Here is a 254,634-nt window from a genome sequence, read left to right on the forward strand (position 1 = left end):
TTTTGTTTTTGAGATGGAGTCTTGCACTGTCACCCACGCTGGAGTGCAATGGTGCAACTTCGGCTCACTGCAACCTCTGCCTCCCAGGTTCACACAATTTCCCTGCCTCAGCCTCCCAAGTAGCTGGGATTACAAGTGCACACCACCACACCTGCTAATTTTTTGTATTTTTAATAGAGACGGGATTTCACCATGTTGGCCAGACTGGTCTCGAACTCTTGACCTTGTGATCTGGTTGCCTCAGCCTCCCAAAGTGCTGGAATTACAGCCATGAGCCACCGTGCCCCAGGCCTTTTTTTTTTTTTTTTTTTTTTAAGAGACAAGATGTCACTATATCACGCAGGCTGGTCTTGAACTCCTGGGCTCAAGCAATCTTCCCATCTTGGCTTCCCAAAGTGCTGGGATTACAGGCTGTGAGCCACAGCACCTGGTCATAACCTTTTTTTATTTTTTTAATTTTGTAGAGATGGAGCCTTGCTATGTCACTCAGGCTGCTCTCAAACTCCAGCCCCAAGTGATCCTCCTACTTCAGTCTCTCAAAGTGCTGAGATGACAGGCATGTGTCACTGTGCCTGGTGAGTTTTCCATTTTTTATTTATTTATTTTTTTTGAGATGGAGTCTCGCTGTGTTGCCCAGACTGGAGTGCAGTGGCATGATTTCAGCTCACTGCAACCTCCACTTCCTGGATTCAAGCAATTCTCCTGCCTCGGCCTCCCAAGTAGCTGGGATTACAGGTGTGCACCACCACACCCGGCTAATTTTCATATTTTTAATAGAGACAGGGTTTCACCATGTTGGCCAGGCTGGTCTCGAACTCCTGACCTCAGGTGATCCAACCGCCTCGGCCTCTCAAACTGCTGGGATTACAGGCGTGAGCCACCGCGCTTGGCCAAGTCTTCCATTTTAAATGTGAGAACATTGAGGTCCACCTAAAGTTATATGGTATCTCATCAACAAGAGAACAGTAGCAGCCATCAGAGGCTGACATCCCCGTGCAGCCAAATATACATGTTTTTCTAATTGACTGGGAGGCAGAGAGTGGCACTCTGGAAGGAGAACCCTGGCCATGTCAAACAGACCTGGGTTCTGATCCCAGCTCTCCTGGTTGAAGAACTGCCATAGTTCAAGAAAAAAAAAAAGGTACCACAGTCCAGAAAGAAGAAGTGTGTTTTAGGAGATAGTCTTCTAGGCTGAGCAGACTAGAGCTATTAAGAGCTCCCTGAGGGCAGAAACTTATCTTACCTTTATATCCCTGGTGGCTAGTGCAGTTCCAAGGACATAGTTGGTACTCAATAGGAGTACTTGAATAGCAGATTTGGAAGAAAGGAGGCAGGGGAGGGAACTCAAGAGAGTTTAGAATCAAGAATCGAAGGAGGTGACAGCCTAGAAAGAGTGGGTCCAAGACAGAGACTTCAGGCATGTGGGGCCCTGGTTCCCTTCTCCAAGCCATTGGGAAATCCTCTAGAGGAACATGGTGCTGTGGCTTTAAATGACTTCAGCATTGTCAATGAATCTGCTCTGCTAAAAGAGTTATCCTCTTGCTCCTGTGCTTGGCCTCCCCCTCCTCTCAGCTCCCCAAACCCTTCTCGGCCGCTGTGATGGGATAATTAGATGCGAGAGCTCAGCACAGATGATGCTCCAGTTGCTTAGCAACTAATGGTTTCCATGGAGACTGCAAAGCACAGCCTTCAGAGCAGCCAGTGAGCAGCTCGGCAGGGCAGGGAGAAGACGCAACTCCCCGCTCCTCCAGAAACCTGGGGAGGGCTGGGGTGGGGAAGGCTGGGGTGGGGGATTGGAGGGAGAAGGGAGAGCTTAAAGGCACAGGGCCCTCTTATCCTTTTAAAATCTGGTCAGAGATCTGCCCTCCCCTACCCCACTCTATCCCACTCATAATTTTAGGTGGGGATGGGGGCTTAAGAGTGGACCCAACGCAACCCATCCTGCAATAAACCCAACCTCTTCTTTCTGCTTCTTGGTTGTGAATGAGGAGAAAGACCTCCCAAGTTCAAGTGTAAACAACTTACTGGTGGGTGACAGGTTTTGAGGAGTACCAGGAAGATCCCCTCACCCGGGGTCCCCTCTCTCCCAAGTTCTCCTTAATGTGCAAGAGATCCTCTTTCAGTTTGTGCAGTGGTGGTGGAATCAAAAGCCAAGGTGCAGGAAAACCAGAACCAAATTCTTCACCCAAAAGCAGCCTGTTCAGGCAGATTGGGAAGGAACACCTGCCCTGATCCCTGATGTCCGTGGAAGAGGATCCAGTTGGGGGTGGGGATGGTGTTTACCAGTATAGAGCAGCTGGCAACTCCAAGTGTGGCCTGGAGACCACATCATCAGACCAGCATCATCAGTGTTACCGGGAAGTCACTAGAAATGCAGAATTGACTGGGAACGGTAGCTCACGCCTGTAATCCCAACACTCTGGGAGGCCAAGGTGGGTGGATCACTTGTGGTCAGGAGTTTGAGACTGGCCTGGCCAACATGGTGAAACCTCATCTCTACTAAAAATACAAAAATTAGCTGGGTGTGGCTGGGCACAGTGGCTCATGCCTATAATCCCATCACTTTGGGAGGCCAAGGCTGGCGGATCACCTGAAGTCAGGAGTTCGAGACCAGCCTGACCAACATGGAGAAACCCCATCTCTACTAAAAATACAAAATTAGCTGGGCGTGGTGGCGCAAGCCTGTAATCCCAGCTACTCGGGAGGCTGAGGCAGGAGAATCGTTTGAACTTGGGAGGCGGAGGTCACAGTGAGCCAAGATTGCACCATTGTACTCTAGCGTAGGCAACAAGAGTGAAATTCGTCTAAAAAAAAAATTAGCCAGGTGTGGTGGCAGGCGCCTGTAATCCCAGCTACTCCAGAGGATGAGGTTGTAGTGAGCTGAGATCGCACCACTGCACTCCAGCTTGGATGACAGAGATTCTGTCTCCAAAAAAAAAAAAAAAAAAGGAAAGAAAGAAAAGAAAAGAAATGCAGCCAGGCGCAGTGGCTCACGCCTGTAATCCCAGCACTTGGCCAAGGTGGGCGGATCATCTGAGGTCAAGAGTTTGAGATCAGCCTGACCAACATGGAGAAACCCCGTCTCTACTAAAAATTCAAAATTAGCCGGGAGTGGTGGTGCATGACTATAATCCCAGTTACTCGGAAGGCTAAGGCAGAAGAATCGTTTGAACCCTGGAGGCGGAGGTTGCAGTGAGCTGAGACCACGCCACTGCACTCCAGCCTGGACGACACAGTGAGACTCTGTCTCAAAAAAAAAAAAAAAAAAAATGCAGAATTTCAGGCTTCACCCCAGACCCATCACATGACTGCATGAGAAGCTGCATCCTAACAAGATCCCTGGTAATTCATATACACATTAAATTTGGAGAAGCCCTGGCTTAAGACCCTCCTACTCTCTGCTTAGGCCCATGAGTTCTTCCTTTACTGTCATTCTCCACTCACCCCAAACTTTGAGCCTACCCTTCCCACCTTGGCGGTAAGGACACAACCTCCCTCACATTCCTACCAGGACCCCAACCTTCCTTGGGACTGAGGAAGATAGAATAGTTCATAGAGCAAACGGTTATACAGCAACAGTCTCTGTACAGCTCTCAGGCTTCTGGAAGTTCTACAGCTTCTCCCGACAAGGTATTCCACTTTCCACAAGTAACTCTATGTGTCTGAGTCTCAGTTTCCACTTCTCTCTCTCTCTCAATTTTCTGAGACAGAGTTTCACTCAGTTGCCCAGACTGGAGCGCAGTGGCACAATCTCGGCTCACTGCAACCTCCACCTCCCAGGTTCAAGCGATTCTCCTGCCTCAGCCTCCTGAGTAGCTGGGATTACAGGCGCACGCCACCACGCCAGGCTAGTTTTTGTATTTTTAGTAGAGATGAGGTTTCACCATATTGGCCAGGCTGATCTCAAACTCCTGACCTCAGGTGATCCGCCCACCTCAGCCTCCCAAACTGCTGGGATTACAGGCATAAGCCACCATGCCTGGCCGATCTCTTTTTTATTTTAATAGAGATCAGTCTCTCTGTGTTGCCTAGGCTGGTCTTGAGCTCCTGGCCTCGAGTGATCCTCCCACCTTGGCCTCCCAAAGTGTTGGGATTACAGGCATGAGCCACCGTGCCTGGCCTCAGTTCTACTTCTACAAAAGGAAGTCAATACCATCTACCACCCAGGATGGCTGTAGGCCTACAACGGAGCACACAGAACCCCTGCCCAGGGCCCAGAAGAAGTCCTGACTCCTCTCCTCTCCCTCTGCTCAGAACTCCTCTGCTTCTCTCTGACGTAGCCCAGGGCTGGAGGAGGCAGTCAGAACGTTCTCTCTCTTTTTCCTGTTCTCTTACGAGGTCTCTTTCCTTCATTCTCAGTTCAACAAATGGTTGCTGCCCAAGGCTGACTGTGCACACCCCCTACCCCTGCTGGCCGGGTCAATATCTGTCTCTCTGGTCTCTCCAGAAGTCTTCTATGGCCACCTTCGTCCCCACCCTCCAGAGGAATCTGAAACTGCATGTGCTCCCTGGCCCCCACAGCCCCTGCCTCTCCCAGAGCAGCAGTACCTGAGCCTCAGTGCACTCCAATAATTAAAACCCTTGGTCTGCTGCCCCTCCCCACCAGAATGTTTCTCTCCCATTTTTGCCCACTCAAGGCCCTTTCAGTAGCCCCTTGGAGTATTCTCTTCCTACATACTGGGGCAACTTCCAAACTCATCACCCTTCTGAGGGGTGGGGAAAGACACCCACCACATTGGGGGAGCAGTCCCCCAGGGACAGGACAGGCTCCAGATGCCTGTGCACACAGGAACACTGCCTTACGCACGGGAGTCCCAGAAGAAGGGGTGATTTCTTTCCCCACCTTAGTTACCCAGCTCTCGGCAGCTGGCTACGCCACCAGGATCCAGCCAGGGCGTCCCCCTTCCTGGCCTGAGGGCCAGCTCCCCATCCTGAAAAACCTGTCTGCTCCCCCTACCCCTTTGAGGCCATAGGGCCCAAGGGGCAGGTTGGACTGGATTCCCCTCCGGCCCCTCCCACCCCCAGGACAAAATCAGCCATCCCAGGGGCAGGGCCTCACTTGCCTCAGGAACCCCAGCCTGCCAGCACCTGTTCTACCTCCCAGCCCAGCATGGCACCCCTGCTGCCCATCCAGACCTTGCCCTTGATCCTGATTCTGCTGGCTGTGCTGTCCCCAGGGACTGCAGGTCTCTTCCATCTCTGGCAGGGGTGGGAAGGGGGCTGGGGGCCTGGACAGGGAGCACTGTACCTTCCAGGGCTCTCAAAGAGAGGTCTGGACAGTTGGGAGTCAGAGCTGGTGATGGCAGTGACTGGGTATCAGACACTGGGCTCAGGGTACACTCTTGATCCTCCTCCAGACCTAGGAGGCAGAGACGTGTGGGCAAGGATCCCCCAAGGCTGCAGGTAGGGGTGAGGTTGGGCGCTGCCCGGCTCCTGGCATCCAGGATCTGGCTCTGGGGACCGCTTGGTGGAGGGTGCAGCTTCTGCAGCCCAAGCCTGCCACCTGGTGGTCATACCGGCACAGGCCTGGCTGTTCTGCCCAGGGTTCACAGAGTGGAAAGGGAGATGACTCCAATGGGACAGGGCCAGATCTGTTGGCCAGGAGGGGGCCAATCCCCATTGGAGCTCCCTCCTGCCTCCCATCAGACTTCAACATCTCAAGCCTCTCTGGTCTGCTGTCCCCGGCACTAACGGAGAGCCTGCTGGTTGCCTTGCCCCCCTGTCACCTCACAGGAGGCAATGCCACACTGACAGTCCGGAGAGCCAATGACAGCAAAGGTCTGCTACCCCTTCCTGCCACCCCTTCCTGCGACACCCCCTGTGCCCCTTTCCCCATTCATGCCTTCCTGTCCACACCTCTCCTGGGGCACCCGTACTCTAAAAGCTGCCCCTTCTCCTTGGGGCCTCCAAGGAGAACCTTGACCCAGCCTTCTCCTCCCCCCACTTCTGCCCAGTGGTAAAGTCCAGTTTTGCGGTGCCTCCGTGCCGTGGGCACAGGGAACTGGTGAGTGTGGTGGACAGTGGTGCTGGCTTCACAGTCACTCGGCTCAGTGCATACCAGGTGACAAACCTCGTGCCAGGAACAAAATACTAGTAGGTACCGGGTCCAGCCTGGGGCGCCTAGGGAAGGGGGTGCAGGAAGAGAAGCTAGTGTGGGGGAGATCTGGTGGGCATGGGGAGAGAGTGAGGGCACAGCAAAAGGGGGTGAAAGCTGGGCCTCTAGTGGAGGAATACAAACTGGGGAGACACAGCTGTGAGGGCAGATGGCCCAGGCTGGAGTCCCTCTTCCTAAGTCCCAGATACTCACTGAGGGTTCTCCACTCTCTCCCAAACCCACCACAAAAGCATTTCCTACCTAGTGAAGAAGGGAACAGCCACTGAGTCTAGCAGAGAGATCCCAATGTCCACACTCCCTCGTAAGTAACACTCCTACCTTCCTTTCCCATCTCAGCGGCCACAAAAGTTTCCCTGGCCATTTCTGCCTCATCCCCAGTCTGGGTTGCCTGTGCCTCCCCGTGCGCCCTCAGGGCCCCTGCTTACCTTTATCCTAGCACAGAGCCTTCGGCATGGCTACTGCACACTCAGCTAAAGGTTCCTTGTGGGTAGGGACTGTGTTCTTAACCTTTCCTCAGCAGCTGACGTAGGAGATGCTTCATAAATGTCTATGTGATGGGTGTTTGGATCCATCAGCTGGTTGGTTGGTTGGTTGATTGGTTGGCTGGTTGGTTGGTTGGCTGTCTGGCTGGCTGGTTGGTTGGGCAGTCTGTTGGCTGGATGAGTGCGAGGCTGTGAGACTCAGGCAGGCTAGGGGCCTCTCCCACCCACAGTGGCCTCCCCTCTCCCTCTTTTGACAGGAAGCAACATGGAATCCATTGGGCTGGGCATGGCCCACACAGGGGGCATGGTGGTCATCACAGTGCTGCTCTCCGTCACCATGTTCCTGCTGGTGCTAGGCTTCATCATTGCCCTTGCACTGGGTGCCCACAAGTGAGGAGGTCTGCCCGGAGCAGTGGCTTCTCCAGGAAGCCCAGGGCACCATCCAGCTCCCCAGCCCACCTGCTCCTAGGCCCCAGGCCTGTGGCTCCCTTGGTGCCCTTGCTTCCTCCTCCTGCCCTCCTCTTCCCCAGAACCCTCTCCTCCCTCTGTCCCTCTCCTTGCCCCCAGTGCCTCACCTTCCAACACTCTGTTATTCCTTTCACCCTACTCCTGTCAGAGTTGACTTTCCTCCCATTTTACCACTGTAAACACCCCCATTAATAATTCCCCCATCCTTCAGTGAACTAAGTCCCTATAATAAAGGCTGAGGCTGCATCTGCCACGTGTGTTTCCCTTTAGTGGGCTTTACCTTGGCTCAAACCTGCAGGTGCTCCCGGTGTCCTCCCTGTCCCACAGCCTGGAGTTGCTTTTCCCGTGAGGCAGGCAGGGGTCAGATGAGATAAGAACCCAGGAGTCAGAGTTCTCAGAGACACACCAGGACTGTCCATCCACAGCACACAGTGGGCCACCCAACCAGGGGTGTGGGTCAGGGCAGAAGCTGGGACTGGTGCCATATGTTGAGGCCTGGAGGCCTGGGGGTGGGGGCGGGGGGCAGGACAAGCAAGGGAAGTGCTGGGGAAAAGAGGATAGGATCTGTCTGGGAAAAGACAGGCCAGGTGCAGTGGCTCATGTCTGTAATGCCACCACTTTGGGAGGCCAAGGCGGTTGGATGACTTGAAGTCAGGAGTTTGAGACCAGCCTGGCCAACATGATGAAACCCTGTCTCTACTCAATATCAAAAAAAAAAAAAAGAAAGAAAAAGAAAAGAAAAGAAAAAAAAAAGCCAGGTATTCTGGCAGGTGCACATCCCAGCTCTCATCCCAGTGGCTGAGGCATGAGAATCACTTGAACCTGGGAGGCAGAGGTTGCAGTGAGCCAAGATCACACCACTGCACTCCAGCCAGGATGACAGAGTGAGACCCTGTCTCAAAAAATAAAAAGACAAAGACGAGGCCAGCAGGCTGAGACCTGAGAACATCGGGTCATGGGGAGGGAAGAACAGGCTAAAAGGAACCCTGGTTGGAGGGGAAGCAGAGGAACCCTGGTTGGAGTGGGCCAAGAGTGGAACAGCCTAGTACTGAGGGAAAAGGGCAGGAGTGGCCACCTTCCTTCACTTTTGTCCTCTGAAGTATATAATGTATTCTTTTTAAGGATCAATGATCTTTGCATTGTACTTAGGGTAAAGACCTTCAAGGCCAGGCCTGATCCAACTGTTCCTCAGCTAACAGGTTCCCTCCAATTTCCCAGGCTCCCTCTTGCCTCAGGGCCTTTACACAACTATTTCATATGCCCACACTGATCTTGGCACTCCCCCCCCCCGCCCCGGCCACACCTCCATTCCAGTTTGCACAGTTACTTACTGTTCATTCTCTAGGGAGGCCTTTTCTGACATTTTCTGCTATTTGGTTGGGTTCCATTCTCTGTCTTTCACAGCATTACTATGGTTTATAACCATGTGTTTGTGTGATTATTTGGTTGTCTCTCCCATCAGACTGTAAGCAGTTGCTTTGCTCCCAAGGACCTTGCTCCACAGTGCCTGGGACACAGTAGGTACTCAATAAATGCTTGCTGAATAACTGAACAAACAAATGCACAAATGAATGAACCAGTCTCTGAAGAGAAGGACAAAGCTGGGAAAGTGCATGAAAGAGGAAGGAAAGGGAGAGAGAGAGAGAGAAAGGAAAGAAAAGAAAGAGAGAGAAAGAGAGAAAGGAAGGAGTGAAGGAGGGAAGGAGGGAGGGAAGGCAGGCAGACAGGCAGGCAAAGAAAGCAAGCCGGGCACGGTGGTTCATGCCTGTAATCCTAGTACTTTGGGAGGCAGAGGCAGGAGGGTTGCTTGAGACCAGGAGACCAGCCTAGGCAACAAGGCGAAACCCCGTGTTGCTCTGTCACTCTGACATCCAGGCTGGAGTGCAGTGTCTCAATTTTAGCTCACTGCAGCCTCAAAATCCTGGGCTCAAGCGTTCCTCCTGCCTCAGGTCTCTGCATAGCTAGAGATACAGGTGTGTACCACCATACCCAGCTAACTTTTAAAATTTTTTGTAGAGATGGTATCTCACTATGTTGCCTTGGCTGGTCTCAAACTCCTGGGCTCAAGTGACACTCTCGCCTCAGCCTCTTAAAGTACTGGTATAACAGGATCTCTGGGGTGTCAACTTTACTGGTTGGAAACTTCTGTGGCCATGATGTCTTTGCCCGAGTTCTTGTCCTGCATCCAGGAAGAATGAAGTATGCAGACAAGTGAAGGGTGAAGAGGAGGGTTTTTTGTTTGTTTGTTTGTTTGAGACAGTTTTGCTCTTGTTGCCCAGGCTGCAGTGCAATGTCGCCATCTTGGCTCACCACAACCTCTGCCTCCTAGGTTCAAGAGATTCTCCTGCCTCAGCCTCCTAAGTAGCTGGGATTACAGGCATGTGCCACCAAGCCCGGTGAATTTTGTATTTTTAGTAGAGACAGGGTTTCTCCATGTTGGTCAGGCCGGTCTCGAACTCCCGACCTCAGGTGCTTCACCCACCTTGGCCACCCAAAGTGCTGGGATTCAGGTGTGAACCACTGCATCAGGTGGAAGAGTTTTATTTAGAGTTAGAACAGTTTGGAGGGCTGTTCAGCTCCTAGCAGAGAGAAGGTCCTGGAGAGGGTGGCTCTCTCTGCAGGCAAGTCAACATCTCTGCAGGTCTCTGAAGCTCGCAGAAGAGAGGGTAACTCCTCTCTGCCAGCAGGTCATCTCCACAGCTCTCAGCAGAGAGGGTACACCCTCTGCAACTGGTTGTCCCATGGTCTCCTGCTATTGGAAAAAAGGGTACTCCTTTCCGCAACTGGTCATCAGGTCCCATCGTCTCTCTGCCCTCTTCATCCTCTGGCCATCCTCTGCCCAGCTCTGGCTGAGCCCAGAGCTTTTATGGACATCAGAGGGGAGAAAGGTCCATAGGAAGCCAGGGGCAAGCCCACAAGAGGCACCATGAGTCCCCACTCCGGTCAGTGGGACTGGCAACCCAGCCTCCAGCCTTCAGGCCCTCCCTGGCCTGAGGGTGGGGCCTTACTGGGGGCCCCATCCCCTCCCACTGCCATTCATGACCCCTGGGCTTGGCCCCAACTCCCCTCCTTTCTGAGATCAGAGCAGGTGCTGGGAGTAGAGAGAGGCCAGGCGGTGGGAGCAGACACCCATAAGCCTGCAGTGATGGGGGATCAGGGTCGGGGGGTGCTTCCTAGGGCCCCTGAAGGTGCAGAGACACCAGGGTCCTGTGCCTGGGAGGGTGGCCGCAGCTGCACCCAGGAGCTCCCACCCTGCCAACTCAGAAGGGGCAGGACTACTGCTTGTCCCTGGCTCCTGCCTGCTTCCTGGAGCAGGAGGCCCAGGTCTGCAGCTGCACCCAGGAGGGCAGATCCTGCCTGTGCTGGGCTCCCCCAAGTGCACAGGAAGGCAAAGATCCACAGCTGCGGTTTGGGCGGCTGTAGCCTCCTGGGCAGGGCTTCTGCCTGCTAGATAGAGCAGGAAGCCTGGGTCTGCAGCTATGTTTGCATGGCTGCAGTGGCTCGGGGAGCTCCTGTCCCAACTCCGAAGGGGCAGGGCTCCCGCTGGCTCCATGGAGTGTGCAGCCCCAGCTGTAGTTCCCTGCTGCAGCTGGCATGATGCCATCACTGGGATTATAAATGTGAGCAACCATGCCCACCTACACATTATTTAAAATTGTGGTAAAATATACATAACATAAAATATACTACTTTGCCCAGATGCAGTGGCTCACAGCTGTAATCCTAGCACTTTGGGAGGCGGGCAGATTGCCTGACCTCAGGAGTTCGAGACCACCGTGGCCAACATGGTGAAACTCCATCTCTACTAAAATACAAAAAGTTAGCTGGGCATGGTGGTGTGTGCCTGTAGTTCCAGCTACTTGGGAGGCTTAGGCACGAGAATCGCTTAAGCCCGGGAGGCGGAGGTTGCAGTGAACTGAGCTGAGATTATGCCACTGCACTCCAGCCTGGGCAACAGAGCAAGACTGTCTCAAAAAAAAAAAAAAAAAAAAAAAGTACTACTAGTTTAACTGGTTTTAAGTGGACATTTCAGTGGCATTAAGTATACTGACATTGTACAACTATCACCACTGTCCATTCCCCAATTTTTCATCATCTCAAATAGAAACTCTGTACCCATTAAACAATAACTCTCCACTACTAACTCCTTCAGCCCCTGGAAACTACCATTTTACTATGAATTTAGGTCACTGTAGGTACCTCATATAAGAGGAATTATACAAAATTTATCCTGTTGTGTCTGGCTTATTTCACTAAGGATAATGTCTTCAAGGTTCATCCATGTTCTTAGCATGTATCAGAATTTTTTTTTTTTTTTTTTTTTTTTTTTTTAGACAGAGCCTCAAAAAAAAAGGCTTAGATTCCAGAGTAGCTGGGATTACAGGTGTGCACCACCATGCCTGGTTAATTTTTGTATTTTTAGTAGAGATGGGGTTTCGCCATGTTGTCTAAGCTGGTCTGAACCCCTGGCCTCAAGTGATCCGTACACCTCAGCCTCCCAAAGTGCTGGGATTAGAGGTGTGAGCCACTGCACCTAGCAGCATTATTCCTTTCTATGGCTGAATAATATTCCATCATATAGATATCCCATATTTGGTTTATCTGTTCATCTGTTGATGAACACTTGCATTGTTTCTACTCTTTGACTGTTGGCCATTGTGAATAATGTTGCTGTGAACATGGGTATGCGAATATTGCTTTCTGTCTGTCTTTCTGTCAGTTCTCTTAGGTATAGAAGTCTCTGCTTTCAGTTCTTTTAGGTATAGAATGAGAAACAGAATTGCTGAATCATATGGTAATCCTATGCATAATTTTTTGAGGGACTGCCAAACCGTTTTCTTTTGCTTGTGTTTAAATTTTTTTTCTTTCTTTCTTTTTTTTTTTTGAGACGGAGTTTCACTCTTGTCACCCAGGCTGGAGTGCAATGGCGTGATCTCAGCTCGCTGCAACCTCTGCCTCTCCGGTTCAAGTGATTCTCCTGCCTCAGCTGGGATCACAGGTGTCCACCAAAACTCCCGGATAATTTTTGTACTTTCAGCAGAGACAGTTCTGCCATGTTGGCCAGGTTGGTCTGGAACTCCTAACCTCAAGGGATCCACCCGCGTTGGCCTCCCAAAGTGCTGGGATTACAGGTGTGAGCCGCGGTACCTAGCCTGTTTGTTTTTTCTAACAGCCATCTTATAAAGCCCTCCTATGAAGTATGAAATTGTATCTCACTGTGGTTTTGATTTGCATTTCTCTAATGATGTACGCATCTCTTCATGTGCTTATTGATTATTTGTATATTTTCTTTGGATAAATGTCAATTCAAGTTCTGTGCACATTATTTATTTTCTTTAGAGACAGGGTTCATGTGCGGTGGCTCATGCCTGTAATCCCAGCACTTTGGGAGGCAGAGGTAGGAGGACTGCAGGAGTCCAGGAGTTTGAGAGCAGCCTGGGCAGCATAGTAAGAGCTCGTCTTTACAAAAATAAATCAAAATTTAGCCAGGCATGGTGGTGCTCAGGTAGTCCCAGCTACTCAGGAGGCTGAGGTGGGAGGATTGCTTGAGCCCTGGAGGTTGAGGCTGCAGTGAGCCATGATCATGCCACTGCACTGTAGCCTGGGTCACAGAGTAAGACTGTCTCAAAAAAAATAAAATAAAACAGTAGACACAAGGTCTTGCTCTGGAGATCCTCTTACCTTCGCCTCCCAAAGTGCTGAGATTACAGGCTTGAGCCATGGTCCCATACCAGACATATATTTGTATAATTAGGGTAGAAAAATTATCATTAAAATTATTATTGTTGGCCAGGTGTGGTAGCTCACACCTGTAATCCCAGCACTTTGGGAGGCTGAAGCAGGTGGATCACCTGAGGTAAGGAGTTCAAGACAGCCTGGCCAACATGGTAAAACTCCGTCTCTACTAAAAATACAACAACTTTGATGGCAGAAGGGAAAATAAACAGTATAGTACCGGCCAGGTACAGTGGCTCACACCTGTAATCCTAGCATTTTGGGAGTCCGAGGCGGGCAGATAACTTGAGGTCACGAGTTCAAGATCAGCCTGGCCAACATGATGAAACTCCGTCTCTACTAAAAATAGAAAAATTAGCCAGGAGTGGTGGTGGGCACCTGTAATCCCAGCTACTCGGGAGGCTGAGGCAGGAGAATCGCTTGAACTTGGGTGGCAGAGGTTGCAGTAAGCCGAAGAGTGCGGCATCGCACTCCAATCTGGGCTACAGAGTGAGACTCCAACTCAAAAATAATAATAACGATAACGGCCGGGCGCGGTGGCTCAAGCCTGTAATCCCAGCACTTTGGGAGGCCGAGATGGGCGGATCACGAGGTCAGGAGATCGAGACCATCCTGGCTAACACGGTGAAACCCCGTCTCTACTAAAAACTACAAAAAAAAAATTAGCCGGGCCAGGTGGCAGGCGCCTGTAGTCCCAGCTACTCAGGAGGCGGAGGCAGGAGAATGGCGTGAACCCGGGTGGCGGAGCTTGCAGTGAGCTGAGATCCGGCCACTGCACTCCAGCCCGGGTGACAGAGCGAGACTCTATCTCAAAAAAAAAAAAAATAATAATAATAATAATAATAACGATAACAATAAATAAATAAATAAATAAAAATAGGCTGGGCACGGTGGCTCAAACCTATAATCTCAGCACTTTGGGAGGCCAAGGCAGGCAGATCACCTGAGGTCAGGAGTTCAATACCAGCCTGGCCAACATGGTAAAACCCCATCTCTACCCAAAATACAAAAATTAGCTGGGTGTGGTAGCACACACCTGCAACCCCAGCTACTCAGGAGACTGAGGCAGGAGAATCGCTTGAACCCACGAGGCGGAGGTTGCAGTGAGCTGAGATCATGCCATCGCACTCCAGCCTGGGCAACAAGAGTGAAACGCCATCTAAAAAAATAAAAAATAAATAAATAAAATAAAATAAATAAAAAATAAGAATACAAAAATTAGCCGGGCATGGCAGTGGTGGGCACCTGTAATCCAAGCTACTAGGGAGTCTGAGGCAGAAGAATCACTTAAACCCAGGAGGCAGAGGTTACAGTGAGCCGAGATCACGCCACTGCACTCTAGCCTGGGCTACGGAGAGAGACTCCATCTCAAAAAAAAAATATATATATATATATATGTGTGTGTGTGTGTGTATATTTATGTGTGTATATATATGTGTGTGTGTGCATATATATATATACACATACATAACATACATATACACACACACACACACACACACACACACACACATATATACACAAATTAGCCAGCTGTGGTGGTGGGTGCCTGTGATCCCAGCTACTCGGGAGGCTGAGGCAGGAGAATCGCTTGAATACAGGAGGTAGAGATTGCAGTAAGCCAAGATTGCGTCACTGCATTCCAACCTGCGTGACAGAGTGGAACTCTACCTCAAACAACAACAACAACAAAAATTGTTATTGCAATTAAAGGTAGACTCCTAACAAACTTTTTTGTTGTTGAGACAGAGTCTCGCTCTGTTGTGCAGGCTGGAGTGCAGTGATGCGATCTCGGCTCATTGCAACCTATACCTCCTGAATTCAAGGGATTCTCCTGCATCAGCCTTCCAAGTAGTTCGGACTACAGATGCATGCCACCACACCCAGCTAATTTTTTTTTTTTTTTTTTTGAGATGGAGTCTTGCTCTGTTGCCCAGGCTAGAGTGCAGTAGTGCGATCTTAGCTCACTGCAACCTCCGCCTCCTGGGTTCAAGCGATTCTCTTGCCTAAGCCTCCCAAGTAGCTGGAATTACAGGCGCCTGCCACCGCGCCTGGCTAATTTTTGTATTTTTAGTAGAGACGGGGTTTCACCATCTTTGCCAGGCTGGTCTCGAACTCCTGACCTCGTGATCCACCCGCCTCGGCTTCCCAAAGTGCTGGGATTACAGGCGTGAGCCACTGTGCCTGGCCAACTAATTTTTTTTTTTTTTTTTTTTTTTAGAGACGGAGTTCGCTCTGTCCCCCAGGTTGGTGCAGTGGCCGGTCTTGAACTGCCTCCGCCTCCCGTGGTTTACGCCATTCTCCTGCCTCACTTCCCAAAGTGCTGGGATTACAGGTGCCCGTCACTGTGCCCGACTAGTTTTTTGTATTTTTTATTAGAGACGGGGTCTTCTACCGTGCTTGCCAGGCTGGTCTCCGATCTCCGGACCTCGTTTGAGTTTGAAAACAGCCTAGGCAAGAAAGGAGATCACTGTCTCAAAATAAAACAAATTTTTAAAAAGGCAAAAAAGAGGCCAGGCGCGGCCCTCTGGCCTGTAATCCCAGCATTTTGGGAGGCCGAGACAGGCGGCGCACGAGGTCAGGCTGGTCTTGACCATCCTGGCTGACAACGGCGAAACCCCGTCTCTACTCCAATACAAAAAAGTAGCGGGGATTACAGGTGTGGGTCACTGTAGCCCAGGCTACTCGGGAGGCTGAGGCAGGAGAATGGCGTAGAACCCGGGAGGCTTGGAGTTGCAGTGAGTCTGAGATCCGGGCTCAAGTTTGCAGTTTGAAACCAGCCTGGGCAAGAAAGGAGATCACTGTCTCAAAATAAAACAAATTTTAAAAAACAAAAAAGAAGCTGTTTCCAATCACAAGCATCTGGGGAGTGGGAGAGGAAATTGCTGATTTCACTTTAGTTAAATCACCATCTATTGAGGGTCTCCCATGTACCAAATCCTAAAATACTATGCAAAATTTCTGGTCTAGCACACAGGCAACAGGCAACACAGTACAGGGTGGATGGTCTCTGCTAAGGGAACCCAGGATGCCACACCAAGGAACCAGAGGATGCCTCACCTCCTGGGCAAGTTTTAGGACTAAAAGAATAACAGTAATGAATTACAATTACTCAACAAAATAAGAATCCATTGAGTCAGGCCAGGTGCAATGGCTCATGCCTGTAATCCCAGCACTTTGGGAGGCTGAGCCAGGTGGATCACTTGAGGTCAGGAGTTTGAGACCAGCCTGACCAACATGGTGAAACCCCATCTCTATGGAAAAAAAAAAAATTAGCCAGGCGTGGTGGCACATGCCTGTAATCCCAGCTACTTGGGAGGCTGAGGCAGAAGAATTGCTTAAACCTGGGAGGTGGAGGTTGCAGTAAGCCGAGATTGCGTCATTGCCCTCAGCCTGGGCAACAAAAACAAAACTCCTTCTCAAAAAAAAAAAAAAAAAAAAAAAAAATTCCACTGAGTCTATTCTTATTTTTTACTTTTTGACACAGAGTCTCGCTCTGTTGCCCAGTATGGAGTGCAGTGGCATGATAACAGCCCACTGCAGGCTTGAGGATCAGCTAATTTCTAAATTTTTTGTCAAGATGGGGTCTTGTTATGTTGCCCAGGCTGGTCTAAAACTCATGTGCTTAAGAAATCCTCCCAACTCCGCCTCCCAAAATGCTAAGATTACAGGAGTGACCCACTGTGCCTGTCGAGTACATTCTAACAAATACGGGAGGAGAAAAACTCTTCTTTGCAATAGAATGCTAACTAAATAAATGGAGAAGGAATGATAGATTTGAAAAATTATCATTTTACAACCATCATACTAATGAGTCAGTCAAGAATCATAAATGAATGTTAGTGAGTCCAAGTTTAATAAGGAATAGGATTTTAGATAATTTCAAAATATCTCCCCACAAATTACTTACTAATTACAAAAGAGAAAAAAGATAACTTTACAGTAGAGAAATCTGATACCACTAAATCAAGTGATTGAAGTTAAACATTACTAATAATGAGACAAACTGACACCATCTGCTTCTTGATGCCATGCACTAAGAAAGAAACATCACTTCTTTGGCCCAAAAGCTCCCTCAGCTGGTAAACAACTTCAGCAAAGTTTCAGGATACAAAATCAATTTACAAAAATCACGAGCATTCCTATACACCAACAAGAGCCAAGCCAAGAGCCAAATCAGGAATGCAATCCCATTCATAATCGCCACAAAAAGAATAAAATATCTAGGAATAGAGCTAGCCAGGGAGGTGAAAGATCTTTACAATGAGAATTACAAAGCACTGCTCAAAGAAATCAGAGAGGCTGGGTGCAGTGCCTCATGCCTGTAATCCCAGCACTTTGGGAGGCCAAGGTGGGAGGATCACTTGAGCCCAGTAATTCAAGACCATCCTGGTAACATAGTGAGACCCTGTCTCTCTCTTAAAAAAAAAAAAAAAAAAAAAAAAAAAAGAAAAAAGAAAAAAAAAAGACTTAAATGTAAAACCCAAAACTATAAAAACCCTGGAAGACAGCCTAGGCAATACCACCTTGGGCAAACATTTCATGACAAAGACACCAAAAGCAATTGCCAAAAGCAATTGCAAAAAGGCAAAATTTGACAAATGGGATCTAATTCAATTTAAGAGCTTCTGCACAGCAAAATAAACCATCAATAGAGTAAACAGTCAACCTAAAGAATGGGAGAAAATACACATCTGACACAGGTCTGATATCCAGAATCTACAAGGACTTTAAACAAATTCACAAGGAAAAAAACAAGCCTATTAAAAAGTGGACAAAAGACAAAAACACTTTTCTTTTTTTTCCTTTTTTTTTCTTAGATGAGGGTCTCACTCTGTCACCCAGGCTGGAGTGCAGTGGTGCAATCTCAGCTTACTGCAGCCTCCGCCTCCCAGGCTCAAGTAATCCTCCCACCTCAGCCTCCTGAGTAGCTGGGACTACAGGTGCACACCACCATGCCCAGCTAATTTTTGTAGCTTTTGTAGAGATGGGGTTTTGCCATGTTGCTCAGGTTGGTCTTGAACTCCTGAGCTCAAGCGATCCACCCACCTCAGCCTCCCAAAGTGCTGGGATTACAGGCACGAGCCACTGTGACCAGCCAACAGATGCTTTTCCAAAGATATACAATACATGAAAAAACGCTCATCACCAGCAATCATCAGAAAAACGCAGATCAAAACCACAATGAGATACCATCTCACACCAGTCAGAATGGCTACTTTTTTTTCTTTTTTTTGAGATGGAGTCTTTCTCTGTCACCCAGGCTGGAGTGCAGTGGCACGATCTCGGCTCACTGCAACCTCCGCCTCCCGGGTTCAAGCGATTCTCCTGCGTCAGTCTCTTGATTAGCTGGGATTACAGATGCACACCACCACGCCCAGCTAATTTTTGTATTTTTAGTAGAGACAGGGTTTCACCATGTTGGCCAGGCTGGTCTCGAACTTCCGACCTCAGGTGATCCACCTGCCTCGGCCTCCCAAAGTGTTGGGATTACAGGCATGAGCCAATGTGCCCAGCGAGAATGGCTATTATTAAAAAGTCAGAAAATAACACATGCTGGCAAAGTTGTGGACAAAAGGAAAGCCTTACATACACTGCTGGTGGGAATGTAAATTAGTTCAGCCATTGTGGAATGCAGTTTGGTGATTTCTCAAAGAACTTAAAATAGAATTACCATTCAACCCAGTAATCCCATTTTTGGGTATATACCCAAAGGAATATAAATCATTCTACCATAAAGACATATGCATGGCCAGGCACAGTGGCTCACGCCTGTAATCCCAGCACTTTGGAAGGCCAAGGCGGGCAGATCACTTGAGGTCAGGAATTTGATACCAGCCTGGCCAACATGGTGAAACCATATACTAAAAATACTAAAATACAAAAAATAAAAATACAAAATTAGCTGGGAATGGTTGGGGCCACCTGTAATCCCAGCTACTAGGGAGGTGGAGGCAGGAGAATCGCTTGAACCCGGGAGCAGAGATCACGCCATTGCACTCCAGCCTGGACAACAAGAGTGAAACAAGAAAAGAAAGGAGGCCGGGCGCGGTGGCTCAAGCCTGTAATCCCAGCACTTTGGGAGGCCGAGACGGGCGGATCACGAGGTCAGGAGATTGAGACCATCCTGGCTAATATGGTGAAACCCCGTCTCTACTAAAAAATACAAAAAACTAGCCGGGCGAGGTGGTGGGCGCCTGTAGTCCCAGCTACTCGGGAGGCTGAGGCAGGAGAATGGCGTAAACCCGGGAGGCGGAGCTTGCAGTGAGCTAAGATCCGGCCACTGCACTCTAGCCTGGGCGACAAAGCGAGACTCCGTCTCAAAAAAAAAAAAAAAAAAAAAAAAAAAAAAAGAAAAGAAAGGAAAAGAAAAGAGAAAAGAAAGAGGGAAGGAGGGAGGGAGGGAAAGAAGGAAGGAAGGAAGGAAGCAAGGAAGGAAGGAAGGAAGGGAGGGAGAGAGGGAGGGAGGGAAGGAAATAGTACATATACACCATGGAATACTGTGCAGCCATAAAAAAGAATGAGATCATGCCTTCTGTGGAAACCTGGATGAAGCTGGAGGCCATTATCCTTAGCAAACTAACGCAAGAACAGAAAACCAAATGCCATATGTTCTCACTTGTAAGTGGAAGCTAAATGATAAGAACTCATGAACACAAAGAGGGGAAACACACAGACACTGGGGCCTACTTGAGGGTGGAGGATGGGAGGAGGGAGAGGAGCAGAAAAAAATAACTATTGGGTAGTAGCTTTAGTACCTAGGTGATGAAATAATCTGTATAACAAACCCCTGTGACATAAGTCATATATAGCAAACCTGCACATGTATACTTGAACCTAAAAGTAAAAAAAAAAAAAAAGACACATCACTTCTGTGGTATTCTTGCCAAAAATGCATAATCTAATTAAGAGGAGACATTAGCCAAATCCAAACAGAGGGCCAATTCTACAAAATAAATGGCCAGTGCTCTTCAAAAATGTCAATGTTATGGAAGATTATAAAGACAGAGAGGCTGGGTCCAGTGGCTCATGCCTGTAATCACAGCACTTTGGGAGGCTGAGGCAGTTGGATCACTTGAGGTCAGGAGTTTGAGACCCAGCCTGGGCAACATGGCAAACCCTGACTCTACCAGAAATTAGCTGGGCATGGTGTCGCACACCTGTGGTCTCAGCTACCAGGGAGGCTGAGGTGGGAGGATTGCTGGAGCCTGGGAAGTCGAGGCTAGAGTGAGCTGTTGCACCACTGCACTCCAGCCTGGGTGACAAAGTGAAATCCCATTTCAAAAAAAAAAAAAGAGTAAAGATGGCTGGTCTGATGGTAGTGGGTTATCAGAACTTATTATTAATAACATTAGTGTCACTAAAGTTGGTATACAAGCCCCTATTGCTAAATTTGGCTTAAAAAAAAAAAAGAAATAGTTCCAGATTAATGGAGAGTAAACAGACACGGATATTGAGTGTATTGCGTAGTGCTGAAAGGGATTCTAGGCCAGAAAAAAAATTTATATAAATGACATTGTTGGGACAATTCGTAAAATTTGAATAAGAACCATATATTAAATATAACATTGAATCAATCTTAAATTTTCTGATTTCTGATTTTCTGGATAAAACAATATCCTTGTTTTTAGGAAATAACAGAAATATTTATAGGTAAAGGGACACGATGTCTGCAAATTACTCTCAAATTGTTAAGCAAAACATAATATATATGTAGTATATATGGAAATAAAAATATAAATGTGATAAAATGTTAATAATTGGTGTAATTGGTGAATCTGGGTGAAAACGTATACAGGAATTTTTTATAGCATTCTTGGGATTTTTCTGCAAATCTGAAATCATTAAAAACAAAATTTTTATTTTAATTTTATTGTCCCCTAGGCTGGAGTGCAGTGGCACCATCTGGCTCACTGCAACCTCCACCTCCTGGGTTCAAGCGATTCTCCTGCGTCAGCCTCCCTGGTAGCTGGGTTACAGGCTTGAGCCACCACGCACGGCTAATTTTTGTATTTTTAGTAGAAACGGGGTCTCACCATTGGCCAGGCTGGTCTCAAACTTCTGACCTCAGGTGATCCGCCCACCTCGGCCTCCCAAAAGGCTGGATTACAGGCGTGAACCACCGCGTCCGGCCGAAAAACAACAAAAAATTTTTTCATCAAATCACCATCCAATCTAACTCCATCTCCACCATCTACTACAGATGTGATCGTGGATAAGCCATAAACCTTTCATAACTTTTAGAAAGTAACTACAATTATGGTAGAAAGGATCAATGTTAAAGCAAAACTATAAAAAAAATAAATACGATCACGTGACCATGGCGCCTTTTCAATGAAATAAGGGGCTTGGGCAAACGAGGATGCGGAAGATGGTCTGGGGTCCCTTCCGGATCCCCAGGTCCTCGACCCCCAGCATGTAAGGGTAGGGTCAAGGAGGGTCTTCCTAAGCGTTCCTCGGCGCCGTCCTGAGGAGATTAAAGGCGTCAAATGGACCGCTCCACACCTGAGCTGCCGCCAAGCTAACTCAATCGCAGCCGGCGCATTTGAGAAGGCGCCTGTGAAGGTCGCTCCTCAGCCGCCGCGCTCCCACTCCGCGCCGCCGCGCCTCTGCCCGCCCCGAAGGTGGACGTGAAGCTCCAGCACCTCGACTTCTGGGCCAGCCTCCATGGCCAGGTCCCGGGACTGCTGGACTGGGACATGGGGAACGAGCTCTTTCTGGCCTTCACCACATCTCACCTCTCCTTAGCCGAGCAGAAACGTGAGTAGCGGGTGGGGTGAGGTGGGGGCTGGGCGTGGCGGCGGGGTGGCCTAGGGGCTCGCGGGACCCCGGGGCCGGGCGGCTCCCCAGCCTTCGCCCCCGCCTCCCGGGGAGGCTTGCGGGGGCCGAGCCCCCCGGGCTTAGCTCCGCAGCCCCCACTCCACCCCTACTGGCGAACTCCACTCGGGAGTGGTGGGGCGGGGGCGGTTCGCGCCTGACTCTGACTCAATTGGAAGCTCCCCGAGGGCAGCTGGTCTTACCTAAAAACGGAGGCTTTCCACTCTACGTCACCCGCCAGGCTCCCAGAACATTCCAAGGCCTCTTCTGGGTCTTCGTTTTGGCGCTGGTCGCCATTTGCTATACTGTATATTTCAGTTACTTTTCCGTCTCTTAAAAAAACAGGACTCATCGTTTTATCCATGGCTGTATTCTCCCTCTTAACATATTGTCTGACACCTAGAAGTGCTCCGTACTTGCCAAATGCTTGGTTGACCATTGCGATCTTTTAGGTTTTCTTTTTCTTCTTTGGACCTCAAGTGTGGAGAGTTGAGGTAATTACTCCCCACATTCATGGTACCTTTTTGCCTGCAAGGCCCTTGGATTAACTTTTTTTTTTCTCCAAATTTATTGTTTTTGAGACGGAGTCTTGCTCTGTCTCCCAGGCTAGAGTGTCAGCTCACTGCAGCCTCCGCCTCCCGCATTTAAGCTATTCTCCCGCCTCAGCTTCCTGAGTAGCCTGGATTGCAGGCGTGCGCCACCACGCCCTGTTAGTTTTTTTATTTTTAGCAGAGGCGGAGTTTCACCATGTTGCTCCTGTCGGCCTTCCAAAAGTGCTGGGATTACAGGCCTGAGCCACCGCCCCCGGCCTTAACTCTTCCTTTTGCCCCTTAAGTCTCCACTCCTCCTTCCATTACCTCCGCTACTCCCATAGCCAACCCTAATCCATTTAACGTCTGTTTTCTCCACTCATTGTTTTTGAGAGCTGTTGTTTTGCGTTGCTAAATTCAGGCCTGGTTCATTATTTCTGATTGTTGTTACTATTCTATCTGCTGGGTGTCCCACCTTTTACATTTTAATTTTCTTTACACCTAGATTGCTTCCAACTCTTTGCCACCATAATTAATGGTAATGAACATTCTTTCTTGTTTCTTCATTCAAGAAATATGTATTGAGGCCGGGCGCGGTGGCTCACGCCTGTAATCCCTGCACTTTGGGAGGCCGAGGCGGGCGGATCACGAGGTCAGGAGATCGAGACCATCCTGGCTAACACGGTGAAACCCCGTCTCTACTAAAATACAAAAAAAAATTAGCCGGGCGCGGTGGCGGGCGCCTGTAGTCCCAGCTACTCAGGAGGCTGAGGCAGGAGAATGGCGCGAACCCGGGAGGCGGAGCTTGCAGTGAGCCGAGATGGTGCCACTGCACTCCAGCCTGGGCGACAGAGTGAAGACTCCGCCTCAAAAAAAAAAAAAAAAAAAAAAAAAGAAGTATGTATTGAGCACCTCCAACTGACCTGGCACTGTTCTAGAAACTCATGATACACAGTGAACAGAACAGACAAGGAACCTTACATTCTACTGGGGGCAGATAGATAATCCACATAAGTATAATAAATGGGTAGACCATATAGTATGCTATAAAGTGATCATCTGCAATGGGGAAAGAACAGGAGGAGACTCAGGAATAGGGGAAGCGTATGGTAGCAGCTACAGTTTATTTTTGTTTATTTTTGTTTTTTGAGATGGCGCCTGGCCCTGTTGCCCAGGCTGGAGTTCAGTGGTGCAGTCTCGGTTCACCACAACCTCTGCCTCCCGGGTTCAAGGAATTCTCCTGCGTCAGCCTCCTGAGTAGCTGGGACTACAGGCACATGCCCCCATTCCCGGTTAATTTTTGTATTTTTAGTAGAGATGGGGTTTCACTCTGTTGGCCAGGCTGGTCTCGAACTGCTGACCGTGATCCGCCGTCTCAGCCTCCCAAAGTGCTGGGATTACAGGTGTGAGCCACGGCACCCGGCCTTTTTTTTTTTTTTTTTTTTTTTTTTTTGACATGGAGTCTCACTCTGTCGCCCAGGCTGGAGTACAGTAGCGCAATCTCAGCTCACTGTACCCTCTGCCACCCAGGTTCAAGCAATTCTTGTGCCTCAGCCTCACCAGTAGCTGGGATTACAGGCATGCATCACCATGCCCACCTAATTTTTGTATTTTTAGTAGAGACAGAGTTTCACCATGTTGACCAGGCTGGTCTCAAACTCCTGGCCTCAAGTGATCTGCTTGCCTCGGCCTCCCAAAGTGCTGGGATTACAGGTGTGAGCCACCACGCCCAGCGGCAGCTACAGTTTTAAATAAGATTGTGGGGTTGAACTCAATTAGGAACATAATATTTGAGCAAAGAGTTGATAGGAGGGGAGGAGTGAGCCTAGAGGGTACTTGAAGGGAAAGTGGTAAGGAGGTCAGTAAGGCTGAATGACAGTAAATAAAGAGCTCCGAAGGGTGTGGTTGAGAGCAGGAATGCCTGTCCTCTAAGGACTTTAGGGTTGACTTTGAGTCAGATGAGGGTTGGTTTTAAGGTTTTGTTTGAGATGGGCTCTTGCTCTTGCTCAGGCTGGAGTGCGGTGGCACAATTACCTCCAGGCTCAAGCAGTGCTTCCGCCTCAGTCCCCAAAGTAGCTGCAACCACAGGCACGGGCCACCACACTGGCTAACTTTTTTAGTATTTGTAGAGATGGGGATCTCCCTATGTTGCCCACGCTGGTCTCGAACTCCTGGACTCAAGCAATCCTCCTACTTCCCAAGTTGAGCAGAGGAGTGACTTGCTCTCAGGGTCTGCTTCATGAGTGTGTGACCCGTGCAGTTGCCTAGGTGCCTGTGTTTGGTTTAATACACTGCTATCACTGTCTTGAAATTTTTAATAATTTTTCAATGAGGAGCCTCATGTTTTCTTTACTGGACCCTACAAATTATGTGGCTAGTCCTGCATGATCTGTATTTGAAAAGATCACTCTGGCTGTTGTGTTGAGGGTAGACTGTGGATGTACAGAGACTAGGAGGCTGCAGTAGTAATCCAGACAAGAGATGATGGTAGATTGGGCCAGGGTAGTAGCAGGGAGAACCAGCTGGCTATGCTGATGGATTGGATATGGAGTATAAGACAGACAACTGAGTATGAACCTTTCAAAGTGTTTTGACCTAGTGGAAGGATGGAGTTGCCTTGTACTGCAAGTGGGATACAGGTTTAGGAAGGAAAATCAGGAATTCTATTCTGGATATGCTGAGCTGAGAGATCCTTAGACATCCAAGTAGAAGTGTTGAGTCTGCGGTTGGATACCTGAGCCTAGAGTTCTGGAGAGAGGTGGGGACTGCAGATGTAAATTTTGGGTCTTTTGGTATATGGGTGGAATTTAAGGAGTAATAGAGGAGGAACAAGAATGAGCCCTGGGGGCAGTCCATTGTAAAGAGATTGGAGAGAAGAGAGATAACTAGCAAAAAAGACCATTGAGAATCAAAAGTAGGGGGTCTGTGGTGTCCTGGAAACCAAGTTGAAAAAGTCTTTCAAGGAGGGAGTGGTTGGATGAGTGGAATGTAAGTGATGATTGGACTTAACTAAGCAGAGGTCCCTGGCTAGTGGTTTTACTAAGTGGTAGAATGTAAAACCTGACTGAAGGGGGTTTAAGAATGGAAGGAGGGGAAGTAGAGGCAATGCGTTATGCTTCAACAGGAAATAAGATGGTATTTTTTTTTTATTTTTCTTTCTTTTCTTCTCTCTCTTTTTTTTTTAGAGACAGGGTCTTTATCTGGTGCCCAGGCTGGAGTGCAGTGGCACCAGCACAGCTCACTGCAGCCTTGAGCAGGCTTGAACTCCTGGGCTCAAGTAATCCTCCTGCCTCAGCTTTTTAAAGCAGGCTGGGATTACAAGCATAAGCCACTGCACCTGGTCCCTAAAATGGGAGAATTAACGGCATGTTTGCATGCTGATGAGAATGACCCAACAAAGACAAAAAATCAGTGACACAGGACAGAGAGGGGAAGATTTGTGGAACAGTGTCCTTTAAAAAGCATGGGGGATCTGTGCCAAAGCGAGACACAGACATCCAGAGGTGCTATCCTTGGGTCGCAATGAGATCAGCAGTCCATTGATCCTACCTTTTCACTGTTTCAGTCACTTGATGTGTCTACCCTTATTCAACTAACTTGAATCCCATGGTCAAATATTACGCAGGTTCCCTGGATCGTCTGTGGCTTTGGAGCACTTTGTTGGCCAAACCACAACCCTGACTAAATCCACCTCTGCCAAACGAGTGAGCCAAAACCATAATTCAGTGGACTGGTGATCTCAGTGGGATCATAGTTGGGGTTGAGGGAGTTAGCCAGAAAGACACAAGGTGGTGCATTTTTATGTGGTGCATAAATGAGGTTATGGAGAGGTTGCAGTTGTTAGTTTAGGTTATGACTGAGGGAGTGTCTACAGTAGAGTAGAAGTCAGACTCGCTGGAGAAGAGTTCAATAAACAGCAAAGATCATGTTTTTGTTTTCAAAACAAGGTCTGGCTTTGTTGCCCAAGCTGGAGTGCAGTATCGTGAGCTTGGCTCACTGCAACCTCCCCTTTCCCTCTCGAGCCATCCTCCCACTTTAGCCTGCTGAGTAGCTGGGACTACAGGCTCACACCACCACACTCGGCTAGACTATTATCTTTGTATTTTTTGTAGAGATGGGGTTTCACCATGTTGCCCAGGCTGATTTCAAACTCCTGGGCCCAAGCAATCCGCCTGCCTAAGCCTCTAAAAGTGCTGGGATTATAGGCATGAGCCACCACACCTGGCCAGCAACCAAGATTTAAGGCAGGAGTAGTGTTGGAGAGTGACAGTAAGTCAGGAGCTAAAACAGGAGGTCAGTAGATGATAGTAACAATGGAGATTGATTAGTATATAAGTTCCTGTATTAACTTGAAAATATACATCCAGGAGCAAACAGTAAGGTAAATTGTAGTCCTGCCTCATTGCTCTTAACAAGGGCTGCTCCAGTTGATACTCAGAACTGCAGTATAATAAGAGATTCTATTTCTTTGCATGTTTCTCAACACTTGGTATTATCTTTATAACTCTAGTCAATTTGATTATCTCATTATCTTACAGTGTTTTTCTTATTAATAATACTGATCATCTTGTTAGCCATTCAGTTATCCCCTCCTTGTGAATGCTGATTCATATCATTTGCCCATTTGTAAGTTTGTGTTGACCTTTTACATATTGATTTGTAGGAGCTCTTTATATATTAGAGAACTGAGAAATTTGGGTTGAGGCCGGGCGCGGTGGCTCATGCCTGTAATCCCAGCACTATGGGAGGCCAAGGCGGGCGGATCACAAGGTCAGGAGATCGAGACCATACTGGCTAACACGGTGAAACCTCGTCTCTACAAAAATGCAAAAAAAATTAGCTGGGCGTGGTGGCAGGTGCCTGTAGTCCCAGCTACTCGGGAGGCTGAGGCAGGAGAATGGTGTGAACCCGGGAGGTAGAGCTTTCAGTGAGCTGAGATGGCGCCACTGCACTCCAGCCTGGGTGACAGAGCAAGACTCTGTCTCAAAAAAAAAAAAAAAAAAAAAAAAAGAAAGAAATTTGGGTTGAAGTTTGCTATTTTTTTTTTTTTTTTTTTTTTTTTGCTTATGGTGATTTTTACTATGTTTGAACGTTTTTTAAGAGAGTCTTGCTCTGTCACCTAGGCTGGAGTACAGTGGCATGATCTCAGCTCACTACAAACTCTGCTTCCCAGGTTCAAGTGATTCTCCTGCCTCAGCCTCCCAAGTAGCTGGAACTACAGGTAAGCGCCACCACACCCGGCTAATTTTTTGTACTTTTAGTAGAGATAGGGTTTTGCCATGTTGGCCAGGCTGATCTCGAACTCCTGACCTCAAGTAATCCACCTGCCTTGGCCTCCCAAAGTGCTGGGATTACAGGTATCAGCCACCGCACCTGGCCAAACTTTAATTTTTGTACTATAATATGTGCATAAAACTTATAGATTCATTTTAGGGTAACTGGCATCTTAATAGTATGTATTATAAGTCTTTGTTCAAGTCTTTTAAGTTATTTATTTCAGAGCTGAGATGGGAGGATTGCTTGAGCTGGGAGGTGGAGATTGCAGTGAGCCAATGTCACACCACTGCACTCCAGCATGGGCAACCAAGCAAGACCGCGTCTCAAAAAAAAAAAAAAAAAAAAACCCTATGTTTATATCTTTTGCTACTTTTTCCTTTTTTGAGTACTATGTTGAATATTAGCAACCTAATAGGCATCCTCTCTAATTAAGCTCTCCGATAAGTATGTCATTTCCCAAACAAAAGCCTAGATTCATCTGTAATATAATGACACTCATAGTGACAGTGAGGGGGCAAAAATAGTTTTTGTCCTGAACAATCAGTTAATGGTGGTGCCACTTGCTGAGACAAAGAATACAGGAAGGCTAGGCATGGTGGTTCACGCCTGTAATCCCATTTTGGGAGCCTGAACAGGAGGATTGCTTGAGCCCAGGGGTTCAAGACCAGCCCAGGCAACAACATAGTGAGACCCTCATCTATACAAAAAATACAAAAATTAGGCCGGGCGCGGTGGCTCATACCTGTAATCCCAGCACTTTGAGAGGCTGAGGCTGGTGGATCATGAGGTCAGGAGTTAGACACCAGCGTGGCCAATATGGTGAAAGCTCTACTAAAAATACAAAAATTACCCGGGCGTGGTGGCAGGCACCTGTAATCTCAGCTACTCGGGAGGCTGAGGCAGGAGAATCACTTGAATCCGGGAGGCGGAGGTTGCAGTGAGCCAAGATCACGCCACTACACTCCAGCCTGGGTGACAGAGCAAGACTCCATCTGGAAAAAAAAAAAATTGCAAAAATTAATGGGGCGTAGTGGCATGCACCTGTAGTTCCAGCTACTTGGGAGGCTGAGGTGGGAGAATCTCTTGAGCACACCACTGCACTCCAGCCTGTGCAACACAGCAAGACCCTGTCTCAGAAAAAAACAAGAATACAGGAGGAAGAGCAACAAGATGGAATTCAGTTTTAGAAGCCGTCTGAAGTGCCTGTGGGCTACCCAAGTAAAGATATCCAGTAAGTAGTTCTCCTTAAGGGCTAGCACAGAATGCTAGGCTAGAGGTGAAGATTTGAGAGCTCTACATTTTTTTAATAGATGTTAACTGAAGCCACGGGCATGCAGGAGATCAATTCAGGGACAGTATATGTAGAGTGAGAAGAAAAGAATGCAGAGGGGAATGAGAAGGTCAGAGAGGTAAAGGGAAAACCAGTAGAAGTACAATGTGATGTTAACTCCCCAGGCAGGGCCCACAATACCTTCTCCCAGAGAAGCCTTAATGCCTAGGATCCTAGGGTCACAAAGGGATATCCTAGGATGTTTTGACTCTCTCTTTCTTTTTGCCAGTTGCCAGGTATAAACTCCGAATTGTTAAGCCACCAAAATTACCCCTAGAGAAAAAACCCAACCCTGATAAGGATGGTAAGTATTGAGTTCTCTGACCTGTTTCTGTGACCTGGGCTGGAGACCAGGGGCACCCAAAGCCAGTGGGCTGCGGCACACAATCTCCTTTTGTTCTGCACAGGTCCAGATTATGAACCCAACCTCTGGATGTGGGTAAACCCCAACATCGTGTATCCCCCTGGAAAACTGGAGGTCCCAGGACCTAGGAAGAGGGAGGATCTGACAAGCACACTTCCCTTGTCTCAGCCACCACAGAAGGAGGAAGATGCCAGCTGCTCAGAAGCCACAGGGGTGGAATCACTGTCCCGGTCCTCCAGCAAGTGGTCTCCCCCTCGGAAGCGCTTTGCCTTTTCCCCCAGCACCTGGGAGGTATGGATCTCTGGGGGTGGGAGCCGGACTTGGGCAGTAGGTGAGGGGCATGGGGAAGAGCCATCACAATTCTGCTCTCTTAGCCATAGCAAAAGGCGAATGGGTTCAGAAATTACCTTCATGCTTGGGTTGGGGAGAAGCCCAGATGGTGGCCTTAGACCACCCCCCCTTCCTGCCACTGCACCCTGGAGTAGAGGCTGAGGAGTCAGGACCAGTTCCTACTCTGTGCTCCTCTAGCTCACAGAAGAGGAGGAGGCTGAGGACCAGGAAGACAGCTCCTCTGTGGCTCTCCCATCCCCTCACAAAAGGGCCCCCCTCCAGAGTCGGAGGCTTCGGCAAGCCAGCAGCCAGGCGGGGAGGCTCTGGTCCCGGCCCCCTCTCAATTACTTCCACCTAATTGCCCTGGCATTAAGAAACAGTCCCCCCTGTGGCCTCAACGTGCAACAGATCTACAGTTTCACTCGGTATGTGCCGGGGGCCCTGTGAGGAGGGGGAAGTGGGGGCCAGGGCCCTGGGCTGATGCCTTCCAATCCATCCCAGGCCCTGGGTTGCTGACCTGGTTTCCCTATCTGGGTCTGAGAGGACGAGTGTGTTCCCAGTTCCCTTTTCCCAGGCGCATTTGTGCCCACATGTGTACAGGAACATATCCATTCCCACCCCTTTTCACATCTAAAGAACCCTCCAACCTTTTTATGACTTTAGTTCTTTTTTTCTTTTTCTTTTTTTTTTTTTTCTTTTTAACTAGTTTTCAGTGCTCTTTGGGTATAGTTCTCCTTTAAAACATAAATTCACTTGGGTCAGGTAACAGTTTTCCACCATCCTCTGAAGATGAGCCAGTCTAAAGTCAGGTTCCCCAACAGTTCCCACCTGCTTCTGCTAGGACTGGACTGCCTGGCACAGCTCCCTGCACCCCCAGGGGCGCAGGGAACCCAGTTGAGAAGGGTTTTCCATTTAGCTCAGAAAGTCCTGCTCACATGAATGTGAGGGAGTTTGTTGGGCCCTTTCCCAGTGTTAGGAAAAGTGCCTAATGTCTCAGAATAGGCATTTTCAAGTGGTTTCCGTCCTCGATCAAGATTCCTCTTATGGGAGATGCTTGGCCTGATTCTGCTTTGTTCATGCTGTGGTCCAAGCCCTGGGCCCTAAGAGGGAGGGAGCGTTCAGGTGAGCCACACACCATGTGGATGCTTTGCCACGTGCTCAGTCAGCAAAGAGCAACTCCAGGCCAACTTGCTACTATCCCCCTGTAGAGGGGCTGAAGCCCCTGGCCCCTGGGTAGAACATGCTCCAGAGAAGGGCATTCCCAAGACATAACATCCCTTTCCTTACCTCTCCTCCCTGTCCACAGAAAACACTTCCCCTTTTTCCGGACAGCCCCGGAAGGCTGGAAGAATACTGTCCGTCACAATCTCTGTTTTCGAGACAGCTTTGAGAAAGTGCCTGTCAGCATGCAGGGTGGGGCCAGCACACGGCCTCGATCTTGCCTCTGGAAGTTGACCGAGGAGGGACACCGCCGCTTTGCGGAGGAGGCCCGCGCCTTGGCTTCCACTCGGCTGGAAAGTATCCAGCAGTGCATGAGCCAGCCAGGTGTGAAGACTTGTCGTGCGTGGGCCCAAGGGGAGGAGACCTGAGGATCCTGACCCAAGACTGAGTGTGGAAGCCTGGGTCACACCGTGGTGGGGGGGCGTGGGGGCATCTTCTATAGGAAACAGGGATTAGCAGTGATCTGAGACCTTCAGGTGATGCCTGCCTGAGGTGAGACCTCCCCCACCAATGTGGGATGTGATGTGCCAGGAATCCATGGGCAAACACTAAGGGGCAGCTGGCCTTACCAAGCCCAGCAGCCTAGGCAATAGTAAGCACACAACATGAGAAGCACACTAATAGAGGTTATGTGCAAAGAGTACTTGTACTTTCCCTGGAGCAGTGCAGGGAGGCTTCAGAGAAGAGGCAGCATTTGAGCCTTGAGTGAAAGAAGCAGATCACTTGCTATGAGAGAGCATCCCAGGCCTAGGAAACAGCAACTGTAAAGCATAAACTCCTGAACTCTCTCCTTTTCTTACAGATGTGATGCCCTTCCTCTTTGATCTTTAACCCCAAGAAGCAGGAGCCAGCTAATGCTTTATTAAATTTACCGTCAGTAGCCTTCTGTGTGTGTCTATGGAGGTGTGGGGGTCTCTAAGGATGGGGTTAAGGGTGGAGGTGGAGATCAACTCCAACGTTGGAGATGGGACGCCTTCAGCTTACAGATGCTCCTGAGGCAATGGGGCAGGTGCCTGCTGTGCAGCAAAAGGAGTCCGTAATTTTCTTTCCTCAAAGGAGGAAAATGCACAGCCTTCTAAAGCATCTTGGAGCAATTTCCATTTTCCTGAATTATGAAGATAATCTTGGCTGGGTGTAGTGGCTCACATGTAATCCAGCACTTTGGGAGGCTGAGGCAGGAGGATCCCTTGAGCACGGGAGGTTAAGGCCAAAGTCAGTCATGATATCACCACTGCACTCCAGCCTGGGCAACAGCAAGACTCCATCTTTAAAAATTATCCTGGGAGATGCCAGTTTGTAACAGCCAATTCTGTAAGCACCACACATTCATTCAATTGATACTCCTTAACCACTACGCCCAGCTAATTTTTTGTATTTTTTAGTAGAGATGGGGTTTCTCCATGTTGGTCAGGCTGATCTCGAACTCCCGACCTCAGGTGATCTGCCTGCTTTGGCCTCCCAAAGTGCTGGGATTACAGGCGTGAGCCACTGCACCCGGCAGGTGACTTGTTTTTTGTTTGTTTGTTTGTTTGTTTTGAGATAGAGTCTCGCGCTGTTGATCAGGCTGGAGTGCAATAGCACAATCTTGGCTCACTGCAGCCTCCACCTCCCAGGTTCAAGCGATCCTCCTGCCTCAGCTCCCCTAGTAGCTGGGATTACAGGCATGCACCACAAGGCCCAGCTAATTTTTGTATTTTTAGTAGAGACAGGATTTCACCATGTTGGCCAGGCTGGTCTCCAGTTCCTGACCTCAGATGATCCACCTGCCTTGGCCTCCCAAAGTGCTGGAATTACAGGCGTGAGCCACCGCGCCTGGCCTCTTGAGTTAATTTTTGTATGGTCAGCGTTCATTTTTGGCTTGTAGATGTCCAATTGCTCAGCCTTCCAAAGTGCTGGATTACAGGTGTGAGCTGACTACAGCCTCGAACTCCTTGGGCTCAGGCAATCCTCCCACCTCAGCCTCTCAAGGAGCTGGGACTACAGGTGCATACCACCACACCCGGCTAATTTTTTTTTTGAGATGGAGTTTTGCTCTTGTTGCCCAGGCTAGAGTGCAATGGTGCGATCTCTGCTCGCTGCAACCTCCAACTCCCGAGTTCAAGCCATTCTCCTGCCTCAGCCTCCCGAGTAGCTGGGATTACAGGCATCCACCACCACATCTGGCTAATTTTTTTGTATTTTTAGTAGAGATGGGGTTTCACCGTATTGTTCAGGCTGGTCTCAAACTCCTGACCTCAGGTGATCCACCTGTCTCAGCCTCCTAAAGTGCTGGGATCACAAGCGTGAGCCACCGCACCCGACCTGGATACTGATTTCTAAGTGATAGCCACTAAAGGAGTGGGTAAGGGAGACCAGGTCAGGTCAGTTGCTCTGGGCCCACCCAGAGCTCTCCTGCAGCCAGAGCCTCTTTCCTACCACCCTAATCTATTCAGCTCCCAGGAAGGAGAGGGTCCTGAGTCGCAAGCTCTGCTTTCATCTGATTTCGCCTCAATTTGTCCACCTCATCTGCACTTTGTATACAGCCTTATCACTGTGCACATTCTTGTTAACATCAGGGTTTTTTTGCTTTGTTTTTGTTTTTTGAGATGGAGTCTCACTCTGTTGCCTTGGCTGGAGTGCAATGGAGCAATCTCGGCTCACTGCAACTTCTGCCTCCCAGGTTCAAGCGATTCTCCTGCCTCAGCCTCCCAAGCAGTTGGGACTACAGGCGTGCACCACCATATCTGGCTAATTTTTGTATTTCACTAGAGATGAGGTTTCATCATGTGGCCCAGGCTGGTCTCAAACTCCTGAGCTCTGGCAATCCACTTGCCCCGGCCTCCCACAGTACTAGATTACAGGCGTGAGCCACCACACCTGGCCAACATCAGGTTTAAGTTGCAAGTGGATCCCAAAATGCAGCAGATCAGAAAGAAAGTACAAAACAATACAGCCTTTGGGGAAAATGGGACTTGGAAAAAAATCTGCCTTTGCCCACTTTGCTCTCTAATAAACTCCTGTACTTGCACCTAGTTTTCACTTATCGATTACTTTGTTATTTTTCTTTTTTTTTTTTTTTTTTTTTTTTGAGACGGAGTCTCGCTCTGTCGCCCAGGCTGGAGTGCAGTGGCCGGATCTCAGCTCACTGCAAGCTCCGCCTCCCGGGTTCACGCCATTCTCCGGCCTCAGCCTCCCGAGTAGCTGGGACTACAGGCGCCCGCCACCTCGCCCGGCTAGTTTTTTTGTATTTCTTAATAGAGACGGGGTTTCACCGTGTTAGCCAGGATGGTCTCGATCTCCTGACCTCGTGATCCGCCCATCTCGGCCTCCCAAAGTGCTGGGATTACAGGCTTGAGCCACCGCGCCCGGCCTATTTTTCTTTTTTTAGGCAGAATTGCAATCCCACCTCACTGCACTCCCAGGTTCAAGCAATTCTCCTGCCTCAGTCTCCTGAGGAACTGGGACCATAGGCACATGCCATCACATCCTGCTAATTTTTGTATTTTTAGTAGAGTCGGGGTTTCACCATGTTGTCCAGGCTGGTCTTCTACCCTCCCTGAGGTCAAGCGATCCACCCACGTCAGCCTCCCAAAGTGTTGGGATTACAAGTGTGAGCCACCGCCCCAGGCCAGAGGAAAAGCATTCTAATAGAGGGGTTAGAATGGACAAAGCCCTGGAGGTAGAGACATACCTTGGCCTTTTGAGCAAATGGGGATGAGACCATGGAAGACAGAACACACTAAACAAGGGCAGAAGGATCCAAGGTGAAACTGGGAGAGGCTCAGGGTAGGCTTTTCTAGGCTATAACGGGGCATTTGGACTTTTTTCCAGTATGGTGAAAAGTAATTAAGTAACTTACTTAACCTGTTTGTTGTTGTCATTGTTGTTAATCACAATTAGCCATTCGTTGACAGTGGCTTGTCGGGGGAAGCCAACATGGAAGCAGGAAGACCCATTAGGAGGTGACTGCGGTAAATGAGACCGGTTGGAGTAGTAGTGGCAGTAGAGATGGAGACAGGCAGAAGAACAATTTGATGATGCATCATGGAGGTAGAAAAAACAAGTCAATAGTATTGACTGCAGGAGAAGAAACGACAAGAATGACTCTGAGGTTTTTGGTTTGAGCAAGTAGGTGAATGGTGAGGAGATGAAGCCTGCAGGAGTAGCAGGTTTGAGCGTTCTGTGTTTAGTATCTGTGAGACAAGAGCGGGCACGATGGCTTACACCTGTAATCCCAGCACTTGGGGAGGCAGAGGTGGGTGGATCACTTGAGCCCGGGAGTTGGAAACTAGCCTGGGCAACATGGCGAGACCCCTTCTCTACAAAAAAGAAATAAGCTGGGCATGGTGGCATATGCCTGTGCTCCCAGTTACTTGGCAGGTTGAGGTGGGAGGATTGCTTGAGCCCGGGAGGTCAAGGCTGCAGTGAGTCATAATTGTGCCACTGCACTCCAGCCTGAGTAATGACAGAGCAAGATCCTGTCTCCAATTAAAAATAAATAAATAAAAGGAATCTGTGAGGCCAGGCGTGGTGGCTCACACCTATAATCCCAGCACTTTGGGAGGCTGAGGTGGGAGGATCACTTGAATTCAGGAGTTTGAGACCAGCCTGGCCAACATGGTGAAACCCTGTCTCTACTAAAAATGCAAAAATTAGCCAGGTACGGTGGCTCACACTTGTAATCCCAGCACTTTGGGAGGCCGAGGCGGGCGGATCATGAGGTCAGGAGTTTGAGACCAGACTGGCCAACAGGGTGAAACCCCATCTGTACTAAAAATACAAAAATTAGCTAGGCGTGGTGGTGGACGCCTGTAATCCCAGCTACACGGGAGACTGAGACAAGAGAATTGCTTGAACCCAGGAGGAAGAAGTTGCCCTGAGCCGAGATCGCACCGCTGCACTCCAGCCTGGGTGACAGAGCAAGACTCCATCTCAAAAACAAACAAAAGGCGGGGGGGCCGGGCGCAGTGGCTCACACCTGTAATCCCAGCACTTTGGGAGGCTGAGATGGGTGGATCACCTGAGGTCGGGAGTTCGAGACCAGCCTGACCAACGTGGCGAAACCCCGTCTCTACTGAAAAAAAAAAAAAAAAAAAAAAAAAAAAAGATTAGGTGGGGGTGGTGGCGCATGCCTGTAATTCCACCTACTCGGGTGGCTGAGGCAGGAGAATCGCTTGAGCTTGAACCCAGGAGGCGGAGGTTGCGGTGAGCCGAGATCGCACCATTGCACTCCAGCCTGGGCAATGAAGAGCAAAACTCCATCTCAAAAAAAAAAAAAGGGAATCTGTGAGACATCAGGGTGGTTATGTCAATGTCAAGTAGATAGTTATAAGTCTGGAGTTCAGAAGAGAAGTCTGAGGTGAAAATGTAAATCCACTGAGAGTCAGCAGTATGTGGATAGCACTTAATATCATGCTCTATGTACTGACAGAAGGATATCCACAAGGCCGGGTGCAGTGACTCACGCCTGTAATCCCAGTACTTTGGGAGGCCGAGGTGGGTGGATCACTTGAGGTCGAGTGTTCGAGAGCAGCCTGACCAACATGGAGAAACCCTGTTTCTACTAAAAATACAAAATTAGCCGGGCATGGTGGTGCATGCCTGTAATCCCAGCTACTTGGGAGGCTGAGGCAGGAGAATCACTCAAACCCAGGAGGTGGAGGTTGTGGTGTGCCGAGATGGCGCCACTGCACTCCAGCCTGGGCAACAAGAGTGAAACTCCATCTCGAAAAAAAGAAAAAAAAAAGGAAAGATAACCACAATACATTTTGAGGAATTACAAAAAAAGAGTACCAGAACAGTGTGTTCAAAATTACTCCAAATATGGCAGAAATTATGTTTATATATATATATGAAGTCTAAACAGAAAACATCTTGATCAATATAGGTGTCAAACAGCAATGGCCACCTTTGAGGACTGGGTAGGCAACATAAATGGGGCAATTGTTTGTAGCCTCTGTACAGTTTTTGTTTTTTACAATAAATTGCTTTTTACAATTTTTCTTTTTTCTTTCTTTTTTTTTTTTTTTTGAGACTTAGTCTTGCTCTATTACCTAGGCTGGAATGCAGTGGCAAGATCTCAGCTCACTTCAACCTCTGCCTTCCGGGCTCAAGTAATCGTCCTGTCTCAGCCTCCCTGGTAGCTGGGACCACAGTCGCACACAATCCTGCCTGGTTAATTTTTTATATTTTTAGTAGAGAAGGTTTTGCCATGTTGCCCAAGCTGGTCTCAAACTCCTGAGCTCAAGCAATCTGCCTGCTGGGATCACAGGCGTGAGCCACCATGTCCGGCCTATAGTTTTTGTTTGTTTGTTTGTTTGTTTGTTTTTGAGACGGAGTCTCGCCCTGTCGCCCGGGCTGGAGCTCAGCTCACTGCAAGCTCCGCCTCCCGGGTTTACGCCATTCTCCTGCCTCAGCCTCCCGAGTAGCTGGGACTACAGGCGCCCGCCACCTCACCCGGCTAGTTTTTTTTTTTTTTTTTTTTTTTTTGTATTTTTTAGTAGAGACGGGGTTTCACCGTATTAGCCAGGATGGTCTCGATCTCCTGACCTCGTGATCCGCCCATCTCGGCCTCCCAAAGTGCTGGGATTACAGGCTTGAGCCACCGCGCCCGGCCTGTTTTGTTTTTTGAGACAGTCTAGCTCTGTCACCCAGGCTTGAGTGCGGTGGCATGATCTCAGCCCACTGCACCTCCACTTCCTGGTTTCAAGCCATTCTCGTGCCTCAGCCTCCTGAGTAGCTGGGACTACAGGTGAGCACCAACACACCTGGCTAATTTTTCTATTTTTAGTAGAGACCAGGTTTTGCTATGTTGGCCACATGTTGGCCAGGCTGGTCTTAAACTCCTGATCTCAAGTGATCCACCTGCCTCGGCCTCCTAAAGTGTTGGGATTGCAGGCATGAGCCACCGCACCTGGGCTACAATTTTTAATAAAGGAAATTTTTTACAATTTTTTTTTTTTTGAGACAAAGTCTCGCTCTGTCACTCAGGCTGGAGTGCAGTGGGACAATCTCAGCTCACTGCAACCTCCGTCTCTGGGTTCAAGCGATTCTCTTGCGTCAGCCTCCTGAGTAGCTGGGATTACAAGTGCGCGCCAGCACGCCCGGCTAATTTTTGTATCTTTAGTAGAGACACGATTTCACCATGTTGGTCAGGCTGGTCTCAAACTCCTGACCTCGTGATCCGCCTGCCTTGGCCTCCCAAAGTGCCAGGATTACAGGCGTGAGCCCCCATGCCTGGCCCATTTTTTACAATTTTTAAGGAAAACTACCCATGAGCCCATTTGGTAGCTTGATACTACTAATTAGCAGGCTGTTAGCTGCATGCTTCCTGGGCTCCTTCCATGCACTAACTCCCACCACTAAAGGGCATCTTAACCTCAAGGTGCCTGGGTTTTGATGGTTTTTACTTAATTTGACAAGCATACATAGAGGACCACCATCTGTTAATTAAGAGTCAGGCATGAATAGAACACAATCCCTGAACTTGAGGAGTTTTTCTTTTTTTTTTTTTTTTTTTTTTTTTTGAGACAGAGTCGGCCGGGCGCAGTGGCTCAAGCCTGTAATCCCAGCACTTTGGGAGGCTGAGACAGGCGGATCACGAAGTCAGGAGATCGAGACCATCCTGGCTAATACAGTGAAACCCCGTCTCTACTAAAAAATACAAAAAACTAGCCGGGCGAGGTGGCGGGCGCCTGTAGTCCCAGCTACTCAGGAGGCTGAGGCAGGAGAATGGCATGAACCCGGGGAGGCGGAGCTTGCAGTGAGCTGAGATCCGGCCACTGCACTCCAGCCTGGGCGACAGAGCCAGACTCTGTCTCAAAAAAAAAAAAAAAAAAAAAAAAAAAAAAAAGAGACAGAGTCTCGCTCTGTCACCCAGACTGGAGTGCAGTGGCCCTATCTCGGCTCACTGCAAACTCCTCCTCCCGGGTTCACGCCATTCTCCTGCCTTAGCCTCCCCAGTAGCTGGGGCTATAGGTGCCCACCACCATACCCAGCTAATTTTTTGTATTTTTAGTGGAGACAAGGTTTCACCGTGTTAGCCAGGATGGTCTCGATCTGCTGACCTCGTGATCCGCCCGCCTCCGCCTCCCATAGTGCTGGGATTACAGGCATGAACCACCGTGCCCGGCCGAGGAGCTTTTCAATTATTGGTTTTCAACTAACTGCTAGACAAAAATGATGACAGGATGAGCAAAGGATCTTGAAGTTGAGGAATTAATTCTTCAGAGACAACTCTGGAAGGCTTCACAAAGGGGTGACATTTCATTCTTTCAATAAACATTGATTTAGAGCTTACCATATGCAAGATAAAGTCATCAGCTTCATGGAAATTACTTCTAGTTCATAATTCAGAGCCTTATATAATAGAAAATTTGTAAGGCAGGATTGGAAAGATGTAAATTCCAGGCAGAGGAGCTGAAGATGCTGAAGCTCGTAGGAGCAGACTAGAGTATGAGGATATATGGAGCGTAAGAGCAGACACTTGGAAACCAGTTAGAAAGATTTTATGTGAACCAAAGCAAGAGAGGAGGAGAATTGAAATGAGGTATGCTCTGAGTTTAAAAAAATGTAAGATAGGGTGCGGTAGCCCATGCCCGTAATCCCAGCACTTTTGGAGGCCGAGGCAGGAGGATCCCTTGAGCCCAGGAGTTCAAGACCAGCCTGGGCAATATAGCGCGACCCTGTCTCTATTATACATATATAGATTTTCTTTTTTTAAGGGTAGGGGGCTGGGCGTGGTGGCTCACGCCTGTAATCCTAGCACTTTGGGAGGCCAAGGCAGGCAGATCACCTGAGGTCAGGAGTTAAAAACTAGCTTGGCCGACACAGTAAAACCCTATCTCTACTAAAATACAAAAATTAGCCGGGCATGATGGTGGGTGCCTGTAATCCCCGCTACTCAGGAGGCTGAGACAGGAGAATTGCTTGAACCCAGGAGACGGTGGTTGCAGTGAACGGAGATCGCACCACTGCACTCTAGCTTGAACAGCTGAGTGAGGCTCCGTCTCAAAAAAAAAAAAGGAAGACAGCTGGGCACCATGGTGTACCCTGTGGTCCTAGCTACTCAGGAGGCTGAGGTGGGAGGATCCCTTGAGCCCAGGAGTTCTACACTGTAATGCATTATGCAGTTTGGGTGTCCACACTAAATTTAGCATCAATATAGTGAACTCCCAGGACAGGGGACCATCCAGGTTGTCTATGGAGGGGTGAAACAGCCCAGGTCAGAAATGGAGCAGGTCAAAACTCCCATGCTGGGCTGGTCTGATGGTAGTGGGTTATTAGAATTTAATAACATTAGTGTCACTAAAGTTGGTATACAACCCCCCACTGCTAAATTTGACTGGCTTAAAAAATTTTTTTAAAAACTCCAAAGCTCCCTTGCTGATCAATAGTAGGTTGGCCCCTGTGAACAACCACTGCACTCCAGCCTGGGCAACACAGAAAGACCCTGTTTCAAAAAATAAATGGAGACAGACCCCTTAAACATATTAGAAGTCCAGTGAATAAGACAACTTGTGTGCAGTGGATGTTGGTGGGGTTGAGTAAAAGGGAAGATGTTGAGTTCCATTTGACACAAGCCAAGTTCCAGGTGCATTGTCTTATGCCTGTAATCCCAGCACTTTGACCAGCCCAGCATGGGAGTTTTACGCCTGTAATCCCAGCACCTTGGGAGGCCGAGGCAGGTGGATCACCTGAGGTCAGGAGTTTGAGACCAGCATTACCAACACAGTGAAACCCTGTCTCTACTAGAAACACTAAACTTAGCCAGGTGTGGTGGCACACACCTGTAATCCCAGCTACTCAGGAGGCGGAGACAGGAGAATCACTTGAACCCAGGAAGCGGAGGTTGCAGTGAGCCGAGATCTAACCACTGCACTCCAGCCTGGGTGACAGAGTGAAACTCCGTCTCAAAGGAAAAAAAAAAAAAAAAAAAAAGCCTGGAAGTTTGGGGTGAGTTATTCTTTTTTTTTGAGATGGAATCTCACTCTGTTGCCCAGGCTGGCAGGCTGGAGTGCAGTGGCACAATATTGGGATGGTCTCGATCTCCTGACCTTGTGATCCACCTGCTTCAGCCTCCCAAAGTGCTGGGATTACAGGTGTGAGCCACGGCACCCGGCTTTTTTTTGTGTTTGTTTTTTGAGACAAGGTCTCATTTTGTTATCCAGGCTAGAGTGCAGTAGCACAAATACAGCTCATTGCTGCAGCCTCAACCTCCCAGGCTCAAGCAATCCTCCTGCCTCAGTCCCCCAAGTAGCTGGGACTATAGGCATATGCCACCAGGCCCAGCTAATTTTTGTTTGGTGTTTGTTTGTTTTTGTTTGAGATAAGAGTCTTGCTCTGTTGCCCAGGCTGGAGTGCAGTGGCGCGACAGGCTCACTGCAGTCTCTGCCTCCCATGTTCCAGCGATTCTCCTGTCTTAGCCTCCGGAATAGTTAAGATTATAGGCACTCTCCACCATGCCTGGCTAATTTTTGTATTTTTAGTAGAGACGGGGTTGTACCATGTTGGCCAGGCTGGTCTCGAAATCCTGACCTCAGGTGATCCGCCCACCCTTCCTCCCAAAGTGCTGGGATTACAGGCGTAAACCACCATGCCTGGCCTGTTTGTTTTTTTGAGACAGAGTCTGGCTCTGTAGACCAGGCTGGAGTGCAGTGGCACTATCTTGGCTTACTGCAACCCCCTGGGTTCAAGCAGCTCCCCTGCCTCAGCCTCTCGAGTAGCTGGGACTACAGACACATGCCACCCCACCAGGCTAATTTTTGTATTTTTAGTAGAGATGGGGTTTTGCCATGTTGGCCAGCCTGGTCTCAAACTCCTGACCTGAGGTGATCTGCCCACTTAGTCTCCCAAAGTGCTGGGATTACAGGTGTGAGCCACTGTGCCCAGCAGTATTTTTTTGTAGAGACAGGGTTTCGCCATGTTGGCCAGGCTGCTCCCAAACGCCTGGGCACAAGCCATCTGCCCACCTCAGTTTCCTAAACTGCTGGGATTACAGGCATGAGCCAGCACACGCAGCCTCCAGGCTTTAACTTGGTGGTGTCATTCACCGGGAGGATGAAAATAGGGGATGTCCTGAAGAGGAAGATGTTGAGTTCCATTTGACACAAGCCGAATTCTGATGCTAGCTGACTACTTGGTGGTGGAGAACTTCAGTGAAGCAGTTTCACAAGCAAAACTGTTGAAGGCTTAGACGTTACCAGAAGTTGAAGCAGATAGTAGTGTAGACTACTCTGACCAGCTTTGGAACACATGAGGGAAGGATATGTGGGTTGATCCAAAATTGGGGTTTGACAGAACGAGAGGTCTTGGAAGGTCAAGTGAAGTGAGAAGTTGCCCTGAGAGTGTAGCTGAACATTCCTGAGATCCAATGAGGAAAGTGAACCAAGAGGATCTAAGACCTAGACCAGTGCTTCTCAAATTTGATCACGCATCACTATCCCCTGAAGAGCTCATAAAACCACAGCTGGCTGGGCGTCACCCTGAGTTCCTTTTTTTTTTTTTTTTTTTTTTTTTTTTTGAGACGGAGCCTCACTCTGTTGCCCAGGCTAGAGTGCAGTGGTGCAATCTTGGCTCACTGCAACCTCTACCTCTTGGGTTCAAGTGAGTCTCCTGCCTCAGTCTCCCAAGTAGCTGAGATTATGGGCACACGCCACCACATCTGGCTAATTTTTCTATTTTTAGTAGGGACAGGGTTTCACCATGTTGGCCAGGCTGGTCCTCAACTCCTGACCTCAGGTGATTCGCCCTCCTCTGCTTCCCAAAGTGTTGAGATTACAGGCATAAGCCACCGTGACCGGCCCTCACCCCAAGTTTCTGATTCAGTAGTTCTGGGTTGGGGCCCAAGAATGTGCGTTACTGACAAATTCCCTGATGCTGATGCTCTAGGCCCGGGGGGAGCGGGGAAGCACACTTTGAAAACCCCTGGTGGAGAGCAAAGCATCAGCAGCAGGCAGACATTGAATCATTTCCAGAGTGAATGAATGAAAAGAGGTGTCTTCTTTAGGAAGAGAGGTTTCCCTGCAGTCAAAGACTAGGCTGATGGTAAGGCCACATGGGATAACTTAAGGTTAGGTAGGCAGAGCCGAACTTCAGAGTCTGGATTCAGAGACGGAGCAATTTGGGGGGACAAGGCCGAGGACTGACCCTGCCAGGAGAATGATGGGAGATCAAGGAATTGGGAGTTACAAGGGTATTCAAAATGAATTATTTCTGGCAGAGGCTAGAGTCTAGAGGACAGTTCCAACAGGAAGTGAAGATCTGAAGGGGGAAGTAGTTACGCCGGGCCTGAATTCTGTAGCGCTGACCCTGTGCAGGCCCTACAGACAGTAGTCCATCCAGGTTAGTGCACCAGAACTAGCAGCAAAATCTACGGGAACTGTGCGATCCCTCAGCAACGACGCTGCAGACTGTGTAGCTTCCCTTACAGCTTTATAGGAGCCACGGCGAGCACACCCTGTGGGGGCGACTACGATTTTTAGTTCGTGGTCGCCTCCAGCAGGCATTCCCCTCCATCCGCCGCCCTGATGAGTGCCGGGGCTCAGGTGCTGACCGTGCTACTTAACACCTGTGCAACCCTCCTCAAAGCTCCTTACCTCCTCATGCCTCAGGTTTCCCGCTTAAAAATGTGCTAACAGTAGTAAACCACACAACCTCAGCGAGATGACACTGAGGTGGTTAACGTAAAGCTCTGTACACACAGTGCGCACCTATACATCAGTTATTAAGTGTCCTGTTGGCTACTACAGGTCCTGGCCAATGCCGAGTTGTGTGTGGCCTGTGAGCCTCACGCTGCGGAGGGCGCACGTCCCCGCACATCTGCAGGAGGGCGCCGCCTTCCCCCTTAACCGGCCGGACTCTGGAATGCTGGTGCCTGGGCGGGACCAGAGGCCTGGGAGGAGTCTGCGCAGCCGCAGAAGGGCTTGCAGTGGCGCCTGCTGGGCGCTTGGGGGCCGCTGGGTTAGCCCCGCCCCGAAGGGTCAGAGGTCAGGGGTCAGGGGCCGCCGGATGGCGTAGGATCAGCTGCTAGTGGTGGTGATACCGGGTCCCCCGCCTATGGCGCCGGCGCAGCGCTGCCCTCTGTGCCGCCAGACCTTCTTCTGTGGTCGCGGGCACGTCTACAGCCGCAAGCACCAGCGGCAGCTGAAGGAGGCTTTGGAGAGGCTCCTGCCCCAGGTGCGGCGGCAAGGCTAGAGATGGGATGGGAGTGCGGGGCAGGTCGGTGAAGGCCAGAGCGGGTTGATTTGGGTGCCCCCCTTGGGGTTCTACTTCGTCTCTCTCCCGCAGGTGGAGGCGGCCCGCAAGGCCATCCGCGCCGCTCAGGTGGAGCGCTACGTGCCGGAACACGAGCGATGCTGCTGGTGCCTGTGCTGCGGCTGTGAGGTGCGGGAACACCTGAGCCATGGAAACCTGACGGTGCTGTACGGGGGGCTGCTGGAGCATCTGGCCAGGTGAGAGCCGAACTGGGAGCCTGCTCCAGCACAGACGCATACATATACGGGAGGAGGGTTTGGAGTGGGTAACAAAAAGAACGCTTTTGTGATTTGATCAAGATGGATGGATTGAGTCACTTCACAGGTGCTGCCAGCCTTTTTAGGGTAGGGGTCCTATGCTGCCACGGTCCCAAGTGGTGCTGGTGGTCTGGCTGCGAAAGCCAACTTGGTTACCGCCCCTAACCTCCCCTCAGATTCTCACAATTTTATGGAAAGAAGAGACACGAGATCTTGAAGAGATGGTAACAGTGTTCCTCTCTCAGCCCTGCCCCGGGCAGAAACCCAGATGTCAGTTTGCATTACAAACCTAATGCTTAATATCTGAGTAATATTTTATAATCTATAGCTGAGATTACTTATCCTCTCCATTTTCAGCCCTGAGCACAAGAAAGCAACCAACAAATTCTGGTGGGAGAACAAAGCTGAGGTCCAAATGAAAGAGAAGTTTCTGGTCACTCCCCAGGATTATGTACGGTGAGTCACTGGTATTGAACATGAAGTAGCAGAGTGAATTCTCTGGATCTTTGTCAGGTATGGGAGCTTACTCTATTAACTGGAAAGTTCAGGAGGGACTTCTGAAGTATCTACTGTCTTCATAGCACTTCTTATTCTAGGTACTATGTTGGACACAAAAATGTGACAGTTCTTGAGGTTTGGTTGGGGGATGGGATTTAGCAAATAGAGAACAATACTAAAAGTTGGCTATTGTCAACTACTTAAATGTGAGGCACAGAGAATACTAACGTTAGAAGAGGCTGTTTATAGTTTGTAAGAAACTGCTGTTCAGCCAGTACCTACTTTTAATAGTTTTGAACTCTATTTTATTTTTTTTGAGACACAGTTTTGCTCTTTTTGCCCAGGCTGGAGTGCAATGGCACAATCTCAGCTCACTGCAACCTCCACCTCCTGGGTTCAAATGATTCTCCTGCCTCAGCCTCCCAAGTAGCTGGGATTACAGGCGCACACCACCACACCTGGCTAATTTTTGTATTTGTAGTAGAGATGGGGTTTCACCATGTTGGCCAGGTTGGTCACTAACTCCTGACTTGTGATGCACCCGCTTTGGCCTCCCAAAGTGCTGGGATTATAGGTGTGAGCCATCATGCCTGGTCTCAGTGATTTTCTTAATGGTATCTGGGAATTCATCTGCTGCCTCTTGGTTGGCAGAAGCTGCCCCTTCTGCTGTTTTGACATATTTTAAGCCAAACTTCTTTCTAAAAGTATCAAACCATCCTTTGTTGGCATTAAATTCTCCAGCTTTAGATCCTTCACCTTCCTTTTGTTTTGTCATGTAATGATTTTGCTGTTTCTTGAATCCTATTAGAAGCTGTAGGTAGGCCTTTTTTTTTTTTTTTTTTGAGACAGAGTCTTGCTCTGTCGCCCAGGCTGGAGTGCAGTGGCGCAATCTCGGCTCACTGCAAGCTCCGCCTCCCGGGTTCATGCCATTCTCCTGCCTCAGCCTCCTGAGTAGCTGGGACTACAGGCGCCCGCCACCTCGCCCGGCTAATTTTTTGTATTTTTAGTAGAAACGGGGTTTCACCGTGGTCTCGATCTCCTGACCTTGTGATCCGCCCGCCTCGGCCTCCCAAAGTGCTGGGATTACAGGCGTGAGCCACCACGCCCGGCGGTAGGTAGGCCTTTCTAACAACCCTGTACCCACATAAAAGCTGTGCTTTCAATATGAAGACAAAAAGGTATTGTGCAAAGCATGCAAGGTGCAGTGATAGCTTCATGAATTTCCTCCTATTTTTTTTTTTTTTTTTGAGACGGAGTCTCGCTGTGTCTCCCAGGCTGGAGTGCAGTGGCGTGATCTCGGCTCACTGCAAGCTCCGCCTCCCGGGTTCACGCCATTCTCCCGCCTCAGCCTCCCAAGTAGCTGGGACTACAGGCGCCCGCCACCACGCCCGGCTAGTTTTTTGTATTTTTAGTAGAGACGGGGTTTCACCATGTTAGCCAGCATAGTCTCGATCTCCTGACCTCGTGATCCACCCGCCTCGGCCTCCCAAAGTGCTGGGATTACAGGCTTGAGCCACCGCGCCCGGCCCCTCCTATTTTTTTTACAGTGTTCCTTAGGCTGGATTTAGTTATTTTTTTCTTTGCCTTTAGACCAAAAAAATTTTTTTGGGGGCGGGCATGGTGGCTCATGGGAAGTCAGGAGTTTGAGACCAACCTGGCCAACATGGCAAAACCCTATCTCTACTAAAAATACAAAAATTAGCTGGGTGTGGTGGTGGGTGCCTATAATCCCAGCTACTCAGGAGGCTGAGACAGGAGAATTGCTTGAACCTGGCGAGGCAGAGGTTGCAGTGAGCCAAGATCACACCACTTCACTCCAGCCTGGGCAGAAAATAGAAACTGTCTCAAAAGGAAAAAAAAAAAAATTCTTTTTTAAATTGAGACGGGGTTTTGCTATGTTGCCCAGGCTGGTCTCGAACTCTTGTGCTCAAGCAATCCGCCTACCTCAGCCTTTCAAAGTGAGCCACCATGCTCACCCCTCACCCTTTTTTTTTCCACATGGGTTTTGTCAATGTGTATGGATTCATTTATCTTGAAATGCTGGGCAACTGCAGCTGTAGATCTTAATCTACAGTACTTATCAAACAATTCAGCTTTTTCTTGTAATGTCATGACTTTTCTCTGCTTCTTGGGAGCGCTTCAGGCATCACTAATGGCGCCTCCTATAGGTCCCACGTTACTATTCAAGGTTAATGGTATGACATTACTGAAAAATATGCAGGAACCATGAGTGATCACTTTCACTGTAATATGCAATTTACTGGTGAGACAACTGCTTACAAGATGACCAGCATTACTGTGTTTTAAGCAGATACTCACAACACTTGAGTTCACTGCAATAGGTGGCTACAAAATTGTGACAGTTGTACAGTTTGGAGTGTAATTTTATGCAGTTATGTAATATTGCATCTTTACATTTATTTTCATTTCTCTTGACTGCGAATGTCACCATGTACAGTCTGTGTTTCTGTGTGTAAGTTTTGATAGATTTTAACTTTTTTTTTTTTTTTTTTGGAGAGGGAGTTTTGCTCTGTCACCCAAGGTGGAGTGCAGTGGTGCCATCTCGGCTCACTGCAACCTCTGCCTCCCAGGTTCAAGCGATTCTCCTGTTTCAGCCTGGATTTGTGTATTTTATGGTAATAAATAATAAAAGACTAGTATCTACATATATTTTATGCATTCATGACATACCTTTTTCTTAATTTTTTTCATATTTCTAGACTATGTGGTTCATCTGTAAGTTTTTTCAAATTATTGCAAATCTCCAAAAACTTTTTCAAGTGAACTTGTGCAGTTCGAACTGCGCTGTGCAAAAGTCAACTGTATCTGCTTATTTTCTCAAAAAGGAATGCCTAAAGGATAATCAAGAAACTAATGAAACTGCCAGATGTGGTGGTACACACATGTAGTCCTAGCTACTCAGGAGGCTGAGGTAAGAGGATAGCTTGAGCTCAGGAATTTGAGGCCAGCCTGGGCAATGTATCAAGACCCCATCTCTAAAAATAAATATGAATTTGTTTTTAGAGAAGTTAATGAAACTGATCACATGGCCGGGCACTGTGGCTCACACTTGTAATCCCAGCACTTTGGGAGGCCGAGGCAGGAGGATCACTTGAGGTCAGGAGTTCGAGTTCAAGACCAGCCTGGTCAATATGGTGAAACCCCATCTCTACTAAAAATACAAAAAATAGCTGGGCATGGTGGTTCATGCCTGTAATCCCAGCTACTCGGGAGGCTGAGACAGGAGAATTGCTTGAGTCCGGGAGGCAAGAGATTGCACTGAGCTGACATCGTGCCATCCATTGCACTCCAGCCTGGGCAACAAGAGCAAAAAACTGCCTCAAAAAAAAAAAAAAAAGGAAAAGAAACTGATCACATATCAGTTAGTGTAACCAGTTGGTGTGATCCAGTTTGTGGGTCAGTAAAAATGTTTAGAGGTGATAGGAATAGAAAAAAGATGTTTCTTTTTTGGACAGAGTCTCACTCTGTCACCCAGGCTGAAGCACAGTGGCATAATCTCAGCTCACTGCAACCTCCACCTCCCAGGTTCAAGCGATTCTCCCATCTCAGCTTGCCAAGTAGCTGGGATTACAGGCTTATGCCACTACACCCAGCTAATTTTTGTATTTTAGTAGAGAGGGGGGTCTCAAAATGTTGGCCAGGCTGGTCTTGAACTCCTGACCTCAAGTGATCCACCTGACTCGGCTTCCTAAAGTGCTAGGATTACAGGCGTGAGCCACCACACCCAGCCTAGAAAAAAGATTTCTATGTATACTTTTAAAAATAAGGTTTTTTTTTTTCTTTTTTCTGATGGTACATTTGGGAATTATACTGTAACAGGCATAAGAAGTAAGATTTCTCCCATAGGAAAATTTTCATTCAGAATCCAAAAGAAATATTTCGGGTTTTTTTTGAGATGGAGTCTCACTCTGTTGTCCAGGCTGGAGGGCAGGTGTGTGATCTCGGCTCACTGCAACCTCTGCCTCCTGGGTTCAAGCAATTCTCCTGACTCAGCCTCCTGAGTAGCTGGGATTACAGGCATGAGCCACCAGGCCTTGATAATTTATTATTTTTTTTTTTACTGGTGAAAAGATATACATATATTTAGAATTAGCCAACTGGATTCAGTTGAGATGATCCCTATTTTGTTGGCAACATCCAAAGCATTGTAATCAGGAGCCAGTCAAACATATGCCTTCTTCTCTCCATGAGGCCGAATCAGGGTGTTGACCTTGGCCACATCAGTGTCATAGAGCTTCTTCCAGTGCTTTCTGGCTTTAACATTCACCATGAACACAAGTGTGTTGTCTTCTGTCTTCTTCATGGGACACTCAGTGGTTAGAGGAAACTTGATAAATAGCATAGTGGTCAAGCTTGTTTCTCCTGGGGGTGCTCTTCTGAGGATGTTTGCACTGCCTCCAGAGTCGCAGTGTCTTGGGCCACTGGAAGGCTGGTGATGTGCAGATTTTTTTTTGTGGCTGTAAACACCTTTTAACATTGCCTTCTTGGCCTTCAGACCCTTCGCTTTGGCTTTAGGAGGGGCAGAAGCTTCCTTCTTAGCTTTTGGCGCCATCTTGTGAAAAGGGGCTAATTTTTGTATATTTTTGTAGAGACAGGGTCTCACCATGTTGGCCAAGCTGGTCTCAAATTCCTGACCTCAAATGATCTACCCGACTTGGCTTCCCAAAGTGCTGGATTACAGGTGTGAGCCACTGCACCTGGCCAATAATTAGAAATATTTCCTTTTTTCTTTTTTTGTAGACAGAGTCTTGTTCTGTTGCCCAGGCTAGAGTGGCATGATCTTGGCTCACTGCAGCCTCCACCTCCTGAGTTCAAGCGATTCTCTTGCCTCAGTCTCCTGAGTAGCTGGAACTACAGGCCCACACTACCACGCCCAGCTAATTCTTGTAATTTTAGTAGAGATGGGGTTTTACCATATTGCTCAGGCTGGTCTTGAACTCCCGACCTCAGGTGATCCGCCCGCCTCGGCCTCCCAAAGTGCTGGGATTATAGGCGTGAGCCACCGAGCCTGGCCCAGGTTAGAAATATTTCTAATCGGCCGGGCGCGGTGGCTCAAGCCTGTAATCCCAGCACTTTGGGAGGCCGAGACGGGTGGATCACGAGGTCAGGAGATCGAGACCATCCTGGCTAACACAGTGAAACCCCGTCTCTACTAAAAAATACAAAAAAACTAGCCGGGCGAGGTGGCGGGCGCCTGTAGTCCCAGCTACTCGGGCGGCTGAGGCAGGAGAATGGCCTGAACCCGGGAGGCGGAGCTTGCAGTGAGCTGAGATCCGGCCACTGCACTCCAGCAAGGGGGACAGAGCGAGACCCCGTCTCAAAAAAAAAAAAAAAAAAAAAAAAAAAAGAAATATTTCTAATCAGGTATTTCCATGGTTATAAATATTTGGTTGCTTGATTCATATGCATAGAAAAAACAGTTGTCATAACTATAAAAAGCAGTACTTAGCAAGTATTTCTAAGTGATTGGAATAGTTTTCCTTTAATATTACAATACTGCCTATTGGTTTGGAAATTAGATCACGCTGTATATTTCGATTTTACTCAAAGGCATCATGAGTACTCTGCTCATTCTTTCATTCTTCATAGTGTTCTAGTTGAGTTAGGAACTATTTTATCAGAAATCATTTTAGCACTATAATAAGGATAGATTACATACCATAATGATTTTCAGACCTTTTTTTTTTTTTTTTTTGGAACAGAGTCTCGCTCTGTTGCCCAAGCTGGAGTGCAGTGGCGCGATCTCAGCTTACTGCAACCTCCGCCTCCTAGGTTCAAGCAATTCTTCTGCCTTAGCCTCCCGAGTAGCTGGGACTATAGGCACACACCACCATGCCTGGCTAATTTGTATTTTTTTTTTTTTTTTGAGACGGAGTCTCCCGCTGTGTCACCCAGGCTGGAGTGCAGTGGTGCGATCTCGGCTCACTGCAAGCTCCGCAAGCTCCGCCTCCCAGGTTCACGCCATTCTCCTGCCTCAGCCTCCGAGTAGCTGGGACTACAGGCGCCCGCCACCACGCCCGGCTAGTTTTTTTGTATTTTTAGTAGAGACGGGGTTTCACCCTGTTAGCCAGGATGGTCTCGATCTCCTGACCTCGTGATCCACCCGCCTCGGCCTCCCAAAGTGCTGGGATTACAGGCTTGAGCCACCGCGCCCGGCCGCTAATTTGTATTTTTAGTAGAGACGGGGTTTCACCATATTGGCCAGGCTGGTCTTGAACTCCTGACCTCATGATCTGCCCACCTTGTCCTCCCAAAGTGCTGGGATTACAGGCATGAGCCACTGGGCCCGGCCTGACTTTCACATTTTTAATAAAAAGGGTATCTGGATTAGTGGATTAGTGGGGTATATAGTCCTACCTGCTTTGAAGGCTAGCCTATAGTCCATACTTACTCTGGAGGCCAAGGCAGGAGGATCACCTGAGCCCAGGAGGTTGAAGCTGCAGTCAGCTGTGATCCCACCACTACACTCCAGTCTGGGCAACACAGCAAGAATGTCTCTTAAAAAAAAAAAAAAAAAAAAAAAAACGGCAATTCAGTTGCAGTAGCTCATGACTATAATTCCAGCACTTTTGGAGGCTGAGACAGAGGATCATTTGAGCCCAGGAGTTTAAAACCAGCCTGGACAACATAGCAAAACCCCATCTCTAAAAAAAAAATTGTATTAGCCAAGCATGGTGACATTTGCCTGTAGTGTTAGCTACTGGGGAGGCTGAGGCAGGAGGAATGCTGAAGGTCACGAGGTTGAGGCAGCAGTGAGCTGTGATCATGCCACTGCACTCTAGCTTGGGCAACATAGCAAAAGACCCTGTCTCAAAAAGAGAAAAAAAAAAAAACAGTACCTGGAGAGTTTGAACAGGGTGAAAAGAAGAAAACATGGAGGAGTCTGCTAAAGCACAAAACTTCTCTCTGGTCCTCAAATAAATAAGTTTTTGGTCAGGCGCGGTGGCTCACGCTTGTAATCCCAGCACTTTGGGAGACCAAGACAGGAGGATCATGAGGTCAGGAGATTGGGACCATCCTGGCTAACACAGTGACCCTGTCTCTAAAAAATTAGCCAGGTGTGGCAGCAGGCGCCTGTAGTGCCAGGTACTCAGGAGGCTGAGGCAGGAGAAACGCTTGAACCCAGGAGGCGGAGGTTGCAGTGAGCCAAGATGGCACCACTGCACTCCAGCCTGGCGACAGAGTGAGACGCTGTCTCAAAAAAAAATTTTTTTTTTACAATTCCACATTGTCATTTTCTTTTCCTTTGGTCTCAAACTCCTGGTCTCAGGCAGTCCTCCCACCTCAGCCTCCCAAAGTGCTGGGACTACAGATGACCCACTGTGCCCAGCCAGCCGCCTAGAAATTTCTGGACTTCAACCACAGTGTAATGTTTTTTTTAAATCAGTTTCTTCTATTTCCTTGAACTCAGTTTCCAGGAACTTCTGGTTTGGAAATTAGATACCTGCCTTCCAGGTTAGTCTATAGAAAGTCCAATTGTGTTCCACTGTGTCTTCATTGTCCTGCTCACTCATGTGATACACTCAGGTGTTGTGGATTACGAGACCCATAGAGAAATTTCCTGGTGATAATCGCACAAAGTAAAGGAAAGAAACCTGGCAGTCTATACTATCCATTATCATTATGTGCTTTTAGTCCATTTGGTTAAATAATTTGAGATGCTTTTTTCTTTTTTTTGAGACGGGGTCTTGCTCTGTCACCCAGGCTGGAGTGCAGCGGTACAATCATGGCTCACTGCAGCCTCAAACGTCTGGGCTCAAGCAATCCTCCTGCCTCAGCCTTCAGAGTAGGCAGGATTTTTTTTTTTTTTTTTTTTTTTTTTTTTTTTTTTTGAGATGGAGTCTCGCTCTTTCGCCAGGCTGGAATGCAGTGACATGATCTCAGCTCACTGCAACCTCTACCTCCCAGGTTCAAGCGATTCTCCCGAGTAGCTGGGACTACAGGCGCAGGCCACCATGCCAAACTAATTTTTGGAATTTTTTTTTTTTTTTTTTTTTTTTTGAGACAGAGTCTCGTTCTGTTACCAGGCTGGAGTACAGTGGTGCAATCTCGGCTCACTGCAAGATCCACCTCCCGGGTTCATGCCATTCTCCTGCCTCAGCCTCCCGAGTAGCTGGGACTACAGGCACCTACCACCATGCCCGGCTAATTTTTTGTATTTTTAGTAGAGACGGGGTTTCACCGTGTTAGCCAGGATGGTCTCGATCTCCTGACCTCGTGATCCGACTGCCTCGGCCTCCCAAAGTGGGAATTACAGGTGTGAGCCACCGCGCCCGGCCTAATTTTTGTATTTTTAGTAGAGATGGGGTTTCACCATGTTGGCCAGGATGGTCTCGATCTCTTGACCTTGTGATCTGCCCACTTCAGCCACCCAAAGGGCTGGGATTACAGGCGTCAGCCACTGTGCCCGGTTAAGTCCACCTATTTCTAATGTGACTGGGTCAGTCATCAACCTCTGTGATAAGGTTTAGCTGTGTCCCCACCCAAATTTTTTTGAACTGTATCTCCCGTAATTCCGACATGTTGTAGGAGGGACCCAGTGGGAGATAACTGAATCATGGGGGCATTTTCCCCCATACTGTTCTCATGGTAGTAAGTCACATGATCTGACCATTTTGTAAGGGGTTTCCCCTTTTGCTTGGTTTTTCATTCTGTCTTGCCTGTCACCATGTAAGACATGCCTTTCACCTTCTGCTGTGATTGTGAGGCCTCCCCAGCCACATGGAACTCTAAGTCCATTAAACCTCTTTCTCTTTGTAAATTACCCAGTCTTGGATATGTCTTTATCAGTCAGCAGTGTGAAAACAGACCAATACACCCTGTCAGCATCATCTCTCTGCTCCAGCGCTGCATCTTCAGGAGCCCAGGTTCCAGATAAATGAACCGTAGTGGCAGCCAGTGGCCAGGAGATACCAGCAGCCTGAACAGTTTTCGCTTCTTTTTTTTTTTGAGACGGAGTCTCACTCTGTCACCCAGGCTGGAGTACAATGACCTGATCTTGGCACACTGCAACCTCCGCCTCCCATGGTCAAGTGATTCTCCTGTCTCAGCCTCCTGAGTAGCTGGGATTACAGATGCGCACCACCACGCCCGGCTAGTTTTTGTACTTTTAGTAGAGATGGGTTTCAGCATGTTGGTCAGGCTGTTCTCAAACTCCTGACCTCGTGATCTGCCCACCTCGGCCTTCCAAACTGCTGGGATTACAGGTGTGAGCCACCGCGCCCGGCCTTTTTTTTTTTTTTTTTTTTTTTGAGATGGAGTCTTGCTCTGTTGTCCAAGCTGGAGTGCCATGACACAATGACAGCTCACTGCAGCCTCAACCTCCCAGGCTCAAGCAATGCTCCCACCCCCCCCAAGTAGGTGGGGCTAGAAGCGTGCACCATCACACCTGGCTATTTCTGTATGTTTTGTATAGACAGGGTCACTATGTTACCTGAGCTGGTCTCAGACTCCTGGGCTCAAGCAATCCTTCCACTTTGGCCTGTATGCCTACGCTCAAGTGTAAAGACATATAAACCATGTCTATACTAACCAGCCAAATACCTGAACACTAAAAAGAATAATTTTCTTGATGTGGTAATGGTATCATGGTTGAATGTTCCTCTTCTTGGGAGATACGTGCTGAAAATCTGGTTTGACATCTAAACCTATTTTTGTTTTGGCAAAGAGGACATGTGTCTGTACAAAAGAAATGGAGCCAGCGTGGCAAAATGTTTACAATGACTCTGGGTGAGAGGTACATAGGTGCTTATTATACTGTTTTGTTTCTGAATTTGAAATTTCTCAAAATTAAAAAAAAAAAAATCTGAGGAGCTTTTCATAACTGGTGGGGAATGGGTTCTGGGCGGTTTTGCCCCTTTTCTTTTTAGATTCAAGAAATCCATGGTAAAAGGTTTGGATTCCTACGAAGAAAAGGAGGATGAGGTGATCAAGGAGGTAAGTTAAAGTAGCAGTCCCTCACCTTTTTTGCACCAGGGGCTGGTTTCGTGGAAGATGATTTTTCCAGATGGACCCAGGCAGGGGATGGTTTCAGAATGAGACTGCTCCACCTCAGATCATCAGGCATTAGATTCTCATAAGGAGCGCGCAACCTAGATACTTTGCATGCCCAGTTCACAATAGTGTTTGCGCTCCTATGAGAATCTAATGCCACCGCTGATCTGACAGGAGCTCAGGCAGCAGTGCTGTTGCAGCTTGCTTCCTGACAGGCCACAGACCAGTACTGGTCCACGCCTGGGGGTGGAGGGCCCCTGAGTTAAAGGAAAGGCCTCTGAAGAAACTGGCCCCCATGATCCTGTCTAAGCAGCCTCTCTCCCACAGATGGCAGCTCAGATCCGCGAGATGGAGCAGAGCCGGCAGGAGGTGGTTCGGTCTGTCTTAGAGGTTGGTTTCCCTCGGAGGATCCAGACAAGTATCCAAATCCACTGATCCCTGGCATTCCCAAGTCCAGCATTTCATGAACCAGTGCTGTTTTTTTTTTTTTTTTTTTTTTTTTTTTTGGAGACAGAGTCTCACTGTCACCCAGGCTGGAGTGTAGTGGCACAATCTTGGCTGACTGCAACCTCCACCTCCCAGGTTCAGGTTCAAGCGATTTTCCTGCCTCAGCCTCTTGAGTAGCTGGGATTATAGGTGTCACCACCACGCCTGGCTAATTTCTGTATTTTAAATAGAGATAGGGTTTCATCATGTTGGCCAGGCTGGTCTTGAACTGACCTCAGGTGATCCACCTGCCTCAGCCTGCTGGGATAACAGGCGTGAGCCACTGCACCTGGCCATGAAAAAGTGCTTCTAAGAGAACTCTGACTGCATTCTCATTTGCTTGGCTTGAATTCCCTTACCTGTGCACAAGGGGGCAGGCCTAGTCAGTGAATATGTGGACGGGGCTGGGAGGGAGGGAGGGAAGAGTCTGTAAAAGATGGCAGGGCAGTACCTTCCATATGCTAATTTGTTTCCTTCATGTGATACTGGGGTCTGGAGGGTGGAGGCATGGCCTAGGCAGGCTCTTAAGCATCCCAGACACATTTATTTTTCCTGAATCAAACTCAGCCTCAGGCAGTGCCAGACCCAGAAGAGGGCTCTTCAGCACCTAGAAGCTGGAAAGGGATGAACAGGTAAGACTGTTAGAGAATCTCTTGTTGGGAATTTGACATCTTAGAACATTCTGCAACCTTTTGGCCGGGAAATGGAAACAGATCTAATCTTTACCACCCTCATGGCTCAAGGACCTCATCTGCCAGCCTGGCTCATGTTTTTCAGCCAAGTAGCTTCCAGCTCACAGCAGCCCTCAAACTTGGACCTGCCACCAGCTCCAGAGCTTGACTGGATGGAGATAGGACCATCTCTGACATTCATTGGCCATCAGGTACAAAGGATAAGCAAGCCAGATGAGAGCCAATGCTCCCTCAGGTCTCAGGACCCCTCTTCTGATTTTCTACCTATTCTAGTCACTGCTGTCTCCACTGCAGGCTTTTCCTTCTTACTTCACTGTTCCCTAGTAGTGTTCTCAGACTTCTTCTCACCCTCCAAAGGGATCCTATTCACATGTATTGCCACTTAGGAGTGCCAACTCCTAAATCTTGCCCTCTGTAGAACTCATAGTACCAACTCAACACAGGACTATTATATTTAAATATCCCATAGGCATCTGAAACTAACCTCCACCACTCCTGTATTTCCAATCACTAGATGCAGATCCTTTCCTTTTCCGTCTCCCATATCTTGTCAACAAGCAGTCAGTTTTAAACATCTGTCTGCCTCTATTCAGCTTTTGGACAACTTCTACTCCCCCTTCAATCCTGCCTCACCAACAGAAAATCATCGTACCACTTATGATCTTACTCTACACTTCAGCTGTATTGATTGTGTTGCTACGGGCTTTTACAGTTGCCATTGCCTAAAACATGCTTTCCTTCCCTTATCACCTAAAGTTTACCTTCCTTTAACTGTTAGCTCAAATGTCACTTTTTCATAAATGGCTTATCTGAACAGGTTATCTCTATTTCAAGTGGATGTAGCACCATGTAAAGTTGCAAACGTAATTTACCTAACTTGTGCTTAATGCTGTTCCCCAATTATATGTGTGCTGTGAAGGCAAGGTTTTGCTCACCTGGCACGTAATAGCCACTCTACTTACGGACATCTCCACTGTTATGACTGTGAGCTTCCTAAGGACAGGGCTGTCTTAAGAATGACTTACTGTGCTTTCAAAGTTTAACATCAGCTGGGGTGCAGAATTTAGCATTGTGGCAGCAGTCACAGCCACCTCTTTTGAAGTGTAATCTGTCTATCTTTTCTAGGTTTTGTTTTTTTTTTTCTAATCATGGCTAGACTTTAACTAGCATTTTTTTTTCCCATTTCCAACTACAGGATATACCAGGAGTTGGTAACATCCACTCAGGTAAGGTCCAGGGCAGAGTTTTTAAAACCCTGGGAGATAATTTTCTTGTTTTCTTTTTTAATAAAGTTGGCCAAGATAAAGCATATGTATCTGGTAAAAACCTTGTATCCAGAATATAGGAAGAACTGTCAACTTGATATTAAACAACCCAATAAAAGCATAGATGTTCATCATTAGTCATTAGAGAAATGCAAACCACAGTGAAATACCACTATGTATATATTGGAATGGCAAAAATTAAAGACTGACTGTGCCAAGTGTTTGGCAATGTAGAAAAACCAAACCCTCGGCCGGGCACGGTGGCTCAAGCCTGTAATCCCAGCATTTTGGGAGGCCGAGACGGGCAGATCACGAGGTCAGGAAATCGAGACCATCTTGGCTAACACGGTGAAACCCCGTCTCTACTAAAAAATACAAAAGAAAAAACTAGCCAGGCAAAGTGGCGGGCGCCTGTAGTCCCAGCTACTCGGGAGGCTGAGGCAGGAGAATGGCGTAAACCCGGGAGGCGGAGCTTGCAGTGAGCTGAGATCCGGCCACTGCACTCCAGCCTGGGCGACAGAGCAAGACTCCGTCTCAAAAAAAAAAAAAGAGGCCGGGCGCAGTGGCTCACGCCTGTAATCCCAGCACTTTGGGAGGCCGAGGCAGGCGGATCACAAGGTCAGGAGATCGAGACCACGGTGAAACCCCGTCTCTACTAAAAATACAAAAAATTAGCCGGGCGCGGTTGTGGGCGCCTGTAGTCCCAGCTACTCGTGAGGCTGAGGCAGGAGAATGGCGTGAACCCGGGAGGCGGAGCTTGCAGTGAGCCGAGATCGCGCCACTGCACTCTAGCCTGGGCTGGGCGACAGAGCGAGACTCCGTCTCAAAAAAAAAAAAAAAAAAAAAAAAAAAAAAAAAAAAAAAGAAAAAAAAAAGAAAAACCACCAAACCCTCATACACTACTGTTTAAAATGTAAACTGGTAATAGTCACTTCGGAAAACAGTTCAGGATACACCTACGATATTATCCAGCCATTCCACTCCTAACTAGAGAAAAGAAAGCCTGTCTACACAGACTTGTACACAAACCTTCAGAACAGCTTTATTTGTAGCAGCTCCAAATTGGAAACAATTCAAATGTCTATCAACAGGCAAATGGATTAACAACGGAATAGTACTCCAGGATGAAGACAGAATTTTTGATACATACAACACAGATTAATCTCAAAAGGCCAGACCCGGCCGGCGCGGTGGCTCACGCCTGTAATCCCAGCACTTTGGGAGGCTGAGGCAGGTGGATCACGAGGTCAGGAGTTTGAGACCAGCGTGGCCAACATGATGAAACCCTGTCTCTACTAAAAATACAAAAATTAGCTGGGCGTCGTGGTGTGCACCTGTATTCCCAGTACTCGGGAGGCTGAGGTTGCAGTGAGCTGAGAACGTGCTACTGCACTCCAGCCTGGGCTAGCGTTAAGACTCCTCTAAAAAAAAAAACAAAAAAAGCCAGACCCCACTCAATATCCACACACAGAAAATCCTAAAAAATACAAACCAATAAAGCAACGGAAAGATCACTGATTGCCTGGACAGGAAAATATTTTAATGGGGGCAGTGATACTTAGAGGCAGATGTTTGGGGTCTTGATTGTAATAGCTTCACTCAAAAGTCACCAAATTTAAATGTGTATCGTTATGTCAATTATGCCTCAAAGCCATTTGAAAATGACTATCACATATGAGGTACGTTGCTTTAAATTAGCCTAGGGCCTTCTTCCTAAGCTCCAGAATTCCTGGGCTTTGCTTTTTGCTTTTAGACATTTCTAGTTCTTAATTAGGAGAGGTGAGCTAACAGCTAGGTCATGCTTCACAATAGCCTGAAGACTTAAAAAAAAAAAAAAAAAAAAAAAAAAAAAGCCTTTATTTCTTTTTCAGGTGCCACACCTCCCTGGATGATCCAAGATGAATACATCGGTGGGAACCAAGAAATAGGACCATCCTATGAAGAATTTCTTAAAGAAAGTAAGTAAACTAATTCAAGAGAGGGTCTTCTAAATCTTCACACTCAAAAACAGTTTCCTTGCCTGTGTGTGATGGCTCATGGCTGTAATCCTAGCACTTTGGGAGGCTGAGGTGGGAGGGTCACTTGAGCCCAGAAGTTTGAAAACAGCCTGGACAACATAGTGAAACCCCATCTCTATATTCTTTTTTTTTTTTTTTTTTTTGAGACGGAGTCTGGCTCTGTCGCCCGGGCTAGAGTGCAGTGGCCGGATCTCAGCTCACTGCAAGCTCCGCCCCCCGGGTTTACGCCATTCTCCTGCCTCAGCCTCCCGAGTAGCTAGGACTACAGGCGCCCGCCGCCTCACCCGGCTAGTTTTTTGTATTTTTTAGTAGAGACGGGGTTTCACCGTGTTAGCCAGGATGGTCTCGATCTCCTGACCTCGTGATCCGCCCGTCTCGGCCTCCCAAAGTGCTGGGATTACAGGCTTGAGCCACCGCGCCCGGCCTCTATATTCTTTAATAAAGAAAAATAAAAAGCTGTTTCCTTATCATTGCACAGAGGAAAAACAGAAGTTGAAAAAACTCCCCCCAGACCGAGTTGGGGCCAACTTTGATCACAGCTCCAGGACCAGTGCAGGCTGGCTGCCCTCTTTTGGCCGAGTCTGGAATAATGGACGACGCTGGCAGTCCAGGTATGTGTTCAGTGCCAGGTCTCCAACCTACCCATCCAACCTCCTTTTTGGAGATATCACTCTTCATCCTGTTAACCCTTTATTTCCTTTCAGACATCAATTCAAAACTGAAGCTGCAGCAATGAAGAAGCAGTCACATACAGAAAAAAGCTAATCATGCTTTACCAACTACCATGAGGCTAAAAGCAAAGTCAACAAACCCCTACTTTCCACCGAATTCTTTATCATTGTCTTTCTTAGGAAACAGACATACTCATTCATTTGATTTAATAAAGTTTTATTTTTCCAAATGTACAATTGGTTGGACCTGTAAAAAAAAAATTACAAGAATCAGAACCATAAAGCTTTGTATCTACCTCCTACTCCATGAGCCCACGCATTCCTACTCACCTATTCATGCATCTTCACCAGCAGCTGGAGCATCTCCGCCCTTGGTATTTCTGGTGTAAATTACTTGAGCTCTGTGCTTTGAAACCAGTTTGATAAGTCCTAGGGAGAGAAGATAGTAGGATGAGATGCTTAATAGATGCTATAATAGAAACTAGTAAGGTTTTTGGTTGGGCATGGTGGCTCATGCTCGTAATCCCACCACTTTGGGAGGTGAAGGCGGGTAGACAGCTTGAGGTAAGGAGTTGCACACCAGCCTGGCCAACATGGTGAAACCCCATCTCTACCGAAGACACAAAAATTAGTGAGGCATGGTGGCACGTGTTTGTAATCCCAGGTACTTGGGAGGCTGAGGTGTGAGGACTGCCTGAACCCAGGAGTTGGTGGTTGCAGTGAGCCAAGATTGCCCCTCTGCACTCCAGCCTGGGCGACAGAGTGAGACTGTCTTTAAAAAAAAAAAAAAAAAAAAAAAACCCAAAAAAACAAAAACATACTATTAAGGTTTCTGTTTTGGCCAGGTGTAGTGGCTCATGCCTATAATCCCAGCACTTTGGACAGGTGGATCTCTTGAGCCCAGGAGACCAGCCTGGGCAACAGAGCAAAACAGCATCTCTATTTAAAAGAAAAAAAAAAAAGGCCGGGAGGGGGGGTCCTCTCAAAGGTGCCCAGAATGTACTCAAACTCCTTGGCTCAAATGATCCTCCTGCCTTGGCCTCCCAAGTAGCTAGAAATACAAGGGTATCACTGCACCTGCTTAATCTGACGTTTCGTAACAGAGAATCCTACAGTTTTTAACGATCATCTATCTTTACTTTTCCTTTAAATTAGGGACCCATTATCTTCCACCGCACCTCCCCGCCCCCTTTTTTGAGACAGTCTCTTGCTCTGTCACCAAAGGAGTGCAGTAGTGCCATCTCGGCTCACTGCCACCTCCATCTCCTGGGTTCAAGCAATCCTCATGCCTCAGCATCCTGAGTAGCTGGGATTATAGGCGTGCGCCATCACGTCCGGCTAATTTTTGGATAAAGACAGGTTTTCACCATATTGGCCAGGCTGGTCTCGAACTCCTGACCTCCGGTGATTCACCCGCCTCGGCCTTCCAAAGTGCTAGAATTACAGATGTTCAGTCACTATAGTTAGCTGACCCTTCTTATTGTGGAATTATGGTAATCAAACCATACTACTGAGTAGACCATGCTAAATTTCTGGCTTTAAAATTTAATACATCAAAATATTTACCATAAAGGTTTTCAACATTTTCAAAATTGTTTTAAAATATTAATCTAATTATTTCAAAACCTGTTGTCCCTGTAATTCTATGCATCCATTTACTTGAAACATAAAAGATCCTTGGGCTTCACCAAACTGCCACAGGGTCCACAGCACGAAAGTGGCTACAAACCCTAAGAATTCATCTCAGGAGTAAGACATCAGAATTACATTACTAACAGTCAATGGTCAAGCTATGCCTTTTTTTTTTTTTTTTTTAAATTCTGCTTTTCCAGCAAAATCACTGAAGATGGTTAACGTGGTCAAGACAATTTACCCTACACAAAAGCACACATGTAGGATACACCCCTCACCTTTACTAAGGAGCTCCTGAAGGGCTGCCCTGGCCAGGGAGCCTCGAATCTTCAGTCTCTCAGAGACTACAGCTGGGGTTATAAGTTTATAGTTGGGAACTTCCTTACAGAGTTTGTCGTAGGTAGCTTTGTCAAACAAGACTAAGTTATTGAGCTTGTCCCGAACTTTGCCTTTGGACCACTTCTGCTCACCAAAACAAAACAGAAACAAGTTAGTATTTCTGGCAGAAGCACCCTTTCCCTCTCGAGTAATCTGCGTCAGAGAAATCTGTTCCATCATCATCAAAGATAAATTACACATTACTAAAAAAAAAAAAAAAAAACCCGACAGGTGCTTGGGCTTCAGAACAGGGGCCGAGTCCCCACTAGATCAGTTAAAAATCACACGACAGGCACAGAGGCAGACACTTTACACACTGGTCTCATTTTCATGATCCTAATGGAAACTAGGAAAAAGAATGAATGGTGATGGGAGGATAAACTCTCACATTTTTACTCTAGAAATCTATACCTGAAAAACCAATTGCTATACAAGCTACCTATTACCAGAAGGCTACGGGAGGGAACCCCTAGTCTCTCTCAGAGGGATCTTATTCCTACCTTCTTTTTGGCCTTGCCCCCAGATTTGTTCACTGGGTCTTTGTCTTTCTTGGCCGACTTTCCGGCGTCCTTCTTCTTCTTGTCGTCCTTGGGCGGCTGTAGGAGGGCAGCGGGAATGCAACCAGGTCCTCAAGTAGCCCCAAACTCCCCTAATACTGCGCCCTCAGCCCCCGCAAACTCCACCACCGAGCACATGGGCGAAGCAATAACCGCGCCCGCCCTGCAACCAAGGCCGGCAGGCCAAGGAGAGCTCCCGCCGAAGGCTCTCCCCACTGAGTCCTCAAACCCAAGAACCCCGGCGAGTTCATACCCCTGTAGCTTACCATTGCGAAGCTCGGGGAGCAGCAGCAGACACCGCAGGCTTGCTAAGATGTCGGACAAAAAGGAAGCCCTGCTCAGAAACGGGCCCAGAAACCTCCGTCCGCTGTAAGTACTTCCGGGGCAAGAGGCGGAGCCAGGCGGAGGAAGTCCCACGGCGAAGTGCTCGCCCTCTAGCCTCAAGAGGAAGACAGGAAGTGAATTCTAGTTCCCAAGCCGCACCGCCTAAATACCGCGCCAGGTTGTCGGAGTCCAGGCTAGTTGTGACGCAGTACTGTAGTACTGTTTTCCGGCACTGATAAACGGAAAGCAATCCACCAGGTCTCGGCAACTAACTTTCCGGCACTACTTATGCCCGAGCGTGTCGCTCCCAATGCGCAGGCGCCGCAGGTGCCGCAGGTGGCGGCATGCAGGGCCTGGGAGGAGGAGGAGGAGGAGGAGGCGGCGGCTGGGGTGGGGCCGGGGGCAAGTGCTGTGATGCGGTTCCGGGGAGGGGCCTTCGGGTAGCGGCCGAATGACAGTTTCCGAGCGGCAGCGGCAGTGATGGCGATTTTTAGTGTGTATGTGGTGAACAAAGCTGGCGGCTTGATTTACCAGTTGGACAGCTACGCGCCACGGGCTGAGGCTGAGAAAACTTTCAGTTACCCGCTGGATCTGCTGCTCAAGCTACACGATGAGCGTGTGTTGGTTGCTTTCGGCCAGCGGGACGGCATCCGAGGTGGGCTAGGCTCGGGCCGGAGGCGGGGGGTGGGGGGGGGGACGGGCCCCAGTGCTGCAGAAGTGGGTTGGTTGTAGGTGCCGGGCTGGGGGAAAGGGGGTGGTGTCGGGTCTCTTGTCCCCGCGGCGGAATCCCGGGGCTGCAGTTTCGCTGACCGTTAGCTTTACCTCTGCAGTGGGCCATGCAGTGCTGGCCATCAATGGCATGGACGTGAACGGCAAGTACACGGCCGACGGGAAAGAGGTGCTGGAGTATCTGGGTAACCCTGCTAATTACCCGGTGTCCATTCGATTTGGCCGGCCCCGCCTCACTTCTAATGAGAAGCTCATGCTGGCCTCCATGTTCCACTCGTAAGTCCCCCGTCTCCTGAACGGCAGCGCTTGTAATTTGTCTACCTTTTCTTAAATCGTCATTTTGGTGTTATGAAAAACGCAACCGATCCAGATCTAGATTTTAGGTAATAGTGGCAGTGGTGTCATTTTTTTTGTGGGGGGAGAGGAGGGGGCACGGAGTATCGCTCTGTTACCCAGGCTAGAGTGCAGTGGCGCGATCTTGGCTCACTGCAATCTGTGCCTCCCAGTTTCAAGCGATTCTCCTGCCTCAGCCTCCCGAGTAGCTGGGATTACAGGCGCGCGCCACCAGGACCAGCTAATTTTTGTATTTTTAGTAGAGACGGGGTTTTTGTTTGTTTGTTTGTTTGTTTGTTTTGAGAGGGAGTCTCGCTCTGTCGCCCAGGCTGGAGTGTAGTGGCCGGATCTCAGCTCACTGCAAGCTCCGCCTCCCGGGTTCACGCCATTCTCCTGCCTCAGCCTCTCTAGTAGCTGGAACTACAGGCGCCCGCCACCTCGCCCGGCTAGTTTTTTGTATTTTTTTAGTAGAGACGGGGTTTTGCCCTGTTGGCCAGGCTAGTCTCAAAACTCCTGACCTCAGGTGATCCACCCGCCTCCGCATCCCAAAGTGCTGGGATTACAGGAGTGAGCCACTGCCCCCGGCCGAGGTGTCATCTTACTTAAAGTCAACTTCTCTTCGCTGAGCCTTAGTTTCTTCATATTTAAAGAAAGCCAGTTTAACTAAATGATCTTAAAAAATCTTTTCCTGCTCTCAATTGTGGTATCAGATGTGCCAGCTTTTGCTTAAAAGCACAAGCTTAGTAAGCGCGGCACACATTCCTAGAGTAATCATTGTATCCAAAGTTTTAGATGTAAAATGTCTTAAAACAAAGTATGAATGTAAAATATTCACAGAATTCAAATGAACTTAAAAATTTTGACACTATTGCCAGACAGTTCACACTACTTCTCCTGACTGTCCCAGGCCATAACGTTAACTCCTCAGCAAATAGGGACACTTCAGTGGAAGTTTGAGAAGCACTCCTGCCTTAGAGCAACTTTGCCTCCTTTGCATATAGGCTGTTTGCCATCGGCTCCCAGCTGTCTCCTGAACAGGGAAGCTCAGGCATTGAGATGCTGGAGACAGACACATTCAAATTGCACTGCTACCAGACACTGACAGGTATGCATCTCCACGGAGGCCAGAGGAGTGTGATGGAGAAGGTGGGGAAGAGACACTGACAAGTTTGCATCTCCAGGTGGGCCAGAGGAGTGTGGTGGAGAAGGTGGGAGGAGGGGATTGACCAAAGACACCTTTGGTAAGCAGGAAGAGGGGGTATACTTTTCCTGGCACAATTCTTTTTTTTTTTTTTTTTTTCTGAGCTGTTTCACTCTTGTTGCCCAGGCTGGAATGCAGTGGCATGATCCGCCTCCTGCGTTCAAGCGATTCTCCTGCCTCAGACTCCCAAATAGCTGGGATTACAGGCATTCGTCAACATGCTCGGCTAGTTTTTATATTTTTAGTAGAGACGGGGTTTCTCCATATTGGTCAGGCGGGTCTCAAACTCCTGACCTCAGGTGATTGCCCACCTCGGCCTCCCAAAGTGTTGGGATTACAGGCATGAGCCACCGCACCCGGCCCACAATTCTTTTTTTTTTGAGATGGAGTTTCACTCTGCCACCCAGGCTGGAATGCAGTGGCATGATCTTGGCTCACTGCAGCCACCACCTCCTGGGTTTAAGCAATTCTCCTGCCTCAGCCTCCCAAGTAGCTGAGACTACGGATGCCCACCACCATCCCCAGCTAATTTTTTGTGGGGTTTTTTTGCTTTGTTTTGAGACAGAGTCTTGCTTTGTCGCCCAGGCTGAGTGCAGTGGGACGATCTTGGCTCACTGCAGCCTCCGCCACCCGGGTTCAAGCAATTCTCCTGCCTCAACCTCCTGAGTAGCTGGGATTACAGGTGTCTGCCACCACGCCCAGCTAATTTTTGTATTTTTCTAGGAGAGATGGGGTTTCACCATGTTGGCCAGGCTGTCTTGAACTCCTGACCTCACGTGATGCACCTGCCTCAGCCTCACAAAGTGCTGGGATTACAGGCATGAGCCACCGTGCCCGACCTTCCTGGCACAATTCTACAGACACATCTGTTTGTTTTGCAAATACAAAACCAATATTTAATCTGAAACTGATTTTGTGCATGCCACCCAGCATGTTCAGCACAGGTTATCTTGTGTTCAGATAAAACTCACCTTAATGCTAGCCCTGTTGCATGTACTTTGGAAGGTGTTAAATGTCTTTCCAAAATGAAATGTGAAAGCCAAATGGATATGACCTTTGGATTGCGAGTGTCATTGCTTCACCCCTTAATTTACTGAAAACTGCCTGAGTTTGTCCCTTGCCTAGCAATGTTTCTGCTGAGGGACTCCAAAACTGTTAGTTAGTAAGTGGTAGAGCTAGAACTCAAAGCTTGGTCTTAATCAGTTGGGTGACATAATAAAGTTACTTCACTTCTCTGGTCTCATCAGTAGATTCAAAGGCTTGCCTTTCCTGCATTATGTGGTAAAAATAATAAAATTAAAATGGGCTTATAAAAGTGTTTTGCAAAATTGAAAGTACCGTACAAATACAGAATGACACTATTTGCTCCAATGTCTACCCTTTGGTAACCATTCTTGGTCTCTCTCCAGGGATCAAGTTTGTGGTTCTAGCAGATCCTAGGCAAGCTGGAATAGATTCTCTTCTCCGAAAGATTTATGAGATTTACTCAGACTTTGCCCTTAAGAATCCATTCTACTCCTTAGAAATGCCCATCAGGTAAGTGGCTCCACTTCTAGATACTGGTTAAAGCCTCCTTGCCCCAAGCCTCCTTGCCCCTCCCTGTGTGCTCTGTCCAAAGTTAGTTGAAGCATAGTAGAGTATTACTTTTTTTGTTTGTTTTCGAGACGGAGTTTCGCTCTTGTTGTCCAGGCTGGAGTGCAATGGCGCGATCTTGGCTCGCCGTAACCTCCGCCTCCCAGGTTCAAGCGATTCTTCTGGCTCAGCCTCCCGAGTAGCTGGGATTACAGGCATGTGCCACCACGCCTGGCTAATTTCATATTTTTAGTAAAGACAAGGTTTCACCATGTTGGTCAAGCTGGTCTCGAACTCCTGGCCTCAGGTGATCCACCCGCCTTGGCCTCCTACAGTGCTGCGATTACAGGCGTGAGCTACTGCACCTAGTTGAGTATTACTTTTAAGTAAGACAGAAGGACAGGCCGGTGGCTCACATGTGTAATCTCAGCACTTTGGAAGATGGGGGGGTAGGATCACTTTAGCCCAGGAGTTTGAGATCAGCCTGGACAACATAGACCCCATCTGTACAAAAAAAAAAAAAAAAATTAGCCTGGTGTGGTGGCAGACACCTGTAGTGCCAGCTATTAAGGAAGCTGAGGTGGGAGGATTACTTAAACTCGGAAGGTCAAGGCATCAGTGAGCCATGCTCATGCTACCGCATTCCAGCCTGGGCAACAGAACAAGACAGTGTCTCTAAATAAATAAGACAATCGCTGGGTGCGGTGGCTCACGCCTGTAATCCCAGCAATTTGGGAGGCCGAGGCGGGCAGATCACTTGAGGTCAGGAGTTTGAGACCAGCTTGGTCAACGTGGTGAAACCCCACCTCTACTAAAAATACTGAAAATACAAAAATTAGCCGTGTGTGGTGGTGTGCACCTGTAATCCCAGCTACTCTGGAGGCTGAGGCAAGAGAATCACTTGAACCTGGGAGGCAGAGGTTGCAGTGAGCTGAGATTGTGCCACTGCATTCCAGCCTGGGTGACTCTTTAGAGAAAACAGTCTTTCCTTGGGGTTTATGTCATTTTTTTGGTTTTTGTTGTTGTTTGTTTTTGAGACAGAGTTTCACTCTTGTCACCCAGGCTGAAGTGCAATGGTGCGGTCATGGCTCACTGCAACCTCTGCCTTCTGGGTTCAGGCGATTCTCCTGTCTCAGCCTCCAGAGTAGCTGGGATTACAGGTGCCCGCCACCATGCCCAGCTAATTTTTATATTTTTAGTAGAGACAGAGTTTCACCATGTTGACCAGGCTGGTCTCAAACTCCTGACCTCAGCTCATCCACCAACCTCAGCCTTCCATGATACATGTTGTTCTTCAAGCAGTTTCCCCTGGCTTAAGTGAGGAGAAAGCCTCAGGCCTCACGCTTTTTTTCCCACCTTGGGCCTGGCTTAGGTGTGAGCTCTTTGACCAGAACCTGAAGCTAGCCCTGGAGGTGGCAGAGAAGGCTGGAACTTTTGGACCTGGGTCATAGGCTGAACCTGTGATGGACCCCCAAATTCTGAGAGTTCCTGCAAAAGGAATACTGCAGTGGAAACCCCAGCAGCCTTGTTAGTGCACTGGAAAATGGGAGAATGCGGACCCTGAAGACAAAACTGATTCCTGAGCCTTAACACTGTGTTCTTTCCTTCTGTATATACCATGGTCTTACTTTCCAGCTCTGTATGGATTTATTTTTGGAGGAGCTAGGTCCATAAATGTTGTAATAAATATTCCTTTGATCTTGGTGTTTGCTCTCTATCTTAATCGATGGTTTTGGGGGAAAGGTAAAGGAAGGGAGACAAAAATGGTGAGGGAATTCTGGGAAGATGATTATGTTCTAGTAAAAAACATAACAAATATGTGTTCATTAAATAAATGAATATAAGATTTTGAAGCATGAGCACTGGATCTAGTCCCAGAATTGCTGCTGATTTCCTGGGGTCCTGGGGTGGTGGTGGCTGTTATAATGATGATGATGGGCCGGGCGCGGTGGCTCAAGCCTGTAATCCCAGCACTCTGGGAGGCCGAGACGGGCAGATCACGAGGTCAGGAGATCAAGACCATCCTGGCTAATACAGTGAAACCCCGTCTCTACTAAAAAAGTACAAAAAAACTAGCCGGGCGAGGTGGCGAGCGCCTCTAGTCCCAGCTACTCCAGAGGCTGAGGCAGGAGAATGGTGTGAACCGGGGAGGCGGAGCTTGCAGTGAGCCGAGATTGCGCCACTGCACTCCAGCCTGGGCGACAGAGCGAGACTCCGTCTCAAAAAAATAAATAAATAAAAATAAATGATGATGATGATGGAACATATATCAAGCACTTACAGTCAGGCATTCCTGCTTTATCTCACTTGATCTTCACCCTAAGCCCAGGGGGTACGTTCTGTTACAGATTTAGCAGACTTTCTGCCTCAAAGTTTCCAAGCTAGTTACTGACAGTATGGGTTTGAACCTAGGCTTTCTGACTACACACTCAGTAAACCACTGTTACACGTCCTCCCTCCATCAAGTTATTTCACCTGTCCACAACCCAATAGCTTTATCTCTAAAATAGTCATTGAACTATTCAATGTTCAGGTGAAGGCAGAGGAGGCATGAGCTTTAAAGGAGTCCATCTACACTTCAGCTTCCCGATTCCAGGGAAATGAAGTCTTTCCCTTTTGGGGTGGCAAGAGCAGGTATCAACAGTATTTCCCAAGGAAGCTGTCTCACTTTGAAAAAATGAATCACTGACAGTGTTCAGTATCAAATCTAGTTTTAATCTCCTATAACAAGTCATCTTTTCTTCCCACCTATACCCAACTGCGCCTAGTGGTACAGTGAGAGTGATAGCCGCCTCTCTTTCCCTGGAGTCTGAGGTATTGGCAACAGCTGTCGCCCACTGCTGAGAGGACTTAGGACCCAGCAGAAGTCAAGGGCCATTAGTGCCCTGCAGCTGCAGGGATAGCCTCACTTCAGGTGGGGATGGGGTAGGATGGGGACAGGATGGGGCCTAGGAAAAGAAGAAGGGTACAGGAGGCTTCCTGACTGCAGAAGTTTTCTGTTTGTCTGAAGGCAGGAAATAGGAGCTAATGGAGTCTAAGGCCAAAGGTTATCTTTTAAATAGAGCATAGGACCGGGGAAACTGGGACCTCACTAGCCACTGATAGCTTCCAGCGCCACCTGGGTGAGGGAAAAGGCGCAGAAATGGAAAGTGAAAGGTTCAGGGCTAGCCAAGCAGGCCCCGCCTTTTCTCCCCCCCACAGCGTGCAGGGGGAAGGCCACCGTGGGATGGTGCTCTGGAACCTGGACTCTCTTCACTCAGCCTTCTTGGACACTCGGCCCATCTTGGTGCGGATGTTTCGTAGGAGGAAGAAGGCAGCTGTGCTGGCTGCACAAATCACTTCAGCCACCCAGAAGGCTGTGCTCCAGCTGTAGTGCTTGGCAATGGTGCTGAAGGGCAGCCCAGCCAGAAAGCCGCCCACTGTCAGGAGGAAGGGGATGAACCTAAGCCAGTGGTGCTAGCTCCAGCTTCTCACTGGTTTATATGCAAAGCACGGGTCGGGGTGAGGGAGAGACTCTAGAAAGTAACACTTACCATTGGCCATGAGTCCCACAATGGCGTGGGAGGTGCCACACAAGTTGGGAGGGGCACTCTCATTGGCTATGACTCCAAACAGGGCAATGGGACCATACGAGGAGAAACCAAATACAGCTCCCAATACCAGGATCCAGAGCTGCCAAGGGCAGAGTGGAGTGGCATTCAGAGTTGGAAAGCTGACCTGCCTGCCCACCGCTGCCAAAGCGAGGAAGGAGGCTTGGTCCCCAGGAACAAACGGGAGTCATAAAGGGACAGTAAGTAAGTGACCCTTTTCCTCCCACTCCCCAACACAATTGACAGTACAGAGCTAGAGTAGCAGATGCCACATTGAGCAAACCCTGGGACCTAGGTGGGCAAGGAAAGGAGGTACAGAAGTCATCCCTCCGAGCTAGAGGCTGTCCTCAGGATTCACACAAATTGGACTGGCTAGGGGTAAGGCAAAGGGGTAGGACAAAGGTAAGACAGACTAGGAGAAAAACCAGAGATATCTTTAAGGCACCTCATGCTCTGTAAAGCCTGTGAGCTCTGCGAGAGGGTGAAGAGCCGGAGTCCAGAAAGCAACGTCCTAGAGGAGCACAGGGAAGAAAAGAAAACCAGGCCCAGAGTGGAGGAGGAGAACCCAGACACAGAGAGGAACGGTCCAATCAGAACTGAAAAGGGAATCTGAGAGGCAAAGAAAAGATTGGCCCAGGCTACAGCCAGGAGAGGAAGAGAGAGTCAGTGGCCCTTGCCTTCTCTCCTTGTGCCCTGCTGTGAGCCAGGCCTTTCTTAATTACCTTGGGGGAGTCACTGGTCACTGTTACCCGGAAGAGGTACATGGTCACTGTCATGCCAGCCATCATGAACAGCAACAGGCCATGGCGAGGGTTCCCGTAGATGGACAGTCCCGCCTATGGATACAGTCCCGGCAATGTCACACCCTCAGAACAGGGCAGAGAACCCCCATCCCTGGACTCTGATACAGCAGGGACTCTGCTGACAGGTCTTTGGCAATCCCACCTCAGTTCTTGGCCCTGGGCAGCTCTGGGAGGCCCTGGGACCTGCTCATTACATTCTGAGGCCAAACTCCACAACATCCCTTCCTCCCCCATGGGGCAGGTCTAGGACACGTGCTGGGGAGTGCACCTAGTCTGTTCCCAGCCCGTTTTCCTGGGGCTGTGGAGAAACCTATAGCTAAGTTAAGAAATATTCTGGCTATCCTTCACATCAGTTAAAATTCTCCCAAGAGCCTTACCTCCACAACTGTAGGAAAGCTAAGACCAGCCCGGAATCGTTCCCTCCTCACCCGGTCTAAACCAGCAGATGCCAACCTGCCTGTGCCCTGGGACTCCCATCTCTCCAGTGCCTGTCTCAGCCATGCTGTGAAGACTGAAAGGGACCCTCCTCCTTCCTGTCCCTTCTGCCCACTCACCTTTGCCATGGCCCGGTCTGACAGGTAGCCAGCTGCGATGCTGCCTACAAGGCCCCCAACTTCCAGGGCACTCATGTAGGAGCTACCTGCAGTGGGGAGTTGTGGTAGGAAGAGGGAAGGGAAGGGTGGGAGGGTGTTACACATTGGGGTTGTCCCACAGTGGCTTAAACCTGGAGAGGTACAGGGTTCCCATGGGTGACTGGCCATAGCTGCCTGAGTAGTGCCCGGCCTCAAAGAACAAATAAAGAGGATAAAGGGAAGCAAGGCCTGAATTTCCATCCCCTGCATTGGTTCCTGCTCCTTATGTCCACCCTTGTCCCCATGCTCATCTTACCTACAAGGGCTGACTGTCCTTTCTCCTGGATAAGGAAGAACTGGCCCCAGTCAGTACAGCAGGTCTTTACTCCAAACACCACAAGGTAACCAGTGGAGAGCACCCACAGGTAAGGGGATAGCAGCAGCTGCTGTAGGGTGCTCTCCTCCTTCAAGGAGCCTGGAGGTAGGAAGAGGCTGGGTGTCAGGCTCGGCTCTGACTGCTCTCCCCAACCTGAGCCCCCAACATTCATTAACCAGCTACAGGGGCAGAGTCCATCTGCACAGCCAGGATCAACGTGAAGGGTATTCCCTCACCCCACTGCTCTCCTCTCCCCTTCTCCTCTGCAAGCTCAATGAATGAAAGAGAAACAGGACCAAGGAGGACCAAGCCACTTAAGGACCAAGCTCAATGAATGAAAGACAAACAGGATCAAACAGGCCTAAACCACTAAAGCTCATGATTCTATCTATCCAGGACAGGGAAGTCTGTGCTGTTGTGAGGAAAGGCCAGAAAATAACATGAGTCACAGCTCTTGCTGGCTCTGCCACTTGTCCAGTATTTAACTGCCTCTTGGGATGGAGTTTTGCTCACTCCCCATGCAGCCTTCGTTACCACTCCTTCCCCCACATCCACTGACTAGCATAGGACCAGGCAAACGCCTAGTCTTCAACAAAAATCTGCCTGCTGAATGAGTGCCCCAGTGGTTGGCTTGGGTGGGGGCTTACCCTTCTTGCCCTTAGAGGGTGTGGGGTCCAGGTTGCGGAGTCCGACATCAGCAGGTTCATTGTGGATGAGCAGAAGACAGAGGAAGGAGACAACCACACACAGTGCCCCAGACAGGGCCAGCGTGCTGCGCCAGCTGTAGCTCTGGGCGAGGACGGTTGCCAGGATAGGGCCCAGCCCTCCAGCCAGGTTCATGCTGGTTGACAGGATGGCCCACCAAGTGCCAAACTGAGATGGCTCAAACCACTGTGGGGCAGAGAGCAACAACATAGGTGCCCAGCCTACTGCCCATGTTGAGGGTGGGGTCAGGTGGGGCAGCCCTAGAAGCTCACATTACAGGGAAGAGGGAGAGGGCGCTTCTGTTTGGCAGGGAAGTTCCCTCCTCTGCCACCTGATCCCACCACTCTCAGCCTCCTAAAATATCTTGACAAGCAATAGGAGCTGGCCAGGAACTGCTCAGGAACCTGCTCTGGGTTGGGTATGGAGGTGGTGGGTAAGAAGGGGCGCTCCCACATGCTCTTTAGGCATCCTCTATGACAATCCAAACAGGCTCTTTGGAAACACTCACCTTCCTCAGGACCTTCCCACATGGGGGCCAGCCCAGCCCCTGGGCCAGGCCATTAAGGAACCAGAGGGCAGCAAAGACAGGTACTGTGGAGCTCCAGGAAAAGAATATGTTGACCAGGCCAACCAGGAGCAGCCCAGAAGAGAAGAGCCAGCGAGCACTCATCTGGTCAGACAGCACTCCACTGACAAACTTGCTGATAGCATAAGCTGCTGACTGGCTGCTGGTGATGAGCCCTGCAGGGGAGGGGAGCAGGGAACAGTACACTTAGGGGTTAGGGACCAGGGGAGAAACACGGGAGCAATGGAAGAAGGCATGGGGTCAGGTGTGTAGGGGTGCCCAGTGGGGTGAGACAGGTTACTTCCCAGAGGAACAGGAGGAGCCTGCGCTGCAATCGGACACTCACACATGGGGCCCTACTACTTCTGCCACTTCTCCTGCCTCACCATCAGCACTAGCCCCAGACTGACCCATGATTCTCAGCTACAGTTGTCAGGGAACAAAAAGGGAGCAGGACATGGCAGCTCCCCATCCCTGGGATTTGCATATGGGATTTCCCACCTCACCCTGGATGCCAACCCCGGGCCTCTAGCAGTTCTGTTGCTCCACCACCCAACATGGGGCGAAGGGCTCAGGATTGGAGTCAGGGACCCTGTCCCTCCTGAAGGGTAGCATGCCAGGCCACATGAAGTCATTGTGCCAACTTTTTAGTTTCCAGTGCTCACAGTGTCAGTAGCCAGCACTCACCCTGAAGCCTCCACATGCACCCAAACAGATGTGAAAACCATGCTCAGAAGCCCCCAGACACTCTCAGAATAAACAGTGCCTCCAGGGGCATGCGCACACACATCCACACACATCAAATAAGCAGCCCTCCTTAGCCCTGCATGCACCCACATCCATGGATCTCAGAGCCTCTTTTTCTGGCACCTGGCCTCTACTGCACAGACACTCCACCCACACGACATGCCCGTACACAAACACCCAGTGTGTCCTGCTGGTTCTGTGTCCCCAGGCCCACCACCTTGCTGTTTCAGGGCTCACCCAAATCATCCTTGTCCAAAGGGATCTCTTCCACCAATGATGGCATGACAAAGGAGAAGGTCTTGCGATTGAAGTAATACAGGCTGTAGCCCCCAAACATGGCCGAGAAGATCACAGTGCGATAATAGCCATAGCCCTGGGCTGCCATGGTAGAAAAGAGCAGGCCCTACCAGCCAAGACGCACAGCCTTTGACCACAGCTCCTGCTTGCCACTCTCACAGTTCCCAGATCTGCTGAGTTGGATTTTTTCTGCTCCCTCCTCCACCCAGCCTCCCAGGCTCCCTTTATAGCCACCTCCTGGACAATCATTAAGCCTGGGGAGGCTCCTAGGGGACCCAGTGTCCTGAGGGAAACAAGAAAACAAGAGATTACTGATCACCAAACTGCAGGGGGTGGAGGAGGTCCCAGAAGGAGGCATGCCTGTGAGCCAGGCCAGCACCCTGTGTCCCCAGAATTTCTGCCTTTACCTCCTCTATCATGTCTGCTTGCCTGTGAAACCAGCTTTGATTAAAGGTTCAACCTAATTACTTTTGTCTGCATGAGCCCAGGGGAGGCGGGGGGGGGGGGGGGGGGGGATGAGCAGAGATGCCCTCTCTAGCCCTGCTCCCTCAGTCACAGAACCTTCTCATTCATTCATGGAAGGTTTATTAACTTACTAGTTGACAGACACTGCACTTGGCACTAGGTTAGTTTCTACACCCACTCACCACCACCCCAGCAAAACACAAAGTCAGACACACACCCCGTCTACCCCACTTCTAAGCCTTCTAGAGAGGGCCTCAATCCATGGAACTCTCAATCCTTAGCACATAATAGATGTAATTGTTTCCTACAGTTGCCCCCTGTAATTCTAAGCAAAGGGGACCTCCCCAGTTCAGGTCCCACGGTGTCACACAGAAAGCCCTGCTAAGCTCTGATGGGGCCCCACAGAGCTACCTCTGGATCCCCATTACCCTGCGACGTCAGTCTGGGCTTCCTTTGGGCTGGCTGGGGGCTGCAGGGTCTGGTTTCCAACCTGGGGGACGTTGGCAGGGGCCGCAAGCAGAGGGACTGGGCAGCCCGTGGGCGGGAAGGTGCACAACAGTCCCGCCCAGGGCCCCGGCAACATGCCCCGGCTTTTCCGCTCAATTGGTAAAGCAACTGGAGCAGAAGGCGTAGGCGCACGCGGAGCGAGGGACCGCACGTATTCCCCCGGAGGCCCCGCGCTTCTGGCACCCAGAGGCTCAGCCTGGTAGGGGAGGGCCAGGCGGCGGGCGGGGGAGGAGGAGAGGCGGCGGGCTCCTGGCACCTGCCCAGCCCCGTGTCCTCACGCTACTCAGGACACGCGATTGTGCGGCTGGAAACCACGGGGCCGGGGGTGCAGGAGCTGGAGAGGTGCGGAGACCACAGGACTGGCGCCATAGAAAGGGGTCTTGTGCTGGTCAGGGGCAGCGTCTCGGTGCCCCCAAGACCCATGAATTGTCTCCGGAACTGCAGGAACAGCTCCGGGTCGTATCGGAAGTTGGGGTTAGCCAACAATGGATCCCCAAGACCTGAGAGCCCCGCCCTCAGGTGACGCCCCTCCCCCGCATACCGCCCCTACCTGAACAGAGGCAGGAGCCCGAATAGGACGGGGCGGAGCCAGCGAAGGCTGCGCATGCGCGACGAGCGGGGGCGTGGTCTTCTCCTGCTTCTTCGCTTGCCGGCAAGTGGAGTTCTCCGCGCCACATGCCGGGGACATCGACTTACTCCCTTCCGCCGGTCACGCTGCTCCTTGGACCAGCACAGCGCCCCTTAGGGGTTGAGCACGGCATGTCCAATTCTTAAGTGGTTGCATTCAGCAAACCATGTTTTTAGTGAGTGCCCTCCTCTACAAAACACATGGAACACTGAGGTGGATAATCATTGTTCCCAAGTTGCTCACAGTCTGGGAAAGGTGTTGTAAGATAACACAGCATTTTTTTTCTTTCCTTTTTTTTTTTTTTTTTTTTTTTTTTTGAGACGGAGTCTCGCTTTGTCGTCCAGGCTGGAGTGCAGTGGCACGATCTCAGCTCACTGCAAGCTCCGCCTCCCAGGTTCACGCCATTCTCCTGCCTCAGCCTTCCGAGTAGCTGGGACTACAGGCGCCCACCACCACGCCAGACTAATTTATTGTATTTTTGGTGGAGACGGGGTTTCACCGTGTTAGCCAGGATGGTCTCGATCTTCTGACCTCGTGATCCGCCCGCCTCGGCCTCCCAAAGTGTTGGGATTACGGGCGTGAGCCACCGCGCCCGGCCCACAATTTGGAATTTTAACTTGTGGTTTGATCGTTGGGGACAGAGACGGGGCCCAGAGTAAATATCAAATTCTAGTCCCAGACCCACAGCATTCTAACAGTGTGACCTTGGTTAATTACTATGAGCCCCGGTTTCCTACCAGCCTGGTAGGTCATTGCAAAGACTCGACAGATGATTTAGATAAGAGCTCAGAAATTCTGTAAGAGTTCTCAACAACAGTGGTTTTCACTGATCCCAGGTAAGAGTTGTGAGGAGTAACAGTAGTGATGCTATTTTACAACAATGATGACAAAGCAAATGTTAACCCTGCCCATAGCTTCAACAGAAGATAACATAGCCTAACAAAGTCCCCAACAGTCCCAATCAGCCAGCGCTTCCCAACCCCTCCCCAATATAAAAGCCTCAGCTTGTAAGCGATCAGGGTCTCAGCCAGACTCCTGACTGGAACCCCTCGCAGGCTTATTCCTGTGAATAATCCTGTTTGGCCGTTAAGTTGCCTCCTGTCTCTCGCTCTCTTCCCTTATATCTTCCTAACAAGAGTGACTGAAGGAATTTTAAGTGTTCCAAAATTGAGAGCAAAGATCTTTTACTCTAGAGAAGGTGGTCGGAGAAGGGAGGAGGAGGAGATGAGATAAAATAGGATGACAGGCCGGACGTGATGGCTCATGCTTGTAATCCCAGCACTTTGGGAGGCCAACGCAGGCAGATCACTTGAGGTCAGGAGTTTGAAACCAGCCTGGCCAACATGGTGAAACCCTGTCTCTACTAAAAATACCAAAATTAGCCAGGCTTGGTGCTGCACGTCTGAAATCCCAGTTACTGGGGAGGCTGAGGCAGGAAGAATTGCTTGGACCTGGGAAGCAGAGGTTGCAGTGAGCTGAGATCGTGCCACTGCGCTCCAGCCTGGGCGACAGAGCGAGACCCTGTCCAAAAAAAAAAAAAAAAAAAGAATGGCAATGTCACTGAACTTCGTTAATTCAAAACTGAGCAGGAGCCTAGTTTGTACCAGGCACTGTGCTTTCAGCCAGGTAGATCAGAGGACCAGGAAACAGTGTCTCCAAAAGCAAACCAGAACAGATTCTTTCTTTACCTAATAGAGGAGTACAGAGCCATCAAGTTTTTCTCCCCTTTTATTTTTAAGATTAACATACACATAATAAAATACAAAAAGTGCAGGAATCTTACATGTACAACTTAATAATTTTTTACATATATTAATACCCCTGTAACTACCACCTAAATTAACAGCCCTATCGTTTTATTTTGGAAATGGAGTGATCTCAGCTCACTGCAACCTCCATCTCCGGGGTTCTTGACTGAGTTTTATTCTGTTGCCCAGGCTGGAGAAGTGGAGCAATCTCAGCTCACAACATCCACCTCCCAGATTCAAGAGATTCTCCTGCCTCAGCCTCCTGAGTAGCTAGGATTACAGGTACGTGCCACCATGCCTGGCTAATTTTTGTATTTTTAGTAGAGATGGGGTTTCACCAAGTTTGTCAGGCTGGTCTCGAACTCCTGACCTCAGGTAATCCACCCACCTTGGCCTCCCAAACTGCTGGGATTACAGGCGTGAGCCACCATGCCTGGCCAGCAAAAGTAATTTCTTTCTGAAGGAAGATAACATAATCCAAAACCTCAAATTATCTTTTTTTTTTTTTGACAGTCTCACTCTGTCACCAAGGCTGGAGTACAGTGGTGCGATCTGGGCTCACTGCAAATTCTGCCTCCCAAGTTCAAGGGATTCTCCTGCCTCAGCAGGAGTCCCAAGGAGCTGGGACTATAGGCGTGCACCACAGCGCCCAGATCATTTTTGTATTTCTAGTACAGACAGGGTTTTTCCATGTTGACCAGGCTGGTCTTGAACTCCTGGCCTCTAGTGATCTGCCAGCTTCTGCCCCCCTAAGTGCTGGGATTACAGGCGTGAGCCACTGTGCCCGGCCTTAGAGCTGAATAGATTTTAAAATAATTGTGATTGAGGCCAGGAGTTAGAGACCAGTCTGGGCAACAAAATATGATCTCTTATAGATAAAAAATTTAAAAACTGAATGGGTGTGGTGGCATGTGCCTGTAGTTCCAGGGAGGTAGGAATCAGCAGGACTTGTTTTCCCAACCCTAGTCATGACCCTGGCCAGGACCCTGCTGGCTGGAGCAGGATCTGATAGAAACAAGGTACAGTGGCCGGGCGCGGTGGCTCAAGCCTGTAATCCCAGCACTTTGGGAGGCCGAGGCGGGTGGATCACGAGGTCAGGAGATCGAGACTATCCTGGCTAACATGGTGAAACCCCGTCTCTACTAAAAATACAAAAAACTAGCCGGGCCGGGCGTGGTGGCGGGCGCCTGTAGTCTCAGCTACTTGGGAGGCTGAGGCGGGAGAATGGCGTGAACCCGGGAGGCGGAGCTTGCAGTGAGCCGAGATCACGCCACTGCACTCCAGCCTGGGAGACACAGCGAGACTCCGTCTCAAAAAAAAAAAAAAAAAAGAAACAAGGTACACTGAAGAAGCCCACCAAAATCAGCAGATGGTGACAAAAGTGACCTCTAGTTGCCCTCACTGCTCATAACATAAGAGACTCCCACCAGCGCCATGACAGTGTACAAATTCCATGGCAACACGCCATGGCAACGACTTGAAAGTTACTATATATGGTTTCATACACTTCCTGCCCCTTTTCTAGAAAGCTCTGAATAACCCACCCTTAATTTGCAAGTAATTAAAAGTGGTTATATACTTAAAAACACACACACACAGACACATGAAGTGGGTAGAAATACAGCTGCTAACAGGCCATATGCTGCTACTCTGGGCACACTGCGTGTGGGTTAACCTTGCTCTGCAAGGAGTAGCACCTTGCTATTGCTGCTGTACTCTGCTGCTTCGATGAAGTTGCAAATTGCTTTCTTTTACCACCATATTGCCCTTGATTCTTTCCTGGGAGAAGCCAAGATCCCTTCTGGGCTAAGCCCCAATTTTGAGACTTGCCAGCTCTGTATCACCAGCTACTTGGAAGGCTGGGGCAGGAGGATCACTTGAGCTCAGGAGTTTGAGGCTGCAGTGAGCCATCTTTGAGACTTTGCACTGCGCCCAGGCTACAGAGCAAGACTCTGTTTAAAAAAACAAACAAGCCGGGCGCGGTGGCTCACGCCTGTAATCCCAGCACTTTGGGAGGCCGAGGCGGGCGGATCACGAGGTCAGGGCGCCTGTAGTCCCAGCTACTCGGGAGGCTGAGGCAGGAGAATGGCGTGAACCCGGGAGGCGGAGCTTGCAGCGAGCCGAGATCGCGCCATTGCACTCCAGCCTGGGCGACTAAGCGAGACTCTGTCTCAAAAAAAAAAAAAAAAAAAAAAAAAAAAAAAAAAAAAAAAAAAAAACAAAAGGCTGAGTGCAGAGGCTCATGCTGTAATCCTAGCACTTTTGGAGGCCAAGGTGGGCAGATCACCTGAGGTCAGGAGTTCGAGACCAGCCTGGCCAACATGGTGAAACCCCGTCTCTAATGAAAAAAATACAAAATTAGCCAAGCATGGTGGTGCATGCCTGTAATCCCAGCTATCCGGGAGGCTGAGGCAGGAGAATCGCTTGAACCCAGAAGGCGGAGGTTGCAGTGAACTGAGATCGTGCCATTGCACTCCAGCCTGGGCAACAAGAGTAAAACTCCATCTCAAAAAAAAAAAAAAAAAAAATATATATATATATATATATATAGGCTGGGCACGGCGGCTCACGCCTGTAATCCCAAGACTTTGGGAGGCTGAGGCAGGCAGATCACAAAGTCAGGAGATTGAGAACATTTTGGTCAACATGGTGAAACCCTGTCTCTACTAAAAATACAAAAATTAGCTGGGCATGGTAGTATGCGCCTGTTAGCCTAGCTACTCTGGAGGCTGAGGCAAGAGAATCGCTTGAATTCTGGTGGCGGAGGTTGCAGTGAGCCGAGATCGCACCACTGCACTCCAGCCTGAGCGACAGAGCAAGACTCCATCTCAAAAAAGAAAAAAAAAAAAAAGCAAAGAAAATTAGAGATGGTATCAACATGGGAGAGGTAACTTGATAAATTAATACTGAGGAATTTATTTGGTAAAGGGGGATAATATCAATTTTGAAAGTTTAAGGAATTGACAGAAAAAATAAACATAAGAATAGGTCTTAATAATTAAAGAGTGGCCGGGCGCGGTGGCTCAAGCCTGTAATCCCAGCACTCTGGGAGGCCGAGGCGGGCGGATCACGAGGTCAGGAGATCGAGACCATCCTGGCTAACACGGTGAAACCCCGTCTCTACTAAAAAAAATACAAAAAACTAGCCGGGCGAGGTGGCGGGCGCCTGTAGTCCCAGCTATTCGGGAGGCTGAGGCAGGAGAATGGCGTAAACCCGGGAGGCGGAGCTTGCAGTGAGCTGAGATCCGGCCACTGCACTCCAGCCCGGGCGACAGAGCGAGACTCCGTCTCAAAAAAAAAAAAATAATAATAATTAAAGAGTAACCACCAGAATAATCTCAGCTGTCATGCTTGGCTAATTTTTAATTTTTATTTTTTGTAGAGATGGGGGTCTCACTATGTTGCCCAGACTGGTCTCGAGCACTTGGGCTCAAGTGATCCTCTCACCTCAGCCTCCCATCATGCTGGGATTATAGGCGTGAGCCACTACACCCAGCCATGTGAGAGTTTTAATTCCTCTACAGCCTCATCAACACTAGTTTTCTTTTTTCTTTTATTTTCTTTTATTTTCTTTCTTTCCTTCTTTTTTTTTTTTTTTTTTTTTGTTGAGACAGAGTTTCACTCTGTCGCCAGGCTGGAGTATGGTGGTGCGATCTTGGCTCACTGCAACCTCCACCTCCTGGGTTCAAGTGATTCCCCTGCCTCAGCCTCCCGAGTAGCTGGGATTACAGGCGTGTGCCACCACACCCGACTAAGTTTTGTATTTTTAATTGAGATGGGGGCTTCACCATGTTGCCCAGGCTGGTCTCGAACTCCTGACCTCAGGTAATCCGCCTGCCTCGGCCTCCCAAAGTGCTGGAATTACAGGCATGAGCCACTGCGCCCAGCCAATTTTTGTATTTTTAGTATGGACAGGGTTTCACCATGTTGGCCAGGCTAGTCTCAAACTCCTGGCCTCAAGTGATCCACCCACTTCAGCCTCCCAAAGTGCTGAGATTACAGATGTGAACCACTGCGCCTGGCCTACAGAGAGCAGGTTTATTAATCAAATGCTAACAGTTGGGATATGGCCAGACTCATGCCTTTAAAAGACTCTTTCAGCTTTTTGGGCTCAGTGAAGAGATTTTATAAGAAAAACTTGGTATGGGAAACATGGGAGTGGTACAGGAGGGTGTCTGTGTGTCTTGTTCTGATAGCTCTCTTGAGTAATTTCTTGTCTGGAAGCCCAGCTGGCATCATCTTGACTCCTACCTGGTGGTTTTGGATTAATTGTTCATGACTCCCCCGAAACAGGAGAAACAGTAGGATTCCGTAGCTGAGTCTTTATTACTGGCTTGTTTCAAAATTAGACCCTGTCCGAATAAGATGGCTCATACTTGTAATCCCAACACTGGGAGGCAGAGGCGGAAGGATTGCTTGAGCTCAGGAGTTTGAGACCAGCTTGGGAAGCATAGAGAAACCTTGTCTCTACTAAAAATTAAAATGGTGGCACACACCTGCGGTCCCAGCTACTTTGGAGGCTGAGGTGGGAGAATTGCTTGAGCCCAAGAAGTTGAGGCTGTAGTGATGATCACATTACTGGACTCTAGCCTGGGTGACAGAGTAAGACCTTGTCACTAAAAAAAATATATATATATATATATGTCAGGCATGGTGGCTCACGCCTGTAATTCCAGCACTTTGGGAGGCCGAGGCGGGCGGATCACCTAAGGTCAGGAGTTTGAGACCAGCCTGGCCAACATGGCAAAACCCTGTATCTACTAAAAATACAAAAAAATTAGCCAGGCGTGGTGGCAAGCACCTGTAATCCCAGATACTTGGGAGGCTGATGTAGGAGAATCGTTTGAACCTGGAAGGTGGTGGTTGCAGTGAGCCGAGATCGTGCCACTGCACTCCAGCCTGGGTAACAGAGCGAGATTCCACCTCAAAAAAAAAAAAAAAAAAAAAGTAGCCACTGGATTTTCTGAGCAAGCACATAATTAGAGAAGTGAGTGTTGTGCATGGGAGTGCCTGGTGGGGAGGGAAACAAACTGTTTGTTTGTTTGTTTGTTTTTTGAGACTGAGTCTCAGAGTCTCGCTCTGCCGCCCTGGCTGGAGTGCAGTGGTGCCATCTTGGCTCATTGCAACCTCTGCATCCCAGGTTCAAGCAATTCTCCTGCCTCAGCCTCCCATGTAGCTGAAACTACAGGCGTGTGTCACCACGCCCGGCTAATTTTTTTTATTTTTAGTAGAGACGAGGTTTCACCATGTTAGCTAGGATGGTCTTGATCTCCTGACCTTGTGATCTGCCCGCCTTGGACTCGCAAAGTGCTGGGATTACAGGCGTGAGCCACTGCGCCCGGCTCAAAGAGTTTTCTTTTCTTTTTTTGAGATGGAGTTTCGCTCTGTCTCCAGGCTGGAGTGCAGTAGCACTTGGCTCACTGCAGCCTCTGCCGCCCAGGTTTTTTTTTTTTTTTTTTTTGAGACTGAGTCTGGCTCTGTCGCCCAGGCTGGAGTACAGTGGCCGGATCTCAGCTCACTGCAAGCTCCGCCTCCCGGGTTTACGCCATTCTCCTGCCTCAGCCTCCGGAGTAGCTGGGACCACAGGCGCCCGCCACCTCGCCCGGCTAGTTTTTTGTATTTTTTAGTAGAGACGGGGTTTCACCGTGTTAGCCAGGATGGTCTCGATCTCCTGACCTTGTGATCCGCCCATCTCAGCCTCCCAAAGTGCTGGGATTACAGGCTTGAGCCACCGTGCCCGGCACCGCCCAGGTTTAAGCAATTCTCCTGCCTCAGCCTCCTGAGTAGCTGGGACTACAGGCACCCGCCACCATGCACAGCTAATTTATTGTATTTTTAGTAGAGACAAGGTTTCACCATGTTGGCCAGGATGGTCTCGATCTCTTGACCTTGTGATCTGCCTGCCTCGGCTTCCCAAAGTGTTGGGATTATAGGCGTGAGCCACCACGCCCGGCTCAAAGAGTTTTCAAGGATGTTTTAAGGCTATATTCTGAGATTAAGAAGGAAACGTTAAAAACAGTTTTGGTTTTTTTTTTGGAGTGGGGATCTCCTGACCTCGTGATCCGCCCGCCTTTGCCTCCCAAAGTGCTGGGATTACAGGCGTGAGCCACTGCACCCGGCCTAAAAACAGTTTTATAAAACTGGATTTTATTATACTAGGAAAAAGATTAAAAATAAAATTTAAAAATGTTTCAAAATGCATTTTGATGCTATGCTTATAGGTTACACTTTTAGTGTCATATTTATGAAATCATTATTATGTTAAACCATTCTTGCATTGCTATCCACAAATACCTGAGACCAAGTAATTTATAAAGAAATGAGGTTTGTGGCCTGGCATGCTGGCTCATGCCTGTAATCTCAGCACTTTGGGAGGCCGAGGTGGGCAGATCACAAGATCAGGAGCTCGAGATCAACGTGGCCAACATGGTGAAACACTGTCTCTAATAAAAATACAAAAATTAGCCGAGTGTGGTAGGGTGCGCCTGTAATCCTGATTACGCGGGAGGCCGAGGCAGGAGAATCGCTTGAACCTGGGAGGCGGAGGCTACAGTGAGCTGAGATCGCGCCAGTGCGCTCCAGCCTGGGAAACAGAGCAAAACTCCATCTCAAAAAAAAAAAAAAAAAAAAAAAGAGGTTTAATTGGCTCACGGTTCTGCAGGCCTCACAGGAAGCGTGGTGCTGGCATCTGCTCTACCTCTGATGAAGCCTTAGGGAGCCTTCAATCATGGCAAAAGGGAAAGTGGGAATAGGCTCGTCACATGGCAAAAACAGGAGTAAGCAAGTGGTGAGAGGTTGGGATGGGGAGGCTTGCCACACACTTTTAAACAACCAGAATCTTGTGTGAACTCAAAGCAAGAGTTCACACATCACAAGTGGATGGTGCTAAGCCATGCACGAGGGATTCACTGCAATGACCCAAATACCTCCTACCAGGTACCACCTCTAATGTTGGAGACTAGTTTTCAACATGAGATTTGGAAGGGACATATTTCCAAACCCATATCAATTGCCAAATCCAAATTCCCATATAGTTTCTTCTAAGAGTTTTATAGTTTTAGCTCTTAAGATTAAAAATAATCTTGTCTTATTTCTGATCTTAGAGGGAAAGTTTTCAATATTTTACTATTGAGTATGCTGTTAGCTGTGGGGGTTTCTGTTTTGTGAGACAGAGTCTCACTTTGTCACCAGGCTGGAGTATGGTGGCACAATTTGGACTCACTGCAACCTCAGCCTCCCGGGTTCAAGCAACTCTTTTTTTTTTTTTTTTTTTTTTTTTTGAGACGGAGTCTCGCTCTGTCACCCAGGCTGGAGTGCAGTGGCCAGATCTCAGCTCACTGCAAGCTCCGCCTCCCGGGTTCCCGCCATTCTCCTGCCTCAGCCTCCCGAGTAGCTGGGACCACAGGCGCCGCCACCTCGCCCGGCTAATTTTTTGTGTTTTTAGTAGAGACGGGGTTTCGCCGTGTTAGCCAGGATGGTCTCAATCTCCTGACCTAGTGATCCGCCCGTCTCGGCCTCCCAAAGTGCTGGGATTACAGGCTTGAGCCACCGCGCCCGGCCTAGCAACTCTCTTGCCTCAACCTTTTGAGTAGCTGGGATTACAGGCGCGTACCACCATGCCCGGCTAATTTTTTTTTTTTTTTGGAGATGGAGTCTCACTCTGTCGCCCAGGCTGGAGTGCAGTGGTGTGATCTTGGCTCACTGCAAGCTCTGCCTCCTGGGTTCATGCCGTTATCCTCCCTTAGCCTCCCGAGTAGCTGGGACTACAGGCACCCTTTTGAGAGCTCAAAAAAAAATAAATAAATAAATAAAAATAAAAAAATAAATAGCCTTGGTGACAGAGTAAGACCCTGTTTCAAAAGAAATGAATTTTTTATTTCTTTCTATGTTTTAATTAATTAATTATTTATTTTTGAGATGGAGTCTCGTTCTGTCACCCAGGCTGGAGTGCAGTGGCCGGATCTCGGCTCACTGCAAGCTCTGCCTCCCAGGTTCATGCCATTCTCCTGCCTCAGCCTCCCAAGCAGCTGGGACTACAGGCGCCCGCCACCTCACCAGGTTAATTTTTTGTATTTTTTAGTAGAGATGGGGTTTCACTGTGTTAGCCAGGATGGGCTCGATCTCCTGACCTCATGATCCACCCATCTTGGCCTCCCAAAGTGCTGGGATTACAGGCTTGAGCCACCGCGCCCAGCCCCCGCCTTTTTTTTTTGAGACAGAGTTTCGCTCTTGTCGCCCAGGCAGGCTGGTCTCGAACTCTTGACCACAGGTGATCAGCCCTCCTCGGCCTCCCAAACTGTTGGGATTACAGGCGTGAGCCACTGTGCTGGGCCTTTTTTTTTTTTTTTTAAGAGTCAGGGTCTCTGCCTCCCAGGCTGCAGTGCAGTGGTACGATCACAGTTTACTGCAGCTTTGAGCTCCTAGTCTCAAGTGATCCTCCTGCCTCAGCCTCCTGAGTAGCTAGGACTACTATTTTTTGTAGAGATGAGGTCTAGCTATGTTGTCCAGGCTGTTCTCAAACTCCTGTCCTCAAGTGATCCTCCCACTCCTGCCTCCCCAAATGCTGGTATTACAGCCATGAATCACTGCACTTAGCCCCGCCTTTTTTTTTAAGAGCACTTTTAGGTTCACAGCAAACTTGAGGGGAAAATACAGAGTTCCTGTATATTCCCTTCCTCCATACACTCACAGCTTCCCCCGTGATAAACATTTCACACCAGAGGTCTACAGGTGTTATATCTGAGGAACCTACATTGACACATCATATTTGCCCCAAGTCTACAGTTTCAGTTGTCTTGGTATTGCACATTCCATAGGTTTTGACAAATGTATATGTACCCACCATTATGGTGTCATACAGAACTTTGGGAGATAATAAATTGTAAGTTCAGTGATTGTAACAAATGTACCACTCTGGGGGAGATCCAATATGTGGGGACAGGAGTTATATGGCAACTCTGTACTTCCTGCTCAATTCTGCTTTCTGCTGTGAATCTGAAACTGTCTAAATGTCATCCAAAAAAAACAAAACAAAACAAAACTTCCACATTCAAAACTTATGTGACTTGTTCAACTTTTAGAGAAGAAAAAAGACAACCTTCATGGTTATTGTTATTTTTTTTGAGATGAGTCTGTCACCCAGGCTGAAGTACAGTGGCACGATCTCGGTTCACTGCAACCTCAGCCTCCCGAGTTCATTTGATTCTCCTGCCTCAGCCTCCCGAGCAGCTGGGACTACAGGCGGGTGCCACCACGCCCGGCTGACTTTTTGTATTTTTAGTAGAGACGGAGTTTTACCGTTTTAGCCAGGATGGTCTCGATCTCCTGACCTCGTGATCCGCCTGCCTTGGCCTCCCAAAATGCTGGGATTACAGGCGTGAGCTACCACACCTGGCTGGGCCTTCATGGTTATTAAATGTAAATACAACGGGGCTAGGCTCAGTGGCTCATGCCTGTAATCCCAGCACTTTGGGAGGCCAAGGTAAGCAGATCACTTGAGCCCAGGAGTTCAAGACCAGCCTGGGCAACATGGTGAAACCCCATCTCCACCAGAAAATACAGAAATTAGCCAGGTAGTCTCTGCTACAGGGTTGAGTGGGAGGATTGCTTGAGCCTGGGAGGTCGCGGGTGCAGTGAGCCAAGACGGCACCATTGCACTCCAGTCTGGGTGACAGAACACCCTGTATACTGTATACAACTGCTTAGATATGTACATGATTAGGCCGGGCGCGGTGGCTCAAGCCTGTAATCCCAGCACTTTGGGAGGCCGAGGCGGGTGGATCACGAGGTCAGGAGATCGAGACTATCCTGGCTAACACGGTGAAACCCCGTCTCTACTAAAAATACAAAAAACTAGCCGGGCGTGGTGGCGGGCGCCTGTAGTCTCAGCTACTTGGGAGGCTGAGGCGGGAGAATGGCGTGAACCCGGGAGGCGGAGCTTGCAGTGAGCCGATATCACGCCACTGCACTCCAGCCTGGGAGACACAGCGAGACTCCGTCTCAAAAAAAAAAAAAAAAAAAAAAGATATGTACATGATTAAAGACAAAAGGGATCCTTCCTTGGTAATAGAAAATTTGGGTTAGGAATGCTCCATCCCAAACTGATGAACAACTGAAACTGTGCTACAAATGGTGAATCTCTACCAACACATTCCCTTGGCTAAGTAGGAAGAACAAGGGTGAATGGGTCCGAATTAAGCTCAAATCTAGCTGAAGCACTCAACATTGATTCATTCCTTGGACCAATTACTTACTAAATCTCTATGAACTGGTATCTTGTTTGTACCATGAGGTTGCTATTTTAAAAATTAATGTTACCAGCTGGGCCTAGTGGCTCACATCTGTAATCCCAGCACTTTGGGAGCCCAAGGCAGGTGGATCGCTTGAGGTCAGTTCGAGACCAGCTTGTCCAACATGGCAAAATCCCGTCTCTACTAAAATACAAAAAAAATTAGCTGGGCATGGTGGCGGGTGCCAGTAATCCCAGCTACTCGGGAGGCTGAGGCAGTAGAATCACTTGAATCCGGGAGGTGGAGGTTGCAGTGAGCCTGGATTGCACTATTACACTCCAGCCTGGGCAACAGAGTAGGACTCAGTCTCAAAAAAAAAAAAAAAAAAGTTACCTAAAAATACCTGGGATATAGGAGTCCAAATAATGTTAGCAGTAAAATAAAACCAGTATTTTGTTCCCATGAAAAAAATACATATACAAATCTCAACTAAGTCCAAAGTGTTAATAACATTTTGATAATTATTCAAACATTTTTGAGGTTTTCACTGTCACACATGCTGGAGTGCAGTGACACGATCATAGCTCACTGAAGCCTCAAAGTCCTGGGCCCAAGGGACCCACCCTGCAGCCTCAGTCTCCGAAGTAGCTTGGTCTACAGGCACACATCCCCACACTCAGATTTTTTTTTTTTTTTTGAGACAGGGTCTCGCTGTTGCCCAGGCTGGTCTGGCCTCAAGCGATCCTCCCATCTTGGCCTCCCAAAATGTTAAGATGACAGGTATGAGCCACCATGCCTGGCCCAAAGTTTCTATTTAAAAATTTTTTTTTTTTTTTTTTTTTTTTTGGACGGAGTCTCGCTCTGTCCCAGGCTGGAAATGGCCGGTCACTGCAAGCTCCGCCTCCCGGGACGCCATTCTCCTGCCTCAGCCTCCCACCTGGGCCTACAGGGCCCGCCACTGCGCCCGGCTAGTTTTTTTTGTATTTTTTAGTAGAGACGGGGTTTCACCGTGTTAGCCAGGATGGTCTCGATTCCTGACCTCGTGATCCGCCCGTTCGGCCTAAAAAGTGCTGGGATTACAGGCTTGAGCCACCGCGCCCGGCCAAATTTTTCTATTTTTAAAAACTCACGGCACAAAAACTGTAGAAAAGAATATTTTATTGAAATAGTTTCTCAATTAACAATGGAGCAAAGTACAACTTGACTCAAACCTGTCCAACCAGCATCAACTGCTACTGAAATAATTCAAACATACAGAAGAGGTGGGGGTGGGGTGAGGGGTGGGACCCTTAGGCCCCATCTCTGCCAATGTGGCAAAAAAAAAAAAAAAAAAAAAAAAAGGAAAAGACAAAATGACTGACACAGCCAGGTTCATTCTTGCCATGGACCTGGGGTGGCAGCCCTAGCTTCTGCTACAGACGGAATACTGGAGACGGGCTCCCTAGGCATAGGCATGGTGGGTCAGGGGTCCCCATCCTAGCAGAGCGATGCACAGAGGAAGGCCAGCCCTGACCCTCCTCCTTCATCCACAGGCCTGCCTCGGAGAGAGGGAGGTGGCATCTCTACATTCACGCCATGGTCTCTCCTTTCCCCAGGACCTTGGGATAGGGGCTCACAGTAGAAAGCACATTTGGTCAGCCCAGGGGTCAGGGGGTGAGGGAAAGGCTCTGTCTGGGAGGAGCAGAACAGCAGAAGAGAGGAGGAGGCAGGGAGTTACAGGAACCTGGGGTACCAGGCTGCTGGAAAGATGCAGATTATAACAGAGCTTGCAGGATGTGGGCACCCCATGCCAACCTCTCTACGTGGCTTTCCTCTTTGGAGAGGTGGTGGACTCCCTTCTTCACTGTGTCCCTCCCTCCTCTGGCCACTAGGGGTCGGAAATACGAGTGAGAATCCTTCCAGATTTACTTCCACCAATCCAGAGGTACAGGTTTTTAGGCAAGGGGCAGAGAACTGCCCAATTTGCAGCAGGAAGCCAAGGAAACCCAGGGGGAAAGAAGCTGGATGGGAACGGGGGAGGGAGGCTCAGGGAAAGAGAAGCCCGCAGAGGGAGGAAAGAGTACAGATAGGCACTCGGAAACCAAACCTGGTAACCGAGGCTCTGAAGACACTGGCCTGAAAGAATGCTGATCGCATGGTGGGAGAGGAAGGGAGGGAAGGAAGGATCACCAGAGAAGAGTGGAAACTCCCCAGCAACCCCAGATACCCTTCCCATCACCAGGACCCATCAACCACTGGCAGCCATTCTCTCCCTACCCACAGGCAAATTAAGACATAACAGTGATTTTTCCCAAATTTAGGGCCTATATGGGTAGGGAACAGGGAGTGGGGCTGGGGAAGAGAACAGGTTCCATTTTTAACCACAGAGGTACTGCAGAAGGAACCAGTGAGCTGTCTCTCCCTTCCCCTTCTCCACACCTCCAATCACGGGTGAGAAAGGAACTCCAGCCGAGGGCAGGACCTACCCCTCCCCCCACCCTTGATGTTTAATAAATAGAAGTAGTGGGGGAAGGGGGTGGAGATGAATGGGAAAAACAGAGGTGGGCGTTATAGTTCGTCGTTCTTCAAAGGCCGCTTCTGTCCTGTCAATTGTTCTTTCTGTTCAGGTTCTGTTGGGAGTTTGGGGGAGCAAAGGAATCACGGCAGGTGAAACAGAGGAACCAACCCCAGTTCTTTGCAGAGGATTTCCTGAGACCCCACCAGGCTTCCCACTGTAGCCCCAGCTCCACCCTCACCTGCTCCAGGACCTCCTAACTCCAAAGGCTCAGTGTCTCCTGGCTCCGATCCTGCTTTGGAAAGGAACAGGTTAGTCTCCTCAAAAGGGAAGAAGAGGCTAAGGGAAGGCTGGGCCAGTTTTTCCATGAAGAGCCACCTAGTAAATATTTTAGGATACATGAACCACATTTGGTCTCTTTGCCTACTCTTTTTTTTTTTTTTTTTTGAGACGGAGTCTCTGTTGCCCAGGCTGGAGTGCAGAGTGCAGTGGCGCCATCTCAGTTTACTGCAATCTCCGCCTCCCAGGTTCAAGGGATTCTCCTGCCTCAGCCTCCTGAGTAGCTGGGATTAAAGGTGTGCGCCACCACGCCTGACTCATTTTTTTGGCATTTTTTAGTAGAGATGGGGTTTCACCATGTTGGCCAGGATGGTCTCGAACTCCTGACCTCAGGTGATCCACCCGCCTCAGCCTCTCAAAGAGCTGGGATTACAGGTGTGAGCCACCGCGCCCAGCCTTTTTTTTTTTTTTAAACAACCCTTTAAAAACGCAAAGGCCATTCAAGCTCATGGGCTGTCTAGAAACAGGCTGTGCCTGCCAGTTTGCCTAGCCCTGGGCTAATGCAACATCCACGTGCTCAACCATGGTTGCTCCAACTCACCAGTCTCTACTTTCTCCGGTTCTGAAATGGGCTCTGCATCTTCAGTCTGGCCTGGAAGGAAACCAGGGGTAAGACACAGCCTCAGGAGGGAAAGGAGGCCATCTCTCTGTCCAGCAGAACATGCAGCCAGGTACCCTGCCCTCACCTGCTGGAAGGATGACCTTCTCCCCCTGGTCACTGGCACTGGCATTGAGGGGTGGCTCTGCCCGGGTCCCATTCTTGTCTTTGGGCCGGGGCCGGGGCTTGGTAAACTTGGCCTTATTGAGCAGATACTGCACCTCTCGGTCCAGGGCCATCATCTTGGCCTCAATGTCTTTTGAGAGCAACACGGGCTTCTCTGTGGCGGGCAGCTTGGCCTGCTCGGCCAGAGTTGCATTCTTCCAGGCCTGTGGGTGAGACCAGGAGAGGCTCCGAGCTAGCCATGGAGAGAGCAGACATCTCTGTCCCAGATGGAATCACACCCTCAACCAGCCTCTTCCCTCAGACTGCAAATCACTGCCACCCCTGGCCTCAGTCCCATGAGGCTAACAGACTCCTCAGAAGGGTATTATAAAGGTTCTCCACAACGAAGTCCCAACCTGCATGTTTCTGGCTTACATCCTACTACTCTGGAGTGACTGCAACTGAACAAACCCCTTGAAAATTCCTTTTTTATTTTTATTTTTTGAGACGGAGTCTCGCTCTGTTGCCAGGCTGGAGTGCAGTGGCACGATCTCAACTCACTGCAACTTCCGCCTCCTGGGTTCAAACAATTCTCCTGCCTCAGTCTCCCGAGTAGCTAGGACTACAGGCACGCCCTACCACGCCCAGCTAATTTCTGTATTTTTTTTTTTTTTTTTTGAGACGGAGTCTCGCTCTGTCGCCCAGGCTGGAGTGCAGTGGCCAGATCTCAGCTCACTGCAAGCTCCGCCTCCTGGGTTCCCGCCATTCTCCTGCCTCAGCCTCCCGAGTAGCTGGGACCACAGGCGCCGCCACCTCGCCCGGCTAATTTTTTGTGTTTTTAGTAGAGACGGGGTTTCGCCGTGTTAGCCAGTATGGTCTCGATCTCCTGACCTTGTGATCCGCCCGTCTCGGCCTCCCAAAGTGCTGGGATTACAGGCTTGAGCCACCGCGCCCGTCCTAATTTCTGTATTTTTAGTAGAGATGGGGTTTCACCATGTTGACCAGGATGGTCTCGATCTCTTGACCTCATGATTCACCTGCCTCAGCCTCCCAAAGTGCTGGGATTACAGGCATGAGCCACTGTGCTCGGCTGAATACTCCTTTCTTGACTCTCCACTTCTGAGCTGTGGCTCAAGAGTCCCCACACATCCAAAACAGTTTCTACTTCACATGCCACATCAGTCTCACCTAGCCAAATCCTGGACCATGTTCTGACCTAGGTCAAATCCCAGACCCTCAAAGCAGCTTTTTCTATCCTCATGGCATGGGCATTTTGCTCCTCCAGTCTGATGACTCTTATGGCCATGGCTCTTGCTTGGGACTAATCAGATGTGGGCTCAAATACAAACATCTTTTGTCTTCAGATTAGATGCTAAGCCAGGAGGCAGGGGTTGCTGTGGCTTCCTCTCTCCGCCTCTCCCACAGTACCTAGGATGGCAGCTAAGTATCTGGTTAAGTATTTATGAAGTGATTACCCAGGTCTCATTGATGACTTTCTCTAATGTTGTCATCTCCACCTCAGTGAAGATCTGGTCCATCTCTGGGATGAGCCTGGCCCCCCTGGAAGGCAGAAAGGAGACCATTAACTTCAGAGGGAGAGGGGTCTGGGGTGTGGGGAGTGGGAAGCTGGGAGGAATGAGAACCAGTGGTCTGGCAGGACTGCATACAGGGTTCAGGGGCTGCTTACTTGAGGAACATGCTGGAATGGTTGAGGAGATTATCGAGGGCAGACAGCCGTTCGGGCCACTTCTTGCGCTCCTCTACCCGAAAAAACAGCCCTTGGCACAGCTTCCTCAGCTCAGCCAGCTTCTCCTTCAACATCTGATGGATGTGGGATTGGGCAGAGGGGTGGAGGGACGACAGCAGAGCCTGGAGTCAGCCCCCTGTCTTTCTTTATGGGCTCAAGCCCCGGCTCTTCTCTCTCTCTCTGACCCTGGGAGAGGAAGGAGAGCTCCCATTCCACCTGCCATGTCCTGAGAGGCCCCTCACCACTGTGGTGGCTCCAACACCCTCATCCTCCAGCCAGGTGGATGCGGCGCTGAGCTTCCCAGAGATCTCCTCACGCTGCTCCTCTGTGGACACTTCCTGGTACTCGGGCTGGTACAGCTTGTCCTGGGTGGGGGACATGCAAACACATGCACCCGCAAGCCCAGGGGCAATGCCCGCAGAGCCAGGCATAAGCCCGCAGGGGCTGCTGCCTCCTGCCCACTGACCTGGGTCTCAAAGATGAACGCTTCCAAGCTGTTGGCAGCTTTTTCCCGTTCCTGCTTCTCCAGGTCTCGGAGTGTCAAGTCCTGAAGTCTACGGGACGAAGGAGGGGTAGGGATGAGGGAGAGAGCGAGTGAGAACTTGAGACTCTGGGTCAGACAGCCCTCCCTCCCAGGGCGCCATCCCACACCCTGCCCACCCTGCTCACACATGTACACACCATCTGTCCTCACTTACTTCTGCACCGACTGAGCCAGCTTATCCTCTGGCAAGTCAGGCAGGTCCAGAACGACCAGCTCCACCCCAATCTCCTCAACCATTCGCTGCTTCCTGGCAGGCTTCTGTTTCTTCTCTCCCTCTGGGGCTGGAGCGATGCCCTCAGGCCCTGCCTCTGCCTTCTCACTTGGCTTCTGGGTGGGAAGAGTCAGGGGTGTCAGGAAAAGCCTCTGCCCTCCTACATTCTCCATGGGGTCAGATACAAGGCAGTTGCCCGCTCCCTTAGTCTCTGGATCCACACTGGCCTTCCTCCGCCACAGCTCACCTGGGCCTCAGACTTGTCCCCATTTTCTTTTTCTGTGGCCTTTTCTCCCTCGGGGGCTGCATCTCCCTTAGGTTCAGGGGGCAGGGGCTGAGAGCCATCCTCCACCGGGGCCTCAGCTTCCTCCTTGAGCTCCACCTGCTCCCCAGGCTCATCCTTGCTCCCCTCTGCAGGGCTCTCCTCTTCCTCCTGGGAAATACCACAGGCGCCCCACGGAATGATCAGGAGCAGAGCCTCCAGGCAGGCCTGGCTGAGCACCGCTGACCCCATGGGGTTCCATACAGGTGACCGCTCTATGCAAATGGTCAATGGCCTGCTTGGACTGTGACAATTTAGCTGGACAAAGGAAGAGAATCTGGAACAAGGGGAATGGGCCTTGGGAGCACCGGTCAAGAAACAGTTGAGAGCCCAGAAGATCCTGGGGAGTGAATGGTTAACATAACAGGGGCAGGTGTGGCCTACCCTCACCCCCTTCCTCTGCTGCTACCACCTGCATCCCCCACTGTCCTCCATGCTCCCCTGGCTCCATCCTGAACTCACCTGGACAGTATCAGTACCGTTCTCCTTGGCATCTGGTGTGGTACCGCCTCCAAACAGGCTGGAAATGGTGTTGCCAAGTTCTAGGGGGAGGAAAACCCAAAGACTCAAAAGGAGACCACAGCACTGACTCCACCTTCTAACCCAAGGGCCATGCCCTGTCCACCACCCGAACGCTCACACATTCTCTCCCGTACACACATGCATGCCCATCTTACTGGTGAGAGTAGATTCCTCTTCTGGGCTGTCCTCCACTAGTGTCTCAAATACAGACTCCACCTGAAAACAGGTTCAAAATCAAGAAACACACAGGCTAATCCACCTGTTCTCCACAAACATCCTGCCAAAGTGGGTGTCTGCTTATGCACACTCCATGCTGTTGCAGGCCTAGTCTCTCAGCTGCCTTTTCTAAGGACTTGGGAGTTGGTTGCCCATCTCTTGATTAGGAGGCCTCCACGAATAGGGTCCCAGCTCCTCTTTCCCCAAAGAGCCCCCTACTTCTCCACTCAGTAATTGTATGAGCCATTAAATCCATATTCCAAGATTTGTTCTTCAAAAACGGATTCCTGCCTGAGTACAGTGGCTTATACTTGTAATCTCAACAGTTTGGGAGGCCAAGGCGGGTGGATCACTTGAGGTCAGGGTTTTGAGACCAGACTGGCCAACATGGTGAAACCCCATCTCTACTCCAAATAACAAAAATTAGCCAGGCGTGGTGGCGGGCGCCTGTAATCCCAGCTACTCAGGAGGCTGAGACAGGAGAATCGCTTGAACCCGGGAGGCAGAGGTTGCAAGACTGCGCCACTGTACTCCAGCCTAGACAAGCAGACTCTGTCTCAAAAAAAAGTAATAATAATAATAAGTGGATTCCTGAGGCCAGGCACAGTGGCTCCCACCTGTAATCCCTGTACTTTGGGAGGTTGAGGCAGGAGGATCGTTTGATCCCAGGAGTTAGAGACCAGTCTGGGCAACATAGTGAGACCCTGTCTCTATAAAAAGAACAAAAAAATTTAGCAGGATGTGGTGGCACATGCATGTCATCTCACCTACTCAGGAGACTGAGATGGATCATTTAAGCCCAGGTGTTCAAGGCTGGAATGAGCTATGACTATGCTACTATATTCCGGCCTAAGTGACAGAGCCAAGACCCCATCTCAAAAAAAAAAAAAGAGTAGATTCTTCAAACTATTCAACAGTTCCAAGAAATTTACAATGCCTATAAGCACTTATAGGCTATAAGGAGGTCTGCACCAGATCACCGCTTAGCTGTTTAGAGCCAACATTTTTCTGATTCCTAAACTTCTGGTTACCATATCCTAATGCCATGTGGAACCCACTTTGGAAATGGCTGGCAGGGCCTGAGCCCCTGCCCTGCACCCAGGGTCTCCTTTAGCTCTCACCCTATCTAGACTGAGCACGCCACTCTCATCCAGGTTGAAGTGAGCCTTGATGCCCTTGGACTCGTAGTCAGGATACTTCTTGAAGCTGTCACCCACCCCTTTTAGCTTCACTGTGGTCAGATTCTGGGAGCCAAATACCCTGGTTGGGGAGGAAAGAGGAGTTCAGGGGGACCCATTCCAGCCCATCTCCCCCTCTAGACAACATGGCCTCCTGGCATGAGGTGTCAGGGGCACTCCCCAAGGGCACACTCAGGAGGATGGATGCATTCTCCAGAGAAGTTGCTCATAGCTGCCCTGTTTCAGCCCTGCAGGCCCACATCCTCCCTCACCCCCAGTCCTCATTGTCCGGCAGCCATGCCTCCCTGTCCCTGGAGCTCCCATCCTGCACCCCCGCCCCTCACCGAAGATCTTCAGGCCCCAGGAAGCCCAGGTCACCGTAGTTGATGTGGAAGTTGAAATCATGGCTGTAGCGGTTAAAGGTGATGACTTTGCGTTGAGGGTAGGGCCCCATCCGAGAGAAAAGTACCCGTTTATTGTGCTTTAGGCTGTGAACCCCAGGCTCCTCCTCCACCTCCCTCGTGAACTCCACCTACACAGCAGGCAGACAGAGGCATACTGTTGCACACTAGAGAACCCAAGTAGGTTCTGGGGTAAGGATGGGGGTAGGGTGGGGAATACCTCTTAGCAGAAAGACAAAGGGATGAGACAGAGCAGACAGAAGGGGAAACCCCACTTGGGAGAGGTAAAGGGAGCTTGTCACCTGCTCAGTCAGGCTCACTCACCAGGATGGGGTAGACCACTGCATCTCGGACGACAAATGGCTTCACTTTAAAGGCTTTGCTGAGTGCAGCTGCCTGGTACACTGCCCCCATGGCAGCTGCTTCATCTGCATTGATGTTCTTCCCCAGCTCCTCCCTGGGAAAATCCCAAGCCTCAGCACAGCCTACCCTGGAGCATGCAACTGGGACTTCCCCCCTCAGCCCTCCAGCTGCTCAGCCCAAAGCTGTGCCCCAGGCAGAACTCAGCCCAGCGCTCTAGCCCCTAAACTCACTTGCCCACGGCCTTCAGCAACACCTCCTGAACTTTGGGGACCCGAGTGGCCCCGCCCACCAGGATCACCTGCTCAATCTCATCCTGCAGTGGGTAAGAATGAGAGGTGGAACAGCAGACACTTAGTGCTCTTCCTCAGCACTGACTCGTCCCTTGACATCCCATGGGTTTCCTATGCCCTTTCCTACAGGGCATTCCCACCTTCCCCTACTCGCTCACCAGACTCATTTCGGCACTCTGGAGGGCCTGCTGTACAGGCCCAGGCACCCGCTCAAACAAGTCTGCACACAACTCCTCAAATTCCACACGAGTCACTTTTGCCTTGAAGTCCACATCATCCATCAGGCCTTCAATCTGGGGAAGGATGGGGACTGTCAGGGAGTTCTTGCCCAGGTCCCACTCTCTTGGTGAGTAGGACAGAAACAAAAAGAATAGGTCTTTGGGGAGGATGGTAGAGGGAGGAGCATGGGCCATGCCAGGAACGAGCAGTCTAGTTCAGTGGCAGGGTCCCCCACCCTCTACGTGGGACAAATATAGCCTCAACCAGCCACTTGTGGGCACCTGTGCCATGTGGTCAGCATTGGCACTGAGGACGGTTTTGAGCCGATTAGCCTCACGCAACAGCTTGGCCATGGCGCGTGGGTTCTCCCGCACATCCTTTGCTCTCTGACCCTTGCGCTGCTCATTGAAAAGCCCAGCCAGGTGTTCTCGAAGCCGGAGCTCCATCTCCAGGCCCCCCAGGGTGCGGTCAAATCTGTTGAGAAAAGGGAGCAGGGAAAAAAGTGAAGAAAACATGGGGTCCCCACATCTGCATAGGAGCCTGACTCTCATCCCCACATGGCAACTTTCCTTCATCTCAGGGGACCTTGTTCATCTCCAGTGCCCCATGTGTGGACACACACTCTGCCCTCAACGCTCTACAGCACAGCTGACACCTCACAGTGACCCTTCTTCCACTCATTCATTCGACAGTGTTTACTGAGCATTACTTAGTACTTCTCTCTGGGAATACAAATGTGGCAGCGGGGAGAGAGACAGGGTCCCTGGTATGGAAAAGTTGAATAGTCGCATAAATGTGAAATTATCACTACGTCACATGTTGTAAAGGTCAGGGGACAATGCCTGAAGAACATGCAGGGGGAGATTCAAGCTACTGAGGGAGGCCCAAGAACATGTCCCCTAAAGTGATGCTTGAGGCTGGGTGCGGTGGCTCACGCTTGTAATCCCAGCACTTTGGGAGGCCGAGGCGGGCAGATCACGAGGTCAGGAGATCAAGACCATCCTGGCTAACACGATGAAACCCCGTCTCTACTAAAAAAAAAAAATGCAAAAAATTAGCCGGGCGAGGTGGCGGGTGCCTGTAGTCCCAGCTACTTGGGAGGCTGAGGCAGGAGAATGGCATGAACCCGGAAGGCGGAGCTTGCAGTGAGCCGAGATCTCGCCACTGCACTCCAGCCTAGCCGACTAAGCAAGACTCCGTCTCAAAAAAAAAAAAAAAAAAAAGTGATGCTTGAACTGAAACCTGAAGGATGAGTTCAGTGCAAGCATCCCTTGAACTGAAAAGTTCAGAGTTCACTAGCTGGAGGGGAAAGAACATTCTAGACAGAGGCAATAATGTTCATAAAGAACTTGAAGTGGGAGAGTACATGGCAAGTTCCAGAGGAAGGCAAGCATCTGGGGCTCAAAGAGCGAGAGGGCTCAGGGCTCAGACAGGCTGCAGAAGGCAGGGTTGAGACAGGCGCAGGGAAAGTTTTGGAGCCAATGACAGGTTTTTAAAGAAACAGGTTAGGCCGGGCGCGGTGGCTCAAGCCTGTAATCCCAGCACTTTGGGAGGCCAAGATGGGCGGATCACGAGGTCAGGAGATCGAGACCATCCTGGCGAACACAGTGAAACCCCGTCTCTACTAAAAAATACAAAAAACTAGCCGGGCGAGATGGCGGGCGCCTGTAGTCCCAGCTACTCGGGAGACTGAGGCAGGAGAATGGCGTAAACCCCGGAGGCGGAGCTTGCAGTGAGCTGAGATCCGGCCACTGCACTCCAGCCCGGGCGACAGAGCGAGACTCCGTCTCAAAAAAAAAAAAAAAAAAAAAAAAAAAAAAGAAACAGGTTAATGATCAGGTTGGATTTTAAGAAGAACCCTCTAATACGAAGAAAGAAGTAAAAGGAGACATCACCAGAAACAGGGAGATGTTTTTAATTCTGCAAATAAAAGCTGATGGTAACTTGGACTGGGTGGTAATGGTGAAGTCAGAAAAAGATGGCTTCAAGAAATGAGACAACAGGGCACATGTTCTCAGGATCTCCTGAAGGCTATGTCACAGGTCATAAAAATAAAAAAAATTAAAAAACATGACAACAAGAGTGGTAAATTATTTAACTGGAAATGACAAGAGAACAAAAACATGATTGAATCTGACACCCTACATATGGCCTGCAGCTCCATGGATTTCCTTAGAATACGTTTCGAAAGTTCATGTCTTCCAATTTTCCCAAACTGTCCTCCCCTGCACCCCAGCTTCCCCTTACTCTTTGTGAGTGGTCCCCTACAATGACTGATGGCTCAATCGGGAGAGCATTCCTGCAGCATGCAGGACAGCAAAGCAGTGTTTCTTCTCCAAGAAGAAACCCCTGACTTGAGGGTCTTCACAAGAAGCCCTCCCTGCCAAGTACCCACTTACCCTACTCCCCGGATCTGCAGCTGTGGCTGCATCCCAGCTTCCTTAGTCTTCACCATCTGGTAGGTCACAATGGTGCATACAGTGCTGCCCGAGCCCATGTCATAGAACATGATATTCTGTAGAGATATGAAGGCAACTGTCACAGGAACCTTTTCAAACTCCAGGGTGCCTGCCTGCCCACCCGCCTGCTTCCAAGGGGCTGTCTGACTCTTAACATAAAGCTAAACAGCTCCAAGAGGGACTGGGAGGAGGCTATTGGTACATTTTGCCAAGGGCCAGCCCATGCAAACAAGATGCAAAAGGGACCAAGTGGCCTCCGTCCTTAGATTCAGTCACCCTGCATGTCTGGTCAGGCCCCCCGGCTCACCTGGGCAGTGGTGTTGATATCTTTCCGGCGGAAGACACCATAGCTGAGGGCAGTGGCAGTGTTGTCATTGATGAGCTGCAGCACTTTGAGGCCAGCCATGCGAGCAGCTTGCAGCACAGCTCGGCGCTCGGCCTGGTTGAAGAAGACTGGCACGGTGATCACTGCATCCTTGATGGGCTGCTCTACAGATGACAATAGAAAAGAGTCCCACCGGCTCCACACCTTAGATGAGGGCTTCTAATCTCATCACTAATGACATTTTGGACGAAGTAATTATTTGTTGTGGGTGCTGTCCTGTGCACTATAGGACGTTTAGCAGCATCCCTGGCCTCTACCCACTAGATACCAGTTGCACCCCTTAGAAGCGACAACCAAAACGTATCTTCATATGTTGCTAAATGTTCCCTGGGAGGCAAAGTTGCCGCTGTTTGAGAACCACTGCCCTAGATCCTGGGGAGCCTGGCCATGAAGGGCCCCACCTTGACTACTCACCTGCAAAATCTTCAGCTAGAGAACGAGAGTAATTGAGAACCATGCCCAACACTTCCTCAGGTGAGAACTGCAGCTGCCTGAGGGGAGGGAAGGTAGTTGGAGCCAAGGAAAGTCAGGCATTAAGGCGGCACAATCAGGAACACACACCAATGAGGAGCCCAGCAGAGTTGCTGAGACCACCTTCCCCAACAGAACACTCACGGGCTGATCTGAAAGTGCACAGTCTGCCTCTGTGGGTCGAAAGTCAGCTCATGCTCCGGGAAGCGGGCCTGGTAAAGAGCTACGTGGGGGTTATCTGCCTGCTTCCCCAGGAGGTGCTGGAAGTAACGCAGCGTAGCCTTTGGATTCTTAATGGCCTGAGGGGTGAAGAAGGAGCAGAGTATTAGGCTCCCAAGTCCACCATTACCTACCTCTTACATCACAGAGACTGATAAGGAAACAGACTCCAGGGGCTGCCATCTCCTCTCCTCTGCCCACCACTCTGGTGGGAACTGCTAGCTCTGGGAAGGGGGACTGCTAGCTCACCATGCTTGCTGCACTGTCTCCAAAGAATCTTTCATTTTCTTTCAGGGTCACAATCACTGGGGTTTTCCTCCGAGATTCCCTGAGGAAAAGAGACTTTGGGCCCAGGTGCCTGCAGCAGAAGGACTCAGAAGCCTCGACACTCACACACATTTAACCACTCAGACGCCGAAGTCTGCTGTGGGCACTATGATGAACACATTCACACTTGCAGCCCAGACTCCCTCGTTCCCCACCCTTAACACAGGAGCCACCCTCACTTATTCAAGACAATTTCCATGGGCACTCCAGGTTTGACGATGGCCACCTTCATGGACTCACTGCCCAGGTCCACAGACATCACTGCCAGCGTATCTGAAGGGAAAAGAGGTTTGTCAGTTAGCTCTCCCTTCCCCCACCTTCCTGAGACCCCCCCTCTAATCAAAGCATACCACTTTCCATAGGTAAACGAAGATGGCAAAAGACAAAAAGGTCTGGACCTAACAACTCAAGAGACTTCTGACCAAGAGCCCCAAGCCCGCTTCCCATCACGCATCCTTCAGTCATCATTTATCCATTTGCTCCCTCTACTTGGATACATACCACTCAGTGCCAACAGGTCTGCCAAGAGCACAGCCACCAAGGCCCAGAAGACTCGCCTCCTCGGCCTCTGCCTCCTAACTTTGACTGTCATTGTGCCCCTGGGGGAGGCGAAGAAAGAAAACACTTCAAACTGGATGCCCGGAGTGAAGGAGACAGAACCACATCCCAGAACGGAGAAGCTGTAAGATTCATACCTACTCCATTCTTACCCAGGGCAAAGCAGCCTACTTCTCCCCCTCTCCCTCCTGATGGGTACTAACCACTCTCTAATCATTCCAGCAGCGCCCACACAAAGGCCCAAGTGAAAGAGCATGGGTCCTCAGCTATGCCACATCCCTAAACAGAGAAGCTAACAGGACAAGACGAAGGAGACCCGAGCCTTTCATCCACCACACAGGCAGTGAGTGCCGCACCGCAGCACTGTGCCTGTTGTCAGACACCTGGGGTGCGGCCAGGGATCCCCGCCCAGGGCACAACCACCTCCCCACACCTGGCGGGGAAAGCCAGGCTGGGCCTGGACGAGAAGAGAAAGGTAATGACGTTGGGGGTGACTAGGATGGAGGAAAGGCCTGTCTCCTCCTCGGCATCCCTGCGGGTTGTCCCGCCCCCTCCCTTTCCCACCTCACTCCCCGGCCCCGCTGTGCCCACAGACGCAGTGCCAGGGGCGGTAAGGTTCCCCGCCCGGCAGGTATCCGGTACCCGGTGTTCACCTAAGCCTCACCTGACGAAGGCGGCGGCTCCCACTCCCGGAAACGGATCCCGCCCGTCCCAGCGCGTGGGGACAGACCGGGGGGCCGAGCTGCGAGCAGCCCGGTGCGAGGCCGAGTGCCCGGCGTCCGCGCGGCCCTCCCTTGCGCTTCCGACCCGCCCCCGGAGCTCGCACGCTGTCTCCCCTAGGAGGGGTGGCTGGCCCGCACCTCCATCCACCCCCGCTACCTCTTGCCTCCGCTCCTGCGGCCCCAGCTCTGGGACAGACGCGACACGAACGTACCCACGAGGCCGGCAGCACCCCCGACCCGCGCCCTTCACAACTCCCCTCGGTTTGCAAACTGTTACATTAGCCACCAACCTCTTGGCGGCGTCTCGCGCACCAGCCGGCCCCGGACGCGGCGCGCGCTCATTGGCGCCTCGGCCGCCCGGCCCTGCGCCGCGCGCCCGGCCCCGCCCCTGCCGCCCCGGCGCGCGTATCCATTGGACCACGTCCCAGGCCCCGCCCCCCCCCTTTGCCTGCCTTGTCCTAGGGGCGGCGGAGGGGACCAGCCACCGGTTGGACAAAAACCGCCGGCGTCGGCTCGGGATTGGACCACGTCACGGGGCCACCGCGCTCCACTCCTTCCTCCCCACCGCCGGCCCCGGGTCGACGGCGGGACCTTTTCCGGCGCTGGATGCTTCGCTGCCGGGGTTCGGGAGTGACCCGCGCCTGGAGCCCGTGGGGCGCACTGCAGTCCCGCACTCGGGGCTTTTCTTCTGGTCACCTGGAGAGCCCGGCCGAGGAATGGGATGACAGGCGTCCCGTCCGCAGCCCTGCGGAGGAGGCGCTTGCCTGCCGGTTGGTATTGAGGTGCTCTAGGCTTTAGATAGACGTTGGAGAATGGCTGTGCCTCCAACTGAGTCCGCCGCAACCCCCTCTGTTTTACTGAGGAAACTGAAGCCACAGAAAAAGATGTTTGTTGATGAGTCAGAGATAACCGATGCATTCGTCGCAGAATTTGGCCTAGATTTCTTAGGTTAAGCCCCACTCATTTGTATAAGAATATTCCAAACTTTTGCTACACGCAAAAGACACTCTTATTTGTGAGGCTATAGTTGGTTGAGCATGTGTGCACCTTCTCCTATTTCTATTCTATTAAATCTTGTGAATATTTCTCTACTCTTTAGCTGTTTCTGCCATAGAATGACAGAAGCACCTCACTACCTTCTCTTTTAATTTACAGCTCCATAGAAATGTGCGCAGTCGCCCGGGCGCGGTGGTTTACGCCTGTAATCCCAGCACTTTGGGAGGCCGAGGGGGGCGGATCACTTGAGGTCAGGAGTTCGAGACCAGCCTGGCCAACATCGTGAACCCCCGTCTCTACCAAAACTACAAAAATTAGCAGGGCCTGGTGGCAGGCGCCTGTAATCTCAGCTGCTCAGGAGGCTGAGGCAGGAGAATTGCTTGAATCTGGGAGGCGGAGGTTGCAGTGAGCCCAGATTGCGCCACTGCACTCCAGCCTGGGCGACAACAGCGAGACTCCTCAAAAAAAAAAAAAGAAAAAAGAAAAAAAAAAAAAAAGTCCGCAGTCCTTGGAGAGTGCATTTTCCTTAAGTGTGGATGGAAATAAGTCACCTGTTTTCTCTCCTACTAAATTGATGCCTGGCCACCCTTCACAGAAAGACCCGCTTGAAGGCCCTGGCCTTTAGGGCCAGGGCTGTGTCAACCCTGAACTTGTTTAAGTAGCTCTTAGCTTTTCCTTTCTCTACATTTTTCGTGATGCTTAGGTGGAGAGTGGTCCGGTGTCTATGCTTAGAAGGAAAAATTATTGGCAGTCCCAGAGAGAGAGTCTATTCTTCCTTTTAAGAATAGTTATGTATTCAGGCAGTAGACAAATTGGTAGAAATAGAAATTCACTTGGCCGGGCGCGGTGGCTCACGCCTGTAATCCCAGCACTTTGGAAGGCCGAGGCGGGCGGATCACAAGGTCAGGAGATCGAGACCATGGTGAAACCCCGTCTCTACTAAAAATAGAAAAAATTAGCCGGGCGCAGTGGCGGGCGCCTGTAGTCCCAGCTACTCGGGAGGCTGAGGCAGGAGAATGGCGTGAACCCGGGAGGCGGAGCTTGCAGTGAGCCGAGATTGCGCCACTGCACTCCAGCTTGGGCGACAGAGCAAGACTCCCTCTCAAAAAAAAAAAAGAAATTCACTTAAAATTTTAACAGAATTGGCCGGGCGCGGTGGCTCAAGCCTGTAATCCCAGCACTTTGGGAGGCGAGGCGGGCGGATCACGAGGTCAGGAGATCGAGACCATCCTGGCTAACACGGTGAAACCCCGTCTCTACTAAAAAATACAAAAAACTAGCCGGGCGAGGTGGCGGGCGCCTGTAGTCCCAGCTACTCGGGAGGCTGAGGCAGGAGAATGGCGTAAACCTGGGAGGCGGAGCTTGCAGTGAGCTAAGATCTGGCCACTGCACTCCAGCCTGGGCGACAGAGGAGCAAGACTCCGTCTCAAAAAAAAAAAAAAAAGATTTTAACAATTTAATTACACAAATAATACACAAATGTAATTATTAAAAAATTCATTCTACGGCCGGGCGCGGTGACTCACGCCTGTAATCCCAGCACTTTGGGAGGCCGAGGCGGGCGGATCAGGAGGTCAGGCGATGGAGACCATCCTGGGTAACACGGTGAAACCCCGTCTCTACTAAAAATACAAAAAAGTTAGCCGGGCCTGGTGGCGGGCGCCTGTAGTCCCAGCTACTCAGGAAGCTGAGGCAGGAGAATGGCATGAACCCAGGAGGTGGAGCTTGCAGTGAGCCAAGATCGCACCACTGCACTCCAGCCTGGGCGAAAGAGCCAGACTATGTCTCAAAAAAAAAAAAAAAAAAAAAATTCATTCTACATAAAGGTAAATTTCCTTGACACCAACCCAAACCCCCACTCTCTCTTGTGGAGGTACCTGCTATTGTTGGTGCGATGTATAAGCTTCCAGGTCTTTCCCTCTTTTACACATATATATGTCTCTAGAAACTTGTAGCTTTTATCTTTTCATAATATACACTTTTTGTTTTTTGCAACCAGCACCTTGCTTGCATTTTATCTTTTTTAAAACCATAAAATGTTATACAGTTACATTGTTTGCCATTTTTTTAAACTAATAATAAAGTGTGGAGCATTTTCCATGTCACTGTGATTCACTTCCTCATTTACTGCTGTAGAACATTCCATAGCATGGGGTTTGTTCTGCCATAATGATGGACATATAAGTTGTCAATTCAATTCCACAGGGAAAGATTTTGTTTCTCAGTAATTGACTCCACTTTTGACCAACTATCCAAGTAGATTCTTTCCATCCATTTTTTTTTTTTTTTTTTTTTCCGACAGAGTCTGTGTCACCCAGGCTGGAGTGCAGTGGTGCAGTCTTGGCTCACTGCAATCTCCACCTCCCGGGTTCAAGCGATTCTTCTGGCTCAGTCTTCCAAGTAGCTGGAACTACAGGCACACACCACCATGCCTGGCTAATTTTTGTATTTTTAGTCGAGACACGGTTTCACCATGTTGGCCAGGCTGGTCTCTAACTCCTGACCTCAGGTGACCTGCCTGCCTAGGCCTCTCAAAGTGCTGGGATTACAGCGCGAGCCACCACACCCAGCCTTTTCATTCATTTCAAACAGAGAGCATGCGTTTTAACACTTATTGGGCCACTCTGATATGCAAGCACTGGGCTAGGTGCTGCTAATCCAGAGATGGGTATGAGGTTGTCCTTACCTTCAAAGAAGTCATAATGTGTTGGGAAACAAACATGTTCATCGTTTCATGCGCTTATTAAAAACCTATTTGGGGGGCCGGGCACAGTGGTTCATGCTTGTAATCCTAGCACTTTGGGACGCTGAGGCAGGCAGATTGCCTGAGCTTAGGAGTTCAAGACCAGCCTGGGCAACATGGTGAAACCCCATCTCTACTAAAATACAAAAAAATTAGCCGGACGTGGTGGGGCATGCCTGTAATCCCAGCTACTCGGGAGGCTGAGGCAGGAGAACTGCTTGAACCTGGGAAGCAAAGGCTGCAGTGAGCCGAGATTGTACCACTGTACTCCAGGCTGGGCGACAGAGTGAGACCTTGTCTGAAAAAAAAAAAAAAAAAAAAAAAGAACAGTTCTCAAATGGGTATCTGTCCCCCTGGGTAGTGAAGCAGGTTCAAGTGCTCTGAGGAGTCAGCTGTTTTGTTCTGGGACCAGAGGGGAGAATAGCATTTCACAAGAACAAGCTGAAGAACAATGGGAAATTTTTAATGTAGAACACCTGATTTAGATTGAGCTAGGCAGGTGAACTCATTAGTTCTTTTCCAGAATAACTTGTTAACATTTGAGGACTATATCTCTTCCCCTATACTGCAGAAACCCAAGAGAAGAAAGTTGCTCTCTTGCAGAACACGTGCCAAACTGACAGAGGTGTAAAATAGACACATTGGTAAGGGTATATGTGTACATAAACCATGCAAATTACATGATGGGCTGAGGGCAGTGTTGATCAGAGAGAACATCCTACATCAGAAGAATTTTAAAAAATTAATTGTTGGCCAGGGGTGGCTCCCACCTGTATTCCCAGCACTTTGGGAGGCTGAGGCGGGTGGATCATGAGGTCAGGAAATCGAGACCATCCTGGCTAACACAGTGAAACCCTGTCTCTGCTAAAAATACAAAAAATTAGCCAGGCGTAGTGGCACGTGCCTGTAGTCCCAGCTATTCAGGAGGCTGAGCCAGGAGAATTGCTTGAACCCGGGAGGTGGAGGTTGCGGTGAGCCAAGATCGCGCCACTGCACTCCAGTCTAGGGTCTGAGCCAGACTCCATCTCAAAAAAAAAAATTAGCCTGGCGTGGTGGCACACACCTGTAATCCTAGCTACTGGGGAGGCTGAGGCAGGAAAATTGCTTGAACCCGAGAGGTGGAAGTTGTATTGCGCCAAGATCGTGCCACCGCACTCCAGCCTGGGTAACACAGTGAGACTCTGTCGGAAAAAAACGTAAACATATGTTCACCCAGAGGCTGTTGGTAATAGCTTTATAACAGCCCCGGGCTGAAAACTATCCAAATGCTCATCCACAATTGGATAGATAAATGAATCACAGATTCATACAGTGGAATTCTATATAGCAATAAGAATGAGTGGACTATTATTACATAGGACAACTTAAATGAATTCCACAAACATAATACTGAGTGAAAGAAGCCCAAATATTACTGTATGATTTAACTTACATCAAGTTTAAAAGCTAGCAAAACTAAGCTACAGGGATAGAAGTCAGGATGCTGCTATCCTTTAGATACAAGGTCTTGCTCTGTTGCCCAAGCTGGAGGGTTTAGAAGAGGACATAAGGCAAGCTTCTGGGGGTGCTAGATATGTTCCCCCTTTTTTTGAGACAGAGTCTCACTCTGTCACCCAGGCTTGTGTGCAGTGGCACAATCGCAGCTCACTGCAACCTCTGCCTCTAGGGTTCAAGCCATTCTCTAGCCTCAGCCTCCCAAGTAGCTGGGATTGTGGGCATGCAACACTACGCCCAGCTAATTTTTGTATTTTTAGTAGAGACAGGGTTTCACCTTGTTGCCCAGACTGGTCTCAAACTCCTGACCTCAGGTGATCTGCCTGCTTCGGCCTCCCAAAATACTGGGATTACATGCATGAGTCACGGTGCCTGGCCGCTAGCTGTGTTCTCGTTGCTGGTTACTATGGGAGTGTCCAGTTCGTTTCTGGAATTTCAGTGGGCCGTATTATAGAACTTTTTTGTATGTTGTTACTTCAATAAAACATTTTAAAATTATTTTGTCTGTCATACAAATGACTCTAGGGTTTGTTGTTGTTGTTGTTTTGAGACAGGGTCCTCACTCTCTTGCCTAGGCTGGAGTGCAGTGGTGTATCACAGCTCACTGCAGCCTCCATCTCCTGGGCTTAAGCAATTCTCCCTCCTCAGCCTCTCAAGTAGCTTGGACTACAGGTGTGTATCACCACATCTGGCTACTTATTTATTTATTTATTTTTAGTAGAGATGAGGTCTGCCTGTGTTGCCCAGGCTGGTCTTGAACTCCAGGCCTCAAGTAATCCTCCCACCTTGGCCCCCCAAAGTGCTGGATTATAGGCATGAGCCACCTTGACTGGCCTCAAGAGACGCTAGGTTTGACTTTGCTGTAACCCTAGGCAGGAGAGAGCCCATTTTCAGCAGGAGAGGAACCAAGATAAGTTTTTTCCTACTTCTATAACAATATTTTTTTTTTTTTTTTTTTTTTTTGAGACGGAGTCTCGCTCTGTAGCCCAGGCTGGAGTGCAGTGGCCGGATCTCAGCTCACTGCAAGCTCCGCCTCCCGGGTTCACGCCATTCTCCGGCCTCAGCCTCCAGAGTAGCTGGGACTACAGGCGCCCGCCACATCGCCCGGCTAGTTTTTTGTATTTCTTTAGTAGAGACGGGGTTTCACCGTGTTCGCCAGGATGGTCTCGATCTCCTGACCTCGTGATCCGCCCGTCTCGGCCTCCCAAAGTGCTGGGATTACAGGCTTGAGCCACCGCGCCCGGCCTATAACAATATTTTTAGAATTAACGAAAGAAATACACGGCTAGGGCTGGGCACGGTGGCTCACACCTGTAATCCCAGCACTTTGGGAAGCCCAGGCGCGTGGACCATTTGTGGTCAGGAGTTTGAGACCAGCCTGGCCAACATGGTGAAACCTGGTCTCTACTAAAAATACAAAAATTAACTGGGTGGTAGTGGCGTGCGCCTGTAATCCCAGATACTTGGGAGGCTGAGGCAAGAGAATCACTTGAACCTAGGAGGTGGAGGTTGGGGTGAGCCAAGATTGCACCACTGCACTCCAGCCTGGGTGACAGAGTGAGACCCTGTCCCCGCCGGGTCCCCACTCCAAAAAAAAGAAAGAAATATGTGGCCAGGCATGGTGGCTCACACTTGTAATCCTAGCACTTTGGGAGGCTGAGGCGTGTGGATTGCTTGAGCCCAGCAATTCGTGACTAGCCTGGGCAACATGGCGAAACACTGTCTCTACTAAAAATACAACAACAACAACAACAAAATTAACTGGGCCTGGTGGCGTGAGCCTGTAGTCCCAGCTGCTGGGGAGGCTGAGGTGGGAGAATCACCTGAGCCTAGGAAGTGGAGACTGTGGTGACCTGTGATTGTGCCACTGCACCCTAGCCTGGGTGACAGAGTAAGACCTTGTCTCAAAAAACAAAACAAAACAAAAAAGAATGAAAGAAATATGTGATTATTGACGAAAACTGGAAAAACATTAAAACAACAACAGGCCGGGTGTGGTGGCTTATGCCTGTAATCCTAGCACTTTGTTGGCAGAGGTGGGCAAATCACTTGAGGCCAGGAGTTTGAGAGCAACCTGAGAAACATGTCAAAAACACGTCTCTACAAAAAATGCAAAAACTAGCTGGGCATGATGGCGTGCGCCTGTAGTCTCAGCTACTTGGGTGACTGAGGCAAAAGAATCGCTTGAATCTGGGAGATGAGATGGAGGTTGCAGTGAGTTGAGATAGTGCCACTGCACTCCAGCCTGGGCGACGGAGGGAGACTCCATCTCAAAAAAATAGAAGATAGTTTCTTTTTTTTTTTTTTTTTTTTTTTTGAGACGGAGTCTTGCTCTGTCCCCCAGGCTGGAGTGCAGTGGCGCGATCTCGGCTCACTGCAAGCTCCCCCTCCCGGGTTCATGCCATTCTCCTGCCTCAGCTTCCTGAGTAGCTGGGACTACAGGTGCCCACCACCACGCCTGGCTAATTTTTTTTTGTATTTTTAGTAGAGACCGGGTTTCACCTTGTTAGCCATGATGGTCTTGATCTCCTGACCTCGTGATCCACCCACCTCGGCCTCCCAAAGTGCTGGGATTCCAGGGGTGAGCCACCGCGCCTGGCCAAAAAAAGAAGATAGTTTCTACGTGGAGAGCCAGATGAGAAAAACAGAAAATTAAAGTTTTCTGAAGCAGCTACTTGGGAGGCTGAGGCAGGAGAATCACTTGAGCCCAGGAGGTGGAGGTTGCAGTGAGCTGAGATCGCGCCACTGCACTCAAGCCTGGTGACTGGCGACAGAGCGAGACTCCATCTCAAAAAAAAAAAAAATATATATATATATATATATATATATGTATATTAAAGTTTACATTTGGGACAAGAAGTTTTCTTGTTTTGTTCCAGTGGATATAACTGTTTTATATCATGGGCAGCAGTTTGCTAAAGGGAAAAGAGAGAATACTGCAAGACAATTCTTGCATTCTTGATTCTGAGTTATGACCTCTCTAATTTGAAACTAAAGACTTATATTTCTTCTTTATCTTTAGTCCCTTTAGAACTTGAGTTCTCAGTATGCAGAACTAACTGTAAGTGAACAGTCATTTTCTGTGTAATTTGCTTGGTTATCTTCCTCACTATCCTGAAATTCCTGGATTCAGACCAGTGTAACTAAGAGACAAACCCTGGTGTATGTTCTGACAAGCATAATCTAGCTTTACACCCATCAAACTATCTAATTAGAGGGTAGGGGGCTGAATTACTCATTTTGTTTCCAAAGAACTTTGCAGTTTTTGCCTAGAGAGAGCCACTTTAAGTTAAACTCTTTGAGACTCCATTTCTTATCAGGGATAATGATACCTCTTCTGCAGATGGTTGCTATGAAGATTCCGTGAAAAGCAAAGGCACTTTATTAGATATAATTTACTACACGAAATTAGGGGCTTGTTACTGTCCGTTCTTTTTATGCCTGTCCCTAGGGTGGTGGTTGAGGACCATGTCTTGTTTATTTATATTCTGGGCATTTGGTATAATTCCTGGACTAGGAGTGCTCAATACACATTTGTCAAAAGAAGGACAGGAAAGAAGGTAGTAAGTCTGAAGAGGTGTTGTGGGTCTCTCTGGCAGGCCAATCTCAGCCTTTGTATCCCTCATCAATAAGAGGATCCAATGGCCACAGGGAGAACCAGATTCAGCCCTCAGAAGACGACGTGGAGCCTCTGCCATTGGACAGCAGGGGGAGCACCCAAGCAACGGAGATGCACTCTATCTCCTGTTCACATCTCTGCTTTTACATTGTGTCTTTTTTTTTTTTTTTTTTTTTTTTTTGAGGCGGAGTCTTCACTCTGTTGCCCAGGCTGGAGTGCAGTGGCACCATCTCGGCTCACTGCAAGCTCCGCCTCCCAGGTTCGCGCCATTCTCCTGCCTCAGCCTCCCGAGTAGCTGGGACTACAGGCGCCCGCCACCGCGCCCGGCTAATTTTTTGTATTTTAGTAGAGACGGGGTTTCACCGTGTTAGCCAGGATGGTCTCGATCTCCTGACCTCGTGATCCGCCCGCCTCGGCCTCCCAAAGTGCAGGGATTACAGGCGTGAGCCACCGCGCCTGGCCACATTGTGTCTTTTTTGAAGTCTGTTGCCCATGCTGGTCTTGAACTCCTGGCCTCAAGGGATCCTCCTGCCTCAGCCTCTTAAAGTGCTAGGATTACAAGCGTGAGCCAGCTTGCCTGGCCACATTGCTTCTTTTAACATATATTCTTCATAGGCTTAACAACTGACATATTAACATACCATCTAAACATTCTGATGACTACTATGGAATATGCTCAGTAGGTGAAAGTGGGTTCAATCTGCTCCCATTTGTGCTTCTGCCCAAGAGTTGGTATCCTGAAACAGTTCCAATGAATTGGAGATATCCTGTGTCATGAAGAGGAAAGAAACGTTAGTTGAAGTCAGGAAATCTGTGTGCATGGTGGTGGCTAGAGTTTCTTTCTATCATTTACCTCTTCAGACAAATGGACACCACCTGCCCATCAACCAGATTGAGGAGAGGAGTGGATAAGAAGGGAGTCATCCACATTCATTCCTCCAACCAAACATGGGACTTCTACCAGGCTCTGCTAGGCCTCGTTCACGGTAAACAAGACGTAGCCCCCGCTCTCAGGGAACTGTGGCTGGTGGAAATACAGCATCAAATATTCTGAAATAAGTTGGGGGAGGGCCAGATGCGGTGGCTTACGCCTGTAATTCCAGCACTTGGGGAGGCCGAGGCAGGTGGATCACCTGAGATAAGGAGTTTGAGACCAGCCTGGCCAAAATGGCAAAACCCCATCTCTGCTAAAAATACAAAAATTAGCCAGGCATGGTGGCAGGCACCTGTAATCCCCGCTACTCGGTAGGCTGAGGCATGAGAATCGCTTGAATTCGGGAGGTGGAGGTTGCAGTCAGCCGAGATTGTGCCACTGCACTCCAGCCTGAGGGATAGAGAGAGACTCTGTCTCAAAAAAAAAGAAGAAAAAAAAAGGATGTTAGAGGAGTGCAAAAAATAAACTTCACAAATACCACAGAGTCACTTTTTCATATGTCCCTACTATCTCAAAATGATGCTATGTCACTTCTGTGTATAGCTTCTCATGGCACACAAACAGTAAACCTACAGTAGTTGTCCATGAGGATAGATCTTGCTTGCATTCAAAGCTGGTTTAGCCAGAGTTGGGAGTGGAGAATGGCCATGTAATATCTTGGACACCTGCCGCTTATCATTAAAACACTCAGCTCTCAAAGCCGCCACTTCCAGGTTTTTGCTCAGTTCTATGTCCCATACCCTGCCACTATGGAAAGGGGGAGAAAGCCCAGGGCCTTGGGAGTTCCTGCCCCATCAGTATTTCTGTTTCCTTTTTTTTTTTTTTTTTTTTTTTTTTTTTGAGACAAGGTCTTGCTCTGTCACCCAGGCTAGAGTGCAGTGGCACAATCACGGTTCACTGCAGCTTCCACCTCCGGGGCTCAATCGATCCTCCTGCTTCAGCCTCCCAAGTAACTGGGACCACAGGTGTCCACCACCACGCCTGGCTCATTTTTGTAATTTTTGTAGAGGTGGGGTTTCACCATGTTGCCCAGGCTGGTCTCGAACACCTGGGCTCAAGTGATTCCCCCACCTCGGCCTCCCAAAGTGCTGGAATTACAGACAGACATGAGCCATCGCGCCCAGCCCGTTTCCTTGGGAAACGTTTTGAGCGTCTGTTAGGTGTCATACGCTCTAACAGGGGGAACAAAAACGAATGTAAGACATTGACTATGGTTCACAATCTGCGTGGTGGCAGACACAAACTTCTAATTTTATTTCTCTTCTCATACAGCCGAAAAACTGGTTTAACATACACTGTTTCATTTATGCCCCAAAACAGTCCTGTGAGGTCAAAACGTCATTCACTTAGGCACGACGGGTTACAGTCCACAAGGCGCATGACATCGCTCATCTTGATCTCCCGGTACCCGCGCATTTTAGGAAGAAACACGTTCAAAGGGATGAAGGGTCCGCTCTCAAGCATTTTAGCTAGCGAAGTTACAGTCACATCCGGCAAAGTCGCACACTGCGGAACTAGGACTACCGCGCGCGGCCCCGCCCACTTTCCCAGCAGCGGGAAGCTGTCACCCGGACTCTAGAGATCCTGGGCCCAGAGGCTCCCGGAAGCTGCCGACCACGTGATTCGCTGGCTCAGCTCACGTGACAAAGCTCCCGGAGGTGGGGGCCCTCGGCCAAAATGGCGGCCTACCTGCAGTGGCGGCGCTTCGTTTTCTTCGACAAGGAGCTGGTGAAGGAGCCGCTGGGCAATGATGGGGCCGCTCCCGGGGCCACACCTGCTTCTGGATCCGCTGCTTCCAAGTTCCTTTGCCTCCCTCCTGGCATCACTGTCTGCGACTCAGGCCGAGGGAGCCTGGTCTTTGGAGATATCCTTCGTTTGGAGCTGTCTTTTCCCTCCCGGGATCCCGAAGAGATCGAGTTAGGATGAAATCTGTTTGTTGGAGGGGTCAGTGCCGCGTGCCTCTTTCCTTTAGCTGGTCATCCAGAGTCGTTCTGTGATCTACGGGAAGAAAGAAGTCCATTTCCTAACTTGTTATCAACTGAGCAATCCTGGGCAAGTCATTTAACCTCTCTGGGTTTTAATTTCCTTATCTGTAAGAGAAGTGCACATGCCAATTTGACTAGCTTAATTTGAGATCAATAAAAAAAAAAATGCAAGTTGGCTTTAAAAGATGAATATGTAAAGTGACATGCTCTCCCCTGCCCGTTATCGTTGGCGAGGAGGTAAATGAGGCTAGCAGTTGTTGCTTTCGTCTTCATGTTGCTGGTACTCAACTCTGGCCTTTTTCACTCTTTTTTTTTTTTTTTTTTTTTTTGAGACGGAGTCTTACTCTGTTGCCCAGGCGGGAGTGCAGTGGCACGATCTCGGCTCACTGTAACCTCCGCCTCCCGGGTTCAAGCGATTCTCCTGCCTCAGCCTCCCGAGTAGCTGGGACTACAGGCGTGCGCCACCACACCCGGCTAATTTTTTACATTTTTAGTACAGACAGGGTTTCACCGTATTGGCCAGTCTGGTCTTGAACTCCTGACCTCGTGATCCACTCGCCTCGGCCTCCCAAAGTGCTGGGATGGCCCGCTTTCTTTTTTTTTTTTTGAAACGGAGTTTCACTTTTGTTGCACAGGCTGGAGTGCAATGGTGTGATCTGGGCACACTGCAACCTCCGCCTCCCGGGTTCAAGCAATTCTCCTGCCTCAACCTCCTGAGTAGCTAACAGGCACACATCATTATGCCCGGCTAATTTTTGTATTTTTAGTAGAGACAGGGTTTCGCCATGTTGGCCAGGCCGGTCTCGAACCCCTGACCTCAGGTAATCTGCCCTCCTTGGCCTCCCAAAGTGCTGGGATTACAGGCGTGAGTCACCGTGCCTGGCCCTACTCTTTTTAAGATAGGGAGTTGTATGAGATGATATGTAGGAAAATCCTTGAAAATTTTAGAGTTATATGCATATCATTGTTATCTGAGTTCTGGTCTGAATATAAGTATCTCTCCTTGGAAAGGAGGCTCCTTGACTACCCTGCACATATGGAAGGCCAGATCTGGTTCTTGCCACGTTCCCTACAGCTTACAGGCTTCCAGGCCTACAAACTACGGGTGACACACCTGTACCAACTGAAGCAGCACAATATTCTGGCATCTGTTGGAGAAGATGAAGAGGGCATCAATCCCTTGGTGAGTCCCAGCAGGGAAATGGGAAAGATCCGGAAGCCTGGAAATGATTTTTTCTTGGAGAATGACTAGCATTTACACTTCTGAGGTCTCTCCACAGGTTAAGATCTGGAACCTGGAGAAGAGAGATGGTGGCAATCCACTCTGCACTCGAATCTTCCCTGCTATTCCAGGAACAGAGCCAACTGTTGTATCTTGTTTGACTGTCCATGAAAATCTCAACTTTATGGCCATTGGTAAACAGAAGGCAAAACTAACACTCCTAGATTCGTTATATATTTTCTTCGCAGTTGCTTCTGCCTCTCATCTTTACTGTTTTCGTGAGACCACTTTGAATTGAACTGAGGCCTTTGAGATATTAAAGTTTGGAATGGGGGTCAGGCACAGTGACTCACACCTGTAATCCCAGCACTTTGGGAGGCTGAGGTGGGCGGATCACCTGAGGTAGTTTGAGACCAGCCTGACTGACATGGAGAAACCCCATCTCTACTAAAAATACAAAATTAGTTGGGCGTAGTGGCACATGCCTGTAATCCCAGCTACTAGGGAGACTGAGGCAGGAGAATCGCTTGAACCTGGGAGGTGGAGGTTATATGCAGTGAGCCGAGATTGCGCCATTGCACTCCAGCCTGGGCAACAAGAGGGAAACTCCATCTCAAAATAAATAAATAAATAAATAAATAAATAAATTAAATAAAGTTTGGAATGGGAAGGGATTTAATTTTGTTCTTTGAAGATGTGTCAGTGAGTGCCAATATTCAGGTTAACCATTAATTAGAGAGGTTGGGTATATGGAGAAAGCTTGTCACTTCTGAGTGCCTCAAGGGTCTTTTTTCCCTCTCCATTTCCTGATCTTTTCAGCCTCACTGAAGTAATTTTCTTGTTCTCCTACAGGTTTCACAGATGGCAGTGTTACATTGAACAAAGGAGACATCACCCGAGACCGTCATAGCAAGACCCAGATTTTGCACAAGGGCAACTATCCTGTAACTGGATTGGCCTTTCGCCAAGCAGGAAAGACAACTCACTTGTTTGTTGTGACAACAGAGAACGTCCAGGTATGACCAAGGCCTCCACTCTTAGGAGCAGGCAGGAAGGGCTTCTCCATTGCTCAGGGGGATAGGGTAAGGAAGTGACAGGAAAGGTGGGATTGTTAAAATTTTAATCATATAATTCGAATCATTTGCCTAGCTTTGTATTTTATTTCTTTGCCTAGGAAGCTGGGAAGAGTTAGACTCTGGGCTTGTAGTAAAAAGACGTGAATTTTCTTTCTCTTTTTTGAGACGGAGTCTCACTGTGTTGCTCAGGCTGGAGTGCAGTGGCGAGATCTCGACTCACTGCAACCTCTGTCTCCCAGGTTCAAGCGATTCTCCTGCCTCAGCCTCCTGAGTAGCTGAGTAGCTGGGATTATAGGCGCACAGTAGCACATCCAGCTAATTTTTGTATTTTTAGTAGGGACGGGGTTTCACCATGTTGGCCAGGCTGGTGTCGAACTCCTGACCCCAGGTAATCCACCCACCTTGGCCTTCCAAAGTGCTGGGATTACAGGCATGAGCCATCGCGCCTGGCCTTGAATTTTATTTCTAATTAGCTTTTTTTTTTTCCCTTGAGACAGGATCTTGCTGTGTCGCCCAGGCTGGAGTGCAATGGCGCTGCATCAGCTCACTGCAACCTCTGCCTCCTGGGCTCAAGCGATCCTCCCACCTCAGCCTCCTGAGTAGCTGGGATTACAGGCATGCATCACCATGCCTGGCTAATTTTTGTATTTTTTCTTTTTTTTTTTTTTTTTTGAGACGGAGTCTTGCTCTGTCGCCCAGGCTGGAGTGCGGTGGCCGGATCTCAGCTCACTGCAAGCTCCGCCTTCCGGGTTTACGCCATTCTCCTGCCTCAGCCTCCCGAGTAGCTGGGACTACAGGCGCCCGACACCTTGCCTGGCTAGTTTTTTGTATTTTTTAGTAGAGACAGGGTTTCACCGTGTTAGCCAGGATGGTCTCGATCTCCTGACCTCGTGATCCGCCCGTCTCGGCCTCCCAAAGTGCTGGGATTACAGGCGTGAGCCACCGCGCCCGGCCTTTTTGTATTTTTTCTAGATATGGGGTTTCACCATGTTGCCCAGGCTGGTCTCAAACCCCTGGGCCCAAGCAGTCCACCTGCCTCAACCTCCCAAAGTGCTGGAATTACAGGCATGAGCCACTGCACCGGCCTATTTCTTTTTTCTTTTTTTTTTTTTTTTTTTTTTTTCCTGAAACGGAGTCTGGCTCTGTCGCCCAGGCTGGAGTGCAGTGGCCGGATCTCAGCTCACTGCAAGCTCTGCCTCCCGGGTTTACGCCATTCTCCTGCCTCAGCCTCCCGAGTAGCTGGGACTACAGGCGCCCACCACCTCGCCCGGCTAGTTTTTTTGTGTGTTTTTTAGTAGAGGCGGGGTTTCACCATGTTAGCCAGGATGGTCTCGATCTCCTGACCTCATGATCCGCCCGTCTCGGCCTCCCAAAGTGCTGGGATTACAGGCTTGAGCCACTGCGCCCGGTCTGCACCGGCTTATTTCTAACTAACTTTTTAAATGACAATGGACAAGTATCTTTACTTTTCTTGTTCCTGGTGCCCCAGATTTACAACAGTCTACTCTCTCAGGAATGCTGTTGATAAAACAGTAGAAGATTATTGCATTTCTCTTACTTGTAGAATTTCTGTACTAGATAGAAATAATATATACAGAGAAAGAAATGGTGGTCCCTGTTTTTTTTTTATATATATATATATATATTTTTTTTTTTTTTTTTTTTTTTTTTTTTGAGACGGAGTCTCGCTTTGTCGCCCAGGCTGGAGTGCGGTGGTGTGATCTCAGCTCACTGCAAGCTCTGCCTCCCGGGTTCACGCCATTCTCCTGCCTCAGCCTCCCGAGCAGCTGGGACTACAGGCACCCGCCACCGCGCCCAGCTAATTTTTTGTATTTTTAGTAGAGACGGGGTTTCACCGTGTTAGCCAGGATGGTCTCGATCTCCTGACCTCGTGATCCACCCGCCTCGGCCTCCCAAAGTGCTGGGATTACAGGCGTGAGCCATCGCGCCCGGCCCTCTGTTATGTATTTAATAGATGGGTGATGGTTAATGAAGAAGGTCAGCAGCCAAGAGAAAGACTTAGAATGCTAAGAGGGAAAAAAGAGCCAGTATGGAGATGAGAATACCTTCGTGAAGGCTTAGTGTTACCTCCTCAAAGGAGCCTGTTAACCCCTTTCTTACTTCTGGCAGTCCTATATAGTTTCTGGAAAAGACTATCCTCGCGTGGAGTTGGACACCCATGGTTGTGGCCTGCGCTGCTCAGCCCTAAGTGACCCTTCTCAGGACCTGCAGTTCATTGTGGCCGGGGATGAGTGTGTCTACTTGTATCAGCCTGATGAACGTGGGCCCTGCTTCGCCTTTGAGGGCCACAAGCTCATTGCCCACTGGTTTAGAGGGTACCTTGTCATTGTCTCCCGTGACCGGAAGGTTTCTCCCAAGTAAGGACTCCAGTGAAAAGGGACAGGGAGAGGGTTGGACTTGTTCCCCAGAGTCCGCCTGATTTTAAAATCCTAATGCCTGGATCCTGCCAGTCTCCTACTCCTACTCTGGTGTTATGTAGATAACATTTCTTTTTTTTTTTTTTTTTTTTGAGATGGAGTCTCGCTCTGTCACCTAGGAGTGCAGTGGCGTGATCTCGACTAACTGCAACTTCTGCCTCCTGGGTTCCAGTGATTCTCCTGCTTCAACCTCTTGAGTAGCTGGGATTACAGGCATGTGCCACCATGCCCGGCTACTTTTTATATTTTTTGTAGAGACAAGGTTTCACCATGTTGACCAGGCTGGTCTCAGACTCCTGACCTCAGGTGATCCACCTGCCTCGGCCTCCCAAAGTGCTGGGATTATAGGCATGAGCCACTGCACCCGGCTGGTGACACATATCTAGAGTTGGTTATAACATTTTTTTTTAATGAAAAATGGGTGTTTTTGCTGCAGGTGTTTGCTACATAGCCCTAGTATACTAGAATGCTCCGGGGAATTTGGACCTGTTTTTTTGTTTGTTTGTTTGTTTTGTTTTGTTTTGTTTGAGACGGAGTCTCGCTCTGTTGCCCAGGCTGGAGTGCAGTGGCACGATCTCGGCTCACTGCAAGCTCCGCCTCCTGGGTTCACGGCATTCTCCTGCTTCAGCCTCCCGAGTAGCTGGGACTACAGGTGCCTGCCCTGATGCCCGGCTAATTTTTTGTATTTTTAGTAGAGATGGAGTTTCACTGTGTTAGTCAGGATGGTCTGAATCTCCTGACCTCATGATCTGCCCGCCTCGGCCTCCTAAAGCACTGGGATTACAGGCGTGAGCCTCCGCGCCCGTCCTTACTTTGTTTTGTTTTTTAACTCTTTTGTCAAAATAAGTTGGGCAGAGGAACAAAGGATTCAGGAGTGGAGAAATTAGAAAGTGCTGGGAAATGTGGGATGCAAGTTTTTTGTTTTGTTTTGGTTTTGTTTTTTTAAGGGGTAGGGGGGGTCTTCTGCATGATGAAAGTACTCCCTGTTAGATGCTGGTTTGTTTTGCTTTCATTCAGTTCCAGGCACAATGTTTTAAATATACCATGTATTGGATGATTATTTTCTAAATGAATGGATATGTGAATGTACTTAATTTTCTCATCTGTTGCTTAGGTTAATTGTAGGATCCTAAAGGGTAAGGTCAGGTTTATATGTTCTCTTTCTACAACTACCAGCATAGTGCTGCATGGTATGGGATGTGAGGGACCAGAGAGGTGATTTGTGCTGGGTGGAATGTGCACCAAAGTTATCATGGGAAAGGAAATAAAGGGGAGATAAGACAGAGATGTCCAAATATCTGGTGCTTTTTCTTTCCTATGCAGGTCAGAGTTTACCAGCAGGGACTCACAGAGCTCCGACAAGCAGATTCTAAACATCTATGACCTGTGCAACAAGTTCATAGCCTATAGCGCCGTCTTTGAGGATGTAGTGGATGTGCTTGCTGAGTGGGGCTCCCTGTACGTGCTGACGCGGGATGGGCGGGTCCACGCACTGCAGGAGAAGGACACACAGACCAAACTGGAGGCAAGGCCACCAGGCTCCCAGAGCTGGCCACAGGCACCTAGAAGCAGCTGCAGGAGCAGGTTCCCCAAGTCATATTGGCTAGGGTGTTTCCCTCCTTGTGGGTCACAGCCTTACTCAGCTTCCTTAGGGTAGGATTATAAGGTAAATGGCCTGGGATGGGGCTTTAGAGGGAAATAATGGCTGGGAGTCTGAGCCCACTCTAAGGGTTCACTTTGTTTCCAGAGCACCTTATGAAATAAGGTGATACTGATCTTGGGGATTTCTGGGAGCTCTAGGTTTGTCTAGGATCTAGGCAGATCAGAAATCCAGGACTTTCTGTTTTGCATGTTGTGGGCACATTTTGGGAAAGTGTCTTACCAGGACCGCTTCTACCAATTTTCTAATCTCTCTTCCCTTCTAGATGCTATTTAAGAAGAACCTATTTGAGATGGCGATTAACCTTGCCAAGAGCCAACATCTGGACAGTGATGGGCTGGCCCAGATTTTCATGCAGTATGGAGACCATCTCTACAGCAAGGGCAACCACGATGGGGCTGTCCAGCAGTATATCCGGTCAGTCTGGAGGCACTTTGGGATATAGCTGTGAATGCAGGGACAGGCAGCTAGATAGCTAAAGCCCATCCATGCTCCAGGTAGGGGCTAGAATTCTACCAGGAACTGTTTTTGCTTTTGTTTTTGTTTTGTTTGTTAGTTTTTTTTTTTTTTTTTGAGATGGAATTTCGCTCTTGTTCCCCAAGCTGGAGTGCAATGGTGCGATCTTGGCTCACTGCAACCTCTGCCTCCCGGGTTCAAGTGATTCTCCTGTCTCAGTTTCGCGAGTAGCTGGGATTACAGGTGCATGCCACCACACCTAGCCACTTTTTTGTATTTTTAGTAGAAACGGGGTTTCACCATGTTAGACAGGCTGGTCATGAACTCCTGACCTCAGGTGGTCTGCCTGCTTCGGCCTCCCAAAGTGCTGAGATTATAGGTATGAGCCACCGCTCCCAGCGTTTTTGTTTTTGTTTTTGTTTTGTTTTGTTTTTTGAGATGGATTCTCACCTTTTACCCGGGCTGGAGTGCAATGGTGTGATCTCAGCTCTCTGCAGCCTCTGCCTCGGGCTCAAGCGATTCTCCTATCTCAGCCTCCCGAGTAGCTGGGATTACAGGTGCATGCCGCCATGCCGGGCTAATTTTTTGTATTATTAGTAGAGACGGGGTTTTACGGTGTTCCCTAGGCTGGTCTCGAACTCCTGAGCTCAGGCAATCCACCTGCCTTGGCCTCCCAAAGTGTTAGGATTACAGATATGAGCCACCATGCTCGGCCTTTTTAATTTTTTTAACAGGAACTATGATGCCTTAAATGAGAGGACAAGATTCCTTGTTGAAAAGGGAATTTTAGGGTCAAATATTATATGACCAGTATGCAGTTCAGCTGATGATTACCTCTCATTTTAAACTTTAGCTTGGCCTTTGTAAATACTTACTTTGACCTGGTTCTTTAAGGGGGAAAAGATATTCATTTCTTGCTTCCATAATTCCTTCCCTCAGTACTAATTCTTGGAATTTTCTGCCTTGAGAAGGGGTTTTAGAAACCAGTCTAAGGTGGCCGGGTGCGGTGGCTCACGCCTGTAATCCCAGCACTTTGGGAGGCCAAGGCGGGCGGATCATGAGATCAGGAGATCGAAACCATCCTGGCTAATGGTGAAACCCCGTCTCTACTAAAAAATACAAAAAATTAGCCGGGTGTGGTGGCGGGTGCCTGTAGTCCCAGCTACTCGGGAGGCTGAGGCAGGAGAATGGCCTGAACCCCAGAGGCGGAGCTTGCAGTGAGCTGAGATTGCGCCACTGCACTCCAGCCTGGGCAACAGAGCGAGACTCCATCTCAAAAACAATAAATAAATAAAAGAAACCTGTCTAAGGCTGGGGTGCAGCGGCATGTGCCTGTGATCCTATCCCTTTGGAAGACCAAGGTGGGAGGATTGCTTGAGCCCAGTCTGAGCAACATAGCAAGACCCCATTTCTAACAACAAATAAATACATAGATTTAAAAATATGGCTGGGTGCCATGGCTCATGCCTGTAATCCTAGCACTTTGGGAGGCTGAGGCGGGTGGATCACTTGAGGTTAGGAGTTCGAGACTAGCCTGGCCAACATGGTAAAACCCTGTTTCCACTTAAAAAAAAAAAAAAATACAAGGCCAGACGTGGTGGCTCATGCCTGTAATCTCAGCACTTTGGGAGGCCGAGGCAGGTAGATCAGAGGTCAAGAGTTAAAGACCATCCTGGCCAACATGGTGAAACCCCATCTCTACTAAAAATACAAAATTTAGCTGGGCATGGTGGTGGGCGCCTGTAATCCTAGCGTAAAAAAAAAATTAGCTGGGCGTGGTGGCATATGCCTGTAATCCCAGCTACTTGCGAAGCTGAGGCAGGAGATTCACTTGAACCTGGGAAGCAGAGGCTGTCGTGAGCCGAGATTGTGCCACTGCAATCCAGCCTGGGCAACAAGAGCAAACCTCTATCTCAAAAAAAAAAAAAATTTAATTAAATTAAAAAATAATAATATATAAGAAAAAGAACAAAAATACAACAATAAAACAACAACAAAATAATAATATAAAAAGAAACCTGTCTAGCCTCTTCCCCATTCTCTTTAGAATTCCTATTTTTAGCCAAATTTAAGAAGCAGTGCCCTGGAGCCTTGCTACCCACTGTGGTCCCAGTCTAGTAGCACCGATATTACCTGGGACTTTGTTAGAAATGTAGAATCTCAGGCCCCACCCCAGATCCACTGAAATAGAATTAGCATTTTGAGAAGATCTGCAAGTGATTCCTGTGTACATGAGTTGGACAAGTATAGTGATTCAGATGCTATCTGGTGCACATGTCTCCCTAGAACCATTGGAAAGTTGGAGCCATCCTACGTGATCCGCAAGTTTCTAGATGCCCAGCGCATTCACAACCTGACTGCCTACCTGCAGACCCTGCACCGACAATCCCTGGCCAATGCTGACCATACCACCCTGCTCCTCAACTGCTATACCAAGCTCAAGGACAGCTCGAAGCTGGAGGAGTTCATCAAGGTGCAGGATGGTGTTGGTGGGAGAGTCCTGGAGGCCCCACTGAGCATGAGGTGGCTCCACTGGGACTTGTTCGTTTCAGCAAGATATAGGGAGAGGAAAGGGCTGACCTTATTTAGAGGAGCGGCTGTTCCTGTTAGTTCTGTGCCGTCTCCCCTCTTGTTTTATGACTCTAGAACTTCCCATGATATCTAAGCCCAGGGTGGTGGCACTGGGGAAGCCCTGTCCCTAGCGGTGTCCCTCTAATGGTAGGGGTAGAGGAAAACTTTAGTCAGACACTCCCACAGGCTGACTAGCATAATATTTTCAAAGCGTGGACTTTATGGTATCACCTTAGGCATCTGTCTGAAAGTCAGATGCCTGTTTCCTCTCCCTTCTCTAGCTACGTCTGTGTAAATGATTTTGTCTCATGTCTCCTCGGCAGACAAAAAGTGAGAGTGAAGTCCACTTTGATGTGGAGACAGCCATCAAGGTCCTCCGGCAGGCTGGTTACTACTCCCATGCCCTGTACCTGGCAGAGAACCATGCACATCATGAGTGGTACCTGAAGATCCAGCTAGAGGACATTAAGGTAGGTGAGACTCTGTCTTTTTTCCCCAAGAGACAGGGTCTCGCTATGTTGCCCAGGCTGGACTTGAATTCCTGGGCTCAGGTGATCCTCCCACCCCATCCTCCTGAGTAGAGGTGAGACTCTTAACTTGGGCCGAGCCGTGTTGTTTTTGAAGACATCCCCAGAATGATGAAAGTGCTTTCTGGTGGCTGAGGCAGGAGTATGCACTACTCTGCCCTTTACTTTTCCACAGAATTATCAGGAAGCCCTTCGGTACATCGGCAAGCTGCCTTTTGAGCAGGCAGAGAGCAACATGAAGCGCTATGGCAAGATCCTCATGCACCATATACCAGAGCAGACAACTCAGTTGCTGAAGGGACTTTGTACTGATTATCGGCCCAGCCTCGAAGGCCACAGCGATAGGGAGGCCCCAGGCTGCAGGGTGAGGCTGCAGGGAAAAGAGCTTCAGACAGTGGGGATCACTTCAGGGGCTTCCTGTATATCACGCCCACTCACTCAGCCTCCTTTCTCCTCCCTTGCCATCCTAGGCCAACTCTGAGGAGTTCATCCCCATCTTTGCCAATAACCCGCGAGAGCTGAAGGCCTTTCTAGAGCACATGAGTGAAGTGCAGCCAGACTCACCCCAGGGCATCTACGACACACTCCTTGAGCTGCGACTGCAGAACTGGGCTCATGAAAAGGACCCACAGGTGAGGCCTGGCCAGGGCTGCAGGAGAAAAGACAGTTCATGCCATCTCCATTCTTCCGTCTTGGGGGCTGCCTTTCACTGCATTCCTTAGACCAGTAACACCTTACCACGGGGCTCAGTGGTCCTCTGTGAAGAGGGAATGGACTGAGGGAAAGAGTTGACTGGCCTTGTCCAAAGAGACCTTGTGATTTTCCCCTTTTGTCCAGCAACTCTGCCCTCCTTCTTCTCCAGGTCAAAGAGAAGCTTCACGCAGAGGCCATTTCCCTGCTGAAGAGTGGTCGGTTCTGCGACGTCTTTGACAAGGCCCTGGTCCTGTGCCAGATGCATGACTTCCAGGATGGTGTCCTTTACCTCTATGAGCAGGGGAAGCTGTAAGAGTTTGGGGAATTTCAGGGAAAGGGGAAGAATCCAAGTCATTTTCCAGAGACAGCCACTGAGGTGTGCCCTTGCCCTGGCCACAGATTCCAGCAGATCATGCACTACCACATGCAGCACGAGCAGTACCGGCAGGTCATCACCGTGTGTGAGCGCCACGGGGAGCAGGACCCCTCCTTGTGGGAGCAGGCCCTCAGCTACTTCGCTCGCAAGGAGGAGGACTGCAAGGAGTATGTGGCAGCTGTCCTCAAGCATATCGAGAACAAGAACCTCATGCCACCTCTTCTAGGTACTTGGGAAGACAGGATGGGTGGGTGACAAGCTGCTGACAGCTGGGCTCTGTGGCAGGGGCCCTTCAACTCTATCCAGAGAGTGCCGCACGCAGTTCATTGTCTTGTTTCCTCTTGGACCCCAATCTCAGTGGTGCAGACCCTGGCCCACAACTCCACAGCCACACTGTCCGTCATCAGAGACTACCTGGTCCAAAAACTACAGAAACAGAGCCAGCAGATTGCACAGGATGAGCTGCGGGTGCGGCGGTACCGAGAGGAGACCACCCGTATCCGCCAGGAGATCCAAGAGCTCAAGGCCAGGTACCCAGGGCATGGATATGTGGAGGAGTCCAGGGGATAACTTGCCCTTCACAGGGTATTTATTACTAAGTACTTTCCATAGAGGATTCTATGGAGTGCTTTTGAGCATTTTGATTCTTCAAGGTGTGTTTTAATGGAGGAATTCCAAAAAATGGTTTATTACACAGATCATTATTTACTGGGCTTTGGAGGATATTATTTTGTAGCAGGTACTTTTTGTTTTTTATATGCCTGTATTTTACCTTTTCTAAACACATCCATATTGTGGTTGGAAGCCATTCTGGTGTTTTTCTTTTTTGAGACAGGATCTTGTCACTGAGGCTGGAGTGCAGGAGCGTGATCACGGCTCACTGCAGCCTTGACCTCCCGGGCTCAAGTGATCCTCCCACCTCAGCCTCCAGAGTAGCTGGGATTACAGGCATGCGCCACCAAGCCCAGCTAATTTTTGTATTTTTAGTAGAGATGGGGTTTACAGTGTTGACCAGACTGGTCTCGAACTCCTGGCCTCAAGTGATCCTCCCGCCTTGACCTCCCAAAGTGCTGGGATTACAGGCATGAGCCACGGTGCCCAGCCATAATCCCAACTCTGAAATCTTATCTGCCCTTAACATTCTGTAAAATATTTATTAGAGAACAAGTTTCTTCATTCTACAAATTCTGAGTCTCTGTGATGTCCCAAGCACTATTCTGAACAGCACAGGCAAAAAGCCTGGCCTTCCTGGAGCTTTATGTTTTAGAAGAGACAGACAGCAAACATGTTAAATAGGCAAACTTTTTTTTTTTTTTTTGAGATGGAGTCTCACTCTGTCACCCAGGCTAGAGTGCAATGTTGCGATCTCGGCTCACAGCAACCTCCACCTCCTGGGTTCCAGCAATTCTCCTGCCTCAGCTTCCTGAGTAGATGGGATTACAGGTGCCTCCCGCCATGCCTGACTAATTTTTGTATTTTTGTAGAGACAGGGTTTCACCATGTTGGCCAGGCTGGTCTTGAACTCCTGACTTCAGGGGATCTGCCTGTCTTGGCCTCCCAAAGTGCTGAGATTGTATGAGCCACCGCACCTGGCCAAACAGGCAAAAATTTTTTTTTTTTTTTTTTTTGAGATGAAGTCTCGCTCTTGTCCCCCAGGCTGGAGTGCGATGGTGCGGTCTCAGCTCACTGCAACCTCTGCCTCCTGGGTTCAAGCGAGTCTTCTACTTTGGCCCGCCGAGTACCTGGGATTACACGTGCCTGCCACCATGCCTGGCTAATCTTTATATTTTTATTAGAGACAGGGTTTCGCCATATTGGCCAGGCTGGTCTAGAACTCCTGACCTCAGGTGATCCACCTGCCTGGGCCTCCGGAAGTGCTGGGATTACAGGTGTGAGCCACTGCGCCCGGCCAAAAAGGCAAACTTTTGTAGTACGTTAGGTGGTGGTAAGTTCTGAGTGGAAAATAAATTGCGCAAGGGGAGCGGGGAAGAAGTGTGTCAACAAGTTTAGAGAATGTGGCCAGGAAAGGCCTCACTGAAAGGGTCACATCTGAGTACAGACCTGAAAGTTAATTTAGTGGCAGTTGTGAAAATGGAGAGAGAGGAAATGATCCCCAGGCTGAGTTGGCCTTGTTGGGAGCATGCTAAGACTCACTGCAGGTCCAGGGCTGTTATAATCATTTGACTCCCCTAAGGCAATAAGAAGAGCAGGGCAGGGCCTTCAGGGGCCTTACCGGTGACCTTGCACCGTCCACTTCAGCTGCCTTCTTTCTTATCCTTGACCTCTGGCCTTGCCCTCACTTTTGCCACTCACTTCTGGTCTTTCTTCCCTGTAGTCCTAAGATTTTCCAAAAGACCAAGTGCAGCATCTGTAACAGTGCCTTGGAGTTGCCCTCAGTCCACTTCCTGTGTGGCCACTCCTTCACCAACATTGCTTTGAGAGTTACTCGGAAAGTGATGCTGACTGCCCCACCTGCCTCCCTGAAAACCGGAAGGTCATGGATATGATCCGGGCCCAGGAACAGAAACGAGATCTCCATGATCAATTCCAGCATCAGGTGGGGATGAGTGGGCTAGATGGGCCAGGGGATTCCCACTAGTGTCACAGAGTCACTGGAGGGCTTGTTTCCTTATCTCCTCCTCATTTGAGAAACAAGCACTTTGATTCTGATTGGTACTCCTTCCCTCCTCTTCTCCTGCAGCTCAAGTGCTCCAATGACAGCTTTTCTGTGATTGCTGACTACTTTGGCAGAGGTGTTTTCAACAAATTGACTCTGCTGACCGACCCTCCCACAGCCAGACTGACCTCCAGCCTGGAGGCTGGGCTGCAGCGCGACCTGCTCATGCACTCCAGGAGGGGCACTTAAGCAGCCTGGAGGAAGATGTGGGCAACAGTGGAGGACCGAGAGGACAGACACAATGGGACCTGAGCGGGTGTTACACAGAAGGCTGGCTGACATGCCCAGGGCTCCACTCTCATCTAATGTCGCAGCCTTCAGAACTAAAGCAGACTTTCTTTCCCTGCCTTCTTATTTAGCCAGCCTGCCATCCCTCCTCTTCACTAGCAGTGTAGATCATTCCAGATCAGTGGGGGAGGGCACCTCAGCAACCTCTGAGTGTGGACAATAGCTGCTTTATTCTCTATCCAAGAGCACCAGGCTGTGCTTGGGTCCTTGCTCGCAGAGTCTATAAATAAAAGAATATAATGATTTGGGAGCTTAAGGATTTTTTTCTGGGGACTTCCTGGTGATTCTTAACTGCATGATGGACTTCCTTCCCTCTGCTCTCCTGGCGTTCCACTTCCCTCCTATGGTGTTCTTGGAGACCATGTTGGCTCAGTCTCGTTCCAGTAATGGGTGGGGCCTGTGGCATTGCGTACAGTTCAATTTACTGAAGGACCTCTGCAAAAGACCTAATGACTGAGCTCCAGGAGCAGCCTGGACCAAGACATACAAAACAACTCTTGCTCTTTCCTCTTGCTGGTCTCTATGGCTGTAGTTTGGGCAAAATACTCAAGCAGGAGGCAGACTCGGGTAGGGAGCTTTGGGCTTAACCTACCTTAATAATGGGTAGGTTGGCATCTTGCTGTACGTACTATCAGATGATAAACAGGAGAAAAGGTCCTTTCTGGAAACACCTTTCCCTCTTTGAAATTGTCAGCTAAACTTTATGTTGTTAGGTGTCCCTGTGTAATTTGGGTGGCGCTGCCTGTCTGAAAATTGCTCCTATGTTGTTTTTTTCTCCACAGCCTCACCTAATTTCATCTCCTATGTTGTTTAATTGGAGGAAGTACGTTTGACATTGTGGTTTAGGTAGTATGTAGGATTGCCATGGGCTGGGCGCGGTGGTTCATGCCTGTAATCCCAACACTTTGCGGGACTGAGGTGAGAGGATCACTTGAGTCCAGGAGTTCAAGACCAACCCCCCAGGCAACATAGTGAGACCCCGTCTGTGCAAGAAATAAAAATAAACTAGCCCAGCCTGGTGGCGCTTGCCTGTGGTCCCAGCTACTCAGGAGGCTGAGGTGGGAGGCTTGAGCCCAGGAAGTTGAGGCTGCAGTAAGCCTTGATCACACCACTGCACTCCAGCCTAGGTGACAGAGACCCTGTCTCAAAAAGTAAAAAAGAAAAAAACAGTGGCAGTATTGTAGCTGCTATGAGTAGACTTTGGATCCACTGACCTGGGTTCAAATCCTAGTTGTGCTGTTTGACTTAGGGTACATCTTACCTTCTCAACTGGTTTTTTTTTTTTTTTTTTAATTTTTTTTTTCCCAGTGGGCTTTTGGGGAACAGGTGGTATTTGGTTATGTGAACAAGTTCTTTAGTAGTAATTTCTGAGATTTGGTGCCGATCACCCAAGCAGTGTACACTGTACCCAATGTGTAGTCTCTTATCCCTCACCCTACTCCCACTCTTTCCCCATCAATCTGTTTCCTCATCTGTGCATTAGGGATTATAACACCTACCCTATATGGCTGTTATGAAAGCCTAACAAGCAAATAGGTGTCCAGTTCTTTGTACAGTGCTAAGCACATGGCGCGGTGGCTCATGCTTGTATTTCCAGCACTCTGGGAGGCTGAAGTGGGCGGATCACCTGAGGTCAGGAGTTCGAGACCAGCCTGACCAACATGGTAAAACCCCATCTCTACTAAAAACACAAAAACTAGCTGACTGTGGTGGCGGGTGCCTGTAATCCTGGCTACTCAGGAGGCTGAGGCAGGAGAATTGCTTGAACCCAGGAGGCGGAGGTTGCGGTGAGCCGAGATTACACCATTGCACTCCACCCTGGGCAACAAGAGTGAAACTCCATCTCAAAAAAAAAAAAAAAAAAAACATAAAAAAGGGGGGTCTCACTCTGCCATCCAGGCGACAGTGCAGTGGCACCACCATAGCTCACAGCTGCCTCGACTTCCTGGGCTCAAGCGATCCTCACACCTCAGCCTCCTGAGTAGCTGGGACTACAAGCGTGTGCCACCACACTGGATATTTTTTTTTTTTTTTTTTTTTTTTTTTTAGTGGCCGGATCTCGGCTCACTGCAAGCTCCGCCTCCCGGGTTTACGCCATTCTCCTGCCTCAGCCTCCCGAGTAGCTGGGACCACAGGCGCCCGCCACCTTTGCCTGGCTAGTTTTTTTTTTTTTTTTTTTTGTATTTTTTAGTAGAGACGGGGTTTCACTGTATAGTCTCGATCTATAGACAGGATAGTCTCGATCTCCTGACCTCGTGATCCGCCCGTCTCGGCCTCCCAAAGTGCTGGGATTACAGGCTTGAGCCACCGCGCCCGGCCGCACACTGGCTATTTTCGTATTTTTTGTAGAGATGAGGTTTTTACCATGTTGCCCAGGGTGGTCTCAAACTCCTGGGCTCAAGCAGTCTTCCTGCCTTGGCTTCCTAAAGTGCTGGGAATATAGGTGTGAGCCACTGCACCCAGCTGGGTGATTATTAATCATGATTGTTCATTATGTTCATGGGAAAGCACTTTTCCTAATAAGCTCTTTTCTCACTACAAGTATGTAGCGTTTGTGCTCCCACTTCAGTTACTTGTCGTTAGGCATAACCTTTAATCTCTCTGAACCAGTTTCTTCATCTTAAGAATTGAAATGCTGGCTGGGCCAGTGGCTCACGCCTGTAATCCCAGCGTTTTAGGAGGCCAAGGTGAGATAATTGCTTGAGTCCAGGAGTTTGAGACCAGCCTGGGCAACACAGTGAGACCACCTCCCTGCTGTCTCTACAAAAAATCTAGAAATTAGCCGGACGTGGTGCTGTGCACCTGTAGTCCCAGCTACTTGGGAGGCTGAGGTGGGGGGATCGCTGAAGCCGGGAGGTCAAAGCTGCAGTGACCCGTGGTCATCCACTGCACTCTAGTCTGGGGACACAGTGAGACCCTGTATCAAAAAGAAAAATGCTGCCTACTTCAGGGATGTAGCAAAGCTAAGTTTGAACAGAGCAAAGGAAGTGCCATAGAAGCTGCACTACTTGCTCATGCCACAGCTGGGGAATGGAGAGGTCGAATGAGGAGGTCCACTCTGTCGCAATGTTCCAATTCCCGCCCAGAGGGAGGGACCTCCCCTTCGAGGGAGGGCGCCGGAAGTGACGTGAGCCTTGCGGAGACCAGGAGTCAGACTGTAGGACAAGCTCGGGCCCCACGTGTCCCCGGTACTCGCCGGCCGGAGCCCCCGGCTTCCCGGGGCTGGGGGACCTTAGCGGCACCCAAACACAGCCTACTTCCTAAGCGGAGCCATGTCTGGTAACGGCAATGCGGCTGCAACGGCGGTGAGTGCTGAGCCGGTGACCAGCACACTTTGGGCTTCTGGACGAGCCGTGCAGCAATTGGCCCCAGGTTGCCATCCTCAGTCGCTATTGGTCAGAACGGCTTTTTTTTTTTTTTTTTTGGTCCGAATAGTTTTTAAAGGGCCAGTAGTTCTGTTGCCCTCCGGAAGGAATGGGGAAATCAAGAGAGCGGTGGTGCTGGGTTAAGAGTGGAAGGATTGTCTGGAACAGAACCCCGGTCCCTGCGGGCATCTGGGTGGGATTCCCATCAGGCCTGGGATGCATGGCTCTAGATTTAGTGACCCAGACCGCGAACGTTCGTCTACACAGACGTGGTCCTTTCATTCGAGGCTGGGCCGAGGCGGATGCAGATGCGGCCCCTTTGGGAAGACACGTTCCAATTTTGATTCAGAGGAGAGAGCATAAGCCAAGCCTCCGAACTGCGCACAAACGTCTTAGAAGTGCGCCTTATTTTTGTATTACAGTGGTCTCCCAGCCACAACCAACTCTCCAAGTCCTCAGCTGAGACACACCTACTGAATTACTGCCGTGGGTGGGAGGCCGCTGTGGGCCTTCCATTACAAGCCTGCTTGCTGAGCCCTGGGCTTGTGCACAAACTGCAGAGTTGGTGGAGGCCACTGTCAGGCTGAGATAAGAAAGAGATGGGGAGCTGCTAATCTCCCCCTGTCCAGCCAGTTGGTGAGGGCTGGGATCTTTGCTCCTGCAGTCATTCCGGAGCCCTGGACTAGGAGTAGGAAGATCTGAATTGTAGCCCCAACTCTTTCTCGGTTATTATCTCTGTGACCCTGGGCAAGTCACCTCATGCCTTGGTGCCACCCGTTGCTTCTGTAACATGGTCCCAAAGGTGCCTGTCTTGTCTACCTGATAGGATTGTTGAGAGGACAACAATATGCAGAAGCAATAGCTTCAACATAGAAGTGCTCAATGTTTTATTTTTTAATGAAACGGTTTGACTTGAATATGCTGTGCACATTCAAGGAACTTAAGGAATTGTTTGAACCTAGTAGTTCTGGGACCTTAGAGTCCTTTCTGTGGGCTCCCTGTGGCCCAGAATTTTGGTGGCCACATTTAGTATTTCAAGCCTAGCCTAATTTGCAAAGGGTCTCCCAGGGTTAATTTACTGGCGTGATCACACGGAGTAGACCAGAGTCTGAGGGCAGCAAACTGTCACCTGCTCCCACAATAGAGACCCCAGATGTTTGGGTGCAAAAGAACTCCATAGCACCCTGGCCAACATGGTGAAACCCCGTTTCTACTAAAAATATAAAAATTAGGCCGGGCACAGTGGCTCATGCCTGTAATCCTAGCACTTTGGGAGGCCAAGGCAGGTGGATTGCCTGAGCTCAGAAGTTCGAGACTAGCCTAGGGAACATGTTGAAACCCCGTTTCTACTAAAAATACAAAAAATTAGCTGGTGTGGCAGCATGCACCTATAATCCCAGCTACTTGGGAGGCTGAGACAGGAGAATCGCTTGAACCCGGGAGGTGGAGGTTGCAGTGAGCTGAGAATGTGCCACTGCACTCCAGCCTAGGCGACAGAGGGAGACTCTGTCTGAAAGAAAAAAAAAAAAAAAAAAAAAGGAACTCCATAGGATGAACATCCCATATCAGGGAATGTCGACTGTTGACAGTATCAGTATCTACAGTGGCTACTGTCTGATGTAGAAAGAAATGGGATCAGGCCTGATGTGGTGGCTCAGGCCTGTAATCCCAGCGCTTTGGGAGGCTGGGGCAGGAGGATCACAAGGTCAGGAGTTCGAGACCAGCCTGGCCAACATAGTGAAACCCCATCCCTACTAAAAATGCAAGAATTAGCTGGGCATGGTGGTACATGCCTTTAGCTTGAACCCGGCGGGTAGAGGTTGCAGTGAGCCTAGATCATGCCACTGCACTCCAGCCTGGGCAAAAGAGTAAGACTCCATCTCAAAAAAAAAAAAAAAAAAAAAAAAAGAGAAATGGGACGTCTGTCTTAGACTGAAGAATTCAGTTCTACCTGCTTGGCAGTGAATACTTTTGTCCAAGGTACTCTGGCAGGAGGAAGAGGCGTGTCCTCTTGAGTTCTTGACTTGGGCTCTGCCCTCCCAATATTTCCTTGTTGGCGAAACTGGAGACAACACTCTAGGTGAACGAACTTTAGGCAGCGCAGCCTCCTAGTCTTATGGAACATCTGAGGCAGAAGAAACCTGAGTCCAACCTCTTCATTTTATAGATGAACAAACAGATCCTGATGGGACAATGTACCCAAGGTCACCCAGCCAAGAGGCTGAGCAGGACTGTACATCAGATCTGTGGACCTTAGTCCTTAATGCATGCAGTCCAGCCAGATTAAGTGACTGTTAATACTGTCAGCTTTCCCCACTGTGGCATCTTCATCCTCTTGAGTTCTTTTGCAGCCAGACATCTGGGCCTCTTGCTGGAGAAGGTGGCAGCTTGCTGCTCTTAGACTCTAGTCTACTCCATGTGGCATCTGGATGGCACTGAAATTTTCTCAAGTGCCTCGTCTGTTGTAGATAAGGAATCTATCCTCCAGTGACTCAGCACAGGTTCCCCAGTGTGGTCCTGGCTGCCCCGCCCCTGCCAGCTGCAGGCCCCACCCTTCCTGTGGCCAGGCTGATGGGCCTTATCTCTTTATCCACCTGGCTGTGCACAGCACTCCTACTGACAACTTCCTTGGCCAAGGTGGGCTTCAGGGCTCAGTGTCCTGGTTACTGCAGTGGCAGCAACAGCAGGTCCTACTGTTGCCTCCCTCTAGTCTCTGCTTCTCTGGATCCCTGAGGAGGGCAGAAGGTACTGAGGAAGGTGAAAGGGACCAGCCCAAGTATTTCCCCACTCTGAGCCCCAGCTAGCCACAGGCCAGGTTCTGAAGTTCCTTTCTTCCAAGCCAGTGATTCTGGTTCTTGGACAAGGTATTGAGGAACACAAGGAACAGAGGGGACTGTGACCTGGGGACTTTTTCTGCAGGAAGAAAACAGCCCAAAGATGAGAGTGATTCGCGTGGGTACCCGCAAGAGCCAGGTGGGTACAGGAGCCTGGGTGGAAGAGGTTTGTCAGAACAGTTGTGATGTTCACAGTACCACAAATTGGGGGACTCAGAGGGTTAATTCCTAGTATGGAGGAGATGGGGTGGCTGGGCGTTAAGTTCCCTGGGGAATGGCAGATTACATTCTATGGCAAGATCGTCCCTAGGCTGGGAAAATTGTTGGAGTACAGAGGGCTCCCAAGCCGCTTCTCATTCTCAGATGGAAATTCCAGTCCCTTCAGGATCTGCCTAACCTATGAGAGTCTGAGCAGTGGCTGGGAAGGGCAGGACTAATCCAAATCTCTACCCGCAGCTTGCTCGCATACAGACGGACAGTGTGGTGGCAACACTGAAAGCCTTGTACCCTGGCCTGCAGTTTGAAATCAGTGAGTTTTCTGGAAAGGAGTGGAAGCTAATGGGAAGCCTGGTACCCTGAGAGGGGAGAACACAGCATTTCTGGCTTTGCCTTTAGCTAAAGCCTGTCTCGCTGCCCCAAGAATCCCTCTGGGCTGCTCCCAGTTCCGAAGGTGCTTTCCTCTGAATACCTCCAGCTCTGACTACCTGGGTTAGCCTAGCATTTAACATCTTGAGCTTTGGGTCTTTTTAGGAGTGTTTCTGGTCTTCCTGCTCGATCGTATGTACTCAGAGGGCAGGGACGAGGGATTATGTGCCTCTGTCCTCATCATGAATTGTAGCACAGTGCTGGGCTCAGTAAATGCTGATCAATAATGAGCGCCTGATTGATTGACTCTCTCCTCAGTTGCTATGTCCACCACAGGGGACAAGATTCTTGATACTGCACTCTCTAAGGTAACAACATCTCCCTCCCCAGTTCTTGTCCCCACTCTTCTTTCCTTCCCTGAAGGGATTCACTCAGGCTCTTTCTTGTCCGGCAGATTGGAGAGAAGAGCCTGTTTACCAAGGAGCTTGAACATGCCCTGGAGAAGAATGAGTAAGTAAAGATAGGAGAGTGTGGTGCCCCCCCAGTCTCTTGCTGGGAACCTAGTGTGCTAGGTCTCTTGCTGGGACCCCGGGTGTCAGATAGGCTGCTGGGCTTAAACCCTCAGAGAGGCTGAAGGCGGCGCATAGGTGGGTTTTTTCAGGCTTCAGAAAAGGAGAGAGTCTGGTTCTGAGCCAGCTGGCTGCCTGGACTGCAAGAATGGCTGGGGGAGGGAGGGTAGGAGGGAGAGTGAGAGGAGGGCAGGTTTCATGCTCCTGAGATTTTGGGAAGGCGTGCTTCCTGAACTGCCCTAGGCTCCACCACTGAAGTGGAGGCAGGGGTGGGTGGAGAAGGGGTAAAGGCTGGCTGCTCATTCCCTTTCTCTTCACCCCCATCTCCCATCTCTGTAGAGTGGACCTGGTTGTTCACTCCTTGAAGGACCTGCCCACAGTGCTTCCTCCTGGCTTCACCATCGGAGCCATCTGCAAGTAAGAGTTTTGCAAGTAAGGGGCTTGGGCAGGGGTAGGCATCAGGTGAAACTTTACCTTTCCCTTTGGGATCTGACCCTCTGCTCCAGGGTTATCTCCTCTGCCCTGAGGAGTGTTGACTGGTGGCAGAAAACTCAGGGAATACCAGTGAGTTGGTGGTGATCTGAACTTAAATTTCTTCCTTCATTCTATGCCCTTCCCTCCTCCTCCAGGCGGGAAAACCCCCATGATGCTGTTGTCTTTCACCCAAAATTTGTTGGGAAGACCCTAGAAACCTTGCCAGAGAAGAGGTAAGTGGGGCCTGGATAGGCAGCTTGGTGGGATGTGCCCAGAAGATGCAGGGATGGGAGGAGGGGGAAAGGAACAGTGACCGCCTAGAGTTAAAATCTCATTGTAACCTCTCTCTGGGCAGTGTGGTGGGAACAAGCTCCCTGCGGAGAGCGGCCCAGCTGCAGAGAAAGTTCTCACATCTGGAGTTCAGGAGTATTGTATCCTTTTAAAAGAGTGACAGGGGCAGCAGCCAAGGAAAAAGGCAAGGTCTAGAGGGCTCTGGGAGTCCTGAGAGTGGAAGGGGCTTCCAGCAAGCAGCCCGTGGGGTTAGTGGCCTGTCTGTCCTTCCATCCACTCATCCGTCCACTCATTTATAGTCTAGTGTTTTCTTAGTCCCAGACAAGTGTTTGGAGTGCAAGGCATTGGGGATAATGGTGAGCAAGATAAACATTCCCCTGCATATGTAGAGTTTACTTTTTACTTAGGGATAATGCAGTTATACTGAACAGTGACTACTTCTGGAGGGATAGGGAGTACTTCCTTATTTTTTATTTTTATTTTTTGAGACAGGGTCTCACTCTGTTGCCCAGGCTGGAGTGCAGTGGCGCAATCTAGGCTCACTGCAACCTCTGCCTCCTGAGTTCAAGCAATCCTTCTACCTCAGCCTCCCAAGTAGTGGGGATTACAGGTGCCTGCCACCACACCTGGCTAATTTTTGTATTTTTAGTAGAGATGGGGTTTCACCATGTTGGTCAGGCTGGTCTCAAACTCCTGACCTCAGGTGATCCACCGGCCTTGGCCTCCCAAAGGGCTGGGATTACAGGCTTGAGCCACCATGCCTGGCCAGTACTTCCATTTTTATATGCTACTATATTGTTTTGACTTTTACAATGAATATGTAGTACATTTCATAAAACTAAATTTAAAAATAGTATGTGCGAAGTGCTCCAATAAGTGAAGTTGGGAATTTTCTGGAAACTTCTAGTTGGAACATCTAAACACAGAAGTCTGGGGGTTCAGGGAAGGTTTGTTAGAGGTTTTGTAACCTTGGCAAGTCATTTAGCCTCCCTATGTCATTTTCCTTATCTGTAAAGTGGGGATAATAATACTACCTTCCTCACAGGGTTGTTGTGAAGATGAAATGATCTGACATATGGAAAGTACTTTTACAGCAGTGTCTGGCATGTAGTAAGTATGATGTAAGTGTTAGCTGTTACCATTAAGCTGAGAGCTGGAAGATGAGTGAAAGTCAGCCAGCTAGAGAAGGAAAGACAGACTCAGGCAGAGGGAATCTCATGAGGCCCCAGATTGCCCGACACTGGTCCTTAGCAGCTCTCCACAGCGGGGAAACCTCAACACCCGGCTTCGGAAGCTGGACGAGCAGCAGGAGTTCAGTGCCATCATCCTGGCAACAGCTGGCCTGCAGCGCATGGGCTGGCACAACCGGGTGGGGCAGGTAGGGGCTGCCCCTATCCTATCCCCAGTTCATCTGCATCTCCTTTCTGCCTTATAGTCATCCCCAATTTAGGATTTTTAGACTTTATGATTGTGTGAAAGTGATATACGTTCAGTAGAAACTGTACTTAGTACCCATACAGCCATTCTGTTTTTTACTTTCAGTATAGTATTCATTACATGAGATATTTAGCACTTTATTATAAAATAGGCTTGGTGTTAGATGATTTTGTCCAACTATAATAGGTTAATGTTAAGTGTTCTGAGCACATGTAAAGTAGGCTAGGTATATTAAATGCATTTTCAGCTTGTGTTTTCAACTTAGCAATGGGTTTATCAGGATGTAACCCCATTGTAAGTCAAGGACCATCTGTCTTCACTTCTTGACCACCCCACCTCTAACACCACAGGCTGGGAAGATTGTGAATCAGAGGCTAGACTCTAGGCCTTCATGGAGAAAATTTACCAAAAAAAAAAAAAAAGAGGCCAGACCTGCACTTAGGCCTACCCAGGCTTTCTCGATGATAGGAATCATCTCACTGCCAAGTGTTTTTAGACATCCCTGTGTCCACCCTTTTGACTACCTGTTCTGCCTCCACAGATCCTGCACCCTGAGGAATGCATGTATGCTGTGGGCCAGGTATACTTGACCAGGGAAGCCACATGGTGACATATCCCTTCCCTTTGTTCTCAACCAAGAAGCTGGTCTCACAACCTTCTGCATCTGCTACCCCAGAATAGCATTCTCAGGGAGGGGCAGGCCTTGGGATGCTACTGGTCCAAAAGGCCCTGGGGAGCAAGTAGATAGAGATGGTCCTATGCTTTGCGCCATTGGTTGGGGAAAGAGCAGGCCTGATGTCCTAGGCTGTTTTTCCATCAGGGGGCCTTGGGCGTGGAAGTCCGAGCCAAGGACCAGGACATCTTGGATCTGGTGGGTGTGCTGCACGATCCCGAGACTCTGCTTCGCTGCATCGCTGAAAGGGCCTTCCTGAGGCACCTGGTAGGGCCTGTGCTCCACCTGTGGAGGGCTGGGGACTTGGAGAGCTGGGAAAGGTGGTGGGGACGATTTCTCACATGAATGCTCTGTATATAGTGCTAACTCATTCTTGTTGAATGTTGTGTATGGAGAGGACCAGGTCTGAGCCCACAGTTATCTTTCCAGTGATGTCCTCAGGTCTGTGGTCACAGGATGGTGTTAAGAGCCCTTGGAGCTCACAAGAACTTCTCATTCCAGGAAGGAGGCTGCAGTGTGCCAGTAGCCGTGCATACAGCTATGAAGGATGGGCAAGTAAGTGGGGGGAAATAGGTGGCAAGCCAGGGAAGGGAGGACTGTGCCATTTCTTCCTGTGCATCCCAGGTTTCTAAGCAGTCCGCTCTCAGACTGTGCTGAGGCAACTGTTTTCTTCCCCAGCTGTACTTGACTGGAGGAGTCTGGAGTCTAGATGGCTCAGATAGCATACAAGACACCATGCAGGCTACCATCCATGTCCCTGCCCAGGTACCAAAGCTGGAGGGTGAGGGGGTAATAAACAAGAGTGCATATAATCTCATTTGTTCTCACCAATTCCCACCTCCTTCCCGCATACAGCATGAAGATGGCCCTGAGGATGACCCACAGCTGGTAGGCATCACTGCTCGTAACATTCCACGAGGGCCCCAGTTGGCTGCCCAGAACTTGGGCATCAGCCTGGCCAACTTGTTGCTGAGCAAAGGAGCCAAAAACATCCTGGATGTTGCACGGCAGCTTAACGATGCCCATTAACTGGTCTGTGGGGCACAGATGCCTCGGTTGCTGCTGTCCAGTGCCTACGTCCCGGCCCTCAGTGCCCCATTCTCACTGCTGTCTGGGGAGTGATTACCTCAGAAGACTGAACTGCAGGGTTCAAGCCTTCCGGGGATTTGCCTCAGTTTGGGGCCTTGATGACTGCCTTGCCTCCTCAGTATGTGGGGGCTTCATCTCTTTAGAGAAGTCCAAGCCACAGCCTTTGAATGTAACCAACTCTACTAATAAACCAGCTCTGAAGGTGTTTTTGTGTGTGTGTGGGGGGGGGTTGGCGGGAAGATATGAACAAACACAAAGCCCTTTCATCCTTACCTCGGAGGCTGGGACTTTTGCCCAAAGTTCTCCTGGTACATCCTTTCTGCTTCTGCCTCAATAGTTTTCATTTCACACAGAATAAATTGTCTCGCAGGAACACCAAGAAACAGAGCCATAATCTTAAATTCCTATGGTTTGCTCCTTCTTCGGTTAACAGTAGAGCCTATTTATATTGCATGCCCCTCCCACCCCCACTATCAGGAAAGTATAGAAAGTCACTAATCCTACAACTCTCTTGCAAAATGAAAACAAATGCTCCATTTTTAGAAAAACAATCCTTTAATAAAATTAGTTCATCTAAAACTCCCCAATGCCTAAGGTTCTAGTCTTGGAAGGGTTAGCTGCAAAATTCCAGTTCGGAAGCCAACGGAGGCTCAGTCCAGACAGGGATTAACCGACTTGTGCTGGTATCTAGGTGCTTGGATTGCCGAGTTGAGTTTGCTGGAAGGGAAATGGGGAGGCCCGACAGGCTTGGCTGCCAGTCGGCTTCCGCGAAAACGACTCTTGCTGTCCACATAGCCAGCCGTGAAGCCAAACTGCAGGCCTCTGCCCTCCCCTAAATGTCCTCGTAGGAGGCAGTCACTCGGGAGGAAGATGTGCCTGTTACCAAGTGCTTCGTCCCGGCCCCAGCGCAGACCTATGAATGAAGATGGAGGGAGATCTGATGTGAAAGGCCTGGGTCCCGGCCGCAGAGGGGGCGCCAGACCGAAACCAGCGATCGTGTCTCTCCCACCAAAGCCTCCAGGCCAGCGGCCACGTCTGAAAGTCCTGGGCTAAGCACCACGCCGGGGGAGTACCGGACACCCTGGCTGCAGCTGCCGAGGGCCTCACTCACCTTCAGGGCCGCCGGCCTCTCGGCCTGGACTGCCCACCTCGGCCCTGCGTCAGAGCGGAAGGCCAAGTCTTCCAGAAGGTGCTGCGGCCTCCCCGCAGCCCCTCAGCGACTCAGGATGGGGCAGCTGGCTGAGTCACGAGCGCCGAGGCGGGCAGGTGCGGCGCCGCCGGCCTCCCCCCGGCAGGCTCGGGTCCTCCGCGCCACGGTGGTCCCCGAAGAGTGCCCAAGCCGCGTCCAGAGGGCCCGAGCCCTACCGGAGGGCGGCCGGCGGATGGGGCAGGGCCCGAGGCCGACGCGGCAGGCGGTGCAGGCCAGGAGGGGGGCGGGCGGGGACTCGAGGCCGGGCGGCAAAGGCGGGCGATGGGAGGGGAAAGGAGCCGGGAGCCGCGGCCCGCTTGCCCCGCAGTCTGAAGTGGCTCAGCTCTTTCCATGAGGGCGGTGGTGGCCCTTAAAAGGGCCTTTGTGGTGGCATGGGGAGGCCTGGCGGCCGGCCGCGGCGCGGGCCCTCTTAGTACTCCTGGGAGGCCTGGGTGGCCTTCTTGCCGCCCGAGGGCGCCTTCGGCCCCACGGTGGCGCTGGTCTTCTTGGGCAACAGCACGGCCTGGATGTTGGGCAGGACGCCTCCCTGGGCGATCGTCACGCCGCCCAGCAGCTTGTTGAGCTCCTCGTCGTTGCGGATGGCCAGCTGCAGGTGGCGGGGGATGATTCGCGTCTTCTTGTTGTCGCGGGCCGCATTGCCCGCCAGCTCCAGGATCTCAGCGGTGAGGTACTCCAGCACTGCCGCCAGGTACACGGGCGCGCCGGCGCCAACGCGCTCGGCGTAGTGGCCCTTCCGCAGCAGCCGGTGTACACGGCCCACTGGGAACTGGAGGCCGGCGCGCGACGAGCGCGACTTGGCCTTGGCGCGGGCCTTGCCGCCAGTCTTGCCGCGGCCCGACATGCTAGCGAGGTAGACCGGTGAAGTACAACGGTTCAGAGACACCCCAACAGAAGCCCGCCGCAGTGTAACTGCTGTCGCGCGCGCGCCGGAGGCCGCCTTTATAAGCCCCCAGGACACACCTCTGCGCCCTCCTGATTGGCTCTTTTCTCCAATACCCGCCTCCGGTTGGTTGCGGTTAACCCTTGGGTGTCGCGCCTCGGCTGAGGGAGCGCGCCCGCTGATTGGTCGAATTTGAAAACCTTTTGCCCGGGGAGAAAAGGCGAGGAGGCGGGGTAGCACGCAGACGGCCAAACACCCGCTGATGTAGCCAATCCTTGTAAAGCGCGCGAGATTTAAACACTACAGTCGGAAGGCAGAACCGGAAGACAAAAGGGGTGGAGTCTGAGGCCACCTAGAGCGTCTGGGAAATCTGTGCTGGCGTAGGATGTTTAAAGGAAAGGGGTCAATACTATAGCTACCCTTTACAGGTCCGGTCACTCCACACTCCCTTCTCCTACCTGACAAAGGGAGAATGGAAAAGGGAAGAAATTAGACCCCTTAAAGTTTTCTTTTTCTTTCTTTCTTTTCTTTCTTGTTTTTAATAGACCAGGTCTTGCTTGCTGTCACCCAGGCTGGAGTGCAGTGGTGTGATCTCAGCTCACTGCAAGCCTCGGACTCCTGGGCTCAAGGGATCCTTCCTGCTCAACCTCCCGAGTAGATGGTACTACAAATGCTCCACTACAGTGGGCTAATTATTTATTTTTGTAGAGACGGAGTCTCGTTTTGTTGCCCAGGCTGTCTTGAATTCCTGAGCTCAGGCAATCCTCCTGCCTCGGCCTCCTAAAGTGCTGGGATTACAGGCATGAGCCACTGTACCTGGTGTCTTTGAAAGTTTGACCCCATGCCAGGAAACAGGATAACTTCAATTTTGTGGCCCTCCATGCCACCTGAAGTATCAGGATTTAAATGTTTATTCAATATGTTCTGTTTGGTCTCAGTTCTGTTCACTTCTTGTTAGACGGGGTCTGGTGGGGCAGAGAGATAGGCATCCTGTTGGAGGAAGTACCCCCACCTACCCTCCCAATCCACCCAAAAATGCCCATATAGGAAATATACCTACAGGAACAATAAGAAATAGACAACACTTTATTGTCTCCATTGAGAGCATATGGCCCCCTGCTTACTTCTTACTAATCAGAACACTTAATTTACAATCAAATAACAGGTCACTGTGGAGCCTGTGTCCCTAGCCCTGGCCCAAGTTCTATCCCAAAAACCAGTAGTTCCTTGAGAGTCAGGACTCTGAAATGTGACTGTGGATAACTGCAAAAAAAAAACTGCTGTATCCCACCCTGTGAGGCTGCAAAGACAGGATGGAGAGGGAGAGTAGCAAGTTGCAGAAAGTCATAAGTAAAATCCAATCAGTAGACAGTAGGGGGCAAGAAACGCCCAGGATGCCAGTGATCACAGGGAAAAGAAAATGCTGAGAACAAAATCTGGAAGAGTATGAAGAGTGAGAGAGGCCTGGGCAAGGAGGCAGTCTGGGACCAGAGAGAGGTCAGCCTGAGTCAGGAATCCTAGAGACTGTGAGGTAAAGGACAATGATCAAGGGACTCAGACATCATAGAAGAGTCGAACGAGCTGATATCGAATGGAGAAGGTGAAGGCACTGCCCAGGATCTGCAAGGAGAAATGGACTGGAGTAAGAATCACGGAGAAAGGGAGACAAGGAGGTATAAACCCAATCCCCATCCTCACCTGCAGCAGCAGCAGGAGCAATGTGAGGTTTCTCTCATGTATGGGCCCAAAGATTTTAAGTAGCAAGTTGATGAGGGTCATGTTGTTACATTCAGTGAATTCACCATCCTCAGTATCACTTTGGTGTATTGTCACCAGCCGGAGGCTCTCTGCCACCTGGAGGGACCAGAGGTGAAGAGAACCTCAGCTAATACCTATGCTTTAGGAATGTGGATCTATTTAATGCTTCCAAGTTCCCCTTGGATCTGATGTAGGCCTAGGTTCCCCATTCCTCAAGGTCAGGATGGCAGCCTAGGGCCTTACCTCCTTGTTACCCTGTTACCTTTAAAATAAAGGTGCCCAAGAAAGAGAGGCTCTTGGTCTTGAACTTGGAATAGCTCATCTCCAGTTTGCCTGTCTTGATATTGAGTCTGCGGGGGGAAGACAGCTTCATGTGACTGGGCCACTATTTGAACCCTCCTCCCTGTGGCTAATCAATAGGAAGAGCATTGAATGTGGAGTCAACCTGAGATCTATTTCTGGCTCTGCTGCTTGCTGTTATCAGAACCACTGTGAGTATCAGATGATGCAAATAAATGTGCTTTGGAAGTTATAAAGGGTTACTCACATGGAAATAGCCCTTCTTTGGGCCCACTCCCTTTGCACAGCAATGTAAAGGCTGGCATTAGATATCCCAAGTGAAAAGGCTATGATGTCCATTTCAAGCCCCAAAGCGGCTACCTGGGTATGCGGTGGCGAGGGCAGGGGATGATATGCAGGAGCTGAGGCAGTGAGTAGAGGAAGTTGAACACCTGGGGCATGAAGAATAGTAGCATGGTCTTGCTGAAGTGTCCCAAGATGCCCACCACGGCAAAGGTCATGCCAGCAAAGTAACAGAAGGTATCTCCCACAAACACCCGTGATGGGTACCTGTGTGGGGGAGAGGATCCGAGCCAGTGGCAAGAGGCATTACCAATCCTTTCTCTCACATCACACCCTATGGGCACTGGACTAGCCCTGACCCTAGTTCCGACTTAGAGGAGACTCCAGTTGTGCAGCAACTCTGCAGGATCCAAGGCCCTGAATTCATCTATTCCTGGGACCTCCACGCACTCATCCCCAAATACTGTTGGGTAGGGAGAAATTTCAGAATACGACCAACTGAAGACACAGAAAATTCCATGGAGGTATGCACAGGTTTAACCTCTCCACCACAAGGTGGGTTATGATAAGGGCCATCTTTGCCATGTGTTCGGGTAGTTTTCCCCCTTTCCCCTTATCCATAGGCCTACTTACCAGTTGTGGTACAGCAATCCCAAAGTGGTGAAAAAAAAGGGTATCATGAAGTAGAGGGAAAAGACATGATCATCCCGACAATCACCTTTGGAAGCAAGGAAGAAAGAAGGGAAAATTAATACCCACTTCTTCTGCATACCATGGTCCTATTTTTGTCTAAGTTCTGTTTACAGCTGTATCATCCACCTCACCCAAGTCACTTTCAAGAACTCAATACCCCTTTTATGTCACCCAAGGCAATTCCCAATATTCCACCTCTTTCATGCAGCCTTCCAAACTAGTTACTGTCTTAAATTTGGTTTAGCCCATTCTGATGTCAGTTTGGACACCAACTTTACTTCTTAGCTTTGTGACCTTGATCTTGATCATGACACATTTAACTTCTCTAAATCTGTTTACTCATCTGTAAAACAGGGCTGATTATAACATGTGCCACATAAAACCATTACAAGATTTAAATACGATCATGTTTAAAAAGTACTTAGCTTTAATAAACATTTGTTGATGTCCATCAGCCAAAGACCACTAGAAACACATCTATAGTTCGAAGCTAGGTTTAATGACTTGTTGTAAAAAGGGAGACTTCAGAAACCACACACCATTGGGAACCACGGAATGTCTCAGTAAGAGAGTGTTAGGAGGGGCTTGCAGTTTTGGGTATTTTGGGAGAGGGTAAAAGAAAGTAAGAGTTTTGCTCTGGATTGGGTGCTGTTAGAAAGCAGGTGTAATTCATGGCCGGGTGCGGTGGCTCACATCTGTAATCCCAGCACTTTGGGAGGCCGAGGTGGGCGGATCACCTGAGGTCTGGAGTTTGAGACCAGCTTGACCAACATGGAGAAATCCCATCTCTACTAAAAATACAAAACTAGCTGGGCGTGATGGCACATGCCTGTAATCCCAGCTACTAGGGAGGCTGAGGCAGGAGAATCACCTGAACCTGGGAGGTGGAGGTTGCAGTGAGCCGAGATCGCACCATTGCACTCCAGCCTGGGCAAGAGTGAAACTCCGTCTCAAAAAAAAAAGAAAAGAAAACAACAATAATTCTATGATCAAGCATTTTAATGTTTATCTAAGAAGTGGTAGGAACTGGCTGGCCACAGTGGCTCAAGAGTGTAATCCCAGCACTTTGGGAGGCCAAGGCTGACAAATCACTTCGGCCCAGGAGTTCAAGACCAGCCTAGGCAACGTGGTGAAACCCTGTCTCTACAAAAAATACAAAAATTTGCCAGGTGTGGTGGTGCATGCCTGTAGCCCCAGCTACCTGGGAGTCTGGGGCAGGAGGATCGTTTGAGTCAGAGGATGCAGTGAGCTAAGATCGTGCCACTGCTCTCCAGCCTGGGTGACAGAGGGAGACCCTGTCTCAAAAAACAAAAAAAAAGGTGGTAGGAACTGAGTTGTTATTGGAAAGCCGCAGCAGTCGCTCATGGCTCACGTTAACCGAGAGAGAGGATCTTGGCCATTTTGTGGGTTGCTCAGTGTTTTTGTGGTTTTATCTGTGCTCAAACAGGATTATAGAGGGAGGGGTCTAGTTTTGGTCTTCCTCCATCATGGTCACAGAATGACCCTGTGTAACGTTGAGGTTCTGTGAAATTGTTTATATTCAATGGGAGAAGATCATGGCCTAGCTGTTAGTGCCAATCCAGCTATAAATGACACGGCTGCTATTTTTCTTTCTCACTTTCAATAAATCTGCATTATTTGCAAAGTAAGTAGCCTCCCTTATCTTCTATAATTACTACGCATATTGCTTTTTTTCCCTGAATTTCCCAAAGTCATATATCAGGCCACACCTTTAACATTCAGACTTCTCTCTCCCCACCCCCAATCCCACCTACCTTCCAACTCTACCAGGTTGAAGACAATGATGGAAGCAGAAATTACTAGTGACTGGCCAGCCTCTAGGCCATTAATTCCTGCTAGGATATTGATGGCATTGGTACAGAACACTGCCAGCAGCCCCATGTAGACATAGTACAGGATTCCTGAAGGGAGAGATGGTAGGAAAAGTAGTGCCACCTAGGGGAGGAGGATTTAGAAAAGTGGTGAGGCCAGAGGATAGGATGAAGGGCTACCAGAAAGGATCTGGGAAGACACAGAGACAGAAAAGGAACACTTGAAGGAGAATGTGAAGCACCAGGAAGGGTGCCCTGAAGTAGGTGCCATAGGAGTAGCAGTGGCAGGACTACCTACCCAAGTCCAGATGCAGGCCAAGAATCGGGCGGAAGGGCTTCGGCACCACAATGGTCGTGTTGCCAAAGTTGGTGAAATAGACCATGAGGAGAGGTAGTGAGGCAGCTGTGGGTAGCAGCAGCTTATGGCGCCAGCGCAGATTCAGTACATCATCCGCAAAGCCCAGGAAGATCATGCAGCAGATGGCAAGGAGGGCACCTATCAGGGCCACAAACTGGGGGAGGCTAGGGCAGGTCCATGACTCAAGCCTGCTCCCATTTCACCTTTTAAGAATTCTTGTCTTTTCTTATCATTTCTTAGCCCCTCCCCACAAGCCCAAATAACACCAATTCTCTCAGGTACCTCCCAGGTCCCAGCCACAGGCAACAACCCCCACGAACCCACTTACTTCATGGTGGGGGAATGCCTTACACTGCTCCTTCACAAAGCAGTTCAGGAAGGGGAAAGGGATGAAGCAGAAGAGGATGATAAGGAAAACAGCACCGCTGATCACTCCCTGGGATTCTGGGCTGTGGCCCAGCAGCAAGGGGGCGAGGGGAAAGAGGAAAGGGGGCGTGGTCACTCACTAGTGCAGGTGTTACAATAACCCAAAGCGGTCTTCTCATTCCTGGTTTTTTATTTTGGGAAGTGGTGAGGGGGGCGGAGGGAGGAAAGCACCACTGCTAGAGTCCCTGATATACCCAAGGTTCCCTACCCATCCTTTCCCCAATGCGAATAAGTTCTGCTCATCACCTCTCCGAGTTCCAGGCTGCCTGGGTTAGTTCTGAGTTTTCACGTGTGGTCAAACACCCCGGTCCCCGCCCCTGCCCTAGCCACTCCTTCCTTAGCCCTTGCCCCCTGCCCGGAACCGTGTGCCGCTGCTCACATCTGTTGTCGGCTGGTTTTGTTGAGGTCCTGACCACAGAGGCGCGCAGCAATGAAGTGGCCCCGGAAGGCTGGGATGAGGGTGACTGTGGCCACAAATCCCAGCAGCGAGACGATCAAATTGACCAGCAGCGGCATGGGCAATTCCGAGAAGGCCCACATGGTGACCGGTCAGGGGCCCGGCTCCGCCGCCTCTTCAGGTAACTGGCAAGCTGAGCAGCAGTCCTGAGGCCTCAGCAGTATGGAGTGGCCGCTCCCCACAGGCAAGCTCTTCCCACACCAATCTGAGCAGAATCCAACAACTCTGACTTGAGCCGCCCTCGGGACCTCGAAGAACCTCTCTAAGGCAACCTAGGTTCTGCCCCACTGAACCAGCCTACCTACTGTTTCCGCCCGGATTTTGTTCGCTGAACAACTATTACTGCGGAGGGCGGCAGCCGCCATTTTTAATATGGGCACTAGAGGGGGGGGGGGGGGGGTGGAGGTGAAAAAGAAGTGTGATTCTAAATTTCATCCTATGTTCGAGAGTAGAATCACCGAGAGAATATTGGAAACGCAATTAAAGAAAATCAGCCAAGAACGGATACTTCCCTAACATTATTTTAAAGATGTACTACCCAGAGCGGAAATGCCAGTTGCCCGGTTCCAAGATGAATGCCTCCTTGTACCACGTGTCTGATACAGCTCACATTCCGGTTGCACGTCAGTTTTAGCTCAGTCCGCCTCCGTAGGTCAATTTTAAAGGGACCGTACCTTGCCCTTAATATGGGATGCCTCCGGCTTCAGGAAAATGGCTATTGAAAGGCAGGGGGTGGGGAGGAGGGACGATGGTGTGGAGCCGCGCCTGTTCCTTGCAGGAAACCTGTTGCCAACATAGTCAGAAGCCAAGGTAAACACAACTCAGTTCCCGGAAACGCAGCTACGGTTTGGAAGGATGGTGTAAATTCTGAAGCGTAGATCCTTGAAAAGCCCCTCCCACTCTGTTTTTCTTGTCCTCGATCCTGGTATTTTTTTCTCAGCATCCCACCCACCTTCTGCCCCAGCTGTAGCAGTTAGTTGCCCGGCAACCCAGCGCAGCACTTCACTCAGGGATTGGGAGTACCCTCAGGTCTTGGATTTAACTCGGGACTTCAGCTTGGCCCTGGATCCATTGTACTTAGCGCCCACAAGGAGGAGACGGAGATTTCCAGGCTGAGGCTCTGGAAACAGCTAAGGAGGCAGAGGAATCAGACCCACAACTGACTTCCTGTGAGTCTGAGGAACTCCCAGTCAGGTTTCTTCCTGTAGGTCACTGTGCATTTTGCTTGGCCTCCTGCAGGTCGCTGTGCATTTTGCTTGGCCTGTTCCCCTGCAAACAATTCGCCAGCTGTTTTTTTTGTTTGTTTTTTTTTTTGTTTTTTTTTGAGCTGGAGTTTCGCTCTTGTTGCCCAGGCTGGAGTGCAATGGTGCGATCTCGGCTTACTGCAACCTCCACTTCCTAGGGTCAAGCGATTCTCCTGTCTCAGCCTCCCGAGTAGCTGGGATTACAGGCAGTCGCTTGGATTACAGGCATGCGCCACCACGCCTGGCTAATTTTGTATTTTTAGGGGTTTCCCCATTTTGGTCAGGCTGGTCTCGAACTCTTGACCTCAGGCGATCAGCCCTCCTCGGCCTCCCAAAATGCTGGGATTACAGGCCTGAGCCACCACGCCCAGCCAGTTCACCAGCATCTTTTTTTTTTTTTTTTTTTTTTTTTTTTTTTTGAGACGGAATCTCGCTCTATCGCCCAGTCTGGAGTGCAGTGGCCAGATCTCAGCTCACTGCAAGCTCCGCCTCCCGGATTTACGCCGTTCTCCTGCCTCAGCCTCCTGAGTAGCTGGGACTACAGGCGCCCGCCACCTCGCCCGCCTAGTTTTTTTTTGCGTTTTAGTAGAGACGGGATTTCACCGTGTTAGCCAGGATGATCTCGATCTGCCGACCTCGTGATCCGCCCGTCTCGGCCTCCCAAAGTGCTGGGATTACAGGCTTGAGCCACTGCGCCTGGCCACCAGCATCTTTATTACCTTTCATTCCCCCACAGGCTCTTAGGCGGTAAATGATTTCCATTCGTCAGAGAGGAAGTCACCACCAGTGAGTTAGGGAAAGGACTCCAATAGCCTAGCACTTTGTCCACTCTTCCCTCTTTGGCATGTTCCAGGAGTCAGGGTCACGTTGACTCTTTTTAAGCTGAAGATAGTTCCTTCTTTCCCTCAAAATCAAATGTGAGGCTGGGCATGGTGGCTCATGTCTGTAATCCCAGCACTTTGGGAGGCGAAGGTGGGTGGCTTACTTGAGGTCAGGAGTTCAAGACCAGCCTGACCAACACGGTGAAACCCCATCTCTACTGAAAATACAAAAATTAGCCGGGCGTGGTGGCACATGCCCGTAATCCCAGCTACTCAGGAGGCTGAGGCAGAAGGATCGCTTCAACCCAGGATATGGAGGTTGCAGTGAGCCGAAATCATGCCACTGCACCCCAGCCTGGGCAACAGAGGGAAACTGTCTCAAAACAAGCAAACAAACAAACAAACTCAGATGTGAAATGGCTTTTCTACTTGAAAATGGCTCTAATTAACAACAAAAACCCAGATATGTATAAAATACATACATTCTCATAATTTACTTGCTAGTATTCCACCAGATTTTCAGTACTTATCCCACTGCTGTTATTTTTCTGTGTGTGTGTTGTGTGTATGCACGTGTGCCCCTCTTGAACTGGAAACTCCCAGGAGGCAAGTGTTTTCTCTTCCACAGGGTGTCCCCATGGGGCTAGGAACACAGACATCTGTGTACAAGGAAGGCATCATCACACGTAATGAGGCTGAGTCTGAAAGAAGTACTGAGGTGCATATGGAGGGAGCAAGCAGTTGTGACCACAGTAAGTGGTCTTGAGGAAGAGAAGTATCATTTCAGTAGATTATAAGAGTAGAAGGACCTTTCACAGGCGGCGACAGTGAGACGCCAGAAGCAGGTGGAAAGGAGGAGCTTGTGGGATCCCAGAGGAGGCAGCATTCAGTTATCCTGTTGATGATGAGTATACTGAGACTCCCTGGAGGTCTGAGAGCCAGTCTGAATCTATTTCCTTTTTTATTAGGAGGCCAATCCTAATAAATCTTCCTTCCCAGCCTGGTATTGGGAAGCTTTGTCTCTTTCTTCTCCAGAGATCATTAGCCCTCCCTACCATCACCCTCCTGGGGAGGGCGGGAGGACATAATCAAAGACAAGAGATACTAAGGATTCATCATCCACATATACAAGTTACCATCAGAAAATGGTTACTAAGATGCTTGTCAAATAATCTGAGTATTTTTGTTTCCATGATGGTAAAGGCCCAGTTGATTATCAGACTAATCAGAAGGAGAAACAAACAAACACATGATTTTTGGCTTCACTTGAAGTTGTGTGCCTTTCCTGGTAAAGTTCAAAGCATTTTCTTGAATGCTGACGCAGGCCCTAGAATTCACAGACCAGCTGACTTGTCAGTGGCCCTGGACTGAGCAGACAGTGTTTGAGATGCACATCTCTTCTAAGGAGCCCTGAGTGGCTCCCAATGAGCAAGGTCAATCCACTAAATCTGATTGCTAGACAAAGCCTGTCCCAAAAATGTTTCATAGTGCCACAAAGACAGTGAGACCCCTCTGGATAGTCTGGGGCTGTGACACTTGCAGGACTCTATCTGTGGCTCTGTCCAGACAGCTGAATCACTCTTTTTCCTTTTCCTCCCACCTCTCCTCTCTTAGTCTAGAAAAAAAGTTGTTAATTAAAAGCAAGCCCCAGGATTTCCCATTCCACTGGTATGGCATGAATGATATTTCAAAAGACAGAAATGGCATAGAAATTATCTTCTGTTAGTCCCCCTTTTTTTTTTTTTGAGACGGAGTAGCCCAGGCTGGAGTGCAGTGGCGCCATCTCAGCTCACTGCAACCTCCGCCTCCCAGGTTCACACCATTCTCCTGCCTCAGCCTCCCTAGTAGCTGGGACTACAGGCACCCGCCAACACGCCTGGCTAATTTTTGTATTTTTAGTAGAGACGGGGTTTCACCATGTTAGCCAGGATAGTCTCGATCTCCTGACCTCATGATCCGCCCGCCTCAGCCTCCCAAAGTGCTGGGATTACAGGCGTGAGCCACCGCGCCTGGCTAGACTTCTTAAAATTACAAAGTTTGTTAATCCCTACTATGTGCATAGGAAGCTCTTCAGTACGGTGGAGGATACAAACTGATATAATTATAGTTGCTTGTCCCCAAGGAGTCTACCTCAGCATATTTAGAGCATCTTGGTTGAATTTGAGGGAAGAGATATGACTAAGACATGGTTCCCACCCCTAGGCAGCTTCCTGATGAATGGAAAAAGCAGACATATAAACAATCAGCTAGACTCTAAGGCAGAATGAAGTAAGTGCTAGATGTCCAAGTAATGGATGAAAGAGGGAGGGCTAGGCTGGGTGCAGTGGGGGGAGGATCACCTGAGGTCAGGAGTTCGAGATCAGCCTGGCCAACATGGTGAAACCGTGTCTCTACTAAAAATAACAAAAATTAGCCAGGCATGATGGCTCATGCCTATAGTCCCAACTACTTGGGAGGCTGAGGCAGGAGAATCACTCGAACCTAGGAGGTGGAGGTTGCAGTGAGATGAGATCTCGCCACTGCACACCAGTCTTGGCAACAGTGACTCTGTCTCAAAAAAAAAAAAAAAAAAAAAAAAAAAAGAGGGAGGACTAACTAGGGAGACTCATGTAAGACTGAATTGTGAAGCAGTATCTGGCAGCATAGGACCAAGCACTCAGTGGAGAAGTTAAGGGAATAAATCAAAGAAGTCGGAGAATGGAGATCACTGGGGTTCTGAGGGTTCCTGAAGGATTCTTGGGGGAAGAGGGTCTTCATAGGGAAACCTTCTACCTGGACAACTTCCTGCATAACCTGCTCCCCTAAACCCTAGCTGCTCTCCCCACTGACAGCTTCCTCCTGCATCCCTGGGTTCTGGCCCTGAGTTCTCTCCTCCCTCGATTTCATGCCTTCTCCTCCCTTTGAGATTAGAAACCCAGACTCTAGGAATCTCCACTGATTTGGCAGTCCAGTGACAGTACATGGGCAGGCCACAGGAGGTTACTTCATTCATCCCCACCTCTCCCCATCATTTCTTACAGGGAAATCCAGGGAGGCCCAGCCTAACCCACCACCTCCTCTGGCTTAGACAAACCTGTTGCTGACCTGTCAGGTTCTACCTAGCCCTGCAACCTCACACTTTAGAAGGCATTGTTTATTCTCTTATTTTCATGTGCTCATTCCTCGGACAACTATTTGGGTTTGGGAGAAAGATACTTAACAACTTTCCATCCTACCTCTTTAAGAAAGGGACTGTGTGCCAAAGACCTTCCCACATGTATGAAGAAGGGGCTCTTGGGAGAAAGTGAATTCCCACAGGATTCCTTTGAATCCTTTTGAAGGTATTTCCTTCCCCTGTCCTCAGCAAGCATTGATGAGCCCCAGTCCTGTAGAGGTTGAATCAACTCCTTGAGTCTAGGAAAAGATGGCTCCTGAGGCCAGAGGTTGGGCAGTGTACCTACAGCACCATTTCTTGAGAGCTTGTTGGGATATCACATACTCGGAGTGCAAGGTCTTGTGGCTGAATCTATTCAGTCCAGTGTTACATTGCCAGCTCCCCTGTCATTACCACCCCCTCTGCACGTGCTCCATAGGCAGGAGCTGTTACTATGGAAATATATTATTTTTAAAAACAGACACACAGCCTGGGCTTGGGAATCTCCAGAACAAATCTACACGGGCAAGTAGGTTAATGGGGCTGTTTCTGGGTCCAAGCTCCAAGAGGAAGGAGGGTGATGATGGTGGGGGGAATTCAAAATTCGGCGTTCTACTCTCAACCTCTCCCAGCTTCAAGTTCTGCTTTCTCTCTGTTGACATCAGCGGAACCTCTGCCAGACACTTCTATCTGGGAGGGATGTTCTGCACCTTCTTACCCTGGGCCTCGCTTCCCCCAGGAAATGGGAAGCTAGAAGTCGCTGAGTCTGGGGGTGTTGGGAGAAGGGGGCGGTGATTTCCACAGGGGTCACCTCCTTCTTAACCTCACAGGCGTCCGACCTGTGGAAATCTAACAAGCACAGGGGAAAGCAAAGGCAGGATCTTAGGTAAGTGAAGTTACTCTTGCCTTGAGCTGAGTGTGGGAGCACCGCGATAGCAAGATGGGGCGAGGTGATCAAAGATCCCGCCTATTTTCAACCCCGGAACCTCCTCCGCTGGCTGCTCGCCCTCCCGCCCTCCTCCAGCGAGGGAGCGCCAGGCTGTCGTGGCCCCGCCCGGCGCGGGTGCGGCTCCTTTAAGGGCGGGTGGGGGCGGGGCGCCGGCGGTGTTGTCAGTGTCAGCTCTGCGCACGCAGCCCTCCCGGAGCCGGTGCCGGCCCGCGAGCCCCAGCGTCTTTGCAGACCAGTCCTCTACCGGGTCCGGCGGGGCCCGCGCGGTGGGAGGAGTCGGGCACTGGCCGGCGACTAACTAGGGTCCGACTGCTGACCAAGCTAGAAGGGACCCGGACCACGGAGACAGAGACCCCGGCGTCGCGACCCCCGAGGACCTCCTCTCCTCGCTCTGTGGCATACACTAGTCCTGGGCACTCAACCGCGGAGAGCCCCCGACCCCGCGCGCCCAGCCCCGGGGGAGCCCGCCCCCGCCCCGCGGCCAGCCCGGGCCATGCTCCCCCGGGGTAGCGGCTGAGCCTCAGCCGGGACCGGGACCGGAGCCCGCGCGGAGCATGGATCCGGGCTGGGGGCAGCGGGACGTGGGCTGGGTGGCCCTCCTGATCCTCTTCGCAGCCTCGCTGCTCACGGTGTTCGCCTGGCTGCTGCAATATGCCCGGGGCTTGTGGCTGGCGCGGGCCCGCGGGAACCGGGGCCCGGGACCCGCCTTAGCGGGGGAACCCGCGGGTTCCCTACGGGAGCTGGGCGTGTGGCGCTCGCTGCTGAGGCTGCGGGCGACTCGGGCTGGCGCCGCCGAGGAGCCAGGAGTCCGGGGCCTCCTGGCGTCACTCTTCGCCTTCAAGTCTTTCCGGGAGAACTGGCAGCGGGCTTGGGTGCGAGCGCTGAACGAGCAGGCCTGCAGGAACGGGGTGAGTTGGACCAAGCGCTTGGGTGGTCCCTTCAGCCTTTCTTTCCAGGGGAGGGACTGACTGCTCCTGCTAGGAGGCCAGTTGGGGGTGGGCATTAACGGGGGAACCCTATGGCTTCTCTTCCCCTCCCGGATCAGAGAAAAGGGTGCCGCTAAGGCTGGGGGTTGTAGAAATCCAACTGGGTTCCCAGATCTCCATTTCTGTGGGCAAGGTACTCTGGCTCCAAACCCATGCACAAGTTGCTGTTCTCATAGCAACGCTAATCCCTGTGCTTGAGGGCACTTCCGCCTTGCCTGGGTGCTGGTTGTGTTGGGGCGTGGGAGACAGGTGCACCTGCAGAAGGAATTTGCCTGCTTCTCATGCCACCACACCCATTTAACATTTCATGCCCCAAATCCCTGGTGTGGTCGGGCAGATCCCCAAAGAGCCTGAATCACTCCCCTACCCCACAGTAATTTCACTGCTACAGTCAAACACATCCTCCATGCTGGCCTGTGGTTCTTTGGGGGGTGGGGGAGTGTTCAGGTGGAGAACAGATTGACAGTGCCCTTACCAGTAGATGAGCTTGCAGCTGCCCCTTGAGGGTCAGTCACAAACCAGTCCAGCCTACTTCCTCCCATTGCACCATGGGCATCTGGCCTCCCAGGAAGTGGGGCAGGAAGCGTGGTCATGAGACGGAGATAAGGTGGGAGGTAGAAGTCTCTCTTTTCTGGAGCTCCCTCCCATCCTGGCCCAGCAATCTCTCCTTGCTCTCACAGTCCATCAGCTCCTTGCTCAGAGGGTTCTCTATTTCCAGTCACTATGAATTTGGAGGCTTTACCTTACTAGTTCCCCAGATGCCTGGAAACAGAAATGGCCCCAAGAAATTGCTCTATTTCCTCTGTCCAGCTGGCGGGCTGAAAGCCAGATGGCATCTGTCAGTTAATACCTTGCACCCACCTCTTCATCCAACTCTCCCTGTACCTTGTCCCTCGGTCAGAAGCAACTCCCCAGGATAGCTGACTCAGCTGGACATTGGCCTCCCTTGCAGAGGGTGGGGAGATTGAGGTTTCAAGCATCTGTCTCCCCATCTTCCTTGGCCTAGCCTTTGAATGAGACAGCTACCAGAGCAAAGGAGTTGGCTTCCCCTGGTTTGCCAGGCAAATGAACCCTGTGGATTTGTTTCCTCCATCTCAAGACCCAAGGAAGAGTTGCCAGCCAATTCTGTGCTCCTTCCTCAATTCTGTGTCCGCACTGCTCTCCATCCAGGTGGGGCTGCGGTAGGTTGCTTCCATTACTGTGGAAGAATTAGGGAGCAGCTCTTTTGAGATCTAAGCAGCTTTCTGCTCTCTAATACCTTCCTGCTATCTGCCTTGAGGAATTAGCCAGGCCCCTGGACTCTTGAGTCCTCTGAGCTTGTATCTTTTCCCAGTCCCCCGGTACAGATCCCCAAGGCCATGCTAGTCTTCATCTCCAAGAATATGAAGCATCATACTCTTGAGCTTCCACATCCTATTTATTTGGAAGAAGGCTTAGCTTCATTTCTCCAGCTCTTATCTTGGACAAGGTGGCTCTACCACCTTTACCCGTGGCTTAGCCCTTTCCCTCTCTGCCCAGCTATTATATATAGGTGGCAACCAGCACCTTAACTTTTTTCTATGTACACGTTTTTTAGGTGTAGGGTAGGGGATGAAAGGGATGGTGGCGAGAAGAAGAAGGAAGCTCCTGGTATTCCAGGAGGAAGCCAGGGTCTTCAGCTCAAGGTGATCTAGTCTCTGAGGTGGACTAACTCCCCATTGCTCAGTGGCTCCTAGCAGCTACAGGCCCCTGGAGAGGCAGGCTTTGAGGGGACTACCTCCTGTCCTAAAGCCCTGAGCCAAGGAGGGGCCAGAAGCCAGCCTGCAGCTGAGGCCTCCGCAGTGGCAGAGTCCAGCCAGCAACTGAGCAGGCCAGCCCTGTGGGGGCAGCTCCAGAAACCTGATCCTGTGCCCACATTACTCCTTCAGAGCTCCATCCAAATCGCCTTTGAGGAGGTGCCCCAACTCCCACCCAGAGCCAGCATCAGTCATGTGACCTGCGTAGACCAATCTGAGCATACCATGGTAAGGGTCTGATGGCCACTGCTGTCTTTGGGGTCCAAAAAGGACTGATCCCAAGGGCTCCCTTTAGTCCAGAGGTTCTTAACCTGGAGTCTGTGAATGCCTTTTGGATCTAAGGATTGACTTCAGGAAGTCTGAGAATCCCATTGAAGTTATGCGCAAAATGTTGGATGTGTGTTTATCTGCATTTTTCTGGGGAGAGGAGTCTTTGGCGTTTATCTGATTCTTTTAGGGAGTTATGATCCTGAAAACATGAAGTCCCTAGGAAAATGGAAGTGGGGAGGGGTCTGCTGAACTATTATAGGGCAGGACAAAGCAGGGCGAGCACCCTTCCCCCACATCTGACCCACCTCGCCGGTCTCAGGTGCTGCGTTGCCAGCTCTCTGCTGAGGAGGTGCGGTTCCCAGTCTCTGTGACCCAGCAGTCCCCCGCTGCTGTCTCCATGGAGACCTACCACGTCACTCTGACACTGCCACCAACACAGGTAGAAGGGGATGTGGGAAACTGAGTTGGGCAGGGGGCGGTTCCATTGGCTCGGCTTCTTCCATTTGTTTCCTCTCTGGGATGGAATTCAGGAAGGGAGGGTCCTCAGGAATTAGGAGTCCTTGGGGAAATGGGGCAAGTCAGTCCAGTCACTTTGTTCCTGTCCGTAGTTGGAAGTCAACCTGGAAGAAATCCCTGGTGAGGGGCTGCTCATATCATGGGCCTTCACTGATCGCCCAGATCTCAGCCTAACGGTGCTTCCCAAGCTGCAGGCCAGGGAGGTAAGGAGGCAGGGGTGGCAGAGAAGAGGCAGAACAGGGAGGGAGGCAGAGGTGGGGGATCCACCTCCTTGTTGTTCCCTTCTCCTCTCTACAGAGAGGTGAGGAACAAGTAGAGCTCTCCACAATTGAGGAACTGATCAAGGATGCCATAGTCAGCACCCAGCCAGCCATGATGGTCAACCTCAGGGCGTGCTCTGCCCCAGGAGGCCTGGTGAGTTGGCACCCAAAGCAAAAGATTTGCATGCACCTTGTCCCCAGCGTGCTATGTCAGGATTCTTGCTCTTTGGACCTTCTTCTATTCTTAGGTACCCAGTGAGAAGCCACCCATGTTGCCCCAGGCTCAGCCAGCCATTCCCAGACCTACCCGGTTATTCCTACGGCAGCTTCGGGCATCTCACTTGGGAAATGAGCTGGAAGGTGAGAGCTAGAAGTGGCTGCGGGACTGCCAAGGCTATGGCTGGTTGCAGGTGCTCTCTGCCCCTCTGCCAAGGGTGCAGCCTCTTTATTCTGCATTGACTTTCCATCTTTGATCTGAGCATCTTCTAACTTCTGGTTCCTCCCAGGCACCGAGGAACTGTGCTGTGTAGCTGAACTTGACAACCCCATGCAGCAGAAGTGGACCAAGCCCGCGAGGGCTGGACCCGAGGTGGAGTGGACAGAAGACCTGGCACTGTAAGGAGTAAACCTGCCCCGACCCCATGCTCCACAGCAGAAAGGATCAAACCTTTCCAGCACAGCCCTTGCAGGAATCAGCTCTTGTTTTCAGTAGCCTTTGGTGTGAGCTCCTATTGTATGCCAGGTCCTGGCGTGGGTCTTAGGGATACAGACTTGACCCCCACCCCTGGGTCAATGACAAGCTTGAGGCAGAGACAGGTATAAACAAAGAAGATGGTATAACCACTCCAGTTGAGGTTTATATAATGTGTCACTGCAGTGCCTAGGTCGGGGGGAGATTAATTCCCATGAGGGAATAAGGATCAGAGTAGGCTTCATGGAGGAGATGGCATTTAAACCACACTTTAGAGCAACAGTAGGATTTCATCAGAGTGTGAAAGTATTCTCGGCAGAGGGAAGAGCTGGAGCAAATGAAAGAGGGTGGCTTGCAACTGAGAGACTGGCAAGACAGGAGGAGCAGGGCCAGGGAGGATTTGAATGCACAGCTGAGGAGCATGGTTCCCACTCAGGCCCTGTCCCTTTCTCTTGGGATGAGAGAGAATTTGGAATTGGAGCATTTGTGCCGTTTTATTTATGTACACAGCTCTCTGCCTCTGGCCTGTGATCCACTCAAGTGTGGGTTCAGCTTGCTAATCTTCCCCTTCTTGCCCCATCTCCTCTTGTCCCACAGGGATCTGGGCCCCCAGAGCCGGGAGCTGACCCTCAAAGTGCTGAGGAGCAGCAGCTGTGGAGACAGTGAGTGAGGGGCGGGAGGGGCACCCCTGGGTGGGTGCAGAGTGGAGCCTGGCCGTGGGCCCAGCTCATAGTGCCATCCCTTTCCCCAGCCGAACTCCTAGGCCAGGCCACACTGCCTGTGGGCTCCCCCTCCAGACCACTTTCTCGAAGACAGGTATGCCCACTCACCCCAGGGCCAGGGAAAGCCCTGGGACCAGCAGCCACCATGGCAGTGGAGGTAAGAAGCTGACCCCTGGGGCAGTGGGAGGACACAGGGGATGGGCAGTCTCTGAGGCTCTGCCTCTTCTCTCTCCCACCCCTGGGCAGCTTCAGTACGAGGAGGGCTCTCCCCGGAACCTGGGTACTCCCACCTCCTCCACTCCACGCCCCAGCATCACACCTACCAAGAAGATTGAGCTTGACCGGACCATCATGCCCGATGGCACCATTGTCACCACAGTCACCACCGTCCAATCCCGGCCCCGTATAGATGGCAAATTAGGTAAAGAGAAGGAGCCTGGGAGCCCAGCTCTAACCAGGGGCCTGGGACTGCAGACCCAAGGCGGGACAGTGAAAGAGGAGAGAAAGCCTTAATTCCAACTCCCCCTGTTTTCAGATATTCCATTCCAGTCCTACCACACCTTCCTCCCAATCTTTGTCTCTTTCAAATTTTCTGTTACCTTCTGCCATTTCCCCAGCAATTCCTCTCACTCTACCACCCTTCTGGATCCTCCTCGTGCCCCTCCTCACACAGGACTGTTGCACTCCCACCTTCCAGCTTCTCCTCTGGCTTTTCACAGGTGTCCTTAGCCCTAGCTGACTATAAATGTCCATCCTGCTACCCTCAGCCCTCCAGTACCCCCTGGGTTCCTCCAGCAAACCCAGAGGCCTCTGTGGCATTTCTGCCCCACTCAGTGGGCCCCCATGGTACTTCGGCCATTATAGGGGCCCCCATGGAATTGCCCCAACCTCAGGGGACCCCAGTACCCCCACTGTCCCCCCTCCATATTTTCATAGCATCTCCCCACACCCTCAGCAGGCCCCATGGCACTTTCCTACACTCCCATTAGCTCCTGGGGTGTCTTTTAGTCCCCACGGCATCTTCTTAATCACCCTTGTGATTAATCACCCCTCAATCATTCTTGCCCTCTGAGTCACCCAAAGTCTGCATCTCAACAAAGACAGTAGGGGTGGGGGCCACTCTGAAGCACCTCCCAGCTCACTGACCCTCCCCCACCCACCAGACTCCCCCTCCCGCTCCCCGTCCAAGGTGGAGGTGACCGAGAAGACGACGACTGTGCTGAGTGAGAGCAGTGGCCCCAGCAATGCCTCCCATAGCAGCAGCCGTGAGTGGGGAATGGGGTACATGAGTGTGGGTTGGCCCTGGTGCCCCAGCATCAAAAAGTACTCTGAGTTCCAATCCAAGAAAGAGCCAGGGAGAAGTCAGGTTATCCATCCTTTGCACCCCCAGCAGGGGACAGCCACCTTTCCAACGGCTTGGACCCTGTGGCAGAGACAGCGATTCGCCAGCTGACAGAGCCCAGCGGGCGGGCAGCCAAGAAGACACCCACCAAGCGCAGCACTCTCATCATCTCTGGTGTTTCCAAGGTAACAGGGCTCTGGGAGAGGAGCTGGGATGGGGAGAAAGCCCTAATGAGTCGGTCACTCCTGCCCATTTAAACTCGTCCCTCCTGCCAGGTGCCCATTGCTCAGGACGAGTTGGCACTATCCCTGGGCTATGCGGCATCCCTGGAAGCCTCAATGCAGGATGATGCAGGGACCAGTGGAGGTCCCTCTTCACCTCCCTCAGACCCACCAGCCATGTCTCCAGGACCCCTAGATGCCCTCTCCAGTCCTACAAGTGTCCAGGAAGCAGACGAGACAACCCGTTCGGATATTTCTGAGAGGCCATCTGTGGATGACGTTGAGTCGGAAACAGGGTCCACTGGTGCCCTGGAGACCCGCAGCCTCAAGGATCACAAAGGTAGGGGGACGTTGGCAGGGTGCCCCTCATCTCTTCTTTTATACACATATCATGACCTGGGGGACCTCAAGCCAACGTGCCTTCTCTTCTCCCCTAAGAGACAGCCGGAGTTCCCAGCCTAGTTCAGCCAAGCTAGCCTAGAGGAGGGAACTTGGTGCCTTGGTTCCTGGCCTAGATCTGACATGCTTGTGATAGGAAGGGATGCCAGATTATTTCCCTTTACCTCCATTGTTCTTTCTTCCTGAGTCTAAGTGCCAGTTTTCCTGTCCTTTAAAAAAAAATTATAAAAATTTATTCCCAGGCAGGGCGTAGTGGCTCACGCTGGCACTTTGGGAGGCCAAGGCAGGCGGATTACCTGAGTACAGGAGTTCAAGACTAGCCTGGGCAACATGGCAAGACCCTGTCTCTACTAAAAATACAATAAATTGCTCGGGCACAGTGGCACACACCTGTAATCTCAGCTACTCAGGGGGCTGAGGTGGGAGGATTCCTTGAGCCTGGGAGGTTGAGGTTCAAGGAGGTTGAGGCAGTGAGCCATGATTGTGCCATAGCACTCCAGCCTGGGTGACAGAGTGAGACCCTGTCTCAAAAAAAAAAAAAAAAAAAAAATTTTCCGTGGTTTGGCGCAGTGGCTCATGCCTGTAATCCTAGCACTTTGGGAGGCCAAAGTGGGTGGATCACGAGGTCAGGAGGTCAAGACCAGCCTGGCCAACATGGGGAAACCCCGTCTCTACTAAAAATACAAAAATTAGCCAGGTGTGGTGGCAGGCGCCTGTATTCCCAGCTACTCGGGAGGCTAAGGCAGGAGAATTGCTTGAAGCGGTGGGGCGGAGGTTGCAGTGAGCCGAGATCATGACACTGCCCTCCAGCCTGGGTGACAGAGTGAGACTCCGTCTCAAAAAAAAAAAAAAAATTCTTCCCTTTCATTCTGCACCCCCTCCCCCATGAGTATAAGAAATCCTACCCCAGGCCAACCCTTGGATTGTCCTTCTGGCAGCAAGACAGGCTGTGACCAGTGGTGGTAGTTCTTCTAACTTTAAAAGTTGAGAGGCTCACCCTAAAACATCTTCATTCCTCTACCAGTGAGACTATCAACCATGGATGGATCTATTTTTTAAGCCTGCATCACTTCTTGAGATAATGAGGTTTCTACCTCCAAAGCCTGCTGGGTGAGCACCCTGCTCATTATACTGATTCTGAATTTACCTCTTTGAAGTTTCTAGATGCACCACTTCCTGCTCACAGCCTGGAATTCGGTTAACAAGTCAGTGTCAACCCACCTTTCCCTTCATGATTTATAGGCTTTTGGGAGTACCTTCTGGTAGCTTTTGTCTTCCCATAGGAAAGAGGCCCAATCCCAGTTTGTCCTCACAAAGCAGCCAGCCCCGTGATAACTCTTTTGCGGGCAGAGTTAGGAGTGTACACAGATCTCCACAAGTACCACGATTTTTGCCTCAGGAAGGATAAAGCACATGTTTGTTTATGCTTTCGTTTTCTTTTTTCTTTTTTTCCACGAAGCCTTTTGGAGAAGTATGTTTCTTCTTTTTTTTCCTGAGGAAGCCTGGCTTCTGGGCCACGGGACTGATCCTGTCCACATCCTCGATCCCTCCATTCTCGGTCATGTCTCTGCCCCCGTCTCACCCCACCCCGTGCCCCTCTCTGCCTTAGTTTCCCCTCTTCCCCTGCAGTGAGTTTCCTGCGCAGCGGCACTAAGCTCATCTTCCGCCGGAGGCCTCGACAGAAGGAAGCTGGCCTGAGCCAATCACACGATGACCTCTCCAACGCAACGGCCACGCCCAGTGTCCGAAAGAAGGCCGGCAGCTTTTCTCGCCGCCTTATCAAGCGCTTTTCCTTCAAATCCAAACCCAAGGCCAATGGTAACCCCAGCCCCCAGCTCTGAGGACCCTCCTTACTTCCTGAGCTAGGAAAGGGCACAAGTTCTCTTAGCCCATTCCCCACCTCCCCTTCCATACCCCTTCCTGGATCTCCAGCGCCTGGGCCAGGAAAGTCCTCTGGGTTCCAGGAAGCCCTGTCCACCCTGGGCCACGGGGCCGGTTGGAAGGATATTTGGAACGGGAAGCACATGAGAGGTGGGCACCCGTTGCCGAGGACATAGACGAGGGACTGGTGGCTGGGAGGGAGAGAAGGGCCCTGTCTGGCATGTGTGGGCATTCCCCAGAAGCGTTTGCCTCCTGCTGAGCCTGGTCCCTGAGTGGAGTCCCAGGGTGCTCAGCTCTTCAGCTGACCCTTCCTCCCTTATTTATTCTCTTTTCTATTTATATGTGTGGCTTAGGACCCTCCGTGAACAGATGATAGAGGGCATCTCTCCTAGGTGACCCTTCTTTTCTGTCCCAGGAGGGTGGGTAATTCCCTTCAGGATGGGGCTCCCACACCTCCCTCAGGTCCCCACTCAGACCAGCACCAGTGTCTGCCTCTGAGAATGTTGGCAGCTCACAGACAGCAGGGCCGGCCCGGGATGGGGGGCAGGTACTCCCCACCTTTCTGCCTCCCTTCCTGCTCCTCATCCCTCCCTCCCCCTTTATTACCGTTTTTTGTACTTGATGCCTTCTCTGTGAGCAGTGGCTCTGTGGGAAGGAGGGAGCCGGGAGCCTGCTGGGAAGCCTTCCCCAGAGAGATGGCTTTAGGGGCTTTATTTAAAGACTGTGATGGTGGAGCCACGCAAGGCTGCACCTCTGTGTGTTGGGAGACGATGATGATGTCCATTGCTGTGTGATGGCTTGGAATTTAATTTATTAAAGTGAAATTGGAGTTTATAAACTGGACAACTGGTTATCCTTTGAAAGGCAGTAGGCAGCCAGGCTGTGACATGGATGGTGTGGGAGGATGAGAGACGGGCCCGGATAATGAGGTTGGGTAGATGACACACATTGTGGATCTGCTAAGAAGTTCCTGCAGGGAAGAAGGGGCGTGCAGAGAAAGGATAGAAGAGACAGGAGGCTCTGGAGTGTGAAATTGTAGCCAAAAAGTCAATCGACTAGTACAGGTTAGTCTTCATTCCCCTTTCTGGAACACACTCCTCCTTCTAGGATGTAATGGAGATCAGAGCTTGGACCCTGTAACTAGACTGCCTGCCTGGGTTTGAGTCCCAGCTCCTCTAATTACTTGTGTGACCTTGGGCAAGTTATGTAACCTCTTCAGTGCCTCAGTTTTCTCATCCGTAAAATGGGAACTTCAATCATCATAGCTATCATTTGGCTGTGGATGAGAAGTAAATGGAGTGCTGAGTAAGTGTTAACTGTTGCCTCAGAAGAAACTGGGAGGGGGAAGTCTTAGAAGTGTTTCAACATAGAAAAGCTCTCATTCTGAAATGTGGGCAAATTTCAGGGATTGATAGATCCTAGCAAACTCTTGTGTCCCTGGTTCCTGTGCTGGGGATCTTATACAGGATTTGAACCAGGTAAGCTGCTACAGGATATTGGGCAGAATGCAGGACCAGGAAGCAAGAAAACTGAGTCTGCCACAAACAAACCAAGTGATCTTGAGCAAGTGACTTCTCCTTTGGGGACCTCAACTTCCTCATCTCTAAAATAAGGGTGACCTGGATAATCATTCAGTTCACTTCCAGCCTTGACATCCTATGACTACCTACATCTCAGGGTGTTTAGGGCACATGCCTTTGGGTAGATAGCATGTGGAAATTGTTACTGTTCCTCATGCTCCTGTCTACACTGTTAACCAAATATGAGATATCTGGGAAGAATGGAGAGTATAGATATTTGGTTTTTTTTTCAATTAGATAATTTAGTTTTATATATTTGGGGGCACAAGTGCAGGTTTCTTTTTTTTTTTTTTTTTTTTGAGACAGGGTCTCACTCTGTCTCCCAGGCTGAAGTGCAGTGGTGCGATCTTGGCTCACTGCAACCTCCGCCTCCCCGGTTCAAGCGATTCTCCTGCCTCAGCCTCCCGAGTATCTGGGATTACAGGCACATGCTACCACACCCGGCTAATTTCTGGATTTTTAGTAGAGCCAGGGTTTCACTATGTTGGCCAGGGTGGTCTCAAACTCCTGACCTCAAGTGATCCACCCGCCTCAGCCTCCTAAAGTGCTGAGATTACAGGCGTGAGCCACCGCGCCCGGCCTAGTGCAGGTTTTTTTTTTTTTTTTTTTTTTTTTTGAGACGGAGTCTCGCTGTGTCTCCCAGGCTGGAGTGCAGTGGCGTGATCTCGGCTCACTGCAAGCTCCGCCTCCCGGGTTCATGCCATTCTCCCGCCTCAGCCTCCCGAGTAGCTGAGACTACAGGCGCCCGCCACCACGCCCGGCTAGTTTTTTGTATTTTTAGTAGAGGCGGGGTTTCACCGTGTTAGCCAGGATAGTCTCGATCTCCTGACCTCGTGATCCACCCGCCTCAGCCTCCCAAAGTGCTGGGATTACAGGCTTGAGCCACCGCGCCCGGCCGTGCAGGTTTCTTACATACACTTATTGCATGCATAGGGGTGAAGTTTGGGCTTTTTTTAGTGTACGCATCGCCCAAATAGTGAACATCATACCCAATAGGTAGTTTTTCAACCCCCACCCTCCTCCCACCTTCTCACCTTTCATAGTCTCCGATGTCTTTTATTCCGCTCTGTATGTCCATGTATACCCATTATTTAGCTCCCACTTATAAGTGAGAATATGCCATATTTGATTTTCTGTTTCTTGAGTTATTTCACTGAGGATAATGGCCTCTGGTTCCATCCATGTTGCTGGAAAACACATGATTTCATTCTTTTTTATGGCTGAGTAGTATTCCACTGTGTGTGTGTGTGTGTGTTGGGAGATGATCATGATGTCCATTGCTGTGTGATAGCTTGGAATTTAATTTATTAAAGTCAAGTTGGAGTTTATAAACTGCATTTTATCACTTACTACATTCGCTACATTTTCTTTATCCAATCCTCCATTGATGGACACATCGATTTGGTTGATTTTTATATAGTGAAATGTTCAATTCTAGATCATGAAAATTCAAAGAGATTTTTCAAGCTGTTTCCCCTAATCTAAGAAATGTAACTCTAGGCCGGGCGCGGTGGCTCAAGCCTGTAATCCCAGCACTTTGGGAGGCCGAGACGGGCGGATCACGAGGTCGGGAGATCGAGACCATCCTGGCTAACACGGTGAAACCCCGTCTCTACTAAAAAAAATACAAAAAACTAGCCGGGCGAGGTGGCGGGCGCCTGTAGTCCCAGCTACTCGGGAGGCTGAGGCAGGAGAATGGCGTGAACCCAGGAGGCGGAGCTTGCAGTGAGCTGAGATCCGGCCACTGCACTCCAGCCTGGGTGACAGAGCGAGACCCCGTCTCAAAAAAAAACAAAAAAACAGAAATGTAACTCTAGTGGTTCATAGAGGAACAGTTTTTCTACCAGTATGACAGGACAGCCAAACACAATGAACTTGTGATTGCACAAGAAACTTTTGTTGATGGAAGAACAGGTATTCAGATTTCTACAAGACCTGGGGACTGAGTAGATGGCAACTGGAATCTGTATTGAGCTTCCAGTGCTGAGCTGCCCAGAGTTCCATGGAATGACATATTTTAGTGAAGAAGAGCCTGATCACGTTTCAAAAATAGGGAATTTTTAAATGAATGAAAAAAATACGAAACATATTTTCATCAACTTAATCCATTTCACACTTTCAGAAGAGATCCACAGCTTTTAATGAGTATGAATTATGCTTTCAGTTTTTGTGGCAGCTTTTAAAGAACAAATCTTGGGATATGTCTGAATTACCCAGCCAAAATTGTGGCTTGTTTTCAAGAGAAGCAGATTGAGATAGAAGTAAACTATGCTAGACAGCATGACACTGCTTTAAATTTTGGAAACATATATATGGATCCCAGAGCAATCCTGAAATTTTTGCTCTGTAACCTATGTTTGAGTTCACACAGCTCTGTGAATGAACTTTTTCTTCATAAAGTTGCTAAATAAAGCTAAAAGCTATTTTCAGTGAAGCAAATCTGAATTAAAATGAGGTTGGCATTTCATGAAGTACTACTATATGCATTTTTGAATGAATAAAGTTGGTAAGATATATTCTGTTACTTTTGAATTACATTTTTTAAAACTTTTTTTTTTTTTTTTTTTTTTTGAGACAGTGTCTCTCTCTGTTGCCCAGGCTGGAGTGCAGGGGTGTGATTTTGGCTCACTGCAACCTCTGCCTCCCGGGTTCAAGCGATTTTCCTGCTTCAGCCTCCTGAGTAGCTAGGACTACAGGTGCCCACCACCACACCTGGCTAATTTTTGTATTTTTAGTAGAGATGGGGTTTTGCCATGTTAGCCAGGCTGGTTTCAAGCTCCTGACCTCATGATCTACCCTCCTCGGCCTCCCAAAGTGCTGGGACTACACGCATAAGCCACAGCGCCCGGCAAAACCCTATTTTAAAATAGGAACCAAGTTACAACTCACTGTTGTTAAAACCAAAAGTCAAAATTTATGCACAAGTATGACTTTACTATCTTAATGGCATTTAAAATTTTATTTTATATATATTGAACATTTAATGTGTTTGCTGATTATACAAATTATAGAGGTTTATTTTTATATTAGAAGATACAGAAAACTACAATGCAATAAAATATCAATCTTAACGAACTTTATTGAGGTATATCATTTAACAAGTATGTCTTGAACCCTTACTGAGTTTCAGCCACTGGGCTGAGTGATGGGTTTTTTTTTTTGTTTTGAGACAGAGTCTTGCTCTGTCGCCTAGGCTGGCGTGCAGTGGTGCCATCTCAGCTCACTGCAACCTCTGCCTCCTAGGTTCAAGCGATTCTCCTGCCTCAGCCTCCTGAGTAGCTGAGATTATAGGCGCCCGCCACAATGCCCAGCTAATTTTTGTATTTTTAGTAGAGACAGGGTTTCCCCATGTTGGCCAGGCAGGTCTTGAGCCCCTGACTTCATATGATCCACTCGCCTTGGCCTCCCAAAGTGCTGGGATCACAGGCGTGAGCCACGACACCCGGCCCACTGATGGAGTTATAAAGGTGAAGAACTAGTCTAGCGCAGAATGCAGAGTAAACAGACGAATACAATGTGATTGAGCTGTATTGTTAAATACAAGAAAGGACTATCAGGAAGACTTTTTGGAAAAAGTGTCTACACTGAGACCATAAGAATTAGTAGGAATCAGTCAAATAAATGTGGGAGGAGGAGAAAGGGATTATTCCAGGTAAAGAAGACAAGTCCAGGGCTTGAGAGGTAAAAGGTGGCTTGGTGTGGTGGAAAAGGTGAAAGAAATTTGCGACTGGAGAGCAAGAAATATGGTCGAGAGGGACTAAAAAAAAAAGTAGGGAGAGCCCAGATGCCGAAGGGTCTAAAAAGCCTCAGTAAGGTTTTGGAGCTTTGCCCTGAAGGCAATAGAATGCCTTTGAATTGTCTGAAGCAGGTGGTAACTTGATCAGGTCTACTTTTTGCAAAGTGGAGAATGCTTTGGAAGGAAGCAAGTGTGCACGCAGCGGGACCCGTTAGACTAATGTATAAATCCTGCCTGGAGGTCATCACTGGACAGGGGAGGTGGGGGAGGCGGTGAAGATAAAGAAAAGGGGATGAATTTGAAATATCCTGTTTTAAAAGGAGGTGGAATCCACAGAACTTGGCAATGGATTGGATGTGACAAGTGAGAGGAATCAGTGATGACTGCCAGGTTTCCAACCTGAACGAGTGGATGGATGAAGGGAAGCCGAGTTTTGGAGGGAAAGAGAAACATAATACCAACATTTAAAACATAGTAAGACTAAGAGGCTGAAGGAAAGGGTAGAACCTTCAATCTGAGCCGAGCAGGGCCGACAGCGCTGGGCAGCCTCCCACGCCTTTTCCTCCGCGAGGCCCACGCAACCGGCCAACTAAACCGAAGAACCACGTGAGGGAGACCCCACTGGGCACCGGGCGCGAGCCCTGCGCATGCCCGTTGGGTCCCGGAGGCCGAGTCTGCGCAGTTGGGGGAATTCAGGCCCATACGCTCCCCGCCTTTGCGTCGCCCCGAACATCGAGGCGCGGTCATGTGCTACCTTTTGCACGTATCCGGTCGTCCCTCTGTCCGCCCGGGACGCCTAGCCCCACCCACCGTTCCCGCCCCTTCCGTGTTTTGGTGCGCACGGGTTCCGCCAGACACTACTACCATTGGCTGTCAGTCGGATCCGAGAACGACGATTGGCTTTCCTTGACCGTCCCTCAAGCACCTCCCCGGAGATGGTCTGAGGTGGGAGAAGAGCTGAAGAGACCCGGAGCCGACGGATGGTAAGCTCGGGTATGTGATCTGCAGAGGCTGCAGGAGGCCGGGCTCATCCCGAGCCGCTTCGGCGAGTCTTCTTGCCGCTTGGCCACGCTGGTCTGCCCTGGTCCGGTCCCTCACCCCGACTTGAACCTCCCTGCTTTCTAGTCAAGGGGCTTCGCTGCGGCTGAGAGTCGGTCGCTGCCACGCCTTGGGGGGAAGGATTCCGGGAAGCCTGCGAGACTGCGAGTGGAGAGGTTTTGTCCAACGGGACGGTCTCCTTCCTTCTGTCTAAATTCTACTTGTCCTTCGAGGCGTGGTGCGGGCCCCATCGCTTAGGGGAGCCTTCCTTTTCGCCTGACCGCGGAGGTTTCTTTCTGTCCTGGTCTCCCTCATCGGGTACTTTGTTTTGGTCGTTGTCTTCACATATCAGTCTTATGTCTTTGGCCAAATTATGAGTTCTTAGGCGTTTAGGACCCTCTTTTTCTTGAATACCACAGTTCATTCATTGTCTTGCATTACAATATATGCTCTCTTAAGTGTTAAGAAGGTGGAGTGATAATCATGCCCCTGTCTCCTCAGAGTAGAAACAAGCGACACAGAAAGAGAAATTAAAGAAGACAGGAGCACAGTCAGAGAGAGTCAGGGAGTTTTGCCCAGGTTTCAGATCATTCTGTATCTCCAGCTAGCTTGCCTCCTTGGTCTTACCCAGTAGTCTAACAGCAGGTATATGTTTAGAATATTTGTGCTCGGCACAGTATAGGGACACAGGCAGGTATGATATGGTTTCTGCTCAGAAGCTTCTTATAGTCCAATTGGGTAAACGAGACTAGAACATATAAAACGACCGTGGCAACATAAAAATAGGGTTGAGGTTATATGGTGTCAGCTGTGCCAGCCATAGAACTAAGGAGCAAAAGTAGATCCAGGGATGGGGTAGTTTAGGAATGCTTCCCGGAATGTGATTACCTCCTGATATTTATTGAGTACCTGGGGTGTACAAAGCTCTGTGCTGAATCTGGGAACGAGAAATGAATAAGTGATGGCTACTATCCTGAGAAACTCCTAGTCTAGGGGAAACAAGTTTCATTGCAGTGATAGCAAAGATGTGGATGGATGCTGTGGGCAGGAGATGGGATATGCCAGCTGTACCTGGATGAATTGGGAAAGGGGTCATCAAAGAGAGGGCTTTTGGGTTTGAAGGGCAAATAGAAGTTGCATAGGCAGGCCTATCGCGGTGGCTCACACCTGTAATCACAGCACTTTGGGAGGCCGAGGCGGGTGGATCACTTGAGGTCAGGAGTTTGAGACCAGCCTGGCCAACATGGCAAGACCCTATTTCTACTAATACTACAAAAATTAGCTGGGCGTGTTGGTGCGTGCTTATAGTCGCAGCTATAATACGTCGGAGGTTAAGTCACAAGAATCGCTTGAACCTGGGAGGCGGAGGTTGCAGTGAGCCAAGATCACACCACTGCGCTCTAGCCTGGGCAACAGAGCAAGACTCCGTCTCCAAAAAAAAAAAAAAAAAAAAAAAAAGAACTTGCATTGGCATAGAGTTTTAGGAGAATGTAGGGTATTCAGAGACAAAGATGATGGAATCAGAGGAAAAAGGAATGAAGTATGGCTGAGGAAGCCAGAGAACAGCATCGTGTGGGGGAAAGAGCATGATCTCTGGATTGGAATGAGGGTGCTCTTACATCAGATGAAGTGTAGAGAGGGCTCACCACAGGGCTGACACACCGTAGCCTCTCAATAGATGTTCGTTTCCCTACCTAGACCTGGAGAAGTAAAAATGAGACCACTTTGAGAAGAGCCTTGCATTTCATACTGTAATAGAGAGTCAGAGGAGGTGTGGGATTTTATGACTTTTGGAAGCTGTTTTTCTACTTTTCTTACCCCAACATTATAAAAGCAGTCAATGTTCAATATTTCTTTCTTCTTCTTCTTCTTTTTTTTTTTTTTATGACAGGGTCTGGCTCTGCCGCCTAGGATGGAGTACAATGGTTTGATCTTGGCTCTTTTGCAACCTCTGCCTCCTGGGCTCAAGCCATCCTCCCACCTCAACCTCCCAAGTAGCTGAGACTACAGGTGCATGCTACCACATCGGCTGTTTTTATTGTCGTTGTTTTTTGAGATGGAATCTTGCTTTGTCGCTAGGCTGGAGTACAATGGTGCGATCTCGGCTCACTGCAACCTCCGCCTCCTGGGTTCAAGCGATTCCCCTGCCTCAGCCTCCCTGGTAGTTGGGACTACAGGCGTATGCCACCACACCCAGCTACTTTTTTGTATTTGGCCAGAATGGCCTCGATCTCCTAACCTTATGATCCGCCCACCTCGGCCTCCCAAAGTGCTGGGATTACAGGCATGAGCCACTGTGCCTGGCTGATTTTTGTATTTTTAGTAGAGACGGAGTTTCACCATGTTGCCCAGGCTGGTCACAAACTCCTGAGCTCAAGCCATTTGCTCACCTCGGCCTGCCAAAGTGCTAAAATTGTGAGCCACTGCACTCGGCCCAGCAGTCAGCATTTGTAATAGGGATTCACTGTTAGTCTGTGAGCAGCTCAGCAGCCCCACATACACCCCAGAGTGTTAAGGATGACTGGATTCTTCTCTGGGGAGGAGAAAAGGCTATGTAGGTATAGTGGGTATAGTAGGTTCAGAAAAGCCTGTATTGGAGGCATGAAGGATCTTCTGTTTTTTTGTATTTTCTGTTTTTTTCCTTTTAGTATTCAGTAAAGGCCTTTTTCAGAGTCCCCACCTGTCTCAGGTAGGCCAGAGAGAGCAACATGGTGGGGTCAGCAAGAATCAGTGAGAATTCCTGAGGAGAAGGTGACACTCAGGAGACAGAGCCAAGGCCAGCTAGTGTCCTCTGTCTACCAGAAAGTTTACTTGCAATGTCACCCTCTGTTCTGTATTTTGTTTATTCTTTATTGTTACTCAAAGTATGCTTCTGGAACTGCTTGTATCACAACTGGGGTGCTGAGTAAAAAGGGCACATTTCTAGGCTTAACCTCTGCCTTCCTGAATCTGAACTTCTCAGGCAGGCACTGGATAACTCTACATTCATGTGCAGATCTAAAATTAAGAACCAGCCGGGCACGGTGGCTCACATCTGTAATCCCAGCACTCTGGGAGGCTGAGGTGGGTGGATCACCAGAGGTCAGGAGTTCGAGACCAGCCTGGCCATCATGGTGAAACTCTGTCTCTACTAAAAATACAAAACTTAGCCAGGCGTGGTGACACACCTGTAATCCCAGCTACTCAGGAGGCTGAGGCAGGAGAATCGCTTGAACCCTGGAGGTGGAGGTTGCAGTGGGTGGAGGTTACAGTGAGCTGAGGTTGCGCCACCGCATTCCAGCCTGGGCGACAGAGCAAGACTCTGTCTCAAACAATAAAAATATAATAAAATTGACAGCATTTAGGGGGGTGTGTGTGTGTGTGTGTGTGTGTGTGTGTGTGTGTGTGTGTGTTTGAGACAGTCTCACTCTGTCACCCAGGCTGGAGTACAGTGGAATACAGTGGCACGATCTTGGCTCATTGCAGCTTCTGCCTCCCAAGTTCAAGCGATTTCCTGCCTCAGCCTCCTGAGTAGCTTGTGCCATCATGCCACCATGCCTGGCTAATTTTTGTATTTTTAGTAGAGACAGGGTTTCACCATGTTGGCCAGGCTGGTCTCGAAATCCTAACCTCAGATGATCCACCTGCCTTGGCCTCCCAGAGTGCTGGGATTACAGGTGTGTACCACTGCGCCTGGCCAAGAACCTTCAGTTCTGTGTTTATCTTTCTTCAATAAATATTTATTACAGACCGGGTGCAGTGACTCATGCCTGTAACTCCAACACTTTGGGAGGCTGAGGCAGATGGATTGCTTGAGTCCAGGAATTCGAGACCAGCCTGGGCAACATGGGAAAAACAAAATAAAAATTAGACAGATATGGTGGCGCATGCCTGTGGTCCCAGTTACTTGGGAGGCTGAGGTGGGAGGATCTCCTGACCGTAGGGAGGTCGAAGCTTCAGTGAGCTGTGATTTTGTGCCGCTGTACTCAGCCTGGGTGACAGAGTGAGACTCTGTCTCAAGAAAAAAAAAAATATTTGTTACATGCCTAAGCATGTCTAGCAGCGTATAGACACCCAAGGTGCAGTATAAACTACATAGATAACGACTGTTTATGTTCAAATGGAATCTACATTTTAACAAGGTATTAGCAGAGTGGTGGAGTAAACCATTGGATAGGTTAGGTAAAGGCAGATTGGATGGCACTTTGAAAGTCTGGCAGGGGACTTATGATTCAGTAAGAAATAAGGAGCTTCTGGGCTCATCTGCAGGCTATATGTAGTAGAACCATATATGGACTAGAGTCAGCTCAACATGACCCTACCATTACCACTAGTGTGTGGCTATGAGCAAGACAGTTGACCTCTGGAACTTCAGGTGTTTATCTATAAATGAGGTTAAAAATAGCACCTACCAGCTGAGCGTGGTGGCTCACGCCTATAATCCCAGCACTTTGGGAGGCCAAGGCGGGTGGATCACCTGAGGTCAGGAGTTTGGGACTAGCCTGACCAACATGGGGAAACCCTCTCTCTACTAAAAATTTAAAAATTAGCCAGGCATGGTGGCAGGCACCTGTAATCCCAGCTACTCGAGAGGCTGAGGCAGGAGAATCGCTTGAACCCGGGAGGCAGAGGTTGCAGTGAGCTGAAATCTAGCCATTGCACTCCAGTCTGGGAGACAAGTGAAACTCAATCTCAAAAAAAAAAAAAAAAAAGCACCTACCCCAAAGGGTGGTGTTGGTAATTAAATGACATAATGCAAATAAAATGCTTACTAGGGTGCTTGACATATAATAAGTGTGAAATTAAAAACAAAAAGATTTATTATCTTCATTTTGCCGATGAGAGTATTCAGAAGTTACGAGTTAAGTTCTTGACAAAGGTCATACAGCTAGTAGGTGGTGAACAATGGAGCCAGGATTTGAACGCTGATCTTTCTCAAAAGCCATCTGTTTGAACCTGAGCATTGTTCTTCCTCACATAGGAATAATTCCTTCTTGGTGGGTTGCTCTGAAGCTTCATGAGAAAATGTCTGTTAAAGCGTTTAGCTCAGTGCCTGGCACACACTCAGTAGTGTTAGTTTTTGTTTTCCCTTTCCACAAACACCAGACATCCTCCAGGGATTTAAGGAATTACTCCATCCTTACTGTAAAAGTGCAGGGTTTCTCATGGGTCACTGGAACAACACGTGCTGATTCTAGGCAGGCTGCCTGCCCAGGTTTTTGCCCCCAGCAGCACCTGGGTGGAATTCTTGCAGCTGTGGATTTCTTCCTCTTCCTCTAGGGTGAAGGCCATGCCGCCTCCTGGGAAAGTTCCTCGGAAGGAGAATCTGTGGCTCCAGTGTGAGTGGGGGTCCTGCTCCTTTGTGTGCTCAGCCATGGAAAAGTTCTTCGAGCATGTCACTCAGCACCTGCAGCAGCACCTGCACGGCCCTGGGGAGGAGGAGGAAGAGGAAGAGGAGGATGACCCACTTGGTAAGACAACAGGACACAGGAAGGGGAGGAGCTCAAAGAAAGGTGGAAAATCTGACTTTCTTTTCCTTAGAGGAAGAAGGCGGCCTGAGAGAATGGTGATTTATTTTCCTAATTGTGTTTTTGTTGTATATAAAAACATTATAAACTCATTTATAGAAAACTCAGTCAACAAGGATATAAGGAATAAATCTGCCATCCTGCCATCAAAAAGTAATTGCTGACAGTACTTTAGTGAACATTATTTTTGACATCTCTTTGCATGTGTTTACATATATTTAAATACAGATGAATAGGCTTTTTTTTTTAAAGATAATTCTGTACAAGTTGTTGGCAACCTGTTTTTTTTTCCTTTTTTTTTTCTTTTTTTTACTCTGCTAGTATTCCCAATTTTTTTTCTTTTACTGCAACCAGTCAGAAATGCATCTTATTTTTTAGAGACAGGGCTTCTTCATGTTGTCACCCAGGCTGGAGTCCAGTGTCATGATCATAGCTCATTGCAGCCTTCAACACTCAAGGGATCCTCCTGCCTCAGCATGCCGGGTATCTAGGACTGCGGGCATGTACCACCACCACACGCCAATTTTTTTTTTTTTTTTAATTTTTATTATTTTTAGAGACAGGATCTTGCTTATGTTGCCCACGGATCTCAGACTCCTGGCCTCGAGCAATCCTACCTCAGCCTCCTGAGTAGCTGGGACTATTGGCGTGTGCCACCAAGTCCAACCCTACTCCCACCTCCCAATTTTTTTTTTTTTTTTTTGCTTTGAGACGGAGTTTTGCTCTGTTGCCAGGTTGGAGTGCAGTGGTTCAATCTCGGCTCATTGCAACCTCCGCCTCCCAGGTTCAAGCGATTCTCTTGCCTCAGCCTCTCGAGTAGCTGGGACTACAGGCGTGCGCCACCACGCCCAGCTAATTTTTGTACTTTTAGTAGAGATGGGGTTTCACCTTGTTGGCCAGGATGGTCTCGATTTCTTGATATCGTGATCCGCCCGCCTCGGCCTCCCAAAGTGCTGGGATTACAGGCGTGAGCCACCGTGCCCAGCCCTATCTCACACTTTTTAACCTTTCTCTGACTTATGTTTTAGGTATGCCTTTTATCAATAGCAAATAACTGGGATTTTAATAAAATCCAATCTGAAAACAATAACAATAGTGAACTCTTCTATAGTACCTACTGTGTATCAAGTATTGCTGGGTACTTTTTTTTTTTTTTTTGAGACAGAGCCTCGCTCTTGTCGCCCAGGCTGGAGTGCAGTGGTGCGATCTCAGCTCACTGCAACCTCCACCTCCCGGGATCAAGCAATTCTGTTGCCTCAGCCTCTTCTTGCCATGATTACAGGTGCCCGCCACCACACCTGGCCAAGTTTTGTACTTTGAGTAGAGACGGGGTTTCATCATATTGGCCAGGCTGGTCTCGAACTTCTGACCTCGGGTGATCCACCTGCCTCAGCCTCCCAAAGTGCTGGGATTACAGATGTGAGCCACCTCGCCCGGCCAGTACTTTTTTAAACCAACATTAAAGCACTGTTTCCCACAGAGCCTATGAGGTAGGCACTATTATTATTTATTATTATTATTTTTTTTTTTTTGAGACGGAGTCTTGCTCTGTCTCCCAGGCTGGAGTGCAGTGACTGGATCTCGGCTCACTGCAAGCTCCGCCTCCCGGATTTACACCATTCTCCTGCCTCAGCCTCCTGAGTAGCTGGGACTACAGGCGCCCTCTACCTCGCCCGGCTAGTTTTTTGTATTTTTTAGTAGAGACGGAGTTTCACCGTGTTAGCCAGGATGGTCTCGATCTCCTGAGCTCGTGATCCACCCGTCTCGGCCTCCCAAAGTGCTGGGATTACAGGCTTGAGCCACCGTGCCCAGCCCTATTATTATTTTTTAGACGGAGTCTTGCTGTGTCACCAGGCTGCAGTACGGTGGTGCGATCTCGGCTCACTGCAACCTCTGCCTCCTGAGTTCAAGCGATTCTCCTGCCCTGGCCTCCCAAGTAGCTGGGATTACAGGCGCGTGCCACCACACCCGTCTAATTTTTTTTTGTATTTTTAGTAGAGACGGGGTTTCACCATGTTAGCCAGGATGCCCTGTTGGCCAGGCTGGTCTTGAACTCCTGACCTCAGGTGATCTACCCGCCTCGGCCTCCCAAAGTGCTGGGATTATAGACGTGAGCCACCACGCCTGGCCAGTACTTTTTTAAACCTACATTAAAGCACTATTTCCCAAAGAGCCTATGAGATAGGCACTATTATTATTTATTATTTATTATTATTTTTAGACTGAGTCTTGCTCTGTCGCCAGGCTGGAGTGTGGTAGTGTGATCTCGGCTCACTGCAACCTCCCCCTCCCGGGTTCTAGCAATTCTCCTGCCTCAGCCTCCCTAGTAACTGGGATTACAAGTGCATGCCACCATACCCAGCTAATTTTTTTTGTATTTTTAGTAGAGACAGGGTTTCGCTGTGTTAGCCAGGATGGGATAGGTACTATTATTATGTCTGTTTTACAAATAAGGAAATGGAGGCACAGAGGAATAAAATAATTTGTCCAAAGTCATGGTACTAATAAGTGGCAGGATTTAAAAGAAAAAGGAAAAAAACCTTTTTTTTTTTTTGGAGATGGAGTCTTACTCTGTCACCCAGGCTGGAGTACAGTGGTGCAGTCTTGGCTAATTGTAACCTCCATCTCCTGGGTTGAAGTGATTCTCTTGCCTCAGCCTCCCGAGTAGCTGAGATTACAGGTGCCCGCCACCATGCCCGGTTAATTTTTGTGTTTTTAGTAGAGACGGGGTTTCACCATATTGGCCAGGCTGGTCTCAAACCCCTGACCTTGTGATCCGCCCGCCTCGGCCTCCCAAAGTGTTGGGATTACAGGTATGAGCCACTGTACCTGGCCAAAACGACTTTTTTTTAGAGACAGAGTCTTGCTGTGTTACCCAGGTTGATCTTAAACTCTTGGCCTCAAGTGATCCTCCTGCCTCAGCAGGCTGAGCAGCTGGGACTATAAGCATAGACCATTGCATCTGGCAGGAATACATTTTTCTTTTCTTTTTTTCTTTTGCGGGAGTGCAGTGGCTCATCTCCGCTCACTGCAAGCTCCACCTCCTGGGTTCACACCATTCTCCTGCCTCAGCCTCCCTAGTAGCTGGGACTACAGGTGCCTACCACCACACCGCCTAATTTTTTTATTTTATTTTTTAGTAGAGATGGGGTTTGACTCTGTTAGCCAGGATGTTCTTGTCCTGACCTCGTGATGTGCCTGCCTTGACCTCCCAAAGTGCTGGGATTGCAGGCGTGAGCCACCGTGCCCGGCGTTTTATTTTTTTATTTTTTTTTGAGACAGAGTCTTGCTCTGTTGCCTAGGCTGGAGTGCAGTGGCTGGATCTCAGCTCACTGCAAGCTCCGCCTCTCGAGTTTACGCCATTCTCCTGCCTCAGCCTCCTGAGTAGCTGGGACTACAGGCGCCCGCCACCTTGCCCGGCTAGTTTTTTGTATTTTTTAGTAGAGATGGGGTTTCACCGTGTTAGCCAGGATGGTCTTGATCTCCTGACCTCGTGATCTGCCTGTCTCGGCCTCCCAAAGTGCTGGGATTACAGGCTTGAGCCTCCGCGCCCAGCCTGTTTTATTTTTTAAATATGTTTTTATTTTGCCTGTGACTCAGTCCTCAGGAGGTTCTGAGAACATGTATCGAAGGAATACATTTTGTATCACAACCTTGTACACCAAAGTTAAAGAAAAAAAACGTTGAAATAATACTTTTTTTACTGAATGCTTTCTGCAATGTTCTATCCTATTCTCTTTTATTTAAAAAGAAAATGTGGCTTTTTTTTTTTCTTTTTTTTTTTTTTTTTTTTTTTTTCCCTGAGACAGAATTTCCCTCTTGTTGCCCAGGCTGGAGTGCAGTGGCGCGATCTCGGCTCACTGCAATCTCTGCTCACTGCAATCTCTGCCTCCCAGGTTCAAGTTATTCTCCTCCCTCAGCCTCCCGAGTAGCTGGGATTACAGGCATGCGCCACCATGCCCGGATAATTTTGTATTTTTAGTAGAGACAGGGTATCTCCATGTTGGTCAGGCTGATCTCAAACTCCTGAACTCAGGTGATCCGCCCACCTCAGCCTCCCAACGTGCTGGGATTACAGTCATGAGCCACAGCACCCAGCCCAAAAATGTGGTTTATAGTTCATTGAACTGATTTCATCACCCACTAGTGGGTCACAACACAGTCTGAAAAACTGTATTCTACAGGAAATATGGAGGCAGCTCTCCTTCTCCCACCCCAAATTCTGTTTTAAGTCTGGTGACTGTGAACCATAACTGATAGTTTCAAAATTCAAGTCATATTTATACAAAAGAAAAATTGGGGCATGATTATATTTTTTAAAGTATCTGTGTTTCAAAACAAGTTAACTTCCATAAAGCACTGAAAATACAGTATTTAGAGATGCTAGAGAGATAGGAAATGGATTGGAAGAGTTGATGGGGCCTTCTTGGAGAAGGCAGATCTTAAGCAAAACATGAGGGGAAGGAGGACTGGTGGTTTTACAAGAAGTGGGAGGTGTCTGAGATCGAGAGGCAGCATCTTCATCAGGAACTGCAGAAACACATGTCAGAGGTCTTGCATGCCGGCCATTTCTGCTGTCTGTTTCTGGCATAGGCCTTGCACACACACTCACCTCTGCCTAGACCACACTTAACCTATTTACAGATACTCATCCATCGTCCTTCAGAGTTCAACATGGGGACGCTAATCAGAACACCATGTCTACATCAAATTATCTCTGTTTAATACTTTTATAGCACCACGTATATCCCCACTTTGTAACACTCATCACTGGTTGCAATTTTATATTTATAGATCTGATTATTTGATGAATATGCTTTCTCCCTGACTGAAAGCTATGTGAGGGCAAGGAGTGGGACACTTTTTACTTGTTATAGTCCCTCTACCTGGCACACAATTTATGTTCATTAAATACTGGTATTTGCTAAATGAACTCCTGGTAATTGGATTAGAGTCCAGCCTCCTCACTCTCTGTTTAGTGCTGCAGGGGGAAGGTGACCTGAGCCTTGGAAAGTGTCCGACTCTTCCTTTTAAACCCCTTTCAACAGAGGAAGAATTCTCCTGCTTGTGGCAGGAATGTGGCTTTTGTTCTCTGGACAATTCTGCTGACCTCATCCGCCATGTCTACTTCCACTGCTACCACACCAAGCTGAAACAGTGGGGGCTGCAGGCCTTGCAAAGCCAGGCTGACCTCGGCCCCTGCATCCTGGACTTCCAGAGCCGGAACGTCATCCCTGATATCCCTGACCACTTCCTGTGTCTGTGGGAGCACTGTGAGGTCAGCAGGCAGTGCCAGTAATTGGGGTGGAAGGAAGCTGGGGGTCTTAACTCTGAAGCCTTGTCCCTTTCAGGGATGCCTTCTATTTCCAAGATTCCTGCTAGTATCTCTCCTCCATTTCTTTTGCTCTCTTTAAAATTTATTTATTTTTTACACACAGGCTCTTGGTCTGAAACCCAGGCTAGAGTACAGTGGTGCAATCACAGCTCACTGTCACCTTTAACTCCTGGGCTCAAGCAATACTCCCACCTCAGCCTCCCAAGTAGCTAGGACTACAGGCATGTACCACCATGCCCTGCTAACTTCCAAATTTTTTGTAGAGACAAGGTCTGGGTATGTTGCCCAGGCTGGTCTCGAACTCTTGGCCTCAAGTGATTCTCCTGCCTCAGCCTCTCAAAGTGCTGGGATTATGGGGTTGAGCCACCACCGCACCTGGCCACTCGTCCATTTCTGTGTAGTGCCTTTCTTCAAACTTTCCCATCCCCATCAAGTTAATTTGGGAGAGAGCCAATAATTCTTTGGGCACATAGGGGTGAGTCCCTCTACCCACCCTCAGTCCTCACCCTCAAGTTGCCCTGGCACAGAGTTCCTTCGACAATCCTGAGTGGTTTTATCGGCATGTGGAAGCACACAGTCTGTGCTGTGAATATGAAGCAGTCGGCAAGGACAACCCTGTGGTGCTGTGTGGCTGGAAAGGTAGGGCTACTCCTTAACTTCTGGTCTCTGGAAGAAACCCTGGGGTTGCTGAAGAGCTAGGACAGAAAGGGATAGGGGTCCTACAGGGGCAAGGTTGGCTGCTGGCTGGAGGGACTCAGGGGTACCAGATCCGAGGCAAAACGGGTTTTGTGGCTGGAGACTGACAGGGCTTCCTTCCTAGGCTGTACCTGCACCTTCAAGGACCGCAGTAAACTTCGGGAGCACCTCCGCAGCCATACCCAGGAGAAAGTGGTAGCCTGCCCCACCTGTGGGGGCATGTTTGCCAACAATACCAAGTTCTTAGATCACATCCGTCGCCAGACCTCATTGGATCGTAAGTAGTCAGAGGAAGTGGGGTAGATGCAGGCTGTCCTGCTTGCAATGGGTTAGGGGCATGTTTCTAGCGGGGGTGGCTGCTGAAGAGACCTGCCTCTTGGCTCCCTCTTCTTTTTGGGCTCAGGCACCTCCCATAGTCTCTTTGCTGATTCAGATTCGTAGACATTGTTATTCAGTACTTACTGTGTGTATTACCAGTTACTCAGGGAATCCTCACAACAGCCCCATGAGGTAGGCTTCTTATCCCCCTTTTTGCAGATGAGGAAACTGAGGCTCAGAGAGGTTAAATCACTTACCTGAGATCACACAGCTAGTAAGTGGTGAAGCTGGAATTCTAACTCAGGTTCTCCAAGTCCCATGCTCTTTCCATGATACTGTGTCCATTCATAGCTCCCTGAGCTCTTCTTTTCTCCTTGGGTGGTTCCCTTCTGCCTGGGATGGTTCCCCTCTCCTTTCTGTGCCTGTCCACTATCCCCTACAGCCCTCCTTTCTTCTGCCTGCCCCACCCCAGAGCAGCACTTCCAGTGTTCTCACTGTTCCAAGAGATTTGCCACAGAGCGGCTGTTGCGGGACCACATGCGCAACCATGGTGAGTGGCCTGCGGCCCCCAGCCTCCCTGCTGCCCTCCAAGCTTCCACAAGTTCTCACATCACAGCCTCCTCTCTGCTTCTCTCAGTGAATCACTATAAGTGCCCTCTGTGTGACATGACCTGCCCGCTGCCTTCCTCCCTCCGCAACCACATGCGCTTTCGTCACAGTGAGGACCGGCCCTTTAAATGTGACTGTTGTGACTACAGGTAAGGGGGACCAGGGACCAGAAAACAGCTCGTGTTCCTGTGTTCCCCATGTCCTCCAATCCCTCCTGATTTCTCATGGCAGCTGCAAGAATCTTATTGACCTCCAGAAGCACCTGGATACCCACAGTGAGGAGCCAGCCTACAGGTGTGATTTTGAGAACTGCACCTTCACTGCTCGCTCCCTCTGCTCTATCAAGTCCCATTACCGCAAAGTACACGAAGTGAGTGGGGCTGGTGGTGCGAAGGGCTAGTGGAAGTATGGGGGACCCTGGGGTGAAGAACTGGTATCATTTTACCCTTCCTTCCCCATCAGGGAGACTCTGAGCCAAGGTACAAATGTCATGTGTGTGACAAATGCTTCACACGGGGCAACAACCTCACCGTGCACCTTCGCAAGAAGCACCAGTTCAAGTGGCCCTCAGGGCATCCCCGTTTTCGGTATGTCTCTCAGCCCTCCTTCCCAGATTAACACACTTGTTTTTATACCTTTTCAACAAGTTGTGAAAACCTTAATTTGATGGTGGTTTTATGTCTACCATTTCCATTTAGATGCAAAGAATCCTAAGAATAATGGTGGAGCAAAGCTTATTTTTCTATTTTTTGATTGTAAGGCATGGTGCCAAACCCAATTAATCGTGCCAAAAAGTCCTGCAGCTGGAACTAGAGCTAGAGTCTAAGGGTTCTGATCCTTAGCTCCAAGGCCTTCTCATAAATCCTTTGACACTTTCACCCTTCAACACAGTCAGTCTCTGTTTCTCTGGTTGGGTTTCTACATAAAACTTTCCATTTTGAGTAATGATCTTTCCCTCTTGCCTTTTCTTCTACATATTCCAATAAAGACCTTTTTTGTCTTCAACTCCTGTCACTTGGAATCCAGGACTTCTTCCATCCCTCATGTTTGTTCCTTACTTTGCCAGCCTCCACGCCATTTCTGTATCCCCCTGCCTGGATTTGCTGCCCTTTATGCTCCTACCTCACCAGGTACAAGGAACATGAAGATGGCTATATGCGGCTGCAGCTGGTTCGCTACGAGAGTGTAGAGCTGACACAGCAACTGCTGCGGCAACCACAGGAGGGATCGGGCCTGGGAACGTCGCTGAACGAGAGCAGCCTGCAGGGCATTATTCTGGAAACAGTGCCAGGGGAGCCAGGACGTAAGGAAGAGGAAGAGGAGGGCAAGGTTGGCGATGGGACAGCCCTCTCAGCCTCTCAGGACAACCCCAGTTCTGTCATCCATGTGGTGAATCAGACCAATGCCCAAGGCCAGCAAGAGATTGTCTACTATGTGCTGTCTGAAGCCCCAGGAGAGCCTCCCCCAGCCCCTGAGCCACCCTCAGGGGGCATCATGGAAAAGCTTCAAGGAATAGCTGAGGAGCCAGAGATCCAGATGGTTTGAAGGCCGCAGAGCCAGACCATTTCTTCTCCAGGTCCTGGAGTTTGAGCCAGGCAAGTGGCTGTGCCCCTAGTGGACAGCCGTTGCCAATGGATGCCTTTAGGAGTGGTGCTGAGAGCAGTGTGGTCCACTCTGGTCTGGGTTTGCATCATTCTATGGACTCTAAAGACTTCCCTTTTCTGCCAGACTGCATTTTGTGGGGAGCCTGAGGACTTTGGATTCTTTGAGGGGATCCTAGATGTGTGTGTTCTTGTTAAAGAGGCTGTTATCAGGCTTAACCATAACCCTCAAGACATGCTTGACGGTGATTAAATCCTTAGCTTACATCCATTCCCATCTTTAGGGCTCCTTAGGCCCAAAGATGGCATGTGACTGGTCCCTACAAGGGTCCTTTCTTTGTCGCCAGCCAAGGCATTGAGAACCAATTAGCCATTTTCCTCTTAAGGTTTCCTCTACAACCCCAAGGACTTTCATGATTATCCTCAGGGACAGGATAGGAGGCATTGAGCGTGTTTATTAACAAATTGTTTTTGGTAATAAAAGAAATGCTTGGACTCTTACTCATTTCTTCTTACATTTGGTAGCAGTTTAATAGGTAATGAGGAGAATAGCCACCCAGGAGAGGAGCTGAATAGTTAGGCTTGTTCCCCTTCTGGTGACTCAGGTGGTTGGTTTTTTGTTGGCTTAACTGTCCTGTTGTCCTCTCCTCCTCCCCTTGGTGAAACTTCACTATTTCTTCTTAGAGTATATGCCATTTCCATGGAGGTCCCAGGTCTTTGGCTGTGAGTGGGCAATAGTGGTACTATAGAATGAACAAGAATGGGCTCACCAGGAGGATAGGACAGCTGACTGTGGCCTCACTTTGAATACTGATTAGAACCCAGTGCCTCCAGGGTAGGGGTTCTTTACCTGGGAGTGGGAAGGAAGCTGGGGGTACAGAGTGGATTGGAAAGCCTCCTAGGGAAGGGAGGCAATCAAATGGTCCAGGAACCAAACTAAAAAATGATGTGTCTGTGCATTTTCCTGGGGAAAGGATCTGTTTTTTGCTGGATTCTCAAAGAGATTGAAACCTTGCAAAATAAGAATCATTTAGTCTGGTTCAGCTACTTCTCAGCACCCTGTGTCCATTTTTATGGTCCACTGCTATACTAGAGAGGTCAAGGAAATAGTCTTGGGTGGACAGGAAGCTACCCAAAAAGGATCTCTGGGCCTTTTTTTTTTTTTTTTTTTAAAGACAATTCTATTACTAAAAAAACTAAGGTCGGGTGTAGTGGTTCATGCCTGTAATCCCAACACTTTGGGAGGCTGAGACGGGCGGATCACGAGGTCAAGAGATTGAGCCCATCCTGGCCAACATGGTGAAACCCTGTCTCTACTAAAAATATAAAAATTAGCTGGGCATGGTGGTGTGCACCTGTAGTCCCAGCTACTTGGGAGGCTGAGGCAGGAGAATCACTTGAACCCGGGAGGCAGAGGTTGCAGTGAGCCGAGATCATGCCACTGCACTCCAGCCTGGCAACACAGCGAGACTCTATCTCAAACAGACAAAGAAAGAAAGGAAAACTGTGTGTCTATTTGTGGAAAGAAAAAAATATCTTCATTAATCCCATCAGCCATTTACTGAGTTCCTACTATAGTCCAGGCACAGGTGCTAAGGATACAAAGATGAATAAAACCCAGGACCTTCCCTGGAGGGACTTGCAATATAGAAGCAAGGAAAGACTAGGTAAGCTGAGTGATAGAAGTTTATCAGGGTACATTTAGAAGGCTCCAAATAGGAGTAGATGGTATTACCTGGGCAAGGAATCAGGAAAGGTTTCATCCAGGAAGAGACCTTCCGCCTAACCAAGACTAGATGAAGACTTTAAAGGTTCTAAACTCCAAAAAGATTGTGGTGTCCCATTTTTCATATGTAATCAGAAAGAAAATATTAAGCCCTGAAACATATTTCAAGTTCAACATGATTATACTTAAAACATATACTGTGTATAGATTGACTATCAAATTCTGTTTCTAATTTTTTCCTTTATTTTTCAGTTCCCCTGTTTTGCTGGTGTTCTAAACACTGACGTGGCGTGCCCTTTGAGTAATACCACACTAGTGACTTTATCCATTCTTCCATGAGCAGTGTCTTTGGGAACAGGCCAGCATTCTATGAAAAGGGCCTTCCCTACTAGTCTCAGTCATGCCCACACCAAATCCCATTGCTCTATCTGGACCATGGAGACAGAAGAAGAGATTCTGGTCTGTTACCATGTGATTCCATTCCCTAGGAGGAGGGGTGACTTGGGATCCTGGACTCAGTATGCATGGCTTAGAAAGTACTGGACCAGAAGTGAGGGGTCATTGTTGAGTAGGCAGCCAAAGGCCTCTGGAAGGATACTAAAGGCTGTGGTGGGTGACAGTGGGCTCCTGGAGGAAGCAGGGTGATGATACTAATTTGGTTACCTTCGAGTTTCACCTAAAGTCAACCCTGGTCCCAGCATCATGGTGTCTGAAGATTAAGGAGACACCCTGTCTTAGTGTTCCTTAAAGTGAGTAGGGATAGGAGAGAAGGCAGGCGGTCCAGGAGTTGGAAGCAGATAACTTCTTTTCTCTTATTTGGGACAAGTCCACAACCACAGAGGACTTAGAATAACTGGGTGGGTATAAAAAAATGTCAACTATGGCCGGGTATGGTGGCTCATGCCTGTAATCCTAGCACTTTGGGAGGCTGAGGTGGGCAGATCACTTGAGGTCAGGAGTTCGAGACCAGCCTGGCCAACATGGTGAAACCCTGTCTCTACTAAAAATACAAAAAGTAGTTGGGCATGGTGGCACATGCCTCTAGTCCCAGCTACTCGGAAGGCTGAGATAGGAGTATTGCTTGAACCTGGGAGGCAGAGGTTGGAGTGAGCCGAGATCACATCACAGTACTCCAGGCTGGGCGACAGAGCAAGACTCTGTCTCAAAACAAAACAAAACAAAAAAAAAAAGTGTCAACTAAAAAGGAAAATTCAAAAACAGGCCAGGTGCAGTGACTCATGTCTATAATCCCAGCACTTTGGGAGGCCAAGGTGGGTGGATGGCTTGAGCCCAGGAATTCACGACTAACCTGAGCAATGTAACGAAACCCCATCTCTACAAAAAAACACAAAAATTTAGCGCAGGCGTGGTGGTGCATGCCTGTAGTCCCATCCACTCAGGAGGCTGAGGTGAGAGAATTGCCTGAGCCCAAGGAAGTCGAGGCTGCAGTAAGCTGTGATTGTGCCACTGCACCCCAGCCTGGATGACAGAACAGTGTCTCAAAAAAAAAAAAAAAAAGAAAAAGAAAAATGATTCTCCAAGATGAGAAGAGAGAGGAATGATGAATGGTCATGGGGAATAAATCATTACTGTAAGATTATGACCTAGTGAATTTGGACACTCAATGCATGTTAAATGAATCAATGAATTTTGCTCAAGACCAAGAATCAAATGAGGAACATATCCACTTCATGTACAGTAGCAGAGAGACTTAAGGCTGAGAGGGAAGGGTGGAGGAGATGGTGAAAGCTTCTTCATACTATGCTAAATAGCTTGGATTTCTTGGCTGGGGAGGGAATGTGGAGGACAAGTAAGTAGATGAAACTTGGAAAGGAATGGGGATGTCCCTCCCCTCGTGGAACTTAAGGCTAATTTCCTGAGGGAAAGAGACTAGAAGCCAAAGGGAAGAAGCCAGTGAGAGAAGATTTCAAAAATACAAGAGAAGCCTGGTGCGGTGGCTCATGCCTGTAATCCCAGCACTTTGGGAGGCAGAGGCAGAGGCAGGGGCAGAGGTGAGAGGATTGCTTGAGTCCAGGAGTTCGAGACCAGCTAGGGCAGCATGGCAGAACCCAGACTACAAAAAACTACAAAAAGCAGGGCATGGTGGTGCGTGCCTATAATCCCAGCTACTCAGGAAGCTGAGATGGGAGGATGGCTTGAACCTGGGAGGTCCAGGCTACAGTGAATTGTGATCATGCCACTGCACTTTAGCCTGGGCAACAGAGCCAGACTCTGTCTAAAAAGACAAACAACAACAACAAAAAAAGGGAGAAATCTACAGGAGAGAGGATATTGATAGGGTAAAGCCCCTAGATTTGGGGTGGGAAGAATATAGAGAACAAGTAGATAAATAAAACTTGGAAAGGAATGGAGTACAGAGAAGAAGGTAGGAGTGGGAGTGGATATGGATTTTATTCATAGGCATAAGGTGGATTTCATGCTCGGTGGTCTCTATTTCATTGATAAAGTAGGAATTAAAGTTATTGAGGATAATTTGTTGGATTAAGGATTTATATGAATTGACACATTTTAGAAATGCCATTTACAGATACAAGAATGAGATAGAAGACCTGACCACCCAGCTGAGGTTGAAGACCAAGATCAGACAGGGGCAACTTCAATACAACCATACAATTTTCTTTTTCTTTTTTTTTTTTTTTTTTTTTTTTTTTTTTGAGACGGAGTCTCGCTCTGTCGCCCAGGCTGGAGTGCAGTGGCCGGATCTCAGCTCACTGCAAACTCCGCCTCCCGGGTTTACGCCATTCTCCTGCCTCAGCCTCCCGAGTAGCTGGGACTACAGGCGCCCGCCACCTCGCCCGGCTAGTTTTCTGTATTTTTTTTTTTTTTTTTTTTTTGAGACGGAGTCTCGCTCTGTCGCCCAGGCTGGAGTGTAGTGGCCGGATCTCAGCTCACTGCAAGCTCCGCCTCCCGGGTTCGGGCCATTCTCCTGTCTCAGCCTCCTGAGTAGCTGGGACTACAGGCGCCCGCCACCTCGCCCGGCTAGTTTTTTGTATTTTTTAGTAGAGACGGGGTTTCACCGTGTTAGCCAGGATGGTCTCGATCTCCTGACCTAGTGATCCACCCGTCTCGGCCTCCCAAAGTGCTGGGATTACAGGTTTGAGCCACCGCGCCCAGCCAGTTTTCTGTATTTTTTAGTAGAGACAGAGTTTCACCGTGTTAGCCAGGATGGTCTCAATCTACTGACCTCGGGATCCGCCCGTCTCAGCCTCCCAAAGTGCTGGGATTGCAGGCTTGAGCCACCGCACGCAGCCTTTTTTTTTTTTTTTTTTTTTTTTTTTTTTTAGCAGACAGGAGCACCCCTGGAACAAAAACAGAAGACAGACCACTGGGTGTATCACAGCAATGGCGTGGTGGCCAGGACATGGGTTGCACAGGGCCAAGGAGCAAGGCAATTAGAGCAGCTAGAGATGGATCATCAAGTCCAGACTGGACGGTGAGGGCCTGGGAATCTGAAGGTAGTACAGCAGTTAGTCACACCACTGGAGATTCCAGTGAGGCTTCTGAAGATTAGTGGGCAGAAAGGAAAGGTTGTGGTCAAGAAGGGGACTTCTGTTTAATTGATGCATAATAAGTATGCATATTTATGGGTAATATGTGATATTTTGATACTTGCATACAATGTGTAATCAAGGTAATTAGGATATCCATCATCTCAAACATTTATCATTTCTTCGTGTTGGGAACATTTCAAATCCTTTTCTGGCTGTTTTGAAGTATGCAATAAGCGGCCAGGCAGAGTGGCTCACTCTTGTAATCCCAGCACTTTGGGAGATCTAGGTGGGCGATCACGAGGTCAGGGGCTCGAGACTAGCCTGGCTAACACGATGAAACCCCATCTCTACTAAAAATACAAAAAATTAGCCGGGCATGGTGGCACGTGCCTGTAATCCCAGCTACTCAGGAGGCTGAGGCGGGAGAACTGCTTGAACCCAGAAGGCGGAGGTTGCAGTGAGCCGAGATCGCGCCATTGTACTCTAGTCTGGACAACAGGGCGAGACTCCATCTCAAAAAAAAAAAAAAGAAAAAAAAAAGAAAAGAGAAAAAAAAGAAATATACAATAAGCTGCTGTTAACTAGAATCACCCTACTGTGCTGTGGGATGCTAGAACATATTCCTTCCATCTAACTATATTTTTGTAGACATTAACCAATCTCTTCATCCCCTACCCTTCACTTCACTACCCTTCCTTCCTAGCCTCTGGTAACCATCATTCTACTCTCCACCTTCATGAGATCAACTTTTTTAGTTCCCACATATGAGTAAGAACATGAGACATTTGTCTTTTTGTGCCTGGCTTATTTCACTTAACACAATGTCCTCCAGTTCCACCTATGTTGCTGCAAATGACAGAATTTCATTATTTTTATTTTATTTATTTATTTATATATCTATTTATTTATTTATTTTATTTTTTTTTTGACAGAGTTTCGCTCTATATCCCAGGCTGGAGTGCGATGGCGTGATCTCTGCTTACTGCAACCTCCATCTCCCAGGTTCAAGCAATTCTCCTGCTTCAGCCTCCCAAGTAGCTGGGATTACAGGCGCCAGCTACCACGCCCAGCTAATTTTTTGTATTTTTAATAGAGATGGGGTTTCACCATGTTGGCCAGGCTGGTCTCAAACTCCTGATCTCAGGTGATCCACCTGCCTTGGCCTCCCAAAGTACTGGGATTACAGGCATGAACCACCGCGTCTGACCTATTTTTATTTTTATTTTTATTTTTGAGACAGAGTCTGGCTCTGTCCCCCAGGATAGAGTGCAGTGGCGAAGTGGCACTATCTCAGCTCACAGAAACCTCCACCTCCCAGGTTCAAGCAATTCTCCTGCCTCAGCCTCCCAGGGAGCTGGGATTATAAGCGTGCACCACCACACCCAGCTAATTGTTGTATTTTAGTAGAGACAAGGTTTCACCATGTTGGCAAGGCTGGTCTCGAATTCCTGACCTCAATTGATTCACCTGCCTCAGCCTCCCCAAGTGCTGGGGTTACAGGCATGAGCTGCTGTGCCTGGCCGAATTTCATTCTTTTTTATAGCTGAATAATATTCCACCGTGTGTATGTACTACATTTTCTTTATCCATTCATCCACTGATGGACACTGAGGTTGATTCCATTTCTTGGCTATTGTGAATAGTACTGCAATGAACATGGGAGTGCAGATATCTCCCCAATATACTGATTTCCTTTATTTTGGATATATACCCAGCGGTGGAATTGCTGGATCATATGGTAGGTCTATTTTTAGTTTTTTGAGAAATGTTCATACTGATTTTTTTTTTTTTTTTTTAAGACAGATTCTCACTGTCACCCAGGCTAGAGTGCAGTGGCACAAATCTTGGCTCACTGCAACCTCTATCTCCTGGGCTCAAGCAATTCTCTTGCCTCAGCCTCCCAAGTAGCTGGGATTACATGCATGTGGCGCCACACCTGGCTAATTTTTTGTATTTTTAGTAGAAGAGGAGTTTCACCATGTTGGCCAGGCTGGTCTTAAACTCCTGACCTCAAGTGATCTGCCCGCCTTGGCATCCCAAAGTGCTGGGAACACAGGCATGAGCCACCGTGCCCGGCCCATACTGTTTTTTATAGTGGCTGTGCTAATTTACATTTCTACCGACAGTGTACTAGCGTTCCCAGAAAGGGGACATTTTTAAATGGAGCTATTCAGAGTCCAGAGTACGTCTGCAGGGAAGTAGGCTGCTGAGTGGAGACAGGTCATTGGAGTAGAGTAGACCAAGAGAAATAAAGCATTTTGAATGCCTACTAGAAGTGATCTTTCTGACCCACCCATCAGTGGGGTGGATCTTTATGATATTGTGAAACGTATCAGTTGGCCCTCCATATCCGTGGGTTCCACATCCATGGATTCAACCAACTTCAGACTGAAAATATTCAGGAAAAAAAATGGTGGTTGCATCCGTACTGAACGTGTACAGACTTTTTTCCTTGTCATTATTCCCTGAAAATATACGGAATAGTATAACAACTATTCACATAGCATTTACATAATATGAGGTATTATAACTAATCTAGAGATGATATAAAGTATATGGGAAGGGCTGGGCACAGTGGCTTATGCCTGTAATCCTAGCACTTTGGGAGGCTGAAGCGGGCAGATCACTTGAGGCCAGGAGTTCAAGACCAGCCTGGCCATTATGGCAGAACCTCGTCTTTACTAAAAATTCAAAACTTAGCTGGGCATGGCGGCACATGCCTGTGATCCCAGCTACTTGGGAGGCTGAGACAGAAGGATTGCTTGAGCCCAGGAGGTAGAGATCACAGTGAGCTGAGATCGCAGTGCGCTAAGATCACACCATTGCATTCCAGCCCAGGTGACACAGCAAGACTGTCTCAAAAAATATATATATACACACACACATATAAAAAAGCATATATAATGTATAAATATATATTATATATAAGTATATATTTAAGTATATATAAATATGTAAGTATATATTTACATATGTATAAGTATATATAAAATATATAAGTATATATTATATATAATATTTATATAAGTGTGCAGAGAATTCAAAGCCAGCTTTCAATGATCAGATCAAAACTACTGCAAAGTCTGCTTTAATACATGAAATTAAAAAAAATAAAGTATAGGCTGGGCACGGTGGCTCACGCCTGTAATCCCAGCACTTTGGGAGGCTGAGGCAGGCGGATCACGAGGTCAGGAGATCGAGACCATTCTGTCTAACACGGTGAAACCCCGTCTTTACTAAAAATATACAAAAAATTAACTGGGCATGGTGGTGGGCACCTGTAGTCCCAGTTACTCGGGAGGCTGAAGCAGGAGAATGGCGAGAACCCGGGAGGCGGAGCTTGCAGTGAGCTGAGATCGCACCACTGCACTCCAGCCTGGGTGACAGAGCAAGACTCCGTCTCAAAAAAAAAAGAAAAAGAGGCCGGGCGCGGTGGCTCACGCCTGTAAGACGGGCGGATCACAAGGTCAGGAGATCGAGACCATCCTGGCTAACACGGTGAAACCCCGTCTCTACTAAAAAAAATACAAAAAACTAGCCTGGTGAGGTGGCGGGCGCCTGTAGTCCCAGGTACTCGGGAGGCTGAGGCAGGAGAATGGTGTAAAATGCGGGAAGCGGAGCTTGCAGTGAGCTGAGATGCGGCCACTGCACTCCAGCCTGGGCGACAGAGCGAGACTCCGTCTCAAAAAAAAAAAAAAAAGAAAAGAAAAGAAAAAGAAAAAAAAAATAATAAAGTATATGGGAGGCTATGCATAGGTTATACGGAAATACTAAACCATTTTATATTGGGACTTGAACATCTGTGGACTTTGATTATCCGAAGGGAGTCCCAGAACCAATCTCCCACAGATACTGAGGGACGACTGTACAAATGTACAATATTTGGTCTTTTCCCTCATTTCCCGGCATACAACTTCTAAAATCCTTGGACTCTTCACAGTGTAAGTGTCTTTTTGTGACCCAGTGAGTTGACTGAGGGCTGGCAGCACCTAGGTAGCTTCAGGATGGGGGCTGATCATGGGAAAGAACAAGGCAGGATTAGAGGGTTGAGACTTTCAGCCCCACCCCACAACCACCAGGAAGGGGAGAGGGGCTGAAGGTTGAGTTGATCACCAATGACCAATGATTTAATCAATCATGCCTATGTAATGAAGCCTCCATAAAAACTCAAAGGAGGTTCAGAGAGCTTCTGGATAGCTGAACATGTGAAGGTTCCTAGAGAGTTCCTGGAGAGTGCATAGAAGTTCTCCACCCTCTGGCTGGGCACGGTGGCTCATGCCTGTAATCCTAGCACTTTGGGAGGCTGAGGTGGGCGGATTGCCTGAGCTCAGGAGTTTGAGACCAGCGTGAGCAACACGGTGAAACCCCGTCTCTACTAAATACAGCCGGGCGTGGCAGCATACACCTGTAATCTCAGCTATTCATGAGGCTGAGACAGGAGAATCATTTGAACCCGGGAGGCGGAGGTTGCAGTGAGCCGAGATCGCGACACTGCACTCTAGCCTGGGCGACAGAGCGAGACTTCGTCTCAAAAAAAAAAAAAAAAAAAAGGAAGTTCTCCACCCTCTTCCCACATACCTCACCTATTGCCTCTCTTTATCTGTATTCTGTGTAATATCCTTTATAATAAGCTGATAAGTGTAAGTAAAGTGTTTCCCCCAAGTTCTATTAGCCACTCTAGCAAATTAATCAAACCAAACGAGAGGGTTGAGGGAACCATGATTTATAGCCAGTTGGTCAGAAGCATGAACAGAAACAACCTGCGGCTTGTGATTGGCATCGGAAGTGGGGGGTAGTCTGTGGGACTGAGCCCTCAACCTGTGGCATCTGACACGATCTCCAGGCAGGTAGTGTTGGAATTGAATTGAATTAGAGGACAACCAGCTGGCGTCCACTGCAGAATTGATTGCTTGCTTAAAGTGTAGGGCAAAACACCCACACATCTGGCGTCAGAAGTGTGTTGTGAGAATACAGTAAGAGAAACTGAGTTTGTTTATTTCTGTATATTCTCAACCCATATTAAGGATAGGAGAACAGGGCCCAGAGAAAAGCTGGGGAGACACCTGATCTGTAAAGCTGGTTCCACCCAAAAGATACAACCAAGAGGTGTGGTGCGAATTCAAGTTTTAAGAGAAGGAAGAAAAAGAGATAAGAGACTTGGGCAGAGACCCTTGGCATTCTGCAGCTTTGGAGAACCCCACTTTCTTCTTATCAAAGGAAATGGTGGTACATAGCAGGAGAGAGAGGGAGAGACAAACACTGCACTTTAAAAATTCACTTTAAAATTGCTTCATTTTGTTTCTTTGTTTTTATAATTTTTTTTTTTTTTTTGAGATGGAGTTTCACTCTCGTCACCCAGACTGGAGTATAATGGCACGATCTCTGCTCACTGCAACCTCTGCCTCCCAGGTTCAAGTGATTCTCCTGCCTCAGCCTCCCAAGTAGCTGGAATTACAGGTATGTGCCACCACGCCCAGCTAATTTTTGTATTTTTAGTAGAGACAGGGTTTCACCATGTTGACCAGGCTGGTCTCGAACTCCTAACTTCAGGTGATCCACCCACCTCAGCCTCCCAAAGTGCTGGGATTACAGGCGTGAGCCACTACGCCCAGCCTATAATTTTTTAAAAAAGCAACAGCAACAGCAGAGACTCTGCCTAGTCTCTAAGGGGTCAGGAGAGGTAATCAATAGTTACCCCTCCACGGCCTCCACGCAGCGCCTATGCCCATTTTTCCTTCCTGCCTTGAGGAGCCACAGGAGGACTGGAGATCTTTGCTGCTACATACTGGCAGGAACCCTGAAGCCAGCTGATTGGGTGGGGCAGGGTGGGGGTTTGTCCTCAGTCTCGTCTTTATCCACCCCTCCTTCCTGGTCCTGGGCTGCATCTCTCCAAGTGACCAGCAGAGGGGCCTTCATTAACAAATACACTTCAAAACCATTCTGTCCAGAGGTGACAGACTGTCATGATGCTCAAGGGAGGCACAGTGGAAGAGGGACCTGGGATGGTGGAAGCAGAACTGGTCAGTTACAATATCCCCCCAGTCGAATTCCTTTCCAGCTCCCATAGGACCCTGGTAACCCTCCTTTTTTCCATAGGCCCACAAAGCTGCTTACCAACTGCTTCTCCCACAAATCCCTGCCCAGAGCAGCCTGTGTCTGTTAGATTAGCTCCTGGCACTAAGCTGAGATGGGAATTTTCTGCTTCTGCCTTGCTGCTCTTAAGCCAATTATCATCAACCCTTACATGTCATGTCTGGGCCTAGGGAAACATGCCCTGGATGGAGGCTCTGTCTTAGTGGTGGGGGTGAGGAGGTCTGGGGTGGGAGTTGGGAGAATCCTAGAGGAGGGGGAGAATCCATCTCAGGGAATGGGAGGAGTTCTGTTTGGAGGAATAGAGGAGGATCCACCTGGACATTGGAGAAAGTCTGTGGTGGGAAATAGGGGGCTTGTTCTGGGGATGGGAGATTTAGACTAAGGAAAGAAGGTTCTTTTAAGCAACGGTTCTCAAAAGGTGGTCCCTGGACTAGCAGCATCAGCATTACTTGAGAACATTAGAGATGTAAATTCTCTGGCTCCACCCCAGATACTGAATCAAAAACTCTGGGAGTAGAGCCCAGTAATCTAATCAGTGTTTTAACAAGCTCTCTAGATGATGTGGATGTGCGCTCAAATTTGAGGACCACTGCTCTTGAGTTACAAGGTCTACTCTAGGAGTTGGAACTGTGTGTTCTCAGGAATCAAAGGTCCATCCTGGGGGATACGTGGTGGGAGTGGGGAGTATCTCTAGGATGGAAAGGGTCTGTGCTAGTGGACCTCTGGAAGGCTGGAAAGGTTCTATATCCTAGAATTAGAAAGGTCTGTTGAGGGGAACTGAGAAAATCTGCTTTATAAAGTGGGAAGGTGACAACAGGTAATGAGGAAGTCTGACATCATACATAAAGCCATGGTTTAGGATCACTGAGACCTGGATTTGAATCCCTACATTCATCACACTAGCTACGTACTTCATACTTGTACTTAACATTTCTGAGCTTCAGTTCCTTATCTAAAACATGGAAGAATAATACTGACTTCATAACATTGTTACAAGGACTGGTTAGACTGTTCGGTTAATGGGTATTTATGGAGTTCATTTTCTTTTTTTTAATTTTTAATTTTTTAATTTTTAATTTTTTTTTTTTTTTTTTTTTTGGTAGAGATGGGGTCTCCTTACATTGCCCATGCTGGTCTCAAAATCCTGGGCTCAAACAGTCCTCCTGCCTGAGCCTCCCAAAGTGCTGGGATTACAGGTATGAGCCACCACACCTGGTTTTGAGTGCAATTTCTGTGTCCAAGTTCTAGGAACATAGTGGAGAAAGAGACTGGCCCAGCCCTTTACTCAGATATCAACCATAGCTCTATGCTATGTGCCTAGCAAGTAGTAGGCATCCAGTAAATGTAGTTTCCCCTCTTTGCTAAGCAAAGGAAGATTCATCTGGGGGAAGGAAATGAGCCTGAACCATGGTGTGACCTGGAAGTAAGAATGTATGGTCTATGCAGTGGCGTGATCATGGCTCACTGCAGCCTTAACATCCCAGGCTCAAGTGATCCTCCTGCCTTGGCCTCCCGAGTAGCTGGGACTATAGGCATGTGCCACTACGTCTGGCTTATTTATTTATGTATTTACTTATTCATTTAATTTTATTTTTTGAGACAGAGTCTTGCTGTGTCTTCCAGGCTGGAGTGCAGCGGCGTGATCTTGGCTCACTACAACCTCCGCCTCCCGGGTTCAAGCGATTCTTGTGCCCTAGCCTCCAAAGTATTATAGGCATGAGCCACCATGCCTGGCTAATTTTTCTAATATTAGTAGAGATGGGATCTCGCCATGTTGGCCAGGCTGGTCTCAAACTCCTGACCTCAAGTTATCCACCCGCCTTGGCCTCCCAAAGTGCTGGGATTACAGGCGTGAGACACCATTCCTGGCCTATAGTCTATTCTTGAGAATGAAAAATTGTAATCTGCTGAGTGTGGTGGCTCATGCCTGTAATCCCAGCACTTTGGGAGGCTGAGGCGGGTGGATCGCTTGAGGTCAGAAGTTTGAAACCAGCCTGGTCAACATGGTGAAACCCCATCTCTACAAAAAATACAAAAAGTAGTCAGGTGTGCTGGTGTGTGCTAGTAGTCCCAGCTACTCAGGAGGCTAAGGCAGGAGAATCACTTCAACCCGGGAGATAGAGGCTGCAGTGAGCTGAGATCTCACCACTGCTCTCCAGCCTGGGTGCCAGAATGAGACTATTAAAGAAAGAGAGAGAGAGAGAGAGAGAGAGAGAGAGAGAGAGAGAGAGAGAAAATAAGGAAGGAAAAAAGGAAGGAAAGAAGGAAAAGAAAGAAAAGAAGGATGGAAGGAAGGAAGGAAAAAGAAAGTTGTGTGCCAAAGAATAAAGCTGGGTGGTATTAAGACATGGAGGTTATATCAGGAGGATGAAGAGCCTGTCTAGAAAACAGAGGGAGACAGTCCATTTGGGAATAAGGTTCTGAGAGGCCCAATTAGCAGGGTAGGTAAAAGCTGGGACTTTGGGGTTCAAGCCCTGCTCTGCCATCAACTATTGCTTAACCTCCCTATGCCTCAGTTTTTCATCTCTAAAGGGGGGTTGTAAAACCTGTCTCATAGGGATATTGTGAAGATTAAATGAGATAATGCCTAGTACAAAGTAGTTAATAAATGCAACTGTTGGGGGATGGGAGGTCTATAGTAGCTGATGGGAGGTTGACTTGGAGAATGGAGGGTCCATCTGGAGAATAGGAGGTTGGTCCTGAGGAATGGTGGTGATGGTGGGGCATGGAGTTGGGGGAAGACAGGAAAGACTGGATCCAAACCCCACATAAACCTCACTGTTACAGGGCGGGGCCTAGAGAAATCCTCCAGGGACCACCAGCTTTTAGGGCTGTGGAGAGGTGGTTGGCAGTGGAGAGGTTTGACTGCTAGTAACCTCTCAACTGCTGCAAGTAAGGAGAAGCCTCAGCGGTGGCAGTCGCACCAGCAGCCTCAGAGCCTTCCCTCCCATCGTCTCTGCTGTGTGACAGGTGGGAACTTAAAAGCTCAGGTCACGTGTCTTGGCTAGCTAACCTACTTACCCCTTGAAGACATGGTGGCTGGGACAGGCAAGGGCCAAGAGGAATTGGCTGAGAAAGGGGCAGAGCAAGGGAAAGCCCCAAGTATGTTCTGGGGACCTACATTTGAAGTCTTTGGGGGCAAGGGAGAGAATGTGCAGGTGCATGAGATTCCCGGAGCACTGTCTGTGAGCCCTGTGCATGCCCTGGCACACAGGTCCCTCCAGGATATGGCATGTGCCTGTCTTGAAGGCCTGTATCTGGCTAGGTGACTGCAGTCGGAGCAGACTGAGCACTGGGTTCCAGTTTAACTCTGGAGCTGCTGCAGGCTCTCCCAAAGCTGCTGCCATTTCCCGGTCTTTATTAGTGTCCTAACCCAGAGAAAGTGTGAATGGGGAAAGGGGAGTATGTTCCAATGTCCCAAGGATCCTGCGTTTTTGAAAGCCTTTGTACCTAGTTTGGGGATTCCTGGAGGGAGGCCTGCACTCATGGGCTGGAACTGAGGGAAATTGTTGGGGGGCTGGTATCGTGTGTGAAGACAGACTGACACCTTTACAATCCCTCCACTTCTCCCCACCCCCAACACCACTGCCTAATCTGTCTTCCAGAGACTTGTCCCCACGGAATGACTCCAGCTCTCCTTTCCTCACTGCCTCCAAGTCGGCCCTTTGCCATCAACCCCCAGTCCTGAGTTCACCCCTGCACCCGATCCGGCCCACGCGCCGCAAGCGCTGCTCTCTCCTTTGCCGTCCTCGCCCACCGCGGGCTGCCGGGCGGCGCGGGCCCTTTAAGAACGGCGGGACCGGCGAGCAGTAGCTGGGAAGACAGCGCAGTCGCCCCGCGGGCTCGGAGGACACAGCGTCCGGGTCCAGGCTCTGGGAAGCGGGTGTGCACAGCCCAGCGGAGTCGGGGCGCGACCCCAACCGCCTCTCACCATCCTTGCCATCTTCTCCGAGCCGAGGGCCGGCCCTCCTGCCTCGCCTGCCCCGCCCCGGCCCCGCCCCGGCCCGGGCAGCCGGGACCGGGAGCCGGGACGCGGGTGCCGCAGCCCGAGGCAGGTAAGAGGATCCCCGGCTCTCCGTCCCTGGTCCGTGGCAGCGCTGAGCATCCCTGCCTCGCACCAGCCCGGGGGCGCGTCAAGGTGACTAGGCATGCGGGAGACGGGGCGGGGGCTTGAGCCGCCGTGGGGTGCTTAGTTTTGAGTCCGGGTGGTGCGCCTGGCTTTGGGGACAGCCCGGGGCACGCGGGCCCGGGGGTGCCGGCGGGAGGGGCCGGCCTGGGCATCGTGCCAAGGGATGGGGAGTGGGACGCAGCTGGAGGCCTGAAGCCTCCTCCTCTCCGCCTTCCCCTGGTCCGCCCTGCACTCACCCTGATACCCCGACCTCCTAGCTGGCAGCCTCGGCCGGCTGCCCCTTCTCCCCCGCCCCCTATCCCTTCAGTCCCCAGGGGCTGCTGGCCTGCGGGGTAAGGAGATTAGAGAAGCCGCGGGGAGGAAGGAGCGATTGAGGGCTTCAAGGGGACGGGCTGGAGCCAGGTTGGAGCTGGGCTGCCCGGGACTGAGCGTCTCCGTGTGGGGAGTGGGGGGCGGGGGCAGAGTGCGGGGCTAACAGTCGCGGATCTGCCCCGAGAAGGAGGTGGGGAGTGGGGGCGGGGGAAGCATTGGAACGCCAGGGAGCTTTGAGCGGGGCTCCGTAGTCTGCCCCAAACTGAGCAGGCCCTCTCCCCGCAGGCCGGCGGCGTGATGGCGGAGAAGGCGCTGGAGGCTGTGGGCTGTGGACTAGGTCCGGGGGCTGTGGCCATGGCAGTGACGCTGGAGGACGGGGCGGAACCCCCTGTGCTGACCACACACCTGAAGAAGGTGGAGAACCACATCACTGAAGCCCAGCGCTTCTCCCACCTACCCAAGCGCTCAGCCGTGGACATCGAGTTCGTGGAGCTGTCCTATTCCGTGCGGGAGGGGCCCTGCTGGCGCAAAAGGGGTAGGGAACAGCCTGGTAGGGGGAGTCCGTGGGCCCTCTCTGAGTTGCCTCTCCAGAAGCATGAGGCCTGGGTGTCCCATGTTCGGCAAGTCCTGCACCAGTGGGCTCTGTGGAAACACTAAAATCTGGGTCCCAGCCCGTTGCTCACTGCACTGTTGGGGTGTCAGGATCTACTCTCCCCCACACCTGTGAGCACCATGGGATACTGGGTGCAATTGGTTATTGAAGCTTTATCTTCTAAAGAGATCCTGTGACCTCTGGTCCTTGAGTGGTCCTTGATGAGTTTTCCTTCTTTTGTTTATGGAGGATTCCTAACTGTGAGGACTAGTATGAAAAAGCAAGGGGCTGTGTCTGCAGGGTTGAGCAATACCCTTGGACCTAATTATAAAGACGTTCTCATTCCTGTCATCTTACTCCATTCTTACCACAGTGCTCAGAAGCAGGGAGGGTGGCGGTTTGGCAGGATAGATGTCATCTCTTTGTTACTAATAAGGAAACTGAGGCCCAGGGAAGTTGAGTAACTTGACCAATGTCACACAGCTAGTCAAGTGGCAGAGCTGGGACCAGAAGCCTGGTTTCCCAGCTTTCCATGCATTGTTCTTTTCTCTCTCTTCCCTGTACAGCAGTCCCATCACCTCCACCTTCCTGCCCATGAGAACAGGTTCCCCTGAACCCTGAGCAGCCCCTGCAGCCCCTACCCTGAGCAGCTTTAGCTGGTAATAGGGAAGCTGAGGCTGTTTCCCAGAGCCTGGGTGTGGGCTGGGGTGGGGCTGGGACATTGTTCTCTGAGGTTTGACAGATAGGTTTGGGGTGCTTCAGAGCAGGGCTGAGCATGATCTTCTCTGCACTCTCCAAACCCTCATTCCCAAGAGTGACCAAAAGGTCACATGGCTGAGCCAATGGAAACTGAGGCATCTAGGCTTCCTGCCCAGTGTGCCCTGTCCCTAAGCAGCCTCTTTCAGTCCTGAGACCAGCTCTGGGCAAGATGATGAGGCAGTTGTTATTTCCTTAGCTCTCTCATTTCCTCATAATTTTAAGAAGAAACTAAGGTTGTTTTAAAAATGTGTCTAGACGGGCCAGCTCTCCAGTTGCTTCCATGTGCCAGCTACAGATTGATACCCCTCACCTGGTCCTTCCCTCCTTTTGACCTTGCCAGCCTCATTCTGCTCTACTGGCCATTTTGCCATTTTTTTCATCCGTCATCCCTTTCTCTGGCCCCTGCCCTCCCCTCGATGACTTCTCTTTTCCTTTGAATCCCTCTCCCCTTCTTTAGAGGACAGAAAGCAGTTAGGGGTAGGCAGAAAGGAAAGAAAGCAAGGGGGATGGAGAGAGAGTGAGTTCTGCCTTTCCCAAGTGAGGATTTGTTATCTCCCCTAAATATATATGACATTTCTTATTTTTTCAAAACAGCGTCCTTTTAATTATTATTAATAATCTCACTTAACATTAATAATAACCTTATTAAGTCCTTGGGAATATATATTATTATCCTTCCTTTATAGATGAGGAGTCAGAGGCCTTAAAGATTAAGTGACTTGACAAAATTGCAAAGAGAGCTACTGACGGCAGCAGAACTAGAATACCAGTGTCTCTCCAGCCCAAGGGCCTGGCTGGTCTCTTCTGTGCTGAGCAGTTGTGGGACATAGGTTCCTAGTCACTTATAAGCTGTGTGACCTTGGGCAGGCTGCTTACCCGTTCTTGGCCTTGCTTTTCTCATCTGTAAACAGGGATGATAAGAATACACAGACGTGTGAAGCTCAGCTGAGGCGGTATCTGTGAGAGGCAAATGTAAGATGATTTTTGTGTTAGGCATCAGTGTTCAACCAGCTACTGTAATTAATTGAGGGGAAGGTTCGTTGTTGCCAGTTTCTTCTCCTGCAAGAGATCACTTCCTGTGAGTGGCTCTGAAAGGCATATGCTGGAGTGCACCACCAAATGTCTCTGACTGATGGCGAGGAGGACTGAGGCAGAGGGCTAGAGCCCACGGCTTCCCTCTCCCAGGAAAGAACTTGCTGTGTGACCCTGGGTGAGTCACTAGATGTCTCTGGTCCCCAGTTGCCTCACCCATGTTGTTAGAGAAACAGTTGAAGCTTTGTAAACCATGGGTACCATCCAGGCAGTTGCTGTGATCAGGACCTGACAGTGGGCAGGAGCTGCTCCCCCTTCTGATGGGAAGCATCCAGAGGGACAGCCGGGCCCAGAACACAGTCCTGGGTGTTGTGGAGGGAGGGTTAAATATGCCTTCCCTTCACTGTCTCCACTAAGGACACTAAGGAGGTGAAATGGGGAGGGACTTGGGCTCTGTGGGGGTTAGAGGGGGCGGCAATGAGCAAGGTGCTAGGTAAGGGATTGGCATGTCCTCAACTACGAGGCACGTCTGCCAGCATCGCAAGCGAGGCCCTCCTTGATGGTTTTATCCTTCCCCTCCACTTCCATGTCTCACCAGGTCACTCCATGTAGGTTCTGCCCTCTGTTCCTTGGATTGTGAGTGTAAATACACATACTTTTATATCACAGAGCTTTTCCTCCCAAAGCCTGGAGGGCCTCTGCTTTCCCTTTGCCTTTTAGAATCCTGCTCATCCTCCGAGGCTTAGCTCAAATGCCACCTCTTCCATGAGGCCAGTCTTGATTTTCCCCTTGCCCCTCCGACTCACATCAATTCCATTGTTTTGCATTCTCACAGCACATTTTTTGTACTTCTGTTATAACTCTAATTTGATTTTTCTTCATAGATTTTTTTGTCTGTCTATCTTACTTAGATTATGACCTTCTTGAATACAAAAACTATGTCTTCCTCAATTTTTGTCCAGTGTTTGGTACAGAGCTTGGTATATAGTAGATATCAATAAGCATTTGTCAAGTAGGATTAATAGTAAAATGTCACTTTTTAATGCATTCTATGTGCCAAGCACTGTGTCATATGTTTTACATATATTATCTCATTGAATCTTTACAACAACCCTATGAGATAGGTACTATCATCCTCATTTTACAGATGAGGGACCTGGAGCTCAGAGAGGTTAAGCAACTTGCCCGAGGTCACACAGCTGGTAAGTGTGGAGCCAGAATTTGAACCCAGATCCACCTGACTCCAAACCGTGCTCTAAATGCATATGCTGCCTTCCAATGAATGAATGAAAGGTGAGATTTTACTGGGCCATGTAGGGGCTAGAGAGACAAGCCTGGTGGGCAGAGAGAGTGCAAAGAAGAAGGCTTTTTCTGAATTAGGGAAAAGCTCTGAGAACTCACGCTCATGGAACAGACACTTACTGAACATCTACTACAGGCCAGACAGTCTACTGAGATAACCAAGATGAGTGAGACACTGCCCCCAAGGAGCTCACTGACTAAGAGGCTGGGAGAGTGGGGCAAGTGACAGGTACATCAAGTAACAAACATGCTAGGATAGGAGAGGTGCTATGGAAACACAGGGGATAGGCAGCCAGCTCGGGCTGTAGTAGTGGGCAAGTTTTCCTGGAGGGGGTGAGACAGTGGCCGCTGTGATTACAGAAGAGGACCAGGGGCTTCTACAGCTTTGATCCCCTCTCCACACCCATCTATGAGACATGTGGATTTTCCCACACCCTTTAGAAGAGGATTGTTGCCTCTGGTACTTTGATATTAGTGGTGGTGGTTTCTAGGGGGACGGGATGAGAGGGACAGGTTCCTGCCAGGGCTATGAGGGTTGTTCCTCCATCCTAACCCAATCACACTGAATAGGGACTACCTATTTCACTGATAGCCATGGCTGCTCCTAAGAATTTTGGGGGTACCTCTGTTCACTGCAGCCTGACCAAAAATTCCTCCTCTCCTCACTGCAGGTTATAAGACCCTTCTCAAGTGCCTCTCAGGTAAATTCTGCCGCCGGGAACTGATTGGCATCATGGGCCCCTCAGGGGCTGGCAAGTCCACCTTCATGAACATCTTGGCAGGATACAGGTAAGAATGAGACTGGGGTGGAATGGGGGCAGGACTCAGGAAGAAGTATCCCTTGGGGAACACAGAAGGTATTCTGAAGTGGCTTTGACCCCCATCCTCAACCCACATCCCCACAGGGAGTCTGGAATGAAGGGGCAGATCCTGGTTAACGGGAGGCCGCGGGAGCTGAGGACTTTCCGCAAGATGTCCTGCTACATCATGCAAGATGACATGCTGCTGCCGCACCTCACGGTGTTGGAAGCCATGATGGTGAGGGCTGGATAGTCCCCTCCTCCCAGAAACCCCCTCTGTCTGCTGTCCCCACCTTCCCCATCGGCGGAGGGGTCAAGGCAGAGCTCTCTCCCACACATACCTCTCTCGCTTACTCTCTGGACCCCAGGTCTCTGCTAACCTGAAGCTGAGTGAGAAGCAGGAGGTGAAGAAGGAGCTGGTGAGTGGAGAAGGGAGGCAGCGGCGCCACTCCCTTTTGTGGTGCTGCTGAGCTCAAGGCCCCGAGCTGGGGGTGGGAGAGTGGCGGCCTAGGCTGAGACAGTGGACTTAAGGGAGATGCTTTTTGAAGCTGGGGTGGTGCCTGGGGGAAGCAGAGACTCCGAAGCTGACCTGGCATGGGTGGGGTGGGGCCAGGTGACAGAGATCCTGACGGCACTGGGCCTGATGTCGTGCTCCCACACGAGGACAGCCCTGCTCTCCGGCGGGCAGAGGAAGCGTCTGGCCATCGCCCTGGAGCTGGTCAATAACCCGCCTGTCATGTTCTTTGATGAGCCCACCAGGTAGTTCTCTTCACCCTTTCCCACCAGCATACCCCTCTCCTCTCGGCCCTGCGCCAGGGCTGGAGGCTGTATCTTCTCCATGATCCAGAGCCTCTGTTCACATCCTCCTGGGGCCAAGATAAGGGCTTCTTCCTCATCTCCATCCTTGCCAAATCTGTTGCTGTGAGTGACCCCATCCTTCATCCGGGCAGAGATCCAGATGTCCTCCCCGATTGACACCTCCCTCTCCAGTCACCCTCGGCCATCAGTCACCAAGTCCTGTTGATTCCGCCTCCTTTTGATATCTCTCATATTTGCCCTGCCCCATCGCTAATGTTGATGTTAAATTCAGGACAGCAACAGATTCTTATCTCCTTGTCTCCAGTGTCTCCCAGTCAGTCCTTCCTCCAAACTGTAGCTAAAGTGAACTTTCTTTTATTTTTTTAAGACAGAGTCTCGCTCTGTTAACCAGGCTGGAGTGCAGTGGCTGGTGCAATCTTGGCTCACTGCAACCTCTGCCTCCTGGGTTCAAGTGATTCTCCTGCCTCAGTCCCTTGAGTAGCTGGGATTACAGGCAGGTACTACCATGCCTGGCTAATTTTTGTATTTTTAGTAGAGACGGGGTTTCACCATGTTGGTCAGGCTGGTCTTGAACTTCTGACCTTGTGATCCACCCGCCTTGGCCTCCCAAAGTGCTGGGATTACAGGTGTGAGCCACCATGCCTGACCAGAGTGAACTTTCTAAACACAAATCTGCAGTGCTCACTCCCCTGCTTAAAACATGCAGTGTTTCCTGTCCCACTTGTCCTCAAAATATAAAGTCAGGTGACTTACAAGGGCCTGGTCTGAATCTACTTCTCCAGCCTCATGTCATGTACTTTATGCTCTAATAATACTGAGTTGCTTATAATTCCCTGGTCAAGCCATGTGTTTCATGCCTCTAAGCTTTGCCCATGCTGTGTCTTCTGCTGGAATGCCCTTCACCACTGTGCCTCCCCTCTTCCCTTCACCTGCTTAGCTCTTACTCCTGGGCTCGCTCAGGAACCTTCTCTGACTACCCTCCAACACCTGATACAGCTGAGCTGAATCCTCCCCCTCTTTCACCCAGTGTTGCTACAGCACTTTCCGCATTACCCAAAATCATCTGTGTGCTTGTCTCTCTCTCCTTCCAGACCAGAGTCTATGTATTATTTATGCATCATTGTAATCCCAGTGCCTGGCATACAACAGGTCCTCAATATATGCTTATTAAACTGAACCGTGCTCTGGGCTTCTGGGTATACCTCCAAGTGCCTGAACAGTAAAGGATACAGATGTGGCCAGAGTGCCCTCTTCCTGCCAGCTTCATCCCCTTCACAGCAGCTGCCCCACCCCAGACACTCCCTTCTTTTGGCCTCACCCACCTCACGTGGCCCCCTGGTGGCCTCTCTCTGGACAGTGGTCTGGATAGCGCCTCTTGTTTCCAAGTGGTGTCCCTCATGAAGTCCCTGGCACAGGGGGGCCGTACCATCATCTGCACCATCCACCAGCCCAGTGCCAAGCTCTTTGAGATGTTTGACAAGGTGAGTGTCTCCAGGCCTCAAGGAGGATTGGCTTGAGATGGAGGGATGGAAGGGGGTCAGTAGGGGTGCCTGGCCCGCTGCTCCTTCCTTACCCTTCTCTTTCTGCTGCAGCTCTACATCCTGAGCCAGGGTCAGTGCATCTTCAAAGGTGTGGTCACCAACCTGATCCCCTATCTAAAGGGACTCGGCTTGCACTGCCCCACTTACCACAACCCGGCTGACTTCAGTGAGTGGGGGTCGTTGGTAGGGGCTGGGAAACGGCAGCGGGCCGAACCTGGAGGCTCTGCACTCAGGCCTTCTAGGGATAGGGATCTCACCGTCGCCCGCCTTCCCCACACACCCAAGGCGGGACTGACTTGCCCTTGGGAAGTGAGGATGAATCTAAACTGAGCTCTCCACTCTGTGTCCCCAGTCATCGAGGTGGCCTCTGGCGAGTATGGAGACCTGAACCCCATGTTGTTCAGGGCTGTGCAGAATGGGCTGTGTGCCATGGCTGAGAAGAAGAGCAGCCCTGAGAAGAACGAGGTCCCTGCCCCCTGCCCCCCTTGTCCTCCGGTGAGTAGGAGTGGAGAGGGCAGAGAGGGCATAGTTGGGGAGGGGAGACTGGACCATGGACAGTGGCCCTGTCAAAGAGGCTGTTCCCTGGAGGCATTGCAACCATTGGGTACGGAAGAACCTAGGACTTGGAATCGACCTACTATGAACAGCACCGTGACCTTAGGCACGTTATTTAACCTCCTTGAGCTCCAGTTTCCTCATTCACGTATTCATTTGGCAAGTTCTTGTTGAGCAGCTACAGTGTGCTGTCCTTGGTCCTGGCATAGTGCTCATCTGGTAAGCAAGATCAACATGGTCCCCAGCCTCGTAGCCAGTGTGGCTTACTGTTCTCTCTAACTTAGAGATGATGATACTTACCTCACAGGGTGATTGGGAGGACTAATCAGATAATCACATAAAGCTCTTAGCACTGTAGCTGGTACAGCGGGCATCTGCCCGGTGCTAGTTCTCTTCCTTAAATGAGACACTATAACCCCTGAAAACCAGATTGGTTAGTCTTTGTTGTTATTGTTGTCATTATCATCATTATTAAATAATATTACTGTATAATTAGTGGCATAAAGGACTTATACCCTTAGAGTTAATATGTTTTGATGGATTAAAGAAGTAACTGATCTATTATTAGCCACCACGGGTGTCCATTACTTTCTTTCCATCTCCTCCCTCCCAAGTTTTTGCCCCCTCTTTGTGTCTGAATCTCACTCGGATTCACACCCCTAAGCCTGGCTTTCAGGAACACAATTTAATGGTGGAAGATTCTCTGTAGACTTGGAGGACCCCTGCCCTGGGGAAGAGCTCTGAGGTTTTCAATTCACTGAGCTGGGTGTTCTGTGGGTGAATGGGGTAGGCTCACCTGATCCCGATCCAATTTCTTCTTCCCAGGAAGTGGATCCCATTGAAAGCCACACCTTTGCCACCAGCACTCTCACACAGTTCTGCATCCTCTTCAAGAGGACCTTCCTGTCCATCCTCAGGGACACGGTGAGGCATCAGGCTAGGGGAGAGGAGGCTGGCACAGGCCTGACCTTTTGGGCTGTAGGCTCCTAGCAGCTGAGATGGGAATGGGGACCCTCCCTCACAGCCCCACAATGTGCCTGTGGGTCTCTGTGCCTGTGAGGACAGCTCCGAGTTCCTACCCTGCTCTGTGGCTTGCCCTGGCCTGTAACACATCCCTCTCCTGGTGATGACCCCTCCCAAGGTCCTGACCCACCTGCGGTTCATGTCCCACGTGGTTATTGGCGTGCTCATCGGCCTCCTCTACCTGCATATTGGCGACGATGCCAGCAAGGTCTTCAACAACACCGGCTGCCTCTTCTTCTCCATGCTGTTCCTCATGTTTGCCGCCCTCATGCCAACTGTGCTCACCTGTGAGCTGACCTGCCCTGGGCATGGGGCAAGGGCGTGGGTGCTGGGGCTTGGGGCAGGGGCCAGGGTGTTGGCTGGCTGTGCCTAAGCAGCCTGTGTCCTCAGTCCCCCTAGAAATGGCGGTCTTCATGAGGGAGCACCTCAACTACTGGTACAGCCTCAAAGCGTATTACCTGGCCAAGACCATGGCTGACGTGCCCTTTCAGGTGGGCCTCTTCCTCCCACCTGCCCAGTGCCTCCATCTTGTTTTGCTCCTTCTATCCTTGCTTTCTTGCCTCCCTCAAACTTGTCACTTTCCTTCCTTTGCTGTCCTTCTACTCACTTAGCAAATAGATGGTGAGTACCTATCATAGGCCAGGCTCTGTACCAGGCCTTAGGGATATAGCAATGAACTAGACTGATATAGTCTTGACCACGTGGAACTTATGTTTTTTTGTTTTTTTTTTTTTTGAGACGGAGTCTCGCTCTGCTGCCCAGGCTGGAGTGCAATGGCCGGATCTCAGCTCACTGCAAGCTCCGCCTCCCGGGTTCACGCCATTCTCCTGCCTCAGCCTCCCGAGTAGTTGGGACTACAGGCGGCCGCCACCTCGCCCGGCTAGTTTTTGTATTTTTTAGTAGAGACGGGGTTTCACCGTGTTAGCCAGGATGGTCTCGATCTCCTGACCTCGTGATCCGCCCGTCTCGGCCTCCCAAAGTGCTGGGATTACAGGCTTGAGCCACCGCGCCTGGCCAGAACTTATGTTTTAATGAGAACAACTGACAGCAAACAGAAAACGATGAAAATAACCCTATAGGGCCGGGCGCGGTGGCTTACGCCTGTAATCCCAGCACTTTGGGAGGCCGAGGCTGGAGGATCACTTGAGCTCAGGAGTCTGAGACCAGCCTAGGCAACATGACGAAATCCCATCTCTACTGAAAATACAAAAATTAGTGAGGCATGGTGTTGTGCACCTATAGTCCCAGCTACTGGGGGCAGTGGGGGTTTGAGGGCAGTGTTGAGGTGGGAGGATTGCTTGAGCCCAGGAGGCAGAGGTTGCAGTAAGCCTCCAGATTGCGCCACTGCACTCTAGCCTGGATGAGTTAGTGAGAGACCCTGTCTCAAAAAAAAAAAAAAAAAAAAAGAGGAAATAGCCCTACAAATGACTCTGTAACTCTTATTAGGGGCGGTCGACAATGGTGTACTCTCTGGCTCTTACTGCCACTTGCTATCTGTAAGATCTTGGGCAAATCACTCTCTTTGCTAAAGTGTCCCCATCTATAAAGTGGAATGACAATACTATCTACCTGAGGATTGTTAGAATTGAATGAGTTAATGTATATAAAGTACTTAGAATAGTGCCTGGCACACACGAAGTGCCAAATAAATGTTAGCTGGTTGTTGTTACTGCCAGTACCACCCTGTTCCAAGCATCAGGGCCACCAGTAATCCACAGGATGCATTTGTGCAAATTAGAAAAAGGTACCCCTTCCTCAGGGTGGACAGCACAACAGGATGCTTGGCTTAATGAGAAGAGCACAAGCTGGACCTTTGGCCTTTGGTTGGCTCTTGGTTACATGCCCTTGAGCAGGGGATGACTGTATTTAGTAGGCTCAGACCCTGACCCCTAGGAGTTGGTAGCTCATGGGGGAACAAAATGGCTCTCCTATGGAGAGTTAATTAATTAACAATATAATGAATAAGCTGGTCCAGGTGGGAAGGACTTTAGACGCTCAGGGAAGGGAAAAGTCACTGTGCCTGAAGCAGTCACGGTGGACCCAACGGAACACGTGAGACAAGATAAGTGAGGGTCATATGGCCAGGGAGGAAGGGGACGTGTGTCAGTCTGGGGGACAGCTTGAACGAGAGTGTGGAGGCAGGATGGGCACCCTGGGAATAGGTATTCTAGAGGCCCAGGCTTGGGTGGAGTGGAGGTCTTGGCTGCTGCACCCCTGGCTTGAAGTCCACTGCCCAGTCCGTGCCCACTCCCCAGGTGGTGTGTCCGGTGGTGTACTGCAGCATTGTGTACTGGATGACGGGCCAGCCCGCTGAGACCAGCCGCTTCCTGCTCTTCTCAGCCCTGGCCACTGCCACCGCCTTGGTGGCCCAATCTTTGGGGCTGCTGATCGGAGCTGCTTCCAACTCCCTACAGGTGGGAGGACGGCAGCTGGGGATTCCCAAGGTGGGAGGAGGTCTTGTGGGAGGAAGCAGGGCCTGGTGCAAGGGGTAGGGTGGAGCTCTAGGAAACCTGGGTTTGTCTTGGTCACCCCTATGATGGCCTGGCCCCTTCTCGTCCCCTCTAGGTGGCCACCTTTGTGGGCCCAGTTACCGCCATCCCTGTCCTCTTATTCTCCGGCTTCTTTGTCAGCTTCAAGACCATCCCCACTTACCTGCAATGGAGCTCCTATCTCTCCTATGTCAGGTCAGTACCCCTGCCCTCCTCATTCGCCTCTGCTTCTCCCTGGAGGAGTCCATACCCAGGGCTTCCTGGGTTGTGCCAAGTCTGCTGCCTGCCCCATTATCCTTTGGGCAGGGGCACCCTGGCTGTGCCCCAGGGATGAAAGCATTGCAGCTGGGCTCTGGCAGTTTTCTCAGAGAGCAGGGACCCTGTGTGCTGTGTCCTATCTGATATCCTTGCCTGCCTAGGTATGGCTTTGAGGGTGTGATCCTGACGATCTATGGCATGGAGCGAGGAGACCTGACATGTTTAGAGGAACGCTGTCCGTTCCGCGAGCCACAGAGCATCCTCCGAGCGCTGGATGTGGAGGATGCCAAGCTCTACATGGACTTCCTGGTCTTGGGCATCTTCTTCCTAGCCCTGCGGCTGCTGGCCTACCTTGTGCTCCGTTACCGGGTCAAGTCAGAGAGATAGAGGCTTGCCCCAGCCTATACCCCAGCCCCTGCGGCAGGAAGCCCCCAGCCCCAGCCCTTTGGGACTGTTTTAACCTTATAGACTTGGGCACTGGTTCCTGGCGGGGCTACCTTCTCCTCCCTTGGCTCCTCCACAGGTTGGCTGTCGGACTGCACTCCCAACCTGGACTCTGGGAGTGGGGGCTCCAGCCCTCCCCACCATGCCCAGGAGTCTTCCCAAGTTGATGCAGTTTGTAGCTTCCTCCCTACTCTCTCCAACACCTGCATGCAAAGACCACTGGGAGGCTGCTCCTTCCTTCCTGCCCATGGCACCCTCCTCTGCTGTCTGCCTGGGAGCCCCAGGCTCTCCAGACCCCCACTTACAACTGACCAAAGTGGCCCCCTCTGGGGGTCCCCACCACACAAGTGTTTGTAAACTGGGCTGCTATAAGGTTGGAGTTCCAGGGCTGGGCCCTGGTGGGGTCCCCTGGAAGTCCCATTATGGAAGTTGAAATGGACAGGGAGGGACTCTGGAAGTCTCTTCCTCCTCCTCCCCTTCTCCCCACCCCTAGACCCTGGCTCACTTGGACAATCTGCCAGGACAGAAGCTGGATTTTCTGTCTAGGTCACCACTCCCAATCCTGGGGATTGGAGAGGCCTGGGGCTGTGGGATGCCCCGTCCCCCTCCCCATCACCTTTGGTGGGAGTAGGGCCTGGTGGCACCTGTGCAATAATGTATGTGTTTCTCTCCCACCTGCCACTGGAACTGGAGAATGCACTTTATTCTGGGGGGTGAGTGGGGGAAGACCCAACCCTCCTTTCTCGCTGCCCCTGATGCATGCACGGTCTCGTGATGCTCCCTCCCTCTCCGGAGTGACAGGCACATACATGCGAACAGGCCATCTCAGCCCTACACACTTGCCATCCTCTACAGTGCAGAGGAAGAGTGATGGTGGCATGCTGGTGGTGGCGGGAGGACAGTGCCAACCTCCTCCTGGGGATCCCATGTTGGAGACTCTAAGGATAAGGCTGGTGCTGCCCAGGGTGTCTACAGGACCTGCAGGTGTCTACCCCCAAGTCTTCCCTCCTCCCGAGCCAGGGGTGGCACAGGGCACTAGATCCCTGGAGTTCAGGACCCAACACAAGCACAAACACGGGCATAAGTTGGCCTTGGCCACTGCCACCCATGGCCCTCCTTTTGTGCTCCATGCTGGCATCTTCACTCCCCTACCCCTTCCCCAGCCACTGCTGTTCATTCAAACCCCTGTCCGTGTCCCTCCACCATTCCTATCAGCAGGTGGCCCCTGGGCATCAGAACAGCCTGCCCTGGGCACCAGGTGGCGGACACAGAGCATGTCTGGCTTTCCTGGTGGGTCCAGGCTCATTCTGTTTCTTGTTTCCCCTCCCCCAGGGCTCATTTCCCTCCTTTTTCCTGTACACATCCGTGTCTACCTCCTCTCACCCTGCCACAGATTCTTCCTATCACACAGAGATGCCAGTTGTATTCGTGGGATTTCACCCATTATTAATAAAACCTATATTTATACAGTATGCAATGTGTAAATGTGTGTGGATCTGCCTCCTGGTACTGTGCGCTGCAAGGGGATCTTCAAAGCATTTGGCAAGATGCTTGTCGGCTGTAGGGAGTCTGTGGCAGGGGATGGTAGGTCCTAGGTACATGTCAAGCTAGTGAACATGTAGCTTAAGAAATATTTGTCAGGCCGGGCGCGGTGGCTCACGCCTGTAATCCCAGCACTTTGGGAGGCCGAGGCGGGCGGATCACAAGGTCAGGAGATCGAGACCACGGTGAAACCCCGTCTCTACTAAAAATACAAAAAATTAGCCGGGCGCGGTTGTGGGCGCCTGTAGTCCCAGCTACTCGGGAGGCTGAGGCAGGAGAATGGCGTGAACCCGGGAGGCGGAGCTTGCAGTGAGCCGAGATCGCGCCACTGCACTCCAGCCTGGGCGACAGAGCGAGACTCCGTCTCAAAAAAAAAAAAAAAAAAAAAGAAATATTTGTGTCACCGGGCATGGTGGCTCATGCCTGTAATCCCAGCACTTTGGGAGGCCGAGGCAGGTGGATCACGGGGTCAGGAGATCGAGACCATCTTGACTAACACGGTGAAACCCCGTCTCTACCAAAAATACAAAAAATTAGCCGGGCATGGTGGTGGGCGCCTGTAGTCTCAGCTACTCAGGAGGTTGAGGCAGGAGAATGGCATGAACCCGGGAGACGGAGGTTGCAGTAAGCTGAGATTGCGCCTCTGCACTCCAACCTGGGCAACAGAGTGAGACTCCGTCTCAAAAAAAAAAAAAAAAAAAGATAAAAATATTTGTGTCATGCTTTCCATTTCACAGAGGCTTCACTTTCATTCTCTCAAGGGAGTCCCATGCTGCCCCTGCACCATCCTTGTTTGTAGGTGAGAGAACTGAGACTTGGGTTAAGGAACTTACCCAAGGGCCCTCAATGAATGGAGGAGGAGTAAGGCCTGGAGACCAGATCTTCTGCCTCCGTAGTCCTCATTCTTGGCATTGGTCAATGACACTTGTTCATGGTGGATCCACATGCTGTGTGGGGGACCTGTGTGTCTGTTGCATGGGCGAGTTCTTGCCCAAATGATGCCTGCCTCTGTCTTCAGGACTCACTGAGGCCTGGGTGTGCCTGCAGGGGTGGGGTGTGTTAATGGTTCTGGAGGACAGTGAGAAGCAGAAAAGACCCTGGAGCCCCATCCCTAGGATGGGGGTGGTGGGGACCTCACTGGGTTTATTTGCCTTTCCCCTTTGCTTCTCCTCTTCTTTCCACCCAGCCACGCTTCCCGGGGCTGAACTGTCAGCCACCAGGAATACAAATGGGTTTGGTGACTGGGGGTTTGAATCAGGCAAGTGTCCAGAAGTTCTCGAGGGCTGGGGGCAGGACAACCCAAGAAGCAGCACACTGACTTGCCCTCTTCTCTCCTGGGCCTGCGGCTTGGGGACTGAAGGAAATGACTGGCATCAACCTGCCAGCTGCCTGGGGCACCCTAGTGCCACACGTAGACTTAAGTGACCCAAACTAAACTAGGCTCCAATTTATGAGTGGTTGGGTGCTCACCTGGAGATGAATGACTTTTTTTTTTTTCTTATGGAGGTTTGTGATGGGAGTGGAAAGCATGAAGGAGTTCAAGCTGCTGGAATTCTAGTTAGATTTAGAGGGCATTCTGGGTGCCACCTTCTCCCTGGAGTGATGCCAAGAGATGGCTTTTGACATATCAAAGGGCATGAAATCCCATCATTAAAGAATCTTTCTTAAGATTCTTATTGTACTCTCTCTATTTTTCTTTTTTATTTAAAGACAGGGTCTCACTCTGTCACCTAGGCTGCAGTGCAGTGGTACAAACATAGCTCATTGCAGCCTTGAACTCCTGGGCTCAAGGGATCCTCCTCCCTCAGTCTCCTGGGTAGCTGGGACCATAGGTGTATGCCACTATGCCCAGATAATTTTAAATTTTTTTTTTTTGAGACAGAGTTTCACTCTCGTTGCCCAGGCTGGAGTGCAACGGCGCGATCTCGGCTCACCACAGCCTCCACTTCCCAGGTTCAAGCGATTCTCCTACCTCAGCCTCCCGAGTAGCTGGGGTTACAGGCATGCACCACCACGTCCAGCTAATTTTGTATTTTTAGTAGAGATGGGGTTTCTCCACCTTGGTCAGGCTGGTCTCGAACTCCTAACCTCAGGCCTAATTTAAAAAATTTTTAAAATGTAGAGATGGGATCTCATCATGTTGCCCAGGCTGGTCTCCACCTCCCGGGCTGAAACATTCCTCTCAGCTCAGCCTCCAAAAGTGTTAGGATTATAGGCATGAGCCACCATGCCCGGCCCTCTTTCTCTTTTTAAAACGTAAATACTAGGGCATGGCATGGTAGCTCACACCTGTAATTCCAGGACTTTGGGAGGCCCCATCACTACAACTCTCTATAAAAACAAACAAACAATTAGCTGGGCAAGGTGGCAGTGCTTGTAGTCCTAGTTACTTGGGAGGCTGAGGTGAGAGGATCACTTGAGCCCAGGAGTTTGAGATTACAGTGAGCTGTGATTGTGCCACTGCACCCTAGCCTAGGTGACAGAGTGACACCCTCTTAAAAACAAAACAAAACAAAAAAACAGTAAATACTTCTGAAAGGGTTAAACACTTATAGATTCACACATTTACAAGTTCCTGTGGGAGCCAATGAAGGCCATCGGCCTTCCAGAGCCAGCAAAGGCCATGCGGGCACAGAGAACATTTGTAGAGTGGCTCACATATTTGCTAAGAGAGCTCTTTTGATTCCCACAGCAACCCCACGAGATTGCTAGGATGAGCACTATCATCTCCTTTTATAGAAAAGGAGTCCAGGCACGGTAGCTCATGCCTGTATCCCAGCACTTTGGGAGGCCGAGACAGGCAGATCACCTGAGGTCAGAGTTTGAGATCGGCCTGACCAACATGGAGAAACCCCGTCTCTACTAAAAATACAAAAATTAGCCAGGCATGGTGGTGCATGCCTGTAATCCCAGCTACTCAGGAGGCTGAGGCAGGAGAATCTCTTGAACCTGGGAGGCGGAGGTTGCAGTGAGCCGAGATCGCACCATTGCACTCCAGCCTGGGCAACGAGAGTGAAACTCTGCCTCAAAATAAATAAGTAAATAAAAATAAGAATACAAAATAGAAAAGGAAACCTAGGCTTGAAGAAATAACTTGAGCAAGCTCTTGAGATACTGTATTCTTTTGTTTTTTTGGAAATGGAGTCTCTCTCTCTCTGCCACCCAGGCTGGAGTACAGTGGCACCATCTCAGCTCACTGCAACCTTCGCCTCTGGGGCTCAAGCAATTCTCCTGCCTCAGCCTCCCAAGTAGCTGGGATTAGAGGCGTGCACCACCACACCTGGTTGATTTTTTTGTATTTTTAGTAGAGATGGGGTTTCACCATGTAACCCTGATGGTCTCGAACTCCTGAGCTCAGGCGATCCACCCACATTGGCCTCCCAAAGTGCTGGGATTACAGGCATGAGCCACCACGCCCGGCCGACATCATCTTCTTTAACACAATCACCTTCTCTGTCCAGACCTATGCAAAGTGCTGAAGACCAGAGTTGACCAAGACAGTTGTCCATGCAATAATTCTTTTTTTTTTTTTTTTGAGACAGGGTCTCGTTCTGTCACCCATGCTAGAGTACAAGGTGCAGTCACGGCTTACTGTAGCCTCAACCTCCTGGGCTCAAGAGATCCTCTCATCTCAGCCTCTAGAGTAGCTGGGACTGCAGGTGCATGCCACCATGCCTGGCTAATTTTTTTTTTTAATTATTTTTTGTGGAGTCAGGGTTTTATTATGTTGCCCAAGCAGGTCTCAAAACTCCTGGGCTCAAGCGATCCTTCTGCCTCAGCCTCCTAAAGTGCTGGGATTGCAGGTGTGAGCGACCACACTCCGGCCTCATGCTATAATTTTTTTTTTTTTTTTTTAGACAGAGTCTCACTCTAGCCAAGGCTGGAGTGTGCAGTGGCATGATCTTGGCTCACTGCAACCTCTGCCTTCTGCATTCCAGTGATTCTCCTGCCTTAGTCTCCTGAGTAGCTGGGACTACAGGTGCCTGCCACCACGCCTGGCTAATTTTTTTGTATTTTTAGTAGAGATGGGGTTTCACCATGTTGGTCAGGCTGGTCTCGAAGGTCAGGATCACTGACCTCAGGTGATCCACCCACCTCGGCCTCCCAGAGTGCTGGGATTCTAGGCGTGAGCCACTGTGCCCCATCCTGAGGTCACACAACAGAGGACATGCCCACGGCATGACTCACAGTACTTCTGTCTGCAAGAGGTCAAAGTATATGTTATTAATAAAACCTACATGGCTGTCGTATCCATGGGGAAGGTGACAGGGAAGGAAAACAGATTGCTCTGAGCTGTGTCCAGGAACTGCCGCCAGGTGACTGCCTTGCATGGCTAGGTAAGTGGAATTAAGCTAGAGGAGTTTATCAGGCCCAAACTGTCACCCCTGAGACTACATTCATGGGGTTCCTATACTTCCCCTCCCACATTCCATTCTACTCTCCTTGAAGAACCTCTTTTTAAAACGCAAATGTGTTGTTCACCCTGCTGCTGGCATGCCCTGCCCTTCCTTTCTCTGATTTATTTATTTATTGAGACAGGGTCTCTCTTTATTGCCCAGGTTGGAGTGCCGTGGCACAATCTCAGTTCACTGTGACCTCTGCCTCCCAGGTTCAAGCAATTCTCCTGCTTCAGTCTCCCCAGTAGCTGTGAGTATAGGCGTGTGCCACCATGCCCAGATAATTTTTTGTGCTTTTATTTTTATTTTTGAGACAGAGTTTCACTTTATCTCCCAAGCTAGAGTGCAGTGGCATAATCTTGGCTCACTGCAACCTCTGCCTCCCAAGTTCAAGCAATTCTTGTGCCTCAGCCTCCTGAGTAGCTGCTACTACAGGCCCACGCCACCACTCCTGGTTGATTTTTTTTTTTTTTTTTGGATATGGAGTCTTGCTTGTCTCCCAGGCTAGAGTGCAGTAGTGTGATCTCGGCTCACAGCAACCTCCGCCTCCTGGATTCAAGCAATTCTCCTGCCTCAGCCTCCTGCGTAGCTGGGACTGCAGGCATGCATCACCCAGCCTGGCTAATTTTTGTATTTTTAGTAGAGATGAGGTTTCACCATGTTGCCCAGGCTGGTCGTGAACTTCTGGGCTCAGGCAATCCGCCTGCCTTGGCCTCCCAAAGTGCTAGGATTACAGGTAAAAGCCACCATGCCTGGCCAATTTTTTGTATTTTTAGTAGAGACGGGGTTTCACCATGTTGGCCATGGTGACCAATTTGAGCTGGTCTGAAGCTCCTGGCCTCAGGAGATCTGCCCTCACCCCCAGCCTTCCAAAGTGCTGAGATTACAGGCATGAGCCACTGCGCGTGGCCCTCTGATTTATTTTTTCAGATCCAGTACAAATGTTACCTCCTCTGCACTCCTTTTTCCAGACTCTCCTAATGCTTTGCCTCTGCCACTGACGGACATCATTTGTTTGTCTGTTTTTTATATTTTTCTTTTCTTTTTTCTTTTCTTTTTCTTTTTCTTTTTGAGATGGAGTCTCACTCTGTTGCCCAGGCTGGAGTGCAGTGGCACAATCTCTGCTCACTGCAAGCTCCGCCTCCCAGGTTCAGGCCATTCTCCTGCCTCAGCCTCCCGAGTAGCTGGGACTACAGGCACCCGCCACCACGCCCGGCTAATTTTTTGTATTTTTGGTAGAGACGGGGTTTCATCGTGTTAGCAAGGATGGTCTTGATCTCCTGACCTCGTGACCCGTCCGCGTCGGCCTCCCAAAGTGCTGGGATTACAGGTGTGAGCCACCGTGCCCATCCTTATTTTCTATTTTCATTTTAAGTAGAGACAGGGTCTCACTGTATTGCCCAGGCTGGTCTTGAACTCCTGGTCTCAAATGATCCTCCTGCCTTGGCCTTGAAGTACATCATTTGTAAATGTGGTAGTTGGTTCCATTAAAACGAGGTGCATGCCTTGTTTTGGTTGGCAGCCCAGGGCCTAGTGCTGAACCTGGCTCAAGCGGTTGAGGTGCTCAGTACTACGCAATACCACACTACAATGAATGAACAAATGTCTAAATGAAACATCCACATTGTTTTCAGTAAGTCCTCTTCCCAGCCCTGCCCTGGAGAGCCTGTCTGTTGGTGCCCTAGTGCACAGCTCTGTTGTGTGAATATTGTCCACTCATGCTTGCATACAAAGGCGTGCCCTGGCTGTGGGTGGTGGGTGGCTCCCCTTTCTGGGCTACGTGAGCCCAGGGTGTGGAAGTGTGTGGAAGTGCAGGGATAAGGGTGGGAGCTTCGGGAACTGGGAAGCCCCAGGGCTAGGCCATGAATGGGTGTCAGACCCAAAGAGCAGGTTGGGGTGCAAGCTCTCCTTCAGCCCCCATTCTTCCTCCTTTCTTAACCAAGGTTACCAGAGGCCACACACTTATAGGTCTGGGGTCTGAAGAGGACCAGATTCCTAAGGGAGAACCCAAGGAAGCCTTAGGCTCAGGTCTCTGCCTGAAGGTAGGCTGGGGAAGTAGAGAGGGCAGAGGGAAGAATCCCGCGGACACCTGCGCCTCAGGGAGGCCCAGGGGTAAGGTAGGAAGACTCAGGCCCGGGATTTTGTTCTGGCTCATCCACTTCCTAACTGAATCAACCTGCACAAGTCATTTCACCCTTCTGAGCATCAGTTTCTTCATCTGTAAAATGGGCCTAACAAGCAGCCCAGCCTGGGAGGTGCTTAGTGAGGTCACTGGGTGTCACTGGCGCTTGGGAACCTGCAGAGGGCAGTACTAGCGTCAATGCCCGCGGGGATGGAGGCAGGGAGGGGCGGGGGCGGGGGCGGGGGCGATGGCGGGATGGGTGGCCCCGGAGTGCCAGCCCTGCGCCTGCTCCGGAGCACTGGGCCCCTCTCGCTGACCCCCTCAGACCCCGCAGATCCAAGTGCCTGGGCTCGTCCTCTTTCACTCCCGCTGCCAGGGCCAGGTGCCAGGGCCGCGCAGGCGGGCGGAGGCGGGCAGGAAGCGCCTTGCGGAGGAGCCGGGGACTCTGGGAGTCAGCGGGAGACGCCGGTGTCCGCTCAGCCGACCCCTCCGGGCCGCGGCCGACGTCTCCCGGAACTGTGCAGCCGCGGGTAAAGGCCTGGCGGGCTTGATCGCCACTGCGCCCCTGGCTGGGAGGCCGTGATGAGCGTGGGGCAGGGCGGGCCGGGGGAGGAGGCTGTGCAAGGGCGGCGGGGAGATCCCGGCCGGGAACGAGAGCTGGGCGCTGAATGGCGGGCGTTCTGGCAAGTCTCCCCCTGGTTCCCCGAGGCAACCTGAAAGTAGGAGAGCTGTTTGGGACCCAGTTTGGTGGAGGAGCTCTGGACCTGTGGGAACACCGCCCCTGTAGGTTTCCTGCAGTACCCCCTCCTTTTCTCACTGCCCTGGAGATCTGGGTGATCACCGGAGAACTGCCCTTGGCCCTGCGAGTCCCGTCTTGACTCAGTGGCCCTAGATCCGAGGTTAACCCGGAACCTAGGCTTTGTCAGGCTTCCGGAGCCCTCTCTTAACCCTTCCCCAGCCCCTGTGACGGGCCAGCAGCCAGCCAGCTCCTCCGCTGGTGGCCTAATGCAGCCAGTTCTCCCTAAGCGTGCCCTGCCCAAGAAGCCCCGATCTCAGTGGAGGAGACCAGGTGCTAAATAGGGACACATTCCATTTAAGTGAGTTCAGAGGCCTCAGAAAAGACTTTCCAGGGACGGAGACTTTTGAGTAGGATCTTAAAAGATTGATTGGGGTCCGAGTGGTGGCTGGAGCCTGCAGTCCCTGCACTTTGGGAGGCCAAGGCGGGCGGATCACTTTAGCCCCGGAGTTCGAGACCACCCTGGGCAACAATGGTGAAAACCCGGTCTCTACAAAAACAAAAAACAAAAATTAGCCAGGTGTGGTGGCACACCACTGTAGTCCTAGCTACTCAGGAGGCTGAAGCAGGAGGATTGCTTGAGCCCAGGAGGTAGAGGTTGCTGTGAGCTGAGATCGCACCACTCCACTCCAGCCTGGGCAACAGAGCGAGAGACCCTGTCTCAGAAAAAAAAAAAAAAAGATTGGTTGGGACTCTAACAGAGGAGAAAGGTCATTCCAAACTGAGAAGAGTGTATGAACAAATTTAGGACAGCAAGTGCAAGAATCCGGTGAGCCTGGGGAATAAGGTACGGGCTGGGACAAACTCAGAAAAATAGCTTGTGAGAGCTCAGTGTTTGGACTCGTAACCTCGGACTTTCAGGAGGTGCTTGGTGCCTGGGGTGAGGGATTAGAATGGGATGAGACTGAAGGCAGAAAGGCTGGTGAGGAGATCATGTCGTGTCCAATAAATGCTGGTCAGGGCAGCAACTGGCTGGCAAAGCAGTGGGGAGGAATTGCTGGTACTCTTCACACTGCCTGAAGGAGCAGGGGAAGAAAGATTTGAAGACAGAGGTCAGGTTTCTAGTGTAAGGCGTGGGTGGGAAGATTTGCAGCAAGGTAAATGACAAGAGGAGGGGAATGATGAGTTCAGTTTTACATGGGAGAAGTTTGAAGCAGTGGCAGGTTGTCCATCTGGAGATGTCAAGTGAGAAGTTCATTCATTTATTTGTTATTTATGTCAGCTTCAAAAGCTGCTTACATAAAAGTCACAGAGAACATAAAATGATAACACCATTAAAACTCAGCTAAAAGGACCTGATATCTGGGGAAGAAAGGCAGAGTGGGATGGATAATTATTACTGGAAAATCTAGGCACAGGAAAGCCACTGAAAATGAACACAGGACTCCTATCTGAGCTTGCTGGCAACTAAGAAGGAAAAAGGACATCTAAATAAAGCAGTTTCCCAGGGTAGAACTCAGGGAAAGGTGTTCGTGAAGCTTCAGGGGAGAGGCAAGACGTGGTAGGAAGGCTGGCTGTGATGGCTCATGCTCGTAATCCCAGCACTTTGCAAAGCCAAGGCAGGTAGATTACCTGCCTTGGTCAGAAGTTCGAGACCAGCTTGACCAACATGGTAAACCCCATCTCTACTAAAACTACAAAAATTACCCCATTGTGGTGGTAGGCACCTGTAATCCCAGCTACTTGGGAGGCTGAGGCAGTAGAATGGGATCCCTCAAGTTGGAGAGTTTGGGAGAGGGATGAGAGCTGAAAGCCAGGCCAGGGCTTCAGCAGGGCCAACATTTGAGGAAGGGCTGATCCTCTCTTGGGAGGAAGGTCCCTCCTTGGCTGGAATGGGGTTAGGGGTACAGGGGAGGAGTGGTGGCAGTGATCCATTCATACCATTCTTCTTGCAGGATAGAAGTCAGTCCTAGGCCCCCCAGGCTCTGGCCTTCTCTCCCAGAATGAGGTGGGGCCACCATTTGCCCAGGGCCTCTTGGGGCTCTGGTTTTGGAAGAGCACTCCAGCCACCAGGTGAGTAGGAAGCAGGGGTTTCTGTTTTTATCTCTTTCTTGCTTTCCAGGGTCCACATGATGCCTCCAAGACAGCAGGGATCCAGATACCAGGTGCACTAGTCTCAGCTCTGTGATTCTCTAGCTGTTGACTTTCAGCATGTCACCTCACCTTCCTCAGCTGCCTTTTTCCCATCCTAAAATAAGGGAGTTGGACTTGGCCAGGTGCAGTGGCTCATTCCTGTAATTCTAGTACTTTGGGAGGCCAAGGCGGTCGGATCACGAGGTCAGGAGTTCAAGACCAGCCTGGCAACATGGTGAAACCCTGTCTCTATTAAAACTACAAAAAAAAATTAGCCGGGCATGGTGGTGCACACCTGTAATCCCAGCTATTTGGGAGGCTGAGGCAGGAGAATCATTTGAACCTGGGAGGCAGAAGTTGCAGTGAGCTGAGATTGCACCATTGCACTCCAGCCTGGACAATACAGTAAGACTCTGTCTCAAAAAAAAAAAAGGAGTTGGACTAGATCGTCTTCAAGAGTCTCTTGTAGCTACATAAGTCTAGGAACTTGTCTGACTTTACTTTACATACAACAGAGATTTACTGAGTGCCTGCTGTACTGCAGACCTGGTGTTAAGTTCTAAGTAGGAAATTGTGAACAAAAACAGACGTAAGGGGGACAAAAAAATTTTAAAACACCCAAATGTGATCCCTCTCATGGAGGAGAGAGGAATGAATGTTAATCAAATAACCACACAATGAAATATAAAGTTGCAAAATAACTGCTGCAAAAGGGCAGTACATGCTGCTATGAGAGCAAATACTGGGGGGTTTGATGTAGACATGGGTTCTGTGTATGGGATGGGATCTGCAGATGCTATTTCTTCCTTCTCTCTGTAGATGAACGTATCCCCTTCCTGATCCACTGGAGTTGGCCCCTTCAAGGGGAGCGTCCCCTTGGGCCCCCTAGGTGAGGCCTGGGTGTCATACCTTAGGACTAATCTGGGCACAACAGAGCAGACTGGGAAGGGTCAAGACTTGGGGCTAGCTTGATCTCTTGGGGACCTTGGGGAGGGGTTTGGTCCTCTGGGGGAGGGAGGATACAGTGGCAGCTCCAAGGCCTGAGAGGAAGTTGGCTTAGATCATCTGTGGTAGAAGGCATAGTAGTCAGTGGAGGGAGGACCCTGTGGGAAGTGGGTGGAGCCTGGCATGACCAGCTTGAGTTCCAGGCAGGCAGTCAGCAGTCGGGGCTGGAGGGCTAGGGTTAAGGCCTCAGCACCTGGGAAGGGTGTGAGAGTCAGACAAGCCTCTAAACTTGGGGGTCCAGTGTGGGGCCTGCATCTCAGGAAACCGGAAATCTAGCAGTGCAGACGGGCTTGGATCCAGAGCTTGCAAAGGGGCTGACCCAAGATCCAAGTCCCAGCTCATCCCCTCTCCTTGTTCCCAGGGCCTTTATACGCCACCATGGAAACTTGGCAGACAGTGCTTCCTGGTTCGGGAGGCATGGACGGCTGTTCCCCAGCGCCTCTGCAACCGGTAAAGGGACTGGCTGGGACCCTGGTCGGGGGGTGTGGTGGGGAGATGGGGCTGGAAGGAGAAGTAGGGTGAGGAAGGCATAGAGGATCCACTGCCATCTTCCATCGGTGGTCCCTCCTCTCTCTGCCTCCTTCCCATCCGTCTATGTATCCCTTCCTGCAATACTCTTGCAATGCACACTTATATGTACAAAGCACTAGGAGAGCCACACCATCCTATCCTCAACCAAGTTGGGTCAAGCGGGTTAAGACGGCACATAGGTCACTGTGAAACCAGTTGGTCCAGGCTCAGCATTACATGTCTAGTGGCTCCCCACTTTCTGACATAGGGATTCCAGACTTTCTGGACAGTCTATATTTTCTCAGGGAGTCTTGTGTGCCCACCATTGTGGGCCCCAGCATCAGCATCTATGCCTTGATGTCCCAGCCTGACCTCACCACCGCCCTGATTGGCCCTAAGCTACATCTCCAGGCCCCTTTCTCTGACCCATTTCCCTTGTCTTCCCACTCAGAAGCCATACAGCGGTACCGCCGGAACCTGGCTGAGTGGTTCAGCAGGCTGCCCAGGGAGGAGCGCCAGTTTGGCCCGACTTTTGCCCTAGACACAGTCCACGTTGATCCTGTGATCCGCGAGAGCACCCCCGATGAGCTACTTCGCCCACCCGCAGAGCTGGCCCTGGAGCATCAGCCACCCCAGGCTGGGCTCCCCCCACTGGCCCTGTCTCAGCTCTTTAACCCGGATGCCTCTGGGCGCCGGGTGCAGACAGTGGTGCTGTATGGGACAGTGGGCACAGGCAAGAGCACGCTGGTGCGCAAGATGGTTCTGGACTGGTGTTACGGGCAGCTGCCGGCCTTCGAGCTGCTCATCCCCTTCTCCTGCGAGGACCTGTCATCCCTGGGCCCTGCCCCAGTCTCCTTGTGCCAACTTGTGGCCCAGCGCTACATGCCCCTGAAGAAGGTTCTGCCCCTGATGGCTGCCGCTGGGTCCCACCTCCTCTTTGTGCTCCATGGCTTAGAGCGTCTCAACCTCGACTTCCGACTGGCAGGCACAGGACTTTGCAGTGACCCGGAGCAACCAGAGGAACCAGCTGCTATCATCGTCAACTTGCTGCGCAAATACATGCTGCCTGAGGTGAGTGGCCCTTCACCCCAGGCTATCACTGCTGCCCCTTGACTTGCCCCGTAGGTCCTGGGTTACTTTAACTCCTGGGCCCTTCACTTCCCAGCAGTGTGACCCAGAGCAAGTCAGTAACTTCCTCAGGCTTCTGTTCCTTTCTTCTTGAGTTGCTCTGATCAAATGGGATACTGCACATAACATTAGCACAGCGGCCTGGATCACAGCAGGAGTTCAGTAATTGCTAGTTATAACGGTTTTTTTTTTTTTTTTTTTTTTTTTTTTTTTGAGGCGGAGTCTCGCTCTGTCGCCCAGGCTGGAGTGCAGTGGCGCGATCTCGGCTCACTGCAAGCTCCGCCTCCCGGGTTCCCGCCATTCTCCTGCCTCAGCCTCCCGAGTAGCTCGGACTACAGGCGCCGCCACCACGCCCGGCTAATTTTTTTGTATTTTTTTTTTAGTGGAGACGGGGTTTCATTGTGTTAGCCAGGATGGTCTCGATCTCCTGACCTCGTGATCCGCCCGTCTCGGCCTCCCAAAGTGCTGGGATTACAGGCTTGAGCCACCGCGCCCGGCCTATAACTGTTATCCTCATCAATGTCTTCCTCCTTGGACACTCAGTCTTCAGGGGTCCCCTGGGAATAGAGGCAGTCAACAGGACACTAAGGTCTTTCTTAACTTTCAACCATGATCTTCCCAGGCCAGCATTCTAGTGACCACTCGGCCCTCTGCCATTGGCCGTATCCCCAGCAAGTACGTGGGCCGCTATGGTGAGATCTGTGGTTTCTCTGATACCAACCTGCAGAAGCTCTACTTCCAGCTCCGCCTCAACCAGCCGGACTGCGGGTGCGGTTCAGGTGTCTCCGCTGCACCAGCTCAGCGTGACAACCTGGTGCAGATGCTCTCCCGGAACCTGGAGGGGCACCACCAGATCGCCGCTGCCTGTTTCCTGCCGTCCTATTGCTGGCTCGTCTGTGCCACCTTGCACTTCCTGCATGCCCCCACGCCTGCTGGGCAGACCCTTACAAGTATCTACACCAGCTTCCTGCGCCTCAACTTCAGCGGGGAAACCCTGGACAGCACTGACGCCTCCAATTTGTCCCTGATGGCCTATGCAGCCCGAACCATGGGCAAGTTGGCCTATGAGGGGGTGTCCTCCCGCAAGACCTACTTCTCTGAAGAGGATGTCTGTGGCTGCCTGGAGGCTGGCATCAAGACGGAGGAGGAGTTTCAGCTGCTGCACATCTTCCGCCGGGATGCCCTGAGGTTTTTCCTGGCCCCATGTGTGGAGCCGGGGCGTGCGGGAACCTTCGTGTTCACCGTGCCTGCCATGCAGGAATACCTGGCCGCCCTCTACATTGTGCTGGGTTTGCGCAAGACGACCCTGCAAAAGGTGGGCAAGGAAGTGGCTGAGCTCGTGGGCCGTGTGGGGGAGGACGTCAGCCTGGTACTGGGCATCATGGCCAAGCTGCTGCCTCTGCGGGCTCTGCCTCTGCTCTTCAACCTGATCAAGGTAACATCCCTGACACCCCCACCTGCTTCTTCCCTCCCCAGCACCCCAAGCTGCCCATGCTCCCACAGGGTTCCCTGTTCACCCCTTGCTCCTCTCCCAGCAGGAAACTGCTGCTTCCTGCACAGGTATGAATCTTCTTCCTGGATCTGGTTTCAGCTCTGGGCATTTTGGCTTTTGGTGGGATTGCTTAGAGAGAAGCCACAAGGCTGGGGAAGGCTTGGTGGCTGGGGAGGGGAATCTGGGGACATGGGGACTTTAATAACAATCCTACATGGATTCCTAAAAATGGTTTCTTTTTTGTGTCTTTCCTCCTAGGAGGCAGGCCTGTCCTCTGCTTTGCAGGTCCAGAAACTCAATTGTGTCTGTTCCTCCAGAGGTGATTAGGCTCTGAGAGTGATGACTCATCCTAACTAAATCACCAGGGACAGGTTTATAAAGCAGATGCCATTTTATTCATTTATACTAGGAAGATGAATGGCATTGGTAATTGGCTTAGGGGAGTCATCCTGAGGGCAGGTCCACTCCAGAAACCAAATTACAGACTTGAGGACTGTGCTGTGAGCGGCGCAGCTGAGCGAAGTCTTTGAGGGCTGGAAGGAGCCACTGTGTGTGTGATGTGTGCCAGGCGCTTTATCAGTGTTCATCCTTTTGTTTTTCACATCACTCCTGGAAAGGAAATACTATTTTTTTTTTTTTTTTTGAGAAGGAGTTTCACTCTTGTTGCCCAGGCTGGAGTGCAATGGCGCGATGTCATCTCACTGCAACCTCCGCCTCCCAGGTTCAAGCGATTCTCCTGTCTCAGCCTCCTGAGTAGCTGGGATTACAGATATGCGCCACCACACCCGCCTAACTTTTTTATTTTTAGTAGAGACAGGGTTTCATCATGTTGGTCGGGCTGGTCTTGAACTCCTGACCTCAGGTGATCTACCTGCCTTGGCCTTCCAAAGTGCTGGGATTACAGGTGTGAGCCACCGTGCCCGGCCTGGAAATACTATTATGATCCCTTTTACAGAGGGATAAACTGAGGCTCGAGAGGTAAAGTAACTTGTCTAAGATCACTCAAATAGTAAGTTTAAAAAGCTGGGATAGAAGCTCAGGGCTTTGTGATTCTGAATCCTGTGCTCTTTTTGCCAAACTATACTGGTGCATTATGGATATTTCTGTCAAGCTGTGGGACCTTGCTAGATAACCTTTGTTTTCTCTAGGTTGTTTCTGCAACCGATTTTGAGGAGGCAGAGTGCTGATTAGTGCTGGCAGAATTTCAACACTTTTAAAAAAAATTTAAATGTATTTTTATTTTTTGAGACAGAGTCTTACTCTGTTGCCCAGGCTAGAGTGCAGTGGTGCAATCATAGCTCACTGCAGCTTCAACCTCCTGGGCTCAAGCAATCCTCCCACCTCAACTTCACTGAGTAGCTGGCACCTCAGGCATATGCCACCATCCCTGGCTAATTTTTAAAAATTTTAATTTTGTAGCCGGGTGCAGTGGCTCACGCCTATAATCCTAGCACTTTGGGAGGTGAGGCAGGTGGATCACCTGAGATCAGGAGTTTGAGACCAACCTGGTCAACATGGTTAGCCAAGTGTGGTGCCGGGTGCCTGTAATCCCAGCCACTTGGGAGGCTGAGGCGGAAGAATTGCTTGAACCTGGGAGGCGGAGGTTGCAGTGAGCCAAGATTGTGCCACTGCACTCCAGCCTGAGCGACAGAGCGAGGCTCCCTCTCAAAAATAAAAAAAAATAATAAAATTAAATTAAATTAAAAAATAAAAATTGTTTAATTTTGTAGAGATGGGGTCTCATTAGTGATCTTCTCACTTTGGCCTCCCAAAGTGCTGGGCTACAGGTGTGAACCAGTGTTCCCAGCCACCTTTTTCTTTTTATAGGCACCAAAGCATAAGGACTAAGCACAGGAATTTGGTAACTCAGCTATTTGAGTTCAAATCCAGGCTCTGCTAGTTAATTAGCTGTGAGATCTTAGACAGGTTACTTAACTCTGTGCCTCAGATTCCTCATCTGTGAAATGGAGATAATACTAGAACTCATATCACTGGCCTAACATGAAGATTAAAGGAACTCATCCTCAGGGTCTGGCACATGGTAAGTGCTATTTAATTGCTTTTTTTTTTTTGCTTTTTTTTTTTGAGATGGAGTCTCACTCTGTCGCCCAGGCTGGAGTACAGTGGCACCATCTCTGCTCACTGCAACCTCTGCCTCCTTGGTTTAAGTGATTCTTCCGGCTCAGCCTCCCGAGTAGCCGGGACTACAGGCACCTGCCACCATGCCTGGCTAATTTTTGTATTTTTAGTAGAGACAGGGTTTCACCATGTTGGCCAGACTGGTCTTGAACTCCTGACCTCAGGTGATCCACCCACCTCAGCCTCCCAAAGTGCGGGATTACAGGAGTGAGCCACCACGCCCGGCCTAGGCTGTTTGTTTGTCACACATAGAAACAAACTTAGTTTGAGACCAGCCTGGACAACATGGCGAAACCCCATTTCTACTAAAAATACAAAAATTAGCTGGGTGTGGTGGCACGTGTCTGTAATCCCAGCTACTTGGGAGGCTGAGGCAGGAGAATCTCTTGAGCCCAGGAAGTGGAGGTTGCAGTGAGCCGAGATCGCGCCACTGTACTCCAGTCTAGGTAACACAGCGATACTCTGTCTCAAAAAAAAAAAGAAAGAAAAGAAACAGGCTCGTGCAGCCCACTCCTTCTCACACCATCACCTCTGATAGGAGGTCACAGCTGCTGCTGAGGCCACCCCGCCTTGAGGATGTGCCTGCTGGACCTGAGTTGCAACGAGAGGCTGCAGTCTCCCGAGGGGATTCAGAAAGCCCCCAGTTATTGAAAACCCACAAGAATTGTCAGCCCCACACCCCCAAGCCCTCTTGGAGGGAGGGCTGCCCTGGCAGAGCACTGAGCCCATCTGTTTATTCACAATCCTGTGGATTCAGCTTCACAGGGTGACATATTCTGTCACAGGTTAGTGTTGGAGAAGGGGTACTATCACCTCTATGAAAGGAACCTCACATGTAAACATGAAACATAGCCAGGTGCAGTGGTGCACACCTGTAGTCACAGCTCTCAGGAGGCCAAGGCAGGAGAATCACTTGAGCCCAAGAGTTAAAGACTGCAGTGAGCTAGGATCACACCACTGCACTCCAGCCTGGGTGACATAGCAAGACCCTGTCTCTAAACAAATAAAAAATCAAAAAGTGAAAAAAAACCCAGACGTTAAAGGTGGTGCCACAAAACAATGTCATGGTTTGTTGCCAGAGGAATGACCCTTCTTCCCTTTCACTACCATTGCAGGGATGGGGGAAGATATCACAAACCCCCAACATTTATTTCTTTGTCAGATATTTGAGTACCTGCTGTGTGCCAGGCAGTGTGTTAGAATCTGAGGAAACTACAGGCTTCTGCCCTTTCTGATCTAGTCGGAGCTCCTCTCCCAGAAGGAAACTGCTGCTTCCTGCAGTTTCAGCACAAAAATATCGATGTAACCATATAAGGAAAAATTACGGCAAATGCCTGGAAAGGAGCCCCAGATGCCATGAAAGTGTGTAGTGGGGGAACTGGTTTGAGGGGTCAGGAGAGTCTCTTTGTGGAAGGGCATGTCATCTGACCCTTGTAGCATTAGCCAAGGGAAGAAGTTGGGGGGAAATGCCCCAGGAAGGCGCAGCACCCTGGAGGATTTTTTTATTTTTCTCTGAGACAGGGTCTTGCTCTGTTGCCCAGGCTGGAGTTCAGTGGTGTGATCTCAGCTCACTGCATCCCCGACCTCCAGTGCTGAAGGGACTACAGGCACATGCCACCATGCCTGGCTAATTTTTTTTTTTATTAAAAAATTTTTTGCCGGGTGCAGTGGCTCACGCCTATAATCCCAGCACTTTGGGAGGCCGAGGTGGGTAGATCACGAGGTCAGGAGGTCAAGACCATCCTGGCTAACACGGTGAAACCCCGTCTCCACTAAAAATACAAAAACTTAGCTGGGCATGGTGGCGGGTGCCTGTAGTCCCAGCTGCTCAGGAGGCTGAGTTAGGAGAATGGCGTGAACCCAGGAGGCAGAGCTTGCAGTGAGCAGAGATTGCGCCACTGCACTCCAGCCTGGGCGACAGAGCGAAACTCTGTCTCAAAAAAAAAAATTTTTTGGCCGGGCGCGGTGGCTCAAGCCTGTAATCCCAGCACTTTGGGAGGCCGAGGCGGGCGGATCACAAGGTCAGGAGATCGAGACCACAGTGAAACCCCGTCTCTACTAAAAATACAAAAAAAAATTAGCCGGGCGCGGTGGCGGGCGCCTGTAGTCCTAGCTACTCAGGAGGCTGAGGCAGGAGAATGGCGTGAGCCCAGGAGGCGGAGCTTGCAGTGAGCCGAGATCACGCCACTGCACTCCAGCCTGGGCAACAGCGTGAGACTCCGTCTCAAAAAAAAAAAAAAAAAAAAAAAAAAAAAAAATTTTTTTTTCGATAGAGATAGTGTCTGGCTACATTGGCCAGGCTGGTCTAGAACTCCCGGGCTCAAGTGATCCTCCTGCCTCGACCTCCCTAAGTGCTGGGATTACAGGCATGAGCCACTGCACTGGGCCTATGGAGGCTTTGAAGGAGGAAAGACCTTGGCACTGTGTTTTTTTTTTGTTTGGTTTTTTTTTCGTTGTTTTTTTTGTTTTTTTTGTTTTTTTTGTTGAGACGGAGTCTCACTCTGTCACCCAGGCTGGAGTGCAGTGGCGCGATCTCGGCTCACTGCAAGCTCCGCCTCCCGGGTTTACGCCATTCTCCTGCCTCAGCCTCCCGAGTAGCTGGGACTACAGGCGCCGCCACCACGCCCGGCTAGTTTTTTGTATTTTTTATTAGAGATGGGATTTCACCGTGTTAGCCAGGATGGTCTTGATCTCCTGACCTCATGATCCGCCCGTCTCGGCCTCCCAAAGTGCTGGGATTACAGGCTTGAGCCACCGCGCCCGGCCTGACCTTGGCACTGTTAAGATGAAAAAAGCCAAAAAGGCAGGAGCATAGTGAGTGGGGCCAAGAGGCTTGTGATGAAGGCATTGTAGTTGGCAGGGCCCAGATCACACAAGACCTTAAAGCAGTAGGAGCTGCATCAATCGTAGCTGCTGAGACAACAATGATGTTGAAGATGGTGATGTATTTGTGACACCTAGCCTGGTCCCAAACTAAGTATGTAATACATGCTAATTCCTTCTCACCACCTCCTGGGTTTGAAAATGTATCAGGGTGTTTGGGAAAGAGAAAGAAGTTCCTAATGTCTGCAGCACATGAGACAGGTGTTGAGATATGACCCTGGGAAAGTCAAATTAGGGCCAAATTATTAAAAGTTTTGGGCCGGGTGCAGTGGCTTATGCCTATAATCCTAGCACTTTGGGGGCCTAGGCTAGGGAGCCCAGGAGTTCAAGACCAGCTTAGGTGACACAGCAAGACCCCATCTCTAGTTTTAAAAATCATTTCATATTCCAGGCTAAATGTTTGGAGTTTGCCACATAGGCAGTGGAAGGTGTCGCAGCAGGGGAGTAGCATGATCAGACAAATTATGCTAAGTTCACGGGGAGACCACAGGGCTGGAGCGGTCACAGGGGTGTACCTTAAGCTGAGCCTTGAAGGCTGAACAGGCATGTGGAAGGCCACAGTGACCCTCCCCTGCTTCTTTTTCAGGTGGTTCCACGAGTGTTTGGGCGCATGGTGGGTAAAAGCCGGGAGGCGGTGGCCCAGGCCATGGTGCTGGAGATGTTCCGAGAGGAGGACTATTACAATGATGATGTTCTGGACCAGATGGGCGCCAGTATCCTAGGCGTGGAGGGCCCCCGGCGCCACCCAGATGAGCCTCCTGAGGATGAAGTCTTCGAGCTCTTCCCCATATTCATGGGGGGGCTTCTCTCTGCCCACAACCGAGCTGTGCTAGCTCAGCTTGGCTGCCCCATCAAGAACCTGGATGCCCTGGAGAATGCCCAGGCTATCAAGAAGAAGCTGGGAAAGCTGGGCCGGCAGGTGCTACCCCCGTCGGAGCTCCTTGACCACCTCTTCTTCCACTACGAGTTCCAGAACCAGCGCTTCTCCGCCGAGGTGCTCAGCTCCCTTCGTCAGCTCAACTTGGCAGGTGTGCGTATGACACCCGTCAAGTGCACAGTGGTGGCATCTGTGCTGGGCAGCGGAAGGCATGCCCTGGATGAGGTGAATTTGGCCTCCTGCCAGCTAGACCCTGCTGGGCTGCGCACACTCATGCCTGTCTTCCTGCGTGCCCGGAAACTGGGGTAAGGACCTATCCTCATGCACAGGCATGAAGAGGGTTGGAGGTAAAGCAGTGGGAAGAGAAAGTGCCAGGGAAACCAGAGGTACTGATGAATGACCAGATGAAGAAATCTAGTTTGGGCGGAGGAGACAGGAGCAGCAGAAGGGAGGAGCCAGCCCTGGTGGCTCCTGCTTGTAATCCCACTGCTTTGGGAAGACAAGGCAGAAGCATCACTTGAGCCTAGTAGTTTGAGACCATCCTGGGCAACATAGCAAGACCCTGTCTCTACAAAAGAATTTAAAAATTAGTCAGGTGTGGTGGCATGTGGCTATCATCCCAGCTACTCAGGAGGCTGAGATGGGAGGATTGCTTGAGCCCAGGTGTCTGAGGCTGCAGTGAGTTGTGATCATGCCATTGTGCTCCAACCTGGGTGACAGAGTGAGACCCTGTCTCTCAAAAAAGGGGAGGCAGGTATGGATTCCCAGAGGCAGGCTGATGAAAAAAGGTCATGGTAGATGGACAGACTGCTTGCTGAATTCCCTCCCTGGTCTCTCACCTCCCCTCTGGCCACCTTCTGCTCCAGCTTGCAACTCAACAGCCTGGGCCCTGAGGCCTGCAAGGACCTCCGAGACCTGCTGCTACATGACCAGTGCCAAATTACCACACTGCGGTGAGTGCCCTGGGAGTGGGGCATCCTGGTGGCCAGCTAAGGTCAAGGGTGAGTTCCCTGCCTCCTGGCATACTTGGCACAGGCCCGTCCAAGGGATAGTAAATGGAGGTGGGTCTAGGCCCTGACTGGTCCCCTCCACTTCCCCTAGGTCTACTGCAAGCAGCGGGGCAGCAGGGAAAGATGCCACCTGTAATGGGTGCTAAGAAACCTCTCACGCGGCTAAAAACAGCCTGGGGGAGGCAGGGAGAGAGGGTGGAATAATACCTAGGCCAGTTGCCTGGTAACAGTGCCACTGATCCCCTTCCAGGATTTTTCCTGCAGCTTCCTGAGGATGACCCTAATGCTGGGCACTCAGTAGACACCCCTGAAGTGTTGACTGATACATGGGGAACCCGAGCACCTGGGTTCCGAGTTTCTGGTTGGTGTAAGGGGAGGCAAATGAGGAGAGAAAAAGGAAGAACAGGGAGAAGGATACAGGAGTCAGAGGGAAGGGAGAAGCAGAGGCTGTGGAGGGGGTGAAAAGGGCAGAAGAAGGGAAACAGAAATGGTGAGGAGGAAGGGAATAGTTAAGAAGGGGGTCGGGGGAAGAGGGAAGGAAAGGCCAGCTCCCCTACTCTCCCTCCTCTGCCAGGCACCACACCCCCTATTGCTCTACCCTTTCTCCTGGGCCTGCATTTCTATGTCCAGGCTCCTCTTGCCCCAAGCAGGGCCCTCTTTGGCCCACGTCCTGACACCCAGCACAGCGCTGCCCCATCAAGGCTGCCAGCACCACCAGCAACCTTGCCTCCCCCTCCTCTCAATGGGCCCTCATAACCTTGGGTTGCACGTGGCCGTAGGCTGTCCAACAACCCGCTGATGGCGGCAGGTGTTGCCCTGCTGATGGAGGGGCTGGCAGGAAACACCTCAGTGACACACCTGTCCCTGCTGCACACCGGCCTTGGGGACGAAGGTCTGGAGCTGCTGGCTGCCCAGCTGGATCGCAACCGGCAGCTGCAGGAGCTGAACGTGGCTTACAATGGTGCTGGTGACACAGCGGCCCTGGCCCTGGCCAGAGCTGCCCGGGAGCACCCTTCCCTGGAACTGCTGCAGTGAGTCCTGTCCCTGGTCCCATTGCCCCCAGCCCTTCAGACTACTTCCATCTCTCGACTGTGCTCTTCCAATCCTAGGGAGTGCTTCTGGGCCTGGGCCTGTCACCTGTCCTCTATTCCTGGTTTCTGACTGATCCTTGTCAACCTAGCTCTGAGTCAACCCACCCGCTCTGTGACTGGCCCTTAAACTGCCCCAGTTCCCTACCACCATTTCTCCTAAAGGCCTACTGTCCCTGGTCCCACTGAATTCTAGTATCAGGATCGGGTGCGGTGGCTCATGACTGTAATCCCAGCACTTTGGGAGGCCGAGGCAGGCGCATCGCCTGAGGTCAGGAGTTCAAGACCACCCTGGTCAACATGGTGAAACCCTGTCTCTACTAAACATACAAAAATTATCTGGGCATGTTGGTGCACACCTGTAATCCCAGCTGCTTGGGAGGCTGAGGCAGGAGAATCGCTTGAACCCGGGAGGTGGAGGTTGCGGTAAGCCGAGATCATGCCACTGCACTCCAGCCTGGGTGACAGAGCGAGACTCTGTCTCAAAAAAAAAAAAAAAAAAAGATTTTTTTTTTTTTTTTTTTTTTTTTTTTTTTTTTTTTTTTTTTTTTTTTTTTTTTTTTTTTTGAGACGGAGTCTCACGCTGTTGCCCAGGCTGGAGTGCAGTGGCGCGATCTCGGCTCACTGCAAGCTCCGCCTCCCGGGTTCCCGCCATTCTCCAGCCTCAGCCTCCTGAGTAGCTGGGACTACAGGCGCCCGCCACCGCGCCCGGCTAATTTTTTGTATTTTTAGTAGAGACGGGGTTTCACTGTGGTCTCGATCTCCTGACCTTGTGATCCGCCCGCCTCGGCCTCCCAAAGTGCTGGGATTACAGGCTTGAGCCACCGCGCCCGGCCAAAAAAGAATTTTAATATTAGTCCCTGCTTCCCACTGGCCAGCACCCTCCATCTCTGGCTCATTGCAGATACTTACCTGATCGCACTCTGCAGCCAGGAGATGAGATGTGAGGCCCCCTGCTTTCCATCTGTCTACCCTTGGGCCCTCCTTCTCAGAGCTCTACTGAATGGCATCGACTTTCTCTCTCCTGCCAGCCTCTACTTCAATGAGCTGAGCTCAGAGGGCCGCCAGGTCTTGCGAGACTTGGGGGGTGCTGCTGAAGGTGGTGCCCGGGTGGTGGTGTCACTGACAGAGGGGACGGCGGTGTCGGAATACTGGTCAGTGATCCTCAGTGAAGTCCAGCGGAACCTCAACAGCTGGGACCGGGCCCGGGTCCAGCGACACCTTGAGCTCCTCCTGCGGGATCTGGAAGATAGCCGGGGTGCTACCCTTAATCCTTGGCGCAAGGCCCAGCTGCTGCGAGTGGAGGGCGAGGTGAGGGGCCTCCTAGAGCAGCTGGGAGGCTCTGGAAGCTGAGACACTGGCGGCAGGCACCTAACTATGTGACCACTGGCCCTAAACCTCTTCCCTCTGTGGCCTCCTGGCTTGCACTGCTCCCCCTAGAAAGATTCCTTCAGGTCTGGGGGCAAAGGAATGGGCACAGCTGTGCCAGTTGCCCTCCTAGGGCATGTTCGATCAGGACCGAGTCTGGAATCTCCAAGTTAAAGATGGTGAATCAATGCTTCGGGCTTGGAGATGGAACATGCCTCCTCTCCATTCATCAAGAAGGACCAAAGCATGTGGCATTTGGATGGCCAGAGTGCCCTGAAGCACCACCACCAACCTTGCCTCCCCCTCCTCTCAAGGAGCCTCTGATTGTGCCACCAAGGGGCTCACATCTTATGTCTGCCATGCCAGGGGTGTTGCCATCCAGATGTGTTGGAAACTTCCCCTCATGACTTATGCTCACCTGTGGACACTGAGGGTGCCCTCGCATTGGTGCTTTCTCCTCATCCTCATGCCCCCTTTGCCACAGTGGTACGATGGCTTGGTGGCCCCGCGAGGCAGATGCACCTGACTTGCTGCTATTAAAAAGCTGTGTGCCTTCCACCGATTGTGACCTCTTCTTTATTGCCTGGTGCTTCCAGGACGGGCACTCTTCTTGGTCTTTCTGGTTAAACTACCAACCATGATCTATTGCACGTGGTTCTTGGGCACTAGGTTCAGAGGCAGTGGAGGCTGGAGGGGCCCATGAACAAGATACTGGCATGGGGTTTGGCCATGCTGGACTGTATTATTCCGATCTCACACTGCTAATGAAGACATACACAAGACAGGGTAAGTAATTTATAAAGGAGGCTGGGCATGGTGGCTCACGCCCATAATCCCAGCACTTTGGGAGGCTGAGGTGGGCGGATCACCTGAGGTCAGGAGTTTGAGACCAGCCTGACCAACATGGAGAAACCTTGTCTCTACTAAAAATACAAAATTAGCTGGGTGTGGTGGCACATGCCTGTAATCCCTGCTACTCGAGAGGCTAAAGCAAGAGAATCGCTTGAACCCAGGAGGTGGAGGTTGCAGTGAGCTGAGATAGCGCCACTGCACTCCAGCCTGGGAAACAAGAGTGAAACTCTGTCAAAAAAAAAAAAAAAAAATTATAAAGGAAAGAGGTTTAATTGACTCACAGTTCCACATGGCTGGGGAGGCCTCACAATTGTGGCAGAAGGCACATGAGGAGCAAAGTCACATCTTACATGGCAGCAGGCAAGAGAGTGTGTGCTGGGGAACTCCCCTTTATAAAACCATCAGATCTCATGAGACTTATTCACTCTCATGAAAACAGCACAGGAAAACCTGCCCCTGTGATTCAATTACCTCCCACCGGGTACCTCCCATGACACGAGGGAGTTATGGGAGCTGCAATTGAAGATGAGATTTGGGTAGGGACACAGCCAAACCATACCATGGGCCATAGAATTCTTATCACCCTTTTCACACTTACCCCCCAGGCTTGGAGTTAGTGACCAGCAATATGCCTTTCTCTGCACAGACGGGCAACGGGGTCAGATTCAGGGTCTCCAGAAAAATCTCGGGCCCAGGATAGAGTCAGTATGAACTCACACTTTCCCAGAGAATAAGACTAAGCGGGGCATGGTGGCTCACGCCTGTAATCCCAGCACTTTGGGAGGCCGAGGCGGGCAGATCACCTGAGGTTGGGAGTTTGAGACCAGCCTGACAAATACGGAGAAACCCCATCTCTATTAAAAATACAAAATTAGCAGGGTGTGGGGGCACATACCTGTAATCCCAGCTACTGAGGAGGCTGAGGCAGGAGAATTGCTTGAACCTGGGAGGCAGAGGTTGTGATGAGCCAAGATTGTGCCATTGCACTCCAGCTTGGGCAACAAGAGCTAATCTCTGTCTCAAAAAAAAAAAAAAAAAAAAAAAAAGACTCTCACTGCCGTTAACCTTTACCCCACTGCTTCCACAGCGTCTTCAAGGAGGCGGGACCTGGGAGGGGATGGGTGGGAGGGTCAGTGGCTGTGATGAACCTTGTCCCTACCCCAGCACTGGGTTGCTGATCCAGCTATGGAGAAAGCTGCAGGTAGGAGGCCAGGAGAAATCCTCTGCAGGGGACTTTGGGACAGGCAGGGGGCCGACTTGGAGGCTGAAGCTTTGGGACCAGGGCACACTTGATTTTGGGGCTTGGAGCCCTGAGGCAGGTAAACAAGTCAGGAGAAAAGTAGTGAGTTGATATGTCTGTCTTCCTGGTCCACACCCTGTACTGATATGCTCAGATTTATGTGCCAAGGACTTGGGGGGAGGGGAAGGGAGAGGACCGCACAATATTCCTGTGCGTATGGCAGTGAGAAGAGAAGACCCTTTTGGAGCAGAATGGAGGGGGCATGCCCTGAGTTTGGGGGTTCCCCTGAGTCCTTTTAGTTTATGCCAATGGAAGAGGCACATCTGGGGAGAAGAATGTGACTCTCCTCCTCTCACCCACTTCTTTGCCCAGTAGATCTGCAGGACGCAGCCTCGTTAACTCTGTAAGTGCCATGAGGGTTGGGGCAAGGGGAAGAAAGAATCGGAGGCAGGGAAGCGCTTCACTGCCATTAGCACCTAAAGGAGATCCTGGGACCCAAGTCCAGCTGCCAGCTTGTACCTGCTTCCCCTGCCTCCTTGCAGGAAGTTTAAGTTTAACCCAAAGCTGGGCATTGATAATCCTGTCCTCTCACTGGCCGAAGACCACGACCCCTCTGGTAACTCCCTCACCCACTGACAACCATTCCCTTTCCCTGGAGGCACCACAACTCCACACAGCCTCCCATCTCCTTGGTAACCACTCACTCAGTCTCCCTCTGATAACAGCCTTGGTTGGGAGTAGAGATAGGAGGGGCCAGGCGTATTCTCCTGTCCCAGTCCCTCTGCCCATGAAGTGTTCACCCCACCACCCAACACCCAACCAGGCAGAAACTGCTTGTATCAGGACACAGGGTCTGCCAGGCACATGGCGAACCTGTACTTGGGCTGTGCCCTCTCCTCCCCCTTTTCTGCTGCCCACCTCACCCTCCAGATCCCTGGAGCCTGGAGCGGCCTCGCTTCTGCTTGCTGAGCAAAGAGAAGGGCAAGAGTTTTGGCTTCCACCTGCAGCAGGAGCTGGGCAGGGCTGGGCATGTGGTGTGCAGGGTGGACCCAGGCACCTCTGCCCAGCGCCAGGGTCTTCAGGAAGGAGACAGGATCCTGGCAGTGAACAACGATGTTGTGGAACACGAAGTCTACGCGGTGGTAAGGCTGTGGTCCGGGAGAGCATGCTAGCACCTCAGAAAGAGAAGCGGGTTGCTCAGTCCCCTGGGCACTATGGCAGCAAGGCACAAGCCTCACTCCCCTACACCCCAGGATTTAGGAGTGCCCAAGTCAGAGGGGTTGGGGAAAGCATCTAGAAAGCTGATTCCCACTGGGCGCAGTGGCTCATGCCTGTAATCCCAGCACTTTGGGAGGCCGAGGCGGGTGGATCACCCAAGGTCAGGAGTTCAAGGCCAGCCTGGGCAACATGGCAAGACCTTGTCTCTACTAAAAATACAGCAATTAGCTGAGCGTGGTGGTGGCGCCTGTACTCGCAGCTACTCGGGAGGCTGAGGCAGGAGAATCACTTGAACCTGGGAGGCGGAGGTTACAGTGAGCCGAGATTGTGCCATTGCACTCCAGCCTGGGCAACAAGAGCGAAACTCCATCTCAAAAAAAAAAAAAAAAAGAAAAGAAAAGAAAAGAAAGAAAAAAAGCCTATTCCCATGGCAAAAAAATGTGGATTCCAGGGAGGTCCTGGGGGTTGGCAAGAGGGTCTAGACCAAACCCACGCCCACGTGCCCTCTGTCCAGGTGGTACGCCGCATCCGGGCCAGCGGTCCTCGGGTGTTGCTGACAGTCTTGGCACGGCATGCACATGACGTGGCCCGAGCCCAGCTGGGAGAAGATGCCCACCTCTGTCCCACCCTAGGCCCAGGGGTCCGGCCCCGGCTGTGCCACATAGTGAAAGATGAGGGTGGTTTTGGCTTCGGCGTCACCCATGGTGAGCCCAGAGGGTGCGAGGGGGTGGCAAGGATGAGGGATTTCAGTCCCTGTTCAGGGCAGGCAGGCAACAGACTGGAACTTTTTTTTTTTTTTTTTTTTTTTTGATTTCTAGGCAATCAGGGTCCTTTCTGGTTGGTGCTAAGTACTGGAGGAGCAGCTGAGCGGGCAGGGGTGCCCCCCGGGGCCCGACTGCTGGAAGTGAATGGGGTCAGTGTGGAGAAGCTCACTCACAACCAACTCACCAGGAAGGTGTGGCTGCCTGTCTCCCACTCTCCTCCCCCAGTCTGGGCCTGGGCCCCACCTCGGGAAGACGCCTCCTCCCCTATGCACCTAACCTCCTTATCTGGTCTCCTACCTTGATCACCATCCTGCCCCTCTACAGTTTGTGCCAGGCTCCACTTAGTGCCTGGGAGGAGGGGCTGTGGGGGGAGCATGCCTCTTCTCTCCCTGCCCAGGTGTTATACTGATGCCCTGCTGGGTCCCCACAGCTTTGGCAGAGTGGACAGCAGGTGACCTTGCTGGTGGCAGGGCCAGAGGTGGAGGAACAGTGTCGCCAGCTGGGATTGCCCCTGGCTGCACCCCTGGCAGAGGGCTGGGCACTGCCCAACAAGCCCCGCTGTCTGCACCTAGAGAAAGGGCCCCAGGGTTTTGGGTTCCTGCTCCGGGAGGAAAAGGGCCCTGACGGTCGCCCTGGTGAGTAGGAGCCCTGGGGGTGGTGGGGGAAGGCGGGCCTTGGGGTGGGCACACAAGTGTATATACACCTTTCAGTGCACAGAAGAGGTGTCCCTGTCTGAGCTCTGGCCCTGGGCCGCCTCTTCCTGTTCACTCCGGGGTCAGTCCCCTGGTGTGCACACAGTGGCCTAGGATAGCTGGAGAGGAGCAGTGAGGATGTGTATGCCCCAGGACAGTTCCTGTGGGAGGTGGACCCGGGACTGCCAGCCAAGAAGGCTGGGATGCAGGCTGGGGACCGGCTGGTGGCTGTGGCTGGGGAGAGCGTGGAGGGGCTGGGCCATGAGGAGACAGTGTCCAGGATCCAGGCGCAGGGCTCCTGTGTCTCCCTTATTGTCGTCGACCCTGAGGCTGACCGCTTCTTCAGCATGGTGCGTGCTGAGGGGCAGGGGCTAGGGTTGGGGCAGGAGTGGAGCAGGGCTTGGGTCCAACAGATTTGCTCTACCTGTCACCTTCCAGGTTCGCCTATCCCCACTCCTCTTCTTGGAGAACACAGAGGCTCCCGCCTCTCCCCAGGGCAGCAGCTCAGCCTCACTGGTTGAGACAGAGGTCCCTTCGCTTGAAGACACAGGCGTGCCTTCTGTCCCTCTGGGCTCCCGACAGTGCTTTCTGTACCCTGGGCCTGGTGGCGGCTATGGCTTCCGACTCAGCTGTGTGGCCAGTGGGCCTCGTCTCTTCATCTCCCAGGTGACTGATGCCCCATGCATCTTGGATCCCTTCAATCCTTTGCTGCCTGATCAGTCTTCCTCTTCTTCCCTCCCAGAGCCTTAAGCCAGCAAACTTTCCCCTGGTGTCCCCTGTTCTGCATGCCCCCACACCACCAGGTGACTCCCGGAGGCTCAGCTGCCCGGGCTGGGCTGCAAGTGGGAGATGTGATTCTGGAAGTGAACGGGTATCCTGTTGGGGGAGAGAATGACCTGGAGAGGCTTCAGCAGCTGCCTGAGGCTGAGCCACCCCTCTGCCTGAAGCTGGCAGCCAGGTCTCTGCGGGGCTTGGAAGCCTGGATTCCCACTGGGGCTGCAGAGGTGAGGAAGAAGAAACGGATGGGACTGTGAGTAGTTACAGAGGGCAGGGAGGAGTGAGAAAGAAGGGCAGAGTGGGCGAGGTACAAGGTGAAGCAGTGTGGGGTATGCAGGTTGGGACTTCAGGTTGTGGTAGGTGGGGACAGAAGGACCCGTGAAATAAGCCCCATTCCTGGGCATTGCAGGGCAGGGGTGAGAAAGAAAAAGGAGCTCTTCTGGGTGCCACCTGGAATGACCTTCTACCTCCTCTCTCTGCACAGGACTGGGCTCTGGCCTCGGATCTGCTGTAGAGCACCTCTGCTTGGTACAGACATACTCAGGGGCTACTGTGTCTTCACTCTCCAGCCTGAGGTGGTGGAGGCAGGATTGCTCTCTCTAAGCCAGACTGGAGGAACTCAGGCACCACCGATCACAGGCTGGCCCAGGTGCTCCCCCGCTTCCTGCAGGCCCACCTTCTAGCAGAGGGTGTGGATGGAGGCCTCAGGCAGGTTCCTGAAGGAGTCTGAGGCTCCAGAGGATGTCATATGGGAGTTTGGAGAGCTGTGTCCCAGGGATGAAGGTGTGGCTGTGGGTCTGGCTAGGATTGAAGCCATCTGGACCTTTTCTAGATATGACTCCAGGACACTTGAGTGTAATGCAAAAATGTGGAGACCAGCTATGCCTGCCCTCTGTGGGTGCCTTAGCATTGCCGGAGGGTGGTGCTTGGTCACCGTTGCATTTGTTATAGAAGTGGCCGTTCCCCATAAATCTGACTGCCTGTGTTTGTGTTGGTGGGGGTAAGGGCAGTGGTGTGAAGGGACCAAAAGGGCCTCAGGCTCAAGGGGTGGGATGCGGCTTCTGCAGGAGGAAAGGTGAGACCTGGTCAAATTTCTTTCCTATCACTGAGTCTCAGGGATAATGGGTCAACCCAGAACTGAGATGTCTGCATGAGAGCCACTCCTAAAAATAAACAAAACAAAAGAAAAAAACAACAAAAGAAGAAAACTAAATAAAAATAAAAATAAAAAAGATCCACTCCTCTCTGCCAAAAGGCCAGAGCCCACAGCTCTACTGAGTTCTACATCAAGACACTTTATTGCTGGCGCCTCAGAGAACACTAGAGACTAGGGGCTGGTGGCCTCAAAGATCCAGGGCGGTGAGTCCAAACTGGCGTAGCTGCTCCTTGTGCCTGGCATGGAGTCTCAATGCCGTCCCATCCCACTGTGACTTGATGGCTCTCAGCTTGGCCAAGAGCCTGTCCAGACTGTCCTGCAGACATCAATATTTCAGCCCCCAGGAAGAGACAGGGAAGGAGTGAGGGCTGCCCCAGGTTGGTTCGTAAGCTTTCCTTGCCCAGTAGACATGGTTGTATCCCCTCTCTGCCCTCAGGATAGAGCAGGGCTCCCTTGGAGATACTTCTTCTCCTTACCCCTGGGTTGTCAGTCATCACACTAGCTGGGGTTTGTGGGCATGGGGGAGTCCTGGGTACTGGGATGACTGGGATCCAGGAGGTGGTGCTTACCTGTAAGATTTCCTCATACTTTGCCTCCATGTCTGCCACGTGGGTCCGAAGCTGAGACAGGGCCTGGTCCCGCTCTCTTAGAGCTTGTTCAGCCTCTTCCCAGGCAGCCGCAGCTTCCCTTTGGCATGCCTCTGGGGGCAGGCAGGATGAAAGACAGCAGGATGGTGACACTCTATCCTTGACCAGTCTCCAAAGGTATCTGGAAAGGAGACCTTGAATGGGCTCATTCCAGACTCCCCCAGCATCACCAACTTTCCTGCAGTCCCTGTAAAAGCTGAAGCTCCACTGAGGTATAGCAGAGAATGGTGGGCTTGAGACAGAAGGCTCCAAAGTCAGATTACTACCTAGGTGACCACAGACATGTCTCTTTCTGAGCCTCAGTGTCTTCATCTTTTTATTTATTATTTATTTATTTAGATGGAGTCCCACTCTGTCGCCAGACTGGAGTGCAGTGGCATGATCTCGGCTCACTGCAACCGCTGCCTCCTGGGTTCAAGCAATTCTCCTGCCTCAGCCTCCTGAGTAGCTGGGACTACAGGCACATGCCACCACGCCCAGCTAATTTTTTAATTTTTATTAGAGACAGGGTTTCACCATGTTGGCCAGGATGGTCCCTATCTCTTGACCTCGTGATCCGCCCACCTCAGCCTCCCAGAGTGCTGGGATTACAGGCGTGAGCCACCGCAGCTAGCTGGTGTCTTCATCTTTAAAGAGAGAATGACACATCTCTCAGGGGTATGCTGTGACCTTTAAACACGATAATGGATGACAAAGCACCTAGCTAGTATACAGGAAGTGCTCCGTAAACATTGATTCATTGGCCGGGTGTGATGGCTCACGCCTGTAATCCTAGCACTATGGGAGGCCGGGGAGGGCGGATTACCTGAGATCAGGAGTCCTGGCCAACATGGTGAAACTCCCATCTCTACTAAAAATACAAAAATTAGCCAGGCATGGTGGCACACATCTGTAATCCCAGCTACTCGGGAGGCTGAGGCAGGAGAATGGCTTGAACCTGGGAGGCAGAGGTTGCTGTCAGCCGAGATTGCGCCATTGCACTCCAGCCTGAGCAACCAGAACGAAACTGCATCTCAAAAAAACAAAACAAAACAAAACAAAAACAAAAAACAACAACAACAAAAACAAAAACAATTGAGTTATTGATTGACTTGGAATTTGAGGTAAAGCAAAGATTAGGAAAGGAACCCAGGGTCTGAATGGCAGATAAGCAGCTCCTGGCCATCTATAGCTAAACCAAAGGCTTTTTTTTTTTTTTTTTTGGTCGGAGTCTTACTCTGTCACCCAGGCTGGAGTGCAGTGGTGCGATCTCGGCTCACTGCAGCCTCCGCATCCTGGATTCAAGTGATTCTTCTGACTCAGCTTCCCAAGTATCTGAGATTACAGGCACATGCCACCATGCCCGGCTAATTTTTGTAATTTTAGTAGAGACGGCATTTCACCATATTGGCCAGGCTGGTCTCGAACTCCTGGCCTCAAGCAATCCTCTCGCCTTGGCCTCCCAAAGTGCTGGGATTACAGGGGTGAGCCACTGAGCCTGGCTGAAGGCATTTTTAAGGTATGAACACTTTGGGACCAAAATTGTGCAAGAGCTCATGTGTCATGCTGAGATATTTCAACATTATTTTGTAAGCAGGAGGCAAGAGAAGAGAAGCAAAGGCTTCCTAGTTTTTAAAAATATTTTTGCTTATTGGGAGTGTTTATTCATTTATTTAGTGAACAGTTATTTAGGACCTACCGGGTGCTAGGTCTTGTAAGTAAATAAGTCAAACATTTTCCCTTAGTTTCGTTGTAGAAATCAGCTAAACTAAAAGGGAATATGTTTTGCTCACAAGAGACATGGCAGTGGTGGGGAGTTAGGTAGGGCTGGACTTGGAGAGGAGGAAATGGGGTGTGACGCCTACCTCTTCTTTTTTATTTTTATTTATTTTTTTGAGACAGAGTTGCTCTGTCGCCCAGGCTGGAGTGCAATGGCGCGATCTCGGCTCACTGCAACCTCTGCCTCCCGGATTCAAGCAATTCTCCTGCCTCAGCCTCCCGAGTAGCTGGGATTACAGGTGTGCGCCACTACATCCGGCTAATTTTTATATTTTTAGTAGAGACAGGGTTTCGCCATTTGGCCAGGCTGTTCTCGAACTCCTGACCTCAGGCGATCCGCCCGCCTTGGCCTCCCATAGTGCTGGGATTACAGGCCTGAGCCACTGCGCCTGGCACCTCTTCTTTACTTACAACAGAGATTCTTGGCATCCCGAACCCTCTGCTCCAGTCCTCGGTGGTGGAGGGTCAGTGAAAGTGGGGAAAGTGATCCCAGAGCCCAGGTGGCAGCTTTCTGGAGCAGTGACTTTGAAGTCTGCCCCTTCATGCTGGCCCTTGCTGCAACTCTTGGAGACAAGGGGCTTGGGGGGTGGGGAAACCTACCTAGCTGCCCCCGAAGGCCCTTGACTTCTTCCTCCAGCTGCTTGCTGCGGGATTGCATATCCTCCTGCAGGGCATGGCACTGGCGACTCATCTCTGGGGTGGGGGCAGTAGGCCGCCAGGGACCCAGGTCGGAGATGGAGCAATGGAGAAAGGAAATGAAGTTGTGGGTGGGGAAGACTCTACTTGGTCTAGTGGAACAGGGGCACAAAGGCCTTCTTGGTTCTTCTTTTTCTTTTCTTTTTTTTTTTTTGAGACGGGGTCTCGCTCTGTCGCTCAGGCTGGAGTGCAGTGGTGCGATCTTGGCTCACTGCAAGCTCCGCCTCCCGGGTTCACCCCCTTCTCCTGCCTCAGTCTCCCGAGTAGCTGGGACTACAGGCACCTGCCACCACACCCGGCTAATTTTTTGCATTTTTAGTAGAGACAGAGTTTCACCGTGTTAGCCAGGATGGTCTCGATCTCCTGACCTCGTGATCCGCCCGCCTCGGCCTCCCAAAGTGCTGGGATTACAGGTGTGAGCCACCACTCCCGGCCCATGGTCTTCTTGGTTCTTTTTGTGATTCTGAGAAGCTAGAGACCATGAAAACCTGAGGAAGGGAAAGGAAGCCCAACCCACCTCCCCCACCGTCCAGCTTTGGATGGGGATGCTAGTCCTTCTCCCCTCCCATAGGATGGTTGAGGTGATGGCTATGACTGCATGTGTATCCTACACAGCATCAAGCACATGGCACCAGGCATCCTGGCAGGCCCCTGCCTGGGATCCCAGGAACCTACCTGCCTTTGATTCCTGCAGGATCCTGCCTGATTTGTACTGTTCGGGGAAGACCAAGACCAGGCCTGGCAGTTGGAAGCCCTCCTTGTTTCCCTTCCTTGCATCATCTGACCCTGCTGGTTGTCTTCCTCCAGGCCCCTGTCTCCTGCCCACCTGCTCAACAGACCACACACCTGCATATATGGCCTTCCCTTCACTTCGGGCCCCTTCCAGCTCAGCCTCCACCCTTTGCAGCCTCTGCTTCAGCTGGTCTTCGGAAGCCTTGGCTCGACGGGCTTCATCCCTCCGTAGAGCTGTGAGCAGTCCCAGAGCCACTGTCAGGACTGGCTGGGGCCCGCTAAATCAGCCCCCATGAACTTGATGAATTTTGCCCGTCTCTAGAAATCTGGTGGCGGGGCGTCCAGCCTCTTATTCTCTCTCTGGGTTTTGTTGTTTTTGTTTTTTATCCCTAGAGTCTCACAGGCTCCTCATTATTAAGAGGTAAAGACTCTCTCCATGTTCTGCCTATACAAAATAGCTTTCCGGATAGCCCGGCATGGTGGCTCATGCCTGTAATCCCAATATTTTGGGAGGCTTAGGTGGGAGAATTGCTTGAGGCCAGGAGTTTGAGACCTGCCTGGGCAACAGAGTGAGACCTTGTCTCTATAAGAAAAATAAATAGGGCCAGGCGCAGTGGCTCATGCCTGTAATCCCAGCACTTTGGGAGGCCAAGGTGGGAGGATCATGAGGTCAAGAGTTCGAGACCAGCTTGGCCAACATGGTGAAAACCTGTCTCTAATAAGAATACAAAAATTAGCCGGGCGTGGTGGCTGTGTGCCTGTAATCCCAGCTACTTGGGAGGCCGAGGCAGGGGAATCACTTGAGCCTGGGAGGCAGAGGTTGCAGTGAGCCAAGATCGCGCCACTGCACTCCAGCCTGGGCAACAGAGCACAGGACTCTGTCTTAAAAAAGAAGATAGTAAAATAAAATAAAATGAAATAATAAAATAAAATAAATTTTAAAAAAGAAAAATAAATAAATAAATAAAGTAGCTAGGTAGGGTGGTGTGCACCAGCTACTCGTGAAGCTGAGGTGGGAAGATTGTTGGGGTCCAGGAGTTTGAGATTACAGTGAGCTATGATCACACCACTGCAGTCCAGCCTGGGCAATAGAGCAAGATTCTGTCTAAAAAAAAAAAAAAGCTTCCTTTATCAACTCTCACTGCCCACCCCTCTCTCATTGTCTTTTTCCACTAGGGGATGGTTAGGGTTCAACTTAGCCCCCCACTGTATCTCCAACTCTCCAATCCCCCAGGATACAGAAATGCCCCATTTCACTTGCCCTGTTGCCCACCCCCATGCCAACTTCTACCCTCCTTACCCAAGTGGTCTCGGAGCAGCTCCTTCTCCAGCACCACCAGCCTGTGCCTGGACTCAGCCTCCACATCTGCACCTGCTGTGGCAAGTGGCAGAGCCTCAGCTCTTCGTGATCTCAGCATTCCTCACTCTCCTTGCGTCCTCACCCCACACCCTGCACTTTTGCCACAGGAGACCTGAGGACCACTAAATGAGGGATCCATGGTGGCAGAGTCTACTGAAGTCAGCACTGTGTCCTTACCAACCAGCACATAACAGATATGCAAAATACACATGACAAATATATTAGGAAGGCACAAAGCTAGATGGTGCTTAAAGGAGAGCGTGAGTGACCATTTCCCCACTTCCTCAGCTCCCTGCATCTGACTTCAAGGACACGAAAGAGGAAGGTCAAGAGAGTTCCATCCTGTCATGTAGAAGGCTGAATTCTCTCTGGAGGAGCTCTGTGTGGTCTTCATGCCAGAACATGGAGAAGCAGGGGGCACCTCCACCCACCATGACTCACCCCAGTTCTTTTTCTTCTGCGCCCCAGATTTCTTCCCTTTTTCTTTGTTTTTAAGTGGCATCTCCTTGCTGTCCTGGGAGAAGGAGGGGACCTTATGTTTAGGTCTGGACACAGGGATGCTTTCCTGACTGAATCAGGAGTCTCAGGGGAGTCTCCTGGTTCTACTCCAAATTTGTATCTCATACTCTTCAGAAAAGTCAGTTCACAGTCTCTTTGGAACCTCAGGCAGGGTTGGGGTCAACGGGGAGGGTGAAGTTTTTTCTCTCAACCAGGCTGACTGTACGGAAGTCACTCCTCACAACTCTCTTTTAGATAAATCCCTGTACCTGCTCCCCTCCCTCTTCCCATCATCCTCAACCCCCTCTTCCTACCTGTAGGATCCTCTCCTGCCAGTGTTGGGGCTCCCTGTGGAGTGACCCACCCGTGGGGAGTGGCAGAGAGAAGGCCCAACTAGCGAGGAGCCTGAGGCGGGGCCTGGGTCCTGGGAGCCAATCCTTGGTGACAAGTTTCTCTTGAGGGCAGGACTGAGGGCTGGAAGGTTGGGTTTCGGGAGGCTGTATGTTGTCCAGGCAACTGGGAAACATGGAGTTCGTAGGAAGGTGGAATGGGCTAAATCAGCTCACAAAGCTTAAAATATCAAGGTCTCAAAGGGTCAGTTCTTTCCTTATCCCAAAACCCTAAGTATAGTTTGAAAAGAAAGGGCTTTGGAGGCCGATTGGTTATGATTCATTGCCACGTAGACATGGCCTGCAATTTGGAGACTTCCAAATTCAGATGTACACATCTGAGATAATATGTTGTGCTGATACAGAGGAAAAGGACTGACAGTAGCCATGTTGGACAATTGACATCCCGAGGTCCCATCAGCAAAATGACATTAGTAGGTTTAAAACTGAAGATCTAAGCTGGGGGCGGTGGCTCATGCCTATAATCCCAACATTTTCAGAAGCTGAGGCAGGAGGATTACTTGAGGCCAGGAGTTCAAGACCAGCCTGGACAACACAGTGAGACCTCATTTCTACAAAAAATTAAAAAATTAGCCTGGCAGGGTGGTGCACACCTATTAGTCTCAGCTACTCGGGAGGCTGAAGCAGGAGAACCACTTGAGCCTGGGAGGTTGAGGCAGCAGTGAGCTATGATTGCACCACTGCACTCCAGCCTGGATGACAGAGGGAGACCCTGTCTCAAACAAACAAACAAACAAACAAACAAAAACCCCAAACCACTGAAGATCCTCTTCAGTACACTGTGGAATGAGGGTAATAAGTACAGGAATAGGTAGTCGAGGGCGTTTCCCACTTCAGAGAAATGAGACACAAAGGAACAGCAGACCCATGGACTCTAGGGTACTGACCTAGAGGGATGCAAGTGTGCAGGAAAGTGCTCAGGTTAGAGACAAGACATTTGAGTTTGAGTCCCAACTGTGGATATGTAAACGGAGGCAAGCCATTTGACTTTGCTCAGCATCAGTTTCCTGATCTTTAAATGTTTGATTTTGTAGCTCTTGAAAAGCCTGTGTTTTAGCTAGGTGTTTACATGGCTATCTTCTCTCCTAGTTACTTAATCTATTGCTACATTTCCCCATTCCCTTGTGTGGTTGATTTTCAGACAGGTGTTGAGACATTGCTTTGTGAGGCTCCCTGCAGCATAGAGTTGGTTGGGGCTCCCTCTAGTGGACTTGTTTGACATTCTCCTGAGTTTCCCACATTTTTGCTTTTAAATTATTTACTGGGCAATATTGGGGGTGACTCCCTTTGGGGATACTTCTTAGTGTCCTGCTGGAGCCAGGAGTGGCTGGAATAATTAATGTGGGGGAGAGAGTATGACGGGTGGCCCTCCCTTGTCAGGCAGCCTTCACTCTCCCTGCAGCTCTGTGCTATCCTGAGGCTTGCCATCTATCTGCCACTTGGATCTCTGGCACCATACTGGTTAGAGTGAAAACAGCAGACACTTCAGGGCTTTTCTCCTTTTGGATTAGGGGACCTGCAGACCGTTTCTTTAGGTTTTTTGTTTGTTTGTTTTGTTTTTGTTTTTGTTTTGAGACGGAGTCTCGCTCTGTTGCCCAGGCTGGAGTGCAGTGGCACGATCTCGGCTCACTGCAAGCTCCCCCTCCCGGGTTCATGCTGCGACTGCAGGCATCCACCACCACGCCCCGCTAATTTTTTTGTATTTTTAGTAGAGATGGGGTTTCACCGTGTTAGCCAGGATGGACTCGATCTCCTGACCTCGTGATCCACCCGCCTCGGCCTCCCAAAATTCTGGGATTACAGGCGTGAGCCACCGCGCCTGGCATTTTTTTTTTCTCAGTGTCTCTCTCTGTCACCCAGGCTGGAGTGCAGTGGCATGATCACGGATCACTGCAGCCTCAGCCTCTCCAGGCTCTGGTGATCTTCCCACCTCAACCTCCTGAGTAGCCGGGACTATAGGCGCATGCCACCACACCTGGCTAATTTTTATATTTTTTGTAGAGACGGGGTTTACCATATTGGCCAGCATGGTCTTGAACTCCTGGCCTCAAGTGATCTGCCTGCCTTGGCCTCCCAAGGTTCTTGGATTACAGGCGTGAGCCACTGCACCAGGCTATCTTTTTTTTCAGACAGAGTCTTGTTCTGTCACCAGGCTGGAGTACAGTGATGTGATCTCGGCTCACTGCAACCTCCACCTCCTGGGTTCAAGCAATTCTCTGCCTCAGCCTCCCGAGTAGCTGGGATTACAGGCACCCACCACCACGCCTGGCTAATTTTTGTATTTTTAGTAGAGATGGGGTTTCACCATCTTGGCCAGGTTGGTCTTGAACTCCTGACCTCGTGATCCACCTGCCTCAGCCTCCCAAAGTGCTGGAATTACAGGCATGAGCCACTGCGCCTGGCCTTCTTTCTTTAGGTACTTCTCTTCAACTCTGTCACCCTCAATATTTTTGGTCCATTGCCTATTGTCAGGAGCAGATCTGTAGAAATAGCCACAAGAGGCTGGGCATGGTGACTCATGCCTGTTATCCCAGCACTTTGGGAGGCTGAGGTGGGCAGATCATGAGGTCAGGAGTTCGAGACCAGCCTGGCCAACATTATTAAACCCTTTCTCTACTGAAAAATACAAAAATTAGCTGGGCATGGTGGTGTGCGCCTGTAATCCCAGCTACTTGGGAGGCTGAGGCAGGAGAATCGCTTGAACCCAGGAGGTAGAGGTTGTGGTGAGCCAAGATCACGCCACTGCATTCCAGCCTGGGCAACCAGAGCAAAACTCTGTCTAAAAAAAACCCGTGGTCTCTGCAACCCCTTATTGTGATCCAGACATTCCTTTCTATTGATTCCAGATCTTTAGATAATAACTCTTTCAAGCAATTGTCAATTGGAAAATCTCTGAATTCACTTATGACCCGGAACCTAATTCTAACCCTAATTCCCTTACCCACTTCCTCACTTCCAGTTGTCCTGCCTTTCTAGACCTAACCAATGTACATCTTACATGTATTGATTGATGTCTTATGTTTTCTTAAAATGTATAAAGCAAGCCGGCGCAGTGGCTCACGCCTGTCATCCCAGCACTTTGCGAGGCCAAGGCAGGTGGATCACCTGAGGTCAGGAGTTCAAGACCAGCCTGACCAACATGGTGAGGCCCTGTCTCTACTACAAATACAAAAAATTAGCCGAGCATTTTGGTGGGTGCCTGTAATCCCAGCTACTTGGGAGGCTGAGGCAGGAGAATCTCTTGAGCCCGGGAGGCGGAGGTTGCAGGGAGCCGATATTGCGCCATTGCACTCCAGCCTGGGCAACAAGAGTGCAATTCCGTCTGAAAAAAAAGCAAAGATGCAAAAAGCCAAATTGTAGCCTGTTCACCTTCAGCACTTGTCAGGATCTCCTAAGAGTTGTGTCACGGGCCATTGGTCACTCATATTTGGCTCAGAATAAATCTCTTCAAATATTTTACAGAGTTTGACTCTTTTCTTTGACATGAGACTAATGTTAATAAGTTCTGATAGCCCACTACCATCAGACCAGCTTCTTCTAATCTTGAGCATGTTTTTCATTTATTCTCCCTCCACCACCTCCTTCTCCTGTGCTGTAATGTAGTGGGGGTTCCTGTCCCTGTCCTCCTCATCTAGAAGCCTGTTTGGGAGGTTTTTCTTTTTTCTTTTTTTTTTTTTTGAGACGGAGTCTCGCTTTGTCGCCCAGGCTGGAGTGCAGTGGCCGGATCTCAGCTCACTGCAAGCTCCGCCTCCCGGGTTCACGCCATTCTCCTGCCTCAGCCTCCCGAGCAGCTGGGACTACAGGCGCCCGCCACCTCGCCCGGCTAGTTTTTTTTTTTTTGTATTTTTTAGTAGAGACGGGTTTCACCGGGTTAGCAAGGATGGTCTCGATCTCCTGACCTCGTGATCCGCCCGTCTCGGCCTCCCAAAGTGCTGGGATTACAGGCTTGAGCCACCGCGCCCGGCCTGGGAGGTTTTTCTTTCTTTCTTTTTTTTTTTTTTTTTGAGACAGTCTCACTCTGTGGCCCATGCTGGAGTGCAGTGGTGTGATCTCAGCTCACTGCAACCTCTGCTTCCTGGGTTCAAGAGATTCTTGTGCCTCAGTCTCCCGAGTAGCTGGGATTACAGGCATGTGCCACCACATTCAGCTAATTTTTGTATTTTTAGTAGAGATGGGGTTTCACCATGTTGGCCAGGCTGGTCTGGAACTCCCAATCTCAGGTGATCTGCTTGCTTTGGTCTCCAAGTGTCAGGGTTGTGTGAACCCGAGCAACTCCATCTTGAAGAGGAGCTGGGTAAAATGAGGCTGAGAACTACTTGGCTGCATTCCCAGAAGGTTAAGGCATTCTAAGTCATAGGATGAGATAGGAGGTTGGCACAGATACAGATCATAAAAACCTTGCTGATAAAACAGGTCGCAGTAAAGGAGCTGGCCAAAACCCACCAAAACCAAGATGGTGACGAGAGTGACCTCTGGTCGTCCTCACTGCTACACTCCCACCAGCGCCATGACAGTTTACAAATGCCATGGCAACATCAGGAAGTTACCCTGTATGGTGTAAAAAGGGGAGGCATGAATAATCCACCCCTTGTTTAGCATCTCATCAAGAAATAACCATAAAAATGGTTATGTCTATGGAGTCACCATTCTTCTGTTCCAACACTTTCCTAATAAACTTGTTTTCACTTTACTCTAGAGTCGCCCTGAATTCTTTCTTGTGTGAGATCCAAGAACGCTCTCTTGGGATCTGGATCGGGACCCCTTTCCTGTGACAAAAGTGCTGGGATTGCAGGCATGAGCCACTGAGCCTGGCAAATTTTTGCATTTTTTACAGAGACAGGGTTTCCCTATGTTGCCCATCCTGGTCTCGAACTCCTGGTCTCAAGCAATCCATCTGCCTCAGCCTCCCAAAGTGTTGGGACTACAGGCAGGAGCTACCTTGCTTGGTTGGAAACTTTTTTTTCCGTGGAATGATTAGTGTCCCCATTACTTGTTGATGTAAAGGAAAAGACTGGCACAAATTTAAGCAGAGAGTTTACTTGGGCCAAGTTTGAGGACGCAATCCAGGAGCATAGTTCAAGTTGCCCTTGACAATAGGCTTAGATTAGTAGCAGTTACAAGTGTGTGTGTGTGGGTTTTTTTTTTTTTTTTTTTTTTTTTTTTTTTTGAGATGGAGTTTCACTCTTGTTGCCCAGGCTGGAATGCAGTGGCACAATCTTGGCTCACTGCAACCTCTGCCTCCCGGTTCAAGTGATTCTCCTGCCTCAGCCTCCCGAGTAGCTGAGATTACAGGCTCCCACCACCAAGTCTGGCTGATTTTTTGTATTTTTAATAGAGACAGCATTTCACCATCTTGGCCAGGCTGGTCTTGAACTCCTGATCTTGTGATCCACCTCCCAAAGTGCTGAGATTACAGGCGTGAGCCACCAGGCCCGGCCACCAAGTCTTTTTTTTTTTTTTTTTTTTTGAGACGAGTCTCCTGTCGCCCAGGCTGGAGTGCAGTGGTGCGATCTTGGCTCATGCAAGCTCCACCTCCCGGGTTCACGCCATTCTCCTGCCTCAGCCTCCTGACAAGTGTGTTTTTAAAGGAAAAAAGAGGCCAGGTGTGGTGGCTCATGCCTATAATCTTAGCACTTTGGGAGGCCCAGGCAGGAGGATCACTTGAGGCCAGGAGTTTAAGATCAGCCTGGGCAACCTGAGACCACCACCACCCCACCGAAAATAAATAAATAAATAAACAAACAAATGCAAAGAAGAGGCAGTTCCTAAACTGTCTGCTAATCATTTGCATTAACATAGCGTAAGGTATTTGATTGGCTGTACGTTGTATTCCAGGAACATGAAGATGATGGGTGAGGCAGCTAGTCAGGGACCAAATGCCTTTAAACCACTGCCCCCAGGCATGGGTCGGGGGTTTGTGACTGAAGTCCCATACTCATGTTTCTCTGGGCCTGATGATTTTGCATACCTCACACAGTTCAGACAGTTTTGAGCTACTTTTCTTTTCTCATCCTGATGCATAGAATGACATTAGAATAGAGATTGCAGAATATAAGCAACTATACCCCAGAAGAGAATGTAGTTTACAAATACGTTCAGTCAATGGACTTTCCTTTTTTTCTTTTGAGACAAAGTCTCGCTCTGTGCCCAGGCTGAAGTGGAGTGGTGCGATCTCGGATCACTGCAACCTCTGCCTCCCAGGTTCAAGGCATTCTCCTGTTTCAGCCTCCAGAGTAGCTGGGATTACAGGTGCCCGCCACCACGCCTGGCTACTTTTTGTATTCTAGCAGAGATGGGGTTTCGCCATGTTGGTCAGGTTGGTCTCAAACTCCCGATCTCGAGTGATCCGCCAGCCTCGGCCTCCCAATGTGTTGGGATTATAGGCGTGAGCCACCATGCTCGGCTCAGTCAATGGACTTTCAGGTGCGGAATGAGGATGTGGTTTGGGGTGAAGGTGAAGTGGGATAAGAAAAAGGCTACATGTTACACGATGTGATGCAGGATGAACCAACTCTAGCATAATCTGGAATGGGAATGACATTGTGATCAACAGTCCAATCCCCTCTCTTGTACGTTTTCTAAAACAAGCCAAATAAAAATTGTGGCCTGGCGTGGTGGCTCGCGCCACGCCCAGCTAATTTTTTTTTTTTTTGGGAAAAAAAAAAAGG

The 254,634-nt window shown here is 50.1% G+C and overlaps 16 protein-coding genes and 1 long non-coding RNA gene across 48 annotated transcripts; 10 read left to right on the forward strand and 7 right to left on the reverse strand.

The window, feature by feature from the left end:
* The first annotated feature begins 21,133 nt into the window (after window positions 1–21,133).
* FOXR1 (forkhead box R1) lies at window positions 21,134–31,547 on the forward strand. Its single transcript, XM_050758443.1, has 6 exons — window positions 21,134–21,561; window positions 28,985–29,059; window positions 29,163–29,410; window positions 29,648–29,874; window positions 30,756–30,994; window positions 31,473–31,547. Exons 1-6 carry the CDS (start codon window positions 21,501–21,503, stop codon window positions 31,499–31,501), a joined length of 879 nt encoding a protein of 292 aa, XP_050614400.1. The 5' UTR covers window positions 21,134–21,500; the 3' UTR covers window positions 31,502–31,547.
* A 12,060-nt stretch (window positions 31,548–43,607) lies between these two features.
* Window positions 43,608–60,038, forward strand: CENATAC (centrosomal AT-AC splicing factor). Its single transcript, XM_050758442.1, has 11 exons — window positions 43,608–43,825; window positions 43,937–44,100; window positions 44,518–44,616; window positions 54,549–54,615; window positions 55,000–55,062; window positions 55,726–55,790; window positions 55,936–56,041; window positions 57,046–57,076; window positions 58,987–59,073; window positions 59,612–59,744; window positions 59,838–60,038. The coding sequence occupies exons 1-11, from the start codon at window positions 43,706–43,708 to the stop codon at window positions 59,896–59,898; spliced, it is 996 nt and encodes a 331-aa protein (XP_050614399.1). The 5' UTR covers window positions 43,608–43,705; the 3' UTR covers window positions 59,899–60,038.
* Window positions 60,005–94,550, reverse strand: RPS25 (ribosomal protein S25). Of its 2 annotated transcripts, XM_050758468.1 has the most exons (6): window positions 94,541–94,550; window positions 62,638–62,699; window positions 62,315–62,410; window positions 61,715–61,898; window positions 60,135–60,233; window positions 60,005–60,051 (listed from the first exon to the last, which is right to left on the reverse strand). In XM_050758468.1, the coding sequence occupies exons 2-5, from the start codon at window positions 62,638–62,640 to the stop codon at window positions 60,139–60,141; spliced, it is 378 nt and encodes a 125-aa protein (XP_050614425.1). In that variant the 5' UTR covers window positions 62,641–62,699; window positions 94,541–94,550; the 3' UTR covers window positions 60,005–60,051; window positions 60,135–60,138. The 2 variants fall into 2 exon arrangements, with proteins under 2 accessions (XP_050614425.1, XP_050614424.1); XM_050758467.1 differs by lacking the exon at window positions 94,541–94,550 and having other exon boundaries at window positions 62,638–63,061.
* Window positions 63,112–68,241, forward strand: TRAPPC4 (trafficking protein particle complex subunit 4). Its single transcript, XM_050758448.1, has 5 exons — window positions 63,112–63,350; window positions 63,526–63,700; window positions 64,759–64,862; window positions 66,368–66,494; window positions 67,903–68,241. Exons 1-5 carry the CDS (start codon window positions 63,176–63,178, stop codon window positions 67,979–67,981), a joined length of 660 nt encoding a protein of 219 aa, XP_050614405.1. The 5' UTR covers window positions 63,112–63,175; the 3' UTR covers window positions 67,982–68,241.
* On the reverse strand, window positions 69,225–75,760 carry SLC37A4 (solute carrier family 37 member 4). 4 transcript variants are annotated; one of them, XM_050758422.1, is made up of 10 exons: window positions 75,708–75,760; window positions 74,126–74,468; window positions 73,085–73,317; window positions 72,519–72,762; window positions 71,812–71,970; window positions 71,478–71,563; window positions 70,843–70,956; window positions 70,566–70,631; window positions 70,064–70,202; window positions 69,225–69,949 (listed from the first exon to the last, which is right to left on the reverse strand). In XM_050758422.1, the coding sequence occupies exons 2-10, from the start codon at window positions 74,271–74,273 to the stop codon at window positions 69,783–69,785; spliced, it is 1,356 nt and encodes a 451-aa protein (XP_050614379.1). In that variant the 5' UTR covers window positions 74,274–74,468; window positions 75,708–75,760; the 3' UTR covers window positions 69,225–69,782. The 4 variants fall into 4 exon arrangements, with proteins under 4 accessions (XP_050614379.1, XP_050614380.1, XP_050614381.1 ...); XM_050758423.1 differs by having other exon boundaries at window positions 75,079–75,717; XM_050758424.1 differs by lacking the exon at window positions 75,708–75,760 and adding an exon at window positions 75,062–75,696.
* Window positions 88,904–102,830, reverse strand: HYOU1 (hypoxia up-regulated 1). 6 transcript variants are annotated; one of them, XM_050758394.1, is made up of 26 exons: window positions 102,743–102,830; window positions 101,674–101,771; window positions 101,352–101,445; window positions 101,095–101,173; window positions 100,771–100,925; window positions 100,570–100,646; window positions 100,078–100,259; window positions 99,711–99,826; window positions 97,593–97,785; window positions 97,251–97,385; window positions 97,033–97,115; window positions 96,764–96,896; window positions 96,383–96,570; window positions 95,982–96,120; window positions 94,800–94,860; window positions 94,585–94,664; window positions 94,048–94,233; window positions 93,744–93,916; window positions 93,512–93,599; window positions 93,288–93,410; window positions 92,986–93,119; window positions 92,774–92,858; window positions 91,282–91,522; window positions 91,137–91,187; window positions 90,498–90,551; window positions 88,904–90,371 (listed from the first exon to the last, which is right to left on the reverse strand). In XM_050758394.1, the coding sequence occupies exons 2-26, from the start codon at window positions 101,762–101,764 to the stop codon at window positions 90,310–90,312; spliced, it is 3,003 nt and encodes a 1,000-aa protein (XP_050614351.1). In that variant the 5' UTR covers window positions 101,765–101,771; window positions 102,743–102,830; the 3' UTR covers window positions 88,904–90,309. The 6 variants fall into 6 exon arrangements, with proteins under 6 accessions (XP_050614351.1, XP_050614357.1, XP_050614356.1 ...); XM_050758400.1 differs by having other exon boundaries at window positions 90,498–90,548; window positions 102,743–102,805; XM_050758399.1 differs by having other exon boundaries at window positions 90,498–90,548; window positions 102,610–102,795.
* Window positions 102,831–113,846: 11,016 nt separating this feature from the next.
* Window positions 113,847–128,452, forward strand: VPS11 (VPS11 core subunit of CORVET and HOPS complexes). The gene is given in 17 exon segments (XM_050758401.1): window positions 113,847–114,111; window positions 115,267–115,406; window positions 115,504–115,639; window positions 116,298–116,461; window positions 118,652–118,899; window positions 120,283–120,484; window positions 120,885–121,036; window positions 123,362–123,548; window positions 123,970–124,116; window positions 124,349–124,537; window positions 124,644–124,805; window positions 125,036–125,175; window positions 125,266–125,468; window positions 125,601–125,772; window positions 127,578–127,660; window positions 127,663–127,799; window positions 127,944–128,452. Coding segments are annotated over 17 exon segments (2,823 nt in total). The 5' UTR covers window positions 113,847–113,915; the 3' UTR covers window positions 128,109–128,452.
* A 2,843-nt stretch (window positions 128,453–131,295) lies between these two features.
* HMBS (hydroxymethylbilane synthase) lies at window positions 131,296–139,729 on the forward strand. 3 transcript variants are annotated; one of them, XM_050758434.1, is made up of 14 exons: window positions 131,296–131,602; window positions 134,492–134,545; window positions 134,863–134,935; window positions 135,310–135,359; window positions 135,446–135,501; window positions 135,900–135,977; window positions 136,190–136,267; window positions 136,390–136,465; window positions 137,590–137,703; window positions 138,304–138,342; window positions 138,583–138,702; window positions 138,937–138,990; window positions 139,114–139,200; window positions 139,291–139,729. In XM_050758434.1, exons 1-14 carry the CDS (start codon window positions 131,480–131,482, stop codon window positions 139,462–139,464), a joined length of 1,176 nt encoding a protein of 391 aa, XP_050614391.1. In that variant the 5' UTR covers window positions 131,296–131,479; the 3' UTR covers window positions 139,465–139,729. The 3 variants fall into 3 exon arrangements, with proteins under 3 accessions (XP_050614391.1, XP_050614392.1, XP_050614393.1); XM_050758435.1 differs by having other exon boundaries at window positions 131,296–131,512; XM_050758436.1 differs by lacking the exon at window positions 131,296–131,602 and adding an exon at window positions 131,624–134,317.
* Window positions 139,730–140,065: 336 nt separating this feature from the next.
* LOC126936072 (histone H2AX) lies at window positions 140,066–141,670 on the reverse strand. Its single transcript, XM_050758465.1, has 2 exons — window positions 140,636–141,670; window positions 140,066–140,437 (listed from the first exon to the last, which is right to left on the reverse strand). Exon 1 carries the CDS (start codon window positions 141,573–141,575, stop codon window positions 141,144–141,146), a length of 432 nt encoding a protein of 143 aa, XP_050614422.1. The 5' UTR covers window positions 141,576–141,670; the 3' UTR covers window positions 140,066–140,437; window positions 140,636–141,143.
* An 809-nt stretch (window positions 141,671–142,479) lies between these two features.
* Window positions 142,480–149,018, reverse strand: DPAGT1 (dolichyl-phosphate N-acetylglucosaminephosphotransferase 1). Of its 4 annotated transcripts, none has more exons than XM_050758433.1 (9): window positions 147,643–149,017; window positions 147,166–147,286; window positions 146,778–146,991; window positions 146,423–146,569; window positions 144,588–144,672; window positions 144,033–144,221; window positions 143,635–143,722; window positions 143,313–143,468; window positions 142,480–142,579 (listed from the first exon to the last, which is right to left on the reverse strand). In XM_050758433.1, exons 1-9 carry the CDS (start codon window positions 147,801–147,803, stop codon window positions 142,559–142,561), a joined length of 1,182 nt encoding a protein of 393 aa, XP_050614390.1. In that variant the 5' UTR covers window positions 147,804–149,017; the 3' UTR covers window positions 142,480–142,558. The 4 variants fall into 4 exon arrangements, 3 of the variants coding, with proteins under 3 accessions (XP_050614390.1, XP_050614388.1, XP_050614389.1); XR_007719377.1 differs by lacking the exon at window positions 142,480–142,579 and adding an exon at window positions 142,678–143,076 and having other exon boundaries at window positions 143,112–143,468; window positions 147,643–149,018; XM_050758431.1 differs by lacking the exon at window positions 142,480–142,579 and having other exon boundaries at window positions 142,678–143,468; window positions 147,643–148,503; window positions 148,673–149,018.
* Window positions 149,019–153,237: 4,219 nt separating this feature from the next.
* On the forward strand, window positions 153,238–163,764 carry C2CD2L (C2CD2 like). 3 transcript variants are annotated; one of them, XM_050758402.1, is made up of 14 exons: window positions 153,238–154,775; window positions 156,761–156,856; window positions 157,218–157,337; window positions 157,507–157,617; window positions 157,712–157,828; window positions 157,923–158,034; window positions 158,181–158,289; window positions 158,963–159,027; window positions 159,117–159,244; window positions 159,334–159,508; window positions 160,251–160,352; window positions 160,478–160,614; window positions 160,705–160,990; window positions 162,679–163,764. In XM_050758402.1, the coding sequence occupies exons 1-14, from the start codon at window positions 154,422–154,424 to the stop codon at window positions 162,888–162,890; spliced, it is 2,124 nt and encodes a 707-aa protein (XP_050614359.1). In that variant the 5' UTR covers window positions 153,238–154,421; the 3' UTR covers window positions 162,891–163,764. The 3 variants fall into 3 exon arrangements, with proteins under 3 accessions (XP_050614359.1, XP_050614360.1, XP_050614361.1); XM_050758403.1 differs by having other exon boundaries at window positions 153,243–154,775; window positions 160,481–160,614; XM_050758404.1 differs by lacking the exon at window positions 153,238–154,775 and adding an exon at window positions 155,860–156,034.
* On the reverse strand, window positions 163,259–165,691 carry LOC126936080 (uncharacterized). Its single transcript, XR_007719380.1, has 2 exons — window positions 165,545–165,691; window positions 163,259–163,900 (listed from the first exon to the last, which is right to left on the reverse strand). It is a non-coding gene; the product is annotated as an uncharacterized LOC126936080 (long non-coding RNA).
* Window positions 165,692–169,114: 3,423 nt separating this feature from the next.
* HINFP (histone H4 transcription factor) lies at window positions 169,115–183,851 on the forward strand. 5 transcript variants are annotated; one of them, XM_050758482.1, is made up of 10 exons: window positions 169,115–169,229; window positions 174,544–174,734; window positions 179,840–180,069; window positions 180,654–180,765; window positions 180,947–181,099; window positions 181,583–181,690; window positions 181,778–181,898; window positions 181,981–182,119; window positions 182,212–182,336; window positions 182,880–183,851. In XM_050758482.1, the coding sequence occupies exons 2-10, from the start codon at window positions 174,554–174,556 to the stop codon at window positions 183,292–183,294; spliced, it is 1,584 nt and encodes a 527-aa protein (XP_050614439.1). In that variant the 5' UTR covers window positions 169,115–169,229; window positions 174,544–174,553; the 3' UTR covers window positions 183,295–183,851. The 5 variants fall into 5 exon arrangements, with proteins under 5 accessions (XP_050614439.1, XP_050614443.1, XP_050614441.1 ...); XM_050758486.1 differs by having other exon boundaries at window positions 169,153–169,229; window positions 181,613–181,690; window positions 182,738–183,851; XM_050758484.1 differs by having other exon boundaries at window positions 169,153–169,229; window positions 181,613–181,690.
* A 14,650-nt stretch (window positions 183,852–198,501) lies between these two features.
* On the forward strand, window positions 198,502–212,221 carry ABCG4 (ATP binding cassette subfamily G member 4). 4 transcript variants are annotated; one of them, XM_050758487.1, is made up of 15 exons: window positions 198,502–198,819; window positions 199,408–199,657; window positions 203,479–203,596; window positions 203,713–203,845; window positions 203,976–204,026; window positions 204,221–204,366; window positions 205,784–205,907; window positions 206,019–206,133; window positions 206,320–206,462; window positions 207,348–207,446; window positions 207,664–207,832; window positions 207,936–208,036; window positions 209,801–209,959; window positions 210,111–210,229; window positions 210,454–212,221. In XM_050758487.1, exons 2-15 carry the CDS (start codon window positions 199,420–199,422, stop codon window positions 210,677–210,679), a joined length of 1,941 nt encoding a protein of 646 aa, XP_050614444.1. In that variant the 5' UTR covers window positions 198,502–198,819; window positions 199,408–199,419; the 3' UTR covers window positions 210,680–212,221. The 4 variants fall into 4 exon arrangements, with proteins under 4 accessions (XP_050614444.1, XP_050614445.1, XP_050614446.1 ...); XM_050758488.1 differs by having other exon boundaries at window positions 198,508–198,736; XM_050758491.1 differs by lacking the exon at window positions 198,502–198,819 and adding an exon at window positions 202,653–202,707 and having other exon boundaries at window positions 199,588–199,657.
* A 6,663-nt stretch (window positions 212,222–218,884) lies between these two features.
* NLRX1 (NLR family member X1) lies at window positions 218,885–235,726 on the forward strand. 3 transcript variants are annotated; one of them, XM_050759368.1, is made up of 10 exons: window positions 218,885–219,327; window positions 221,489–221,606; window positions 222,486–222,555; window positions 223,033–223,121; window positions 223,633–224,252; window positions 224,932–225,744; window positions 231,410–232,005; window positions 232,567–232,653; window positions 233,490–233,741; window positions 234,830–235,726. In XM_050759368.1, exons 2-10 carry the CDS (start codon window positions 221,537–221,539, stop codon window positions 235,149–235,151), a joined length of 2,919 nt encoding a protein of 972 aa, XP_050615325.1. In that variant the 5' UTR covers window positions 218,885–219,327; window positions 221,489–221,536; the 3' UTR covers window positions 235,152–235,726. The 3 variants fall into 3 exon arrangements, with proteins under 3 accessions (XP_050615325.1, XP_050615326.1, XP_050615327.1); XM_050759369.1 differs by having other exon boundaries at window positions 218,997–219,580; XM_050759370.1 differs by lacking the exon at window positions 221,489–221,606 and adding an exon at window positions 221,656–221,809 and having other exon boundaries at window positions 219,025–219,327.
* A 467-nt stretch (window positions 235,727–236,193) lies between these two features.
* NHERF4 (NHERF family PDZ scaffold protein 4) lies at window positions 236,194–241,948 on the forward strand. 4 transcript variants are annotated; one of them, XM_050759388.1, is made up of 11 exons: window positions 236,194–237,219; window positions 237,634–237,661; window positions 237,801–237,874; window positions 238,189–238,400; window positions 238,991–239,180; window positions 239,295–239,389; window positions 239,671–239,875; window positions 240,086–240,282; window positions 240,371–240,598; window positions 240,736–240,936; window positions 241,194–241,948. In XM_050759388.1, exons 1-11 carry the CDS (start codon window positions 237,204–237,206, stop codon window positions 241,221–241,223), a joined length of 1,476 nt encoding a protein of 491 aa, XP_050615345.1. In that variant the 5' UTR covers window positions 236,194–237,203; the 3' UTR covers window positions 241,224–241,948. The 4 variants fall into 4 exon arrangements, with proteins under 4 accessions (XP_050615345.1, XP_050615343.1, XP_050615342.1 ...); XM_050759386.1 differs by having other exon boundaries at window positions 236,197–237,219; window positions 239,295–239,431; XM_050759385.1 differs by having other exon boundaries at window positions 237,190–237,219; window positions 237,631–237,661; window positions 239,295–239,431.
* Window positions 241,949–241,984: 36 nt separating this feature from the next.
* On the reverse strand, window positions 241,985–247,918 carry CCDC153 (coiled-coil domain containing 153). 4 transcript variants are annotated; one of them, XM_050759399.1, is made up of 7 exons: window positions 247,871–247,918; window positions 247,500–247,572; window positions 246,999–247,070; window positions 245,813–245,932; window positions 244,871–244,963; window positions 242,435–242,565; window positions 241,985–242,181 (listed from the first exon to the last, which is right to left on the reverse strand). In XM_050759399.1, the coding sequence occupies exons 2-7, from the start codon at window positions 247,558–247,560 to the stop codon at window positions 242,053–242,055; spliced, it is 606 nt and encodes a 201-aa protein (XP_050615356.1). In that variant the 5' UTR covers window positions 247,561–247,572; window positions 247,871–247,918; the 3' UTR covers window positions 241,985–242,052. The 4 variants fall into 4 exon arrangements, with proteins under 4 accessions (XP_050615356.1, XP_050615355.1, XP_050615354.1 ...); XM_050759398.1 differs by having other exon boundaries at window positions 246,999–247,073; XM_050759397.1 differs by having other exon boundaries at window positions 246,999–247,073; window positions 247,500–247,567; window positions 247,871–247,916.
* Window positions 247,919–254,634: the final 6,716 nt, after the last annotated feature.

Source organism: Macaca thibetana, chromosome 14 (genome assembly GCF_024542745.1).
Source record: "Macaca thibetana thibetana isolate TM-01 chromosome 14, ASM2454274v1, whole genome shotgun sequence".
NCBI lineage: Eukaryota > Metazoa > Chordata > Mammalia > Primates > Cercopithecidae > Macaca > Macaca thibetana.

Bases quoted from the DNA above. Each gene is read 5' to 3' on its own strand.
- NHERF4 (XM_050759385.1), top strand. The intron at 239,876-240,085 runs GTGAGTAGGAGC...TGTATGCCCCAG, and splicing joins GGGCCCTGACGGTCGCCCTG to GACAGTTCCTGTGGGAGGTG. The intron at 240,599-240,735 runs GTGACTGATGCC...CCACACCACCAG, and splicing joins CTCGTCTCTTCATCTCCCAG to GTGACTCCCGGAGGCTCAGC.
- CCDC153 (XM_050759398.1), bottom strand. From the start codon at position 247,560: ATGCCACTTAAAAACAAAGAAAAAGGGAAGAAATCTGGGGCGCAGAAG. The intron at 245,933-246,998 runs GTAAGGAGGGTA...GACTGCTCACAG, and splicing joins GCTGCTCCGAGACCACTTGG to CTCTACGGAGGGATGAAGCC. The intron at 242,566-244,870 runs GTAGGTTTCCCC...GCCTGCCCCCAG, and splicing joins GGGCCTTCGGGGGCAGCTAG to AGGCATGCCAAAGGGAAGCT.
- RPS25 (XM_050758468.1), bottom strand. The intron at 61,899-62,314 runs GTAGGAATAAGA...TTTGGTGAGCAG, and splicing joins GGGGCAAGGCCAAAAAGAAG to AAGTGGTCCAAAGGCAAAGT. The intron at 60,234-61,714 runs GTGAGGGGTGTA...TTCTCTCCCTAG, and splicing joins TCAGGAGCTCCTTAGTAAAG to GACTTATCAAACTGGTTTCA.
- HYOU1 (XM_050758394.1), bottom strand. From the start codon at position 101,764: ATGACAGTCAAAGTTAGGAGGCAGAGGCCGAGGAGGCGAGTCTTCTGG. The intron at 94,861-95,981 runs GTGAGAGCTAAA...ACCTGTTTTCAG, and splicing joins GCGTGCTCAGTCTAGATAGG to GTGGAGTCTGTATTTGAGAC. The intron at 93,120-93,287 runs GTGAGGGGCCTC...CACATCCATCAG, and splicing joins GTGTTGGAGCCACCACAGTG to ATGTTGAAGGAGAAGCTGGC.
- HMBS (XM_050758434.1), top strand. From the start codon at position 131,480: ATGTCTGGTAACGGCAATGCGGCTGCAACGGCGGTGAGTGCTGAGCCG. The intron at 134,546-134,862 runs GTGGGTACAGGA...CTCTACCCGCAG, and splicing joins TGGGTACCCGCAAGAGCCAG to CTTGCTCGCATACAGACGGA. The intron at 135,360-135,445 runs GTAACAACATCT...CTTGTCCGGCAG, and splicing joins TTGATACTGCACTCTCTAAG to ATTGGAGAGAAGAGCCTGTT.
- NLRX1 (XM_050759368.1), top strand. From the start codon at position 221,537: ATGAGGTGGGGCCACCATTTGCCCAGGGCCTCTTGGGGCTCTGGTTTT. The intron at 225,745-231,409 runs GTAACATCCCTG...CTTCTTTTTCAG, and splicing joins TGCTCTTCAACCTGATCAAG to GTGGTTCCACGAGTGTTTGG. The intron at 232,006-232,566 runs GTAAGGACCTAT...CTTCTGCTCCAG, and splicing joins CTGCGTGCCCGGAAACTGGG to CTTGCAACTCAACAGCCTGG.
- SLC37A4 (XM_050758422.1), bottom strand. From the start codon at position 74,273: ATGGCAGCCCAGGGCTATGGCTATTATCGCACTGTGATCTTCTCGGCC. The intron at 73,318-74,125 runs GTGAGCCCTGAA...CCTCCCCTGCAG, and splicing joins TTTGGACAAGGATGATTTGG to GGCTCATCACCAGCAGCCAG. The intron at 71,971-72,518 runs GTAAGCCCCCAC...TCCTACCTCCAG, and splicing joins ACCCTCTAAGGGCAAGAAGG to GCTCCTTGAAGGAGGAGAGC.
- CENATAC (XM_050758442.1), top strand. From the start codon at position 43,706: ATGGCGCCGGCGCAGCGCTGCCCTCTGTGCCGCCAGACCTTCTTCTGT. The intron at 44,617-54,548 runs GTGAGTCACTGG...TTTTCTTTTTAG, and splicing joins ACTCCCCAGGATTATGTACG to ATTCAAGAAATCCATGGTAA. The intron at 56,042-57,045 runs GTACAAAGGATA...TTCCAACTACAG, and splicing joins TGACATTCATTGGCCATCAG to GATATACCAGGAGTTGGTAA.
- LOC126936072 (XM_050758465.1), bottom strand. From the start codon at position 141,575: ATGTCGGGCCGCGGCAAGACTGGCGGCAAGGCCCGCGCCAAGGCCAAG.
- FOXR1 (XM_050758443.1), top strand. From the start codon at position 21,501: ATGGGGAACGAGCTCTTTCTGGCCTTCACCACATCTCACCTCTCCTTA. The intron at 21,562-28,984 runs GTGAGTAGCGGG...TCTTTTTGCCAG, and splicing joins CTCCTTAGCCGAGCAGAAAC to TTGCCAGGTATAAACTCCGA. The intron at 29,875-30,755 runs GTATGTGCCGGG...CCCTGTCCACAG, and splicing joins CAGATCTACAGTTTCACTCG to AAAACACTTCCCCTTTTTCC.
- TRAPPC4 (XM_050758448.1), top strand. From the start codon at position 63,176: ATGGCGATTTTTAGTGTGTATGTGGTGAACAAAGCTGGCGGCTTGATT. The intron at 64,863-66,367 runs GTATGCATCTCC...GTCTCTCTCCAG, and splicing joins CTGCTACCAGACACTGACAG to GGATCAAGTTTGTGGTTCTA. The intron at 66,495-67,902 runs GTAAGTGGCTCC...GGCCTGGCTTAG, and splicing joins TCCTTAGAAATGCCCATCAG to GTGTGAGCTCTTTGACCAGA.
- DPAGT1 (XM_050758431.1), bottom strand. From the start codon at position 147,803: ATGTGGGCCTTCTCGGAATTGCCCATGCCGCTGCTGGTCAATTTGATC. The intron at 147,287-147,642 runs GTGAGCAGCGGC...GCTGGGCCACAG, and splicing joins AAAACCAGCCGACAACAGAT to CCCAGAATCCCAGGGAGTGA. The intron at 144,673-146,422 runs GTAGGTGGGATT...TTGCTTCCAAAG, and splicing joins CAACCTGGTAGAGTTGGAAG to GTGATTGTCGGGATGATCAT.
- C2CD2L (XM_050758402.1), top strand. From the start codon at position 154,422: ATGGATCCGGGCTGGGGGCAGCGGGACGTGGGCTGGGTGGCCCTCCTG. The intron at 157,618-157,711 runs GTAAGGAGGCAG...TCCTCTCTACAG, and splicing joins CCAAGCTGCAGGCCAGGGAG to AGAGGTGAGGAACAAGTAGA. The intron at 158,035-158,180 runs GTGAGAGCTAGA...GGTTCCTCCCAG, and splicing joins CTTGGGAAATGAGCTGGAAG to GCACCGAGGAACTGTGCTGT.
- HINFP (XM_050758482.1), top strand. From the start codon at position 174,554: ATGCCGCCTCCTGGGAAAGTTCCTCGGAAGGAGAATCTGTGGCTCCAG. The intron at 180,070-180,653 runs GTCAGCAGGCAG...GCCCTGGCACAG, and splicing joins GTCTGTGGGAGCACTGTGAG to AGTTCCTTCGACAATCCTGA. The intron at 182,337-182,879 runs GTATGTCTCTCA...CTACCTCACCAG, and splicing joins TCAGGGCATCCCCGTTTTCG to GTACAAGGAACATGAAGATG.
- ABCG4 (XM_050758487.1), top strand. From the start codon at position 199,420: ATGGCGGAGAAGGCGCTGGAGGCTGTGGGCTGTGGACTAGGTCCGGGG. The intron at 199,658-203,478 runs GTAGGGAACAGC...TCCTCACTGCAG, and splicing joins GCCCTGCTGGCGCAAAAGGG to GTTATAAGACCCTTCTCAAG. The intron at 203,846-203,975 runs GTGAGGGCTGGA...TCTGGACCCCAG, and splicing joins CGGTGTTGGAAGCCATGATG to GTCTCTGCTAACCTGAAGCT.